This window comes from Ranitomeya imitator, chromosome 3 (assembly GCF_032444005.1).
Source record: "Ranitomeya imitator isolate aRanImi1 chromosome 3, aRanImi1.pri, whole genome shotgun sequence".
Lineage (NCBI taxonomy): Eukaryota > Metazoa > Chordata > Amphibia > Anura > Dendrobatidae > Ranitomeya > Ranitomeya imitator.
This window is the reverse complement of record NC_091284.1, coordinates 453912034-454200391: the sequence shown is the minus strand read 5'-3', so window position 1 is coordinate 454200391 and position 288358 is coordinate 453912034. Positions and strand designations below refer to the sequence as shown.

The window sequence follows — 288358 nt, the reverse complement described above, 5'->3', positions numbered from 1 at the left end:
TGACCTGGCCTCCACAGTCACCAGACCTGAACCCAATCGAGATGGTTTGGGGTGAGCTGGACTGCAGAGTGAAGGCAAAAGGGCCAACAAGTGCTAAGCATCTCTGGGAACTCCTTCAAGATTGTTGGAAGACCATTCCCGGTGACTACCTCTTGAAGCTCATCAAGAGAATGCCAAGAGTGTACAAAGCAGTCATCAAAGCAAAAGGTATATAATTAAGGTATAAATGTATATAATTCCACATGTGTTAGTTCACAGTTTTGATGCCTCAGTGTGAATGTACAATTTTCATAGTCATGAAAATATAGAAAAATCTTTAAATGAGAAGGTGTGTTCAATCTTTTGGTCTGTACTGTATCTCTCTGATTTAAGGGCTCAAAAATTAAAAGTTTTAAAATTGTACAATTTTCAAATTTTTTGCCAAGATTTTTCTTTTATTTTTATAACTAAAAGCAAATTATATCGAATAAATTTTACCACTAACATGAAGTACAATATGTCATGAAAAAACACTCAGAAAAACCAGGATCCGTTAAGGCGTTCCAGAGTTATAACCTCATAAATTGACAGTGGTCAGAATTGTAAAAATTGGCTTGGTCATTAAGGTCAAAATTTTGTCGATCGCTAAAGGGTTAATGCAGTGATCAGTAAAAAACAAACACTAAAACACTGAAATAAAGGCAGGAATTGCAGAGTCCCTTCGCAGACTGTGATTGCCTTGTATACTGTTAGTGACTAGTCGTGATGTTTATGGAGCATAAAGAGTTAATTCCACTTCATCTGAACCCCCCCGTACAATGCCGGGAGCACGAATGACATTTCGTGTTAGGCTACTTTCACATTTATGTCTTTTGAAATCTGTTGCAATGTGTCGTTGTTGGAAAAAAACACATCCTGCAAAGTTGCCCGCAGGATGCGTTTTTTTCATAGACTTGTATTAGCGACGGATCGCGATGTATGGACACACGTTCCATACGTCGTGCACTGGATCCATCGGAATTTGGATGCCCGTCGTAGCGAAAAAATGTTCAAGGGAACGTTTTTTCGTACGTCGTGTCCTGCTTTTTAAACTGCGCATGCCCGGCCAGAACTTCACCCCCTCCTCCCTGGGAGTTTACTATGGGCAGCAGACGCGTTGAAACATTGCGTCCGCTGCCCACGTTGTGTAAAATGTCGCCAATGTCTGTTGCTACGTCGCTCTGACGCTTAGCGACGGCCGCGTACCGACGGAGGTGTGGAAGAAGTGAATTTGTGAGTGACGTGAGCAGCGGACGCAGTGTTTCAACGCGCGTCCGCTGCCCATTGTAAAGTCCCTGGGAGGAGGGGGTGGAGTTCCGGCCGCGCATGCGCAGTAAAAAAAATGCAGGACACAACGTACGAAAAAATGTTCCCTTGAACGTTTTTTCGATACGACGGCCCACCAAATACCGACGCATCCAGTGCACGACGTATGGAACGTGTGTCCATATGTCGCGATACAAGTCTACGTGAAAAAAACGCATCCTGCAGGCAACTTTGCAGAATGCGTTTTTTCCACTGAACGACGCATTGTGACGGTCTGCAAAAGACGGAAGTGTGAAAGAAGCCTATCAGTTCTCCACCTGGTGGAGGCTGGCGATATTGCAGCACAGCTCCTCCTCCACTCCCTGACGTTCACTGGCAGCGCAGTAGGTTGTGCAAGATGGCGAGCAGAGCCATGTCCGTGGCATTGAGTAGGGCACTGAAGATCCAGGCCTGCGGGCCCAGCGTCCTGCTGGTCAGGTGAGGTCAGACGCTGTGCTCGGCTTGTGTTCCTGCAGGTCCCAGCCGTCCTCCGGTCCTGTGTGTGGTCTGTGTAGAAGGAGCAGAGCGCAGCGTGTAATGCTGGGAGACCTCGGGCACTTTCTGGCGGTGGCTGCGGTTTGCCCTGTGGCTGCGGTACTAGTGGTTGCCCCCTTCCCCCATGTAGTGCGCCCCTGCATTGTGTGCCAGGCAGTGCGGGCAGCTCAAGGTCACTGCCCGGTGCCTGGCAGAGCCGCAGCCAGGCCCCTTCTGACACCCTAGGACACCCGGCTTCTGTCACTAGTGTTCTCTCCACTGGTGGGGAGTGTTCTGGGTTTTCACTACAAAGCGATGTTTGGTAACTTTCTCCAGTAAAACTGCACAGTGACATATGGAGGTGGTCCTTCCCTACATGAGGGGAGACGCTCCTCATCTGACCCATCACACAACACCCACAGAAGTCCACTGTCCCCCTGCTGCTGCTGCAGCACCACCACCCACAGAAGTCCACTGTCCCCCCACTGCTGCTGCTGCAGCACCACCACCCACAGAAGTCCACTGTCCCCCTGCTGCTGCTGCAGCACCACCACCCATAGAAGTCCACTGTCCCCCCACTGCTGCTGCTGCAGCACCACCACCCACAGAAGTCCACTGTCCCCCTGCTGCTGCTGCAGCACCACCACCCATAGAAGTCCACTGTCCCCCCACTGCTGCTGCTGCAGCACCACCACCCACAGAAGTCCACTGTCCCCCCACTGCTGCTGCTGCAGCACCACCACCCACAGAAGTCCACTGTCCCCCTGCTGCTGCTGCAGCACCACCACCCATAGAAGTCCACTGTCCCCCCACTGCTGCTGCTGCAGCACCACCACCCACAGAAGTCCACTGTCCCCCTGCTGCTGCTGCAGCACCACCACCCATAGAAGTCCACTGTCCGTCCCCCTGCTGCGGCACCACCACCCACAGAAGTCCACTGTCCCCCCACTGCTGCTGCAGCACCACCACTCATAGAAGTCCACTGTCCCCCTGCTGCTGCTGCGGCACCACCACCCATAGAAGTCCACTGTCCCCCCACTGCTGCGGCACCACCCATAGAAGTCCACTGTCCCCCTGCTGCTGCTGCAGCACCACCACCCACAGAAGTCCACTGTCCCCCCACTGCTGCTGCAGCACCACCACTCATAGAAGTCCACTGTCCCCCTGCTGCTGCTGCGGCTCCACCACCCATAGAAGTCCACTGTCCCCCCACTGCTGCGGCACCACCCACAGAAGTCCACTGTCCCTCTGCTGCTGCGGCACCACCACTCATAGAAGTCCACTGTCCCCCTGCTGCTGCGGCAGCGCCACCCATAGAAGTCCACTGTCCCCCTGCTGCTGCTGCGGCACCACCACCCACAGAAGTCCACTGTCTCCCTGCTCTGGCACCACCACCCATAGAAGTCCACTGTCCCCCCACTGCTGCTGCAGCACCACCACTCATAGAAGTCCACTGTCCCCCTGCTGCTGCTGCGGCACCACCACCCACAGAAGTCCACTGTCTCCCTGCTCTGGCACCACCACCCATAGAAGTCCACTGTCCCCCTGCTGCTGCGGCACCACCACCCATAGAAGTCCACTGTCCCCCTGCTCTGGCACCACCACCCATAGGAGTCCACTGTCCCCCTGCTCTGGCACCACCACCCATAGAAGTCCACTGTCCCCCTGCTCTGGCACCACCACCCATAGAAGTCCACTGTCGCCCTGCTGCTGCGGCACCACCACCCATAGAAGTCCACTGTCTCCCTGCTCTGGCACCACCACCCATAGAAGTCCACTGTCCCCCTGCTCTGGCACCACCACCCATAGAAGTCCACTGTCCCCCCGCTGTGCTGACCACTTGTGTAAAAGAACAAGCTGCATGCGACTAACTGACACTGGTGTGACGCTGGCCATTTGTCAGTGACCGCTGCAGACCATCACATCCCCACAGTCACACATTTGCAGCGAGTTTCCATGTTGTTGTGGAAACATCTTGGGCTCAAAAATGACTTTTCCAGTATTAACTGCTTCAGGGAAGGCTCCTTGTTTGTGTAATGTTTCCTATCCTGAAGCGGGGTTTGCAGCCCTTTTTATTGGACAGTGCCTAGTTTGTGGGGCTTCCCATCAGGAGATGCCTCAAACAAATGACAAGTGTTTTGTTCCTTACCAAGAGTTTTATCAAAATTGAAGTGTAAAGGTACCGTCACATTTAGCAACGCTGCAGCGATCTAGACAACGATGCCGATCGCTGCAGCGTCACTGTGTGGTCGCTGGAGAGCTGTCACACAGACAGCTCTCCAGCGACCAACGATGCCGAAGTCCCCGGGTAACCAGGGTAAACATCGGGTTACTAAGCGCAGGGCCGCGCTTAGTAACCCAATGTCTACCCTGGTTACCAGTGTAAATGTAAAAAAAAACAAACACTACATACTTACATTCCAGTGTCTGTCGCGTCCCCCGGCGTTCTGCTTCCCTGCACTGTGTAAGCGCCGGCCGTAAAGCAGAGCGGTGATGTCACCGCTGTGCTCTGCTTTACGGCCAGCCGGCGCTGACACAGTGCAGGGAAGCTGACACCGGGGGACGCGACAGACACCGGAATGTAAGTATGTAGTGTTTGTTTTTTTTTACATTTACACTGGTAACCAGGGTAAACATCGGGTTACTAAGCGCGGCCCTGCGCTTAGCAACCCGATGTTTACCCTGGTTACCAGTGAAGACATTGCTGAATCGGCGTCACACACGCCGATTCAGGGATGTCTGCGGGAGATCCAGCGACGAAATAAAGTTCTGGACTTTCTGCTCCAACCAACGTTGTCACAGCAGGATCCAGATCGCTGCTGCCTGTCAAACACAACGATATCGCTATCCAGGACGCTGCAACGTTAGGGATCGCTAGCGATGTCATTGTTAAGTTGTTTAATGTGAAGGTACCTTTTAAAAGAAAAGCCAAGTATCTGAGCCGTAAGGCTGTGTGCACGCCAGACCTTCTACAGGCAGACGCCTAAAGAACGAACCCCTTTCTATGTCTGTGCACACCGTCAGACTTGTGACCGCTTCAGGTTTCCAAGGACGCCGTAGTGACCTGACCGTATACGTTATAATACAAGTTAGTGTGAAGGCCTAGAAGATGCCCAGGGCCCTTCTGAGCCTTTCCTCAGCCTCAAACACTAGTGGTTTCTTCATTGTTGAATGTTGAGTTAAAAAAAAGTGTCATAAAAGCAATTAGGAAACAGCACAAAAAATGTTAAAAAAGAAGCTTCAGGGGGAAACCGCCAGTATTTTCTGAAGCGTCTTCCGCATGAAAAATCAGTCAGTGGTTTTACAGTAGAAACACATAGTGTTTAACGGGGTCGCACTCCTGAAGAGTCCTCCATAATGCCCTAAATGTACATAGACTGCCGATTCCGTCTGTTTCATAAACATGTTACATGTAAACTAGAGCCCCCCATAGCTCTGATTCCATAAAGAGGTTTCCCAACTTTCAGGACCTTTTGTTTTTTTCCTCAGTTGCATTGTTAGGCTATGTGCACATGTTGCGGATTGACCGCTGCGGATTTGCAGCAGTTTTCCATGCATTGTACAGTACCATGTAAACCTATGGAAAACCAAATCCGCAGTGCACATGCTGCAGAAAATACTCCGCGGAAAAGCTGTGTTGTTTATTCCGCAGCATGTCAATTCTTTGTGCGGATTCTGCAGCGGTTTATACCTGTTCCTCAATAGGAATCCGCACAAAAACTGCCGGATTTTGCAAAGGCGGTGCAACTAATCCGCAACGTGTGCACAAAGCCTAATTATCATAAACCATATTCATATATAGAGCAAGGCCGATCCCGCCTAGTGTCGCTGCTGTCCAGTGGGTGTGGCCAACAAGAGGGCGTGGCCTTGCTCCATACAAGTGTAGAGTGAGGCCATGCCCACTGGACAGGTTCTGACCGGGAGTATATGTTAGGCCGGGGTCACACTTGCGAGTGCAATGTGAGAAACTCTCATCAATACCCTTCACTGCCGCCGGCTGCGTAGAAATACATACAGCCGCACGCTCCGGTCCTGAGTGCCGGCGGCAGTGCTGGTCACAACTGTGACCCCGGTGTGACTGCATACTTAACCCCTTCATGACCTTGGGGTTTTTCCGTGTTCGTTTTTCACTCCCCTCCTTCCCAGAGCCATAACTTTTTTATTTTTCCGTCAATTTGGCCATGTGAGGGCTTATTTTTTGCAGGACGAGTTGTACTTTTGAACGACATCATTGGTTTTAGCATGTCGTGTACTAGAAAACGGGAAAAAAATTCCAAGTGCGGTGAAATTGCAAAAAAAGTGCAATTTCACACTGGTTTTTTGTTAGGCTTTTTTGCTAGGTTCACTAAATGCTAAAACTGACCTGCCATTATGATTCTCCAGATCAGTACGAGTTCATAGACACCTAACATGACTAGGTTATTTTTTATCTAAGTGGTGAAAAAAAATTCCAAACTTTGCTAAAAAAAAAATAAAAAAATTGCGCCACTTTTCGATACTCGTAGCGTCTCCATTTTTCGTGATCTGGGGTCGGTTGAGGGCTTATTTTTTGCGTGCCGAGCTGGCGTTTTTAATGATAGCATTTTGGTGCAGATACGTTCTTTTGATCGCCCGTTATTGCATTTTAATGCAATGTCGCGGCGACCTAAAAAACGTAATTCTGCCGTTTCGAATTTTTTTCTCGCTACGCCGTTTAGCGATCAGGTTAATGCTTTTTTTTAATTGATCGGGCGATTCTGAGCGCGGCGATCCCAAATATGTGTAGATTTGATTTTTTTTTTTATAGATTTATTTTGATTGGGGCGAAAGGGGGGTGATTTAAACTTTTATATTTTTTTTATTTTTTCACATTTTTTTAAACTTTTTTTTTTAACTTTTGCCATGCTTCAATAGCCTCCGTGGGAGGCTAGAAGCAGGCACAACGCGATCGGCTCTGCTACATAGCAGCGATCTGCTGATCGCTGCTATGTAGCAGAAATGGAGGTGTGCTGTGAGCGCCGACCACAGGGTGGTGCTCACAGCCACCGGTCATCAGTAACCATAGAGGTCTCTAGGACCTCTATGGTCACCATCCTGACGCATCGCCGACCCCCGATCATGTGACGGGGGTCGGCGATGAAGTCATTTCCGGCCGCCCGGCCGGAAGCGGTAGTTAAATGCCGCTGTCTGCGATTGACAGCGGCATTTAACTAGTTAATAGGTGCGGGCAGATCGCGATTCTGCCCGCGCCTATTACGGGCACATGTCAGCTGTTCAAAACAGCTGACATGTCCCGGCTTTGATGCGGGCTCACCGCGGAGCCCTGCATCAAAGCAGGGGATCTGACCTCGGACGTACTATCCCGTCCGAGGTCAGATAGGGGTTAATCAATTTGGACCAGACAACCCCATTAACAAAAAATTGCTTTACCGTTTTTTTTTTTTTAAATTTCATTCCATATTCAACCTTAAAGGGACACTGTCACCTGAATTTGGAGGGAACAATCTTCAGCCATGTAGGCGGGGTTTTGGGGTTTTTGATTCACCCTTTCCGTACCTGCTGGCTGCATGCTGGCTGCAATATTGGATTGAAGTTCATTCTCTGTCCTCCATAGTACACGCTTGCACAAGGTGCAATCTTGCCTTGCGCAGGTGTGTACTATGGAGGACAGAGAATGAACTTCGATCCAATATTGCAGCCAGCGGGTAAGGAAAGGGTGAATCAAAAACCCCGCCTCCATGGCTGAAGATTGTTCCCTCCAAATTCAGGTGACAGTGTCCCTTTAATGTGGTGTGTGATAAGTGAGTGAGAGGAGCACAGACACAGCTAGTTAGAATAGTTAGAATCTCTCAGGATGAGCTCACTGTTGGATACTTACTGCAGTTACCATTTTGCAGCCATCTGTAGAAGTGTAAAGCCGAGGCTGTTAAAGGGAACCTGTCACCTGAATTTGGTGGGACCGGTTTTCGGTCATATGGGCGGAGTTTTCGGGTGTTTGATTCACCCTTTCCTTACCCGCTGGCTGCATGCCAGGTTTTTCACCGGGAAGGAACAACCACAGGAAGGGCAGCATCCAAAAAGGAAAACCACCTATGCACACGTGATGGTGTCTTCGCGGTGTTGGATGTTTTGATCTCCCCGAGGTCATTCATCCTTATGTTTATTGTTGTGAATTCTGTGGCCAAGCTCCCTCCTGTGGTCGTGAGTGGTACTTCGGCTGGTTCTGTCTATGAGCTTCCTTTGGTGGATGAGAGTTGTACTGCGGCTTCTGAGTTTCCTTCCTCAGGTGATGAGGTTAAGTCGTTAGGTGCTGCTCTATTTAACTCCACCTAGTGCTTTGATCCTGGCCTCCAGTCAATGTTCTAGTATTGGTCTTGCTTTCTCCTGGATCGTTCCTGTGGCCTGTCTATCCTGCATAAGCTAAGTTTTGCTTGTGTTATTTTTGTTTGCTATTTTTTCTGTCCAGCTTGCTATATTGGTTTTTCTTGCTTGCTGGAAGCTCTGGGACGCAGAGGGAGCACCTCCGTACCGTTAGTCGGTGCGGAGGGTCTTTTTGCCCCCCTCTGCGTGGTTGTTTGTAGGGTTTTGTGTTACCGCAAAGCAATCTTTCCTATCTTCGGTCTGTTCAGTAAGTTGGGCCTCACTTTGCTAAATCTATTTCATCTCTGCGTTTGTATTTTCATCTCAACTCACAGTCATTATATGTGGGGGGCTTCCTTTTCCTTTGAGGTATTTCTCTGAGGCAAGGTAGGCTTATTTTTCTTTCTTAGGGCTAGCTAGTTTCTCAGGCTGTCCTCGAGGCGCATAGGACTGGTCAGGAGCGCTCCACGGCTACCTTTAGTGTGGTTGGATAGGATTAGGGATTGCGGTCAGCAGAGTTCCCACGTCTCAGAGCTCGTCCTATGTTTTTGGTAATTGTCAGGTCACTTTGTGTGCTCTGAACTTCAAGGTCCATTGTGGTTCTGAATTACCTGTTCATAACAGTTTATAGTTCTTTTACTAGGCACTGCTCCTAATAGCCAGTTTCCTACTCCACACTGATGAGGGGCAAATACCCCGAAACAGCTGTCAGTGGATGTATACCATGTTTTGGCACAGGTGGTTTTCCTTTTTGGATGCTGCCCTTCCCGTGGTTGTTCCTTCCCGGTGAAAGACCTGGCTATTTATTGCTTGTGTTGAGAAACACGTGATGGTGTCTCCGCGGCTTTTCTACACCCCTTTAATAACATCCTACTCTTGTCCTTATTGCCTGGACACTAACCATCTAAGCTTCTACAGTGTGCAGCGGTGCGGTCAGTGATGGTGTCTGAGCACTCCTTGTACTGGACTCTACATCCATCAGATAGCGATGTGTTTGCTTTCTGATACTGACTCGTGGTCACTTTATATCACACATGTCACATTTGGCCCCCGACACCGGTGTACCCCCCTTCCACCAGGCATTGCACTTTGGACTATTTCCACATCCTGATCACTCGGTAGGAAAGAAGCTGCATAAAAAAAGCACGCGTTCCTTGTTTTTTTGTGCGTTTGTGTGCATGCTGATAAAGTTTAGTGTTGAAAAAAGTCCTATTCCATAGAATCAAAACACAAACAAACACGATACCTGCGTTTTTGGTGCTTTTTTCACCACCAATTCAAATCAATGGGTGAAAAACGCCGAAAGAAGTGACGTGCTCTATGTCCAAAAAACCATGCAAAGCACAAAATCCTGATGACAAAAAACCAATGTGTGTGCATGAGATTCCTGAGATCTCGTAGGCTTTGCTGGTACTGTAAAACACAGATGTAAATTGGCATAAAAACACCCACTGTGAACTTAGCCTGATGTGCTGTACGTTGGGGATGCTGGGGGGCATATACCCTCAGCAGGTATGTGGCTAAGTCAGGGTGCATACCTAGGTATCCCTATAACTATAGGCGGTGTATAGCATGATGACCATGTATTTCCAGTGCCCCTTCGCTAAACAGACAGGTGGCAGTAACAGCCAGACGTTGTTTTTCTTGCAGTAGTCTGTTGTTGTTTTGTTTTTTTTATATTTAGAGCTGTATTCACATTTGTGCCCCCTTCCCTGCTGGTGCAGTGCCTGCTCAGTTATACTGTGCTGGTTTTCATTATGAGGCATTTAGGATTTCCCTTACTGCTGTGCAGTAGTAGATGAACTAAAGGTACCGTCACATTCAGCGACGCTGCAGCGATATAAACAACGATCCGACCTAAACTATATCGCTGGAGCGTCGCTGTTTAGGTCGCTGTAGAGATGTCAAACACAGCAGCTCCAGAACGATGCAGGAGCGATCCAGTGACGTAACGGCGACTCACTTATCGTTTTCGCTGGTTGTTAGCTCCGTGAAAAAACATTGCTGGCATAGTTGCTTTTGCTGTCAAACATGACGATACACGCCGACCTGACGACCAAATAAAGTTCTGGACTTTCAGCTACGACCAGCAATGTCACAGCGGGATCCAGATCGCTGCTGCGTGTCAAACACAACGAGATCGCTATCCAGGACGCTGCAACGTCACGGATCACTGTCGTTCTCGTTGTAAAGTTGCTGAGTGTGAAGGTACCTTAACTTGTGTCTGACAGTAAACTCACTGACTGTTTCTAAAGTTTACAAGAGGAACTGTGAACCCTCAGGTCTGATTGGCGACTCTAGAAACCGTCAGTAAGGTGGACTATAATACAGTTAGGGCCAGAAATATTTGGACAGTGACACAATTTTCGCGAGTTGGGCTCTGCATGCCACCACATTGGATTTGAAATGAAACCTCTACAACAGAATTCAAGTGCAGATTGTAACGTTTAATTTGAAGGGTTGAACAAAAATATCTGATAGACAATGTAGGAATTGTACACATTTCTTTACAAACACTCCACATTTTAGGAGGTCAAAAGTAATTGGACAAATAAACATAACCCAAACAAAATATTTTTATTTTCAATATTTTGTTGCAAATCCTTTGGAGGCAATCACTGCCTTAAGTCTGGAACCCATGGACATCACCAAACGCTGGGTTTCCTCCTTCTTAATGCTTTGCCAGGCCTTTACAGCCGCAGCCTTCAGGTCTTGCTTGTTTGTGGGTCTTTCCGTCTTAAGTCTGGATTTGAGCAAGTGAAATGCATGCTCAATTGGGTTTAGATCTGGAGATTGACTTGGCCATTGCAGAATGTGCCACTTTTTGGCACTCATGAACTCCTGGGTAGCTTTGGCTGTATGCTTGGGGTCATTGTCCATCTGTACTATGAAGCGCCGTCCAATCAACTTTGCAGCATTTGGCTGAATCTGGGCTGAAAGTATATCCCGGTACACTTCAGAATTCATCCGGCTACTCTTGTCTGCTCTTATGTCATCAATAAACACAAGTGACCCAGTGCCATTGAAAGCCATGCATGCCCATGCCATCACGTTGCCTCCACCATGTTTTACAGAGGATGTGGTGTGCCTTGGATCATGTGCCGTTCCCTTTCTTCTCCAAACTTTTTTCTTCCCATCATTCTGGTACAGGTTGATCTTTGTCTCATCTGTCCATAGAATACTTTTCCAGAACTGAGCTGGCTTCTTGAGGTGTTTTTCTGCAAATTTAACTCTGGCCTGTCTATTTTTGGTATTGATGAATGGTTTGCATCTAGATGTGAACCCTTTGTATTTACTGTCATGGAGTCTTCTCTTTACTGTTGACTTAGAGACAGATACACCTACTTCACTGAGAGTGTTCTGGACTTCAGTTGATGTTGTGAACGGGTTCTTCTTCACCAAATTAAGTATGCGGCGATCATCCACCACTGTTGTCATCCGTGGACGCCCAGGCCTTTTTGAGTTCCCAAGCTCACCAGTCAATTCCTTTTTTCTCAGAATGTACCCAACTGTTGATTTTGCTACTCCAAGCATGTCTGCTATCTCTCTGATGGATTTTTTCTTTTTTTTCAGCCTCAGGATGTTCTGCTTCACCTCAATTGAGAGTTCCTTTGACCGCATGTTGTCTGCTCACAGCAACAGCTTCCAAATGCAAAACCACACACCTGGAATCCACCCCTGACCTTTTAACTACTTCATTGATTACAGGTTAACGGGTGAGACGCCTTCAGAGTTAATTGCAGCCCTTAGAGTCCATTGTCCAATTACTTTTGGTCCCTTGAAAAAGAGGACGCTATGCATTACAGAGCTATGATTCCTAAACCCTTTCTCCGATTTGGATGTGGAAACTATCATATTGCAGCTGGGAGTGTGCACTTTCAGCCCATATTATATATATATAATTGTATTTCTGAACATTTTTTGTAAACCGCTAAAATAACAAAACTTGTGTCACTGTCCAAATATTTCTGGCCCTAACTGTACATGTAACCCAGAAACAAAATACGGTAAATTAATATAGAAAGCTAATGAGATTCACAAGTGGTCACAGCTTGCAGGCAAACCTTCTCTTTACATAGATATAGTCAAGATGAACAATCATAGAGTGAGAAGGAAAGCAAGAGTGCTGGTAGGTATCTTGCCTATAAACACTCAGTGTAAATCCAAGATCGCTTCTATTACCCCTTCGCCATTCTCCTGTCCTTTGTACATGGGAATCCTATGTTCCCGAAGAGAAAGGTCACCGTGTGTCACATTTATCTTGTGTGCCCCTGTTACTATGTATATGTGACCTTTCTATCTATTTAAAGACCCGGACCCTTTTTACCTTTCACTTTAACACAAGAAGAAAGTGTTGAGATGCAAATAATAAAAGTTTATAGAATAAATTGGTAAAGCGGTTTAATTCTAGCCCATGCGATCACTCAAAATCTGTTATACCATAATAGAACCATATATCAAAAGCTTTGGCCCTGTTAGAAAAACTACCTCCTGAGGCACGGCATAATCTGACCCGGTTCTTTATTCCTATCTTACAGCAAGTGGACAAAGCTTTGGGTATAAGCGTTGTCCAATTTATACTCTTAGAATGCAATAGTCAATATACAGTGGGGAAAATAAGTATTTGATGCACTTCCGATTTTGCAAGTTTTTACACCTACAAAGAGTGGGGAGGTCTGTAATTTTTATCATAGGTACACTTCAACTGTGAGAGACAGAATCTTGAAAAGAAAAATCTACAAAATCACATTGCATTATTTTTACAGAATTAATTTTATTGCATGAAATAAGTATTTGATTCAATAGAAAACCAGGACTTAATATTTGGTATAGAAACCTTTGTTTGCAGTTACAGAGGTCAGATGTTTCCTGTAGTTCTTGACCAAGTTTGCACACACTGCAGCAGGGATTTTGGCCCTCTGCCCAATACAGATCTTCTCCAGATCTTTCAGGTTTCGGGGCTGTCACTGGGCATCGTTGAGTTTCAGCTCTCCAAAGATTTTCTATTGGGTTCAGTTCTGGAGACTGGCTAGGCCACTCCAGGACCTTGAAATGTTTCGTATGGAGCCACTCCTTAGTTGCCCTGGCTGTGTGTTTCAGGTCATTGTCATGCCGTAAGGCCCAGCCACGACCAATCTTCAATGCTCTTACTGAGGGAAGGAGGTTGTTGGCCAAAATCTCTTTAAAAATTCACGGAAAAAATAACCAATGGGGTCAATAGCGTACCAGTTTCACAGAAAAAAAACCCAAAAATCTAAAAAAAAATCTTTATTACCAATTGATTAACAACCTAGTGCAAACAAAACCATCACCAGATAATTGACACTTGAATATAGAAAAAGAACCTAGGGAGGTGCCTATCCCTAATCGCCTATCGCTTATAAATACCCTACCTACCAGCAGAGGTTGGCACCCTAGACCTGTGCAGTGGCGCCCCTGCTCACCGTCGACTGTCCCTTCTGATCTGATATTCCCTATATGGGAAGGGAGAAAAATGTGTATGCGTGGTCCTAGAAAAAATGGGAAGACAAAAAAATGGAAGGTAGATGCTGTCCCTTGAACTCGCCCTACCTATCAGCGGAGGTAGGCACCCTAGACCTGCGCAATGGCACCCCCGCTCCTCAATGGCTGTCCCAGAAGTAGTTGCCCTATTGGAAAAAAGCTTTTTGATATTGTAGGGTACTGAAATGTGAGAGCGTAGTGAACCAGAGGGAGAGAAGAAAAAAAATATATGTATACTAATAAACGGAGTGCCAAACTGGATAAGGGCACTCAGCCTCAATGATACAGAATGTATTGCACAGTGCCCACAATTGTAATAGGACAACCTTCAGATATCGTACAGATAATCATGAGCAAAACTGCATCCCAAAAACATCTGGTTCACACACTTATTGTCAGTGGGGCCATGAGACAAAAAAACATGTTTCTCAAGCTCATACATTTAAAGACCTCCAATTGATCACAAAAAGACCGATCTCCCTAATTGACCAGTTTTTGAGACTCACACTTCAATAGATAGGCATAAGAATAAAAAATACAAAATACAATCAGTCTCATAGCTCTAACTCGACGCGTTTCCGCTCCCAAATGAGGCCCACCAGGAGTGCATTAAAATGATATCAGAGACCGCTACTTAACTTTATGCTGTCCATCATGATGCTGGACACCAGCACCAGGTATGTACTTTTCCAGAAAAAGTGCCTATGACCATGCATACACATATTTTTCCGCCTTCCCATATAGGGAATATCAGATCAGAAGGGACAGTCGACGGTGAGCAGGGGCGCCACTGCACAGGTCTAGGGTGCCAACCTCTGCTGGTAGGTAGGGTATTTATAAGCGATAGGCGATTAGGGATAGGCACCTCCCTAGGTTCTTTTTCTATACTCGTGTCAATTATCTGGTGATGGCTTTGTTTGCACTAGGTTTTTAATCAATTGGTAATAAAGAGATTTTTTTTAGATTTTTGTTTTTTTTTTCTGTGAAACAGGCCCAAAATCTCTTTAATAAATGACCCCATCCATCCTCCCTTCAATATAGTGCAAACATGCTGTTCCCTTTGCATAAAAGCACCCCCAAAGTGCAATGTTTCTCCCACCATGCTTCACGGTTGGGATGGTGTTCTTGGGGTTGTACTCACCTATCTTTTCCTCCAAATATGGCAAGTGGAGTTGATATAAAAAAAAGTTCCTTTTTTGGTTTTATTTGACCTTCTCCCATGCCTATTCTTGATCATCCTGATGGTCATTGCTGAACTTTAAACGGGCGTGGACATGTGCTTGCGTGAGCAGGGGGACCTTACGTGCCATGCAGGTTTTTAATCCATGACGGCGTAGTGTTTTGCTAACCGTAATGTTTGAGACTGTGGTCTCAGCTCTCTTCAGGTCATTGACCAGGTTCTCCTGTGTAGTTCTGGACCGATTCCTGATCTTTCTCATAATCATTCTTACCCCATGAGTCGAGATCTTGTATTGAGCCCCAGACTGAGGAAAATTGACAGTCATCTTGCATTTCTTCCATTTTCTAATAATTGTGCCAACAGTTGTTGCCTTCTCACCAAGCAGCTTGCCTCTTGTTCTGTAGCCCATCCCAGCCTTGCGCTGGTCTATAGCTTTGTCCATGGTGTCTTTAGACAGCTCTTTGGTCTTGGCCATGGTGGAGAGGTTGGAGTGTGATTGAGTGTGTGGACAGGTGTCTTATATAGGTAACAAATTCAAACAGGCGCAATTAATACAGGTAATGAGTGCAGAGTAGGAGGACTTCTTAAAGAAAAACTAGCAGGTCTGTGAGAGCCAGAATCCTTGTTGGTTGGTAGGTGATCAAATACTTAATTTATTCCATAAAATGCAATTTAATTATTTAAAAATCATGCAATGTGAGTTTCTGTTTTTTACATTCTGTCTCTCACATCATTGTACCTATGATAAAAATGACAGACCTCTACTTTCCTTGTAGGTGCAAAATCGGCATTGTATCAAATGCTTATTTTCATGTATGTGTGTTTCTATAATATATATATCTTTCCATCTAAGGTGTGTAATCTTTGATCTATCTGGCACCCTTACAACATAGACTCGGAATGTTATATGTGCATATCCTACTTGAGTAGATTGTTACCCGGTGAAACAGGCCCGATGCCCGTTGCTTACCTTTTCCACCATATGGTCTGGATAGATAAATATTGTCGGTACAGCATTTGTTCTTAGTCGCACTGTTTGCCCCGTTCTGTCAAAACACGATTCTTCAAAATGTTTTGAACATAAGAAGGTGTGCAGGCTTGGGGAGAAGTTTTCTCGGTTCACGAGGTTCAGCCATTGTGTTCTTCTTTCTGGGTTTGACGGAAATCTGTATAATGCACAATACCTAATATTGTCAAATTCTTATTTTTTCATATCTATTTACGTAATTTAACTTCTCAGAAGCTAGTTATTATGCAAAAGATACTTGCAGCAACAACGCTATCTTGAACAGTCTCCCCCAAATCCGCCTGCTTGTCTAACCCACAGCTGTTGATAACCCAAGTCCTGCAGAAATTCAAGGTTGCAGTCTCATTCAGTCTCTATGCCAGAAACAGATGTTTGAGAAGTGCAAATCTACAAACATTCTTTTGTCCCTGCCATGGAAATACATTTTGTTACAACTTTTTGCTTTTGATTTTCATAAATTATTTATATAATACCGTATATATTAATCAGAACAAGGTATAAAATATTAACCATAACATACATGCATTATATAGATCTTGGAATAATAACAATTTCCACAATTGGATGTGTTTAAATAAAATGCTTCTGTGCTGAGATAATCTTATAAATGTGCCCCTGCTGTGCACTGTGTAACTCAGCACAGGAACTTCTTGGAATAATAACTTCCACAATTGGATGTGTTTAAATAAGATCTATTGATTAAAATGAACATTTGTTAGTGGGAAAAAACCCTTTAAGGTACTTCCTCCTTTTTTGGTGTTTGTCCCCTTAAAGGGAACCTGTCACAAGGCTTAGCCGATATAAAATGCAGCCACCGCCTTTCAGGGCTGACATACAGCATTCTGTAATGCTGTAGATAAGCCCCTGATCTGACCTGGAAGATAAGAAAAATAACTTATTATACTCACCTGGGGGGGCGGTCCGGTGGGTGTCACAGGTCTGGGTCCGGCACCTCCCATCATCTTGCGATGTCGCCCTCCTGCTTGATTCATGGCTCCCCAAAATCGTACTCCTGCGCAGGCGTACTTATCTGCCCTGTGGAGGGCAGAGCAAAGTAGTGCGCAGGTGTCGGGAAAGGCAGAGAGGCCAACGCCTGCACCCTGAAGGAATCTGCTCTGCTCTCACCATGGGAGATAAGTATGCCTGCACAGGAACACGATGCCGGGAGCCATGAAGCAAGAAGATGGGAGGCGCCAGACCTGGACCTGCGACACCCATCGGACCACCCCCCGGGTGAGTATAATAAAAGCTCTTTTCCTTCTCTTGCAGGTCAGATTTGGGGCTTATATACAGCATTATAGAATGCTATCAGCCCTGAAAGGGGGTGGCCGTAACTTGTATCGGCCAAACCCGATGACAGGTTCCCTTTAACTCCTTAATAATTTCAAATACATATTAAGATGGCGACTGCTAAGGGACATTATTCACTCATTGCCATTTTTGATGATTTTGAATAAGTGACTAGCACCCCCCAAAGTAAAAAAAAAATATATAAATCTCCAGGGCCTCTGCTAGGGTAGCAGAGACCCTGGAGAATACGTACAGGGCCGTTTTTTCCAATCACATGACCGCTGTTATTCAATGAATAAAAGCAATCGCGTTTAAAAAAAAAAAAGTGATCCGCTATTAAAATAATTTCTCTTTTCTGACTTGATATAACATGTCAGACGAGTGAGAAATTATGTCCCCAAGCCTCCCTCGGTACCTACACCATCCCCCGACCTTCCTCTTCATCTTGATTGACTCACTGACGCCTGTGCAGAAAAACAATCTCTCCTGCGCAGAACAACAATGAAGCTAATGCCCATAGCTGGGAGAGAAAGGTGAGTATAAACACGCGATTGCCGGGCATAGGTGCGGTATTCCTAGACCAGCAATGCACGTCACAGGGTACTGTGACGCTGATGTGAAAGGGGGTGGTATGCAGATGAAGCCTTAAGGCCAAGTTTAACCATAAATGAATACAAGACAATTTGTGTACATCAAGGTGGCAGATATGGGCATATAGGTAGGACTATTTTAATCATTCTATTACCTGTATGCTCATATTAATTGGTAAAAACTAGTGATGAGCAAGTATACTCGTTGCTCGGGTGGTCTCCAAGTATTTTGGCGTGCTCGGAGATTTCGTTTTTGTTGACACAGCTGCATGATTCACGGCTGCTAGACAGCCTGAGTACATGTGGAGGTTGCCTGGTTGCTAGGGAATCCCCACATGTATTCAGCCTGTCTAGCAGCCGCAAATCATGCAGCTGCGGTGAAGAAAACTAAATCTTTGAGCACTACAAAATACTCGGGAGACCACCCGAGCAACAAGTATACTCGCTCATCACTAGTAAAATTAAAAAAAAGCTTCCAAAACGCTTCAGAAAACTAAAAATTCTTCCAAAAACGCTCCATAGAGCGAACATTTCCTGAAGTGGTTTCTACTAGAAAACCCACTTTTGACCGCCTTGAAAAAAAACTGCTGCGTGCCTAAGGCTAGGGTCACATTGCGTTAGTGCAATCCGTTTAGCGCTAGCAGATTGCGCTAACGCAATGTTTTTACCGGGGCCGCGTTCCGGGGTCGCGGTAACGTCCCCGCTCTCGCAGATCCCCGATCTGCGAGAGCGGGGAACGGACCGCGGGCGCGCCTCGGACGCTGCAAGCAGCGTCCGCGGCGCGCCACAAAACACCGGCGCGTCGCTAGCGCGAACATGGCACGCGCTAGTGCTGCGCGTTCCCATTGCCGTGAATGGGCGCGCTAACGGACGCGTTGCACGGCGTTAATTTCGCCGTGCAACGGTGTCCGTTAGTGCGTTCCCATTAACGCAATGGGAACCTAGCCTTAGGCTGCCACAGTAGCATTAATCTGTATTTTTTCCACGTTTCTCAATAGTCTGCATTGTTAAATCGGGGTCAGTAAAGGTGGAGCGTCCAGTATCCGTATACTGTATCGATCATGAGAACATTCAAAGTCCTCTCTTACGGTAATGATTAACTACACGGAAACAACTGATACCACACCAAACATAATGTTTTCACATCAGGATTCCCAAAGTAACCATGTTTTTCGGGTTTTTTGTTTCTGTAAATGTTAGTTACTTCTGCATTACAGTTGAGTGAATGTTTGGAATCGGTCGCCGATTCTGAATGTGCCATAGTCGTGCCATATTGTTACACTATTCGTGCCGAATTTATGTTTGAAGATCGGATCTGAACATTTTCAGTAATTTCTACTCCCAATGACGTTTGGCGAATACCACAAATACAATATTCGCCACCGATCGTAATCCGAACCGACTTTTGAAAAATCCACCCAACTCTGTTCTACCCTACTGGTTTGAATACTCATTAGCTCTTACGAAATAAAATCGCTTATCCTAAGGTTACGTTCCCATAATGAGTTTTTGGTGGGTTTTGGATACTGCATATTTTCTTTACGCAAAAAAAAAAATGTAGCGTCTGTCAGTTACAGCATAGTAGATAGGATGTACAAAAATATCATGCCCACTGTGCTTTTTTCGCTGTGTAAACTTTCTTGCAGTTTGTGCTTGAAATCTGCAACATGTCAATTTCTCTTGTGGGTATACTGGGTTTTATATGTGGATTTTCCCCATAGACTTGCATTAGATATGGAATATATGCAGGTAAAAAGCACATATGCAGTTTTAGTGCGTTTCTAATGACAGTTGGTGCCCATAAATATTATTTCTATGGAGCTGAGCGAAGGGCAAATCTCCCTCCTACCTATGTAGAAACCAATGTCCTCTTAATTCAGTAATGTAAAAAATTGCTTTCTCCAAATACAGATTTTACCTGTGAACTGAGAATGAATGATCAGTCCTGGAGGAGAAAGAAGCAGATTACTCTATGATAATAAGAAACTTGTGTAATACATCTTGTGTTATTGATCTGTGAAATAAAAATGTAAATAACAATTTCTCTCTAAATGTGTTTTCCCATTTCAGAAAACTATTCTATGCTCCATTTATTTGTAAAATAAATAAATAAAACAAAACAAACCTGTTGATACAGAGAATAGGAAGTCTACATACCCCTGTAATATCACCTATAATCTGTACAGTTCAGTTGAAAAACAAACTGAGGTCTTTTCAGGTGGAAAAAGATAATTAACTAAAATAATGTAGTTACATAATTATGCGCACCTTTTAGGCTGTGTGCACAGTTCCGGATTATTCGCGTTTTTTCGCAACCAAAACACTTAAACTCATACATATGCATCCCATCATTTATAATGGTTTCTGCTATTTTTCTCTTCGCCACGACAGCACCCACTGAGAGAGGGGATCCGCCCCTAGGAACAGGAAACCCTAAGGAGAGATAAAAGGGGCGGTCCCCCTCGCTCCCACAGTTTGGTTTCCTGTTCCTACGGGAAGATCCACGGAGAAGAGGATTCCCAGCCTGGACGCCGCTTGCGCAGTTTACCTGTGAGGACGGCAAGGGCTCCAGGACTGGATGCAGCGTCGGGGGTGCTGATTCAGTTTTCCCCCCTCTGCTGGCAGACGTCGCGAGACCGGGTCGTGGGGGCCGGTTCGCGGCAGATGTCCGGCGGTCTGCGGGGCAAGCACCAGGTGGTAGCGTCGCGCCGTCCTCGGCGGACGCCTGTGCGGTGTAGAGCCCAGTGCATGCCCCCGGAAGTGCTGGTAAGCTTCCGGGGTGCGGAGGAGTGAGACGACGCCGGCGCTGAAGCCGGTAACAGCACCGGAGTATCCAATATGGCCGCGACCCGGAAGTGGTTAGCACTTCCGGGTTCAACAGGAAGAACATGGCGGCCCCCATGTGAAAAGGACGCCGGCGCTGCATCCCGGCGTCCAGAATGGATTCTGCAAGAGAGCCTGCGGTACCTTCTCTAGAGGTTACCACCGTCACCCCTCGCAGCCATGCCAGCAGCAGCAGCCGCTCTAGGCAGAGCGGATCGTCCAAAAGGAAGCCACCTGCATCTGTGTCTCCTCCTCAGCCGGTACCTGATCGGTCAGCTTCTGGGTGAGTGTGCATCTACCCCACTAGTCTGATTATTGTCCCTCTCCCTTTATAATAGGCAAAAAGGAAGGAAAAAGCGAAACACAAGCAGTGTGCGTTATGTATCCAGCCCCTTCCGGATAGTTACACTAAAAGGCTATGTGATTCATGTATAAAATCAACGTTACGTGAGGAAGCCTCAGTTAAATCAGAGGATATAAGGGCCATGATTAGGGAAGAATTACGAGCCCTACAAAGCGTTGACAGAGAGCCACGTATTAAGGAGAAAAGAGGATACGTTTCACCTGTATCCGATCAGCCGTCTGAGTTAGAGGAAGCAAACTCGGATAGATCGCAGCAGGAGATATCCTCAGATGAGGATCAGGATACGTGCTTCCCCACAGATAGCATTGTTAATCTGGTGAGATCAGTTTGCAATACCATGGGCATAGAAGATCTTAAAGTCCCTAAAACACAGCAAGACATTATGTTTGCTGGCCTATCCGAAAAGAAGAGACCCTCTTTTCCGGTAATAACGGCAGTAAAAAGTTTGATCAAAAAAGAGTGGGAAAGCCAGGGGCAGAGGGGGTTACCACCATCCTCAAAGAGACGCTACCCCTTTAATGATGAAGAATTCACAACATGGTCAAAAGCCCCAAAAGTAGACGCAGCTGTGGCGTCTACATCAAAGAAATCCTTACTGCCTGTAGAGGATTCAGGCTCGTTACAAGATCCTCTAGATCGCAAAGCCGATTCGCTCCTTAAAAGAGCATGGGAGACTTCTGCAGGGGCCTTTAAACCGGCAATCTCAGCCACATGCACCGCAATATCCTTGCTTGTTTGGCTGAGTGACTTGGAAGAAGGGCTGAAAGGAGGTCTCTCTCTCTCGAGAGAGAGAGAAATTATTGTCCTCTATACCCCTAATTAGAGGTGCCACAGCCTTTCTAGCGGACTCATCTGCCGACTCTATACGCCTGGCAGCCAAGTCAGCAGGATTAACCAATGCAGCACGTAGGGCCCTATGGCTTAAGGGCTGGAAAGGTGACCCTCAGACCAAGTCTAAGTTATGCAGCCTCCCATGTCAGGGTGAGTACCTGTTTGGTACCAAACTGGATGAGATCTTAACTAAAGCAGGGGAAAGGAAGAAAGGCTTTCCAAATAGTAATAATTACATTCCATTTTATAGGAGAGCGTTCCGAAAGCCCGCATTTAATAAAAGGAAGGAGTTTAAGAACCAGGATCGCTGGGCCACAAGAGACACAAAACAAAAGGGTGCGTTCTTTGGGAAGCGCCCTTTCAAGTTTGAAGAAAAACCCCGTTAGGACAGATCTACCTGTGGGAGGCAGATTGTCCTCCTTCGCTAATGAATGGCGGGCCATAACAGCAAATATTTGGGCAAATAACCTTATTGCCTCTGGGTTACAATTAAAATTTTCCCGAGTCCCTCCTAACTCATTTCTATTGACTTCATTAAAGTCTCAGTTACAACAAGAGGCATTGGAGCAGGAGGTAATAAATCTCCTAGCTAAGGGAGTCTTGGTGGAGGCTCCATTCCTACAGGAGGGAAAGGGATTCTATTCCCCGTTATTTTTTTATTCCAAAACCAGATGGAACATTCAGAACTATTATTAATCTTAAAAAATTAAACATCTACCTAGAAAATTAAACCTTTAAGATGGAATCTATCCGGTCCACCATTAAACTCCTGTTTCCCTATTGCTTTATGACAGTTCTCGACCTTAAAGATGCGTATTACCATCTACCTATTTATGCAGAGCATCAACAATATCTACGGGTAGCGATTGTATTGAATGGGTGTGTCCGACACTTTCCGTGTACTGCAATGCCTTTTGGGCTATCTATAGCCCCAAGAGTATTCACTAAACTAATGGCGGAGGTAATGTCATATCTAAGACTAGAAGACACTCTCGTAATTCCCTACTTAGATGACATCTTAGTAGTAGGAAATTCTCCTTCGCAATGTCAACAACGGTTGTGTGATATGATAGCATCTCTGCAAAGATTGGGTTGGATAATAAACTGGGAAAAATCTAGACTTATCCCAACAACTCGGCAAATTTTCCTGGGGATTATATTAGATTCTACAAGCCAGAAATGTTTCCTTCCGAAAAATAAACAGATAACGGTTAGGAATAAAGTTCAGTCGGTAATAGATAAACCCCTAATTTCTTTGAGAGAAGGCATGTCCCTTCTTGGCTCCTTCACGTCATGCATTCCAGCGGTTCCATGGGCCCAATTTCACTCGAGGCATTTACAGTATGCAATTTTACATGAAGAAGAAAAATCTCATGGTCATTTAAATATTAAAATTTCCCTTTCTAATAAAGTAATCCAATCTCTGATATGGTGGCTAGATCCAAAAAACCTGGTCAGTGGAGTCCCCTGGGTAGTTAAACCCTCAAATATAATATAAACTGATGCCAGTCCTACTGGCTGGGGCGCACGTTTAAAAGACCATTTAGTCCAAGGATTATGGTCAGTCACGGAGTCAGACGACTCTTCTAATATAAGAGAGCTAAAAGCTATCTATCATGCTCTATGTGAATTCCTTCCGCAGCTACACGGGACACATACCAGAATTCTGTCCGACAACATGACATCAGTCGCCTATATCAATCATCAAGGAGGAACAAGATCAGGAACGCTCATGTCTATAACCGAAGACATTCTAACCATAGCCGAAGAACATCTTCTGTCCCTGTCAGCGCTACATGTCAGACGAGTGGACAACTCAAGAGCAGACTTCCTCAGTCGTCATACCCTCCACCAAGGAGAGTGGGTCCTAAATCATCAAATTTTCAAAATGATAACTATGAAATGGGGTACACCCGAGATAGATCTCTTCGCCACAAGACAAAACCGACAACTAAAAAGATTCGCTTCAATGTTCCGGGCCAACAATCCCGACATTCTCGATGCCCTTCAGACTCCTTGGACATTTCAGAAAGCATACGCTTTTCCTCCTCTGATTCTTCTACCAACAGTAATCAGGAAGATAAGGGAGGACCGGGCAAATATAATCCTGATTGCCCCATTTTGGCCAAAAAGACCATGGTTTTTCCTGCTCAGAGCCATGTCCATCTCGGATCCGTGGATCCTCCCGGAGGATCAGGATCTTCTTTCCCAGGGGCCCTTCAACCACCCTCATGTGAAGGGACTAAGGTTGACAGCCTGGAATTTGAGAGGCAGCTGTTAAAACTAAGAGGCTTCTCCGATAGTGTAATTAATACCTTGTTAACAAGTAGAAAAAGATCCACTACTGACATATATGTGAGAGTGTGGAAGAAATTTCTAAATCTCTATCCATCGGCGTTATCTAGTGAAATTCCCGTCTCCACTATTCTAGAATTTCTTCAAAAAGGACATGACCTAGGCCTTTCAGTTAATACTCTGAAAGTACAAGTTTCTGCTCTAGGGGCCTTGTATAGTCAGTGTTGCAGGTAATAGATGGATAGCTAGATTTATTTCAGCTTGCCAGAGATCAGAGCCAGTTCAGATTCCGCAGATGCCTCCTTGGGATATTAATTTGGTCCTGGAAGCCTTAACAGGTCATCCATTTGAGCCTCTAGACTTAGCTTACATTAAATATATTTCACTTAAGACCGTTCTTCTTGTCGCGTTAGTATCGGCAAGAAGAGTAGGTGACATACAGGCGCTATCAGTAGATCCTCCCTTTATGTCAATATTTCCTGATAGAATTGTCCTGAAAACACCGGATTACGTACCGGTAATGCTCTTTTATAGAGCCACGACAGCACCCCTTCACTTCCCTCCCATTTACATATATTAGTGTACATATGAGCACTGTTAAGGGTGGTGGATTCTTGTACTTATACATAGTTAAATTATAATGAATGAGGATAAAGAATTGTCTACTAAAACTGGTGGGCGGTTCCTCGCAATCTCTGTAACCCAAACTGTGGGAGCGAGGGGGACCGCCCCTTTTATCTCTCCGTAGGGTTTCCTGTTCCTAGGGGCGGATCCCCTCTCTCAGTGGGTGCTGTCGTGGCTCTATAAAAGAGCATTACGCATGTGGAAAAATACACAGCATGTTCATTAATTTTGTGGATTTTAAGCGGATTTCCCACTATATTATTGCATTGGGAACCTCCGGGAAAAAAATGCGAAAAAAATCCGCACTAAAAACACGACAAAAACGCGTGCAGAATTCCTGCGGAAAACCTCAGAATTTTCTCAGGAAATTTCTGCATACTTTCTGGACGTGTGCACATACCCTAAAACCAACACTTTATTGAAGTACCCTTAAAATTTCTGACAGAATTCAATCTTTTTGATTAAGATTCTAGCAGATCTAGAATTGGCAACCTTTGCCCACTCTTCCTTGCAGTAGTGCTCCAAGTCTGTCAGATTGCGAGGGCATCTAGTGTGTGCAACTACCAGCTTTTCTATTGGATTCAAGCCTGGACATAGGCTAGGCCATTCCAAAACTTTGATCTTCTTCTGGCTAAGCCAACCTGCTGCTGATCTTTTGGAGGTTTGCTTGGGGGTGTCATCATGCTGAAAAAAAATCTTTAAGCTTTTTTGCATAAGCCTGAAGATTTTGATGCAAAATTGACTGATATTTGGAACTGTTCATAATTCCTAACACTTTGACTAAAGCCTGAGTTCCAGCTGCAGAAAAATAGCCCCAAAGTGTAATACTGCCTTCACCATGCTTCACAGTGAGTATAGAGTTCTTTTGGTGATGGACAGTGTTAGCTTTGTGCTAAACATGGCTTTTGGAATTATGGCCAAAATGTTCAACCTTGGTCTCATCATAACATGACACGTTTTCACGCATCCTTTTAGAAGACTTGATATAGATTTTGGCAAAAGCTACCCAGACTTGGATGTTTATTTCTTTGTAAGAAAAGGCTTCCATCTTGTCCCCCTGCCCCACAGACCAGAGATATGAGGAATACAGGAGAATGGAGTCACAAGCAGTACACAAACAGTACTCGCTAGAAATTCTTGCAGCACTTTTAAAGTTGCTGTTAGCTTCTTGAAGGCCTACAAGAGCTATTTTCTTGTCTTTCTGTCGATTTTGCAAGTTTTCCCACCTACAAAGAATGTAGAGGTCTGTAATTTTTTCAGAGGTACACTTCAACTGTGAGAGACAGGTAACTAATAAAAATAGAAAATCACATTGTATGATTTATAAATAATTAAATTGCATTTTATTGCATGAAATAAAGTATTTGATCACCTACTAACAAGCAAGAATTCTGTCTCTCAGACTTTGTAGGTGGGAAAACTTGCAATGTATCAAATACTTATTTTCCCCACTGTATTTTAAAATGTGACATGCTTGTAATGAAAATAACATTTGGCCTCTTTTTAAATCCATCAAATCTGTTTGAAACCGAGATGAAACGTAGGATTGAAAAACAACTTCTACTAAGCATGACCCCAGACTACAGATTAATTCTACAGCCACTCGGCAGACAACCTTTTAAAGCGAACCTGTCACGTTGAAGTCTAAAAAAATTGTCCTTAGTAGTCCAACTGTGTGTAATTTTCTATAAAAAAATGAAAGGTTGCTGATCCTGTATGCTAATTAGCAGTATCCAGTCACGGAGGTGGAGACACAGCCAGGTATAGCCAGGCTGTCCACACATTCCAAGGCCATTGATGATGTTGCCTATCCTTATGGATGTTAGTCAAGCCATACAGGGCAGTGATGAGAAATGGAGAGCCGGACTTTACTTTCAGTGTGCCCACTGTCCACCTTCTTGACTGAATACAACTAATTACCATAAAGCACAATCTGGCATTAAGCTTCATATTCTGCAAAATAACACCTCAAACTGGACTGTTAAGGCCCCTTTCACACACCAGTTTCTTGCCATCCGTCACAATACGTTGAATCGCAGATTGTGAAAAACTGATGCGACTGATCCGTTTTTTGGATGGATCCGACTAGCGGATCTGGATAATTGGATCGGAGCATGCTCAGCTAAAAAAAAAAACAATACGTCGCCGGATTCAGCACCATAGGCTTCCATTCTAGCAAACGATGACAAGTGGCGGATCCTTCGTTGTCCGGTTTTTCGACGTACACAAAAAAGTTACTTTGTCTATTGTCTCCGGCCGTCGGACAAACAATTTTCGACTGATCCGGCGAACAACGGATGAAATGTGATGCCATCCGTCGGTAATACAAGTCTATGAGAAAAAATTACACAGATTGCGACTGATGGCAAAAAACCGATGTGTGAAAGGGGCCTAACAAAGCCTGTATGCGCCTATTAATCCCATTGTGCTGCACAGACACAAAAATGACTGCTGTAAAACATGTTGCTTTTTATTGATGTTCTGCTTTTCTCATCACAGGAGCCTCTCTGCCTCCAGCTCTAAAGCCAGAGAAGACAGTTGGTTGCGATCGCTGTTTGTTCGGAAAGTCGATCCCCGTAAAGATGCTCATTCTAATCTACTGGCCAAGAGGGAGACCAGCAACCTCTACAAAATACAATGTAACTCTCCCCGCATTATGTACAGTGGTCTTTGTGTAACTCTTCCCGCATTATGTACAGTGGTCTTTGTGTAATGCTCCCCGCATTATGTACAGTGGTCTTTGTGTAACGCTCCCCGCATTATGTACAGTGGTCTTTGTGTAACTCTTCCCGCATTATGTACAGTGGTCTTTGTGTAACTCTTCCCGCATTATGTACAGTGGTCTTTGTAACTCTTCCCGCATTATGTACAGTGGTCTTTGTAACTCTTCCCGCATTATGTACAGTGGTCTTTGTGTAACGCTCCCCGCATTATGTACAGTGGTCTTTGTGTAACTCTTCCCGCATTATGTACAGTGGTCTTTGTGTAACTCTTCCCGCATTATGTACAGTGGTCTTTGTGTAACGCTTCCCGCATTATGTACAGTGGTCTTTGTGTAACACTTCCCGCATTATGTACAGTGGTCTTTGTGTAACTCTTCCCGCATTATGTACAGTGGTCTTTGTGTAACGCTTCCTGCATTATGTACAGTGGTCTTTGTTTAACTCTTCCCGCATTATGTACAGTGGTCTTTGTTTAACCTTCCCGCATTATGTACAGTGGTCTTTGTGTAACTCTTCCCGCATTATGTACAGTGGTCTTTGTAACTCTTCCCGCATTATGTACAGTGGTCTTTGTGTACCGCTTCCCGCATTATGTACAGTGGTCTTTGTGTAACTCTTCCCGCATTATGTACAGTGGTCTTTGTAACTCTTCTCGCATTATGTACAGTGGTCTTTGTGTAACTCTTCCCGCATTATGTACAGTGGTCTTTGTGTAACTCTTCCCGCATTATGTACAGTGGTCTTTGTGTAACGCTTCCCGCATTATGTACAGTGGTCTTTGTTTAACCTTCCCGCATTATGTACAGTGGTCTTTGTGTAACTCTTCCCGCATTATGTACGGTGGTCTTTGTGTAACTCTTCCCGCATTATGTACGGTGGTCTTTGTTTAACTCTTCCCGCATTATGTACGGTGGTCTTTGTGTAACTCTTCCCGCATTATGTACGGTGGTCTTTGTGTAACTCTTCCCGCATTATGTACGGTGGTCTTTGTGTAACTCTTCCCGCATTATGTACGGTGGTCTTTGTGTAACTCTTCCCGCATTACGTACAGTGGTCTTTGTGTAACTCTCCCGGCATTATGTACGGTGGTCTTTGTGTAAATCTTCCCGCATTATGTACGGTGGTCTTTGTGTAACTCTCCCCGCATTATGTACGGTGGTCTTTGTGTAACTCTCCCTGCATTATGTACAGTGGTCTTTGTGTAAATCTTCCCGCATTATGTACGGTGGTCTTTGTGTAACTCTTCCCGCATTATGTACGGTGGTCTTTGTGTAACGCTTCCCGCATTATGTACGGTGGTCTTTGTGTAATGCTTCCCGCATTACGTACAGTGGTCTTTGTGTAATGCTTCCCGCATTACGTACAGTGGTCTTTGTGTAATGCTTCCCGCATTACGTACAGTGGTCTTTGTGTAATGCTTCCCGCATTACGTACAGTGGTCTTTGTGTAATGCTTCCCGCATTATGTACAGTGGTCTTTGTTGTCTTTGGAAATGTTTTGTAAATTAGACATTCCACAAAATGGTTTTGAGGAAACGCTTTACAAAAAACGAAAACTATATGAACCCAATGGATACATATTACAAAATGTAGGTAATAATACAGTAACAAGTATTTGCCAAACCTTAGTGTGAGAGGAGACAAATTCCAGAAAATATAGTCCCTGCCATAATCATGCTGCACAATAGGATAGCAACCTTATTGTAAAATATGATATAAAGAACACTAAGCAGAAAACCCAGGTGCCGTAATATACTGACCTCGACAGAAAGTAGTGACCGCTACAGCATAGAGTATAGGTGCAGCATTGGAGATAGGAAAGGGAGGTTATAACTGCAGTAAATAAAATCATACACCAATCCGAATAAATCTGGTTGTCTTACATCTGAATCAAAAAAGCCAATATTTTGGTCAATAATTTAAAAATTACATTTAGTACAGGTAAAAAAGGAAGCATTGTCACTAGATAATTGCCCCTACTGCCAGCCACGTGTCCTGGCTTACCGCATTAGTGCTGGCTGATGCCATTGTCATTATTCCACTTGTGAAATAATGTTCAACGCTTCTGATAGTGGACACCTGGCATATTGTAAAAATGCTACTCAGCACTTAATACACAGAGGCACCTTTTAGGGTATGTGGAATTTTTGTCTTTTTTGCGCGTTTTTTTTCACGATAAAAATGCTATAAAGACGCTGAAAAACCGCATACATATGCATCCTATCGTTTAGAATGCATTCTGCATTTTTTGTGCACACAATGTATTTTTTTTTTTCCGTTAAAAAAAAAAAAAACGCATTGCGGAAAAATAAGCGTCATGTTCATTATTTTTGCGGATTTCCTATTATGGCATTTGGACTGTCTGGGGAAAAAACGCAAAAAATCCGCAAAAAAACATTCAAAAAACGCAAAAAATACGCATGCAGAATTCCTGAGGAAAACCTCAGGTTTATCTCAGGAAAATTCTGCATGCATTCCGGACGTGTGCACATACCCTTATACAATGTTACCACAAGGTGCAATTTTGCTCGGTGTAAAAAAAAAAGTATAAAAATGTTTATTCCTAGTTGATCCATTACAATCACTGTGCCTTCTCACATTCCGTACTTTGATCTGTGTTTTGGGTCAAACTCCCCTATGGAAGTCAATGGCCCTGTGTGTAATCAATATGATACAGATGACAGCAGTGTATCAGTAGTTACTTACTATCATGGTTACATTATCTTACCATTGTTACATTACTAGTGTCAAATGTCTAATCCTGTGTCCTATTACAGACCAGAACTAGTTTTATTACATTACAGAACTGAATATTTCACTCAATGTTGTAAGGATCCCATTGTTAATATCCTTGCTAACATTTTTTGGGTTATCATTACTTTTTTTTTTTTCTCTACATATAATAATAATCTTTTTATATAGCGCCAACATATTCAGCTGCACTTTACAATTCAACAGTTCATATACAATATACATGTACAATTTTGGTGCTTGTAGAGTGTATACTTAAAGGGAATCTGTCATCAGGCTATTGCTCCCCCATCTGAGAGTAGCATAATGCAGGGGCAGATACCCTGATTCCAGTGATTCACTGTTATCTGCAGGAGATTATCAATACTACTCTAAACACCCCAGTAAGTGACACATCGCAGGAATCAGGGTCTCTGCTCCTACATCATGCTGCCTTTAGATCAGGTGACAAAAACCTGGTGGTAGATTCTTATGTCAGGAAAAATGTCTCTTTGTTAACTAGATCAGTTCTAAAATGGAGTGACTTGAGTGCCCGATTACTTTTTGACATAGTAGATCCAATGTGACTTCTTTGCACGATTTGTTTTTTCTTCTAATACATTTTTTTTATTACTCCAGTTCACAATGTAAAGCCAGAATATCTTGATGCGTACAACAAGCTCTGGTAAGTTCCCTCCATGTTTAATGTAAATCACCGTATTGTAGATAACGCTGCTTAGTGGTGGCCTAATTGCTATGTACAGGTGCTTTCCAAAAAATTAGAATATAATCAAAAAGGTTCTTCAACACAAAAAGTGAAACTCGTATATTAGTCATTACAAACAGTGATCTTCTTCAAGTGTTTATTTCTCTTAATGTTGATGATTATGGCTTACAGCCAATTAAAAACCCAAAAGTCATTATCTCAGTAATTTAGAATACTTTATAACACCAGCTTGAAAAATTATTTTAAAATCCGAAATGTTGGCCTACTGAAATGTATGTTCATTAAATGCACTCAGTACTTGGTTGGGGCTCCTTTTGCATCAATTACTGCATTAATGCGGCGTGGCATGGAGGTAATCAGCCTGTGGCACTGCTGAGGTGTTATGGAAGCCCAGGTTGCTTTGATAGCAGCCTTCAGCTCGTCTGCATTGTTGGGTCTGGTGTCTCTCATCTTCCTCTTGACAATACCCCAAAGGTCAGGTGAGTTTGCTGGCCAATCAAGCGCTTTGATACTGTTGTTTGTAAACCAGGTATTGGTACTTTTGGCAGTGTGGACAGGTGCCAAGTTCTGCTGGAGAATGAAATTTCTATCTCCAAAAAGCTTGTTAAAACAGATATTTTTATTAAACAATAAGGATAATACATGGAAATTGCATTACTGTAAACAGTACACATATGTATTTTACTTTTTAACACCAAACCAAACCCCCACCCCCCCACCCTTTAGAGACCTGACGAGAACTGCCCCAGTTTACTACATCATACATAGATAAACAAGAAAAGGAAGATGACTTATCGATAATGCTCCCAAGAGGGCAAAAGGCCCAAGAACAGGAACAAGGTCACTTAAATCACGTTGACTCAAGCCAAGGATTCCACAACCTGCGAAAGAGGTCCATCTTGTTTCTCTTAAAGTAGATACTCCTCTCCAAAGCAATAATATGATCCACTTGCGTCATAAAGTCTCTTCTTGTTGGTGGCTCTTCCCAAATCCATAACTTGGCGATCAACTTTCGCGCAATAAATAGCAATCTAGCAATAACCATTTTATACAAATTATCAGTTACAATCTCCTCTACGTAGCACAAAACACATACCAAAGGATCCCGCGACATAGAGCAATTATATGTCAGTCCCACTTTGTTCAGCACCACAATCCAAAAGGAGGACAGCCTGGGGCATTGCCACATCATATGGAGGATACCCGCCTCGGACTGCAAGCACCTAGGGCATTCTGAATTAGGTCTCAGACCGGCTTTGAATAACATGTCCGGAGTTCTGTAAGCCCTATGGATAACAAAGAGTTGTGACAACCTCCCAGGCTCGCTCATTGAGATCTTGGGCACGTAATCCAATATTGAGTCCCAACGATCGTTGTCGATCACCCCCAGGTCAGCCTCCCATTTCGCCCTGGCTCTAATAGGGTGCCCCTCTAAGAAAGAGACTAGAGGGAAATCGTATTCCCTAGATCGCCCCTTTCGTGCCTCCCCCCCCCCCCATAAGGATAAAATCCAGCATGAGATCTACCTGAATCTCCACAGGCCCTCTCTTACACTGTGCCTGGTACGCATGAGAGATGCGGCTATACTGATACAACTCAGAGTTTGGAAGTAGAAATTCTTCCTGCAGTGCCTCGAAGTTCCTAATTCTGCCCTGATGTAAAATTTGGCCCATCCGAGAGATGCCTGCCTCCTTCCAAACATGAAATCCCGCCATCTGTCTGAACTCTTGTAGGAAACAATTATTCCAAATGGGTGAGAACCTAGTAAGTGCCCTCACTCCCCTAATTCCCTTTATTTTTGTCCCAAACCTTGTGAATAAGCCTTTCTCACGGAAATGCCCACCCTCCAGGCCCTCACTCAATACCTTCGACCCAATCAGTGTCCTTAGGCTACAGGGTGTCCGCGCCCAACCCGACTCCACACCCCATCCCCTAAAATGCTGACTCTGTGATGCCAAAAAGTATAAGCACGGATTAGGTAGTGCCACCCCACCCTCCATCTCTGGCCTTTGTAGAATTTCCTGTATAAATCTGGGGCTTTTCCCACCCCAGATCAGCTCGCCAAACAAGGATCTGATCCTCCGAAATCTATTCTGCGATATCCATATAGGGGAGTTGTGCAACACATAAAGAAGTTGCGGCATCGCAATCATCTTTATAAGATTTACCCTACCGATTACCGATAAATGTAACTTTATCCACGCCTGGACTTTAGTGCGTATTTTCCGCAAAAGTGGTGCCAAGTTTAGTTCCTCAAAACTAGTCAAATGGAGAGGAATCTGGATCCCCAGATATTTAAATTTATCAACTAACCTCAACCTTGTAGAAGAGTCTCTCACTTCAATATCTCCATAATCCCCATCTATCAACATCATATTGGATTTGTCCCAATTGATCCTTAGGCCCGAATAATCCCCAAATTCCTCAATAATGGCCTCCACCCTAACCAGGGTCCCCTCAGAATCCTCCAAGAAAAGCAAAATATCATCAGCATATAACGCTACTTTTTCTTCTGAGTCCCCGTACATAAAACCTCTCACTTCCCGGGACCTTCTAATTTTTGCAGCAATGGGCTCCACCGCCAAGGCAAAAAGCAGCGGGGACAAAGGACAGCCCTGTCTAGTTCCCCTAGACAAAGAAAAGGTCTGAGAGAGCATTATTCACTCTAATTTTGGACACTGGAAAGGAGTACAACAGCCGCACCCATGAAATGAATTTAGGTCCAAACCCCAATCGTTCCAGCACCGACCACAGGTAGCTCCACTCCACGCAATCAAAAGCCTTATGGGCGTCCAAGGATACCACAACCCGTTTGCCGACATTGTCGGAAGGAATTTGCAAATTTAAAAACAACCTTTTCAGATTGAGTGCCGTTGATTTATTGGGCATAAAGCATGACTGATCCAGGTGAACCAGTTTGTCAATCACCCTAGTCAACCTATTTGCCAAGGCTTTTGCCAAAATCTTTATGTCGGCCGTCAGAAGTGATATTGGTCTATAGGATTCTGGTAGCTATAGGTCCTTGTCGGCTTTAGGGATAACCACCACTATAGCTTCTCTCATTGACAAAGGTAGCTCCCCTCTTTCCAACGAACTATTGCACACCCCTGCCAGTTTGGCCAACAGAGTTTCTTTCAAAATCTTATAGACCTCAGCTGGAATACCGTCTGCCCCCGGAGCCTTACCCCCAGCATTGCCCGCCAAAGCAGCCCCCAATTCTTCCTCCCCAATCGGCTCCTCCAACAACTCACATTCCTCTCTACTCAACCTAGGCAGATCAATCCCCTCCAAGTACCCGGTCATATCCTCAGACCCCCTCCCCACGCTTCCAGAATTTGCTCCCCCCGAGTAACCAGCGTCCCATCCTCAGTTTTTATGGAGTAGACATGCGAGGAACCTCTCTGTGCGGACGCCACTACCGAAAGTAAATGCCCCACCTTTTCCCCTTCTGAATAGAAAGTTTCTTTTTGAAAAGCCCGCAACCTCTCGGCTTTTCTCAAATATAGCTGGTTAACCTCCTGCTGAGCCACCCTCATACGGCTCTGAGACTCCTTAGTGCAGGGGTGGGCAATTAATTTTCCCAAGGGGCCACATGAGAGACCGTGACTGTTGTGGAGGGCGAAACCAATAGGCTGAAATTAATTCTACTCAATATTAAAATTGATATATTATAATTATTATATTATTGATAATTATATTAATATTAATTGTATCACTTAATATTGAGCAGAATTAAGTATGCTGGCCCCCTATATATCATTTGAACCTGAGTACAACCCCTTCTATATATCGTATGAACCCCCACAGACCCTTATATACTGTAAGAGCCCCACACAGCCTCCCCCGTATACTGCATGAGTCCCCACAGTCTCCCAATATACTGAATGAGTCTCCACAGTCTCCCCATATACTGCATGAGTCCCACACAGCCTCCCCATATATTGAATGAGTCCCCAGTCTCCTCATATACTGCATGAGGCCCCACACAGTCTCCCCATATACAGTATGAGGCCCCACACAGCCTACCCATATATTGCATGAGCCCCACACAGCCTCCCCATATACTGCATGAGCCCCACACAGCCTCCCCATATATTGCATGAGCCCCACACAGCCTCCCCATATACTGCATGAGCCCCACACAGCCTCCCCATATACTGCATGAGCCCCACACAGCCTCCCCATATACTGCATGAGGCCCCACACAAATTCCCTATACACTGCATGAGCCCCACAGTCTCCCCATATACTGCATGAGCCCCACACAGTCTCCCCATATACTACATGAGCCCCACACAGTCTCCCCATATACTGCATGAGGCCCCACACAGCCTCCCTATATACTGCATGAGGTCCACACAGCCTCCCTATATACTGCATGAGGCCCACAGTCTTCCCATATACTGCATGAGGCCTCACACATCCTCCACATATACTGAATGAGGACTCCATAGCCTGCCCTATATACTGCATGAGGTCCACACAGCCTCCCTATATACTGCATGAGGCCCACAGTCTTCCCATATACTGCATGAGGCCCCACACAGTTTCCCTATACACTGCATGAGCCCCAGTCTCCCCATATACTGCATGAGCCCCACACAGTCTCCCCATATACTGCATGAGGCCCCACACAGCCTCCCTATATACTGCATGAGCCCCACACTGCCTCCCCATATACTGTATGAGGACCCCCATAGCCTCCCCATATACTGCATGTGGCCCCCATAGCCTCCCCATGTGGGGCATGTCACTCCCATAGCCTCCCCATGTGCAGCATGTCATCCCATAGCCTCCCCATGTGCAGCACGACACCCCCATAGGCGCCCCATGTGCAGCACAACACCTCCATAGCCTCCCCATGTGCAGCATGTCACCCCCATAGCCTGCCCATGTGCAACATGTCTCCCCCATAGCATTTCCATGTACTGCATGATAGCCTCCCCATGTGCCTCCCCATGTGCAGCATAGTCGTCGCATAGCCTCCCCATGCCCACCCAAACATCCCATACACATGAAAAAAAAGAACACCACATACACACCACAGACATCATTGCGTCAGCTGTTTCACACACTGATTGGTGGAGGAAGTGGCCCAAGGCCCCTCCTCCACCAATGCAGTCAGCGACTCAGCGCCTGCCTATAGAGACAGCAAGCGGGCAGGCACGGTGCGGCCCATGGACCTCTGGTTTCCAGCCTCACAGATGTCTCGGTCCGCGGGCCTGACTGAGACAGCCAGAGGGCCTGATGTAGCCCATAGGCCACACTTTGCCCACGTCTGCCTTAGTGCGATGGGCCCCCAGTGCCACCTCAGCTGCCTTCAGTTCCTCCAAGACAGCTTGATCCTGTACTCTAGTCCAGGCATGTCAAACACGCGTCCCGCGGGCCGCATGCGGCCCTTTACAGGCATATTTGCGGCCCGCACAAAAGTCTCAAACTTTGTCTGTAAACACAAAGTTTGAGACTTTTGTGCGGGCCACAGATGCTCAAAACTTCACGATCAGCACTTCCGGCTCTTCATTCATTGGCCGATATCCCTGCATATGACCTGGTTACGTGATCAGCAGCCGACCAAGTAGCTCCGTGTCAATCCATGACCTGTGTACTTTGGTCGGCTGCTGATCACGTAAGCAGGTCATATGCAGGGATATCGGCCAATGAATGACGACCCGGAAGTGCTGATCGCGCGTTTTGTACTTCTGCGGCTCGCCTTGCTGCTGATCACCGTCCTAAGTCAGGAAGGCTGAGAGTGACTGGGTGGGATACTGTGACCGAGGAAGAAGGGACCCAAGTCCAAGTAAGTGAGTGGTCCTCCTGTACAGGCTTTCCCAGCTCATGTGTGGGTGTCTGTAAGCTTCTCTCCTTGTATAAGAGGGTTAAAATTTATCCTATTATCGGTAATATTAGTGTTATTTAACCGTTAAATAACACTAATATTACTGATAATAGAATCAGCCGCTATGTGCTTCTTCAGGCCCCACCAAGAGGGATTGGAAGGAATATGAATTTAAAGGGAACCTGTCACCCTGTTTTTTCAGATTGAGATATAAATACTGTTAAATAGGGCATGCGCTGTGCGTTACTATAGTGTATGTAGTGTACCCTGATTCCCCACCTATGCTGCGCAATACATTACCAAAGTCGCCGTTTTCGCCTGTCAATCAGGCTGGTCTGGTCAGGTGGGCGTGGTGACATCGCTCTTTTCTTCCCCAGCTTTCCGTTGGTGGCGTAGTGGTGTGCGCATGTCGCAGTGACGAATCCACTGCGCGCACGTGAAGGAGCAGCGCGCGATCTGCGCTATTACCCCCTGTCATCGGTGGGGGCGGCCATCTTCCTGGGGCCGCGCGTGCGCAGATGGAGTGCTCTGCTGCACGGGGCTTCAGGAAAATGGCCGCGGGATGCCGCGCGTGCGCAGAAGAGATCGCGGCGGCTATTTTCCCAAAGCCGAGTTTGCATCTCGGCTTTGGGAAAATGGCCGCCGCAATCTCTTCTGCGCACACGCGGCATCCCGCGGCCATTTTCCTGAAGCCCCGTGCAGCAGAGCACTCCATCTTCGCACGCGCGGCCCCAGGAAGATGGCCGCCCCCACCGATGACAGGGGGTAATAGCGCAGATCGCGCGCTGCTCCTTCACGTGCGCGCAGTGGATTCGTCACTGCGACATGCGCACACCACTACGCCACCAACGGAAAGCTGGGGAAGAAAAGAGCGATGTCACCACGCCCACCTGACCAGACCAGCCTGATTGACAGGCGAAAACGGCGACTTTGGTAATGTATTGCGCAGCATAGGTGGGGAATCAGGGTACACTACATACACTATAGTAACGCACAGCGCAGGCCCTATTTAACAGTATTTATATCTCAATCTGAAAAAACGGGGTGACAGGTTCCCTTTAATCAAGGTGGAGAATGTAATGCTGCACTAAAATCTGACGGCTTTCATTAAAATAACATGACCCAGGGGAACATGCAGAGATCATTCACTAACAATAAAACATGCAAAACTGTTCTGTCCCCATTGATTTGTGTAAGTGATTGATGCCTTTCTTTTACCAAGGGGGATTCAATAATTCACTTTGCTGCAGGCAAAGACATACTGAGGTGGCAATTCACCATGGGGGGACATCACACCTGAAGGGGGATCGGACTCTGTGTGGGCACCAATTTGTGGTCCACATAGATTCATAGAAGACTTCATACTCGATGGGGAAAAGAAAGTTGACCTCATACTGTGTGTGTGCAGATAACTAAGGGGGCATCACTACTGTGTGAAGGTACTAAGGGGACATTATTATTGTGAGTGGGCACAAAGGGGCACGATAACTGATTGAGGGCTCTATGAAAGTGTGTGGGGCACTAAAGGTACTCTGTTTCCCAGAGTTTTTTTGAGACTTTGCAAGAAAGTGTGTATGGGGGTCCATTCAAAAGAATGGCCCTTCCTTTTATAGTTTGGGCCCTGATAACAGCCACGTGCATGAAGCCTAAGACTGTGATACAATCAGCAAATACGTGTGTGACATTAGCTGCTGTGTGCGGCCCTCGCAACAACCTCTTGTTACTCATGTGGCCCTCGGGGTACCCTGAGTTTGACATGCCTGCTCTAGTCTTTGTCTTATGTCTTGAGATGTCCCGAAACAAAATTCCCCTTAAATACGCCTTCATAGTGTTCCATACTACATGGCATTCTGCACTACCTTCATTGATCTTAAAAAAACTCCTCTATCTCTGCCCCCACCCTTTCCATATCCAAAAGTTGTAGCCAGGAGGGGTGAATTTTCCAACCCATCCTCCCCGATCTGACAACTTCAGAGAGACCTGAACTGGGCTATGATCTGATAAAATCCTAGGACTATATTCCACCCCGCTTAACAGTTCGTTCATCCCATCATTACCCAAGGCGACATCAATTCGTGACATAGAGCCATATGTAGTTGAGTAACAGGAGTAAGAATATGTATTAACATTGCGAACCTGCCATAAGTCAATCCAACCTATTTCTCTAAGATAGTTTCCAAAAGGAGTGTCATTGCCGTCTCTGCGCAACAAAGCGTGATTACTCTTGTCCCAGTGGTCATCGGCTATATTGTTAACATCTCCCACCACTAGAAGGGGAACCCCATCCCATCCTCTCATAGACTCCAATATGTCCTGAATTTTCTTACCAGAGTATGGCGGGGGTATATATAATGAAACAATGCAAATCAAACGATTAAAGATTTTACACACTAAAAAAACATATTGACCGTCCTTATCAATTTTAACCTCAATTTCCTCAAATGGAGTAATTGTATGGATTAAAACTGACATCCCCCTTGCATAATTAGAGACCGTCGAGTGATTCGCCTTGCGCACACATCGCTTCTGTAACATATCAACTTTTTCCTCCACTAAGTGGGTTTCTTGCAGGCAAATCACCGAGGGCCTCTGTTTCAGTAGATACTGAAATATTGCTGCACGTTTAGTAGCGTCCGCTAACCCCCTGACATTCCAACTTATAATATTAACATCCCCTCCCATTTCCTTAAAGAAAGATAAAAAGTGAGAACAGTCTCCCCCAGGTCTCCACCAATACCCCCCCCCCCCCTTCCCCACACCATTCCAACCTCCCCCATCTGAAACTCAATAAAATTCAGACAAAACGAATTTTCTTTCTCTGTATGAGAACTGAGAGCACTTAATAACCTAGAAGTACTATGCCCTTTACCGTCCATCTCTCCCCCTCCCACCGCAACCAGTATGAACTATTCATTGCGCCGCCTCCTCTGCCACGGCACCATCTTGGATTTTCGCGCCTGCCGCAGGCGACGACTGTTTACGGCGTGGCATCGCCGCTCCTCACCGCTCGTTACCTCTGGTGCTTTCCTCCATACGCAGGGGTCCTGCGGTGCTTCTCTACCCAGTTTCGGCGTTCGGCGGCGCCTTCAAGGGTGAGTATTAGGAGCGGTGCGGGGAGAGAGACCTGTCGCACGTCCGCTCACATCGCTCGCTAGGCCACTCCAAAAAGCTTGTTAGCAGAGGGAAGCATGAAGTGCTCTAAAATTTCCTGGTAGACGGCTGCGCTGACTTTGGTCTTGATAAAACACAGTGGACCTACCCATGACCCCCCAAAACCATCACTGATTGTGGTAACTTCACACTAGACCTCAAGCAGCTTGGATTGTGTGCCTCTCCACCCTCGGGGACCTTGATTTCCAAATGAAATGCAAAATTTACGCTCATCTGAAAGCAACACATTGGACCACTGAGCAACAGTCCAGTTCTTTTTCTCCTTGGCCCAGGTAAGACACTTCTGGTGTTGTCTATTGGTCATGAGTGGCTTAACACAAGGAATGCGACACTTGTAGCCCATGTCCTGGATACGTCGGTGTGTCGTGGCTCTTGAAGCAATGACTCCAGCAACAGTCCACCCCTTGTGAATCTCCCACAAATTTTTGAATGGCCTTTTCTGAACAATCAAGGCTGTGGTTATCCCAGGTGCTTGCGCACCTTTTTCTACACTTTTTCCTTTCACTCAACTTTCCATTAATATGCTTGCATACAGCACTCTGTGAACAGCCAGCTTCTTTAGCAATGACCTTTAGTGGCTTAGCCTCCTTGTGGAGTGTGTCATTGACTGCCTTCTGGATATGTCAAGTCAGCAGTCTTCCCCATGATTGTGGAGCCTACTGATACAGAATAAGGGACCTTTCTGAACGCTTAGGAAGCCTTTGCAAGTGTTTTTTGTTAATTATTCTAATTTACTGATATGACTTTTCATTGGCTGTAAGCCATAATCATCAACATTAACAGAAATAAACACTTGAAATAGATCACTCTGTTTGTAATTACTCTATATAATGAGTATCACTTTTGGTATTGAAGAACTGAAATAAATTAACTTTTTGATGATATTCTTTTTTTGTGAGAAGTGCCTGTATATAGCAAAGGTCAAGGCAGAGATCTGTCTATTGATACCCAGGACTTGCACGTGGCAAAAAGAGGGCATGCACAATGTCTGGAGCGTTTTTAAAAATGTGGGCATTTTTTTTTCTCTTAAAAAGAAAAATAGATTTACTATTGCTGCCAAAAATGTAGACAGCATTTTGATAGTTGAGACAGATCTTACAGTGGCGCACACTGGTAGATTTGATGCACATCAGACTTTTTCTTTTGGGTGGTATACTTTAGACCAGTATCTGGTATCTGAGACCTGTCGCTCATCAGTAAGAAAGAGAAATGTAAGGGGAACAAACACTCGTCAGCCTGTCAGAACAAGCTCATTGACGGGTACTCAGATAACTTATTGTACAAGCAGCAATTGGGACTATAGAAGACAAACTGTGCCATTTTTCTTTTCTTTTTTTTTTTTTTTTTAATGAAACCCAATTGGAAAATTTTGAAGCCACAAGTAAATGTTTTTAATTAAAAAAAGAAATGACAAAAGATAACAGTCCCTCTTAAGACCATGTTCACAGTGTAAATGCATTTGTTTCTGCTGCTTTTTTTCCACATGTTCTTTGGGTGTTGGCACCATAATAAACAATAACAATCTTTTGTGGCAAACGCTTTACCAAAGTTGTGGGCTTTTTCCTAGACTCTTACAAAATTTCTAGCAAGGAGTCCTAAATGATTTGCCTCTGACCTTTGACACGACTAACCCTGGAATTCTGCCGCAATAGTAAATCTGCCTCGTTGTGATTATAATTATTGTTCTAAAGCTCATAGTAAATGCCAGTAGTGACCGCATATGCATGTTAAGTATTGAGGATCACAAGTACTCATTACTCGAGTCTGCCTAGGGTGCTCGGGTATGCACCGAGTATCGCGGGTGCTCGTGTGACATGTTCGAGTCCCCACGGCCACGTATTTCACAGCTGTTAGCCACAAACCATGGGGGAGTTGCCTGATAAACACGGGCAAACCCCGCATGTTTTGTGGCTAACAGCCGCGAACCATGTGGCTGCGGGGACTCGAACATGTCACACGAACACCCGCGATACTCTGTGCATATCCGAGCACCCTAGGCAGACTCAAGTATTGAGTACTTGCCCCATCACTAATGTTAAGCCATGGGCATGTATTACAATTTTTATCATTCATTATGATTTTCCAATTTGTCTGTAAAAAAAATTATAGATGTTCATGATTTATCTTTTTTTAAGTTGCACTGAAAAAAGGCAACCTAAATTCCAGTTACTAGATTTTTGGCTATGGAGTGATGATCCAAAGATTTATTCTGACTACTTTACCTGGATATTTTTCCACTGAGAGGCAGAAAATTGGTTCTGCCTAGATTTCTGTGTTTCATGACTTGTGTACAAAAATGATCATAATGGTTTTGTTCCAGGCAATCAGACTGTCCTATGAGAAAATAGCAGACTACTGTATATACGGTATAAGCACCGACTCTCATGAATGGAAGTTAAGAGGCATAGAATGCTGTTCATTTATTTTACTCACTCCACAGCAATTTTAGAAAAATGAAAGATTTGAGAGTCCTCAGTGGGTGATACCTTTTAATGGCTTTCTGAAAAAATGGTAAGAAATTGCAAGCTTTCAAGACTACTCAGGTCCCTTCATCAGGCGTAGACTAATACAAAATCTGAAGAATCACATATTTATACACAACACAGCACCGATAATAATAATGCAATAGATAAGACAAGTGACATGAAGCAGAACTGCCATTATAGAAGAGGGAGAAGCAGTCGTGGCTGTAAATATTGGAACAGTTCATAGATAAGAAGTGTGAAAGTTTTATTGTCCTGTGATTGAGGTCTGGTCCATGGTCCTAATGCCCCTAAATGGTCTGAGGAGTACATTCCTTAAGGTACCGTCATATTTAGCGACGCTGCAGCGATCCAGACAACGATCACGATCGCTGCAGCGTCGCTGGAGAGCTGTCACACAGACAGCTCTCCAGCGACCAACGATGCCGAGGTCCCCTGGTAACCAGGGTAAACATCGGGTTACTAAGCGCAGGGCCGCGCTTAGTAACCCGATGTTTACCCTGGTTACCAGAGTAAAAGTAAAAAAAAACAAAACACTACATACTTACATTCCGGTGTCTGTCACCCGGCGCTGTGCTTCCTGCACTGACTGTGAGCGCCGGCCGGAAAGCACAGCGGTGACGTCACCGCTGTGCTCTGCTTTCCGGCTGGCCGGCGCTCACAGTGCAGAGAAGCACAGCGCCGGAGGACAAACAGCGGAAGGTAAGTATGTAGTGTTTGGTTTTTTTTTTTACTTTTACGCTGGTAACCAGGGTAACATCAGGTTACTAAGCGCGGCCCTGCGCTTAGTAACCCGATGTTTACCCTGGTTACCAGTGAAGACATCGCTGAATCGGCGTCACACACGCCGATTCAGCGATGTCTGCAGGGAGTCCAGCGACGAAATAAAGTGCTGGCCTTTCTGCTCCGACCAACGATGGCACAGCAGGATCCTGATCGCTGCTGCGTGTCAAACTGAACGATATCGCTAGCCAGGACGCTGCAACGTCACAGATCGCTAGCGATATCGTTCAGTGTGACGGTACCTTTAGTTGTAGAAAGACATCAATTCATTCAATACATTCATTCCTGAGTGTGTCAAAGGTTGTCTTAAATTTATATTCCCAGACTCTTCTATCTCTCTGAGATTTGAAGTTACCTTTTAATACAAGTAGTTTCATGTCCATAATGCTGTGATCAGGAATACAAAAATGTTTGGCCACAGGTAGATCCATTCTTTTATTGTGTGGTGATGAGAATTCATCTTTATTCTAATCTTTTGCCCTATCTCCCCTACATACAGACTGCCAGTTGGACATTTAGTACATTAAAGGGAACCTGTCACCCCCAAAATCGAAGATCAGCTAAGCCCATCAGCATCAGGGGCTTATCTACAGCATTCTGGAATGCTGTAGATAAGCCCCCGATGTATCCTGAAAGATGAGAAAAAGAGGTTAGATTATACTCACCTGGGGGGTAGTCCGATCCAATGGGCGTCGCGGTCCGGTCCGGGGCCTCCCATCTTCTTACGATGACGTCCTCTTCTTGTCTTCACGCTGCGGCTCCGGCGCAGGCGTACTTTGTCTGACCTGTTGAGGGCAGAGCAAAGTACTGCAGTGAGCAACGTCGGGCCTCGCTGACCTTTCCCGGCGCCTGCGCACTGCAGTACTTTGCTCTGCCCTCAACAGGGCAGACAAAGTACGCCTGCGCCGGAGCCGCAGCGTGAAGACAAGAAGAGGACGTCATCGTAAGAAGATGGGAGGCCCCGGACCGCGACGCCCATCGTACCGGGACCGCCCCTGAGTGAGTATAATCTAACCTCTTTTTCTCATCTTCATGTTACATCGGGGGCTTATCTACAGCATTCCAGAATGCTGTAGATAAGCCCCTGATTCTGGTGGGCTTAGCTCATATTCGATTTTGGGGGTGACAGGTTCCCTTTAAGTACACCTCATTAGATGTGATGCAGCTGAAAGAACTTAGAAGAAGGATGAATTCTCATCGCCACACAATAAAAGAAAAAAGAATAGATCTATCTGTAGCCAAACATTTTGGTATCCCAGATCACAGCACCATGGACATTAAATTACTAGTATTAAAAGGTAACTTCAAATCTCAGAGATACAGAAAAGTCTGGGAGTATAAACTTATGATAACCTTTGACACAGGAATGAATGTGTCACATGGATTTATGTCTTTCTAAATCACAGGACAATAAAACTTTCACCCTCCTTATCTATGAACTGCTCCAATATTTATGGCCAAAACTCTCTCTCCCTCCTTCATAATGATAGTTCTGCTTCACGTCACTTGTCTTACCTATTGTATTATTCCTGTGTCCTGTTGTGTATAAATATGTGACGCTTCAGATTTTGTTATTCTTTGCCTGATATTGAGACCTGACTAGTCTTGAAAGCTTACAATTTACCTTTTAATGGCTAACTGAAAAGATGTTACCAACCACCTTGGACTCTCAAATCTTAACATTTTTCTATCTACTGGCTAACACAGTACAAAGATATATCTTTCCTGTATCAAAACAGCGCTTTCATTCATTTTTGTAAAAAACGCCTAGATTTAATACATTAAATGCATAAATATTGTAGTTTGTCTAATCTTATGATTGGAATAAGAGTTAGGCTCAGTACTACATTTTGTGAAAAATTTCCTAAATGCTCTACTACATTCCTGTTTTAAAGTGAGGAGGTACTGCCAAAGGTTCATGCGGGAGAAGAATACCCATGTACGTTGGTGGGAACTTGGAATACATGGTATGGAGAACAGGATCAGGCAGGTGTGTGCATTTTCATCTCAGAAAATCTGCAACTCCTGTGGCATGTAAAAGTTTGGGCACCCTGGTCAAAATTACTGTTATTGTGAACAGTTCAGCAAGTTGAAGATGAATTGATCTCTGAGAGGCTTAAAGTTAGATATGACACATTTCCTGTATATTTTAGGCAAAAAAGTCATTTTTTTTTTTTTTTTAATATTTTGAAAATTCCAAAACAGAAAATGGGCTGATGCAAAAGTTTGGGCACCCTGCATGGTTAGTACCTAGTAGCACCCCATTTTGAAAGTATCACCGCTTGTAAACGCTTTTTGTAGCCAGCCAAGAGTCTTTCAATTCTTGTTTGAGGGATTTTCAATCATTTTTCCTTGGAAAATACTTCCCGTTCTATGAGATTCATAGGTTCATGAGGGTCATCTTGGATGCACTATTATTTTGAGGTCCAGCCACAGATCTTCTTCCCTCCATCTGTGAAATGGTCCCCATGCCATTGGCTGCAACTCAACCCCAGAGGATGGTTGATCCTCCCCCATGCTTAATGGTTGGTGAGATGTTGTTTTCCTGAAATTCAGTGCCCTTCTTTCTCCACGTATACCTTTGAACATTGTGGCCAAATAATTCTATGTTGGCCTCATTGGTCCAAAGGACTTATTGGCAAAATGCATCAGGCTTGTTTAGATGTTCTTTTGCATACTTCTGTTGCTGAATTTTATGGGGAGGACGCAGGAGAGGTTTTCTTCTGATGACTCTTCCATGAAGGCCATATTTGTGCAGGTGTCTCTGATCAATGCAACAATGTACCACAACTCCAGAGTCTGCTAAATCTTTCTGAAGGTCCTTTGCAGTCAAGCAGGGGTTCTGATTTGCCTCTCAAGCAATCCTACGTGCAGCTGTCATTGAAATTTTGCTTGGTCTTCCAGACCTTATCTTGACCTCCATTGTTCCTGTTAACTGCCATTTCTTAATTACATTTCGAACTGAGGAAAGGGCAACTTGAAATCGATTTGCTGTCTTCTTATAGCCTTCTCCTGCTTTGTGCGCCACCACCATTTTCATTTTCAGAGTGCTCGACAGCTGCTTAGAAGAACCCATGGCTGTAGTTTTTTGGCACAAGGCTAGAGGGGGCCAGGTTTTTATAAACTAAATTTGCATCACCTGGCCTTTCCTAGCGACGATGGTGAACAAGCCATAATTCTAACAGGCTAATTAAGGTCTGAAACCTTAGTCAAAGTTATCGGAGCACACAAATCCCCAAGAGTGCGCAAACTTTTGCATTAGCCCTATTTTCCTTTTTGCAATTTTTAAAATGTAAAAAATGTAAAAAAAAAAATTACTAACATGCAAAGGAAATGTGTCATCTTTAGCTTTACCCTTTTAGAGATAATTTCAGCTGCAAGTTGCTTAACTGTTCGCAATAACAGTAATTCTGACCAGGGGCCCAAAACTTTTAAATGCCACTGTAACATGTTCCTAAAGATCATGTAATGATATCATTCTTTTTACAGTTCACTTGTGGCGTTATGAAGGAGGATATCCAGCACTCACAGAGGTGATGAGTAAACTTAGGAAAAACAAGGTAAGTCGTCACAACAAATTCCATAAAGATTCACATATTACAGCAAGACATTTTAGATTAACATAAATTTATTTAGGTCAGTCAAATCTGCAAAAATGATCAGCTTGGGGTTCAACAGACAGCAAAAGTTTGCAAATTAGTTGCATATTATTCCAGCTCTCAAAACATGGTATATAAACAATCAAATGGAGAAAGAAAAAACAAACTAAACAGAACAAATACTCTAACAGCCCTCACAAAAAATACCAGCACAATTTAGAGGGAAAAAGCAATAATGTTAAAAAATCACAATGAGGTCTTATAATAATTTACACATACCGATTGTGGCGACACGGGGGTCAGTGGGTGCTCTCATCCGCTGGCTTGGCTGTCTTTAGAAAGACTGCATGGGCCAGAGTTCACACCACTGAATGCCCGCGCTCTCTCCCCCGTGGGCAGAACACTACTCAGACAACAGAGTGAGGGTAAAACAGTGTGGCATTAACTTATTGGCCCACAACACAATAGCAAACAGACCAGTCCCAGCAAACACCCAAGATGGAGCAAATGACAGAGTCTCATCCTTCCGCTGACTCGCCGGGGTTAGAGCTGCTTCGAGTGTTGGGCTTTTGGCGGGCCCACAGCGAGGAGGTAACAACAAGCTTAGGAAGCTAACCGAGAGCAGTGAGGTATGTGGCCAGGGGATCCGATTGTCCCAACCTGGATTCTTTAAGATGTCTCTGGGGTTTCAGTGATGGTCAATGAAGCAGTTCTGTGTTCTTCCAGCCGGGGCCATAGTCCCCTAGCTGAGATCCTGAAGAATCACTACTTCAGACAACAGTTTAAGAGTCTGGGCCTAAACAGTTTACGTCTGGCATAATTAAGGAGAAATGCTGTGTCGTCACACTGGTATTTATTTGTGCCGATATGACTAACTTTTAAATCCACCCGTTTTGCTCATTTCAACCCCTTAAAAGATGTCCCACCAGTGTCTGTCTATTTAATCTTAAGCTGCAATTGGGGGGGCGTGGCCTGAATGCTCATGTGAGCGGACGCGCGGCAGAGCGCTCCCGCTGCTAACATTGTAATTATCCTTATTAGCCGCAGCTGAGCGGCGATTCATGGTGCTTACCGGCTGCAGGAGAGTCCCGGGAGTGCGGCGGTGAATAGCGGTGGCCCCGAGGTCAGCAAATATGACCAGGAGGAGGCAAAGAGACGCCGGCGAGGCTGGGACTGGCCAAGATGGCGCCGACACCAGGGAGAAGGCGGAAAAGGAGAACGCTGCATGCCAGAAGCGAATGGCGGCGGCGGCAAAGCTCCAGCAGTTTGCTAGAGTGGAGGCCGCAGAGAACGCAGGCAAAGTAGAGGAGGACGCCGGAGCGGACACGGACACAGAAGAGGAGGAGGAAAGCCCAGCAGAGGAGCAAGAGGTACAGCAGGGGAGCAGGGATAACAGCATGGCGGTGGTAGTAGGGGGACCTGAAGATAAGGGGCCAGGAGCAGAGCCCACCCTTAGAGACGTTTTTGCACTGGTGTCATCATGCAAACAGTCCCTGACCCAGCAGCTACAGGAGGTCAAGGGGGATACAGCCCAGATAAATGCAGCCCTGCAGAAGATTGACAAACGTGTGGGGGCTGTGGAGGAAAGAGTGAGCACTGCGGAAGATCATATAGTGCAGCTGCAGAAAGCGGAGAAGAAGTTTGCTCAAGCAATATCGGAGCTAGCTGCAAAAAATGAGGATCTGGAGAATAGGTCCAGAAGAAATAACATTTGTATAGTGGGTATCCCTGAAAAAACTGAGGGGAGGAATCCCATGGAGTATATTGAAAGCTGGCTCCTTTGGTGATGCAGCACTGACAAAAGTATTTGCGGTAGAGAGAGCCCACAAGGTCCCACCGAAACCACCTGTCCACCTGAAACCACCTGTCCCTGGAGCAAGTCCCCGTACCATACTTGCCAAAATCCTAAACTACAGAGACAGAGACCATTATCCTGAGGAAGGCTAGAGACATGACGGATTTGACAATTGGAGGTCAAAGAATTGCTATCTACCCCGACTATTCTGCCCTGGTACAGAAACAACGGATGATGTTCACGGGTATCAAGAGACGGCTGAGGGAACTGGGAGTGCAATACTCCATGATGTTTCCGGCACGACTGAGAGTGGTGGCGTTGGATAAGATTCATTTTTTCCAGACGCCGGAGGACGCTACCCAGTGAGATAGATCTCAATGCTAAAAGGCTTAAAGGGAAAGGAGATTGAAAATACGGGGTGGGTTGGTCGGGAGGTATTTTACTTTTTAAAAAGGAAAAAGAGATTGACTGACAGTACATTGGTAATTGAGATGTGAAGGTTTGAGGGTGGAGCTAGGCATTACGCAGGGAACGCCCTGGGAGTGCTGAAACGGCGGAGAAGTACGAGGGAGGAAGGGTGTGCAGCGTACTAAAAGTTTATTTAGTTTCTTGCAGTTGTAATTTAATACATGTTGAAATATTTTGTTCTTCTAAGAATTGCGCCGAATTCTGTTATAAACGGTAGCGGGAGGCGGAAGGAGAAGGTTACGTTAACAAGTGTTCGCAATGGGTGATGGTGCCCCACTCTTGATAAGAGGCAGAATGTATAGTATTGGGGGGGAGTGTGGGGGAGGGGGGGTAGGGGTAAGGGAAGGGAGGGAAGTTAGACAGCTCAGAACTGGGAGTAAAGACGTAACTAAAGATGATGAGCCACATAATGGGGGACCGCTTTAAGATACTGAGTTGGAATGTGAGAGGTCTGGCGGATAAGTCTAAGAGAGCTGCGAGCTTGCAGTATGCAAAGGATCAACGGGCCTCTATGATATGCTTGCTGGAGACGCACTTGATACGGGAGAAGGTGGACGTACTAAATAGACGATGGATTCAGAAGGGGTATCACTCTACCTTTTCGACGTACTCAAGGGGGGTGTCAGTGTTGGTGCCGGTGGGAATGCAGTATGAAGAGGTGAAGGTATGCGTGGATGATGATGGTCAGTATGTGGTGATACAGTGTATATTATATGGAGTGAGAGTGTGTGTCGCAGCAATGTATATTCCACCTCCATATTCAAGTAAGAAGATTAGGGAGGTGTTGGAGAAGGTGGAACGATGGGGACCGCTACCACTTTTAATTATTGGGGATTTGAACAATATTTGTGACGATTTTTGGGATAAAAATAAGAACACCCAGAACAGGTCGGAGGGGCACACTACAACATTTGGTACCTATGTGCGTGAAATAGGCATGATTGATCTATGGAGAGTTAGACATGTTGGGGAGAGAGGGTACTCGTGCTACTCACCGGCTCATGCTACGCTATCCAGAATTGATATGGCGCTGGGTAACCTCCTGTTGGACACAATGGTGGAGGAGGTGCGTTATCTGCCGAGGGCCCTTTCGGACCACAGTCCAATTGAGGTGGAGGTTAGGTTGTTGGGGACACGGACTGCAGGCGGGAGAGAATGGAAGATCCATCCTAACTGGTTACATAGTATTGACTTGGAAGGTATAGGGAAGGAGGTGACGGAATTTTTTGCTTTAAATGATGGGAGTACAGATGCTCTAACTGTTTGGGATGCAATGAAGGCGTACCTGAGAGGGCTACTATTTAGAGATATTAGTAGGTGTAAGCGGAAGACGAGGGAGGCAGAGAGAGCGGCGGTGGAGGAGTTGAAGGCTGCAGAGGATGAGATGGTAGTATTGGGGACTTCCGAGGCAGGGAAAAGGTTGAGAACAGCGCAAACTCATATGGAGAAGATTCTGCTGGGAAAAGCTGAAAGGAAGCGGGAGTTTCAAAGGGTGACTTATTTTCAGGAGGGAGAAACAGTGGGACACATGCTATCGGTGGTAGCTTCTGCTCAGCGAAGTACCTCATATGTACATTTGTTGGTTTCTGATGGTGGGAGCAGGATATCTGAAACATCTGAAATTATAAAGGTCTTTGCGGACTTTTACGCGGACTTATATTCCTCCAGGGTCAATGAGTCAGTCAGAGATACAGAGACTTTCTTGGAAAGTCTGGGTCTGCGAAATTGAGTGAGGAGGATAGGGTGAGCCTTGATGCCCCTATCACTGAGGAGGAACTGAGTCGAGCGCTGAAGTCTATGGCCAATGGGAAGGCACCTGGAGTTGATGGGTTACCAGCCGAAATCTATAAAAGCCTAGGGGAAGTGTTGATTCCCAGATTAAAGTTAGTACTGGAGGAGGCTGGAGGCCAGGGGTATCTCCCAGCATCTATGAGGGAGGCCATTATAGTGGTTATTCCGAAGGAGGATAAGGATCTGGGGAAACCTGAGTCATATCGCCCAATCCCTCTGTTAACCATCGATGTCAAGCTCTTGGCCAGGGTGTTAGCTTCCCGTTTGTCCAGTGTCATTACTAACCTTGTACATTCGGATCAGTCCGGCTTTATGCCTGACAGATCTACAGCGGTTAATCTGTGGAGGCTGTATATGAATCTGCAGCTGAAGTCTGACAATTGTGGCCGGAGGGTTGTTGCGTCCTTGGATGCCCACAAGGCGTTTGATAGTGTGGAGTGGGGATATCTCTAGGGGGTGTTGAAGTGTATGGGTATTGGACCGCAATTTGTGTCATGGATTCAATTGCCATATTCACTACCGACAGCTAGAATCAGAGTGAATGGGGAACTTTCTCAGCCTGTAAAGTTGGCCAGAGGTACGAGGCAGGGATGCCCACTGTCGCCTATTCTGTTTGCTCTAGCTGTGGAGCCACTGGCCGCCAAGATTCGACAGTCTGATGAGGTCCCTGGGTTCAGATATGGGAGTGTTGAGGAGAAGATTGCGCTATATGCGGACGACATTTTACTGTTCCTGGCAGACCCGGAGGACGCCTTGAAAGGGGCCATTGAGATCATTGAGAAATTTGGTGCCTTGTCGGGGCTGAGGATAAACTGGGAAAAATCGGTCCTCTTTGATGTGGATGGGGTGGAGGAGAGTGGGAGTGAGCCATTGGGAGAGGGGCGGCTTAAGGTGGCATCCCTTTTTAAATACTTAGGAATATGGATCTCGATGCCAGTTACAGAGTTTTTGTATAGGAATTTGACTCCTCTCATGGGCGTGCTTAAGGCAAAAGTAGACGCGTGGAACAAGTTACACCTATCGGTGGTGGGTAGGGTTAATCTTATTAAAATGGTTCTGATGCCCAAAATACTCTACGTCCTCCATAACGCGCCAGTTTGGATTCCACGTGGGAAGTTCCGGCAGATTAATGCTCTTTTTAGAAGCCTGATATGGGGGAGGCAATACCCACGTATTAGCCTGGAGACGCTTCAGCGACCCAAGGAAGATGGAGGTTTGGCTTTGCCCAACCCTGAGCTATATTTTCTTTCAGCCCAAAGTCAGCATTTGAAGGGCTTGGCGCGGGAGGCGTCCTCCAGTGCGGTACAACACTTGATGGAGGGGGTGACAAACCGACGCCCGGTGGTGCAGTGCCTGGAGGATGGCTCCTTGGGCGTATTGGGGAAATTGTATCCAACTATGTTTTTGATACGTAAACTATGGACCAGACTGCGGCAGATTCGGGGGGTTACGGGACTGACTAAATTTACACCGATATGGCTTAATAATAATTTGGTAGAGTTTGCGGCTCTGGGAGTGCTGACAGAGTGGCATGCTAAAGGAATTTATTTTGTTGCTCAGATAATTCAACAACGAGTGTTAAAATCCTTTTCTCAGCTGCAGGGGGAGTTTGGACTGAGCGCATGCTTTTGGAGCTCAAAACAGGGGCGATGGCATTAGGATCCAAGAGGACATAGTTTTGGAATACGTGTGTGGGGTTGGGTCCACAAGGGGAGTCATTTCCACCATTTATAAGGACCTACTGCATGCATATTTGCTGGATTTCCCTCTAAAAGCGAGAGCTAAGTGGGAAAGAGATCTAGGCCCAATGGAGAATGAAACTTGGGAGTCGGTGTTGGAGTGGGTTCCACGAGTATCACTAAGTGAGCCGTATAGACTATCGCAGCTGTACATCTTGCACAGAGTCTATAAATCACCGGAAGTGTTGCATAGAGCAGGGTTGCGTGCTGACTCTGAATGCCCGAGATGTAGGACTGAGAATGCAGGAATATACCACATGATGTGGACATGTCCAAGACTGATTGCTTTTTGGCTGGTAGTACTGAGTCGTGTGGAAGGGGCGTATAAATGCAGAGTGCCGAGAGATCCGATGGTGTGCCTACTGGGATATGTGGAGGAAATTAGAGTGGACAACACCTGGAAGATAGCAATAGCTAGGCTATTATATATGGCTCAGAAGGTGATTGCACGGAATTGGATCAAGGAGGAGCCGCCTACAAGGAGTGAATTCCTGAAATATGTTAAACATGGTCTCAATCTGGAAAAGGGGGTCTACAAAAGACGCGGGAAAACAGAATTGTTTGACAAAATGTGGTCTCCGTGGCTCGAGCTGGGATGATTAGGTATAGGAAATGGGAGGTTGAGGACCTTTGTAGGGGAGAGATTGCTAGAGGAATAAGCGGTCATAAGTGAGTCAAGCGGCTCAAAGAGCCATCAATACTAGTAATAAAAGTATCATTGGGAAGGAGCTGTCATGGGGGGGGGAGGTTTTGGGGTTTGTTGGGATTGTTGGGGGTTTGGAAAATGAAGAAACTTTGTAATACACTGGAAGATGGATAAAATGTAATGTTCATGTTTATTCTCAATAAAAATCTATTTAAATCAAAAAAATCTTAAGCTGCAATTGGAATCATCCATTTGTAGTTAGAATGCTCCTGGCTGATCATCTATGTAAGTATAGCGGCGTCTGTGTTTTTCATCATTGTTACCTGGTTTCTAGCAGGGATTAATTCTGTAATAACTAGGCAGTGCTGAGCTGTTTACCTTCTCCTGACAAATCAGTGAAACTGCTATTGCTGGTTTGTTGATGCATATGACAGTAGATAATTCTCTTCCATATGCATCAAAAGAGCAACATTTGCAGTTTCACATTACTGATCTTTCAATAGCAGGTATCAAACACCACTCCGCTCTGCTATTTAGTACAATCTCCCTTGTGGAGGAGAGTTGTTGAGATAACAATCATTTCAAACCACACAGGTATACTGATGTAGCTGGCAGAAGATAACATCTCTCAGGTAGGGCACAAAAGCATTAGGTGAATTCTACACTTACATTAGCTTGGTTATAATTCAGAAAGGTGGGGTTAGTCAGGAGCACACAGGAGAGGGCTATTTTCTCTTTAGGAGAACCAAGGTGCTGCTGAAAAATGTAGTTTTACTAGAGGCTTCTTTTACACTTACCGTGATTTTAGCGGCCCATATCGCTGTAATTTTCCCGGTCTGCCGCAAAAACGAGCAGCAAAAATCTTCCAGATTGCCGTTTTTCTGGATTAGAATAGTAGGGAAAAAGAAGGGACCAAAAAAAAACGGCGATCCACAAAAACGGAATTCATGGTGCACCGCAAAAACAAGCTTCCATTGTTTTTGCGGCCCCATTGATTTTCAATGGGGCCCGTGTCCGTAAGCCGTGAAATATATCGAGCAAGCTCGATATTTTTTCATGGCCATAAATACAGCCCGTATGGCGCTCCTATAAATTTGTGCGGCCCCATAGAAATGCATTGTGGCCACAAAAACGGACCAAAAAAACAAGGCACGTGTAAAACCAGCCTAAGAACACAGGACCCCTTTTCAGGTATGTGAAATTGGATGCACATAGAGGCAGAGAAGAAAGCGACACAAAGGTACAATATAGAAACATTATGTTGGGCTTAGTGTATATTTTAACAATAAGTACGCATTTACTGTGTTTTGTGAAAAATAACGTGATTGTGGGAATAACCCTTGAAGAAAATTGTTCTAAGTCTACTACGGTCCTATAGTTTATTATGTGATACAAGTGATATCTCTGGTGGAGCTCCTTTCTCTTTTCTTATTTTTTTGTGCCACTTTCAAAATTGTTGTCCCATCAGGTAGTTTTTGCACTCCTCTTGTCATTTCCTCAAAATAAGTCTAAAATGAGATATCAAAAAAGTCCTAGCGCAGAGACAAGCATATCTAGTGGTCTGTTGACAAGTCACCTGCACCAAAATCACTTTATCTGGATGTGGGGTAATCATCCGTGATGAGCGAGTGTACTTGTTGCTCGGGTTTTCCTGAGCACGCTCGGGTGGTCTCTGAGTATTTGTTAGTGCTTGGAGATTTAGTTTTCGTTGCCTCAGCTGCATGATTTACAGCTGATAGACAGCATGAATACATGTGGTTAATACCTAGCAACCAGGCAACCCCCACATGTATTCAAGCTGTTTATCAGCTGTAAATCATGCAGCTGCGTCAATGAAAACTAAATCTCCGAGCACTAACAAATAGAGACCACCCGAGCGTGATCAGGAAAACCCGAGCAACAAGTACACCCTCTCATCACACGTATTCCCGCCAGTGATCAGCTGTTATAGCTACTTGCTAAAGCATTTACATGGCCTGCCATTCAAAAGCTTCTGAGAGGTTGTGGTTTTTAAAAGGAACCCCCACCCCCTATTAATTAGTAGTTCCTAAAATACTATTTGTTCTTATAATAATAGAAACATTTCCAATATATATCCTCTTGAACCAATATTGTTTTTAAATCTTCCCTGTTTTGCACATACATCACACCCAAAGGCTTTACTTACCCTCAAGTTTCCAATGGATCTGTTCTGCTGTAGTTGCACCTCTAGTTGCTCTCGCGCAGCATAGCTTTGCTCTGCCTACACCTCTGGCTCTGCTTCTGTACATTGGGAGCTCCTGCCAAATGTTGATGCAGAAACTCATCCTCGGCTATATGCATAAACAGCGCAGCATTTGTATTTTCACATTCCTGAGAGGTCTGCTGTAGGCATCAAACACAGCTCAGCACTGCTATCTCAGCTCTGCACTGTCCAATTAATACAAGGCTTCATTGTGGAGGAGTGCAGGGCAGTTGACATCTGCTGAAAACCAGCTAACATAGGAATGATGTAAAAATACACAGGCAACTATAACGATGCATATGGCAAAAAATAAATTTGACCCTGCAGAGTTGTGTGCAGGCTCAGAATGCCCAGAAGAATATAGTGAATTCTATACTTGGATTAGCTTGATAATATGGCAAGTATCAGTGGGGCATGCAGCTGAGTTGTCAACTCCGGGAGCTGGGGCTAGTCACTGACACAGGAGAGGTAGGGGTCTGCAGCACTGAGGAGCAAAGTGCTCCTGGGAAATGTCGTTTTTGCAGTGTAGCCTTGTGAAGCTGGATGCACAGAGGATTAGACAGATGAAAAAGACACACCGATACAAGGAAGAAATGTTGTCAGGCTTAGTCTGCATATTCACAATAAGTATGCATTTAGTGTGCATTGTGAAAAATAATGCAGTTGTGTGGATAGCCGTATAAGGTTCATATGTCCCAACATCTGGACAGTGGTTGTCATCTTCACACTTTCATCATGATCTCTATTTATAATTGAAATCCCAACGCATAAGTAGATCTGTCACACTTCAGACACCTGCTATGTCCATCACATCTGTGCGGTTGCCTCCATCACAGATGGAACAGGTGATGAGGCGATATTACTGTAATTCTTGCAGATTGCTAGCATCACTATGGCCCCAATATGTGAAGACCTGCAATTTTCTCACCAGTCTTGATGAGGGCGTGTGGTTGTCAGATGCTCCAAATCCATGAAGAGGTGCATTCCTCTTTCATGAATCTGGAGCTTCTGACTAGTGGCGTGCACCTCTGTATGACATCTTACTACAGTCAGGGACTGGAGTGAGGTTCCTGGCTTGGGGAACACCACAGCGTGCCATGGATTAGATGAGCTGTGGAGTCGCACCCCTAAACCACCCATTTTGGTGGAGCTTGGAGAAACTCACATGAAAATGCAAAAGTTGCAAAATTTTGGTGCAACTCTGAGCGTTTCAAAAAATTTATGTCACTTTTTGGCCATAGAAGCCTTGCTGAATAGTGACCTGAATGTTTGTGGCAATTAATAGATTTCCATATAAGTTCTCTTTTATATTTTATCTTTATTTGTGGATAGGAATTCACAGAGTTTCGCAAAGAACGGGGCAATATGTTGCTGTCTCGTAAAAATCAGCTACTACTTGAATTCAGCTTCTGGAATGAGCCTGTCCCTAGACAAGGACCCAATATATATGAGCTGAGATCTTACCAACTTAGGGTGAGTATTGATTCCGCACAACTGTATATGTCATGTGTGTTACTGAATTGTATAGTGGTGGCATGGAGGACAGTACTAACCGTGTGTAGTTTACATGGATCGCTTTAGTTTTTGCTATCTTTATCTATCTGATAATGCCTGACTCGTGCAATATAAATTCCTATTTGATATTAAAGAGCTTCTGCTTTTTCAGAAAGAATAGTTAGAAACATTTTAATACATGAAGCCAATTCTGGAGTTTTCTGAAGCACATACAAAATTTCTACTTATGAATTACAAACCATGAATACTAATATCTTCTATTTCCGTTAATACAATTCTGGGTATATTTATTGGCTTTGCACATAAGCTGTCAACACGTGCCCTCCTAAATGGTCCCTGTGTATGGGTGTCTACACTTTTTAATAATGTATACTTCTGATCAAATTCTAGCTTCTATGATCTATTACTACTAGTATTGAAAATACAGTTTACATATTGCAATACCTTGCAATTATAGTCATATAATACAAGGCTAGACACAAGCCATGAACCCACAAAGGGAGTCAATCAGCACAACATGGCTGCTCAATCTAAGCACAGTGCATCCTCTCATTTACCTGTTTTACATCTTTGTCCACCCTACTTTGGCTCCTCATTCTATTTTTTATCATCTGGTATGTCATTTGTGTCTCATACCCAGTGTTCTGTATGTACTTTAGCTTCACTTACACTATACATACAGAGTTAATTAAGGCTTTGTGTGATATATGTGCACTTCACAGGTATACTGTATGTGCATGTTAAAACTACACTGCTCAAAAAAATAAAGTGAACACTTACATTGTGTTGTTTATCTCCAAGTCCATCACAATTCTGTGAAATCAACCTGTCCAGTTAAGAAGCAACACTGATTGTGAATCAATTTCTCCTGCTGTTGTGCAAATGGTGCAGACAAGCAGGTAGAAATGACAGGCAATTAGCAAGACAACTCCTATAAAAGAGTGGTTCTGCAGGGGGTGACCACAGACCATTTCTCTGTTCTCATCCTTTTTGACTGGTGTTTTGATCACTTTTGCATTTTGTCACCACTTGAGATAAATTAGCATGAGGCAGTGTCTACAGTACCTCAGAAGTTGCTCAGGTAGTGCAGCTCATCCAGGATGGCACATTAATGCGAGTTGTGACAAGAAGGGTAGCTGTGTCTGTCAGCACAGTGTCCAGATACATGGAGGGGGCTGTAGGAGGGCGACAACCTAGCATTGGGACTGCTACGTCCTCCATTGTGCAAGGAGGAACAGTGCCAAAGCCCTGCAAAATGACCTCCAGCAGGCCATTAACATCCATGTGTCTGTTCCATGAGGGTTGTAAAAGGTTCAGACTTCCACAAGTGGGCCCAACACCGTGCAGGGCACTTGGCATTTGCCAGAGAACATCAAGATTGGCAGATTCGACCTTGGCACCCTGTTCTCTTCACGGATGAGATCAGGTTCACACTGAGCACATGTGGCAGAGTCTGGAGATGCCATGGAGAGCGATCTGCTGCCTGCAACATCTTCCAGCATGACCTGTTTGGCAGTGGGTCAGTAATGGTGTGTGGGGGCATTTCTTTGGAGGGCCACACAGCCCTCCATGCGCTAGCTATAGGAAGCCTGACTGCCATTAGGTTCTGGGATGAGATATTCAGACCCATTGTGAAGCCATATGCAGGTGCAGTAGGCCCTGTGTTCCTTCTGATGAATGGCAATGCTAGGCCTCTTGTGGCTCTAGTGTGTCAGCAGTTCTTGCATGAGGAAGGCCTTGATGCTGTGGACTGGCATGCTCATTCCCCAGACCTGTATCAAGCACATCTTGGCCATGTCTCGTTCCATCCACCAACGCCACGTTGCACTACAGACTGTCCAGCAGTTGACTGATGCTTTAATCCAGGTCTGGGAGGAGATCCTTCAGGAGACCATCCGCCACCTCATCAAGAGCATGCCCAGGCATTGTAGGGAGGTCATACAGGCACGTGGAGGCCACACACACTACTGAGCATCATTTCCTTGTCTTGAGGCATTTCCACTTAAGTTGGATCAGCCCTAAATTTGATTTTCCACTTTGATTTTAAGTATCATTCCAAATCCAGACCTCCATTGGATATTAATTTTGATTTACATTGATCATTTTTATGTTTTATTATTCTCAACACATTCCACTATGCAATAAATAAAGAATTGCAACTGGAATATTTCATTCAGGAATATCTAGGATGTGGTATTTTATTGTTCCCTTCATTTTTTTTTGAGCAGTGTATTTTTTTGTGAAAGGTCTGTTTGTCTGGATTCTGTAGATTACAGCAGTGCACAATGGAGCTTTCTGTGCTGTGAGGCTATCGCTGAGTATGGTATACTGTGATTAATGTCCCCTATAATCCTATTCTGATTAAGCATGTGATGCCATGTATACCTGCTGCTGCATTTCGTGTTTACTACCTCCACTTTTTGTTGAATATATTATTATTAGTGCTTCCCTCCTAAAACTTTCCATTTTGCTACATGGGACATGCTTTTTTTCTTTTCCAGCCCGGAACCATGATTGAATGGGGGAACCACTGGTAAGGACACAACAGATTAGACTAATAATTCCTATTCAAGACTTTGTAAAATAGTTCACTTAAAGGGGATCTATCACCTGTTTGCTGCAATGAGAGCAGCATGATGTAAGGACATAGACCCTGATTAAAGTGGTTTGTCACTTGCTGCATGCTGCAGTTTTGATAAAATCAGTTTTATCTGCTGCAGATTTACCAGTTCTCTGAATGCTGAGCTTTGTAGAATCAACCTCGCCCATACCACTGATTGACAGCGTTCTGTGTACACTGTGCCCAGGCAAAAAGGTGTCACAGTGGTGGATGTGGGGTTATACAGAGCGCATGACTAATGAGAACAATATGGCAGAAGGTTTACTAGTCCTCCAATGATAATCTCCTTCTGATAAATCACTTATACCAAAACCACAGCAAGCAGTTCAGCATCTGTCTCTACATTATTCTAATCTCAGATTAGGTGGCAAAAAAACCTGACAGATTCCTTTTAAAAAGGATTTACAATAAAAACAAAATAACTTTTGAAGATAGAGGTATCCCCATCCCTTATATTTGAATGCACCATAAATGTATAGCTGATGTGGGACCTGCATCTATCTCCAGAACGGGAGCCCTTACATTTGCTGCTGTCAGTAGAGGTGGTTGGAATGCCCTTACAAATACGTAGGAGTTCGGACTACCTCTCCAATGACAGCAGCACATGTCAGGGCCCTGTTTTCCAGATAGATTCAGTTCTCAATGGTAGGACCTGCGTATACTATACATTTATGGCATATCTTCTGTACAAATCCTAAAGGTGGGCATAACACTTTAAAGCTTGCTTTTCTTGTAGTTTATTATCATTTGGTAGTGCCAGCCTAAAAACAATAAAAAGGAGAAAAAAAGTTTTAAAAAAATGGCATTACATCCAGCTGCTTTTAACTTATTTTGGCCTTTATTACATTGAGTAAAAGAGCAGTTTCTGTGCTTTCAGTTTTTGGCAACTTGCTCTAAATATGACTATATATATATATATGTATATATATATCAGTGGATATTCTAAAAATGACCTTTGCTGTTTGTTTCTGTGTCTCAGGGCTCGTGCAATTCGGTATCGGCAAGACAGTGGTGAAGCTGTAGCTGGATTTTTCTCGCAGATTGGACAGCTGTACATGGTCCATCATTTATGGGGTAAAGTGATGAGTATATATTTTTTTTTCATTGGTACCAAAATATCCAGTATTTTACCTAATCCAGCACAGTTGACTGTGTTCTAAGCTACATGAACATGACAAAGCTACTGACTTACCATATTTTTCAGACTATAAGACGCACCTTGGTTTTAGAGGGGGAAAAAAAATAAATGTGGTCAATTCTGTACTTCATATCCCCCATCCTGGCATGCATGGCCCCCTCATCCCCATCCTGGCATGCATGGCCCCCTCATCCCCATCCTGGCATGCATGGCCCCCTCATCCCCGTCCTGGCATGCATGGCCCCCTCATCCCCGTCCTGGCATGCATGGCCCCCTCATTCCCGTCCTGGCATGCATGGCCCCCTCATTCCCGTCCTGGCATGCATGGCCCCCTCATCCCCGTCCTGGCATGCATGGCCCCCTCATCCCCGTCCTGGCATGCATGGCCCCCTCATCCCCGTCCTGGCATGCATGGCCCCCTCATCCCCGTCCTGGCATGCATGGCCCCCTCATTCCCGTCCTGGCATGCATTTCCCCCCTCATCCCCGTCCTGGCATGCATGGCCCCCTCATCCCCGTCCTGGCATGCACGGCCCCCTCATCCCCGTCCTGGCATGCACGGCCCCCTCATCCCCGTCCTGGCATGCACGGCCCCCTCATCCCCGTCCTGGCATGCACGGCCCCCTCATCCCCGTCCTGGCAGGCACGGCCCCCTCATCCCCGTCCTGGCAGGCACGGCCCCCTCATCTCCGTCCTGGCATGCACGGCCCCCTCATCCCCGTCCTGGCATGCACGGCCCCCTCATCCCCGTCTTATCCTGGTATGATTGGTCCCCATCCCTATCCTGGTATGATTGGTCCCCTTCTCCATCCTGATATACATGGCCCCAATCCCTATCCTGGTATGCAGGGACCCCATATCTGTCCTAGTATGCATGGCCCCATCCTTATCCTGGTATGATTGGTCCCCATCCTGGCATGCATGGCCCCTATCAGAAAAAACAAACATACTTGCCTTCACTGCTTGCCCTCACAGCGTCCTGATCCGATGCCAGCAGCTGGTTTATGCGTGTAAGCAGCGCATGGCAGGGATGTCATGCGCTGCATATAAGCCAAGGGCAAATGCCGGAATACTCACTGCTCCCCACCCCGGGATTATGTGCGTGGAGAGCAGTGAATTTTCATTTTTCTTTAATAGCAAACACTGTGTTAGCCGCAGCCGCCATCCTCCTGCAGCAGCCAGGCTTTCACATGTGTTTTTACTAAAGGGAATGAATATTCACTGCATTCCACACCTATGGGAGTGGAGAGCAGTGAATATTCAATTCTTTTTAGCAGTGGGCACAGGAGTTAGCTGCAGCCATCGGCTCCGGTGATCCCCAGCTCTGCTGCTGCCGCTCCCCCACTTCCCTTCCTCCCATGGGCGTGGAATGCAGTGAATATTCATTTCTTTTTAGCAGAGGACACTGGAGTTAGGCGCAGCCACCGGCTCCTGTGCTCCTCCGCTGCATCTCCACCACCACAGCTAGCGCAGGTACCTCTGGACTATAAAACTCACCGCCCATTTTCCATCACATTTTTGGAGGAAAAAAAGTGCATCTTATAGTCCAAAAAATATTGTAATTCATATAAAATATATATTTTATTAGACATATATTAAAAAGGTGTATCCATAGACATAATTGTAAATTACAGTAAACGGCTTTCAATACAGTGGTGGTAACACAAACTTTGTGGCAGCACTGACAGGCAATAATATTTATTTGTACAAGAGCATATTCCTATATGTAATATAGGAGTAGATACCATATTTTTCGCTGTATTAGATGCTCCGGATTATAAGACGCACCCCAAATTTTGAGAAAAAGAGGAAAAAACTTTTTTAAAATAAAATGGTGGTGCTTCTTATAATCCATGCATCGTATTGCTTACCGGGGGTGGTGGCTGCGGGGATCCCAGGGTCGCTGGTGGAGGAGCAAAGAGTGGCGCGTTGCCACAGGCTGGGATGAGTGGGTGTTCCAAAGTGCGGCACGCCGCTGCGCTGTGTCCCGGTGGCGGTGCTGCTCTGTGTCCACGGTGGCTGTGCTGCGCTGTGTCCCCGGTGCTGCGGGGGGCTCTGCCAACATTTTGTGAAAGGCCAGATCCTCCCTCAAGTTCTTCCATGGTTTCCTGACTCCTGTGCAGCGGTGGACTCTGGGAAAATGGCACCGGGAGGCGGCGCATGCGCAGGTCGAGATCTCTGCTCTGAGATCTCGGGAGCTGAGATCTCATCTCCCGAGATCTCGGCGCCGAGATCTCGATCTGTGCATGCGCCTCCTCCCAGCGGCCATTTTCCTGGAGTCGGGAAACCATAGAAGAACTTGCGGGGGGCTCTGGCCTTTCACAAAATGTCGGCAGAGCCCCCGCAGCATCGGGGGCACAGCGCAGCACCGCACCGCCACTGTGGAAACAGCACCGCCACCGGGATACCCACAGCAGCACTCTGATAAGGTATATCCGCATTATAAGACGCACACCCCCATTTTCCCCTAAAAATTTTTGGGGAAAAAGTGCGTCTTATAATCCGAAAAATACGGTATATAATGCAATGATGGCGGATGGAGCATGGGAAAGCTTCTTTTCTAATGGAGTACACTATATACTAAGGGACTTTGTTAAACATAATAAGCGATAATAACACCTTCCTCCACCTCCCCCTGTTCCTATATCCATTATAAATCCCCCACACCCCACATTGTCCGCCTCCCCTACATCCCATTATTGTCCTCTCCCCCACCCCCATCATTGCCTTCTCCCCCACCACCCCCATCATTGCCCTTTCGGCCAACATTGTCCTTTCCACTACCACCATCATTGCCTTTTCCCCACCACCCCATCATTGCCCATTCCACCACCTCCATCATTTCCACCTCCCCACCCCCCATTATTGCCCTTTCTATCACCCCCATCATTGCCTTCTCCCCCATCACTGCCCTCTCCTCCACCTACACACACATAGCACCTTTCACCTCTCTCCACGTTCCCCTGCAGCACTACGCATGCACACACGCGCACAGACACACACACACCACCACTTATCACTATACACAGGCAGCACCTCTCACCTCTCCACACACTCTCCAGCAGCCTTAGCATCACTGTCGCCAGCAGCTTCCTCTCACTGGCACAGTGGCCATGGCACTGAATGATGTCATCCAGCGGCGCTGCTGACTACTGTGTGAGACAGTAAGTACGAGCAGGGGGCGTGGCCTGAGAGTCCATGTGAGCGGACGTGCGGCTGTGAGCTCCCGCCGCTGTATATTGTAAAATCCTGCAGAGCCGCTGCTGTTTGGTCCCTGCGGGGGCTTACTGGCTGCGGGGAGACTTGGAGAGGCCGGCGGTGCTGTTCGGTAGCGCTGGAACCGACGAACATGACCAGGAGACGGCAGAAGGACGCGGGAGCCGGGGATGCAGGCGCAATCCAAGATGGCGCCACCTTGAGGGAAAAGGCAGACAAGGAGAACGCCGCATGCAGAAAGCGCATGGAGGTAGCGGCAAAGCTCCAGCAGTTTGCGAGAGCGGAGGCCGCAGAGGAGGGAGCCGGAGCTGATACCGAAGAGGAGGAGGAGGAGGAGAGCCCAGCAGGAGAACATGAGGTACAACAGGGGAGAAAGGAGAGTAAAATGGCGGTGGCAGAAGGGGGACCCGAGGAAATGGCGCCAGAAGCTGAGCCTACCCTAAGAGACGTTTTTGCGCTAGTCTCTTCATGTAAACAATCTCTGACCATACAGATACAGGAGGTTAAGGGGGACACAGCCCAGATAAACGCAGCCATGCAGAAGATTGACAAACGTGTGGGGGAGGTAGAGGAGAGAGTGAGCACTGCAGAAGACCATATAGTGCAGCTGCAAAAAGCAGAGAAAAAGTTCACTCAAGCAATAGCTGAATTGGCTGCGAAAAATGAGGACCTTGAGAACAGGTCCAGAAGAAATAATATTCGCATAGTGGGCATCCCTGAAAAAGCTGAAGGGAGGAATCCAACGGAATATATTGAAAAATGGCTGTTAGAGACATTTGGAGATATGGCGCTAACAAAAGTGTTCGCGGTAGAAAGAGCGCATAGGGTCCCGCCGAAACCACCTGTCCCTGGAGCGAATCCCCGTACCATGCTCGCCAAAATTCTAAACTATAGAGACAGAGACATTATCCTGAGGAAGGCCAGAGACATGACGGATCTGACAGTTGAAGGTCAAAAGATTGCTATATACCCAGACTATTCTACTCTGGTGCAGAAACAACGGATGATGTTCACGGGTATCAAGAGACGGCTGAGGGAATTGGGTGTGCAGTATTCCATGATGTTCCCAGCAAGACTGAGGGTGGTGGCGTTTGATAAAATTCATTTTTTCCAGAAGCCGGAGGACGCTACCCAGTGGATCGATATTAATGCTAAAAAGCTTAAAGGAAAAGGAGACTGAAACTGTGGGAAGAGTCTGAAGTTGTTTACTTATCTGTCAGTTGGAAAAGAGTCATGTGATTAACAAGCCAAGGGGTATGGGGGGGGAAGAAGGGAGCTGGATTATATCCAGTTAAAGTTAAAGGGATGATGTAATGGTTGCTGGGAAAGGGGGAGGAAGGGTTTGCGACATATTTTAAGTGTATGCAGGCTTCTTGTGTGTGCAAATAATTCTAAGTTAAAATGTTTTGAGAACGTTATTTTTCAAAATGTCTGAAATCCTGTTATGTACAGTGGTGGGAGGAGGGTTGGGAAGGTAATGCCAAACGGAGTGTTCGCTATGGGCGATGATGCCCCACTCTTGGAAAGAGGTGGAATGGTTAGATGTGAGGGGGGAAGGGTGGGAGGGGGAGTTGGGAGGGGGGGGGGGGGAGGGTAGTTAGACAGCCTGAGCTCAAAATTGATGATACTTATAGTGAAGATGAGCCAAGTGATGGGGACCCGTTTTAAGATTTTGTGCTGGAATGTGAGAGGCCTAGGGGAGAAATCTAGACGTGCTGCGTGTTTGCAATATGCAAGAGACCAAAGGGCCTCAATGATATGCTTGCTGGAGACGCATTTGGTAAGGGAAAAAGTGGATGTTTTGAATAGACGATGGATCCAGAGGGGATATCATTCTACCTTCTCCACGTATGCAAGAGGAGTCTCAATCTTGGTTCCAGCGGGAGTTCAGTATGAGGAGGTGAAGGTATATGTGGACGTGGAGGGACAGTATGTACTATTACGGTGTATACTGTATGGAGTGATGCTGTGTGTTGCCGCGATGTATATTCCGCCTCCCTACTCTAGCAGGAAGATTAGAGAAGTAATGGAGCGAGTGGAAAAATGGGGACCGACACCGTTAATAATAATCGGAGATCTAAATAACATCTGTGATGAATATTGGGATAAAAATAAAAATACTCAGAATAGGTCGGAGGGACACATAACAACATTTGGCACCTATATACAGGAGATAGGTTTGATTGATCTGTGGAGGGTTAGACATGTGGGGGAGAGAGGGTACTCATGTTATTCACCGGCACATGCCACACTCTCTAGAATCGATATGGCTCTGGGTAACAGGATCTTGGACACACTGGTTGGGGAGGTGAGATCTGCCAAGGGCCTTGTCGGACCATAGTCCAATTGAAGTAGAGGTTAGATTGGAGGGGGCTCGCTCGCTAAGTGGGAGAGAATGGAAGATTCATCCTAATTGGTTACAGAGTATTGAGTTGGAAAGTATAGGACGGGAGGTGGCGGAATTCTTTCTCTTAAATGATGGAAGCGCCGACGCTCTTACAATTTGGGATGCAATGAAGGCGTACCTGAGGGGACTACTGTTTAGGGACATTAGTAGGTGTAAGCGGAGGACGAGAGAGGTAGAAAAAGCGGCAGTTGAGGAGTTGAAGGAAGCAGAGGATGGGATGGCCACACTGGGAACCCCTGAGGCAGAGAGAAGAATGAAAAACGCACAAAATCATTTGGAAAAAATTCTGCTAGGCAAAGCTGAGAGGAAACGAGATTTCCAAAGGGTATTGTTCTATCAGGAGGGAGAAACAGTGGGACATATGCTGTCGGTAGTGGCTGCTGCTCAGAGAGGTTCTTCATATATACACTCTTTGGATTCTGCTAGTGGAGGTAAAATAACGGAAACACCTGAAATTTTGAGAGCCTTTGCGGACTTCTATGCAGATTTGTATTCCTCTCGGGTTGGTGAATCGGTCGAGGATGCACTGACTTTCTTGGAAGGTCTGGATTTGCCGAGACTGAGTGAGGCAGATAGGGAGAGCCTTGAGGCCCCTATCACTGAGGAGGAATTGAGTCGGGCATTGATGTCTATGGCCAATGGGAAGGCGCCTGGGGTCGATGGGTTACCCGCTGAGATCTATAAAGGGTTGGCAGAAGTGTTGATTCCTAGATTAAAAATGGTATTGGAGGAAGCTAGGTCTTGTGGGCGCTTGCCAGCCTCTATGAGAGAGGCCATAATAGTGGTCATTCCAAAGGAGGATAAGGACTTGGGGAAACCGGAGTCGTACCGCCCAATTTCTTTACTAACAATTGATGTCAAGCTTCTGGCCAAGGTGTTGGCTCTCCGCCTCTCTAGTGTTATTGCGAGTCTGGTGCATTCGGACCAATCTGGCTTTATGCCGGATAGATCAACGGCGATCAATTTGCGGAGGTTATATGTAAATTTGCAGGTAGAGTCTGATAACTGTGGTCGAAGAGTGATTGTATCGCTAGATGCACACAAGGCGTTTGACAGCGTCGAATGGGGGTACCTCTGGCAGGTGCTGGAATGTATGGGGTTTGGCCCGCAGTTTGTGGCCTGGATACAGCTGTTGTACTCATTACCATCCGCCAGAATTAGAGTAAATGGGGAGCTATCTCGTCCTATAGGGCTGGCTAGGGGTACTAGGCAGGGATGCCCGCTGTCACCCCTCCTGTTCGCGTTAGCTGTAGAACCTCTTGCTGCTAAGATTCGGCAGTCGGATGGGGTCCCTGGGTTTAGGTATGGCAAAGTAGAGGAAAAAATAGCGTTATATGCGGATGATGTTTTGCTGTTCCTGGAGGATCCAGACAATTCACTAAGAGGGGCCGTTGAAATTGTTGAGAGATTTGGTACTGTGTCGGGACTAACAATTAATTGGGATAAGACGGTTCTTTTTAGAGTGGATGACGTAGGAGAGAATGTGAGTGAGGATGTTGGGGATGAGAGGCTGAAGGTGGTTTCCCAATTTAAATATCTTGGAATATGGATTTCGGTGCCGGTGGCGGAGTTTCTGCAAAGAAATTTGACTCCTGTTATGGGGGTACTCAAGGCAAAGGTAGACGCCTGGAATAAGCTACATCTATCGGTCGTCGGTAGGGTAAACCTTATTAAAATGGTCCTTATGCCCAAAATTCTTTATGTTCTGCATAACGCACCAATTTGGATCCCTCGGGGGAAGTTCAGGCAGATTAATGCCCTCTTTAGAAGTTTGATATGGGGTAGACAATATCCACGTATTAGCTTGGAGACGCTTCAACGACCCAAGGAAGATGGTGGTTTGGCTTTGCCCAACCCGGAAATATACTTCCTTGCGGCCCAGAGCCAGCATTTGAAGGGCTGGGCGCGAGGGGCGTCATCCAGTGCAGTACAACAGCTATTGGAAGAGGTGACGGACCGACGACCGATGGCCAGGTGTTTGGAGGATGGCTCATTGGGCGCGCTGGGGAAAATATACCCAACCCTGTTCCTGATTCGTAAATTATGGAATAGACTAAGGCAGATTCGTGGGGTTACAGGGTTGACTAAATTCACACCGATATGGTCTAACCACAACTTAAAGGATTTTGAGGCCCTGGGAGGATTGATGGAATGGCAGAATAAGGGAATTTGCTTTGTTCACCAGATAATCCAGCAGCAGGAGCTGAAGTCCTTTTCCCAATTGCAGGAAGAATTTGGTTTGCGATCCACAGGGGAATATCAGTATGCGCAGATGAGACATGCCTTTAGAGCTCAGAATAAGAAGGCTGATATCAGGGTTCAAGATGATATAGTGTTGGAGTATGTGTGTGGTGAGGGTACTACAAGGGGAGTTATTTCCACTCTGTATAAGGACCTTATGCACACATTTCTGCTAGATTTCCCTATAAAGGCGAGAGCTAAGTGGGAGAGAGAAGTGGGGCCGATGGAAAATGAAACCTGGGAATCGGTGATGGAGTGGGTTCCGCGACTATCCTTGAGTGAACCATATAGGCTCTCGCAGCTATACATTTTGCATAGGGTATATAAATCTCCGGAAGTGTTATACAAAGCGGGATTGCGTGCCAATTCTGGGTGTCCGAGGTGTGCGAGTGAGAAGGCAGGAATATATCACATGATGTGGACGTGTCCGAGACTGGCTGCCTTTTGGGTGGTGGTTTTGAGCCGAGTTGAAGCAGCGTATAAGTGCAAAGTTGTTAGAGACCCGATAGTATGTGTGCTGGGATATGTGGAAGAAATTGGAGTTGACAATACTTGGAAGATTGCAATCGCTAGGCTACTCTACATGGCCAGGAAAGTAATAGCACGAAACTGGATAAACGCGGAACCACCTGTGAGAAGGGAATTTCTCCAATATGTTCAACATGGTCTAAAATTGGAAAAGGGGGTGTACAGTAAAAGGGGGAAAATAGAACTCTTTAATAAAATATGGTCTCCTTGGCTTGATTTGGATTGAGGAGTATAGGCGTCGTGTTTCCTAAGACCTGGAAGAGGATAAATTACAAGAGGCAGATAATGCCTCGGTGGGGTGGAGATTGAGACTGAGCTGTCTTATGGGGGAGGGGGGTAGTTGGGGTAATGTTGGGGTTTATTAAAGTAAGAAAATGTGTATCTGATATAATGCAATGTAAATGGCATTCTGTTGTTCTCCTTTTTTTTTTTTATATTGTTAATAAAAATCTATTTAAATTAAAAAAAAAGTACGAGCAGGAAGCAGGATGGATCGCTGCAGCTCCTCTGCTATTTTCTCTTGTAGGCAGGGGAGCTGCAGGGATTTCTCCCTGCCCGCCGCACATGAGGGCAATCTGACCAGGGGCTCCTCGGGGCCGGATAAACAGGCCAGACTGCCCTCATTATTAGCTGCCCTGCTGGGTCCCCCCCAGAGCCTCTGAGCCTGGTCAGTATGTCCGCCCCTGGCACAGCTGTTGCAGTCTGACTCCAGCGGGCCCCCCCTCACCCCTCGGGGCCCATAGCAGTCCCGTGACCTGCCGCCATTGCCAGTACGCCACTGCCAGCAGGACTTGGCACCTGCCCACACTACCAAGAGTACCAATACCTGGCTTAAAAAACAAACAAACAATATCACTATGCTTGATTGGCCAGCAAACTCTCCAGACCTTTATCCGATAGAGAATATATGGGGTATTGTCAAGAGGAAGATGAGACACCAGACCCAACAATGCAGACGAGCTGAAGGCTGCTATCAAAGCAACCTGGGCTTCCATAACATCACGCCGTATTGATGCAGTAATAGATGCAAAAGGAGCCCTGACCAAGTATTGAGTGCATTTACTGAACATACATTTCAGTAGGCCAACATTTCGGATTTTAAAATCATTTTTCAAGCCGGTATTATGAAGTATTCTAAATTACTGACATAATGACTTTTGGGTTTTCATTGGCTGTAAGCCATAATCATCAACATTAACAGAAATAAACACTTGACATAGATCACACTGTTTGTAATGACTCTATATAATATGAGTTTTACTTTTTGTATTGAAGAGATGAAATTAACTTTTTGATGATATTCCAATTTTGTGAGAAGCGCCTGTAGGTGATAACTTGCTGATCATGGAGACCCCACCAATTCGGGCTATGCAGAGCCCCATCTGAAATAAGCAGTAGTCAAACTCTTAGAGAAAGCCAAACTCAGTATTCCCCTTCTTGAGTAGTCACATAAACTATTAGTAGACTAGTCTACCACTCATCTGATGAGGGCCACTTAAAGAGCTGTTCTCAGAATGGGTTGAAGTTGATGGTGGTCAGCAAGTTATGACCTATTCTGTGGGTGATAACTTTATAAAATGATCCTTAAAATGAAATCTCTCAAAATGACTTTCATATGAAGCACAGGCACTTAGTGCACCCTTGGTGTGGCTAACCAGTTTAGTCCTCCTTCCCACCTACTTTTTTTCCATCTATCTCTGCCCTTCTCTGGCTACAGATTGTGCTGTCACTCAAGAAAGAGCCGGAGGAGTGGTGCGAGCACAGAGATAGAAAAGAAATACATGGGAAGGTGCACTGAATTGCTTGGCCTCGCCAAGGATGCACCAAGCACCTATGCTTGGTTTGCATAGTCTTTATGTGCTGACCCCCTTAATGTTGTACAAAGCAAAAAAAGTGATAAATTTCCACGAGATGTGTCTGGTAGCAACTTGCTTCTCTCTCTCCATTCAGCGCACATGCTTACTCAGATGTGGTTGGCTTTACAGTTATGCATTTATTTGTATGTGGATGGAGATATGGGAAATATTGAGTATTGCATTTCCATAATAGTGTATGGCCTGCATCAACATTTGTGGGATGTCTCTGAGCTTGAGACTATGATCATCAGAACAAGTTGGCCATATCGGGTGGTAAAGCCAATAAAGCTGTTTAGCAATGGTCAGAAATTGTCATTAGGAGCTATGTTTTTTTTGATCACTCATTTATGGACATAATATGATGTACAATAACAAATTGTATTGTGCTACCGTGTTTGTTATGAACAGGTGATTCAGAACCACAATGGACCTAGTGGTTAAGAGCACACAAAGTGACCTGATAGTTACCAACATAGGACGAGCTCTGAGACGTGGGAACTCTGCTGACCGCAATCCCTAATCCTATCATACCACACTAGAGGTAGCCGTGGATTGCTCCTAACGCTCCCTATGCAACTCGGCACAGCCTGAGAAACTAGCTAGCCCTGAAGATAGAAAAATAAGCCTACCTTGCCTCAGAGAAATTCCCCAAAGGAAAAGGCAGCCCCCCACATATAATGACTGTGAGTAAAGATGAAAATACAAACAGAGATGAAATAGATTTTAGCAAAGTGAGGCCCGACTTACTGAATAGACCGAGGATAGGAAAGATAGCTTTGCGGTCAGCACAAAAACCTACAAACAACCACGCAGAGGGGGCAAAAAGACCCTCCGCACCGTCTAACGGTACGGAGGTGCTCCCTCTGCGTCTCAGAGCTTCCAGCAAGCAAGAAAAACCAATATAGCAAGCTGGACAGAAAATAAAGCAAACAAAAGTAACACAAGCAAAACTTAGCTTATGCAGGGCAGACAGGCCACAAGAACGATCCAGGAGAGAGCTAGACCAATACTGGAACATTGACTGGAGGCCAGGAACAAAGAACTAGGTGGAGTTAAATAGAGCAGCACCTAACGACTTAACCTCGTCACCTGAGGAAGGAAACTCAGAAGCCGCAGCCCCACTCACATCTACCAGAGGAAGCTCATAGACAGAACCAGCCGAAGTACCACTCATGACCACAGGAGGGAGCTTGACCACAGAATTCACAACAGTACCACCCCCTTGAGGAGGGGTCACCGAACCCTCACCAGAGCCCCCAGGCCGACCAGGATGAGCCAAATGAAAGGCACGAACCAGATCGGCAGCATGAACATCAGAGGCAAACACCCAGGAATTATCTTCCTGACCATAACCCTTCCACTTAACCAGGTACTGGAGTTTCTGTCTCGAAATACGAGAATCCAAAATCTTCTCCACTATATACTCCAACTCCCCCCTCAACCAAAACCGGGGCAGGAGGATCAACGGATGGAACCACAGGTGCCACGTATCTCCGCAACAATGACCTATGGAATACGTTATGGATGGAAAAAGAAGCTGGAAGGGTCAAACGAAAAGACACAGGATTAAGAACCTCAGAAATCCTATACGGACCAATGAAACGGGGTTTAAACTTAGGAGAGGAAACTTTCATAGGAATATAACGAGATGACAACCAAACCAAATCCCCAACACGAAGTCGGGGACCCACACAGCGCCTGCGGTTAGCGAAACGTTGAGCCTTCTCCTGAGACAATATCAAATTGTCCACTACATGAGTCCAAATCTGCTGCAACCTATCCACCACAGTATCCACACCAGGACAGTCAGAAGACTCAACCTGCCCTGAAGAGAAACGAGGATGGAAACCAGAATTGCAGAAAAACGGCGAAACCAAAGTAGCCGAGCTGGCCCGATTATTAAGGGCGAACTCAGCCAAAGGCAAAAAGGACACCCAATCATCCTGATCAGCAGAAACAAAACATCTCAGATATGTTTCCAAGGTCTGATTGGTTCGTTCAGTCTGGCCATTTGTCTGAGGATGGAAAGCCGAGGAAAAAGACAAATCAATGCCCATCCTAGCACAAAAGGCTCGCCAAAACCTCGAAACAAACTGGGAACCTCTGTCAGAAACGATGTTCTCCGGAATGCCATGTAAACGAACCACATGCTGGAAGAACAATGGCACCAAATCAGAGGAGGAAGGCAATTTTGACAAGGGTACCAAATGGACCATCTTAGAGAAGCGATCACAAACCACCCAAATGACCGACATTTTTTGAGAGACGGGGAGATCCGAAATAAAATCCATAGAGATATGTGTCCAGGGCCTCTTCGGGACTGGCAAGGGCAAAAGCAACCCACTGGCACGAGAACAGCAGGGCTTAGCCCGAGCACAAATCCCACAGGACTGCACAAACGAACGCACATCCCGTGACAGAGACGGCCACCAAAAGGATCTAGCCACCAAATCTCTGGTACCAAAGATTCCAGGATGACCAGCCAACACCGAACAATGAACCTCAGAGATAACTCTACTCGTCCATTTATCAGGGACAAACAGTTTCTCCGCTGGGCAACGGTCAGGTCTATTAGCCTGAAATTTTTGCAGCACCCGCCGCAAATCAGGGGAGATGGCAGACAAAATTACCCCCTCTTTGAGAATACCCGCCGGCTCAGGCAAACCCGGAGAGTCGGGCACAAAACTCCTAGACAGGGCATCCGCCTTCACATTTTTAGAGCCCGGAAGGTACAAAACCACAAAGTCAAAACGGGAGAAAAACAGCGACCAACGAGCCTGTCTAGGATTCAACCGTTTGGCAGACTCAAGATAAGTCAAGTTCTTGTGATCAGTCAAGACCACCACGCGATGCTTAGCTCCTTCAAGCCAATGACGCCACTCTTCGAATGCCCACTTCATGGCCAGCAACTCTCGATTGCCAACATCATAATTACGCTCAGCAGGCGAAAACTTCCTGGAAAAGAAGGCGCATGGTTTCATCACCGAGCCATCAGAACTTCTTTGCGACAAAACAGCCCCTGCTCCAATCTCAGAAGCATCAACCTCGACCTGGAACGGGAGCGAAACATCTGGTTGGCACAACACAGGGGCAGAAGAAAAACAACGCTTCAACTCTTGAAAAGCTTCCACAGCAGCAGAAGACCAATTGACCACATCAGCACCCTTCTTGGTTAAATCAGTCAACGGTTTAGCAATACTAGAAAAATTATTGATGAAGCGACGATAAAAATTAGCAAAGCCCAGGAACTTTTGCAGACTCTTCAGAGATGTCGGCTGAGTCCAATCATAAATGGCCTGAACTTTAACAGGGTCCATCTCGATAGTAGAAGGGGAAAAAATGAAACCCAAAAAGTAAACCTTCTGAACACCAAAGAGACACTTTGACCCCTTCACAAATAAAGAATTTGCACGCAGGACCTGGAACACCATTCTGACCTGCTTCACGTGAGACTCCCAATCATCCGAGAAGACCAAAATATCATCCAAGTATACAATCAGGAATTTATCCAGGTACTCTCGGAAGATGTCATGCATAAAGGACTGAAACACTGATGGAGCATTAGAAAGCCCGAATGGCATAACCAGGTACTCAAAATGGCCCTCGGGCGTATTAAATGCTGTTTTCCATTCATCGCCCTGTTTAATACGCACAAGATTATACGCACCACGAAGATGATCTATCTTGGTGAACCAACTAGCCCCCTTAATCCGAGCAAACAAATCAGACAGCAGCGGCAAGGGGTACTGAAATTTGACTGTGATTTTATTTAGAAGGCGGTAATCAATACAAGGTCTCAACGAACCATCCTTCTTGGCCACAAAAAAGAACCCTGCCCCCAATGGCGACGACGACGGGCGAATATGACCCTTCTCCAAGGATTCCTTTACGTAACTCGGCATAGCGGCGTGCTCAGGTATAGACAAATTAAACAGACCTTTAGGAAACTTACTACCAGGAATCAAATCGATAGCATAATCGCAACCCCTATGCGGAGGTAGGGCACTGGACTTGGGCTCATCAAATACATCCCAGTAATCTGACAAGAACTCTGGGACCCCAGAAGGGGTGGATGATGAAATAGACAGAAATGGAACATTACCATGTACCCCCTGACAACCCCAGCTGGACACAGACATTGATTTCCAATCCAATACTGGGTTATGGACTTGTAGCCATGTCAACCCCAACACGACCACATCATGCAGATTCTGCAACACCAAAAAGCGAATATCCTCCTGATGCGCAGGAGCCATGCACATGGTCAGTTGGGTCCAATACTGAGGCTTATTCTTGGCCAAAGGCGTAGCATCAATTCCTCTCAATGGAATAGGATGCTGCAAGGGCTCCAAGAAAAACCCACAACGCCTAGCAAACTCCAAGTCCATCAAATTCAGGGCAGCGCCCTGACAGAAAAGGATGACAAAGAGCAGATCAAAGTAACGGACAAAAGAAATTTCGACTGTACCGTACCAATGGTGGCAGACCTAGCGAAACGCTTAATACGCTTAGGACAATCAGAGATAGCATGAGTGGAATCACTACAGTAAAAACACAGCCCATTCCGTCGTCTGTGTTCTTGCCGTTCAGCTCTGGTCAAAGTCCTATTACATTGCATAGGCTCAGGTTTATGCTCAGGTAATACCGCCAAATGGTGCACAGTTTTACGCTCACGCAAGCGTCGATCGATCTGAATGGCCAAAGACATAGACTCATTCAGACCAGCAGGCATAGGAAATCCCACCATGACATCCTTAAGGTCTTCAGAGAGACCTTTTCTGAAAATTGCTGCCAGAGCACATTCATTCCATTGAGTGAGCACAGACCACTTCCTAAATTTCTGACAATATATCTCTACCTCATCCTGACCCTGACACAGAGCCAGCAAGATTTTCTCTGCCTGATCCACTGAATTAGGTTCATCATAAAGCAACCCGAGCGCCAGAAAAAAACGCATCAATATCACATAATGCAGGATCTCCTGGCGCAAGGGAAAATGCCCAGTCTTGAGGGTCGCCACGTAATAAAGAAATAATGATCTTTACTTGTTGAACTGGGTCACCAGAGGAGCTGGGTTTCAAAGCCAGAAATAGTTTACAATTATTTTTGAAATTCAGAAACTTAGCTCTATCTCCAGAAAATAACTCAGGAATAGGAATTTTAGGTTCTAACATAGGATTCTGAACCACTAAATCTTGAATGTTCTGTACACTTATAGCGAGATTATCCATCAAAGAGGACAGACCTTGAATGTCCATGTCTACACCTGTGTTCTGAACCACCCTGATGTAAAGGGGAAAAAAAAGACAAAACACAGTGCAAAGAAAAAAAAATGGTCTCAGAACTTCTCTTTTCCCTCTATTGAGAAGCATTAGTACTTTGGGCCTCCAGTACTGTTATGAACAGGTGATTCAGAACCACAATAGACCTAGTGGTTAAGAGCACACAAAGTGACCTGATAGTTACCAACATAGGACGAGCTCTGAGACGTGGGAACTCTGCTGACCGCAATCCCTAATCCTATCATACCACACTAGAGGTAGCCGTGGATTGCTCCTAACGCTCCCTATGCAACTCGGCACAGCCTGAGAAACTAGCTAGCCCTGAAGATAGAAAAATAAGCCTACCTTGCCTCAGAGAAATTCCCCAAAGGAAAAGGCAGCCCCCCACATATAATGACTGTGAGTAAAGATGAAAATACAAACAGAGATGAAATAGATTTTAGCAAAGTGAGGCCCGACTTACTGAATAGACCGAGGATAGGAAAGATAGCTTTGCGGTCAGCACAAAAACCTACAAACAACCACGCAGAGGGGGCAAAAAGACCCTCCGCACCGACTAACGGTACGGAGGTGCTCCCTCTGCGTCTCAGAGCTTCCAGCAAGCAAGAAAAACCAATATAGCAAGCTGGACAGAAAATAAAGCAAACAAAAGTAACACAAGCAAAACTTAGCTTATGCAGGGCAGACAGGCCACAAGAACGATCCAGGAGAGAGCTAGACCAATACTGGAACATTGACTGGAGGCCAGGAACAAAGAACTAGGTGGAGTTAAATAGAGCAGCACCTAACGACTTAACCTCGTCACCTGAGGAAGGAAACTCAGAAGCCGCAGCCCCACTCACATCTACCAGAGGAAGCTCATAGACAGAACCAGCCGAAGTACCACTCATGACCACAGGAGGGAGCTTGACCACAGAATTCACAACACGTGTTAGCCAGAAAAATCGATGTGAATACTTTTCTGCCCAATGATGACAGAAGTATTCTAGGAGTGATACCTTTATTGGCTAACCAGAAAATAATATGTTTGCAAGCTTTCAGAGCACAGGAGCTCCTTCTTCAGGCAAGATTACAAATAGATTAATAAGAAAAAAGCACTATTTATAGAACAGTACAGCAGGACATTTGTTAGGGGGTGGGAAGTGTGAGGAGTCCAGACATAAGCCAAGGTAATCAAATTGGGCATTTTCTTGCAAATGGAGAGACAGTGGGAACAATGTTCTTAGTTATCTGGAGTACATCAGGTGGAGGTGTGAATTGTATCCATGTAGTGACTCATAAATCCAGGTGTTAAATTGAGTCCTAGTGTCAACAAATTAAACATATTCATTAGTTTGTATTCCCAAATTTTTCTTTCTCTGTGGTCCTTAACCCCTCTCTGACCTTTGACATACCATCCCGTCGAGGTGCCCTGGGCCTATCTGACCCTCAACGGGATAGTACGTCATAGCGATCGGCCGCGCTCACGGGGGGAGCGCGGCCGATCACGGCCGGGTGTCAGCTGCCTATCACAGCTGACATCCGGCGCTATGTGCCAGGAGCGGTCACGGACCGCCCCCGGCACACCGCGATCAAACATCGCGGTGTGCCGGCGGTATAGGGAAACATCGCGCAGGGAGGGGGCTCTCTGTGGGCTTCCCTGAGACCCCCACAGCAATGTGATGTGATCGCGTTGCTGCGAGGGTCTCTTACCTCTCCTTCCTCGCTGCAGGCCCGGATCCAAGATGGCCGCGGCATCCGGGTCCTGCAGGGAGGGAGGTGGCTTCACAGCGCCTGCTCAGAGCAGGAACTGTGAAGCCTGCAGCTGTGCATGTCAGATCGCTGATCTGACACCGTGCACAGCAAAGTGTCAGATCAGCGATCTTACACTATAACATGATGCCCCCCCTGGGGCAATGTTATAGTGTAAAAAAAAAAAAAATATTCCAATGTGTAAAAAAAAAATGTAAAAAATTCAAAAATAATAAATATATATATATTGTTCCTATAAATACATTTTTTTATCTAAATACAAAAAAAAAACAATAAAAGTACACATATTTAGTATTGCCGCGTCCGTAACGACCCCACCTATAAAACTATATCACTAGTTAACCCCTTCAGTGAACACCGTAAAAAAAAGAGGCAAAAAACAACGCTTTATTCTCATACCGCCAAACAAAAAGTGGAATAACACGCGATCAAAAAGATGAATATAAATAACCATGGTACCGCTGAAAACGTCATCTCGTCCCGCAAAAAACGAGCCGCGACACAGCATCATCAGCGAAAAAATAAAAAAGTTGTAGTCCTCAGAATAAAGCGATGCAAAAATAATTTTTTCTGTAAAATAGTTTTTATCGTACAAAAGCGCCAAAACATAAAAAAATGATATAAATGAGGTATCGCTGTAATCGTACTGACCCAAAGAATAAAACTGCTTTATTAATTTTACCAAATGCGGAACGGTATAAACGCTTCCCCCAAAAGAAGTTCATGAATAGCTGGTTTTCGGTCAATCTGCCTCACAAAAATCGGAATAAAAAGCGATGAAAAAATGTCACGTGCCCGAAAATGTTACCAATAAAAACGTCCCGCAAAAAACAAGACCTCACATGACTCTGTGGACTCAAATATGGATAAATTATAGCTCTCAAAATGTGGTAACGCAAAAAATGTTTTTTGCAATAAAAAGCGTCTTTCAGTGTGTGACGGCTGCCAATTCTAAAAATCCGCTAAAAAACCCACTATAAAAGTAAATCAAACCCCCCTTCATCACCCACTTAGTTAGGGAAAAATAAAAAAATTAAAAAAATGTATTTCAATTTTCCCATTAGGGTTAGGGCTAATGTTAGGGGTAGGGTTAAGGCTACAGTTAGGGTTGGGGCTAAAGTTAGGGTTGGGGCTAAAGTTAGGGTTAGGGTTTGGATTAAATTTACGGTTGGGAATAGGGTTGGGATTAGGGTTAGGGGTGTGTCAGGGTTAGAGGTGTGGTTAGGGTTACCGTTGGGATTAAGGTTAGGGGTGTGTTTGCATTAGGGTTTGTTATAATTGGGGGTTTCCACTGTTAAGGCACATCAGGGGCTCTCCAAACGCGACATGGCGTCCGATCTCAATTCCAGCTAATTCTGCGTTGAAAAAGTAAAACACTGCTCCTTCCCTTCTGAGCTCTCCCGTGTGCCCAAACAGGGGTTTACCCCAACATATGGGGTATCAGCGTACTCAGGACAAATTGGGCAGCAACTTTTGGGGTCCAATTTCTCCTGTTACCCTTGGAAAAATACAAAACTGGGGGCTAAAAAATAATTTTTGTGGGAAAAAAAAGATTTTTTATTTTCACGGCTCTGCGTTATAAACTGTAGTGAAACACTTGGGGGTTCAAAGTTCTCACAACACATCTAGATAAGTTCCTTGAGGGGTCTAGTTTCCAATATAAGATCACTTGTGGGGGGTTTCTACTGTTTAGGTACATTAGCGGCTCTGCCAACGCAATGTGACGCCTGCAGACCATTCCATCTAAGTCTGCATTCCAAATGATGCTCCTTCTCTTCTGAGCTCTGCCATGCGCTCAAACGGTGGTTCCCCCCCACATATCGGGTATCCGCGTACTCAGGAGAAATTGGACCCTAAATGTTGTTGTCCAATTTGTCCTGTTACCCTTGGAAAAATACAAAACTGGGGGCTAACAAAATAATTTTTGTGGAAAAAAAAATATTTTTTATTTGCACGGCTCTGCGTTATAAACTGTAGTGAAACACTTGGGGGTTCAAAGCTCTCACAACACATCTAGATGAGTTCCTTAGGGGGTCTACTTTCCAAAATGGTGTCACTTGTGGGGGGTTTCTACTGTTTAGGTACATTAGGGGCTCTGCAAACGCAATATGACGCCTGCAGACCATTCCATCTAAGTCTGCATTCCAAATGGTGCTCCTTCCCTTCCGAGCCCTCCCATGCGCCCAAACGGTGGTTCCCCCCCACATATGGGGTATCAGCGCACTCAGGACAAATTAAACAACAAATTTTTCGGTCCAATGTCTCCTGTTACCCTCAGGAAAATACAAAACTGGGGGCTAAAAAATAATTTTTGTGGGAAAAAATGTTTGTTTTATTTTTACGGCTCTGCATTATAAACTTCTGTGAAGCCCTTGGTGGGTCAAAGTGCTCACCACACATCTAGATAAGTTCCTTAGGGGGTCTACTTTCCAAAATGGTGTCACTTGTGGGGGGTTTCAATGTTTAGGCACATCAGTGGCTCTCCAAATGCAACATAGCGTCCCATCTCAATTCCTGTCAATTTTGCATTGATAAGTCAAACGGCGCTCCTTCGCTTCCGAGCTCTCCCATGCGCCCAAACAGTGGTTTACCCCCACATATGGGGTATTAGCGTACTAAGGACAAATTGTACAACATCTTTTGGGGTCCATTTTCTCCTGTTACCCTTGGTAAAATAAAACAAATTGGAGCTGAAGTAAATTTTTTGTGAAAAAAAGTTATGTTCATTTTTATTTAAACATTCCAAAAATTCCCGTGAAGCACCTGAAAGGTTAATAAACTTCTTGAATGTGGTTTTGAGCACCTTGAGGGGTGCAGTTTTTAGAATGGTGTCACACTTGGTTATTTTCTATCATATAGACCCCTCAAGATGACTTCAAATGAGATGGGGTCCCTAAAAAAAAAAAAATGGTGTTGTAAAAATGAGAAATTGCTGGTCAACTTATAACCCTTATAACTCCCTAACAAAAAAAAAAATTGGTTCCAAAATTGTGCTGATGTAAAGTAGACATGTCGGAAATGTTACTTATTAAGTATTTTGTGTGACATATCACTGTGATTTAATTGCATAAAAATTCAAAGTTGTAAAATTGCGAAATTTTCAACATTTTCGCCAAATATCCATTTTTTTTCACTAATAAACTCAGGTAATATCAAAGAAATTTTACCACTATCATGAAGTACAATATGTCACGAGAAAACAGTGTGAGAATCACCAGGATCCGTTGAAGCATTCCAGAGTTATAACCTCATAAAGGGACAGTGGTCAGAATTGTAAAAATTGGCCTGGTCCATAACGTGCAAACCACCCTTGGGGGTAAAGGGGTTAAAATTACCTTTTAGTATTAAGACTTTTAAATCTGTCATACTGTGTCCAGGTCCAGAGAAATGTTTTCCCACCGGTGTGTCCATTTCATTCCTGATTGTGTCTGTGTAGATTCATCCTAGTTTGTAGGTTTTGCATAGTTTCCCCAATATAGATACTTCCAGGGCACCTCGTACATTGTATCATGTACACCACATTGGAGGATGTACAAGAAAAGGAACCCGTGACCTTATAGTCCTGATTTGTGTTTGGTACACGGACTTTATCTGTTGATACTATGTGGGTACAAGTTTTGCATTTTTTTATTGTTACAGGGGAATGTGCCAGTCACTGATGGTGATGAGAGGACACTTCTGACAAGCAGATTCCTTAAGTTAGAGGGCTGTTTGTAGGAGAGAAGTGGTGGTTCTGGGAATATGTCTTTCAATTTGTAGTCTCTGTGGAATATGGGTTGGAGATCAGCACCAATTTTCCTTAGGATGCTCTTGTGGGCGTTGTATGTGACCACAAGAGGTACCCCGTTGTTATCCTCTCGCAGTTTGTAATCCAGGAGGCTGTTTCTTGGGATCCTTGTAGCCCTGTGGATCTGCTCATCTATTACCAGTGGATGGTATCCTTGTTGTATGAATGTGTTCCTCAGTGATCGCAGCTGTAGTTCCCTGTCTTTGCTGTCTGAACAAATCCGAATATACCTCAGAGCTTAACTGTAGATGATGGATTTTTTTGTGTGTCTTGGATGAAAGCTGTTCCATCTAAGATAAGCCGCACGTGCGGTGGGCTTGTTGTAAATGGATGTCTGTATGGCAGTGTCCTTGATGTATATGGTCATGTCCAGAAAATGTATTTGGGTCTTTGAAAAGTTGAGGGTGAGCTTGATGGTTGGGTGGTACTTGTTAAAGTTATTGTGGAAGGTGAGTAGATCATCTTTTGAGCCTGTCCATATTATTAGCAGATCATCAATGTAGCGGAAGTATGCAAAAGGTTTAACAGAACAAGATGACAAAAATTCTTCCTCTAGTTTCGCCATAAATAAGTTGGCATATTGTGGGGACATTTTGCTTCCCATGGCGCTGCCCATACACTGTTGGTATAAATTGTTCCCAAAAGAAAAATAGTTGTGATGGAGCACAAACCTGAAAAATTGCAGTGTTGGTTCTGTTGCTAGAAATATTTACATGCTGCAATTCCATCCTCATGAGGAATGATGGAATAGAGAGATTTTACATCCATGGTGGCTAGTAGAGTATCCTCTGGAAGTGGGCCCAGCGCTGACAATTTGCAAAGAATATCCGTGGTGTCCTGGATATAGCTGGGTGTGCACCTCACCAAGGGTTTCAGAATGTTCTCCACCCAGCCTGAGATATTCTCAGTTAGAGTCCCTATACCAGAGATGATACGCCTCCCAGGATTACCTTCTTTATGTATTTTAGGCAACATGTAGAAGGTATCGGTTCGGGTGACCATATACATCAAGGACAATGCCATACAGACATCTATTTACCACAAGCCCACCGGACGTCCGGGTTATCTTAGATGGAACAGCTTTCAGCCAAGACACAAAAAATCCATCATCTACAGTCAAGCTCTGAGGTATATTCGGATCTGTTCAGACAGCAAAGACAGGGAACTACAGCTGCGATCACTGAGGAACACATTCCTACAACAAGGATACCATCCACTGGTAATAGATGAGCAGATCCACAGGGCTACAAGGATCCCAAGAAACAGCCTCCTGGATTACAAACTGAGAGGGGATAACAACAGGGTACCTCTTGTGGTCACATACAACCCCCACATGAGCATCCTAAGGAAAATTGGTGCTGATCTCCAACCTATATTCCATAGAGATCACAAATGTCCTACAAACAGCCCCCTAACTTAAGGAATCTCCTTGTCAGAAGTGTATTCTCATCACCATCAGTGACTGGCACATTTCCCTGTAACAATAAAAAATGCAAAACTTGTACCCACATATTATCAACAGATAAAGTCCGTGTACCAAACACAAATCAGGACTATAAGGTCATGGGTTCCTTTTCTTGTACATCCTCCAACATTGTGTCTAGGATGAATCTACACAGACACACAATCAGGAATGAAATGGACACACCGGTGGGGAAACCTTTCTCTGGACCTGGACACAGTATGACAGACTTAAAAGTCTTAATACTAAAAGGTAATTTTAAGGACCACAGAGAAAGAAAAATTTGGGAATTCAATCTGATGAAGATGTTTAATTTGTTGATACTAGGACTCAATTTAACATCTGGATTTGAGTCACTACATGGATACAATTCACACCTCCACCTGATGTACTCCAGATAACTAAGAACATTGTTCCCACTGTCTCTCCATTTGTAAGAAAATGCCTAATTTGATTACCTTGGCTTATGTATGGACTCCTCACACTTCCCACCCCCTAACAAATGTCCTGCTGTACTGTTCTTTAAATAGTGTGCTTTTTTCTTATTAATCTATTTGTAATCTTGCCTGAAGAAGGAGCCCCTGTGCTCTGAAAGCTTGCAAACATATTATTTTCTGGTTAGCCAATAAAGGTATCACTCCTAGAATACTTCTGTCATCATTGGGCAGAAAAGTATTCACATGGACATAATAGAAAGCTGTTCTGTCTGGACCACAGTGACATCTTTTTTCTCAAAATCAGTTGGGGCTGGCTCCCATGGACAGCTGTCATCTGATGGAATGAACATGATGCATGTTCTTTCAGAATCCATGAAGATGCATGTATTACAGGCAGTAAACCCTCATTAGTTACAGTAATTAATGCAAAATTGGGTACTACATTATGGTGTTGGTAATTATCATTGTCCTGTCGTTCCAGCTTACACCGATCTCCAGACCAGAGATGACATCAGGAATTCAGCCTGGCAGAAAGATGGCTGGGATGAATGTGTCTATTATACAGGTGAGCGACCACAAACAGATCTATTCTGTCTCTATCAAGAAGGAGGCATGGCGCTTACCCATATCCTATTATCTTTATTCTTCAAGAATGTGACATGGGGCAGGAGGTGTAGCAAAGCAACGGTCTTTTTCATCTTGTACTTCATCTGGCCTATATATAATTTTTTATTTAGGGTGGTGTAGAAGCAGGTCTTGTATTAAATACTCATATTTGTAATTCTCTTTTTTTTTTTTAAACTTTTGTGTCACAATAAAATGTAACACTAGTCGTTTTTTGTTTCAGTCCCTCTTATACAGGAGATGGAATCCAGAATTATGATCCCATTGAAGAGTTCTCCTCTCCAGTAATGCACAGTGTCTTTTCTGGCTCAGCTGAAGCGGTGGCGAACCCCTCTATCAATTGCTTGACCACATTCAAGCTCCCAAGACAAATGACTTACCATTCTATAACTTAGCTCTTCACATGGTACCTACACCAAACTAGTAGTACATGGATTGTTTTATCTCCCTAAGAATATTGATTTGGCGCATGACCTGTGAAGGAACTAATAAGCACCTCATACAGTGGTGGGCAACTGCTGGCCCTATGTGTACAGTACACAGGGCAAGACAGCTTGATCACCCAATGGTGTAATGTTTTGCTTATTGTAAAGATTGACCACATATGTGTTCCCATTTGTGTGCTGCAGAGGCTTGTGAGCTTGACAGCTATCCCTCCTGACCCCAAGCCGATACTTCTGGTAGTGGCATACTGAATTTTTGCTCCCCTGACACCTGTTGTTGGGAGACCACATACACATTAGATGGCTGGACAATGTTTGGGAGGCAATAATGGGTATGGTCAGCTTGAAGGTGTGGGCCAAGAATACACTTTCCTCACCCAAAGCCTTGCACATGTTTAAAACACTAAACGCGCTTTATTCACCCTCCTCCGATCCAGCGCTGCCTCTGCCGTTACTCTGGTCTTTGTCCACTGGCTGCAGTGTTGATATCATGACATCACAGCTGCAGCCAATCGCTGAACTCGGTGGCTCTGCCATTGGACGGGATCACCGGCAGCAGCCTCTATATTATGCTGTAGCTCCAACCACTAGAATGGTATGACAAGCAATTATTCAGCACAGAGCTCAAATTATAAAGAAAAACCTACAAAATCTTATTCTGGGGTGAAATCCTCTTTAAGCTTCCAAGTAAACATCACCTATCTCCTCAGCCACTCCGAAAACATGCCAGTCCTTAGTCATCCTCCAGTTTAGAGACAATTTTATTAAAGAAATTGTCTTGGTAAAAATTTATTCCCTAAGCTTCCTAACTATGTAGTCTTCCTCGATTTCCAGCTCCTCTCTGGTTCCTTGTGACCACTCTGCTGCTTTGCCAACTCTCTCATCGTCTAGTGCAGTGTTCCCCAAGTTTGGTCCTCAAGAGCAACCAACAGGTCATGTTTTCAGGATTTCCTTAGTATTGCCCAGGTGAGAATACCATCATCTAGACAGGCAACAATTCCATCACCTGGGCAATCCTAAGGAAATCCTGAAAACATGACCTGTTGGTGGCTCTTGAAGACTGGAGTTGGGGAACACTGGTCTAGTGGTTGGAGCTTTTCCAGTGGAAGGTCGGAGTCACACTCGCGTATAACACCCGATGCTGTTTCCCAAGCACCTATACACTTATATGGGTGCATGCGATCTGATTTTCGCATGCAATCGCAGCATGCTCTTTTTTTTTGTCCAATGGCGATCGGCACAGGGAAAAAAGAACACCACTGAGACCATAAGTATAGTAATCCTATACTTATGGTCTCAGTGGTGTTCTTTTTTCCCTGTGCCGATCGCCATTGGACAAAAAAAAGAGCATGCTGCGATTAGTGCGAATGCAATACAATTTTTAATAGGAGAAGGTGGCATCTGGTCCACACATTAACCCTTATGGATCTGGCTAGTCTGGTTTCAGGTCAATTAGGCCAGCAGAGACCGGAGCTGTGCTGGAAATCGGGGAAGATGGCGATGGGTAAGTATGTTATTACACGGAAACTACCTTGAATAGGATGAATTGGGGAATAGAAAAATTGTTGAGACTTCTTTAACAGAATTATAATTAATTTCCTCATGTAATGATATCTGAATCCCTCCGTTTATTATTATTCTCTTAATTTTCTTCTACAACTTTGCAAGCTCTAGCTCTCTTCCTTGAGGAATACAGATGCTGTTTGCAGTAGTCTGTATTCTGTGAATGTAGCCCATTGTGACAACCCCCCGTAAGAATACTGGCTCTTCCCGCAACTTTCACCTGCTTTTTCTATCATTTTAACCACTTTTGCTGTACCAGGGCCTCACAAGTTTCTCCCTCCCTTACACAGAATTACACCCAGGCAGTTTGTAATGTAACCCTTATTATGGACACCCTGTTACAAATATTAGTGCATCTGTTACCAACAAAACTCTTTTCTTTTGCGTGGTGTGGAAAAGTTACAATTAATCTTTGTCATTTAATCTGTACACAGGTCATGGCGCTTGTGTTCATGGGATTCTCTTGTATTCTTCGCATTGAACGCAGGTTTTTTCCCCAGTTTCTTGTGTGTAACACAAATACAACGCATCCGATGAATTCCATAAATATGACCACCAGCAGTATCGGTCCGGTTGCCCTCATTTTATGCTACATGTTGGTTTTCCAGGCAGATATTGGTGGTTCTCTTGGAAATATAGGATCTTGCTACACACTGTCATCCTGCGGAGATAAAACAATATTCCTCTCCTGTATGGAAAGAGAACGAATTCTCTATAAAACGTTTGTAAATTGTTGCAATATAGGTCATCATGTGAATAAATGTTACTGGTTTTCTGCTAAGTAGTGGTAATAAATCCTTTTATTTGACAAGATCTTTGTGTTGTGGATCCAGAGTTAGCCATACATTTAGATGGCAGTCTATTGAATGCTCGCACAGCCAGCAGCAATTCCTTGTGAGCGCCCTATGAATATGCCAAGCATACATGCGTTCTCATTAGGGCGAGGAGAGTGACTGAGTTACTAAACAAAACACAAAACGCTTCTGCAAACAGAATTGGGCAAGTTAAATTCCAACATGGCCAAGACGTCATTTCCCTTATATCTGCAACCAGGGAGATACTCCAACATAGTTATTTTGGCATCATATGCGCAATTTTTGTTTTTCTGTGACTAATTATTAAAGCTTGTACAGCTAATTGTAAATTTAAGTATTAACGTTCAATACTAATAAATGTGCACCATTGAGTGCATGGTAATGTTGAAGGGAACCTGTCAGGCTCGACCCTCCTAAGCCGGCTATATGGGCACATAAGTCATAGCAAGCTGAATAAGCTGATATCTTGAGATCTGTAATCTTATCTCTTATTCCAGAGAAAGCCATGTTTTTCTTGTGTAAATTACCTGTTAAGATCTATGGGCCGGACATAGATCTTCATGTCAATCTGCCTCCAGAAAACAACCTAAATTCAAATATATGTGGAATCCTAGACCAACTCAAAAAAACCTAAAACAAACAAGGATACCTAAAAAATAACCTATATTATTAGCTACTAAAAAAGTACTCTTTCCATAAATAACAAAAAAAAAAAAATTATACGACAAACATATAATTATGTACCTGTAGGGCCCTAGGAAGAATCTGCACTGAGACCTACCTATCAGTGGAGGTTGGCACCCTAAGTTTCTGCGGTTGGCGCCCCCACTCAGCGTCGACTAACCCTAGGGAATCCCTAGAGGACCCTAGATAGGGAACCCTAAAGTAGACCTACAAGATCCCTCACGGAAGACCTACCTGGCAGTGGGGGTTGGCACCCTAATGTGAAGCGGTAGGCGCCCCCACTCCACGTCGACTGACCCTAGAAGCCCTAAACCGTCCCTAATAGGAATAGAATAAAGAAAATGTCCCACAAACAAACCCAAACACCCCAAAAGAAAAAAGGATAAGTATCTAAAACAAAACGAAAAGATATAATAATCAAGAATATGCAATGAGTCTAATGCGTTGCTTGGATATGCATATATTTCATATAGTAGACAGTTTTGTCTATAGCAATATCCGCCAGCAAAAAGATTCACAAAAATAGGGTGAATGAGAAGATATTGGTATTGTCCATATTTAATACAAACATGCGATCCTTTTATGGTTTCAGGAGTAAAAAAATACTTGAGGATTTTAGTCAGATGCTAAAGTATACGAGCATGGTCACCCGCTATACAAAAAGTCAACCACATAGTATATTAACATCAGAAGCCTCAATTAAGTAGCAAAGTACAGCAACTAGAAAATCAGATGTAAAACTCCTTAAACCCAAGTAAAAAAACATCAATGCTTGATAAAGATTGCCCGTTAGTCACATTGAAACAATAGTTTAAGATAAGTAGCACCAAATTTGCTTATGCTGTTATTATAATTTCAATGTATATCTAACATCATTCCATATCCACTACGGGCCTGCAGATGAGTACTGAATGCTCTCTGATTTCTTTTTTGTGAGGGGGATCATTGTGTCCTGCCCCATTACTCTTTGTACCTATGGAGGTCTTGCTGTGGTGGGTTATGATGGACCTGTCACTCTGTAACACATATTGAAACAATAACACCTGCTTTTGTGAGATATACATTGAAATTATAATAACAGCATAAGCAAATTTGGTGCTACTTATCTTAAAGTATTGTTTCAATGTGACTAACGGGCAATCTTTATCAAGCATTGATGTTTTTTTACTTGGGTTTAAGGAGTTTTACATCTGATTTTCTAGTTGCTGTACTTTGCTACTTAATTGAGGCTTCTGATGTTAATATACTATGTGGTTGACTTTTTGTATAGCGGGTGACCATGCTTGTATACTTTAGCATCTGACTAAAATCCTCAAGTATTTTTTTACTCCTGAAACCATAAAAGGATCGCATGTTTGTATTAAATATGGACAATACCAATATCTTCTCATTCACCCTATTTTTGTGAATCTTTTTGCTGGCGGATATTGCTATAGACAAAACTGTCTACTATATGAAATATATGCATATCCAAGCAACGCATTAGACTCATTGCATATTCTTGATTATTATATCTTTTCGTTTTGTTTTTTGTTTTAGATACTTATCCTTTTTTCTTTTGGGGTGTTTGGGTTTGTTTGTGGGACATTTTCTTTATTCTATTCCTATTAGGGACGGTTTAGGGCTTCTAGGGTCAGTCGACGTGGAGTAGGGGCGCCTACCGCTTCACATTAGGGTGCCAACCCCCACTGCCAGGTAGGTCTTCCGTGAGGGATCTTGTAGGTCTACTTTAGGGTTCCCTATCTAGGGTCCTCTAGGGATTCCCTAGGGTTAGTCGACGCTGAGTGGGGGCGCCAACCGCAGAAACTTAGGGTGCCAACCTCCACTGATAGGTAGGTCTCAGTGCAGATTCTTCCTAGGGCCCTACAGGTACATAATTATATGTTTGTCGTATAATTTTTTTTTTTTTGTTATTTATGGAAAGAGTACTTTTTTAGTAGCTAATAATATAGGTTATTTTTTAGGTATCCTTGTTTGTTTTAGGTTTTTTTGAATCTGCCTCCAGAGCTTATTTTATGTGAAAGGGGGCATGTTTCACACTGGTAACGCATCACATCAGTGTGGATTTATCTGGAATAAGATATTGGATCATAGATATCAAGATATCACTGTATTCCTGTTCCTATGACCTACATGCCCATACAGGCGGCCTAGGAGGGGTGATCCTACTGACAGGTTCCTGTTAAGGTAGGAATGCTTTCATTTGGTTGCAGAAGCTGAGCCATAAGTATGGCAGACGTTTACAGAAAAGGGTCTGTAAACAGCAGCTGATACTGCGGGAGCAGAAGCCCACCATATGTTCTCCTGAAACCAAAATCAAGAACCATTGCCTGGAGTTTAGAAGCGTTAGTTGTTTTAGGGCCTTAGGGTTTAATGCCACGAGCAAACTGAAAGGTCAAGATTCACAGCAAATGGTATGGACTCTGAATCCATGATAGCTTCTGTTCTAGGTGTGTGGCAAGTTTTCTTGAGTACAGTATGTTCCCTGGTGTTTAGATTTTTGTATTTTTTTTTTTTTTTCATTAAAGTAGCACAAGAATGTTTTTTTTTTCCTATACTTAAGGCCCCTTCACATTAAGCGACGCTGCAGCGATACCGACAACGATCCGGATCGCTGCAGCGTCGCTGGAGAGCTGTCACACAGACCGCTCTCCAGCGACCAACGATGCCGGTAACCAGGGTAAACATCGGGTAACTAAGCGCAGGGCCGCGCTTAGTAACCCGATGTTTACCCTGGTTACCTTCCTAAAAGTAAAAAAAACAAACAGTACATACTTACCTAACGCTGTCTGTCCCCGGCGCTGTGCTCTGCACTCCTCCTGTACTGTCTGTGTGAGCACAGCGGCCGGAAAGCAGAGCAGTGACGTCACCGCTCTACTTTCCGGCTGACCGATGCTCACAGCCAGTGCAGGTGGAGTGCAGAGCACAGCGCCGGGGACAGACAGCGGTAGGTAAGTATGTAGTGTTTGTTTTTTAACTTTTAGGATGGTAACCAGGGTAAACATCGGGTTACTAAGCGTGGCCCTGCGCTTAGTTACCCGATCTTTACCCTGGTTACCAGTGAAGACATCGCTGGATCGGTGTCACACACGCCGATCCAGCGATGTCCGCGGGAGATCCAGCGACGAAATAAAGTTCTGGACTTTGTTCAGCGACCAACGATCTCCCAGCAGGGGCCTGATCGTTGGTCGCTGTCACACATAACGATTTCATTAACGATATCGTTGCTACGTCACAAAATGCAACGATATCGTTAACAATATCGTTATGTGTGAAGGTACCTTTACTCACATCTTGTATATAGCTCTGCTGGTATTCCCGAATCTAGTTGTTCCTATGTGAGTATTCCCACATTCCTTCTTTTCAGTTAAATCATGTGATCTCATGTTAACGCCCTATGAATTGCCTGCCAAAATTGGGATGGGGACAAAGGAACAAAACTTCCAAATTATTACAGTAAAACTATATTTATTAGAATATAGCAAATAACTTTTATAAACTTTTCTAAACTCTTGTAAGTAAATATGCAATAAACACGGTTATGCAGTTAATAAGAAGAAATCTATAAATTTGTCCTCAGAAAAAGTATTGCCTCTGTCAGATCCTCCTTCATGGATGCCCTCAAATCTGATCTAATTATTTTGAGAGCAGAGAACAACCTCTCTACACTAACTTGGGTTGGTGGCAAAGCAGTAACCACTCGGGCAACATCTCTGACAATGTCAGGATACAGAGGAATCGCTTGTTGCACTGTTATTTTTGATGACTGTCAAATTTCTCAATTTCTTTTAGTGCACATGAAAAATTCAGCTGAAATGTACTGGCTGTGTTCTTTGATGGGAATGACTCTTCTATGCGGGAACGCTTTGCACGGTCCTTGTGATCCAAATATTTTTCGAAATTAAATTCTTCATCAGTTGATGAGGGTGAAGATGTTGCAGGACGACCAAATTCTTCTTGTTCCTCCTGACTGTTCTGCAACCCTTTCATCCTTACTGCTATTTCAAACAGAGCTTCTTTTCCTTTAGTTAGCTGTTGATCATCTAGAAGAATCCGATGCATTGGGTCTACATAAACAGCTGCCAAAAGAATGTTATTTTGTTATCATGTGCATCCCAAAGTTTGTTATGAGAGACTACCAGTTCCGCCATTTTGCGCTCCAGGCGGTCTGTGCGGTTCCCAATTTCCTCCACATCACCCCTTAAATCCGCCAGCATGGAGCGCATGTCCTCCTGCAGGGAAGTACGAAGGTTCCCAGCATGCCTCTGAGCAGGGACGCAGTGACAGGGACATCAGGAAGCACAGCAGTAGCCGCAGTTGATAATGATGACTGGGAGGCTCGGCTTGCAGCACAAGAAGCCCTGGGGGAGGGCGGCGCCACCTTGGGACACTAAGGGGGGGGGGGGAGGGGGTGTGCGGCTGCGAAAAAGTCCACAATTTGCTTGGAGGAGCTGCGGGAGCCGGTCTTGGACTTTCCCATACACTCACCGCTAAGCCAGGTACCAGCACCGGTGGTTTATTCGAGTGGAGGAGCCGACAGGAAGGAGTTTTGAGCCGCTGTAAGGTTCCTGCACACAGAGCTCCCGCACTATGCGACTTACCCCCCCCCCCCCCGGGTCCAATTTCTCTTGTTACCCTTGAAAAAATAAAAATTTGGGAAGCTAAAAAACCCTTTTTGTGGGAAAAAAATTATTTTTTATTTTCAGAGCTCTGCATTATAAACTGTAGTAAAACACTTGGGGGTTCAAAGCTCTCACAACACATCTAGATAAATTCCTTAGGGGGTCTACTTTCCAAAATGGTGTCACTTGTGGGGGGTTTCAATGTTTACGCACATTCCAATTTTGCATTGAAAAGTCAAACGGCGCTCCTTCCCTTCCGAGTTCTGCCATGCGCCCAAACAGTGGTTTATCCCCACATATGGGGTATCGGCGTACTCGGAACAAATTGCACAACAACATTTGGGGTCCAATTTCTTCTCTTACCCTTGGGAAAATAAAAAATTGAGGGCGAAAAGATCATTTTTGTGAAAAAATATGATTTTTGTATTTTTATGGCTCTGCATTATAAACTTCTGTGAAGCACTTGGTGGGTCAAAGTGCTCACCACACATCTAGATAAGTTCCTTAGGGGGTCTACTTCCCAAAATGGTGTCACTTGTGGAGGGTTTCAATGTTTAGGCACATCAGTGGCTCTCCAAACGCAATATGGCATCCCATCTCAATTCCAGTCAATTTTGCATTGAAAAGTCAAATGGCGCTCCTTCCCTTCCGAGCTCTCCCATGCGCCCAAACAGTGGTTTACCCCCACATATGGGGTATCGGCATACTCAGGACAAATTGTACAACAACATTTGGGGTCCATTTTCTCCTGTTACCCTTGGTAGAATAAAACAATTTGGAGCTTAAGTAAATTTTTTGTGAAAAAAGTTAAATGTTCATTTTTATTTAAACATTCAAAAAATTCCTGTGAAACATCTGAAGGGTTTATAAACTTCTTGAATGTGGTTTTGAGCACCTTGAGAGGTGCAGTTTTGAGAGTGGTGTCACACTTGGGTATTTTCTATCATATAGACCCTTCAAAATGACTTCAAATGTGATGTGGTCCCTAAAAAAAAAAGGTGTAAAAACGAGAAATTGCTGGTCAACTTTTAACCATATAACAAAAAAAATGTTGGTTCCAAAATTGTGCTGATGTAAAGTAGACATGTGGGAAATGTTACTTATTAACCCCTTAATGACAGCCAATACGTCTTTTAACTGACCTGAGATATAAGAGACTAGCATCCCCATACAGATGACAATCCAGCAGCTGTGGGCTGTACACTATAGCTGACAACTTGCTGTATCACCCACGATCAGTGTTTGCACCATCCAAATCTGTTTAACTCCTTAAATGCTGCTGTCAATAGTAACTACATCATATAAATGGTTAAGTGTGGGGGCTTCCTCTTTATCCCAATTGGTGCCCTCAGATCATGATTCTGTGGTCCTGATGTTTACCATGGCAATTCATGACCAAATAGCGGCCTTAAGCCCCCGTCACACACAGCGAGATCGCTGCTGAGTCACAAGTTTTGTGACGCAACAGCGATCTCAGTAGCGATCTCGCTATGTGTGACACGTAGCAGCGATCAGGCCCCTGCTGTGAGATCGCTGGTCGTGTCGGAATGGCCTGGGCCATTTTTTGATCGTTGAGGTCCCGCTGGGTAGCACACATCGCTGTGTTTGACACCTTACCAACGACCTCGCTGACAGGACGTCCCATTGAATCATCATGAAATAGCATCGTTCTACAGATCGCTACAGTTCGCCGCATCGCTGCTGCGTCGTTGGGGAGATCGCACTGTGTGACATCTCACCAGCGACCACATAGCGACGCTTGAGCGATCCCTGACAGGTCGTATCGTTGTCGGAATCGCTCAAGCGTCGCTATGTGTGACGGGGCCTTTAGAGTCTGACAGCTGTAGTAATTTATTTAGAAGTTAGCGACATTTAGGTGGTAAAAATACACATTTTCATTTCTGTCATGCCACTTTGCATTAATTCCTGAAAAGCACTTGAAGGGTTAAAAAACTACCTGACAGCCGTTTTCTATATGTCAGGGGGTGCTGTTTGTAAAATGGTATAACTTTTGGGGGTTTCCCAATATATGGGACCCCTAAAGTCACTTAAAATATGGATAAGTCCTAAAAAAAAAAAAAATTTTTTGTAAATTTCCTTGAAAAAATGAAAAGTTACTGCTACATTTTTAAACCTCCTAAAATGCTAACAAAATAAAATAACATTTTACAAATGGTGCTGATGTAAAGCAGGCATGAGGGAAATGTTATTGTGACTATCTGGATTAAAGGGATAATCATTCAAAGTTTGAAAATTGCAATTTTTTTTACATTTTTCTCAAATTTCTGATATTTTTTTTATAAATAAACACAAAACATATCGACCTAAATTTACCATTATCATAAAGTATAATGGGTTCTGAAAAAATAAACTCAAAATCACTGGAATTTGTTGAAGCGTTCCAGAGTTATTACTACATAAAGTGACACTATAAATAATAATCTTTATTTATATAGCGCCAACATATTCCGCAGCGCTTTACAGTTTCAAACACAACAGTCATAAGTAACAACGTTAACAATACAATAATTAAAGCGAAATAAGACGACCCTGCTCGTGAGAGCTTACAATCTACAAAGAAGTGGGGGAGATGCAAAGTACAGGAGTGTATTTACAATGATGTATGTATAATGATGGTCCAGCCATCTTCAGGGGGTGGGGGATAGATGGAGATAGTGAATGGGCTACACATGCACACAAACATTACATGACTTTGATTACTGAATGTGATAGGCCGCTCTGAACAAATGTGTTTTGAGGGAGCGCCTTAAACTATGCACATTGTTGATGGTGCTAATATCTTGGGGTAGAGCATTCCAGAGGATTGGCGCAGCGCGGGAGAAGTCTTGGAATCAGGAGTGAGAGGTACGGATTAGGGCAGAGGTTAGTCGAAAGTCATTTGCAGAGCGCAGAGGTCGGTTAGTCCGATAGACAGAAATGAGGGAGGAGATGTATGGGGGTGCCGCACTGTGGAGAGCTTTGTGGGTGAGAACAAGTACTTTGAATTGTATCCTGTAATGAATGGGCAGCCAGTGTAACGACTGGCGAAGAGCGGACGCGTCCGAGTAATGACTAGCCAGATGGACGACCCTGGCTGCTGCATTAAGGATAGACTGGAGAGGGGAAAGTCGAGTAAGGGGGAGGCCAATTAGTAGAGCATTACAGTAGTCCAGGCGGGAGTGGATCAGGGCAACAGTGGGGGGGTTTTGTTGTTTCCATGGTGAGAAAAGGGCGGATTCTGGAGATGTTCTTTAGGTGTAAGCGGCACGAGCGGGCAAGAGATTGTATATGCGAGGTGAAGGAGAGACCGCGCACCCAGACAGCGCACCTGCTGCCGGGGTGTTATTATGGTGCCACCCACGGAGAGGGAAATGTCAGATTTAGGGAGGTTAGTAGATGGCGGGAGCAGAAGAAGTTCAGTTTTTGAGATTTTGACTTTCAGATAGAGAGCAGACATGATGTTGGAGACTGCAGACAGTCAGTGGCGTTCTGTAGTACAGCGGGGGTAAGGTCAGGGGAGGATGTGTATAGTTGTGTGTCATCGGCATAAAGATGGTACTGAAAGCCAAATCTGCTGATGGTCTGTCCAATTGGTGCCGTGTAGAGAGAGAAGAGAAGGGGGCCAAGGGCTGAGCCCCGAGGTACCCCGACAGTGAGAGGAAGAGGAGATGAAGTAGAGCCAGAGAACAGAACACTGAAGGAGCGGTCAGAAAGATAGGAGAACCAGGAGAGCAGTGTCCTTAATGCCAAGTGACTGGAGCCTAGAGAGCAGGAGAGGGTGGTCAACAGTGTCGAAAGCTGCAGAAAGGTCGAGAAGAATGAGCAGAGAGTGGTCACCGTTACATTTTGCTGTCAGAAGGTCATTGGTCACTTTGATGAGTGCAGTTTCTGTCGAATGTAGGGGGCGGAAACCGGACTGTGAAGGGTCTAGGAGGGAGTGAGTGGAGAGGTAACGGGTAAGGCGAGAGTATATCAGTCACTCCAAGAGTTTAGAGATGAAGGGGAGATTGGAGACTGGTCTGTAGTTTGTGCAGGATGGGTCGAGGGTGGGTTTCTTTAGTAATAGAGTAATGATAGAGTGTTTGAAGGAGGAGGGGAAAATGCCAGAGGAGAGGGAGAGATTAAAGATTGTAGTTAGGTGAGTTGTGACGACTGGAGAGAGAGACTGGAGGAGATGTGAGGGAATGGGCTTGGTGGTGCATGTAGTCGGACGAGGAGAGGAGCCTGGAGACTTCTTCTGTGATGGGATCAAATGTGGAAAGTGAGCTAGGGGAAATGCAGGGAGGGATGGGAGTCACTGAACTTGGTGATTGGGAGCTGATTTCCTGACGGATATTGTCTATTTTCTCTATAAAGTGGGAGGCCAGGTCATCAGCACAAACGTCTGTGATAGGGGCTTGTGCTTTTGGCCTGAGGAGGGAGTGAAAGGTGTCAAAAAGTTTCTTGGGGTTGTTGGATAGTGAGGAGATCAGGGTGGTGAAGTAGGTCTGTTTGGCGAGGTGAAGGGCAGAGTTATAGGTCCTTAACATATTTTTGAAGTGTATGAAGTCTTCTGGTGTGCGGGTTTTCCACCATAAGCGTTCAGCACACCTAGAGCATCGCTGGAGAAATCGGGTTTGCGATGTGAGCTAGGGCTGTTTCACTCTGTGTTTGGAGGTTTTGAGGGTGAGGGGAGCTACTTGGTCAAGGGTACGTCTAAGAGTGTCATTGAAGTGATGTACAGCCAGATCAGGACAGGAAAAAGAAGAGATTGGGGACAATGATGAGTGTAGGGAGTCTGAAAGTGTATGAGGGTTAATGGCTTGTAGATTTCTGACTGAATGGTAGGTAGGAGGGTGCTGGGGTGAGCGAGGATTTGTAAGTGTGAAGGAGAGAATGTTGTGGTTAGAGAGGGGAAGCGGTGAGTTATCTAGGTAGGAGATTGAGCAGAGCCGGGCGAAAACCAGGTCCAGGGTGTTACCGTCTTTGTGTGTTTCAGAGGTTGAGAGCTGTGAGAGGCCTAGAGAAGTGGTTAGGCTACGTTCACATTAGCGTCGCGTCGGCGACGCGCCCCTATGTTTAACATAGGGGACGCGTGCGTCTTTTTGCACGCGTTTTCCGACACGTGCGTCGTTTTAGACGCTAGCGTCGGACGCAAGAAAACGCTACAAGTTGCATTTTCTGTGCGTCCGATTTCGTCAAAAAACGACGCACGCGTCGCAAAACGCGCGCGTTTTTCCGTGCGTCGCCAACGCAACAGCGACGCGACGCTAATGTGAACGTAGCCTCATAGAAACTGGGATGCAGATGAGGAAGTGGGGCTCTTAATGGACACTGGTCAGATTTCACAAATTTGGCTCCGTCACTAAGGGGTTTAGTATTTTGTGTGACATATCTCTGTGATTTAAGGGCAGAAAAATTGGCCTGGTCATTAACGTGCAAACCACCCTTGTGGGTTAAGGGGTTAAGCATGCCAGAATCTGAGCCTGACGGTGGCCAGGTGTCTGTGTTTCAAAACATGTGGACCCCATTCATCAAGGAAATTTATGCCGCAACTCTTTCATAAAAAATGAAAAGTTCAAAGAGACGAAAGGCACCAGGACTCAAGAATGCAGTATTGGGAGCGCTGAATCTAATACACCTCTTTAGACCCAAAGCGTGCGGTATCCATGCAGTACTGGAGCGTGGTGCTCATCATCAATAGCCATAACAGCACAGTAAGGCCGGCCTCACACTAGTGAGTTTTACGGACGTATGAGCGCATTAAATACGTCCGTAAAACACGCATTACACACGGCCCAATTATTCTCTATGCCCCAGCTCCTATCTGCCGTATTTTACTGATCCGTATTATACGGCTTTCTACGGCCGTAGAAAATCACAGCATGCTGCGTTTGTCACCGTATTGCGCAAAAAAATCGCCAATGCAAGTCTATGGGGGCCCGAAAAATACGTATTACACACAGACCAGCAGTGTGACTTGCGAGAAATACGCAGCGGTGTTAGCGAGAAAAGCCGGCAATTCAGTGCGGTGTACAGTAAAATCACACTGACAGCTTACAGTAGAATAGGTGGAATAAATGTCTACACATAGTGCTATTGTAAGGTGACATTAACCCTTCATTACCCCATATCCCACCGCTACACGGGAATGGGAAGAGAGTGGCCAAGTGCCAGAATAGGCGCATCTTCCAGATGTGCCTTTTCTGGGGTGGCTGGGGGCAGATGTTTTTATCCGGGGGGAGGGGGGGGGGCAATAACCATGGACCCTCTCCAGGCTGTTAATATCTGCCCTCAGTCACTGGCTTTACTACTCTGGCGGAGAAAATTGCACGGGAGCCCACGCCAATTTTTTCCGCCATTTAACCCTTTAATTTAATAGAACGGCCAAATTTTGCACATACACACTACTAACATTAGTAGTGTGGAATATGCAAAAAAAAATGGGGATATGAGATGGTTTACTGTATGTACACCATGTCTCAAATCATGTCAGGTTTTTGAAGGAGAAAGCAAAAGCCGGCAATTGAATTACCGGCTTTTAAGCTATCTCGCGCTGGATGAAATAAATATATATATATATATATATATATATATATATATATATATATCTCACTAACATATATATATATATATATATATATATATATATACATATATATACAGTATATGTTTTTATTATTTTTTGAGCACATGGATCCCCTGTATATCCGCATGTCGGTTTTGCAAGCCTGCGAGAGAATCTCGCAGTACGGATGCCATACGGATTATATACGGAGGATGCCATGCGCAAAATACGCTGACACACCCTGCCTACGGAGGAGATACGGACCACTATTTTGGGGACTTTTCAGCGTATTACGGCCGTAAATTACGGACTGTATTTTTATACGCTGAGTGTGAGGCCAGCCTAAGGCTGCCGTCACACTAGCAGTATTTGGTCAGTATTTTACCTCAGTATTTGTAGCCAAAACCAGGAGTGGGTGATAAATACAGAAGTGGTGCATGTGTTTCTATTATACTTTTCCTCTAATTGTTCCACTCCTGGTTTTGGCTACAAATACTGAGGTAAAATACTGACCAAATACTGCTAGTGTAACAGCAGCCTAAAACTTTGCTCAAGAAAGTAGAAGAATGCGGCACTCACCCAGGTTGCGAAGTGAATATCTTTAATCTGTCTTTAATCCATGTACAGACTTTGCATAAAAGACAAGCGGAGACGAGGAGGGTGCGGGGTCAATGGACCAGTGGAAGCACTAATTGCGCGAAACGGCCGTCGTCCAGCTCGCTCTCCCCGCACCCTCGTCGTCTCCGCTTGTCTTTTATGCAAAGTCTGTACATGGATTAAAGACAGATTAAAGATATTCACTTCGGAACCTGGGTGAGTGCCGCATTCTTCTACTTTCTTGTGCAAAGTCTTTCATAAAACAACTTGAAATATTGCAATTTTTCTGCATCTCTTAGGCTACGTTCAGACTAGCGTTGTGCTAGTGTGCGTCGGGTTAGCGTCGGGCGACGCAGCGGCGACGCACGCGTCATGCGCCCCTATGTTTAACATGGGGGACGCATGCGTTTTTGTTTGTTGCGTTTTGCGACGCATGCGTCTTTTTTGCCGCAAGCGTCGGACCAAGAAAACGCAACAAGTTGCATTTTTCTTGCGTCCGATTTTCGGCAAAAAAAAACGACGCACGCGTTGCAAAACGCAGCGTTTTTGCGTGCGTTTTGCAGCGTTTTTGCGTGCGTTGTGCATTGCGTCGCCGACGCAGCAGCGCACAACGCTAGTCTGAACGTAGCCTAAGCTGTGCAAAACTGTTGTGAATTATGGTGTATTTTATGCCTGTCCCAGTTAGTGCGGGCGTTGGATTGGTCAGGGCGTCTGTGGTGGAGCCCTCCTGAAAAATTCATGAAAAATGACACCACTTTAGTGGCATAATAGCAGAGATGTACTCCAGTCCCTTACTGGAGTAACACTACTGGCGGGGGCTCCCACAGTAATTCATGCTCCTAATTCCAGAACCTCCACAATTCCTATACTCCCCCATCTACTATATAATTGTCTAAGGGTCACTTCCGTCTGTCTGTCTGTCCTTCTGTCACGGTTATTCATTCACTGATTGGTCTCGGCAGCTGCCCGTCATGGCTGCCGCGACCAATCAGCAACGGGCACAGTCCGGAAGAAAATGGCCGCTCCTTACTCCCCGCAGTCAGTGCCTATCGCCTGCATACTCCCCTCCGGTCACCACTAACACAGGGTTAATGCCAGCGGTAACGGACCGCGTTATGCCGCGGGTAACGCACTCCGTTACCGCCGCTATTAACCCTGTGTGTCCCCAACTTTTTACTATTGACGCTGCCTATGCGGCATCAATAGTAAAAAATGTAATGTTAAAAATAATAATTAAAAAAAAAAAACTGCTACACTCACCCTCTGTAGTCCACTGAGCAGCTCGCGCCGGCCGCCATCTTCCGTTGCAGGTTCCAGTGGCAAAGATGGTATGGGAGAAGGACCTGCCTTGATAAAGACCCATGTGGGTTGAAACGTTGCACTTTGGCAAATAAAGGAATCCGTTTTTGAACACTTTCACCTGGATTGGATGCTGTCCTTCATTGTTTACTTGGTATGTACACTTTCCATGGGGGTCCAGTGGAACTAGGACGTGCATCCAGATATCTAATGTGCTGTCGGCCATTTGCTTTTTTTTTTTGTGTCTGGGACCTGCCATGACGTCACGGTCATGTGACCGCGACATCATCACAGGCCCTGGGTGCCTGCGCTAGAAAGACCTACCATGACGTCACGGTCATGTTACCGTGACGTCATCTCAGGTCCTGCATTCATACTAACCCTGGGACCGGAAGCTGCCGTGGACTACAAGGGGCCCTCGGAAAGGTGAGTATATGTTTATTTTTTTAAACTGTGACAAACCTGGCTGGGCAATACACTATGTGACTGGCCAATATACTACGTGGCTCTGTGCTGTATACTACTTAGCTGTGCAATATACTACGTAGCTCTGTGCTGTATACTATGTCACTGGGCAATATACTACGTAACTGGCCAATATACTACGTGGCTCTGTGCTGTATACTACTTAGCTGTGCAATATACTACGTAGGATGGCCAATATACTATGTGGGCTGGGCAATATACTACGTGGACTGCAATATACTACGTGGCTGGGTAATATACTACGTGGTTGGGCAATATACTATGTAGGCTGTGCAATATACTACATGGACATTCATATTCTATAATACTCGATGCGTTAGAATCGGGCCACCATCTAGTGTAATATAACAGCCTGTGCTCACTGCTGGTCCCATCCCAGTGATGCCAATCCGCCTGAAGTTTGCCCTCCAGCCAATCAGCAGCTTCTCGTGGGCTGCGTCCGCCTCCCTTCCTTTGGATGGAACTGACATCCACATTGGGTCAGAGAGCAGCACAGCTCTCCCTTCTTCCGGATGTATGGAATGTGGTCCCCGGGGATCGCGTGACATCATGTCGTGTGAGCCCTGGGAGAGCTGGAGGCGAGCAGAGCTGTTCTTATACTGGGGGGAACCCAGGGACTGAGTAGGGTTGTCGGAATAGTGGCTGAGCCTGACAGAAGTAATGCCAGCCTTAGTGCCCTGGGCAGAGTATGACAAGCTGGATGGTTTCTATAGGGAGAGACCTGACGGGCAGCGCACTGGTTTGGTCTCTTCCCAGCAGGGGCGGATTATCAGAGGGTCAATATGAGCGGGGGCCCAGTGGTCTGGGGGGGCCCTGGGCTACCGCACAGATTGACCCTCTGATAATCATCTGTGAATGCCGGCGGCCGCCGCCGGCATTTATGTGCCCCCGCCGTACCCGCATCGGGCCCCTTCTCATCTGCTCACCGGGCCCCTTCCGGTGCTGCGGCGGTTTCTTATTGATGTGCGGGCGCGCGCCCGCACGTCAATAGTTAACAACAGCCGCCAGCCAATTGGAGGCTGGCGGCTGATGTCGGCCGCAGGCGCACACGTCACCGGCGTCTGACGTCATTGTCAGTCGCCGGCGAGTGTGCTCTGTTGGAGGGAGCTCATCGCTGGAGCGCGGACAGGTGAGGAGACTTTTTTTTTTTTTTTATAACGGTGGACACACTGAGGGCAATGCTGGAGGACACTGGGGCAGATTGCTGGAGGACACTGGGGCAATGCTGGAGGACACTGGGGCAATGCTGGAGGACACTGGGGCAATGCTGGAGGACACTGGGGCAATGCTGGAGGACACTGGGGCAGATTGCTGGAGGACACTGGGGCAATGCTGGAGGACACTGGGGCAATGCTGGAGGACACTGGGGCAATGCTGGAGAACACTGGGGCAATGCTGGAGGACACTGGGGCAATGCTGGAGGACACTGGGGCAATGCTGGAGGACACTGGGGCAGATTGCTGGAGGACACTGGGGCAATGCTGGAGGACACTGGGGCAGATTGCTGGAGGACACTGGGGCAATGCTGGAGGACACTGGGACAATGCTGGAGGACACTGGGGCAATGCTGGAGGACACTGGGGCAGATTGCTGGAGGACACTGGGGCAATGCTGGAGGACACTGGGACAATGCTGGAGGACACTGGGGCAATGCTGGAGGACACTGGGGCAATGCTGGAGGACACTGGGGCAGATTGCTGGAGGACACTGGGGCAGATTGCTGGAGGACACTGGGGCAATGCTGGAGGACACTGGGGCAATGCTGGAGGACACTGGGGCAATGCTGGAGGACACTGGGGCAATGCTGGAGGACACTAGGGCAATTTTGGAGGACACTGGGGCAATGCTGGAGGACACTGGGGCAGATTGCTGGGGGACACTGGGGCAGATTGCTGGAGGACACTGGGGCAGATTGCTGGAGACACTGGGGCAGATTGCTGGAGACACTGGGGGAAATGCTGGACATACTGGGGGAAATGCTGGACATACTGGTCAGATTGCTGGACACACTGCTGGTAATATTCTGGACACAATGTCTGGGGGCAATGCTGGACGCACTGGGGCAGATTGCTGGACACACTGTCTGGGGGCAATATGCTGGACACACTGGGGCAATATGCTGGACACACTGGGGGTAATATGCTGGACACACTGGGGGTAATATGCTGGACACACTGGGGCAGATTGCTGGACACACTGTCTGGGGGCAATGCTGGACACACTGGGGGCAATATGCTGGAGACACTGGGGCAATATGCTGGACATACTGGGGCAGATTGCTGGACACACTGGGGGCAGGACTGGAGGCATGGGCAGAATGTAGACACGGGGCATGATTGGAGACACAGGGCAGAATGAAAGACATGGGGCAGGATTGGATCATGGGGCAGGATGGATACGATGGAGACATATGGGGCAGGATGAGATCATATGGGGTAGAATGGATACTCATGAGGGCAGGATGCGAGAACATATGGCTGGAGCCAGGAATGAGACACACGGGGCCAGGATGTGGAATATTATTACCATAGGGGCTAATTAAGGGATATTATTACTGCAGTGATGTATTTATTTTATTTTTTGAGTATACTGTTTTAAATGGGGGTCGGTCCTGTTACTGTGCAGAGTGACACTATATCGCCTTTTTTTCTTCATGTGGTGTAATGTAGAAGTTGTGAAAAATTAAGTAATGTGTTCTGCAAGCGGAGCTCGAGATAACTGTGTTATTTCCTGCAGAAACGAGTCTTGGCTGGAAGAAATGATGGCGGTCTGTGCTGGATGAAAGATGAAGGACTTCACCTAGAGACGTCACTGGTGAGTCAGTGTTACCTATACACTGACACTATACACAGTGTACTATATAGAGGTCCTGTGTATAATACCACCAGTGATCTCTGTATTACCTATACATTATATACAGAGCTCCTGTGTATAATACCACCAGTGATCACTGTATTACCTCTACACAGACACTGCATACTAAGTACAGATCTCCTGTGAATACTGGCACTTATGGTGATAGTATTGTGGTGTTGTTTTTTACTGATCAGTATTGTAGTATTCAGTCACTGTGTGGTGGTAATATGTGGTCTGGAAATGGTGTTGTGGTATTTGTCCCTTGTATGTGATATTTGGTCACCAAGTGGTGGTAATATGTGGTCTTACATGGTGCGGTGGTATTTGTTCCTTGTATGTGATATTATTCGATCACTGTGGTTGTAATTTGTGGTCTGGTCATGGTGCGGTGGTATTTGTTCCTTGTATGTGATATTATTGGTCAAAATATACCTAAATTGTATTGCAGATTCTAACAAATATTTAATAGGTTACAGTAGAGTAGGGCCCGGCCATTTTTCTGGAATAATCTGGTTCGGGTATATCATGACCCCCGTCACATGACCGGGGGGGCCCACAGTGTGCGAACAGCCCGGGGCCCTGGCTACCCTTAATCCACCCCTGCTTCCCAGCATGGATCCCGAAGTGGCTTTTTCTACTGTCTGTAAACATGCCGCAGCGTCCCAGTGCTCCCATACATCTGCTGCTGCCTGTGGGGCGGGCGCCATGAAACCAGTCTCCCTATAACTGCAGAATACACACTTTGGCCACGTTCACACTATCAGTATTTGGTCAGTATTTTACCTCAGTGTTTGTAGCCAAAACCAGGAGTGGAACAATCAGAGGAAAAGTATAATAGAAACATATGCACCACTTCTGGATTTATCACCCACTCCTGGGCATTTGGGTTGCAAATACTGATGTAAATACTGACCAAATACTCATGGCTGTCGTGCTTGCATCGATGCCTACAGTCCCCGATTTACCAGGACAGTCCTTTACAGCTGGGTTTTCCCACAAGTACACCGCCCTACTGAGACGCTGGTCTGTCCTTAATTTGTTGCTATGGGAAACCGGTCCATACCTCCCTATGTGGCAGACATGTCACGTGGTGCACTCAGCTGGCCGCCGGGATTTGTAGTAACTACACGTGATCTGCTACTAGTGTGCAAGCGGCCATGCAGGCAGTAATGCGCGGTGCCGGCACAGGTAACGGTTTGTTATGGCGGCCCACACAGTATTATCCTGGTAACCGGACACCAGGATGAAGAGCAGTCACTTCCTCCGGCGGTTAACTTAGAACTTACGTTCACGTTGGCTTGGGAGAGGGAATAGAGGGAGACCGGTCAGTATGGATCTCGCGAGATTACGCTGCACAACAGCCAATCATAGAGCGGGTTCTCGTTCTCGACCAATCATCTAGGCCTGTGGGCGGGGCTTGCTGGGGAGCATGCTAGATTGTTCTGGAAGCGCCGGCCCCTCTCTCTCGCGGCGTGCAGGGAAGGCCGGGGCTTGGTCATTGTGTGCCGCGCTGTCTCCGCCGTCCGCTCCTGAGCCCCTGCTGCACCGCAATGGCGGCCGTCAAAGCCCTTAACCCGAAAGCCGAGGTAGCCCGGGCCCATGCGGCCCTCGCCGTTAACATCAGTGCGGCCCGCGGGCTCCAGGATGTGCTGCGGACCAACCTCGGGCCTAAGGGCACCATGAAGATGTAAGAGCCCCGCGATGTGAGCGGCCGGCCTGGTAGCGCGGCATACACGTGCCGGCCGGCCGGAGCTGCCTGGTTACACGTGCCGGCCGGAGCTGCCTGGTTACACGTGCCGGCCGGAGCTGCCTGGTTACACGTGCCGGCCGGAGCTGCCTGGTTACACGTGCCGGCCGGAGCTGCCTGGCTACACGTGCCGGCCGGAGCTGCCTGGTTACACGTGCCGGCCGGAGCTGCCTGGTTACACGTGCCGGCCGGAGCTGCCTGGTTACACGTGCCGGTGCCGGCCGGAGCTGCCTGGTTACACGTGCCGGCCGGAGCTGCCTGGTTACACGTGCCGGCCGGAGCTGCCTGGTTACACGTGCCGGCCGGAGCTGCCTGGCTACACGTGCCGGCCGGAGCTGCCTGGTTACACGTGCCGGTGCCGGCCGGAGCTGCCTGGCTACACGTGCCGGCCGGAGCTGCCTGGTTACACGTGCCGGCCGGAGCTGCCTGGTTACACGTGCCGGCCGGAGCTGCCTGGTTACACGTGCCGGCCGGAGCTGCCTGGTTACACGTGCCGGTGCCGGCCGGAGCTGCCTGGTTACACGTGCCGGCCGGAGCTGCCTGGTTACACGTGCCGGCCGGAGCTGCCTGGTTACACGTGCCGGTGCCGGCCGGAGCTGCCTGGTTACACGTGCCGGCCGGAGCTGCCTGGTTACCGGGTTACACGTGCCGGCCGTGCAGTGACCAGTGCGGCTCTGCCTTATATGGTGATGGCTGTGATTGTGTTCGGGCACCGGCCTGGAGCTCTCACTTAACCTCACTGAGCATTGACCCCATTATTCCACTCTGCTTCCACATTATGGTAGGGTGAGGGTGTATGGTGGGCAGGGAGGGGGCATGAGTAAGGGCTCTGTAGGATGCTGTCCTGTAGCCCATCTTAGGCTACGTTCACATTTGCGTTGCGTCGGGAGCAACTGCGGCGACGCATGTCATGCGCCCCTATATTTAACATGGGGGGCGCATGGACATGCGTTGTGCTGCGTTTTACGACGCATGCGTTTGTTTTTTTGCCGCAAGCGTAGGGCGCAGAGGACGCAGCAAGCTGCATTTTTTTTGCGTCCAAAATTCGGCAACCAAGGACACATGCGTCGCAAAACGCGTTTTGTTGCGTTTTTGTTTGCGTTGTCTCCGACGCAACTTCACACAACGCAAATGTGAACGTAGCCATAGATGGCTGCTGATCCACTCTGAGTCCCTGGTCCATCAGCCCTTAGAGGAGCCGCCTATAGTTCCCCATACTGCTCGTGTGTGCCGCCATACAGCGGGACCCCTGTGATCCTGAGAATGGGGGATCCAGAGTCCCCTGTGGTAGGGGGCATGTGCTGTCCCAGTGCTATAGGGAGTGAATGGAACCGCGGTGGCACAGGCTCATTACCAGACTGAGATCCCTGGGGGTCCGAGCAGTTGTATCCCGTGTAGGTGATCTGTGAGACTCTGGACTGTTCTTGTCTGACTCTGATTTCTCTGGAGCAGGTTGGTCTCTGGAGCTGGAGATATCAAGCTCACGAAGGACGGCAATGTCCTGCTCCATGAGATGGTAGGTGTGTGGGTGGGCACATTGGAGCCGGTGTAGTGGGGGAGTGTAGGTGATGTGATATATGAGCAGTAAACACCTTCTCGGGGTTTTCTTCTTTAGCAAATCCAGCATCCAACAGCCTCCTTAATTGCGAAAGTAGCCACTGCCCAAGACGACATTACCGGAGATGGGACGACCTCCAACGTGCTGATCATCGGGGAGCTGCTGAAGCAGGCGGACCTCTACATATCCGAGGTACCCGGGAGCTGAGCGGGCCGTCGTACAGCTGGAAAGTGCAGGAGTCAGGTCATAGTTCCAGTGGACCTGAGAGCAGCGTGTGACCGTGGAGCGCCCCCAGCCTGGGGATACATAGTCCCAGAGTAATATGTCCTGTACATGTAGAGACGTGGACCCCAATGTTACATGTCAGGTAAAATGACAAGATCAGATAGTATTCGGCGGGTCCACCTGCAGTGCCGTCTCACATCACTGCTGCAGCCAATTAGAGAGCCTACACAACCAGCTTAAAGGGAACCTGTCACCCCGAAAATCGCGGGTGAGGTAATCCCACCGGCATCAGGGGCTTATCTGCAGCTGTAGATAAGCCCCCGATGTTACCTGAAAAAGACGTTAGATTATACTCGCCCAGGGGCGGTCCCGCTGCTGGTCAGGTCGGATGGGCGTCTCCGCTCCGGCGCCTCCTATCTTTTCATGACGTCCTCTTCTGATCTTCAGCTCCGGCGCAGGCGTACTTTGCTCTGCCGTTGAGGGCAGACAAAGTACTGCAGTGCGCAGGCGCCGGGCCCTGCGCACTGCAGTACTATCCTCTGCCCTCAAGAGGGCAGAGCAAAGTACGCCTGCGCCGGAGCCGTGGCTGAAGATCAGAAGAGGACGTCATGGAAAGAAGATAGGAGGCGCCGGAGCGGACCGGAGACGCCCATCTGACCTGACCAGCAGCGGGACCGCCCCTGGGTGAGTATAATCTAACGTCTTTTTCTCCTTTTTCAGGTAACATCGGGGGCTTATCTACAGCATTACAGAATGCTGTAGATAAGCCCCTGATGCCGGTGGGATTACCTCACCCGCGACTTTCGGGGTGACAGGTTCCCTTTAAAGGGTTTGTCCACTACTAGGTCAGCCCTTCTCGATCCCCGGGATTCCTCCTTATACTTACCTTTAGTGCTGGCACTGGCTCTCCCGGGGATCATGCGGCATTAACACGTGATCCCTACTGCCAATTGGCGCTGGCTTCACGCTCCTTGGGACAAATTGGATATGTATGTAGGAAGTGAGACTCCGGGACTGAGAAGGGGCAGTCTTGGCAGGGCAAACCCTTTACCTTTTCTGCGTCCGTGATGAGAGCCACAATGCCACCACTGCAGCTGAGCCCTGGCACTGGATCCGGGGACGTTTCATACTATCTGTGTCTATTGCTTAACAAGATGGACGTTTGGGGATTACTTTTCTAAGGGTACCGTCACACTATACGATTTACCTACGATCACGACCAGCGATATGACCTGGCCGTGATCGTAGGTAAATCGTAGTGTGGTCGCTGGGGAGCTGTCACACAGACAGCTCTCCAGCGACCAACGATGCCGAGGTCCCTGGGTAACAAGGGTAAACATCAGGTAACTAAGCGCAGGACCGCGCTTAGTAACCCGATGTTTACCCTGGTTACCAGCGTAAAAAAACCAGCACATACTTGCATTCCGGTGTCCGTCAGGTCCCTTGCCGTCTGCTTCCCGCACTCACTGACTGCCGGCCGTAAAGTGAAAGCACAGCCGCTGTGCTCTGCTTTCACTTTACAGCCGGCAGTCACAGTGCGGGAAGCAGACGGCAAGGGACCTGACGGACACCAGAATGTAAATATGTGCTGTTTGTTTTTTTTTTTAGTTTTACGCTTGTAACCAGGGTAAACACCGGGTTACTAAGCGCGGCCCTGCGCTTAGTAAAGGCCCCTTCACATTTAGCGACGCTGCAGCGATACCGACAACAATCCGGATCGCTGCAGCGTCGCTGTTTGGTCGCTGGAGAGCTGTCACACAGACCGCTCTCCAGCGACCAACGATGCCGGTAACCAGGGTAAACATCGGGTAACTAAGCGCAGGGCCGCGCTTAGTAACCCGATGTTTACCCTGGTTACCATGCTAAAAGTAAAAAAAAACAAACAGTACATACTTACCTACCGCTGTCTGTCCTCCAGCGCTGCGCTCTGCTTCTCTGCTCTCCTCCTGTACTGTCTGTGAGCCGGAAAGCAGAGCGGTGACGTCACCGCTCTGCTTTCCGGCTCACAGCCAGTACAGGAGGAGAGCAGAGCACAGCGCTGGAGGACAGACGGCTGTAGGTAAGTATGTACTGTTTGTTTTTTTTTACTTTTAGCATGGTAACCAGGGTAAACATCGGGTTACTAAGCGCGGCCCTGCGCTTAGTTACCCGATGTTTACCCTGGTTACCAGTGAAGACATCGCTGGATCGGTGTCACACACGCCGATCCAGCGATGTCTCCAGGGAGTCCAGCGACGAAATAAAGTTCTGGACTTTATTCAGCGACCAACGATCTCCCAGCAGGGGCCTGATCGTTGGTCGCTGTCACACATAACGATTTCATTAACGATATCGTTGCTACGTCACAAATAGCAACGATATCGTTAACAATATCGTTGTGTGAAGGTACCTTAACCCGATGTTTACCCTGGTTACAAGCGAACGCATCGCTAGATCGCATCGCTAGATCGGTGTCACACACACCGATCTAGCGATGACAGCAGGAGATCCAGCGACGAAAGAAAGTTCTAAACGATCTGCTACGACGTACGATTCTCAGCAGGATCCCTGATCGCTGCTGCGTGTCAGACACAGCGATATCGTAACGATATCGCTGGAACGTCACGAATCGTACCGTCGTAGCGATCGAAATGTCAGTGTGTGACGGTACCCTAAGAGTGGAAAGCCCCTTTAATAATTAGGCAAATGAAAGAAGTTGCCATAGGATTGCATATAGATCGACCTCCGTATCTCTATCCAATTATTCTTTCAATTGCATTGTGTGTTTTAAGGGTCTTCACCCAAGAATCGTCACTGAAGGATTCGAAGCAGCCAAAGAGAAAGCACTTAAAGTCTTAGAGGAGGTGAAGGTATCTAAAGAAATGGACAGAGAAACGCTGATTAATGTGGCCCGGACTTCGCTGCGCACCAAAGTACACGCCGAGCTGGCCGATGTACTAACCGAGGTAGGTATGTCCCCCATGTCCTGCTTCCTCACACCCCGCATCACTGCCTGACCGGATCCTGCTTTTCAGGCTGTCGTGGACGCTGTTTTGGCCATAAGACAACCCAGCGAACCAATTGACTTGTACATGGTGGAAATAATGGAGATGAAGCACAAGACAGAAAGTGACACCACGTAAGTAGTATTGATATTTCCTGTGTAATCTACATGATTATCAGGTTTGTCCTCCCCTGCAGTTTAGCTTCTACTCTTATTCTGTGGGGTGACAGCATGTTTGCCATTAACAGACAAGCACCAGTGTTGTTTATATTTTCTATCAATTGAATAAAGTTAAAGGGATTGTCCATGAGTAAAATAATCATTTTAAGGCGCAGACTGATTAAAAATAGTAATTGGAGGCATATTAACCCAGTGCATCCTGTTCCAGAAGTTGCTCCAGCTTGTACTTGGCTGCACCAGTCAGGTGATTAAGAGAGCACTTGACATTTCTCTGAAAACACCAGACCGCTGCAGGCAATTACAGACTGCAGCGGTGCTGTGACTTCAAAGTTACTGACCTGTTTGAATTTGCTCGGGTGCGGGGGCGTGACCGGATGTGGAGCTGAGCGGACGTGCGAGGCTCGAGCTCCCTAACCACCAGCTATCATAAGCGGCCCAAAGCACAGTGAGGTGACCGGAGGAGGTCAGATCTGAAGATAAGATAAGCCAGGCGGTGGTGCACTCCAGGAATGAAGCGAGGGAGAAGGAGGGGGCAGGCGCCCAGCAGGGTCCAGGTCTTTGAAGCGATGGGTAGTTGGATCCAAGATGGCGACCGCAACTCTCACCACGCGGCCGCCGGCAGCAGCAGGAGTGATGGCAGTGTGAAGCAAAGGTCAGAGCTGCACAGTGAATCACTCCACCAGCCCCAAACTCCCAGCAAAACTGAAAGATCCCTGAGCACACAGAGCTATTCACCAACGCTGCAGTCCCTGCTTTTCCCCCCTGCTAGGAATGCTGAAGGTTCAGAGCCTGAAGATTTACAGCCACTAAACACAGCCCTGACCGTCTCCTCAGACTCTCCTATTACAGACTCCAATTCTGCCCCTGTCACTGTAGCCACACTCAAATCCCTGCTGGGAGACCTGAAGCAAGCCATTCATACTGATATCACAACGGCTTTCACTGAGCTACATAAAGAAATAACGCAGATTGGCGACAGAACCTCACACATAGAGGGGAAACTGGAGGAATATACTACGGCGCACAACCAACTAGTAGACGCGCATAATGAAGCGGACGAAGAAATCATGGCCCTAAAACTGAAGCTTGCAGACCTAGAAGACCGATCCAGGCGCAATAACCTACGTTTCAGAGGAATCCCTGAGAGTGTGTCAGCGGATACACTAAAGGAGTTTCTAATGGACTTCTTCACAATTCTGGTGCCGTCAGCAGAACAGAGGGACCTGCTGATTGACAGGGCACATCGGATCCCCAAACCAAAGTCTGCTCCCAGCTCCGCACCGCGAGACGTGATAGCCAGGCTGCACTTCTACCATTTCAAGGAGGCAGTGACCAAGTCAGCGTCAGCAAAGCAAGAACTTCCAGAAAGATTCCGGAACATTCTGGTGTTCACCGACTTGTCTTCGATAACTCTGAACAGGAGGCGAGAATTCTCATCCGCAACCAAGATTCTACGGGACAACAGTATTGTCTACAAGTGGGGATATCCAGTAAAGCTCATCGTGACGAAAAACGGAACTTCACACGTCCTTGCGTCTCCCAGAGAGGCCATGACCCTGCTCCAGGAATGGTCCCTGACATCAGTGGATGAAGATACCAGCTCCCCACTAAAGAAAAGACCCCCGACACTGAACAAAGAATGGACCTGATTCTCACGCAAGTACTCTGTTACCATATGTATCCCCTGTGTGCCTATGCCAGGACACCACACTGTTATTTTTTTGCCTGGCTGGCAGGTTGAAGGGGCATGAGAATATTGCTTTCGTTTTTTCTATTCTCTCCCCCCCTTTAATACTGGATAGGAACGACTATCCAGTTGGTTCACATAGAACCGGACTCTGAGTTGTACAAGTTGTACTTGTTCTGGTTGTTGTTAATTACTTTAACCCCTTTGTTTCCCTTATTATTATCCTGTATCTGGTGACTGATTGAATTTTTTTTTCTTTTTTGTAACTGATGGTATTTCAAATATCTAGCATTAATGTGAAAGGCCTAAACAGCCCTTTCAAGAGATCGTTATTATGGAAGGAAGCCCAGGCACTCAAAGCGGACATACTATGTGTCCAAGAAACTCATTTAAATCGTGATGATACCCATAGACTACAACATAAAAATTACCCCCATATCTATGTGTCATATGCGGCGAAAAAGAAGAGAGGGGTAGCGATTGCAATAAAAGACACTGTAGCGTTCCAGCTTGTTGATAGCGTTCTGGATGATGAAGGCAGATATGTAATATTGATATGTAGCATCAATAACAAGGTGTATACAATTGCATCTATATATGCACCCAATACAGGTCAAATCACTTTTATTAAAGACCTCATAACTAAATTATCCAAAATAAAACAAGGATCCCTGCTAATCTGTGGAGATTTTAACCTCGTCCCGATCCCCAACATAGACAAATCTTGGTGCTCAAAGAAAAAGTCCCAATCCCATGCGCTGTCCCAGTGTCTTATATCAGAAGAATTGTATGACACGTGGAGGGTCCTTCATGCTTCTGAAAGGGATTATACATATTACTCCCACCCACATAAAGTATATTCAAGAATAGATCTAATAGTAGTGGATAAATGGCTCCTACAAAATATACAATCAGCAAAAATTGGGAACATAACCTGGTCGGACCACGCTCCTGTAACATGCCAAATTAAAGAGACGTACAATAATTTAACTTATTCTCCGTGGAGAATTAATAACTTCTTAATAGCCTCAGATAATATTAAATCCCAACTTAACGACCTTCTCCAGGAATTTTTTGATATCAATAGTACCCCTGACATATCCCCGACCACAGTGTGGTGCGCCCACAAGGCCTATATAAGAGGGCGGCTAATACAGATAGCAGCGCAACACAAAAAATTGAGAATGCGACAAATAGAAGAGCTCAATAAAAATATAGCAACAATGGAAAACATCCATAAACATAGCCCATCACCCACGGTATATAGGAAACTACAAAAGGCAAGATACGAACTATATCAGCTATTCCAATATAAATATGAGCATAATTTGAGGAGGAATAAAGCTAAATATTATTGGCAGGGGAATAAGGCGAGTAAAATACTTGCCAATAAGATTAAAGCGAGATTAACAAAGCAAAAAATAGCTCACATACAAGATGATCAAAAGAACAAAATATACAACCCTAAAGAAATTGCGAATACTTTCGCAAGATATTACTCCTCACTCTATAATCTCAAGACCGACAACCTTATCCCACAACCCAACGCTGAGCTAATTAATAATTTCCTGAATAGCATATCTTTACCCCAAATCCCAGAGGATAAATTGATGGCAATAAATCAACCTATAAGCCAAAAAGAAATCCAACAAACCATTCAGGCAACAAAAAATAATAAATCCCCAGGACCGGATGGTATAACTAATGAATACTTGAAGTTATTCAACCAAATATTGTCCCCACATCTATTATTAGTCTTCCAAAATATATTTGAAACAGGCAAAATACGAGAAGAAATGTTACAAGCGACTATAGTCCCTCTTCCCAAGCCAGGAAAAACTCCCGATCATCCAAGTAATTTCAGGCCAATATCCCTACTAAATACTGACCTCAAGCTGTACTCCAAAATCTTAGCAAATAGACTCTCCGATGTAATCCCTTCCCTGGTGCACAGAGACCAGGTTGGATTTATCAAATCTAGACAGACATTGGACGGCACCAGACGAATGATTGACCTCATCCATGTGGCGGGGAGCGACCGGACGCCTTCTCTGCTCCTATCCCTGGACGCGGAGAAGGCGTTCGATCGGGTGCATTGGGGATACCTGTTTGAGGTTCTGGCCAGATTCGGATTTACGGGTAATATTGCTAAAGCAATCACTCTGCTATATTCTCACCCATCCGCATCGGTTTCTGTCTCTGGAATGATGTCGGACAGGTTTACTATTACTAACGGGACGAGACAGGGGTGTCCGCTATCACCCCTTATATTTGCTTTGGTGATTGAGCCTCTAGCGCAGAAAATTAGATCACACTCGATGATATCAGGAATTCAGGTGAATAAAACGGAACACAAAATAGGCTTATTTGCTGACGACATCATTCTAGCGTTAACAAACCCGACAGAATCATTACCGGCAGCAATGCAAGTAATCGATTCATATACTAAAATATCATATTATAAGCTGAACGTGTCTAAATGCCAGGTATTAAACCTGACCCCTCTCACAAAACACCCCAAAAGCTTTGAGAATAAGTACCCTTTTAAGTGGGAAAATGACCACATTGAGTATTTGGGTATTCGGCTGACACTCTCGGCAGATAAAATGCTATCACTGAATTATGAGTCTCTAAGGAAGAAAATCCAAACTGACATGTTACGTATGAAGAAACACGAACTATCATGGCTGGGCAGGATTGCATCGGTAAAAATGTTCATTCTCCCACAAATACTGTATTTGTTCCGCAATCTCCCCATCATATTCCCAATGAAAATATTAAAAGAGATTCAAGCAATGATTTTAAAATACATTTGGCAAGAGAGAAAACCCAGAGTCCAAGCGGACACGCTTTACATCCCTATGAGTAAGGGTGGCCTGGGGTGCCCCTCAGTGGTCCGGTACTACAGGGCCGCATTATTCGAACAGTTACGATTCATGTGGAATAATGATGATGATCGGCACTGGATAGCAATTGAAAAACATTTGATGAGAACCTCCAATGTCTCAGCTTTTTACCATGCACATCAAACTAAAGTCCCTAATAGGAACCTAAAAATGTCCCCAACAATAGACGCGGCTCTGGAGCTATGGAGTATGTTGACTAATAAATTAGGCCTTATACAAACCGCATTCCTCAAAGCTCCTATAGAGACACTGGAGCATTGTATCCCGGACCTCAAACTTAAAAATTGGAATTTACCCAAAACCACCTCAATTGGGAACTTGTATGAGGGGGAGGAATTAATTACTTTTACATCATTGAGAGATAAATACAATGTTCCTCAAAGGGATTTTTACAAATATTTGCAGATCCGGCATTTCCTAACTGAAAGGAAAAAACAGATGCCTGCACCGCCATCTAAACTTTACTCTATGCTGATGAACCCGACATCACAGATTAGAGCGCTGTCCACAAGCTACGACTGTATGTTGGAGAATACTCTGCCCTCTCTAACTACATACCTGCAAAAGTGGGAAAAAGACCTAAACTGCACATTCACACCGGATCAGTGGAGGGCAGCCTTCTTAGTTATTGGAAGCCAATCTAAATGTACTAACCACATAGAAAACGCCAGGAAATTGTTATATCGGTGGTATTTCACTCCCAGTAGATTGTCCAGGATGTTCTGCAGTTCCCCAGACACGTGTTGGAGGTGTGGAGACCCCTGTGCAGACATGCTACATATATGGTGGAGTTGTGACAGAATTAGACGTCTGTGGGCAGCCATAGATCATCTGATGTTCCAGATTTGTGGTATACCGGTGACTCTTAATGCACAGCAGGCGTTACTCGCTATTGATTTGGACTCGTTTCCCTATGAGTTCCGTACAGTGATTGTACATATTATTGTAGCAACAAGACTCAAAATTGCTAGTTACTGGAAAAACTCCAGGTGCCCCTCACTGCCCGAGGTCGTATCACTGATCAACGAAAATTGCCTATCAGAAAAAATAATCGCTACATCTAATAATAATATAGCTCAATTTCAGAAAAAATGGAACAATTGGTTATCTTTCCGTTTAAATACCGTTCTTAAATGACTTTGCAGATTTGCATATAGAGAATGTGATTGGATAGTTATTGTAATGTCACCATTTCCCCTATCCTCTTCCCTTCCCTAATCCCCATAACGTTGTGTTAATTATTAAGAATTTAATGTCAATAAGATGTAATGCTTGACACAATTTGTAAATAAAAATTTATGTTTAAAAAAGAATTTGCTCGGGTGCTGGAAGGTGAGTATACCTCACTTAACTTTTAAAGGGAGCCCGTCACCATGCAAAACGCTATTAACTTGCATATGTATGGGTAAAGAGGTTGTCCACTACTTTAACATTTATGACCTATTTTTAAGATGGGTCATCAATGTCTTATAGATGGGGTTGTGAAACCTGGCACTCTCACTGATCAGCTGTTATTGTGGAAGGCAGCTGGAAGTGCTCCGTTACGGAGCTGCACAGTACCATCTACTTCTACCCTTCACCCCCTCTTGATCTGAATAGGGGGCGCATGTGCAGTACCTGGCAGCAGCCGCTCTACAGTAGATGGCACTGCAGTGTGTAGCTCTATAACTGAGCAACATTGAATTGGCGGGGGTGCTGGGTGTCACAACCCCATCTATCAGACATTGATGACCTATCCCAAGGCTAAGCCATCAATATTACAGCAGTGGACAACCCCTTTAACCTGCAGGAAAACGGCATTACAGTTCTGCTCAGCAACTCTACTGAAAGTGCCCCTATTGGGAGAAAATGAATTTGACTCTCTATACTGTGAGCGGTGGCCATATGCGTGCCCCGGCACTTTGCATCACAGCCGACTCTAAAGCACTCTTGTGACTGGAAGACGACAGCTCCCCGGGAGGAGATAAGTTAATCTCCCGGTAGCAGCACTGTCAGTAAAGGTACCTTCACACTCAGCGACGCTGCAGCGATACCGACAACTATGTCGATCGCTGCAGCGTCGCTGGAGAGCTGTCACACAGACAGCTCTCCAGCGACCAACGATCCCGAAGTCCCCGGTAACCAGGGTAAACATCGGGTTACTAAGCGCAGGGCCGCGCTTAGTAACCCGATGTTTACCCTGGTTACCAGCGTAAAAGTAAAAAAAAAAAAACAAAAAAAACTTCATACTTACCTTCCGCTGTCTGTCCCCAGGGCTGTGCTTTCCTGCACTGACTGTGAGCACAGCGGACGGAAAGCAGAGCAGTGACGTCACCGCTGTGCTGGCCGGCGCTCACAGCCAGTGCAGAGAAGCACAGCACCGGGGACAGACAGCGGAAGGTAAGTATGAAGTTTTTTTTGTTTTTTTTTACTTTTACGCTGGTAACCAGGGTAAACATCGGGTTACTAAGCGCGGCCCTGCGCTTAGTAACCCGATGTTTACCCTGGTTACCAATGAAGACATCGCTGAATCGGCGTCACACGCCGATTCAGCGATGTCTGCAGGGAGTCCAGCGACAAAATAAAGTTCTGGACTTTCTGCAGCAACCAACGACATCACAGCAGGATCCAGATCGCTGCTGCCTGTCAAACTGAACGATATCGCTAGCCAGGACGCTGCAACGTCACGGATCGCTAGCGATATCGTTCAGTGTGAAGGTACCTTAAGGCAGCTGGTCACCATTTAATGCTGTTTATCTGCAAATTAACTAATCAGTGTTTTCAGGTTCTCTTTTAATTAAGCCATGCCTTTAAAAAAAAAAAAAAGGCAATCCCTTTAAACTTCTAATTACGCACTTTTTATTTTTAAGCGCCACTCCAGCATTTTTTTTTTTTAATTTCAGCGCTAGAGTGGCGTTAGTAATGTAAGGTCTTGCACCTAATAGTTGTCTTCAGCTCCTCCCGGCATCGCTCTGGTCGTGTGCCGCCATCTTGTGAGTGCAACGTCTGACCGTAAGTCAGAGCTAACGGTCACAAGCGCTCCGTGCAAGTCTGTGAGCCAGAGCGAGTCTCTCACAGACTTACATTGGGAAGTGACCTGACCTCCCAGTAAATACTGGAGCAAGCACACAGGTCACCTGGAGACGGACCAAAGTAGTGCTGGGAAGTATGAGAGTAGGGGCACGGAACGTGGTAGCTCCACTGTGGTGCTGCAATATGAAAAAATGCTGGATGGGGGGGTCCATCTAAAGAATGGTCCATGCATGGATGAATTCTGCGTTGCCTTGTGGTAGGTTATGCAGTCAGACACCATGCTACAGTAAACCGCATGTGTGCTTTGCTATTTGGCGTTCCATTTTTGGCAGCGTATCGGCACAATTGTGAACACTTCCAGTAATCAAGGATTATTAATGAGGGTTAGTATTCCATGTACTCTGTCCCTGAGAACGTCTGAATTTCTTCTAGGTTAATAAGAGGACTTGTGCTTGATCATGGGGCTCGTCATCCTGACATGAAGAAGAGGGTGGAGGATGCTTATATTCTCACCTGTAATGTGTCGCTGGAGTATGAGAAAACGTATGTATGTGTGGGTTTATATTTTCTAAATTGCAAGGATCTACTGTAAATTCTATGAAATTCCTCTTGACTATGTAGGACAGCTCGGCCTTCTCGTTCCCGGGGTTTGATGCGTCTTTACCGCTGTAGTCTGGCATATAAGAACCAGGGATTCCCCTTTCATGGACGAGGAGACTGAATATAAGTGGAACATTTAAGGAATGATATGTTAAGAGCCCAGAATGGAGACTGTGGGGTGTTAAAACTTGTGACTTTGATGTCCAAGTCAGCACAATAGGAAGCTCAGCTAATGGGTTTTGATACCAAAAAGCTGAACTAAGCCTGCATGTACATGGACAGCCTGAATGTTTTCTCACTTCCGGTGGGTCGTGAGCTGGGCAGAGGACCACTGATGTATGTTTTCATCACCGTCCGATAAGGAATGTGTGAAGCCATCCCAGGGCCGGAGCCAGTAATACCAGGCAGATACCGGCTGTGTTAAATAGCTGAAACAGCAGCGACAGGATCCTCCTCTGATAGTAGTTTCACCACTTAGATGCTGTTGTCAGTCTTATACAGCATCTAAATGACTGTTTGCAGAGCACTTTGGGCCCCGTGACACAATCAGGCCTCATTGGAGAACCACGATTTCACTATATACTGCAGTGCAACGGCATTGTAGTATATAGAATAAATGCTTAAGTCCCCAAGGAGGAAAAAAGAATGAAACAATAATTTAAATTGCCCCACTTCTCCACCTTCAAAAATAAATATGCATTTGATATCATTGTCCAATCTAATGCAATATAAACTTTTTTAAACCATATGTTAAATGCCCCCCCAAAAATTGTCATTGGGCTTTCCAAAAACAAACACCAGTAAGTGCACACACTGCCTAATTCTGAGGAAGCCGCTTGTGTTTTCCCCGACGCTGCTTCGTTGACAATTCGGCCGTTGTTTCTTTGCGAGGGCTCTGCTGCCTGTGAAAGAAGAATGTTTCTACGTTTTAACCACTTGACAGTTTCCAAACCCTGAAGCAGCTAGAAGATGTCACAAGTCTGTGTGTGCACAGCAATGTCGTTTGTACATTGCTGTGCATTGTGTACCTTTGTACTCTGGTGGGTGCAAGCACACCCCGGCACTTTGATGGCTTGCTCCGCACATATGTGCTGTCGAGCACACTCTGAGCACACTGTGCGAGTGCCAGGCTATGCTTACAGCGCCGCTCACAGTATAGTGATTGGAGAGGTGACTGTTGCCACTAGATATACACCATTGTAACTGAAATCCAGCGGCTCCCAGGAAAAAATAAATTTTCTCCCAGTAGCCGCAATTTCAGTAAGGCTTCATTCAGACATCACACACAGAACATGTAGAAGTTGGCATTGTTCTTTCTTTAACTTTTCTTTATTTTTTGCTCACACAGTGAAGTCAATTCTGGATTTTTCTACAAAAGTGCAGAGGAGCGGGAAAAATTGGTCAAAGCCGAGAGAAAATTTATTGAAGAGAGGGTAAAAAAAATCGTAGCCCTGAAGGAAACAGTATGTGGAGATTCCGGCAAAGGCTTCATAGTGATAAACCAGAAGGTGAGGTTCCCCAAGGATTGCTCTCACTGTGGGCCCGCACAAGGAACACCCAAGTGTGATTGGTAGCACCCTTGGCTTCAGTCTTGTGCTAGAGCGAGCCTGTTCTCTTTCCTCTGCTGCTGGTGAACACTTATTTACTGGTATGTATTCAGGAGAACAGTACACCCCGAGCCTCCGCGGGGTAAGGGCCTGCTCAGCGCCGTATACAGGTCCCATCCCGCAGGAGACCCTCCTATTTATGGCTATGGGTGCGCAAAAACAATAAAATGCGATCCCATTCGTACTCTCTGTATATCAGATATTTAGCTATTAACATAACATTTAGACCAGTTTCCTGACTACTGATACGTAAAACCCAAACTGATGCCAATATGAAAGAACAGTCCACTTTCTTTCATCTGAACCTGGCCCAATTGTTCACTAAGCCCTTACATGCCTATAACCCCGATTCCAGCCATAAAGTAACTGTGGGCTAATGTACAATGATGTATGAGAACATTGCTCTAACAAGGTTCCTGCTCTGTAGGGAATCGACCCATTCTCATTGGACGCCCTCGCCAAAGAAGGGATTGTTGCTCTCCGTAGAGCAAAGAGGAGAAATATGGAAAGGTGGGTGCCATTCTAGTCGTCTGTCTGGTATGGCCTCTTATGTATCACCCGGAGCCTAACCGCTGCCCTTTCCTAGGCTGACCCTCGCCTGTGGCGGCAATGCCATGAACTCTGTGGATGATCTGACCCCTGAGTGCTTGGGACATGCTGGTCTTGTTTATGAGTACACCATGGTGAGTGGTGGATGCTAGATATTGTCTTATGTCTTTAGTTTTCCCTCTGTAATGTTTACGTGACTTTCATTTTTAGGGTGAGGAGAAGTTTACATTTATAGAGCAATGTGAAAATCCACGTTCTGTCACCCTGCTGGTCAAGGGGCCAAATAAACACACGCTCACACAAATCAAAGACGCCATCAGAGATGGCCTGCGGGCGGTGAAGAATGCCATAGAGGATGGTGAGTTGCAATAAGGGGTAAATCCACTTTATTTACTGTTTAATGCTCATTGTTCCATTTTATAAAGCTGTGTTTTCTGTTTTTGTTAAATTACTGTATATTATGGATAATTGCCATTTACCCAGACTGTAGATTGAATACATTTTGCTGAACTTAATTGGTAAGTGTAACTGGTAAGCATTGTATAGAATTATAAAATATCCGGACCAGTTGCATTTACCACATACTAAACTATTTGTACTGACAGTAGATTCAGATGGGTAAAAATCTAGCCTGTTCTTAAAGGGGTATTGCCATCTCCAAGTCCCTATCCCAATTTGCAATATCAGAAAATACCTCCAATTAGAAATGTATAGTTCTTCTGATAAGCTATGTCAGTTACCACATGTGCAGGGCATTGCAGTAGCTTAGGTATCCATGGTTACGACCACTGTCGCTGAGTGGTTGTGACCATAGATACCTAAGCTACTGCAATTCCCTGCACATGGGATAAGCGACATAACGTATCTGAAGAACTATACTACATTTCTAATTGGAGGTATTTTCTGATATTATTACACCCACTAAGGTGTATTCCCATCTCCAAGATCCTCTAAGTCACATTCTGCACACCATTAAATGTATCTCGCTGAAAAGCTCCATTTCTCCATGTACTTTAATGGAAGATGCCATTACATTTGTGCAGTCCGATCCACAGGCGGCATGAGTCAACACACAGCTGTGATCCTGCAGCCCAGCTCTGTGATTCAAACAGCAGGACTCTGATGTTTCCTTTAAGATCAGTCACATGTGCATTTGTGCAGAAAGGCATTGAAGCTGCGGCTCAGTCACAGGATTGCACAGTGTGATTAGTAAGGCTTAGCTGGGTGCCCAGACTGCAGAATGTAACGCTGGCAGCAGCAGAATTGTGTAATGAATGCTCCTCTTTCTGCCCGTAGGCTGCGTTGTGCCAGGCGCGGGGGCTCTCGAAGTGGCAATTGCTGATGCTCTTGTCAAGCACAAGCCTAATGTGAAGGGCAGAGCCCAGCTGGGTGTGCAGGCATTCGCTGATGCTCTCCTCATCATTCCCAAGGTACCAGTACAAATACCCACTTTTTTTTTCCTCCACTTACCTTTAACACTCTTAATATTCTGGCCCTGATCTCGAGGCGCTTGATTCACTAAGAGGCTGTATCCTTTTAGTGAAGCAGACGCGTCCTTAAAATGGCGTGCGCCTTGCCACAAATCATCTTCTGGTCAGGCAGATGTAAGAAATGGCCCAACTCATCATGAATTAGACGAGCAGACACTGCCGTGCCTCGTCCTGCCCTTGCCAAGCTCATTGTGATGGAGCTGGTTGAAAACTCCAGGTCACAGAATTTTTCCACAACATTGTGTTGTGCAGAGATTTGACTTTAGTTTTATACCAGATTTTTAGCTTTACCACTTTGATGAATTGGAGCCTTCAGGTTTAATTTGTCTAAATACATGATTATAGTGCCAGTTGGATAAAGCGCCGGTTTTCCGTACTTTCCTTCAGTGACAGTAGGACACGGGTGTCACTCCTGTACTTTCCTTTGCAGGTTCTTGCTCAGAACTCTGGATATGACCCTCAAGAAACATTAGTAAAACTTCAGACAGAATATGCAGAATCGGGACAGCTCATTGGTGTAGACCTAAATTCAGGTACCTCTCGCTTACATTTCTACATGATAAATCCTTTGACTACAGAGGATTTTTACAAATTGACTGGATTTCTGACTGCAGAGCTACTTATCCCTGGTGTACAATAGTTTTTAAATGTTTTTTTAAGAAAAGGCATAAAAAAGGAATCTGTCAGCAGGTTTCTGCTACCTCATCTGAGAGCAGCCTGATGTAAGCAAAGAGAAGCTGAATCCAAAAGTCTCACTTATATTACCGGGTGCAGCCGTTCTGACATAATCAGAGCTTTTAGATTTAGCAATACAGCAGAGCTGAGGAAGATAACCCCGCCCACACCAGGATCTCTATACACTATGTCTATAGACAGTGAGCTGCCTGTCACAGGAGGGGTGTGTCAGACTGGCATGGGAAGCTCTGGGGAAAAACAATCACTGCAGGCAAATGGCATGGAGCTTGATAACAGAGGCAATGCTGAGGTCTGTGGTTTAACCCCTACCTCATGCTGTCTTCAGATTACATGGCAAAAACCTGCTGACAGATTTCATTTAAATTGTTTCATAATAATCTTTGTTTATATATAGCGCTAACATATTCCGCAGCACTTTACAGTTTGCACACATTATCATCACTGTCCCCGATGGGGCTCACAATCTAGATTATTAATTCAGTACCAAAACCTCACAGAAGTAACCCTTATGTGCCCCGAGTTTTGTGGGATCCCAGCATGCAAAGTGAATGTCAACCCACCGTGGCTGTTCTTGCGCTTTCCACTAACCCGCTGTTGCCACACACAATTCAACAAGGGTTAGTTACCATTGGAAACAACTTGTTACAGCATGCTGCAGCACTGGGCTATTAAGCGCGAGATCTCGCTCACTGCAAGAGGGGCCGCAGAAGGTTTGTGGGACCCTGCTCTGCATGCTGAGATGCCACAACCTGGGACTTGCCCTTTCGGAAGCTGAATTTTAGGCGGCTTCGTTGGTTTTGATGCTAGATTGTAGTTTAAAAAAATCACAATCAGGTTGCAAGATCAACATCCCGGCTCCCTTCCCCCTTTCCTGTCTAATCTGTATTAGAAATCTTGCCATTTTCATACTGCCCACTGGGGGTATTTTAATGGCTGTGATAAGAAATTATAGAAGCGATTAAACACAATGCACAGCACAAAACTTTTCAACAATTGGTAATTTCTGGTTCGAAAACAGCAGTAAAACACTGTATCCAGTCTTGCTTTTAGATGACCAAAGTTACAGAACAGATTTGGTTTAAAAGTTTAAGCAAAGTGACAATTTATCAAGTTTCCCCAACAGTAACCAGTGTAGGTTTCAGAGGATCGTGTACACTAATGAGAAGTATTTTATTTAAAGGATGTTTGTCTGAATAATGACTGTTTATAACATCGATCTCATGTTTTCTAGACATTTTTAAGTTTACTAGTTTTATTGGGGTTCATGAAGATATTCTCTATGACTTTGCACAGAGAACACTCAAGTGGGCTCCTTGGCTCCCTTGATCCTAGTTCTGTGCTACATCAATGTCTGTTCTTTTTCCTCTGCATTGGAAGATGGCGTTCTTCTACATGTATTCAGGAGAACAGCACATAGCATGCTTATCTAAGCATATAATCCATCTTTACTAGGCTGTTTGTCTGCAGTGGAAACCGATCATGTAAAATAAACACTATTAACCTGCAGACATAGCGTTAATCTGTATGTTAATGGTGTTTAAAACAACGGAACACCTGGCTAGCAGAATAATAAATAATTTTATTTTCATATAGCGCTTTACAGTTTGCACATGCAGCGCTTTACAGTTTGCAGACGTTATCATCTCTGTCCCCAATGGGGCTCACAATCTAAATTCCCTATCAGTATGTCTTTGGACTGTGGGAGGAAACCGGAAAACCCGGAGGAAACCCACGCAAACACGGAGAGAACATACAAACTCTTTGCAGATGTTGTCCAAGGTAGGATTAGAACCCAGGACTCCAGCGCTGCAAGGCTGCAATGCTAACCACTGAGCCACCGTGCTGCCCCTAATTCACTCTATTCCTCCTGGTAGTCTCCAGCTCTCAGTTACTGCTCACTACATGGTGAGTGGTTGTTGTAACCACATCTCTGCACTGACTGCCAGCCGGTTCTGTACTGATGCACTGCTGAGCTGGCTGTCAGTCAGTGCTGGGGGCGTGGTTACAACTACCACTCGCTATGTACTGAGTGGTGACTGAAGCCACACCTCTGCGACTGGAAGGTTATGGGGAAGGGGGGGGGGGGGGGGTACAATGCATTTTCTCCCAATAGCCTGGCTTTCAGTGCATGTTAACCCCATGCAGGGTAATAGCATTTGGGGACATGGTGGCCTTTAAAGGAAATCTATGTGCATCCAAATGCAAAATTCTCCTCAGTTCTGATAGCTCTTTATTCCACCCCAACCTTCACACACACTTTGTGTAGGGGCTCATTCAGACGAGTGTATAATATCGACATTTGTTGACCAGATGAGGTTTCTCTTTTTCAGACACACCAAGTGTCTGTGAGAAAAATAAATAAAAAATTGCTGTATGCACTATGCTCTTTGCGTCTTAGATGAGTCTCGCTCGCCCATACACATCTATGGGTGTGTATTTTTATGTGATGTATAAATACGGGTGCCACATGGCTGAAAATCGTCCCGACTTGTGGATGAAAAGCTCGTCTGACCTTAGCCTAAAATGCATATTATGGGGCAGAAAATGAGGACAGAAATAGAGTACAGATGGAAACTTAATACCACTTTATTAACTGAAGGTAACCAACTAAAATATGTAAAACTCACTTTTGTCAGAGGTGTCCATAGTCTTTAAAAGGGTCGTCCAAAGGCAAAGTAAATTTCCTAAATCCATATTGATTTGATGCCATAACCTAAATAACTGATATTTGCATTCAAAATTCCTTACTGTTCCCAAACCACGCGATCTGTCGTTCAATATTTTTTTCCTACTTCCTTTCTGATGACGCTTCGTTTGAGAATCACAGGGCATGCTGGGATACACAAAGCTTCTTCAGGTGGCAGAGGCTGCAATCACTGTCGCAGTCTATGCCCCCTCCCCTGAAACGAAGCATTATCAGCGACACTTTTTTCCAGGCTGGGGCTAGTCCTTTGGAGCTTTGCACAATGACAGTGCGCTCTATATTGCCAGCTTAGATCAGTAGTAAGGAGTATTGCAATAGATGGCTTGCAGAGGTCACTTGTGGGGGTGGCGCTGGTCTCTACAAGCCAGGTATTGTGATACTGCTGTTACCGCCTCCGTACTACTGATCTGAGCGCGCTGTCATTGTGCACAGAATACAGGGACTAGCCCTGTCCCTGAAATGTGTATCATTGGTGACTATTCATTTAGGGGAAGGCAGGGTCGTAGCAGTGACTGCAGCCTCTGCCTCCTGATAATTTGTTGGAGTACCCCAGAATGCAGCCGTATTCTCAAGCGAAGTGCCATCCGATAAAAGTATGAGCAAGCACGGTGGCTCAGTGGTTAGCACTGCAGCCTTGCAGCGCTGTAGTCAAATAAACCAAGGACAACTGCAAGGAGTTTGTACGTTCTCCCCGTGTTTGCGTGGGTTTCCTCCCACACTCCGAAGACATACTGATATAGAATCTAGATTGTGAGCCCCATCGGGGGGCAGTGATGATAATGTGTGCAAACTGTAAAGCGCTGCGGAATATGTCGGCGCTATGTAAAAATACAGATTATTATAGGGGAAAAATAGCAGTTGGTGTACTTGGGGAACAGTAGAGAATTTTTAATGCAACTATACAGTATTGACATTAGAGAGCTAGGGATTTAGGGATCACCCCTTTAAATACTGGCAATCTTTTCTGAATTGGGCATGATGCGTAATCTACCTATGAAGTGTAATGTCCTGTGTATTACTGTGAATCCCCAAACCCTAAAGTTAATTCTAATGATGTAACAATGTGTACAAGAATTTTTTTTTTTTTTTAAGTAACCGGTATTTGGGTTTTTCCTTAACTGTAGGTGAACCAATGGTGTCATCGGAGGCAGGAATCTGGGACAATTACAGTGTTAAGAAACAGCTTCTTCATTCCTGGTAAGTCTATTCATCCGTCTTTCAGAATCGATTCAAACTACTTTAGGTGCTGCCTCGTCTATCACCCAGAGACATTAGTGGCCTTGATCTGGATTATCTTAAAGGGAACCTCTCACTTGATTTTACTCCCCTACTAGGTGTCCACAGCCCAAAATGTCATTGCAACACATTGGTAGTCCCTGGTACATGCATAGAGGCTGAAGTTTAGGCCTCCCTTTCATTTGTGGATCTCATTGATTTTTGGTGTAGATTTTGGCAACGGATTTCACTGCAGATTCAGCAGCGAAAATGCTAAAATAAGTGCACAAAGTGTGACTACCCCATAGACCCCATTTCTACACTAGACTATTCTCAGTATGTAAAAATAATAATAAATAATTAATTATATGGAGGGGTTGGCGCAAAGGCAACAGTACCTAAAGGAAGGAAAAAAAAAATGCAGCTGCGAAATAGGACAAAAACCACCAATATTGTCAACGAAAATAACAATTGTAAAACCTACATATATTTCGCGCTGTGCATATATTCTATCCTTAGTAGAAACGAGGCTGCCTATAACTCATAAGATATACTAGCTATTTAATAATAAAATTAGCACAGAACAATGAATACAATCAGTCTTTCAGTGCAATGGCTGCACACATATTAAAAGATATATATAAAAATGCATTAGTTCAGGTATGCAAATAGATGAATAGTTCAATGTCATTAGAATGTATAGTGTCGGCAAAAAGCCTCATTACCCGATGATGAGTCTTCCAATCAAGGGTTACGTTCCTGGTGAAAATCCAGACGGAGTCCGAAGTAAGGAAAAGAGGAAGGAAAAAATGTGTGTCTCTTCAGGAGTGTAGTCCCGGCCGGTGACATACAGGGATCCCTGACGAAGAAGACCGCAATCTTCGAAACGCATAGGAACTGGTCCACACAGCGTTCCCTACCTCGGGTGGTCACGTCACTTTTTACGTCACGCTAGGTCCGGTCTGGCGTCTGCAGCACCACAGGTTTTCAGCGTGCATCAGTCCTTGTTGTGCACCACTAGTGAGGACGCTTAGGGGGTGTATGTCACCGGCCGGGACTACACTCCTGAAGAGACACACATTTTTTCCTTCCTCTTTTCCTTACTTCGGACTCCGTCTGGATTTTCACCAGGAACGTAACCCTTGATTGGAAGACTGTCATCATCGGGTAATGAGGCTTTTTGCCGACACTATACATTCTAATGACATTGAACTATTCATCTATTTGCGTACCTGAACTAATGCATTTTTATATATATCTTTTAAAGGGAACCTGTCACCTGAATTTGGCGGGACCGTGTTTGGGTCATATGGGCGGAGTTTTTGGGTGTTTGATTCACCCTTTCCCTACCCGCTGGCTGCATGCTGGCCGCAATATTGGATTGAAGTTCATTCTCTGTCCTTCGTAGTACACGCCTGCGCAAGGCAATCTTGCCTTGCGCAGATGTGTACTACGGAGGACATAGAATGAACACCAATCCAATATTGCGGCCAGCATGCAGCCAGCGGGTAGGGAAAGGGTGAATCAAACACCTGAAAACTCCGCCCATATGACCAAAAACTGGTCCCGCCAAATTCAGGTGACAGGTTCCCTTTAATGTGTGTGCAGCCATTGCACTGAAAGACTGATTGTATTCATTGTTGTGTGCTAATTTTATTAAATGGCTAGTATATCTTATGGGTTATAGGCAGCCTCGTTTCTACTAAGGATAGAATATATGCACAGCGCGAAATATATGTAGGTTTTACAATTATTCTCAGTATGTCATGTTGCCTGCCCGTCTACCATTTCCCATCACTGACCTTGTACCTTCTTTTCTTTCCTAGCACTGTTATTGCAAGCAATATCCTGCTGGTGGACGAGATTATGAGAGCAGGAATGTCCTCTCTGAAAGGATAAAGTTAAAGCTTTCTGCATTTCCTATGCCCTTACTGGTTCGCTGAACCGGCAGCTCCAATTAATTAACTTCACTTAAAACTGTAACAATAGCACCTATTGAAATTCATTTGATTTAACTTTCAGAATTTATTTATTTCAGTTTTTTATGGCACTGAAGTGTACAAGTCTTTGTACTCAATAAAATGAATAAGCGATATCTTCACTATTTGTATGCTTCCTCCTCATCAGCTTGTCTCAGCAAGGCTGTTCTGCTTTATTCTATGTATGTGGGTACCAGGAACCGTAATGGAGCTTTCGGCATATACCATTCAGGTTATTAGAAGGATTCTCTGTTAGAAAAATCTTACTATATCAGTGGTGTGCATTAATGTTTGACATGTACCAATCAGTGTCTACCCCACCAAAAGAAAAAAAAATAGCAAAGCATAGAAGTACATATAACCACTATGGTATGGATGGAGAAAATCACCCATTTGGGACAATCACTTGAGAGCGAGCACCACATTTCCTGTGTGGTGTAGCATGCCAGTACATTGTGTGGTGTAGCGTGCCAGTACATTGCCTGTGTGGTGTAGCGTGCCAGTACGTTGCCTGTGTGGTGTAGCGTGCCACTATTGCATTTTAGCTATTACTAAGATAAGTGTTAAAGTTCCTAAATGCAATCAATTCTTTCCAATCAGGGAGACTTCTGGTATTCAAATTCTCAATTTTTCTCCAATAACCCTCTACAACAGCACCATAGGAGGTTGTCACCCCACCTTTAATAGGCACATGGAAAAAAAGAAGTAAAATAGCCCCTTCCACATCCTCTCGCTGGTGTGTTTTCTTGTGAAAACAGTGTTCTGCAGACACCGTTTTTAAAGTACCTGGATTGCCAGGCAGCGGAGACCGACTGCTCAGACCTCTCCTCTCCCAACGCTGCTCGTATCTCCTTGGATACAGAACTTCCCATCCAGTCTGCGCCTTTGGCTAAAGTCTGTGGGCATCAGACTGGAGGCCTCCCTGGTCTTTTACTCCCAATCCACTCCCAGTATCCCTTCAAAAGCTAGGAATTGGTCCTACCAGTAATTATATTTCCAGGAGTCTCCTATTCTAGGGACAGGAAACACAAGGTTAAAAGTCCACCTCACCCTCAGTGTCTATACCAATCGCCACATCAGGATGGATACAACTCTTATTTTATTGAATTCTTACATAACAAATGTTAATCTCGCATAGTGCTCAGAATTCAGGGGAGGGAATGTAATGGTGCGGTCATGATTGGCTCCTGGAAATATTACCGATGGGACTAATTCCTAATCTCCCAGGACGTCCCTCATAACAGCACGTCATGAGAAATACCAAATCAATGGCATCTCAGGGTGGGACTACTTCCATAAGCTACTTGTTGACCTGATATTATTTCTAGCTTGTAGTGTTTACAGAATATTATATTTTATCAAGTTGCGGCCCTGCAGATTTAGTCTATGGACGCTCATGCTCTCTCAGCCCAGGATGCTTAAATTGCTCTAGTAGTGTGCGCCTTATTAATGTTAATTGGGTGCCCTCGTTTCTCAGATTCATAAGCCAGGAAAATGGCTGAAGTAACCCATCTGGCTAGGGTTGCCTTTGAGGCTTTTTTTTTGCCTTTATTCTTTCCTGAATGCTGTTCAAACAGGTTTGAGCCTTGTCTCCAGGCCTTAGTGGTTTCCATGTAACACATTACTGATTTCCTTACGCCCATGGTATGAAAGTCTCTCTCATTGCTAGGATGTTGACAGAATGATGGGAGGGCGATCTCCTGATTCGTTTGCCCTTGATAATACGGGTCAAGTCTCCGTATTAGATGGATCTGCAGGATCCAGGATCTGCAGATAAGGATCTCTTAGCGTATGTGCACATGTTGCGGATTTGCCTGCAGATTGGACGCTGCAGATTCGCAGCAGTTTTCCATCCGGCTTGGGCTACGTTCACATTTGCGTTGTGCGCCGCTGCGTTGGCGACGCAACGCACAACGCAAATAAAAACGCGTTTTGCGACACATGCGTCGTTTTTTGCTGAAATTTGGACGCAAGAAAAATGCAACTTGTTGCGTTTTCTGCGCCTGACGCTTGCGGCAAAAAAAAACGCGTCGCACAACGCATGTCCATGCGTCCCCCATGTTAAATATAGGGGCGCATGACGCATGCGTCGCCGCTGCGTCGCCCGACGCAAACACGCAAAACGCTAATGTGAACGTAGCCTTACAGTATCATGTAACCTATGGAAAACCAAATCTGCAGTGCCCGGGGTGCGGAAAATTCCCCGCAGAAACGCATTGTATTTTCTGCAGGGTTGGTATGAGTGCAGGACCTGTGATGACGTCGCGGTCACATGACCGTGATGTCACGGCAGGTCCTTCTTGCATAGCATCCTTGGCATCGGAACCTGCCGCTTGCACTACCGAGGACAGCAGGCGACGTCGGAGGGTGAGAATAACCTTTTTTTATATTATTTGTAACATTAGATCGTTTCACCGTGCCCTCCCTGAGCGAAGCATGGCTACAGCCCGTGTGGCGCTACCCAGGTGAGAAAACAAGCCTCCGAGGCCATGTTTTGCCGTGCCCTCTCTGATGCACATGGTGGCCATGCAGCCCACAAGGCACATCCGTGACTAGGTGAAAAAACAAGCCTCGGAGGCCACGTTTTGCTGTGTCCTCCCTGATGGACGTGTGAAGTCAGGGCCGCATGCCGCAGTGCCCTTTCTGGGGAGTACCTGAGAAGAGGTCCCAACCGCTGCATCCAGCATTGTGCGCTCGGCAAGCATCAGGTGAGGTCTGCTCCCTCCTGCAGTACTCCGACGCTGGGTCCAGGTAGGACTACCAAGGCATATGATGGCGGCAGCAAGTGGAAGCGGCAGGGAGCATGCGCCGGAAGTGAACTGCCAGGTGAGCATGGGGTCTGGAACCGGCCGGGGTGCGGACCGGGAATAAGAAGCTGGGTGCAGGTGGGGTTTGAATCAAGAGTGCGCACCGCAAGAGAACACCACGGGTTAATGAACCAGATGGGGAAAAGAGAAGGGTGGCACCCTTATTGTATTAAGAAAGGTATTTAAAGGGGAGGTGGAAGTGCAGTCAGTGGCAATCATGGAAGCCTTTTCGCCTGAGCACTTGCAGCTTCACCAGCAGCAGGAGCCAGAAAGGCTGTCGCAGGAGAAGAAACAGCCATGCCGCAGCAGCAGTGGGGGCCTATCGGACAGCACACTGGCAAATCTCCGTGATTCCAGGAAGGAGGGGTCCATAGTCTCTGGTGGAGACATTGAAAACTCCATTCAACCTCCAGATCTGGTACCCATTTGAAGCAAACGAGTGGTGAGTGAGCTCCGAGAAAGTACAGCACGCTAATGTCTGTTCTTTCTCTCCTACCCTTTCACTTTTTTCTATGCATTGGTGGGGTGGAGTATAGGGGGTCCCTAAAAAGAGCAAAGCCAAGCTTAAAAATAGTGTCCCCTATGCAGACGACGGTTAGGAGCCTCCTAGAATAAAAAGCTATGTCAGGACTGTACTGACAGAACAATTGCAGAAGAGACTCCCATTTTTTCTGAAAGCTTAAAATCTCTGATACAGTCCGAAGTCTGTAAGTCGGTTAGGACGTTGCAGGCTCCAAACGGACACAGACAGTAAGGGGAGAGATAGATCCAGCCCCTCTTGTATCACACGAAGAATCCACAGGTTCAGAGCCAGAGGACTCAGATCGATCACTATACTCTGAGAGGAGTTCATTAGAAGGGGTTACGTTCCCGGTAGAGGCGACGGACAAACGAATAAAAGCAGTCCGGTCTACTATGGGACTGGTAGATGAGAAGGCTAAAAAGTCAGCCCAGGAACTCATGTTTGGCGGCTCACAAAGGAAGAAACATAGAGCCTTCCCAATAATGAGCAGTTGCAGGGTCTCATTAAAAGAATGGGAGAAACCAGAAAAAAACGCAAATAATTAGTTATTTAAAAAAAGAAATATCCATTTGATGAAGAAGCTTCTTCGTCCTGGGATAAGACACCGAGACCACATGTGGCAATCTCAAAAGTCTCTAGGACGGACGTCTTCCTTGTCATTTGAAGACTTGGGGTCATTGAAGGAGCCATTGGATTGGAAGACTGACAGTTTTCTCAAGACGGCTTGGGAGTCGTGGCTAGATCTCTGAAGGTTTGGGTAGAAGATCAGCTGGAACGAGTCCCCAGAGAAACTATCTTGGAGGCGATTCCTGCCATCAGAGCAGCAGCAGTATTTTTAGCAGACGCCTCGGCAGACTCGGCGAAGCTGGCGGCCAATTCAATAGCACTGGCCCATGCGGGACGTCACGCAGTGTGGCTTAAATGCTGACCAGGAGATACACAGGTGAAAGTAAAACTCTGCTCCCTGCCTCGTGAAGGTAACTTTTTATTTGGGCCGGCACTGGATGAAGTGCTGGAGAAGGCCAGAGATAATAAGAAAGGTTTTCCAAAACAGCCATTTCCGTCCTTTCAACGCTCCTGTCGAAAGGGTCGCAGATCCAGGAGACAGGAATACAGAGACCGAGACAGAACTGATAAGCGATCCAAGGGCGGTAAAGGCTTTTACTTTGGCAAGCCCTCCAGAGACACCAAGAAGCTCTCCCAGTGACTGCTTCTGCCAGGTAGGAGAGAGGCTCTCTCACTTCCCCCTCGCCTGGGAGAGGATTTCATCCAGCACCTGGATTCAGCAGATCGTGGGATCAGGCCTAAAGTTGAGGCTCCATGAGCTGCTGCCACAGAGATAGTGTACACACAGACCCTGGTACAGCCCTCTAAAGAAAGACAACGGGGCCTAGAAGAAGAGGTAGTGTCGCTGTTAGAGAAACACGTGCTGGTGGAAGAAAGAAGGGATTTTTATTCCCCCTTTTCTTAAAAAAAAAACCAGACAACTCTTGGAGGACCATTATAAATCTGAAGGGTCTCAACCGCTATCTGATAATTCCTTCATTAAAGATGGAGACAGTAAGATCGGGGGTAAAATTCCTCTTCCCACAATGTTACTTGGCGGTCCTAGACGTCAAGGATACGTATTACCACGTCCTATCCGCCAGCAGGATCGCAAGTTCCACAGGGTGGCAGTGCAAATAAAGTCTCAAATAGGCCATTTTCAATACAGAGCTCTGCCCTTTGGGTTAGTATTAGCCCCTCAGGTATTCACAAAGTTGATTTCAGAAGTCACTTGCTCATCTCAGAGAGAAGGATGTTCTAATAATACCATATCTGGATGACTTCTTGATTGTGGGGAAAAGTTTTTCTCATTGTCCGGAACAGGTCAGGATAGTCATGGACACATTACAAACTCTGGGATGGCAGCTAAATCTAAAAAAATCCATACTGAAACCGGGAACGGTACAGGTGTTTTTGGGGCTACTAATAGATTGTGTCACAGGAGTGTCCCCTCCCTGAGTAAAAAGAGCATAAGATCAAACAATTAGTCTTGGCATCACTAAAGAAGCCGTAAATGACACTCAGGAAAGCGATGTCGTTGCTGGGGTCCCTAACCTCCTGCATACCAACGGTGAAATGGGCTCAGTTCCATACAAGGGAGCTACAGTGGTGTATGCTACAAAACGATCTAGTACTACAGGGTCATTTAGAACAAAAGCTTACCCTCCAAGACTCAGTAGTCCAGTCACTCAGTTGGTGGTTACAGATCCAATCTACCCCAAGAGGAGTACCCTGGATATACAGAGCTTCCAGGGTAGTCACAACGGATGCCAGTCCCTGGGGGTGGGGAGCCCACCTAGACACCCTGTGACTCCAGAATTCCTGGGCCCAGAAGGAAAGGGGCCTGACATCAAACGAATGGGAACTGCTGGCGGTCGAAAGGGCACTAAACAGGTTGTTACCACATCTACCGGGGCAACATGCAAGAGTCCTATCCGACAACCAGTTGGCAGTGGTTCACATAAATCACCAAGGGGGCACCTGGCCTTGAACGCTGATGCAAATAACAGAAAGTATTCTATGTCTGGCAGAACATCATTTCCTCTCTATCGGCCCTGCATATCCGAGTAGACAATCTGAGGGCAGACTTTCTAAGCCGCAATCAGTTGAGACAAGGAAGATGGTCCCTAAAAGAGTCAATTAGTCAATTTTCAATCAGATTGTAGACATGTGGTGTTGGCCCAAGATAGATCTATTTGCTTCAAGAGCCAACAGGAGGGTTGAGAAATTTTGTTCCCTAAGTGCAGTAGACTCCTTCAGAATAGAGTGGACATCAGGACCCCTATAAGCCTTCCCTTCAATATGCCTCATACCAGCAGTTTTGAGAAAGATCAGGGAGGACAAAGCCAGAGTAATCTTCATAGCCCCGTTTTGGCCAAAGAGGCCATGGTTCTATTGGCTAAGGATAATGTCTGTGTCGGATCCGTGGGTACTCACAGAGGACCAGGACCTTCTAACGCAGGCACCCTTTCTTCATCCTCACAAGTCCTGGCTGCATTTAACCGCCTGGAATTTGAGAGGTCACTGCTAGAGAGGAAGGGCTTCTCAGCAGCGTTAGTGTCTACACTGCTTAGTAGCAGGAAGCCAATAACCACCAGAATTTATGGGCAGGTATGGAGTAAATTTGAATCCGTCTCAGGGCCAATATGGGAAGGGGAAGTCCCGATAGTGGCCATACTAGAATTCCTACAGAAGGGTTTAGAGTTGGGATTAGCAGTCAGTACCCTCAAGGTGCAGGTTTCAGATTTGGCGTCATTATTTAACTGTGACCTGGCAAATGATAGGTGGGTGGCAAGGTTTATCAGAGCCTTTAGTAGAGCAAACTCTATCCCATCTCCTACACCTCCTCCTTGGGATCTAAGTGTTATCAGCCTAAACAGAAGGTCCCTTTGAACCATTTAACAGTGTCAGAAAGGATAATTACATTAAAGACAGCCTTATTAGCGGCACTTACTTCAGTGCTATTATTCTGAGCGTCTCCGCAAGATAAATTGACATTTGGTCTGGAAAGACGCGCCGCATGTCCGTTTACACAGGGAAGCCGGAAGGGTCCCTGCACGCATAGTGGAGATGGTCCCATCCATTATGCTGTAAAATCTGGCCGCTGCGGATTGGACGCTGCGGCTGTACGCAGCGTCCAATCCGCAGCAAATACTGACCTTGGAAACATACCCTATTAGGGTATGTTTCCAGGGTATGTTTCCATGATTAGGAATGGCTCAGTATTTGCCCAAGATTTGACGCATTTGAAATCTGCACCATATCTGCATCTGAGATCACTGGCAGGTCACCTGTGTTTTTGATGCGTTTTTTACATGGATTTTTGATGCGTTTTTCCGCATGGGTTTTTTTGTCACTTGAAATAAAGCTAATTGAAAGTTAGCTTTTGGGAAGGGAAAAAAAGTGATTTCCTGTTTGCAGATATATTTGGGGTATGTTCCCACGGTCAGTAAACGCTGCGGGTTTGACGCTGTTTACATCTGCAGCATCCATTTGTTAGGCTGGTTTCACATTTGCGTTTTTTGCCGCTGCGTTTTAGCGCAAAAAAACGCATGCGTCTTTTTTTTTCTATACTTCTTTTTTTTGCATGCGTTTTGCCGCCACATGCGTCTTTTCTATGCATGCGTTGTGTTTCAGAAATGCAACATGTAGTAATTTCTAGCAGCTTTTTTTGCGGCAAAAAAACGCATGCATAAAGGATCCCTTTAGGATTAGGGTTAGGATCCATAGGGATCCAAATCCTAACCCTAGCTATTTCTGTTTATAGTGGGTTTTTTACTTGATTTTGATGATTGGCAGCTGTCACACACTTCTCAGCATGCGTTTTAAAAACGCAAACGCAGGCAAAAACGCATGTAAACGCGTCAAAACGCCGCTTTTTTTTCCACATGCAAAAACGCATGCGTAAAAAAAACGCAGCGTTTCACGCGTTTACATGCGTTTTTTTCACCACATGCGTTTGCGTTTAAAACGCTGCGTTTTTAAACGCAAATGTGAAACCAGCCTTACAACATAGTGGAAACCCCATTTCCACTATGTGTGCACCAATGCCCGCGGCTCACCCGCAGAGACGAACATGTGGCAAGTCTTTCCAGACCGCAGCATTTATGTAACAGAGACGCTCAGACTCCACTGCATAATTACCCTTCATTATTATTAGATGCGGTAAAACTGCATTATCTTCCTAGTCACATGCTGTTACACCGCCGCTGCCTCGGGTGCCTCCTCATACTCACCACTCCATAGCGTCCCGGCGCGCTTGTGCTTCTCCAGATCCTTCCGGTCTCCTGCGCGTTCGTCCTTCCTGTTTCTCCTCGGGTGCGCGCGCTCCAGATCCTACTGCGCACACGCGCACAGCGCTCTTTGATTCTGCCGCTTCCTCTGTTCCTCTCTACGCCCCTGGAGGACCATGACCTGCATATCAGGCCGCCTCTTCCGTTTGGCGGTGCCTGATTATCATTTGTATCCTTGCAAGTGACTCTGGCCCCATGTTTCTCCGCGTTCTGTCTGCAGCTAGCCCTCCGACTTGGTTTTCCCTAGCTAGTCTGTCTTTGACTAACCACTGCTCCTTTGTTTCCTTCTTGCTCCTGTTTGCCTGTGTCTCCTCTCCCTCAGAGTTACTGTACGTCTGCGTTGTCTCCTGCCCGTATCTTCACCTTGTCCGCTGGTTAGTTTCTCACCTCTCCTAGTACTCCCGTCTCCTTGTCATTACCGTCTACGTCCCTGACTCCGTACGGGTTTCTCCCTGTGCCTCTACCTAGCCGTTTCCTTCTTCTTGTCTCTTCTTCCGTTTTCTGTTTGTCCCATTCTCTTTTAGTACCAGCTGCCGTAGCAGTAGTCTCCCCAGGGCCTGCTCCTAACGCTCCCTGTATAGAGGGTGGTCTACTTGCCCCTCGCCCAGGGGAGGTTCGCTGTTGCGGTCCAGTGGGTTCACCCTTAGTATTCTTCAAGCTATCTGCATAACACATGTGTATTAAGTGCGGGAACGCAGCTTACTGCGCATGCGTACTAATTTAAATAATGGTGAATCTTGTGACACAGAAGTGGAGGAAAGCACAGTGAGAGGTCCCCTCCTTTTTAATAAATAAATAATTTTTTTTTAAAAATAGCGTGAGGTTCCCCTATATATGTTAACCAGTCAGAATGAAGCAGACTACTGGGACTGGTATTTCAGGCTGCTAAGGATCCAATATCCATGAACCTTGCCAGCCTGATAATACCAGGCTGCAGCAGTCTGCTTACCTTGGATGGTTAGCAAAAATAGTGAGATCCCCTCCAAAAAAAATAGCGTGGGGTCCCATTATTTTTGTTAACCAGCAAAGGAAAAAAACAGTCAGCTGCGGCATGGTATTCTCAGGCTGGCGAGGCCCTCACCAGCGTAAAAATAGCAGCCTGCAGCCGCCCCACAATTGGCACATCCAAAGATGCGTGGGGTTGATGTCACCTTTGTATTGTCCGGTAACATGAAGCCCACGGCTTAGTAATGGAGAGGCATCTGTAAGACACCTATTATTAATCCTATAGTCTTTAAATTGAAATAATGACACAGACTCCTTTAATAGATCTTAATTAAACCATACTTACTGCATCGCCTAATTCCACCGAAGCCATCGATCTCCAGTAAGAGAAATAAAATAAAAAAGCAACAATATACCATACCTATCCGCTGAGAAGATAAACAGACTGTCCCACGAGTCCAGCTCTGCTACATCTGGATGCCTTTGGCTGAATGGTGGTGTTATGCCACCATCCAGCCTGCAAATCCAGACACAGCGGAGATTATCACTGGAGATAACTCGTGATCGCCGGGGATCGTGCACAGCAGTTCTCGTGGTCAGCTCAGTAAGCTGTGTACCCGCAATTAATACGCATGTGATTAGAAAGATAATGCAGTTTTACCACATCTAATGATAGTGAATGGCTAATTTACGCAGCGGAGACGGAGCGTCTCCGCTACATAAATAGACATGCTGCATGTGCGTCTATGCAGGTAAGCTGGGGGCATCTGTGCACGCATAGTGGGCATGGGGTTTCTTGAAATCCCATTCACTATGCTCTAACATCTGGATGCTGCAGATGTATGCAGCGTCCATCCCACAGCGTTTACTGACCGAGGGAATATATCCTTGGACCCCAATTTATAATTTGGGCTTTTGTTTAACTCCTTCATCCCACAGCCTGTTTTCACCTTTACAATTCTGAGTCACTTTGAGGTAATAACTCTGGAACGCTTAAACAAATCCTGATTCTGAGATTTGATTTTTTTTCCACGACATATTGTACTTCATTTCAGGGCTGTGGATTCGGTAAGCCAAACCTCAGACTCCAATTTCTCTGACTCCAATGCCACAACTCCATCCCCACAGCACTGGTCACTACCGAGCATGTACATAAAGTGCAGCACAGATCCATCTCAAATAAAAGCCGACATCCTTAGATCAGGAACAGAACATTTATAGGACATTTCATTACTTTCCCAAATTTTTATGAAAACATTTACAGCACATCCTGCATTGTACTACTGTACACAATTTATTATGTTTTCGGAGTTGGTCCATTTTATACCGACTCCACCAAACTGGACACCAACTCAGACTCCATAGCCCTGCTTCCTGTTAGTGGTAAATTTTGGTCAATATCATTAATGAAAATTTGACAATTGTGAAAATTTCACAATTTTCAAATTTTGAATTTTTACGCCCTTAAACCAGATGGTTATATATCACACAAAATAGTTAATAAATAACACCACATGTCTATTTTACATTCTGCATAATTTTTTAAACAATTTTGCTTTGTTAGAAAATTATAAAATTAAAAGTTTATCAGCAATTTTTCATTTTTCCAACACAAATTTCCATATCCATTTTTCTTAGGGATCAAATCGTATTTATTGTGACTTTGGGGGCCTATGTGACAGAAAATACCCAGATGACACCATTTTAAAAACTGCACCCCTCAAACTGCTCAAAAACATTCACCAAGTTTATTAACCCATTAGGTGCCTCACAGAAATTAAAGCAACGTGGAAAGAAAAAAATGAACATTAAGTTGTCTCACAAAAGTGTTGCTTTTGCTCCAAATGTCTCATCTCCAAAAGGGTAACCGGAGCAAATGAACCATATAATTTGTTGTGCAATTTCTGGTGGAAACTGAAGGTAAGGAGCGCCAATTGAATTCAGCAATGCAATTTTGGTTGAAATAGATTGAAGATGCCATTCCGAGAGCTCCTGACTTGCCAAAACAGCAGAAACCCCCACAAGTGACACCATTTTTACAATTTTTTCCACTAAAATGTTGCTTTGGCCCCAATTTTTTTAAATTTTCAAAAGGGATAATGGGAGAGATTTTAATGGTACAATTAGTTATGTAATTTCTGCTATATATGCCAATACCCTATATGTGGTCAAGGAAAGCTTTTGATGCACAGTGCAAAGCTCAGAAGCGCCATACTGGAAGATATTAAGATTTTGCTGGAATAGTTTGAGGGTGTCATGTCACATTGGCAGGGCCCCTGAGGTGCCAGAACATCAGAGTCCTCCATAAGTGACCCCTACCTCCAACCTACACCTATAACGAGACAGCAGAGTAACTCTGGACTCATTCTGGCCTCTGTTCAGCATTGTCCTTTTTAGAAGTACACAAAACTGTGGCTGATCTCGCTTTTATGCACGCTTAAAAAGATGGACCATATCAGGTCAGACAAGGTCCGCAGTGCCTCCATCTGCCTCGTTATAGGGAACCTTCCACCGTTTGTTCCGTCTGAACCACGTATTTCAAGGATTTACATGGAAACCCTGATGTAAGTGTTCAGCACGGGATAAATATGAATTGAACTTTACTGCGCTCTTTGGGAGGAAGAATGGAAAAATCAACAGCAGGTGAAGAATTGGTTTATTTTTTATGCTGTTCCTCGTGAGGTATAAATGATTAGACGACTATTCTTCAGGTCGGTACGATTACAGTGACACCATATTTATAGCATTTTTTTATGTTTAGCTGCTGTCACGCAATAAAAGACGCTTTTGTTTGCAAAAAAAAAAAAAAAAAGCCTTTGAGTTGCCATATATTGAGATCTATGATTTTCCTATATTTCTGCTGACAGTCATGTGAGGGCTTGTTTTTTGGGGGACAAGTTGAGGTGTTTATTGGTACCATTTTGGGCACATAACATTTTTTGATTGCTTTCTATATGGATTTTTTGGGAGGCAGAATGAATAAAACTCAGCAATTAAAGATTTTTTTATGCCATTGACTGTGTGGTAAAATTGATAAGGCAGCTTTATTCTTCGGGTCAGTATGATTACAGCAATACCACATTTATATCTTTATGTTTTGCCGCTTTTACACCACAAAAACTATTTTTATAGAAAAAAAAATCACTTTATTCTGAGAGCTATAACATTTCCGCCGTTGAGGGAGCTGTATGGCGGCTTGTTTTTTGCAGGACAAGATGATATTTTCAGCTATGTAATTTTTATTTGCATTCGCCTTTTTGATCAAGCTTTAATTCACTTTTATCGGCGGAATTTTTTTTAAACTGTTTTACTTTATTACGTTGATCACTGGTATAATGCACTGCAATGCACAAATATTGCCATGCATTATACCTGTAAGTGCTACACTGGCAGAACGCATTTTAGACCATGCTCCTAGAATGGTTTAACAGACCACCGCAGCTGGCAGACCCGGGTCATTGGCCCCAGTGATCATGTCGCGGGGGTAGCGATCTGAAGGGAGACGGAGCCTTCTACCTCTCTCAACCTTCTAAATGCTGTAATTGCGGTTGATCGCAGCATTTAGAGGGTTAACTGGCTTAGGGAATTGAGGGCACTGCCTCTGGCAGTGACAACCGGGGCTCGGCTATCACTTAAGATGAGCTCTCAGAGCCAATCGTGTGGACATAGCTTGTGCCCACATAATCGCCATGACGTAAGTTGCAAAAATTGCTGCTAAATAACTGGCTTACATAATATTACTGCAGGAGCAGACTGGAGTACATTTGCAACAAATTTTGCAACTTTTTAGAGCGATTTGATCAATTGACCTAAAACATTTGAAAAGCCACATTTATATAAAAAAAATAAAATAAAATCAGAAAACTAACCAGACAACAGATGACAACTTTAAAAATTCACAAATCGTTTGATAAGTTTGTTGCAAGTTGAAAGGTCACCAACTTAGAGGTATTCACCATAAAAAAAACAGTGAAAATAGAATGATGGAATCTGGCCTTTAGTGTCTCGGTGTATGACCTTTGTAACAGAACAGGCCAGTACATCAGTCCTTATAGCAGCGTTCCTGGTAACATCCCAGTCATATTGTGTGACCCTGGATCGGTGACTAGTCTCTGCGCTATGTCCTGGGCGTTTGCTCTAAAACCAAACCTGCAGTGATTTCTGTGGAACATTTCCTCCTTCCTCTCCGTTCTTTTTGCTGATAGATTTTTATTTTCTTGTGAGCAATTTCTAATTTTCTTTCAAGGTCCCAAATTTTTCTTTTGATTTCAGCGGGTGTTGGTAGGCAGTAACTGTGGTCTCCAAGAAAAGATGAGTTTTTCAGTATGGCTGCAGCAGATCCACGTGGAAGCTTTTCTTCTGTCTTCGTAATGGTAGCTTGTTTAAAAGCTATCTGCAAAAACGTATACAAAGGATTTGAGAGATTTGCCATCCAAATAACATCACAGTTAAAGGGCTTGTCTCAAAGGAACAATCAAGAAAGGCCTGCATGTATATTCCAGCACACAGAGCCATTTAATTTGCATAGATGAACCTTAGTACAAAATTACGTACCTGTATGCCAGCACTGGAGTCAGTGTCACTCCACATTGGGTAAATACTGGCTAACAATAGAGACACAAAATAATTTCTGATTGCTGTGGCATTGAAAGAAGTACTGCCATCTCCAAGATACAACCCCAATATGTAGAAGGTGTAATAATTATATTAGCAAATACCCTTAATAGAAATGTAGCATAGTTCATCTGATTCGCTATGTCGCTCACCCTATGTGACATTGCAGTAGCTTTGGTATATCATCCTGATATACACTCCCCATCCATGTACATGTTCCCCCAAATTTATGTATATATCCCACATCCATGTACAGGAGCTTCTCACAAAATTAGAATATTATCAAAAAGTTAAATTTAATTTAGTTCTTCAATACAAAAAGTGAAACTCATATTAGAGTAATTACAAAGTGATCTATGTCAAGTGTTTATTTCTGTTAATGTTGAGGATTATGGCTTAGTGTGTTTAAAAAGGTCCTTTAGTCTGTTTCAGTAGGCTCCACAATCATGGGGAAGACTGCTGACTTAACAGATGCCCAGAAGGCAGTCATTGACACACTCCACAAGGAGGGTAAGCCACAAAAGGTCATTGCTAAAGAAGCTGGCTGTTCACAGAGTGCTGTATCCAAGCATATTAATGGAAAGTTGAAAGGAAGGAAAAAGTGTTGTAGAAAAAGGTGCACAAGCAACAGGGTTAACAGCAGCCTTGAAAGGATTGTTAACAAAAGGCCATTCAAAAATTTGGGGGAGATTCGCAACGAGTAGATTGTTGCTGGAGTCATTGCTTCTAGAGCCACCACACACAGACGTATCCCGGACATGGGCTACAAGTGCCGCATTCTTTGTCAAGCCACTCATGACCAATAGACAACGCCAGAAGCGTCTTACCTGGGCCAAGGAAAAAAAGAACTGGACTGTTACTCAGTGGTCCAAGGTATTGTTTTCAGATGAAAGTACATTTTGCATTTCATTTGGAAATCAAGGTACCAGAGTCTGGAGGAAGAGTGGAGAGGCTCACAACCCAAGCTGCTTGATGTCTAGTGTGAAGTTTCCACAATCAGTGATGGTTTGGGGAGCCATGTCATCTGCTTGTGTAGGTCTACTGTGTTTTATCATGGCCAAAGTCAGCACAGCCGTCTACCAGGAAATTTAAGATCACTTCATGCTTCCCTCTGTCAACAAGCTTTTTGGAGATGGAAATGTCATTCTCCGGCAGGACTTGGCACCTGTCCACACTGCCAGAAGTACCAATACCTGGTTTAAAACAACAGTATCACTGTGCTTGAATGGCCAGCAAACTCGCCTGACCTTAACCCCTTAGAGTACCAGACCCAACAATGCAGATGAGCTGAAGGATGCTATCAAAGCAACCTGGGCTTCCATAACACCTCAATAGTGCCATAGGCTGATCGCCTCCACACCACGTTGCATTGATGCAGTAACTGATGCAAAAGGAGCCCTGACCAAGTATTGAGTGCATTTACTGAACATACCTTTCGGTAGGCCAAGATTTTGGATTCTAAAATCATTTTTCAAGCTGGTGTTATAAAGTATTCTAATTTACTGAGATAATGACTTTTGTGTTTTCATTGGCTGTAAGCCATAATCATCAACATTAAATGAAATATACAGTTGAAATAGATCACTGTTTGTAATGACTCCATATAATATATGAGTTGCACTTTTTGTATTGAAGAACTGAAATAAATTAACTTTTTGATGATATTCTAATTTTGTGAGAAGCACTGGTATATGATCCCCCCATTCATGTATATGCCCCCATCCTTGTGTGTATGTATATATATATATATATATATATATATATATATATATATATATATATAGATATATATATAGATATATATATATAGATATATATAGATAGATATATATAATGTCACGCTATCCATCTATATGCGCCAGCATCCTGCCGGCACCGCTGTTAAATGCATAGAAAGAATAAAAAAAAACACGAATGTTACTACTCACCTTCCTTCCTCTCCACCAGGGCACCGAATCGTCTTCTGAAGCTGGCAGCCGACTTCAGCGTGCAAGCGACAGGTCGCGCACGACGTCACTGCCATGCGCCCAGTTGTAAGTGTATACTACTGTTCAAAAGTTTAGGGTCACTTAGAAATGTCCTTATTTTTGAAAGAAAAGCACAGTTTTTTCCAATGAAGCTAACATTAAATGATTCAGAAATACACTCTAAATATTGTTAATGTGGTAAATGACTATTATAGCTGCAAACGTCTGGTTTGTAATGCAATATCTTCATAGGTGTATAGAGGCCCATTTCCAACAACCATCACTCCAGTGTTCTTATGGTACTTTGTGTTTGCTAACTGTGTAAGAAGGCTAATGGATGGATAGAATACCATAGAAAATCCTTGTGCAAGTATGTTAGCACAACTGAAAACAGTTTGGCTGATTAGAGAACTTATAAACCTGATCTTCCTTTGAGCTAGTTGAGAATCTGGAACATTACATTAGTTGGTTCCATTAAACTCTCAAAATGGCCAGAAAAAAAGACCATTCATGTGAAACTTGACAGTCTATTCTTGTTCTTAGAAATGAAGGCTATTCCATGCGAGAAATTGCCAAGAAACAGAAGATTTCCTACAACGGTGTGTACTACCCCCTTCAGAGGAGAGCACAAACAGGCTCTAACCAGAGTAGAAAGAGAAGTGGGAGGCCCCGCTGAACAACTGAGCAACAAGACAAGTACATTAGAGTCTGTAGTTTGAGTAATCGACCCTCACAGGTCCTTAACTGGCAGCTTCATTAAATAGTACACGCAAAACGTCAGTGTCAACGTCTACAGTGAAGAGGTGACTCCAGGATGCTGGCCTTCAAGGCAGAGTGGCAAAGAAAAAGCCATATCTGAGACTGGCTAATAAAAGGAAAAGATTAATATGGGCAAAAGAACACAGACATTGGACAGAGGAAGATTGGAAAAAAGTGTTATGGACAGATTAATCCAAGTTTGAGGTGCTTGGATAACCCAGAAGAACATTTGTGAGATGCAGAACAACTGAAAAGATGCTGGAAGAGTGCCTGACGCCATCTGTCAAGCATGGTGGAGGTAATGTGATGGTCTGGGGTTGTTTTGGTGCTGGTAAAGTGGGAGATTTGTACAAGGTAAAAGGGATTTTGAATAAGGAAGGCTATCACTCCATTTTGCAACGCCATGCATACCCTGTGGACAGCGCTTGATTGGAGCCAAATTCATCTTACAAAAAGAACAATGGCCCAAAGCACACCTCCAAATTATGCAGGAACTATTTAGGGAAGAAGCAGGCAGCTGGTCTTCTATCTGTAATGGAGTGGCCAGTCACCAGATCTCAACCACATTGAGCTGTTGTGGGAGCAGCTTAACCGTATGGTGCGCAAAAAGTGCCCATCAAGCCAAACCAACTTGTGTGAGGAGCTTCTGGAAGCATGGGGTGAAATTTCTCCAGATTACGGTACCTCAGCAAATTAACTGCTAGAATGCCAAAGGTCTGCAATGCTGTAATTGCTGCAAAGGGAGCATTCTTTGACAAAAGCAAAGTTTGAAGGAGAAAATTATTATTTCAAATAAAAAGCTTTTTTTCAAACCTTGTCAATGTCTGGACTAGATGTTAAATTCATTTGGCAACTCATTTGATTAATAAAAGTATGAGTTTTCATGGAAAACACAAAAATGTCTGGGTGACCCTAAACTTTGGAACGGTAGTGTACGTCGATATCACCTGCTGGTCTCCGATTGGCCAGCAGCATGCCATGCAGTGCACGGACCTGGAAAGTTTGTGCGCTCCTATACACTTCAGCTGGATATGTGTCCGAGGACACACATCCAGCTGAAGTAAGGGCTGGCGTCGCTGGGCTCCTCACCCGCCAGCCCTTGTCCACTGATGCGGAACGGCGATGGCGTGCGTGCCCACAGGGAGGGCTCTGTGTGCTGCAGGTTCACCACTGCTGGTATATTCGATGTTTGTATTTCATTTTTTTTTAGTGAAGTGAGATGACATCTCCCCGCCCCCACTCCAAAAATATTGTGAGCATTTGATTATTTTTATGTCTGTGGTATTTACTGAAAGGGTTACCTTTATATTTTGATAGACTGGACGTTCACAAATGCAGCAATACCAACTGTTCATTTTTTAATTTGAATTTATTTATAATGGTGGAGGAGGGTGGTTTAAATTTTTTTTAATTTTACTTCCTTTTATACTTTCTTTTTCTACTATAACCCCTGCATACTGACGTGATACATAGACATCTGAATGAGGCTTTACGGCTGCATTTGCCAAGCATATCACAAAAGACGACTTGGTTAACGGTTATAGCACTGTGCATATTGAAGTTGAATATGCGGAGCACTAACCATTGACGAAGTCATCTCTTCTGATATGCAGTGCAGAAGCAGCGACAAAGCCTCATTCAGACCAGGGGCAGACATAACTCTTGGTGCAACCGCTGAAGCCACAGGGGGCCCATTTTCAATTCCTAAGCAGGTGGAAAAGCCGGATTACTCACCGGTAATGCTCTTTTAGTGAGTCCACGACAGCACCCTACTGGAGAGAGAGATACGCCCCACAGGAACAGGAAACCTACAGAAAGATAAAAGGGGGCGGTCCGCCTTTCCTCCTCAGTTTTGATTTCAGCGTACCCGGAGGACCGCCAATGTTAGGCAAATATCATTATTTAAATTCAAACTTATTTGCTCTATGTTAGGTAAGAGGAATTTTACTTATTAGTATACACTATATTAACCTAAGGAGGGATGTGAGAGGGTGCTGTCGTGGACTCACTAAAAGAGCATTACCGGTGAGTAATCCGGCTTTTTACCCTTCGCCACGACAGCACGCTACTGGAGATTTTCCAGAGACCATCACCTAGGGAGGGACCACCGTGCTGAGGACAGTCCTGCCAAAGTCTAGGTCAGAAGTTGATGATAGGTCAAGCCTATAGTGGTTATAGAAGGTAGAAGGATCTGACCAAGTTGCCGCCTTACATATAGTTTCAATTGGGACGTCTCCTCTTTCGGCCCAGGAGGATCCCATAGCTCTGGTAGAGTGTGCCGTTATGCCTTCCAGAGGGTTTTCTTTCCTCGTGGAATAAGCCAGTCTGATAGACTCCCTGATCCACCAGGATAAGGTGCTTTTTGTGACTCCATGACCTTTCTTGTGACCCTGGAAGGATATGAACAGAGCCCTACACTGTCGCCAGCTTCTGGTCCTTTCAATGTATTTTAAAAGTACTCTCCTAACATCTAAAGTGTGATATTTTTGTTCATCAGGAGTGGAGGGATTACTGAAGAAGGTGGGTAGGAGTATTTCTTGTGATCTATGAAATTTCTTTGCTACCTTGGGAAGGTAGGAGGGGTCTGGTTTGAAAATCAATTTATCCTGAAAAGTTAGTAGGAACGGTGGATCTTCAGAAAGAGCTTGGATTTCACCGATTTTCCTAGCTGAAGTCAGTGCTACCAAGAGGGCCGTTTTGAGTGATAGGTGTTTAATGGGTATTGAGTCTATTGGTTCGAATGGAGAGTCCGTTCGGGCTTGTAAAACTAAATTTAAATCCCAGGGTGGAATTCTAGGTATGTTAACGGGATTTATCCTTTCGCAAGCTGTGATAAATCGGGATACCCATCTATTACCTGCAACGTTATAGCTATAGAGGGCCCCTAGTGCTGACACGTGAACTTTTAGCGTATTTACAGCTAACCCTAGTTCCCTCCCTTTTTGAAGGAATTCCAAGATAGACTGTATTGGAATTTCTGATGTGTTGGGAGATGTATGGAATTGTAATAATTTCTTCCAAATTTTTGTATATATTTTTGTGGTGGAATGTTTTCTACTTTGGAGGAGTGTGTCAATCAATCCCTCCGAGAACTCCCTTAATTCTAGCATTTGCCTTTCAAATTCAAGGCCGTCAGATGAAGATTGTTCACCTGAGGGTGGAAAAACGGCCCCTGGAAGGGAAGGTTGGGTATCGAGGGGATCTCAAGGATCTGAGACCAACATGGTTTGTAAGCACGAGAACCATGGCCTTTTGGGCCAGAATGGAGCTATCAGTATAATTCTATAATTCTCGCTCCTTCTTCTCTGATTTTCCGTATGATCTGAGGTAATAATATTATCGGAGGGAAGGCGTATGCCAGACTGAACTGCCACGGGGCTTGGAGGGTGTCTAGAATGTCCGGATGATCCGCGAAAGACAGGGAGGCAAATTTCTGAACTTGTCTGTTTCTTCTTGTGGTGAAGAGATCTATTTGAGGACGACCCCATAGGGATACGATCTCTTGGAAGACATGATGATTTAGGCACCATTCTCCCTGTCTAAAGGTGTGTCGACTTAAGAAGTCTGCCTGCTGGTTGCTTTCTCCCTTTATGTGAAGCGCAGTAAGGGATGATAGATGTTTTTCTGCTAGATCCAAGATTTCCTGTAGTCACCGCTAACCTCTAATATATCAGTATAAAATTCAACTTTTATTTGATACTTCTAAAATAATACAAATACAATAAATACCCAATTGTGAATAAACACCACCACCAACTTAATAAAAATACATATACAGAGGCACCCAGGGGATGTGCCAGTCCCTATGTATAACCTATCTCACCCTGCCTGACAGCGGAGGTTGGCACCCTATGTCCTGCGCTCTGGCGCCCCCACTCGGCGGCTGCTCTCCCTGTCTGCCCTATTGTGCCCAACAGTGGCAGGGGAGATCCAAGATTTCCCCAGCAGAAGACATCAGAGTCTCTGATCAAGTACCTCCTTGTCTGTTTAGGTATGCAACTGTGGTGGTGTTGTCGGAAAGGATTCTGACATCTTTTCCCCGGAGCTGTGGGAGAAAATGATGTAAGGCATATTTTACTGCATTTAATTCTTTAAGGTTAGATGAGTTGTGGTATTCTTCCGTGTTCCATAACCCTTGGCAGAATTTACTTCCCATATGGGTGCCCCATCCGTGAGGACTAGCATCAGTGGTTATAGTGTGAGATGGTGTTATTACCCATGGAACACCATTCATCAAATGGTTAGAATCTAGCCACCACGTTAAGGAAGTTAAAACTTATTTTTGCATTCAGGTGACCAAGTAGTCATCTTTCCTCCTGGAGAATTTGGTGGTGAAGTGCCCGTGTATGGTATTGTGCCCATTGGACTGCAGGGGTACATGAAATAAGAGATTCTAGCAACTACATTGCTCTCCTTAAGGACATGTGTGAGTTATCCATGGCAGCTGTGACTTTATGTCTGATGAGTGATACTTTTACCTGAGGAAGAAGACACTTTTGGGTTATGGAGTCTAGATGAAACCCCAGAAACGCTTGGAGAGAAAGTGGAGTAAGTCTGGATTTCTTGATATTGATGATCCAGCCTAGACCCTGTAGAGATGAAATTGCGTGAGCTAAACGTTCAGCGCATTGAGAAACTGAATTTCCGATGACTAAAAAGTCATCTAAGTAGGGCACAATTAATGTCTCTTTTTGGCGAAGATAAGCCATCACCTCTAGAATTACTTTGGTGAAGATCCTTGGCGCTGTTGAGAGGCCAAAGGGCATAGCTGCATACTGGAAATGATGAATCTTGCCTTCGATTGTTACCGCTACCCTGAAGAATTTCTGGTATCTGTCATGGATAGGGAGATGGTGATAAACATCTTTTAGATCAATGCCGCCCATCATGCAGTTTGGAAAAAGTAACTTTATGGTGGATCCAATAGATTCCATTTTAAACGTATCATTCTTAACAAATGAATTAAGCTTTTTCAGGTTTATGATTGTCCTAAATGAACCGTCGGGTTTGGAAATCAAGAATAAGGGGAATACAATCCCCTACCTTCCTGCCCTTCAGGAACCCGGACTAAAAATTGTTTTGATAATAGAGTTTGGATTTCAACCTCAAGGGCCTTTTGTTGTATAGGTGAGCTGAGGAATGTTTTTATATATGATTTGTGGGGGATAGTGAGAGAATTGTAATTTTATTCCATCTCTGATTATATTTAAAATCCACAAACTGGTTGTTATCTTTTCCCACTGAGTGGCGAAAAATTTTAATCTGCCCCCTACTGGAGTGGTTATATCATCAGTATTTGTTTTCTTTTGGGGGGTTGGGTCTTCTGAACATGGTACCTCTCTGTCAGTGGCGTAACTACAAAGTTATGGGCCCCGGTGCGAACTTCCAAATGGGCCCCCCCCCCCCCGCCATACAATTCAATGTAACCCCCATAGAATACAATGCAGCCCCCTCATAGTATAATGCAGCCCCTCCATACAGGGGCAGTGAGAAAAACACGAGCAAATGGTGACGAGGGGGCAGGGGAGAGGGCACAAGGGGGCTAGGGGAGACAGGCACAAGGGTAACATAGGGGGGCTAGGGAGCAAGGAAGACAGGCACAAGGGGACACATGGGGGCTAGGAGGCAGGGGAGAAGGTTACAAGGGGACTAGTGGGCAAGGGAGACTGACACAAGGGGACAAGGGAGACTGATACAAGGGGACTAGTGGGCAAGGGAGCCTGACACAAGGGGCACACGGGGACAAGTGAGCAAGGGAGACTGACACAAGGGGCACACGGGGACTAGTGGACAAGGGAGACTGGCACAAGGGGACACAGGGACTAGTGGGCAAGGAAGACTGACACACGGGGAATAGTGGGCAAGGGAGACTGATACAAGGGGACTAGTGGGCAATGGAGACTGACACAAGGGGACAAGGGACAAGCACAAGGGGACAAGGGAGACAGGCACAAGGGGACACACAGGGCCTAGTGGGCAAGAGAGACTGACACAAGGGGACACACGGGGACAAGGGATACAAGCACAAGGGGACACATAGGGACAAGTGGGAAAGGGAGACTGACACACAGGGACTAGTGGGCAAGGGAGACTGGCACAAGCACAAGGGGACAAAGGAGACAGGCACATGGGGACACACAGGGACTAAAGGGCAAGGGAGACTGGCACATGGGGACAAGGGAGACAGGCTCAAGGGGACACACGGCCCCCTGACCTGCCAGAGCCGCTTGCAGATGCGACCGTGGTAGTTACGCCCATGCCTCACACACACACACACACACATACACACACACACTACAGATATCACACACACACACACACACACTCTACAGATATCACACACACACACACACACACACTACAGATATCACACAAACACACACACACACACTACAGATATCACACACACACACACACACACACACACCAGATACCAGCTCATATACACAACTCACAATCTCCTCTCTGGTACAGGGGTGGCTGATGTAAACCGGCTGCAGCTCCTCAGCTTCTCCTGACTATTTTGGCTTTCTCTTAAATACGATCTCATTCAGACGTACATGAGATGTATGAGGGGGGAAAAAATACAGACTGAGAAGCTGTCTCACCGTGATGACTGGAGCTGCTAGCATCCTGTCTCTCACGTGCCTCGGCTGCCCCCTTCCCCTAGATACGCCTCGGACTGTTGCCGTGCAGGAGGAATCTCCTGCACTGCAACATGGTGTTGGGGGCCTCTGACCTGCCGGGCCCAGAGGCGTAGCTAGGGTTTTGGTCCGGGGGGGGGGGGGGGGGGGGTGAAGCTTCTGAGTGGCCCCTAACCAGGTAACCTTCATTACAATTCGGTGATGCGCCCTAATAGTGGAGGAGAACCTCACTAGATGACCGCACTATTACTGAAGATAATCTCTATATAAAGACCAACACTGATATTACCGCCATATGGTCAGTGGTAGATACCAGCCCTACAGAACATATAACAGATCACTGTGCAGTTACAGATAATGACTTACCTCTGACGTTCTTTCTGATAGAATTGTTCATTTTTCCGTTCATTTTTCCCGTCTTTTCCATCTGGCCCAGACCGACATGAAAACTTCTTCCAGCTACAACTCATCTGCAGAGAATACAACAAAGACACATTTCACTTCTCACATTCCAGCCCCATCACCATCTATTCCCAACCTGCACAAACTCCTCATCCTGCTGATACCCCAATACTGAGTCACTGCTGCCGTATGTGTCCCTATTACTGCCCCTGATACCCCAATACTGAGCCTCTGCTGTATGTGACAGTATTACTGCCCCTGATACCTCAATACTGAGCCTCTGCTGCCGTATGTGTCCCTATTACTGCCCCTGATACCCCAATACTGAGCAGCTGCTGCCGTATGTGTCCCTATTACTGCCCCTGATACCCCAATACTGAGAAGCTGCTGCCGTATGTGTCCCTATTACTACCCCTGATACCACAATACTGAGAAGCTGCTGCCGTATGTGTCCCTATTACTGCCCCTGATACCCCAATACTGAGAAGCTGCTGCCGTATGTGTCCCTATTACTGCATCTGATACCCCAATACTGAGCCGCTGCTGCCGTATGTGTCCCTATTACTGCACCTGATACCCCAATACTGAGCTGCTGCTGCCGTATGTGTCCCTATTACTGCACCTGATACCCCAATACTGAGCCGCTGCTGCCGTATGTGTCCCTATTACTGCACCTGATACCCCAATACTGAACCGCTGCTGCCGTATCTGTCCCTATTACTGCTGTGTGGTTCTCTATGTCCTCTAAATTCTATAGTCACAGTAAATTGAGTTCCCCTATAAGAATAAGTGCCCACTTTACATTTAATAAAGTCCCGAGTCTCCCCCCTGTACAGCTCCCCTATGCACAGTATGATGCCCCCTCACTGTATATACTGACCCCTTAATATCCCCCAAACTGGCTCCAACACTGTATGATGGCCCCGTCGCTGTAATCTCCACACTGAATGATGGCCATCTAGATAGCCTCCATATAGCATAATACACCAGATAGTCCTCAATATGGTATAATACATTCCCCATAGGCCTCCATATAGTATCATGCACTCCCCATAGGCAGACCCTATAGTATAATCCGCTTCACATAGGAAGACTATATAGTATAATGCAGCTCCCATAGGCAGCCTCTATAAGGAAGGCTGTAAATGTGTCCCCAATCCCCTCCGCAAGGCATAAAAATGACCTCTCATTATACTCACCAACGGCGCTCACCAAGGCATAGCTGGTCTTGACTTAAGATCGCCATCCTGCATTACTGCTTCATCTGGATGACACATCCTACGTCATCCACACCCATCGTGCTCCTGTGCAGGCGCACTTCTCTCTGGGCTGCTGAAAGCAGAGTCAAGTACTGTAGTGCATATGTGCTGGGAAAGGCCAAAGGGCGCTGATGACCTGGAAATAAAGCCGGCGCATGCGCACTACAATACTGTACTCTGACTTCAGCAGGGCAAAGAGAATTGCGCCTGCACGGGAGTGCGATAGAGGACGCATCTTCCACGCAAAGCGGGACAGCGATCACAAGAGGGACGGTGCCGGATCAAGACTAGTGACGCCCGCACCGCGCCATCCGTGAGTATAATAAAAGCTCTTTTTTGTGCCTTGCATAGAGGATTGGGGACATAGAGAGCATTCTAGAACACTGTGAGGGCGTACAGATGCTGGCCGGACCTTATATGGTGACAGGCTTCCACAGGACTTGGGGATCCTAGTTAATGATAAACTTACCTGGAGCAGCCAGTGCCAGGCAGCAGCTGCCAAGGCAAACAGGATCATGGGGTGCATTAAAAGAGGTCTGGATACACATGATGAGAGCATTATACTGCCTCTGTACAAATCCCTAGTTAGACCGCACATGGAGTACTGTGTCCAGTTTTGGGCACCGGTGCTCAGGAAGGATATAATGGAACTAGAGAGAGTACAAAGGAGGGCAACAAAATTAATAAAGGGGATGGGAGAACTACAATACCCAGATAGATTAGCGAAATTAGGATTATTTAGTCTAGAAAAAAGACGACTGAGGGGCGATCTAATAACCATGTATAAGTATATAAGGGGACAATACAAATATCTCGCTGAGGATCTGTTTATACCAAGGAAGGTGACGGGCACAAGGGGGCATTCTTTGCGTCTGGAGGAGAGAAGGTTTTTCCACCAACATAGAAGAGGATTCTTTACTGTTAGGGCAGTGAGAATCTGGAATTGCTTGCCTGAGGAGGTGGTGATGGCGAACTCAGTCGAGGGGTTCAAGAGAGGCCTGGATGTCTTCCTGGAGCAGAACAATATTGTATCATACAATTATTAGGTTCTGTAGAAGGACGTAGATCTGGGGATTTATTATGATGGAATATAGGCTGAACTGGATGGACAAATGTCTTTTTTCTGCCTTACTAACTATGTTACTATGTTACTATGTAAAAGCCGTCCTGCAAGATGCCAGCTGCTCACAAACTTAAGGGTATGTGTCCACCTTCAGGATGGCCGGCGCTTTGGACGGAGCGGCAAACCCGCTCTGCCCTAAGCCCCGCCGTCTTCTGTGACGCGATGATGCCGGATGCGTTCATTGCACACATCCGGCATCATTGCACCCCACACATAGGGCCCTGTGTTTTACCTTGCGGCGGCGCAGTGGCGCCGCAAGATATACGGACATGCTGCAATCTTAAAAGACGCGCATGTCCGGAATCGCAGGGCCGCCGGGTGCGTGTTACCACGCATAGTGGAGACGGGATTTCATAAAATCCCCTCCACTATGCAGTAACATCTGCGTCAAACACGCAGCGTTTCCTGCACGTGGACACATACCCTAAGAAAATAATCATTCTCCTTCTCATAAGCTAATCAACAGTAAATAAATTATGCGCCAAGACCCTTATCGATCACATGCCAGTTTTCAGTGTCTGTCCAGATTGCAGGATAAACAAGACCTACAAGTTTAAGAACCTTCATTGCTTTATATATTGTGCCTGTATGTATGTATTCAAGGCAACAGATCAGACCTAGAAAGCTCCCAGGCTTTCTAGGAAAGTTCCCACGATCTATGAACAGCCAGCAGAGGGCGCCTCACCGCAAATGAAGCTAAATATAGCTCACTGATCTATATTTAGCTTCATTCTCCGGGGTTTTGCAGCGAGGAGTAGCATTGCATTAGCAAAGCTCCTGGCTGCAAAATATTTTAACCCCTTCAGAAGGATTTACATCGTTGGACTTTACAGATCCTCGGAAGGTAAGTATATTGTTGGTTTATTATGTTTTTTCTTTTACAGAACGAGGGTCTTCAGTGATTGGATTGGGCGTTAAATAAAATATTACAACAACCTTTGTTTTTATTTCATTAAAATAATTTTTAATAATGTGTGTTTTTTTTAACCCTTTCATACAATTGGATTAATAATGGATAGGTGTCATAATTGACGCCTCTCCATTATTAATTAGGCTTAATGTCACCTTACAATAGCAAGGTGGCATTAACCCTTCATTACCCCATATCCCACTGCTACACGGGAATGGGAAGAGAGTGGCCAAGTGCCAGAATAGGCGCATCTTCCAGATGTGCCTTTTCTGGGGTGGCTGGGGGCAGGTATTTTTAGCCAGGGGGGGGCCAATAACCATGGACCCTCTCCAGGCTATTAATATTTGCCCCCAGTCACTGGCTTTACTACTCTGGCGGAGAAAATTGCGCGGGAGCCCACGCCAATTTTTTCCGCCATTTAACCCTTAAATATAATAGCTAGAACGCCCAAATTTTGCATATACACAGTAGTAACATTAGTAGTGTGGAATATGCAAAAAAATGGTGATATGAGATGGTTTACTGTATGTAAACCAGGTCTCATATCATGTCGGATTTAGGAAGGAGAAAGCAAAAGCCGGTAATTGAATTACCAGCTTTAAAGCTATCTAGCGCTGCATTAAATATAAATATATATATATATATATATATAGGTGTCTCCCTGACATATATATATGTATATATACCTATTCTATGTATATATATATATCTACTCTAATCTAACCTGTCAGTGTGATTTTACTGTACTCTGCGCTGAATTACCGGCTTTTCAAAGGAGACCCGTGCGTAAAAATCGGACAGCAATACGGATGTCATACGGATGTTGCGATAAAAAAAAATCGCATGACACTCGCATGACACTCGCATGACACTCGCATGGCACTCGCAGACGTTACATCAGTTTTTTCGGTCCGTAGATCGGACCGTTTTTTTCTCACACAAGTGGAGATGAGCCCTAATAGGCAGAGTTAAAAACTCACCCAGTGAAGCTATTAGTACCGGATCAGAAGGCCGAGGTCCTGTCCTGGATCTGTCCACCGTGACGCTTTTACGACCGGTATCTGAGGATCCCCTGCTGGAGCGATCCTTGGCGGGCGGTACTGGGTCTCCTGCTGTAGGGCCCATGGCACCTGGGGATGACATTCTGCATCGCCATATTACTGTGGCCGGTTCATTTATAAAGAGCGCCCTTTTTTTTTTTGGTGCGACCTGCGCATGCGCGAACCCGCGCTTCCCCCTGCCGCTGATCTCGGCCTGGACAATTCTACTTCTGGGGCGAATACACTTATGGCGGTCGGCGCGTGCGCGGTCCGGTATCCTGGCACCGGACTGCAATTTGGGATGCTGCCATCACTTACCCGACTCCTGTCGGTCAGGGCTCTCTCTTGCGTCGTTGCCGCCACACGATGCAGATGATGTCGGGCGGCCTCTCGCGGACCCGGCCGTCTGAATGCTTTTCCAGACGAGGAGGGAGCCGTCAAACGGAACACCCCCCGACGCTGCTTCCAGGCTGCAGCCCCTGCCGTTCCAAAGACACTGCACAGGCGGCGTGCTTAGCCCAGGAATTTCCGTAGTGTAAAATCCTGACGTTCCCGCAGGAACAGGAAACCTAAACTGAGGAGGAGAGGCGGACCGCCCCCTTTTATCTTTCTGTAGGTTTCCTGTTCCTGTGGGGCGGATCCATCTCTCCAGTAGGGTGCTGTCGTGGCGAAGGGTAAAATGTGCATTATCATGAGCTCTTGGGCTACAAAGGGCCCATATCAATATATTGCACAAGGGCCCTCTTTTGTGGTGTCCGCCACTGATTCACGTCTGTACATCACGGATGTCTGAATGAGGCATTACACTGAGCAGAGCTGCTGAGCTAAATACTACGATGGTGAGAATAAGTCAGCAGCCTGGTATTGTACAACTAATGCCAGGCTACCGACCTGTTCTTACTGCTGGTAAAAGTCACCACTGGTCTCATCAGTAAGGGTATGTGCACATGTTTCGCGGAGTCTCTGCGGATCCGCAGCGTTTTTTGAGGTGCAGAAACACTGCAGATCTGCAAATGATTTACAGTACAATGTAAATCAATGAGAAAAAAAAAATGTTGTGCACACTTTGCGGAAAATCCGCTGCGGAAACGCTGCGGTTTAAAGTAGCATGTCACTTCTTTTTTGTGAATCTGCAGCATTTTTGTACCCATTCCATTATAGAAAACCGCAGGGGTAAAAACCGCAGCAAATCTGCAAGAAATCCGCAGCAAAAACGCACAAAAAACGCTGCGGAACCGCACAAAAAACGCTGCAGAACCGCAGGTGCGTTTTTTGCCAGGAGAGGCAGAATCCGCACCAGAAATTCCTAAGCCTAATCTGCAACGTGTGCACATAGCCTAAGAGCAGGGCCGCACAGGTCAGTAGCGTGTCATTAGTAGTGTAGTACAAGGCCAGGCTGCCGACTTGTTATCACCACGGTTTCCCAGGGGTTCAGACCTTCTGTCATCGCTCTAAGTAGCAGTGACAGGGGGAAGTTCTCTCAGATAGTTCATGGCTCCTCCACAACTGTGACCTGAGCAGCCCAGGTGGCATGGACAATTCACAGCTGAGACAGCCGCAGTACAGGAGATGCTGATGGACATCGACTGTAGTCTCTTATGGCCTGTGGCTGCCGTATTTGCAGTGGGTATGCGTCATGCTCAGACACACCAGCAAATAAAAATGGCAGCCCCAGTGGCTGAACAAAAAAAAGGTATGAATATTAAAACAATATGCAGCACAGCCACTTATTTTGTTTGCTCAAATAAGAATCCACTCCAAGATATATACCGTATATTTTGCAGCTTATAAGACACAACCCAAATTTTGAGGAGAAAAAAAAACTTTAAAAAAAAAAATAAAATGGTGGTACTTCTTACAATCCATGTGTCTTATTGCTTACCGGGGTTAGTGGCTGCGTTGGAGCAGGGTTGCTGCAGGGGAGCTTTGCTGCAGGCTGGGATGAGGGGGTGTTCGGATGTGAGCCGCTGCTGGTGTTCGGTGGTGCTGGGGCTCCGCTGACATTTTGTGATAGCCCAGAGCCCCCGCACTTACAGTACATGGTTTACTATGCGGTGGACTCTGGGAAAATGACTGCCGGGGCGGCGCATGCACAGATGTAGATGTTGGTGCTGAGATCTCATCTCCCGAGATCTTCGTGCCGAGATCTCCATCTGCACATGCGCTGCCCCCAGCAGCCATTTTCCCAGAGTCCACCGCATAGTAAAACCATGTAAGTGCGGGAGCTCTGGGCTTTCACAAAATGTCGGCAGAGACCCCGCACCACCAAACACCAGCAGAGGTGCACATCCGAACACCCCTTCATCCCGGTCTGCAGCTACGCTTCACTCTAGCCTCCTCCAGCAGCAACCCTGGGACCCTGTTCTACGACGGCCGGTAAGATATATCCGCATTATAAGACGCACCCCCATTTTCCCCCCAAATTTTGGGGGGATAAAAAAGTGCGTCTTATAATACGAAAAATACGGTACATAGAAAAACCTACCAGTATAGGATCATACATTTGGCCTGTATGATCTTATGCTGGCAAGTTTTTCTATGTAGATCCTGCTCAAGATGTATGTATGAACGCTGTTTTTTTGTTTTTTATCTCTAAGCTCTCACAACTGAGTAATCCCATACCATTTTTTCTTTCGCAGTGTGACTCCAGCCATTTACACTCCTTGCCACTCTCTGGTAACTGGTGTGTCCCTTTGATCATGTTCACTATAGTCTTTTTTTCTACAATCTATCATATGGTCAAATTCGTCACTATTCTGTAACATTAGACTCAGGATTACATAATTAGAATGATTATTTCCCATTATTTTGGGTCTGTGTTCCTTTATTTCTTTATTTTCTTGTGGCTATGAGAGACTACTATTGGTAACATTTAGATGGATTTGTATGCTTTTATGTATACTTATTGAGATGTATTCTTTTCTAGTTCTGAAGAAGGCCGTTTGTGGCCAAAACGTCGTTGTTTGCAACAGATTTGTTACTACATGAAATAAATTAATTTTTTGGCATCATTATCTGGAGTGCCAAATTTATTATACTGAATAAACAAAGGGTTCAGAAATAAAATATAGTAAAAGTTATTTTGTTTTAAAAATAAATGTTTATATAATTATTAATTTGGAAAAAAAATGTGATTCAGTCACTTTAATTGAGAGGCAGAGAAACATCCCACATTTTCTAGTCAGTGTATCCCAGAGCTGGATTCATAGCTACACTGCTTAGTACAACTTTATAATGTCTAAATGCCTCTGCAGCTTCGGTCTGGGTGCTACCAAACGGAAAAAGAGTAAGAATCCCTCAGTTCTCTGAACTGTGTACAGGAAACATCATAGCAGCTAGTCTTCACTGACTCAGTTTAGTGTCAACTGTAAATTAAGAGATAGAGACCGCAGAAGGGAAAACTGGTAAAAATGCAAGACACAAGTAATATAGTGGTCAGAAAGTGTTTTCTTGGTCATCTTACAGCAGCACATGAATGGGTTAATGAGACTTCATCTGACCTGATACATGATATACATTGATTAGCAATAATTTAGCTAAATATTTTCAGCGCCCAGTATACAATATAAGCTAGGACAGCACCACGAGGAGGCTAATTATTTATATTGGATAGAGGTTTACATGTCTCTTATAACCCTCTGTACATGGGGTTTGCTGTATCCCTACTGCTATACATCCAGACTTCAGGTTGTATACTGAACTTCTGCCCAGACCCTCATCCTTAGGTCATGCTCTTACCAATAATCCTCCTGATCTCACCCAATAGCTAGGAATATTTGCTAGTGTAATACGTCTGCTATGGGCAATATTGCCTTTTAGCTTGGGTAGAGGAGGATGTGGATATAACAGTAGATTCCCAAACTGGCTGGAGATATAATTTGTGTCTCCTCTAGCAAGAGTACAGCAACATAGCCATCACAAAGTTCTCTGCTGCCTCTCAAAATGGGTATACGAACATGGCCACCATTGATTTCTCTACTGTCCATCCAAATAAGTATACCAAGATGGCCATCGCAGAATTCTCTGCTGCCTATCCAAAGTAGGTATACCGAGATGGCTGTGCATGGTCTGCTGGCCATTAAATAGGTATACCAAGATATGGCCACTGCTGACTTTTCCGCTATCCATCCAAAGATGGTATAACAATGTATACAAAGATGGCCAAATGGGGCGGAACTGAGTAGGAGCATATCTGCCAGGTATCAGATCCGTGATCAGCACCAAGGTATTGGTTAGGTGGTTTCCTAGTAGAATTATGCACTGGCTAGTGAGCTGTTATTGTGCAGTGTCTTTTTGTATTCTAAAGGGTTTTCCTTGCAGATGTCTAGTCCTGTCTCACATGAGTAGAGAAAGCTAAGCTTTACGGTGCTGCTTAATTAAGACTGGGGCCATGTTCGCCAGTCAATGAACTGACTCACAGGAGTACAATGCACCTAATTCGTTAAGTGGTGCATGCCATATTATACATCTTTATTATCTTACTGCACATTATTATGCAGGATGCAGCCAGATCTTTTATTGTTGGCCAGGGAAACTGGGGTGTCTGTCCCTGTGGGGTGTACTTATATAGTGTTGGGCAGCTTTGACAAAGCAGGAACTATATTCCCACAGGAAAATAGAGTCTGAATACAGAAATCTTTCAGATTACAGAATGAATAGGAAAACCAGAGCTGGATGTGATATCTACCACGGAGAAAGCCAAGATCGACTACTTCTGTTCTTTCAACAAATCCAGGAGTCCATTTGCGATCGGAGGCCTCTCCATCAACTGGGGAAGATTCTTCTTCTATGTCTTCCCTCCTGTCTCTCTAATTCGAAGTGTCCTGAAGAAGATTAAAAATGAACAGGTAGAGGCTATTGTAGCGTTTTCCATACTGACCCAGAAGGGCTTGGTTTCCACTCACATTAAGTCTCTCATGAGGAAGATACTGGAGATCGCCAAATCAAAAAGATCTTCTTCTCCCAAAAGGAATGTATCATCGAGATCCAGTTCAGTTACATCTCACGGCTTGAAGATCAGGTCGTAATAGATAGCAGCCTGCCTGAAGAAGTCATTAATACCCTGTTGGCTTCTAGAACACCAAATACCATTAAAGTTTACTCCTAAGTTTGGTTTTTCTTTTTTACTGCCACGTCAAACATGAGAGAAGTCTAAAAGATGTTTCATCTTTCCTTCAGTTACTTCAAGAAGGATATCAGAAGGGTCGAAAGCCAAATACCTTGAAGGTTCATTTTTGCAGCTATATAAAGTCGTTAAGGCAATCATATTATAGCCCCCTAGCTTTTTGGGACTTTCCTCATTTTGGCTCGTATCAATCTTCGTTTGAACCATTACAAAATTTCAGTCTTAAACTGCTGACTTGATACCAATTTTGACAGTTACCACTTCATTCAGAAGAATCAGTGAACTACAAGCCCTTTCTTGCAAATAACTATTTAAAAATTCTTCCAGATTGTGTGGTTCTCGAGACTATACCTTTCCTTTCCAAAAGTACCTACGGTGTCTAACCTAACCAAAAAAATGACCTGCTTTTTCTAACTCCAGCTTTGGACTTTGATTCAGACCATTTTATTCATCTGGATGTGAAAACGTCTCTTTTAGATTATACAAATAGAATTCATCCATTGAAATGCTCAGATGCTCTTTTTCTGCCATTCTAGGAAACAAGTAAGGGGGAATCGGGCTAAAGGTACCGTCACACTCAGCAACTTTCCAACGATCACGACCAGCGATACGACCTGGCCGTGATCGTTGGAAAGTCCTTGTGTGGTCGCTGCAGAGCTGTCACACAGACAGCTCTCCAGCGACCAACGATGCCGAAGTCCCCGGGTAACCAGGGTAAACATCGGGTTACTAAGCGCAGGGCCGCGCTTAGTAACCCGATGTTTACCCTGGTTACCATTGTAAATGTAAAAAAACAAACAAAAAAAAAAAAACACATACTCACTTTCCGGTGCCTGTCACGTCCCCCGGCGTCCGCTTCCCTGCATCCTGTGTAAGCGCCGGCCGTAAAGCAGAGCGGTGACGTCACGGCTGTGCTCTGCTTTACGGCCGGCCGGCGCTGACACAGGATGCAGGAGGAGTGCAGGGAAGCGGACGCCGGGGGACGCAACAGACACTGGAATGTGAGTATGTGTTTTTTTTTTTTTTTACATTTACAATGGTAACCAGGGTAAAAATGGGGTTACTAAGCGCGGCCCTGCGCTTAGTAACCCGATATTTACCCTGGTTACCAGTGAACACATCGCTGGATCGGCGTCACACACGCCGATCCAGCGATGTCAGCGGGTGATCCAGCGACGAAATAAAGTTCTGGCCTTCTAGCTCCAACCAGCGATGTCACAGCAGGATCCAGATCGCTGCTGCGTGTCAAACACAACGAGATCGCTATCCAGGATGCTGCAACGTCACGGATCGCTATCGTTGTAATGTTGTTCAGTGTGAAGGTACCTTTAGTAAAGTCTCACTATATAGGTGGCTTAAAGGTACCGTCACATTTAGCGACGCTGCAGCGATCTAGACAACATTGCCGATCGCTGCAGCGTCGCTGTGTGGTCGCTGGAGAGCTGTCACACAGACAGCTCTCCAGCGACCAACTATGCGAATTCCCCTGGTAACCAGGGTAAACATCGGGTTACTAAGCGCAGGGCCGCGCTTAGTAACCCGATGTTTACCCTTGTTACCAGTGTAAATGTAAAAAAAACAAACAAACAGTACATACTTACATTCCGGTGTCTGTCCCCCGTCGCTGTGCTTTCCTGCACTGACTGTGAGCACCAGCTGGCCGTAAAGCATAGCGGTGACGTCACCGCTGTAATCTGTTTTACGGCTGGCCGGCGCTGACAGTGCAGAGAAGCAGAACACCGAGGGATGCGACAGACACCGGAATGTAAGTATGTAGTGTTTGTTTTTTTTTACATTTACACTGGTAACCAGGGTAAACATCGGGTTACTAAGCGCGGCCCTGCGCTTAGTAACCCGATGTTTACCCTGGTTACCAGTGAAGACATCGCTGAATCGGCATCACACACGCCAATTCAGCGATGTCTGCAGGAGATCCAGCGACGAAATAAAGTTTTGGACTTTCTGCTCCGACCAACGATGTCACAGCAGGATCCAGATCGCTGCTGCGTGTCAAACACAACGATATCGCTATCCAGGACTCTGCAACGTCACGGATCGCTAGCGATATCGTTGTGAAGTTGGTCAGTGTGAAGGTACCTTAAGACAGTGATCAGAGATTGTTACTCTTTACAAGGTCTGGAGTCTCACCTCAACTTGAGAGCTCATTCTACCAGATCAAGAGCTACAGCCCAGATGGAGACGTCTCGTGCCTCTGGATTAGATCTGCAGAGCTGATACCTGGACCTCATTTTCTACGTTTATCAAGCATACAGGCTTTCATCTGAGGATTCGGCCTTTGGAAAAGCAATGCTTATGGAAGTGGTTAACAATTCATCCCTCCCTTTTTGTTTTTGCATTGTTACTTATCTCCAATTCCTGTGCTTCTGGAGAGCAAACAGGAAGTGGAAAATGTATTACCTGAAATTTTAATTTCCCATAGACTGTAGGCAGCACAATATTCTCCCCACTACATTTTTTACCCATCATTGTGGGTCCTAGCTTCTATTGTGCAGTAGGTGGTCTCACTATTACTAGTCAATGTGTATCTTGTATCTGGGCAGAAGAAATCTCATTAATCCATTTGTGAGCTGTCTATGGACTCCAGGAAATGAAAATTTCAGGTAATAAATTTTCCACATCACACACCAGCCTATCATGAAAAATTACCTGAAACTATAGTTCCTATTAAGGCTATGTGCACATGTTGCAGATTTTCCCGCAGATCTGCAGAAGTTTTCCATGTGTTAAACAGTAGCATGTTACCTATGGAAAACCAAATTTGCTGTGCCCTTCTGCTCCACGGGAGGTTTCTGGCCTCCCTGAGCTCGCCTTAGGACACCTGCGTTACGGTTTGACAGGTGTACCGCCACATGCTGCGGAAAAAAAATGCGCGAGAACGCAGTGTCGTTTTTTCTGCAGCATGTCAATTCTTTGTGCGGATCTGCTGCGTTTCTGCACCAATAGACTTGCATTGAGTCAGGCACATCCGCAGATGTAAAAAAGATCTGCGGTTTAGCTGTGGGGTAAGGCTAGTTTCACATTTGCAGTTAAGTCCGCAGAGTATTGTCCGCAACCGCATGCACAAACGCATGGAAACCTCTGGTAACGCAGCGTTTATTATCCGCATCAGCTGACACATGACGGTAAAAAAAACGCAGCATTTGCATGCGTTTTACATGTGTTTGCGCTTTTTATGCGCATGCGTTTGATATTTCCAGGAGGGTGTGTCTTTAATGGGCATGTCTTAATCAGTTCCTGGACATGCGCAGTCCGAAGTACGCAAACGCATCAAACGCATGCGTACGCAAAGACATGTGTACGCATGCGTTCCCATAGACAGTAGTGCGTTTTTTTTTTGCCGCATTCCTTGCGCTAACAACAGCATACGTTTCTAGGCGGCAAATTGACACCTCTAAAATTACTACATGCTGCGTTTACCGCGCCAAACCGCAGATGCCTAAACGACGCATGCGTTGTCAAACGCGGCAAAACGCAACCGATCGCAGACACATGCGTCCCTAATGTTAAATATAGGAAAACAACGCATGCGGATAATTGCGGAAGAAAGGCTGCGGACACAACCGCAAATGTGAAACCGGCCTAAACGCTGCAGATCGGGAGGAGGGAAGTGTGTGGGAGGAGACTCTGTATGTGTGTGCAGGCAGGGTCTACAGGCTGTCCAGGCGGCCTGTCCCGGGGTGTGCGGCGCTGTCCGTGGGTCTGCCGGGGCGTCTGCGGAGCTGTCCGAGTGTATATGTGTGTGCAGGCATCGTCCGATGGGACTATAAGTCCCATCGGGCTATGCCTGCTACAGTGATAGTGATTGACACATTAGCCAATGATGGGACAGTAGTAGTCCCATCATCCGGCTAATGTGTTGAATGAAAAAAAAACATACATACAACATACAGTACATACAACAGTACATACAACATATGACGAGGGCAGCACGGTGGCGCAGTGGATAGCACAGCAGCCTTGCAGCGCTGGAGTCCTGGGTTCAAGCCCCACTAAGGATAACATCTGCAAAGAGTTTGTCTGCAAAGAGTTTGTATGTTCTCTCCATGTTTGCGTGGGTTTCCTCCGGGTACTCCGGTTTCCTCCCACATTCCAAAGACATACTGATAGGGAATTTAGATTGTGAGCCCCAACGGGGACAGCAACGATAATGTGTGCAACCTGTAAAGCGCTGCGGAATATGTTAGAGCTATATAAAAATAAAGATTATTATTATTATATGACATACAGTACACACAACATATGACATACAACAGAACACACAACATATTACATAGAGTACATAATACATATGACATACAACATATGACATACAATACATACAACAGAACATACAACAGTACATATGACATACAACAGTTAATACAACATATGACACAGTACATACAACATATGTCATACAACAGTACAAACATATGACATACAGAACATACAACAGTACATACAACATACAGTACATATGACATACAACAGTACATACATGACATACAACAGTACATACAACACATGCATATAGACATACAGTACATATACACAATACATACAGTACATACAACATAGAGTACATACTCGCCATCACCTTGATCACCGAAGCCATTGCTCACCTGTAAAAAATATTAAAATAATAAACAAACAATATACTCCCTATATCCGCAGATATCCAATAAAAACGAGTGTCCCACGACGATCTCCCGTGGAGAGCAGCCACATCAGCTGATGTGACCACTCTTCGGAGGCTCCAGGATACAATGACAGAAGATATCCTTCCGCACTGTATCCCCCCGCCGCTGTGAGAAATAGTTCTTACTCTCACTTGTGGCACTGCTGTGTGGGAAAATTTGACATAGTGAGACCAATGAACTCAGGTAACCTCTTCAGTGATGCACTGCAGGAGCCATTGTCTCCTGTAAGTGTGTCACTGGAGGCCTATAGAGCAGTGACATCACCTGATGTCACTGTTCTATAGTGGAGATTGTCATGGGACACTCGTTATTAATTGGACTATGGCGGAAAGTGAGTATACGGTTGGTTTATAATTTTTAATTTTTTGCAGGTGATTGAGTATGGTAAGTATGGTGAAATTAAGAATATTAAAATACTTTTTTCTGGCTGTGTTTTTATTTTTATTTTAAACTCTTTCACTACTATTGGATTAGTAATGGATAGGCGTTTTATTGACGCCTCTTTATTATTAACCGGGCTTAATGTCACCTTAGATTAGCAAGGTGACATTAACCCCTTACTACCTCATATCCCACCGCTACAGGGGAGTGGGAAGAGAGAGGCTATGTGCGGAATTGGCACATCTTACAGATGCGCCATTTCTGGGGCGGCTGGGGGCTGTTATTTTTAGCCGGGGGGGGGAGAATATCCATGGCGCCTATCTAGGCTAGGCTATTTATATCTATCCATATATTATTATTTATTATTATAGCGCCATTTATTCCATGGCGTAATAAGTAGAGAGGGGGCACCACAGAAGTACAGGGATCCAACCTGGTCTATGCTATAACTAACAATACAAAGAAACACAAGAAATAGGACCATACAAAGGGGATCACCTGAGGCAATGGATCAAATGTAAAAAAGTACAAATGTTATTGGTGTAACACAAAAGAAAACAGAAAACCACACGGAGCACAGATTTAAAAACATTTCAAATTGGTCACACATGTGACCTACAAACGATAACAAATGGCCCATAATAGAGCCAACCCCCTGAAGCAACTCCCCAGAAATGGTACAATAAAGAATCCTTGTGAATACAAGGTAAGATGTCTGCATGAACAGCACTAAGCTCTAACAAGGAGCAAGATGAAAACTACCTGGAAAAAAAATTTGTATGTTTTTGAAAAAAACATTATAATGACATATGAATGGCAAGCTCGGCAACACACTGTAAAGGCATTAAAATTCACAAATAAACCATATCATGATAAGGCAAATAGTAGGATGTGGCAGCGTGTAGTGAAGTATACGCATAAGTTTAACAACTAATCCATACACAAAGTAAACAAAATAAACAGGTGAGGATAAGGAAGTATACAATGTACCAGGCTATAGGCCATATACAACCCCCTCTCACACAGTCATCTAAAGGGGTGTGAAACCCAGTACGCCAGAGCACCAAGCCTACCCATAATAGTGAACATGCTGTGAGTTACCAAAGCAAAGAGGCCCAGATTACCATTTGCCAATCACTATTATGCAAACCCAGATGCTGTTCAAAGCCTGTAAGGAGCCCTGGGGAGTATCGACAGGAGGTGCAGAGACCCGATGCTTGTCGCCACAGACAGTGGCTTCGTCAGGGGTATCTCCTGTAGATATCCTGTGTCCTTAAATAGCAAAGTGATCACAGTTTAAGCAGCTGCAGCTGTGATGCTTACCAGAGAAATTGTGGATCCCATAACACGGAAGTTCCAGGAGCGGCGTCCAGAGAGCTCAAATGGCGCACGCGCATGTGGAGACTCCACCTCTTGCGCGTCATAGCGCCTCAAGCAGGGTTGCTATGGTCACCAGATAATGTTGAAGCGGCGTCCAGTGAGTCACAACAGCGCATGCGCCTGTGGAGACTCCACTAGTTGCGCGTCATCACCTGACAGGCAGAGTTGCCATGGTCCCAAGGAGTACTAGAACAGCGTCTAGCCAGTTCAGACAGCGCACGCGCATGTAGAGGCTCCACCTGTTGCACGTCACAGTGCCTCAGGCCGAGTTGCCATGATCAACAGATAGTATTAGAACAAAATCCAATAAAGTCAAAAATCAAACGTCACACGCACATGTGAATGTTCCCCCTGCTGCGCATCATAATGCCGTGGGTTACTTTTTGGATAAATATACAACAGGTAGTAGGGGTCACGATTCGTTTGTCTTAGACCTTCTCAAAATCATTTTGGAGAAAAACTATTTTATTTTTGATAGGGTCTATTACAAACAGGTGTCCGGGACAGCCATGGGGGCGAGGTGTGCGCCCCCTTATGCAAATCTTTTTATGGGGTGGTGGGAGGAGACTCAGGTGTACAAGAATCATGATTATCAGGAGCACGTCCTGAAATGGTACCGCTTTATCGATGATATTGTTATCTTATGGACAGGTACAGCGGAAGCCCTGGAAGTCTTCGTTAAGGAGCTGAACACCAACCAATGTGGCATCCGGTTAACATCATGTTTTTCATGTAGGACGGTGGACTTCCTGGATTTAAGAATTATGATCGAGGACCATCGGATCACAACGACTCTCTTCCGTAAGAAGACGGCCACCAACAACATTTTGCATTATTCCAGCTTTCACCCACGCCATCTACGTAACAGTATTCCTAAGGGCCAATTCCTACGTGCTAGGAGGAACTGCAGTACCATGGCATGCTTTAAGAACAATCAAAACTGCTTACGAAACGCTTTCAAGAACGGGGTTACCCACGGAGAGTGGTCTCAAGAGCTTATGAGTTCTCCCGGCAGAAACTAAGGGAGGAGGTCCTGAGGACACAACAGAGGAACAACAGGAACCAACTGAGCCTGATTACAAGGTTCAATAATCAGTGGAGAGACGTGTACCATATTATGGAGTCCAACTGGGGGATATTACTTAGCGACATGAGGCTAAAGACCATTATTCCTGACAGACCAAGAGTGGTAGCAAGGAGAGCATGGAACTTGAAGGACTGCCTTACCAGGAGCCACTATAAGCGATCTACGACAAGAACATGCACAGGTAAATACGTCATAGGCTCGTATCCGTGTGGTAGGTGTTCGATCTGTCCCCTTATGTTAGCTGAAGAAGGCACTCATATTCCCTCTGTACCTTTTTGGATTAAATCCAGATCTTATTTTAATTGCCGTACTAAGAATCTGGTATATGCCCTGATCTGTGGCTGCCAGAAGATTTATGTGGGTCAGACCACTCAAGAGTTGCGCCGAAGGGTGCAACAGCACATCTCGAATATTAATACGGCTAAAGTTGATAGGGAAAGGGGGAAACAGATCACCTCCGTGGCCACCCACTTTTTGGAACATCATAATGGCAGCTACAGGACTCTTCGTGTTATGGGCCTTGAGGGGGTGACCCCCAGCATTAGGGGTGGGAGGCTTACAGACGAACTGCTGAGAAAGGAATCCCGTTTAATTTTTGAACTCAAGAGCCTGGCCCCGGATGGTCTGAATGAGGAGCTATTATACACGGGTTTCTATAGAAAGCTCTAGTTCCTTGCTGAACTTTGATTTTTCTGTGTTTGCCGTGTGCTTGGGTTCACTTGTAGGGTTAACCTCTGATATCCTCAGGTGCTAAACTTATTTCCCGATCTTTCTGTGTAGGTAACATGGATGATCCTACTGGTGGCTGGAAGCCTGAGTGGGCTTCACGGACCTTAACCCCTGATTCTTACAGGCACCGTTGGAATTGCAATCCTGCACGTGGAGGCAAGATCTGGGCAAACTGGAGTGAAGAGATATTGGACTCAAAGAATACATTTTAATGCTCTGCTCGATCTGGTGTATTTGAGCTGTACATATGGCATATGACATATAACATATGAGTTTTATAATAATATGGGTAATTATTGACTATTCTACACCAGCTTCTTTCGCTCCAATAGCATTCTCTGTAGTTGAACCTATTGTTACTGAGGAAATTACCATCATTTTGTTCGGTCCTAGGACCGGACTTGGTGCCTATACTTCCCTACACGTTTTTAATATGTCAGCGGAGGTCCCCCTGATAGTGGAGCCCACCTCTGCCCCTTATTCTGACAGGACTGACTTTGAAACCATACAAATCTTGAGCACGGGGGGTTTTCTGTTCGACCGCCACTGACTCATTTGCTGCGTATGTGCTGGTGCCTGTACCCTGGCCAGGGTTAGTGCTTGTCTGTGTGCATGGCTCATCTGTGTTTATGTGACCTATGTCTCGCCCGCAACTGCTGTGGCTGTGGCGATGGGTAGTTTTATACCCTTTATTTTGGTGTTGCCGTACCTATCCCGCTGTGCTTGTGTACGGCGGGGGGATGTGGCAGCAGCAATGTTCTATTAGATAGCACTGGTGGCCACCAAGGTTATCCCATACCTGATAGATTCAGGCGATGTCACCCTTCAGCAACTCACTGCTGCACTGCCGCACCATTATTTATTCCGCGCAAGGGGGACATTATTATCTGTGTTCCCCTGAGGGCAACATGCGTGGTGAGTTGTGCGAAATGGTATATATCCTCCTCAAATCCGGTGAGCGTAGTGCTCATGTCTCAGATAATCGGTGACAGACCCGCGGACTTTAGGTCTGGCGGAGGTATGGGATTCAGCGTACGCTGCTGGTTCCCATGGAGACCTTGTCCGGACACTGGTGGCTATGCGCATGCCCGATGACCGCGCTTGGCCCCCTGGTACCTCGGCGCTTCGGCGCCTGCGCAGTGTACCCCGGCGCTTCGGCGCCTGCGCAGTGTACTTTCTATGACGCCGGACTGACTTTCCGGCGCCGCCATGGCCCGACGCAGCGGTTGTGGCTATTAGCATGATTTCGGACCGTATATATATCAGGTATTGATGTGGACAACATTACATTGACCTTGAGGAAGACGCCTTGAGCGTCGATACGCGTGGGTCTTGGTACCCACACAGCTGGACTGATCTGACCTGATGGGCCTGTTGGCTTAGGATTGCCCTTAGGTGTGCTGACATTAGGACTGGGCAAGACACTACTATGGACCACTGAGGAGGACGAGTGGGGTAATTATAGTGCCTGGGGAATAGGCAGAGATTCATTTAGTGTACCACGTTCGCCTGTGGCCCATTAGGGATCATTTATTTGCCCAGTACCTTCGAATAACTTTATCTTTAATTAGTGCACACGGGCATTGGGTGTGTGGTCGGTATCAATGGTACTTCATACTATATAGTGATTTAATATTTGTACTAGCTGTGTGGGTGGCACACATTTTTGTCAACATTTATTGTATTATTGTTATGGACCCAACATTGTGGTATACATGTTTTTAGATGTTTTTAAAAAAAGTTTTTGTATATGTTGTCCTTTTGAATAAAGATCGTTTTCTATTTACTAATATATTGTGGTGATCCCTAGTGTTATGCATACGCTTGCTCGTGTGTGATGCATCATAATGCCTCAGGCAAGTTTGGTGTAGTCACCAGATAATATTAAAGCGGCATCCAATGAGTCAAAACGGCGCACACACATGTGGAAACTGCACATGTTACGCGTCATCATGCCTCAGGCAAAGTTGCCATGGTCACCAAATGATATTGGAACAGCGTCCAGTAGATGCAAACGGCGCACGCGCATATAGAGGCTCCACCTGCTGCACCTCAAGCAAAGTTGCTATTGTCATAGGAAGGCATAAGGGCAACATCTAAGTGTACATTGAGTCAGAGTGTGGCACTATCAGAGTAGAATACGTCACATGAAGCACACCCCAAAACCTCCTGACATGGAGGAGGAGGAGAGACGCTGGCCATATAGGCAGACCATCAGTCAATAATCTAGAAGCATATAATAATAAAGAATAACCCCATCAGCCTCAAAGGCAGAGAGCAGTACACAAACAGATTTTTTATGAGATACAGTTGTAAGTTTATTAAAAATTCTCGATAGTTATTGAGGTGCCAATGAATACCACCTATAGACTCCAATGGCCTTAATAGACCCAGGAGAGGCCGTGGATGGTAGATATCACCGCAAGAGATGCAGGCACAAGGATAAACACCGTGCAATAGAAAATCAGTTTATTGACTCATGGAAATAAACCCCAATTACTGGGCTAGTAAAGAGCCAAAAAAAAACACATATACAGTTAGGGCCAGAAATATTTGGACAGTGACACAAGTTTTGAAATTTTAGCTGTTTACAAAAACATGTTCAGAAATACAATTATATATATAATATGGGCTGAAAGTGCACACTCCCAGCTGCAATATGATAGTTTCCACATCCAAATCGGAGAAAGGGTTTAGGAATCATAGCTCTGTAATGCATAGCGTCCTCTTTTTCAAGGGACCAAAAGTAATTGGACAATGGACTCTAAGGGCTGCAATTAACTCTGAAGGCGTCTCCCTCGTTAACCTGTAATCAATGAAGTAGTTAAAAGGTCAGGGGTGGATTCCAGGTGTGTGGTTTTGCATTTGGAAGCTGTTGCTGTGAGCAGACAACATGCGGTCAAAGGAACTCTCAATTGAGGTGAAGCAGAACATCCTGAGGCTGAAAAAAAAGAAAAAATCCATCAGAGAGATAGCAGACATGCTTGGAGTAGCAAAATCAACAGTTGGGTACATTCTGAGAAAAAAGGAATTGACTGGTGAGCTTGGGAACTCAAAAAGGCCTGGGCGTCCACGGATGACAACAGTGGTGGATGATCGCCGCATACTTAATTTGGTGAAGAAGAACCCGTTCACAACATCAACTGAAGTCCAGAACACTCTCAGTGAAGTAGGTGTATCTGTCTCTAAGTCAACAGTAAAGAGAAAACTCCATGACAGTAAATACAAAGGGTTCACATCTAGATGCAAACCATTCATCAATACCAAAAATAGACAGGCCAGAGTTAAATTTGCAGAAAAACACCTCAAGAAGCCAGCTCAGTTCTGGAAAAGTATTCTATGGACAGATGAGACAAAGATCAACCTGTACCAGAATGATGGGAAGAAAAAAGTTTGGAGAAGAAAGGGAACGGCACATGATCCAAGGCACACCACATCCTCTGTAAAACATGGTGGAGGCAACGTGATGGCATGGGCATGCATGGCTTTCAATGGCACTGGGTCACTTGTGTTTATTGATGACATAAGAGCAGACAAGAGTAGCCGGATGAATTCTGAAGTGTACCGGGATATACTTTCAGCCCAGATTCAGCCAAATGCTGCAAAGTTGATTGGACGGCGCTTCATAGTACAGATGGACAATGACCCCAAGCATACAGCCAAAGCTACCCAGGAGTTCATGAGTGCCAAAAAGTGGAACATTCTGCAATGGCCAAGTCAATCTCCAGATCTAAACCCAATTGAGCATGCATTTCACTTGCTCAAATCCAGACTTAAGACGGAAAGACCCACAAACAAGCAAGACCTGAAGGCTGCGGCTGTAAAGGCCTGGCAAAGCATTAAGAAGGAGGAAACCCAGCGTTTGGTGATGTCCATGGGTTCTAGACTTAAGGCAGTGATTGCCTCCAAAGGATTTGCAACAAAATATTGAAAATAAAAATATTTTGTTTGGGTTATGTTTATTTGTCCAATTACTTTTGACCTCCTAAAATGTGGAGTGTTTGTAAAGGAATGTGTACAATTCCTACATTTTCTATCAGATATTTTTGTTAAACCCTTCAAATTAAACGTTACAATCTGCACTTGAATTCTGTTGTAGAGGTTTCATTTCAAATCCAATGTGGTGGCATGCAGAGCCCAACTCGCGAAAATTGAGTCACTGTCCAAATATTTCTGGCCCTAACTGTACATACAAGGGAACACCTATGTAAGTAAGATACAGTCAGGGAAATAAACCTGCTCGTGGATTATCACACATGCATACATAGATTGTGAACTCATAAGGGATAAACATGAAGACCCCAAGTTTTCATGGCGAAAAAGCCAAAAGGAATATATATGACATATTGTGCTGTTCACCTAGACATCAGGTATAAATAACCCATATATTGTTTGAAAAAAATGCACAAAATCACATATAGTGCTGTTCACGCAGAGATCAAAGACTACCACAGAAAAAATCATCAAACAAGCGGACCAGTAAGGACCGAATTGGGATATTCCAACTAAAATTTCCATATACCAAGGGAAGTCCTAGGAAAGAAGAACTCAAGCTGTTAGTCAAACCAGCAAGATATACAATAGGGCTTCAGGATTGTTTATAAAACCCTGTGAATAAAAGATCTTCATTAAGACCAAGTGGAGCTTGGCAGTTCAAATTGAAAATCCATTTAGATTCACGTCTAAGAAGTTCCAGAGTAATATCTCCACCTCTGATATCCGATTGAACAGACTTCAATCCCAAAATCTTCGTTCCTCTACATTGTGAATTGAGTACAGACAAAAAATGCGAGGCCACAGAGGACAAAGTCTTGCCCTTTTCCAAGTCCTCTTTTGCTGTTGTTATGTTTGAAAGATGCAGTTGTATCCTCCTTTTCAGTTCCTGTGTCGTTTGACCGACATACGTCTTTGGACATGGGCAAATAAGGGCGTAGACCAAATTGCGAGATTTGCAGTTGAAATAAAGGTACTGTCACACTAGACGATATCGCTAGCGATCCGTGACGTTACAGCGTCCTCGCTAGCGATATCGTCCAGTGTGACAGGCAGCAGCGATCAGGCCCCTGCTGGGAGATCGCTGGTCGGGGAAGAAAGTCCAGAACTTTATTTCGTCGCTGGACTCCCCGTAGACATCGCTGAATCGGCGTGTGTGACACCGATTCAGCGATGTCTTTGCTGGTAACCAGGGTAAACATCGGGTAACTAAGCGCAGGGCCGCGCTTAGTAACCCGATGTTTACCCTGGTTACCATCCTAAAAGTAAAAAAACAAACACTACATACTTACCTACCGCTCTCTGTCCTCCAGCGCTGTGCTCTGCACTCCTCCTGCTCTGGCTGTGAGCGTTGGTCAGCCGGAAAGCAGAGCGGTGACGTCACCGCTCTGCTTTCTGGCTGCCCGGCGCTCACAGCCAGACCAGAGAAGCAGAGCGCCGAGGACAGACAGCGGAAGGTAAGTATGTAGCGTTTGTTTTTTTACTTTTTAGGATGGTAACCAGGGTAAACAACGGGTTACTAAGCGCGGCCCTGCGCTTAGTTACCCGATGTTTACCCTGGTTACCGGGGACCTCGGGATCGTTGGTCGCTGGAGAGCTGTCTGTGTGACAGCTCTCCAGCGACCAAACAGCGACGCTGCAGCGATCCGGATCGTTGTCGGTATCGCTGCAGCGTCGCTATGTGTGACGGTACCTTAAGTTTTCACAGCTATCTGAAACGAGGAGGAGGAAGGTAAAGAGAACATTTCATTATCACCGATAAACGGGCAGATGTTACAGTTTATCGGTGATACAGTTAGGATGGTAACCAGGGTAAACAACGGGTTACTAAGCGCGGCCCTGCGCTTAGTTACCCGATGTTTACCCTGGTTACCGGGGACCTCGGGATCGTTGGTCGCTGGAGAGCTGTCTGTGTGACAGCTCTCCAGCGACCAAACAGCGACGCTGCAGCGATCCGGATCGTTGTCGGTATCGCTGCAGCGTCGCTATGTGTGACGGTACCTTAAGTTTTCACAGCTATCTGAAACGAGGAGGAGGAAGGTAAAGAGAACATTTCATTATCACCGATAAACGGGCAGATGTTACATTTGCCACAAGGGAATGTGCCAACCAATCTTGTTCCTCTATTTAACCGGGGGTTGGCTCTATTATGGCACATTTGTTATCGTTTGTAGGTCACATGTGTGACCAATTTGAAATGTTTTTAAATCTGTGCTCCGTGTGGTTTTCTGTGTTCTTTTGTGTTATACCAATAAAATTTGTACTTTTTTACATTTGATCCATTGCCTCAGGTGATCCCCTTTATATGGTCTATTTCTTGTGTTTCTTTGTATTTATTCCATTGCGCTTTACATGTGAGGAGGGGTATACATAAAAACACGTACAATAATCTTGAACAATACAAGTCATAACTGGTACAGGAGGAGAGAGGACCCTGCCCGCGAGGGCTCACAATCTACAAGATCTATCTAACTATCCATCCATATATCTATCTACATCTATCCATAGATAAATCTATCCATACATATATAAGATATATGGATAGATTTATGCATCTATAGATCTATCTAGATCTATCTATATATCTATATCATTCCTTCTATCTAACGATAGATAGATAGATAGATAGATAGATAGATAGATAGATAGATAGATAGATAGATAGATAGATAGATCTATGGATAGATGTAGATAGATATATGGATAGATACTATCCCATTCCATCTATCTATCTATCGATAGATAGGAATTAGAGATAGATAGAATAGATAGAAGGAATGAGATAGATAGATAGATAGATAGATAGATAGATAGATAGATAGATAGATAGATAGATAGAAGGAGCTAGATAGATGGATGACAGATAGATCTATAGATAGATAATATCTATCGATCTATGTATAGATGTTTCAATCAAGAAACAGCTGACCGCACCACCAAGGCACTGGATGAATGAACACATAGGCTGTCAGCATGAGCCGGCCGCTAGACCTCAGGAGCTGGACCGTGAAAACATAACAATGCAGATACAAGTAGAAAGGGAAGCGGCAGCACCCCTGAGCCGTGAAGATTTTATTGCAATAAAGTATTACATGCTTTGAAGACCGGTGAGTGCTACCGCTTCCCTTTCTACTCACTATGTATAGATCGATCTATCTATCTATCTATCTATCTATCTATCTATCTCGTTCCTTCTATTTTCTATTTATATTTATATCTATTAGTGATGAGCGAGTATACTCGTTGCTCGGGGTTTCATGAGCACGCTCGAGTGACCTCAGAGTATTTATTAGTGTTCGGTGATTTAGTTTTCATCACCGGAGCTGAATGATTTACAGCTATTAGCCAGGCTGAGAACATGTGGGGGTTGCCTGGTTGCTAGGTAATCCCCACATGTAATCAAGCTGGCTAATAACCTCCGAGCCTATAGCCTATAATAATCTCTGAGCAGTCATAAATACTCGAAGACCACCCGAGCAACGAGTACACTCGCTCATCACTAATATCTACCTATTATCTATCATCTATCTATCTGTCTATCTGTGTGTGTAATGGAGTGTGGGTTGGACAAATGTAAAAGAGGAGGTTGGACAAGAAATTACAAACAAATCTTTTTTTTTTTTGTTCAATACTACATCTTTATTTAGCATACAAAAACGCATTAAAAAAAAACAAAAAAAAAGCATCAAAAACGCGTAAAAAACACATCAAAAACACCCCCAGGTTTTCTGACAAGAGATGCAGATTCAGTGCAGAAAAATCCACAGGCAAATCTGCAACGTGTGCACATACCCTTAGACTAGCGCTAAACGACGAGAAGTGTCACGTGACATTGAAATCATGGCGACACATTGCAATAGTAGATGTAATGATGCCCTATAATGTTGCATCGTAACCGGCGACTAAGTCGCATATTTCCCAAATGTGTGTGATTTTTCTATTGCTGGTTGAATGCGGCACATGTGACATAGACATCAATGCAAGTTACACACAATATGTGACTTGCCTGGAACTTGGCTGATAGATTTACAGCAAAATAAGAAGTCTAAAATAGTTACCTGTCAGAGAACTACATCTTGCCGTGCACTCCAAGCCTCAGTTCAAGACAGAACCTATCCCCCCTCCACCCTGAAGTCACACACATACATACACAGTGGGTGAAATAAGAATTTGATACACAGTCGATGTTACAAGTTTTCCCACCTACAGAGAATGGAGAGGTCTGTAATTTTTATCATAGGTACACTTCAACTGTGAGAGACAGAAAATCACATTGTATAATTTTTAAAAAATTAAATTGCATTTTATTGCATGAAATAAGTATTTGATCACCTACCAACCAGCAAGAATTCAGGCTCTCACAGACCTGTTAGTTTCTCTTTAAGAAGCCTTCCTACTCTGCCCTCATTACATGTATTAATTGCGCCTGTGTGAACCCGTTGCCTGTATAAAAGACACCTGTCCACACAATCAATCACACTCCAATCTCTCCACCATAGCCAAGACCAAAGAGCTGTCAAAGGACACCGGGGACAAAATGGACCTGCACAAGGCTGGGATGGTATACAGGAGAATAGGCACGCAGCTTGGTGAGGAGGCAACAACTGTTGGCACAATTATTAGAAAATGGAAGAAACACAAGATGACTATGTCTCGGGCTCCATGCAAGATCTTGCCTCATGGGGTAAGGATAATTCTGAGAAATGTCAAGAATCAGCCTAGAACTACACAGGAGGACTTAGTCAATGACCTGAAGAGAGCTGAGACCACAGTCTCAAACATTACCATTAGTAATAGGGCTGGCTCCAGGTTTTCATGGCCCCCGGGCAAAAGAGTCTCAGTGGGCCCCTTTAGCATATGCCACAATTCCATGGATTATGGAGGCCACTGTGCTCTTAGGAACCTTGAGTAGTGCAGAAATTCTTTTGTAACCTTGGCCAGATCTGTGCCTTGCCACAATTCTGTTTCTGAGCTCCTTGGCCAGTTCCTTTGACCTCATGAGTCTGATTTGGTATGACATGCACTGTGAGCTGTGAGGTCTTATATTGACAGGTGTGTGCCTTTCCAAATCAAGTCCTATCAGTTTAACTGAACACAGCTGGACTCCAATGAAAGAGTAGAACCGTCTCAAGGAGGATCCCAAGGAAATGCACAGCATGTGACTTAAATATGAGTGTCTAAGCAAAGGGTCTGAATACTTATGACCATGTGATATTTCAGTTTTTATTTTTTAATAAATTTGCAAAAATTACTACATTTCTGTTTTTTTTTCTGTCAAGATGGGGTGCAGAGTGTACATTAATGAGAAAAAAATGAACTTTTTTGAATTTACCAAATGGCTGCAATGAAAGAGTGAAAAATTTAAAGGGGTCTGAATACCTTCCGTATCCACTGTAATAAAAAAAAAAATTTGTATATATATACATATATATATACATATACATATATATATAATCTTCCCATCTAAGGTGTGTAATCTTTGATCTATCTGGCACCCTTACAACATAGACTCGGAATCTGGTTTGTGCATATCCTACTAGAGTAGATTGTTGCCCAGTGAAACAAGCCCGATGCCCGTTGCTTACCTTTTCCACCATATGGTCTGGATAGATAAATATTGTTGGTACGGCATTTGTTCTTAGTCGCACTGTTTGCCCCGTTCTGTCAAAACACGATTCTTCAAAATGTTTTGAACATAAGAAGGTGTGCAGGCTTGGGGAGAAGTTTTCTCGGTTCACGAGGTTCAGCCATTGTATTCTTCTTTCTGGGTTTGATGGAAATCTGTATAATGCACAATACCTAATATTGTCAGTACAACGCCATCATTGAAAAATCTAGTATGTATACATATTAGTCCTTAATAAATCAAAATGAACACATTCAAGATAACATAAACACACAAGAGCCTACCAAATAAATTAGACAGGCCACAAGAATGTGAAGTTCAAAAAATTGGTAGATTTTATTCATACAAAAATAATTGTTAAAACTCAACATTGGTATACAACCAATCAAATATAAAAAGTACCTCCGATCAAAAGAAACAGATTTCAAATAAGCCCCACCTAATGCCTAAAGACAACAATTGTAGGCGAAAACACTAAGTGGTAAATAACCTAATGGCAATGGAATTAATGTCTAAGGAAATCAACCTATAAACGTAACGCTATTACCATATACATATATCACAGAATCAAGCCAATAGACTGAGTGGGCTGAATCTGGCTAAACTTATAGTACTGCTAACATATCATATAAGGGTACCCATATGCCCGGTGAAAAGGCTACCACAACAGATCCAATAATAGGCAAATATAGTATAGCTAATGGAAGAAAATCTCAGAACATAATTACCACGGTGGAAGCTGCATGTGATCTGCTAAGTCCCCTACGCGCGTTTCGATAGAATTCTTCCCCGCTTCAAGTCTCCTAAGCTACTATTAAATAAAGTAAAAAAATAAAATTCTTAAAAATATGAAAAAAAAAAAAAATACACAGAAGTTCAAATCACCTCCCTTTTGCCCCATTGAAAATGCACTGTACAAAACAGTAAAAAAAAATACACAAATTTCGTATTGCTGTATTCAGAAACGTCCAATGAAAACTAGGAGTTAGTCATACCGGTAACGGTATTTCCAGGAGTCCATCATGACAGCACCACAGGAGGTTGCTCTTCATATCCTTGATAGGGACAGGAACACAGAAGAGGTTAAATAGCCCCTCCCCACCTCCACTCTTCAGTGATTTTACAAAGTACCACACCAGGATGGATACAACACAATTTTATTGAACTTCCTCTCTATACATGTTCATATCACACATCAGACAGGAGTTCAAGGGGGAGCAAATAATGGGTGCTGTCATGATGGACTCCTGGAAATACCGTTACCGGTATGACTAACTCCTAGTTTCCAGGTCGTCCCTCATGACAGCACCACAGGAGAAATACCAAATAACTCCTATTAGGGCGGGATTACAGCTTGGAGGACTTTTCTCCCAAAGCTAGTCTGTTGCTTTGAAAGAACGTCCAGCTTGTAGTGCTTGCAAAAGGTATTTGAGCTAGACCAAGTTGCTGCCCGGCAAATTTGGTCCATGGATGCACCCGCACTCTCTGCCCATGAAGCAGATACTGCTCTCAGTGAGTGGGCTTTTAGGTGATCTGGAGGAGATTCACCGGCTGAAGTATACGCAGCGCAAATGGTAGATTTAATCCATCTGGCCAGAGGTCGCTTTTGAGGCTTTTTTGCCTCTATTCTTCCCAGACATCTGGATAAAGAGGTTAGAGTCAATCCTCCAGCTGTCTGTAAGTTTTAGATACTGCAATACTGTTCTCTTAACATCCAGGGAATGAAGAGAACGTTCTTTTTCGTTATTGTAGTTCTGACAGAACGTAGGTAAAACTATTTCCTGGTTTCTGTGAAAGTCCGTCACAACTTTTGGAAGAAATGAGGGATCCAACTTTAAAACGATGCAATCTTCCTGTATCTTTAAGTATGGATCTGTTATGGACAGGGCTTGAATTTCGCCTATTCGCCTTGCTGACGTTATTGCGACAAGGAAAACAGTCTTGAATGTTACAGACTTTAGGTCTGCTTGATCAAGTGGCTCATATGGAGCTTTTCGTAGCTCATTTAGTACCAAAGTGAGGTTCCATGAGGGTACTGAGCTTCCTATTGTTGGTCTGATACGTTGTGTAGCTTTGATGTATCTCATTATCCAGGGATGATTCGCTAGTGGATAATCATAAAAGGCAGTTAAAGCTGAGATTTGTACTTATAGCGTACTAGGCCTCAAGCCCATATCAAAACCTGTTTGGAGAAAATTTAAGATTTGAGGAATATCTGGTTGTTGGAGAACGGATATTGGAGTATTGCTCTGTGCACAAAATTTCTTCCAAATCTTCTGGTATATAGCCGAGGTCACCGGCTTCCTGCTTTTTTTCATGGTTGAGATGACTGACTCCGACAGTCCTTTTGATCTCAAGATCTCCCTTTCAAGATCCACGCTGAGAGTTGTAGCATCTTTAGATTTTGATGGACCAGTGGTCCCTGTATTAGAAGATCCCGCCTCAGTGGTAGTAGCACTGGGTCTTCCACCGCCATCCACTTCAGCAGAGGAAACCAGCTCCTCTTGGGCCAATATGGCACTATTAGGATCACTACGGCTAGACTTTCCTGAATTTTTCTCAAAACTCTGGGAATTAGGGCTAGTGGAGGGAACGCGTATGCAAGTTCCATATCCCAATGTTGAGCCAATGCATCTATGCCAGTTGGATTGTCTCTTGGATTTAACGAAAATAATTCTTTCGTTTTTGTATTGCCCTTTGAGGCGAATAAATCTATTTGTGGGGTGCCCCATTGTTGAATTAGCTGAGTAAAGATTTCTTCGTTTAGAGACCACTCTGACGGCTGTACCTTCTCTCTGCTGAGAAAGTCCGCTATTTGGTTCTGTGAACCTTTTAGATGTACTGCTGTGATGGACTTCACGGTATCTTCCGCCCAGGAGAATATTGTTTCTGCTAGTGTTTGAAGTGGACGGTGCCTTGGTCCTCCCTGATGTAGGAGAAAAGCTACCGTGGTCGAGTTGTCTGAGAAGATTCGGATGTGGTGTCCCTGAATCTCGTGTTGGCACCTCTTTAGTGCTTCCCAGACCGCCCTGAGTTCCCTGTAATTGGAGGAACTGTCGCGTACCGACAGTGGCCATGTCCCCTGAAGGTATCGACCTTCTATGTGGGCTCCCCAGCCTCTTGAGCTTGCATCGGTGGTTATGTTTATGCATGGAGACATTTTCCATGGTTTTCCTCTTTTGAGGTTTTTTATGTCGATCCACCATGAGAGGGACTGCTTTACCTCGCTGGGTAACCACATCCTGTTGTCTAATGAATCTTTTCTTCCGTTCCATACCGAAAGAACTTCCCTTTGAAGCATTCTGGAGTGAAACTGGCTCCACTGTACACTGGGAATGCATGAGGTCATCAGACCTAGAATCCTCATAGGTTTCCTGATTGAAATGTATTTCCGTTTTTTTATTGATTGAAGTTCTTTTTTTATTGACCGTTGTTTTTGGTCTGGTAGGAAGGAGTATTCTAGTTCGGAATTTAGTAGTACCCCCAGAAATATCTTCTGCGTCTCTGGTTCGAGACTCGACTTTTTTGCATTTATTACCCACCCCAGACATTTCAGGAGTGACCTGGTAATTTTTAAGGATTCTTCCATCTGTTGGGATGAATCTGCGATCAGCAACAGATCGTCCAGATATGGTGCAATGAGAACTTCTTTTTCTCTTAAATAGGCCATGACCTCCGTCATGAGCTTCGTAAATATCCTTGGGGCAGAGGAGAGACCAAACGGTAGGCACTGAAACTGGAAATGAAGTATTTTCTTGTGGTTTCTTATTGCGAATCTGAGGAATTTTTGATCTGAGGGATGGATGGGAACATGATAGTATGCATGTTTGAGATCTAGCGTGCACATTACTGAGTTCTTTTTTATTATTGGTGTAATTGATTTGAGAGATTCCATCTTGAAGCGTTTGTACGCCACCCATTTGTTTAACGGTTTTAAGTTTATTATTGTCCGGTAATCTCCGTTTGTTTTTTTTATGGAGAACAGACTGGAGTAATGCCCCTGAAAATGTTGATGATGGGGTACCGGTATTATGACGTTTAATTCTAAGAGTTCCCGTATGTCTGTTAGCAGCCTTTGATGTACTGCTGATGACTCCGTCTTTGTTAAGCAGAATCTCTTGGGGGGTAGATGAGGAAACGCTATCTTGTAACCCTGTGCAACTGTCTGTAGAATCCACTGATTCTGAGTTATGTTCTGCCATCCTTCTTGGAAGTATTGTAGTCTCCCTCCTATATTGTTGGCGTCATTGTTTGCTGGGTCCTGTTGATTGGTCTCGAAAGGAACCTCTTCCTCTGCCCCCTTTAGGGTAGCTCCATCTGCCGGACTTCCCTTTTCCTCTGTTGTCCTGTCTTGGGTGGGAGCGAGTTTTTCGGAAGAATTGTGGTTTCTTTGGCTTCTCCTCAGGGAAGCCTTTTTTCTTATCGGACGCTTTTTCAAGTAGCTCGTCAAGGACTGGACCAAAGACGTGAGATCCTGAGAATGGAATCGAACACAGCTTGTTCTTGGATTGGGTATCTCCCGTCCACGATCTCAGCCATAAGGCCCTTCTTGCTGCGTTTGACAGCGCATTATTCCGGGCAGCAAAACGTACGGATTCCGCTGAAGCATCTGCCATGAAATCAGTCGCCATCTTTAAAACTGAAAAGGATTTAAGGATTTCCTCTCTTGGAGTTCTGTTTTTAATATGACTCTCCAGCTCGTCCACCCAAAGACTCATGGACCTTGCTACAGAGATAGCCGCTATATTCGTCTTCATAATGGCGGCTGACGACTCCCAGGCTTTCTTAAGAAGATCTTCTGACCTCTTATCCATTGGGTCTTTCAACCCTGACGAGTCCTCGAAGGGAATAGCCATTTTCCTTGTGACTTTGGCCACAGGAATGTCAATCTTTGGAACCGATTCCCAGACCTTAGTTTCTTCTGGGTCAAAGGGAAGACGGTATTTGAAGTCTCTCGGGACTACTAATTTTTTTCCCACGTCTTCCCACTCTTCCATTATCATTGCAGTTATGTGATTGTTAACCGGAAAAACTCTATTCCTGCGAATTCTCAGGCCCCCAAACATCTCGTCTTGAACCGATAGAGGCTCAGACGAGTCTTCTATTTTCATAGTGCTTCTTACTGCTTTTAGCAGTATATCCGTATTTTCGGATGAGAACAAGTATTTCTTCCGTTCTTCTGGAAGCACAGTCAATGTATTATCCTCATCATCCGAGCCTGGATCGGAATAACCCGAGACCTCTCCTTCCTCGGAACTCACATCCATATCCCATCTAGGCCTTTTAGGCCGCGGAGACTGGGGTGGCACCATTGTAGACACCGTAGCTTGGACTTCGTCTCTAATCATAGATTTGATATTATCTAACAGCGAAGCCTGTTCGTCTTTAAGAAGTTTAGCGATGCATTTTTCGCATAATTTCTTTTTATAGCCTTCTGGGAGTTTGGTGGTGCACAATGGGCATCTAATAGTCCTTTTTTTAGTAGTTGACCTCTCAGGAATGTCCTTATCCTGAAAATGTAAAGGAGATCCCTGTAGCTACGGAACTAAAGTTTTGTAATGTATCCCATACCACGTACTGCTCACGTGGTCCGTGTGTAGCTCTGAGGATTGGACGTCTGGGCGAGTAGCACCTTCCACTTCCTAAGTCAAATGTGCTGTCAGATGTCCGTCATTAAGTAGTCAATCTTACCCAGCTTCAAGACATCTGATTCGTCCTCCTTCCGAGCTCAGCTGCTGGCCTCCACAGTAATTTCAGGTCCCCGGCTGTACTGCGCATGCGTCATCTGGAACGCACGCCGACCAGCCTGGGACCTAGTTTCTGGCGCATAGTCCGGATGCTGTTCCGGTCTTTGTTCCCCCCGCAGCTTCCCGGCGCCCCGGAAATGCCTCGGCGCCGCTGACCCCGGGAATCCGGCCACGCCCCCCGGAAGTAGTCACCCGACCGGAGCGCCGGACTGGAAGCCCCGGGTACGACGCCAGCACCGGCCGCACGTGGAGCCTGAGGGAGCGCTCAGCACCGCAGCCGCAGCTACTGTCTCAGAGCCCCTTGTGAGGGGATGAGGCAGTCCATTGGGAGCACACAGCTCTACCCAGTCGCGGAGGGACCTCCGTCGGTATCCTGCGACTTGAGGAGTTTCCGGATCCTCGCGGCCAGAACCCCCTCCAGGAGGATGGGACCACACTCAGGAGCTCCTGCTCAACCGAGACCTGACTTCCCATCAGGTAAAAATCTCGATCTTCCTGGAGATCTCTCTCCTGCGTCCGTCCCTGATAGGGACAGGAAAAACATTGAAGGGTGGAGGTGGGGAGGGGCTATTTAACCTCTTTTGTGTTTCTGTCCCTATCAAGGATATGAAGAGCAACCTCCTGTGGTGCTGTCATGAGGGACGACCTGGAAATATAAGATAAATTAATCTGCTACTTATTAAACAGCATAAGGAGAAAAAAAAATAAAATTGAAGAATTATGTTTTTTGGTCTCCACAACATTGCAATAAAAAGTAATAAGAGGCAATCAAAACATCGTATCTAACCCTAAAGGGTATCAGTATAAACTTGGTGCGCAAAAAATAAGCCCTCGCCTAGGCCAAGATGCAGAAAAATGAAAATGTTATGGGACTCGGAAGATGGCTACAAAAGCAAAACCTTTTTTCATACAAATTTTGGAATTTTTTTCACCACTTAAATAAACACTATACATGTTTGGTATCTGCGCATCATATAGTGAACATGGTAAATAAAAATCCAAAAAAGAATTGTGGAATTGCACTTTCTTTTTTTCCAATTTCACCATACTTGGAATTTGTTTCTCGTTTTCCAGTACACTATAGGGTCATTCCATGGTAGCTTACGTTACAACACAATATAGTAACTTACGTTACAAAGATGATGGTAACTTACCTTGCAATAAGTTTAATCCAATGGAGAGTAACATTGTAACGTAAGTTACCATCAGCTTAGTAACGAAAGGTACTATACGGTGCGGTAACGTAAGTTATCTATGTTTCTTGTAAGGCTACGTTCACATTGGTGTTCCGCCAATGTGCGTCGCTGTTGCGACGCAGCGGCGACGCGCCCCTATGTTTAACATAGGGGACGCATGCGTTGTTTTGGTGGCGTTTTTCGCCACGTGCGTCGTTTCCGACGCTAGCGTCGGACGCAAGAAAACGCTACATTGTAGCATTTTCTGTGCGTCCGATTTTCGTCAAAAACGACGCATGCGTCGCAAAACGCGCGCGTTTTTGCGCGCGTTTGCGCGCGTTTTTACGTGCGTCGCGCGTTGCGTCGCCGATGCAGGGCGGCGCAACGCTAGTGTGAACCTAGCCTAATACAAACTGTTGCTTTTAACTTGAGAGGTTAAAATAAATGTTTTAAAGTTTTTTAAAGTTGCTGGGACTATGGTGTTTTAATACAACAACAATAGTGCTTCACCCCTGTTTACCAGAACAGAAAATGTGGCAGACTCATGAAGGACAATTGCCTTTCCTTTTTTTGTAACGTAAGTTACCAAGTAATAACACTGTATTTTGTATTTAATTTTATTGTTGAAAAATCAAACTGTGTTAAAATCTACTGAGAATAGTTTAATGTACAATATACTGTGCATTCACTCCTTTTTGTGCCTGCCTTCAAAGAACAGTCTGTAGCCAGTTTTTGGCTTGTGGATGTAACGTAAGTTACCATGGAATGACCCTATATAGTAAAATCAATGGTGTCATTTAATTGTACAACAAGCCCTCATTGGCAATATTGACAGAAAAATAAAAACGTTATGGCTCTTGGAAGATGTGGAGGAAAAAAAGAGAAGGGAAAAAAAAAAAAAAAGAAAATGTCCTGTGGGTGAAGGGGTTAATAAGAAAAAATGGATCCCAGAATTTTATAAGTATACCCCATTTCCTAGATGTCTTAGGGTACAGTCACACTATACGATTTACCTACGATCACGACCAGCGATACGACCTGGCCATGATCGTAGGTAAATCGTAGTGTGGTCGCTGGGGAGCTGTCACACAGACAGCTCTCCAGCGACCAACTATGCCGAGGTCCCTGGGTAACCAGGGTAAACATCGGGTAACCCTGCGCTTAGTTACCCGATGTTTACCCTGGTTACCAGTGAAGACATCGCTGGATCGGTGTCACACACGCCGATCCAGCGATGTCAGCAGGAGTCCAGCGACGAAATAAAGTTCTGGACTTTATTCAGCGACCAACGATCTCCCAGCAGGGGCCTGATCGTTGGTCGCTGTCACACATAACGATTTCATTAACGATATCGTTGCTACGTCACAAATAGCAACGATATCGTTAACAATATCGTTATGTGTGAAGGTACCTTAAGCGCAGGACCGCGCTTAGTTACCCGATGTTTACCCTGGTTACAAGCGTTAAACTAAAAAAAAAACATCGGGTAACTAAGCGCAGGGCCGCGCTTAGTAACCCGATGTTTACCCTGGTTACCATGCTAAAAGTAAAAAAAAACAAACACTACATACTTACCTACCGCTGTCTGTCCTCCAGCGCTGTGCTCTGCACTCCTCCTGTACTGGCTGTGAGCCGGAAAGCAGAGCGGTGACGTCACCGCTCTGCTTTCCGGCTCACAGACAGTACAGGAGGAGAGCACAGAAGCAGAGCGCAGCGCTGGAGGACAGACAGCGGTAGGTAAGTATGTAGTGTTTGTTTTTTTTTTACTTTTAGCATGGTAACCAGGGTAAACATCGGGTTACTAAGCGCGGCCCTGCGCTTAGTTACCCGATGTTTACCCTGGTTACCGGCATCGTTGGTCGCTGGAGAGCGGTCTGTGTGACAGCTCTCCAGCGACCAAACAGCGACGCTGCAGCGATCCGGATCGTTGTCGGTATCGCTGCAGCGTCGCTTAATGTGAAGGGGCCTTTAGTTACCCGATGTTTACCCTGGTTACAAGCGAACGCATCGCTGGATCGCATCGCTAGATCGCTAGATCGGTGTCACACACACCGATCTAGCGATGACAGCGGGAGATCCAGCGATGAAAGAAAGTTCCAAACGATCTGCTACGACGTACGATTCTCAGCAGGATCCCTGATTGCTGCTGCGTGTCAGACACAGCGATATCGTAACGATATCGCTGGAACGTCACGAATCGTACAGTCGTAGCGATCGAAATGTTATAGTGTGACGGTTAATTAGTTAGCTCCCTACTTAGAAACAGAAGACATGTTAAACAAATGTACTGAATAAATTATACAAATTAGTTTAACGATTTTCATTCCTCCAGGACACACAATAAAAGGAAGCAGCAGGGTACACGGCTTATTTTTGTTTCTTATTGCTGGATCAGAAGACATGGTTGGTTTGTTTTTTAAAAGACAAGACAAAAAGAGAAGGAGAATATTTTATTCCACTACTGCTCTGGTAAATGGAGCGTTTTCCTGTCCCCTGGCTCAGCGCTGTGTACATGGAGCATTTTCCTGTCCCATGGCTCAGCGCTGTGTACATGGAGCATTTTCCTGTCCCATGGCTCAGCACTGTGTACATGGAGCATTTTCCTGTCCCGGGCTCAGGGATGTACATGGAGCGTTTTCCTGTCCCATGGCTCAGCGCTGTGTACAAGGAGCGTTTTCCTGTCCCATGGCTCAGCGCTGTGTACATGGAGCATTTTCCTGTCCCATGGCTCAGCGCTGTGTACATGGAGCATTTTCCTGTCCCATGGCTCAGCGCTGTGTACATGGAGCGTTTTCCTGTCCCATGGCTCAGCGCTGTGTACTTGGAGCATTTTCCTGTCCCGGGCTCAGGGCTGTGTACATGGAGCATTTTCCTATCCCATGGCTCAGCGCTGTGTACATGGAGCGTTTTCCTGTCCCATGGCTCAGCGCTGTGTACAAGGAGCATTTTCCTGTCCCGGGCTCAGGGCTGTGTACATGGAGCATTTTCCTGTCCCCTGGCTCAGCGCTGTGTACATGGAGCATTTTCCTGTCCCCTGGCTCAGCGCTGTGTACATGGAGCATTTTCCTGTCCCGGGCTTAGGGCTGTGTACATGGAGCGTTTTCCTGTCCTCTGGCTCAGCGCTGTGTACATGGAGCATTTTCCTGTCCCCTGGCTCAGCGCTGTGTACATGGAGCATTTTCCTGTCCCATGGCTCAGCACTGTGTACATGGAGCATTTTCCTGTCCCGGGCTCAGGGCTGTGTACATGGAGCGTTTTCCTGTCCCATGGCTCAGCGCTGTGTACAAGGAGCGTTTTCCTGTTCCATGGCTCAGCGCTGTGTACATGGAGCATTTTCCTGTCCCATGGCTCAGCGCTGTGTACATGGAGCATTTTCCTGTCCCATGGCTCAGCGCTGTGTACATGGAGCGTTTTCCTGTCCCATGGCTCAGCGCTGTGTACATGGAGCATTTTCCTGTCCCATGGCTCAGCGCTGTGTACAAGGAGCATTTTCCTGTCCCATGGCTCAGCGCTGTGTACAAGGAGCGTTTTCCTGTCCCCTGGCTCAGCGCTGTGTACATGGAGCGTTTTCCTGTCCCATGGCTCAGCGCTGTGTACATGGAGCGTTTTCCTGTCCCATGGCTCAGCGCTGTGTACATGGAGCATTTTCCTGTCCCATGGCTCAGCGCTGTGTACTTGGAGCATTTTCCTGTCCCATGGCTCAGCGCTGTGTACATGGAGCGTTTTCCTGTCCCATGGCTCAGGGCTGTGTACATGGAGCATTTTCCTGTCCCATGGCTCAGGGCTGTGTACATGGAGCATTTTCCTGTCCCATGGCTCAGCGCTGTGTACATGGAGCATTTTCCTGTCCCATGGCTGTGTACATGAAGCGTTTTCCTGTCCCATGGCTCAGCGCTGTGTACATGGAGCATTTTCCTGTCCCTCGGCTCTATGGTACAGGTGTTCTGATGTCCCTCCCTGGATCTGCTGCCTATATAGTAGGATTCCTTTTCTATCCCAGCTGTCATTGCACTCGTAAATGCATTTGATGTAGTTTTTGCTGCACGCTCAGTAGTTTACTCTTAAACAGGTGTGTTGCTCTTACTGAGTCCTTATTTCTCGATTCATCGTCACCTAAATCTTGGCAGATGTTGTGGTAGCATGCATGCGCCTTGCTGAGAATGAAGTTGTGCTGCACCCATAAGTTGTTTGCGTTCTTCCGCTTCTAGTCCAAAGCCTCTCTATTTAAAACGCTCTGACAAGGCAACTTGGACATAATTTCGCACAAAAAAACAAAAATGGGTGGATAAAATGGTTGGAACCTTTGCAAAATCATGGGTAGACAACTTTGTTTCAAGAAAATCGAATGTGTAAAGTCTACAAAGTAGGTCTGCATCTCCCTAGTCTGAAGCAGCCTCTTTCTTAGGCTGGTTAAAAGATCAACTTTCAGAGACTTTTCAAGAATTCAGACATTCTACCAGCAAAAAGACGTTCGTCTTTCCCTCAGAAGAGTCTTGTTTACTCATATTTTATTTTTACTCAAATTTACAATTTGTACTCTATGGCTGCTTCTACAGTTGAATTTTCTATAGTTCTGGGGAAAGAGCTCTTAAAGGGAACCTGTCACCTGAATTTGGCGGGACTGGTTTTGGGTCATATGGGCGGAGTTTTCGGGTGTTTGATTCACCCTTTCCTTACCCGCTGGCTGCATGCTGGCTGCAATATTGGATTGAAGTTCATTCTCTATTATGGAAGACACGTGGCACAGCTGTGAGGTGCACAAAGAAGGTTCCCAAACCAGTAGCAATAAGAAATAGACTTTGGCACTCAACTTCAATATGTCGTAATTTTTATTAGCAGCCACTCGTACAGACGTTTCGGTCAGTATTATTGACCTTCCTCAGTGTACTGCATTGACATCAAAAAAACAGAACAGAAGAATATATTATCTATGTACATAAGATACAAATAAACATCAAAAATACAAAAAAACCATTCTCAGTTCTACAATGGAACATAGAGACCAATACACTATTATATACCGTGCATATATAGTGATGGATGGGAGAATAGGGAATGGGGAAAAGGAAAATAGAATAATGGAAAGAGAAAAGGATCATACCTTATAATCAGAGTTAGCAAGGATGTGGCTCAAAATTTGTAGTAAAGGTCCTAATATAAATGTATAAGGGAGGTCCTAAAATAGATCCTAAATAGAAAGAAGGGAGTATATAATGACTGGGTAATTAGAGGTGTGCTTAGACTACATTAATGAAACTAACCCGTATGTCGGTCCCAATAGGGGTAATGTGTGGAAAAAATCCAATGTTGGTTTTTCGTTATGGTAAGTAAAGCTAAATGAGAAAATAAAAAGATAAAATAAATAGTGGAGCATAATGTGCAAGATAAGGGTACAAAAGTGGTGACGACTGATTGGGTAAATCTACATACCCTATGAGAGTAGAGATATTATATGGGCCGAACAGGTGGGTCACAAAGGACCTCTTACCTAAATAAAAAATAATAAAACAAATATATAATAAAGGGAAACCCCATAAAGTGTAATGCCAGTTACTGTTATAATGTCTTACCTAAGATAGATAGTAACTGAATGTAGAACAAGCGAATGTATCATATGGATCTAATAGGTGGACCAAGGAACATCTTTTACCTAAATAAAAATTACCCAAATAAACGGAGAGAATAAAAAACGGGAATCTCAACCGGGAAATAACTAGCTCCATTAGGATGTCTTACCCAGGATTGGAAGTCGTTACATATGGACCAAAGTAAATGGAACAGGAATATGTCCCTGTCCTAAACAAAAGAACAGAAGCGGCTATAAGTCTGGAGTATAACCAGTAAATGACTAGTCCCGCCTATAAAATATCTGACAGAAGAGAGATCTTACCTAGAACGGATGATTAAGAGAAACGCGGTGTCCACCGCTAGTTTGGAGGTACCGCATCCTTCAGGCTCACACGCAGTAGAAACGTTTATTGAATTTGTCAATAAGGCATTTATACAACTGCGTCGGGACTCTGACGGTGGTAAATTGCATTTTTTACCTAATCTGACTAATCTTGATCTTCAGGCATTACAGATACTACGCGAGGATAAAAACATCATTATCAAACCCGCCGATAAAGGCGGAGCCATAGTCGTCATGGACAGGGCAGACTATATCAAGGAGGCTTACCGCCAACTGGGTGATTCTACAGTTTACATCAAATTAAGTAGGGACCCAATCAATGACATACGTAATGACATATCATCCATACTGAGGACATATCTTGATTTAGGTGTCATAGATAGCAAAACAAAGGATTTCCTCATTAAGGCCAATCCAGTTACACCCGTTCTCTACCTACTGCCCAAAGTACACAAAAGCCTAGTCAACCCACCAGGCCGACCCATCATTGCAGCTACGGAGTCCGTCTTATCACCCATCTCCATATTCTTGGAAAAAGTTCTCACACCGTTGACGCAAAAATCCCAGTCCTATTTACTAGACACAGGGGCTTTCCTTAAGACACTACATACAATAGGCACAGTATCTGATGACTCCTATCTGGTCTCCTTTGACGTAAAGGATCTTTATACGTCTATCCCTCATGATAAAGGCATTGATTGCGTCAGACGCCTATTGGTCACATCAAAACTAGATCCTAGGACAATTGACTTGTGCCTTGAATTATTGAAAGTTGTCCTCACTCGCAATTATTTTCTGTTTGAAGATAATTATTATTTACAGGCACAAGGGACCGCCATGGGGTCCAATATGGCGCCCCCGTATGCAAATACATATATGGCCACATTCGAGGAGGAAGTGATTTACCCAAATGATCTCTTCAAAGCACATTGCATTACGTGGAAAAGATATATAGACGACATTTTCTGTATATGGACAGGCACTTTGGACTCTCTGAACGAGTTCTTTGAGACCCTTAATCACTCGTGGTCTGGTCTCTCATTTACGATAACTAAAGACACACAACAGATCAGTTTTCTGGACACCATGGTGATTAAGGATGCGAGTGGCACCCTTAGCACAGACCTCTACAGGAAGCCTACAGATCGTAATAGCTTACTCTATTACACTAGTCTGCATCCAGCTTCTACTAGAAATGCCATTCCACGTTCACAATTTCAAAGGGTGGATAAATTGGTCTCTGACCATACTAAGAAACAAGTAAGGATTGATGAGATGTACCACAAATTTAGAGAACGGGGTTATCCTCCCAATGTACTTCATGATGCCTTACAACCACGTACATCTCCTAAACAATCCCCTACGGGACGAATACCTTTTGTACATACATATCATCCTTACGTCCACATCCTTCATCATAACATCAGAAAACACTGGAGACTTTTGAGGGAGGCACACCCAGATATACCTGAATTTCGGAATCATTTTTTGCCTTGCTACAAACGCCCCCGTAATATTCGTGATACACTCGTCAAAGCGGACATTGGGTCAGGCCCACGCACATCTACACAGAGATTTCTTTCACAACCTAGAACAGGAACATACCCATGCCTACACTGTAATCAGTGTGGGAACGTATTAAAAGGAGATCATTTCTACCATCCCCACTCGGGCAAACAATACAAAATCAAAGATTATAGTACCTGTGACACCTCTTTTGTGGTATACTCCATCAAGTGCCCCTGTGGCCTTTTATACATTGGTGAGACATCACAATCCATTAGAGACCGCATCAGTAAGCACAAGTCTACTATAAGATGTAAAAATACGTTGCTCCCATTACCTCACCATTTCATAGAAGCAGGACACTCCATACCCCAACTCAAATTTCAGGTCATCGAGCATGTTCCTGCACCCAGACGGGGGGGGGTAACCGTATCCAGACCCTCAAAAAAAGGGAGGCGTTCTGGATACATGAGTTGGAGACCATGACCCCTAGGGGTCTAAATAGGGAGTATGATCTCCTCTCATTCATATGATTTCCTGAGATTATAATAACTACTGTTCAGTACTTTACGCATTTTTCTCTATATTTATTGTATTCTAGGCTCTAGTCTACTTTGTTTGAATTTTATACTGATACGTTGCTTTATCTTACAGAGTCAACAATATTGAATGTGACGGCACGGAATTGTTCACATCCTGATCCTCCTTCCCCTGGACCCCCATCCCGGTCCTTTTGTCTCCTATTATTATCATTATCATTGTTTCCTTATCCTTATTTATTTCATTTTTTTATTTTTTTATTTTTATTCTTTATTTTATTTTCCCCCTCTTCGTTCCTTTTTCCACCCCTCTTCACACCGGTAGAGTATCTAACATTTATCTACAAACATTATAGCTCCAGCTGTATGATATATTCATTCTTTCCACCCTTGGTAGATTATTTACATTGGTGGAACGCACCACCATATTGTTTGATGCCCCAGTGACACGCACACACAAGGGGAGGGTCATATAGTCTTAATGACGCACTTCCGGTATACGGCCGGTATGCGTCACGCCCCCTTCCTTCCATTAGTGTGCCATCTCTCCCTTTACACCTGCGGACCATTTGTTACATGGCACGCATCGCCACCTTATCTAGGAGGACAGGTATTCGACCCGTACAGATGGTACGTCACTTCCGGTGACGTACTTCCGGTATGCGGCCGGTTTGTAGCCCCGCCCCCAGCCCATAAAAGAGCGCTCCAAACCTGGATGCGGTACCTCCAAACTAGCGGTGGACACCGCGTTTCTCTTAATCATCCGTTCTAGGTAAGATCTCTCTTCTGTCAGATATTTTATAGGCGGGACTAGTCATTTACTGGTTATACTCCAGACTTATAGCCGCTTCTGTTCTTTTGTTTAGGACAGGGACATATTCCTGTTCCATTTACTTTGGTCCATATGTAACGACTTCCAATCCTGGGTAAGACATCCTAATGGAGCTAGTTATTTCCCGGTTGAGATTCCCGTTTTTTATTCTCTCCGTTTATTTGGGTAATTTTTATTTAGGTAAAAGATGTTCCTTGGTCCACCTATTAGATCCATATGATACATTCGCTTGTTCTACATTCAGTTACTATCTATCTTAGGTAAGACATTATAACAGTAACTGGCATTACACTTTATGGGGTTTCCCTTTATTATATATTTATTTTATTATTTTTTATTTAGGTAAGAGGTCCTTTGTGACCCACCTGTTCGGCCCATATAATATCTCTACTCTCATAGGGTATGTAGATTTACCCAATCAGTCGTCACCACTTTTGTACCCTTATCTTGCACATTATGCTCCACTATTTATTTTATCTTTTTATTTTCTCATTTAGCTTTACTTACCATAACGAAAAACCAACATTGGATTTTTTCCACACATTACCCCTATTGGGACCGACATACGGGTTAGTTTCATTAATGTAGTCTAAGCACACCTCTAATTACCCAGTCATTATATACTCCCTTCTTTCTATTTAGGATCTATTTTAGGACCTCCCTTATACATTTATATTAGGACCTTTACTACAAATTTTGAGCCACATCCTTGCTAACTCTGATTATAAGGTATGATCCTTTTCTCTTTCCATTATTCTATTTTCCTTTTCCCCATTCCCTATTCTCCCATCCATCACTATATATGCACGGTATATAATAGTGTATTGGTCTCTATGTTCCATTGTAGAACTGAGAATGGTTTTTTTGTATTTTTGATGTTTATTTGTATCTTATGTACATAGATAATATATTCTTCTGTTCTGTTTTTTTGATGTCAATGCAGTACACTGAGGAAGGTCAATAATACTGACCGAAACGTCTGTACGAGTGGCTGCTAATAAAAATTACGACATATTGAAGTGAAGTTCATTCTCTGTCCTCCGTAGTACACGCCTGCGCAAGGCAATCTTGCCTTGCGCAGGCGTGTACTACGGAGGACAGAGAATGAACTTCAATCCAATATTTCGGCCAGCATGCAGCCAGCGGGTAAGGAAAGGGTGACTCAAACACCCGAAAACTCCGCCCATATGATCCAAAACCAGTCCCGCCAAATTCAGGTGACAGGTTCCCTTTAAGGTTCTTGCTCAGTCAGTTAGCTTCAGAAATCAAGAAGGTTGTTTCAAGGGAACAGTTTCTTGTCAACCTGCCTCTTCTTAAAGCAGCTTCAAATTTTGTATGTAATGGCCCTGTCGACAGTCTGAAACTGTTTAAGTCCTTTCGTCCACGTTTCAAATAGAAGAGGCGCTTCTCAAATAGAAGGTTTACTAGACCCATGCCAGACTCCAGAGCTACAAGAAAAACACCATCTAATCGAAGGTAGAGTGACTTTCGAAGCTACAGGTCTTTTTTCTCCTATGGATGAAAGATTATCCGGGTTTTTGCAGGTCTGGGCCAGCACTTCTTTGGATGCCTTGTTGAACCTCTCTTATAAACGAGGTTATTCTCTGCAATCAGTCAATATCTTTCAGCCAGATTCCTCATCAGCATTGGTCAGAGTTCTATAGTTTTCCCATCTTCTATAGATTTCCAACTTGTTCAAGTGTTTGTCTCAAAGGGTGCTCTACAACCTGTTTCTCTTCTTCAGAAGATTTCAGGGGTGTAATCTAAAATTGTTGCAGTGCCCAATCTCTCCGGCAGATGGCGTTTTATCGATCTGACTTTCCTAAGCACGGTCTCCTGAAAAAATGTGAAATATTTGTTCCCTAAGTTCCCGTAACCTCCATTATCCAATAAGGCGACTTTATGGCCTATATAGGTCTCCAAGATGCATATCTGCATGTCCTAATTCTTCAATCACACAGAAAGTTCTGATGAATTCTCGACTATAACTTTCAATTTCCATGTTTTCCCTTCGGAATTTCAGTGGCACATCGTGTTTTCACAAAAGTAGCAGTGGTCCTGACAGCAGCACTCAGACTCCAGAGTAAAAATGTTGTTCCCTATTTGAATGGCTGGCTAAAACAGAGGAAGACCTTCATTTTAATCTTCAGATTGCGTTGGAAGTTCTTTTCAGTCATGGATTTTCACTCAAGAAAAAGAAGTCTCAGCACGATCCCTCCAGGGAGATAACCCATCAGGGCATTGTGATGAACTGCAAAGACATGAGGTTAGTAGGCAACAGAATTCACAAATTCCTAACAGATGTCCAGCTTCCGCTCTACAGCAATCTAAGGTCGGTCAGAACTGTGATGACAGCTGGGCTCCTCAACCTCCTCGTTGGAAGCAGTATCCTGGGCAAGGGCTGACTTCAGAATCCTCCAGTCAAATATTCTTTCACTCTAGAAGAGAGAAGCTTTTCTTCTCTGGATAAGGTAATGAAGATGTTGAAACTACAATACAGGACCTTAATTGACTGCTGCCACCAGTCAGTCATTGGAATCGCAAGTCTCTGAGTCCACAACATCCTACAGTCCTTAAACAGGTGTTGGACTCGGTTTGGGAAGCCTTTGTAGACAATTTGAGAGAACTGAAGGCTGTCAGATTAGACCTTCACTTTCAGAATCACCTATTATTGAGACATATTATAGGCCAAAGCCACAATCTTGAATATGTCTTCTACATCTGTGTTTTGCTTGGGTAGAACTGTATCTGGATAATATCGCAGTAGTCCATATTCAGGGCCGCTTCTATATCAGAGCAGAATAGTTGAGTCAGAACATTGTACATCCAGGGGAATGGAGTCTGAATCAGGAAATCTGCACCAGGCTAAGGACACCAGAAATTGATGTGATGGCCACCACTCAGAATGTGAAAATCCACAAGTTCTGTTCACTCCAGAAAATACTGTAGATCAACCGTGGGCGGTCATACAATATTTTTGCAAGCAATATTCATCTGGCTTTCCTCCTACAACGGTTTTGAAGGTACTGCTTGTGGTGCGCCAATCGAAGGGCAGGTTTTCGATAATTCCTCTTCTTCCCAACCACATCTACCGGAAGGCAATTCTTCATTCACGTCTGCAGAAGCCTCATCTGACTATCTGAAGACTAAGTGGTAGCATTTAAATAATCAAAGCCTTATTAGCTGCTCAAAGTCCCTCCACAATCAAGATTTATTTTAGAGTTTGGAAAATATATAATACCTGGTGATCCAGTTTCTTCTTACCAGCTTATTCATTATCTTCAGCTCTGCAGTTCCTTCAGTCCGGGTTTCATAAGTGCCTCTTACAAAGCTCGATTGATGGTAGTAATCAAAACATCAAAGCGAATTAGTGAATTTCAAGCCTAGAATTCAAAACAACCATGCTTACAGAATATGTTCTAAGTCTCACGCCAGGCTTTGTTTTCATCCCCAATCCACAGAATGAGGAGTAAGTAAAAAAAAAAACCATTATCTTCTGGATGTCAGAAAAATAGTGCTTCTGTAACTAAAGAAAACACAGTCATTCAGGCGTGCCGAGAATCTTTTTATACAATATAAAGGTCTGAATATGGGTAACAAGGCCAATAAGTCTTCTTTAGCCAGAAGGATTAAAGATTAAATCCAAGATTATTTTCCTGAAGGTCAAAATCACCCATTTTATGTAAGGGCTCATTCTACACGTTTAATATCTACTTCTCTGGCTGAACTACGCCATGTGCCCATGGAACATATCTGCAGAGTCACCACATGGTCTCCAACTACATTCGTTAGGCATCAAATCATCTGAGGATTCAACCTTTGGCAGAAGTTGTTCCTAATCCCTCTCGTCCTTCCAATTTCCATTATGTGTGGCACTAGGAAATCCATGAAAGTTCTAAATGAACATCCTTGGCGTCCATAGATAGCACAGACTTTCCTCTCTTCTAATAAAATGTCTCTGCTGCTACATACATATAAGGTGCGTGTGTGTCCTGCCTACCTCTTAGACCGGAGTCACACTACAGCGAGATACGGCCGAGTCTCGCAGGTTAAATACAAGCTCTGGCACCGGCACTGCGGAGCAAAGCGTGCTGCTCCATGTATTGCTGTGCGGCCGCACGCTCCGCTCCGGAGTGCCGGTGCCAGAGCTTGGTTTTAACCTGCGAGACTCGGCCGTATCTTGCTGTGTGTGATCCTGGCCTTATTCTGTGCCCTGGAGGAGTGGAAATCATTACGCTAATTTGTATAATTTATTAATTACTGCTATTTAACACGTCTTCGGTTTCTAAGTAGGGAGCAAACTAATTAACCCATTGTGTGCTGCAGTAGAGCATCCAGGAAATAGGGTATTGCTGCATTCAACAGAAATTGCTTTACAAATTCTGGGATCTATATATACGTGTGAGAATGAAAAATATAAAACAACATTTTAGGTTTGTTTTTTTAAAATACATTTTTCATTTTTGCATCCCAATGTTACAAACGTTTGTGATGCACCAGGTCACCATGTCCTTAGTTGAATAGCATGAGGGTGTAGTTTCCAAAATGGGGTTACTTGTGAGGGTTTCTCCTGTCTTGTCACCTCAGGGGCTCTTTATATGCAACATGGTGTCTATAGGCTATTCCAGCCAAAACACAAATGGCACTCCTTCCATTCCAAAGGAGCAGTCCTGCTCTGGTATTTATAAGGGCACTGTGTCTGGAATATGTATGGTGTTAGTAGTATCACAGTATGCCAGCCATGTATGAGCTGCCCGAAGGGGAGGATGCCAGGCAGAAGCCCAAGGCAGCAGGGAACTGAATCAATAAGTTACAAGTTAGGCTTTTTCTACCATTTAGCTTCCTAGTCTGTGACTAGATATTGAGGCAGTGCAACAGGCCCCCGAATTTGTGTAAGTTTCATGGGGGAATGAAGTGTTCCCAACATTCGAGTATCAGACACGCAGGTCTGAATTTCACTGCTGACCAATTAAATATATTCTTATAGGGGTTAGTGTTATTCTGGTATATATTTTAATTAACTAATTAACCCATTTTGTGCTGCCTATGGACTTCGCAAAATTATAATTTCGGGTAATGTAGTTTGAACTAGATTGTCACAAACTCCTGCTTGGACCCCAGGCCGGGTTGGGTCTGGAATATTTGGCCACTTGCAGAGCTCCTGAGGTGCTGGAACAGCAGATAACCCATGAAGTGACCCCGCTTCAAAAACAACACTCCCCCTGGATTGTATCTAGGCTGATGTTGAGCATTGTGAACAGAGGTTCTTTACAGAGTCGTGTAATGCTGGGTTGTGGAAATGACAACATTTTTTTTTCTCACCAAACGTTATTTGAGTTGTACATTTTTCATTTTCACAAGGGGTAACAGATCCCACATTATGTACAACCATAACTCCAGAAAGCGGAAATCCCCGATATGTGGCTGGAAATGAGTGCACACACGGAGGGCCGCAGGAGGAAAAATGAGCAGTTTGTCTTCTAGGGCGCATGTAGCACTAAAAGGTTTTGGATATCACTTGCACAGCCCCTGAAGGGCTAGAATAGCAGAAAGAGCTCAAAGTGACACCTTCTCAGGAACAACATAGGGCTGAGTGTATGGCATTGGGCACTGGGGCTAAGTGTATGGCATTGGGCACTGGGGCTCAGTGTACGGCATTGGGCACTGGGGCTCAGTGTACGGCATTGGGCACTGGGGCTCAGTGTACGGCATTGGGCACTGGGGCTCAGTGTACGGCATTGGGCACTGGGGCTCAGTGTACGGCATTGGGCACTGGGGCTCAGTGTACGGCATTGGGCACTGGGGCTCAGTGTACGGCATTGGGCACTGGGGCTCAGTGTACGGCATTGGGCACTGGGGCTCAGTGTACTGCATTGGGCACTGGGGCTCAGTGTACGGCATTGGGCACTGGGGCTCAGTGTACGGCATTGGGCACTGGGGCTCAGTGTACGGCATTGGGCACTGGGGCTCAATGTACGGCATTGGGCACTGGGGCTCAGTGTACGGCATTGGGCACTGGGGCTCAGTGTACGGCATTGGGCACTGGGGCTCAGTGTACGGCATTGGGCACTGGGGCTCAGTGTATGGCATTGGGCACTGGGGCCTAGTGTATGGCATTGGGCACTGGGGCTCAGTGTATGGCATTGTGCGCTGGGGCTTAGTGTATGGCATTGTGCGCTGGGGCTCAGTGTATGGCATTGTGCGCTGGGGCTTAGTGTATGGCATTGTGCGCTGGGGCTCAGGGTATGGCATTGTGTACCGGGGTTCAGTATATGGCATTGTGCGTTGGTCCTCAGTGTATGGCATTGTGCGCTAGGGCTCAGCGTACGGCATTATGCGCTGGGGATCAGTGTACGGCAGAGTGCACTAGGGCTGCAGTGTGGAGTAGTGAACACCCCCTATAAACTAGGGCACAACTTTGGCTGCAGGTCCCAGGGCGGTGGGCTCCCCTGCTGTGTGCTCTGTACACGGTGGGCTCCCTCATACCTACCTATGGAAGGTAACATGGATGTCTCTCTTAGAGTTGTTGGAACACCCAAAGGCAGCGCACGTAGTGGGCATTGCTCTAGTACAGCTACGTCCACCTCCGTTTCCAACATGGCCGCCGCCGGCTTCACAACATCACGTGATCCGTACACATGACCGGCGGCGTCACTGCTTTTAAGGTAGACCAGGGGGGTAATTTGATGCCTGAAAGCATTGGGCTGGGGAAGGTTCGCCCTGCACCACAAATGACAGCTGGCTCAGCAGTCTGCCTCGTCCAGCAGTGAGCAAAGGTCAGAGGCCGCGCAGAGCAGCAGAGAGGACGCGGCAGCCGCACACAGTAAGTCATTCATTCTCTCGCCTCCATTGGCTGCCGGCTCTGGTGCAGCTCCTGTCTCCTGCGATGTCCTGGTGCTGCTGATGCAATCGCAAGCGGCGCAGACATCATCTGTCACTGTCCTACACATCGTGCCCAAGGGGCTCCCCCAGTGCAGCTGTGCTGGCACATAAGTGGCCCCCATACAATGATTCCCAGTGCAGGGCAGGAGGGCTGGGGTGGGCACAGCAGTGGCCCCCATACATTCCCAGTGGAGGGCTGGGGTGGGCACAGCAGTGGCCCCCATACATTCCCAGTGGAGGGCTGGGGTGGGCACAGCAGTGGCCCCCATACAATGATTCCCAGTGCAGGGCAGGAGGGCTGGGGTGGGCACAGCAGTGGCCCCCATACATTCCCAGTGGAGGGCAGGAGGGCTGGGGTGGGCACAGCAGTGACCCCCATACATTCCCAGTGCAGGGCAGGAGGGCTGGGGTGGGCACAGCAGTGGCCCCCATACATTCCCAGTGCAGGGCAGGAGGGCTGGGGTGGGCACAGCAGTGGCCCCCATACATTCCCAGTGGAGGGCTGGGGTGGGCACAGCAGTGACCCCCATACATTCCCAGTGCAGGGCTGGGGTGGGCACAGCAGTGACCCCCATACATTCCCAGTGGAGGGCTGGGGTGGGCACAGCAGTGGCCCCCATACATTCCCAGTGCAGGGCAGGAGGGCTGGGGTGGGCACAGCAGTGACCCCCATACATTCCCAGTGGAGGGCTGGGGTGGGCACAGCAGTGGCCCCCATACAATGATTCCCAGTGCAGGGCAGGAGGGCTGGGGTGGGCACAGCAGTGACCCCCATACATTCCCAGTGCAGGGCAGGAGGGCTGGGGTGGGCACAGCAGTGACCCCCATACATTCCCAGTGGATGGCAGGAGGGCTGGGGTGGGCACAGCAGTGGCCCCCATACATTCCCAGTGCAGGGCAGGAGGGCTGGGGTGGGCACAGCAGTGACCCCCATACATTCCCAGTGGAGGGCAGGAGGGCTGGGGTGGGCACAGCAGTGACCCCCATACATTCCCAGTGGAGGGCTGGGGTGGGCACAGCAGTGGCCCCCATACATTCCCAGTGCAGGGCAGGAGGGCTGGGGTGGGCACAGCAGTGGCCCCCATACATTCCCAGTGCAGGGCAGGAGGGCTGGGGTGGGCACAGCAGGAGGGCTGGGGTGGGCACAGCAGTGACCCCCATACATTCCCAGTGGAGGGCAGGAGGGCTGGGGTGGGCACAGCAGTGGCCCCCATACATTCCCAGTGCAGGGCAGGAGGGCTGGGGTGGGCACAGCAGTGGCCCCCATACATTCCCAGTGCAGGGCAGGAGGGCTGGGGTGGGCACAGCAGTGACCCCCATACATTCCCAGTGGAAGGCAGGAGGGCTGGGGTGGGCACAGCTGTGACCCCCATACATTCCCAGTGCAGGGCAGGAGGGCTGGGGTGGGCACAGCAGTGGCCCCCATACATTCCCAGTGCAGGGCAGGAGGGCTGGGGTGGGCACAGCAGTGGCCCCCATACATTCCCTGTGCAGGGCAGGAGGGCTGGGGTGGGCACAGCAGTGGCCCCCATACATTCCCAGTGCAGGGCAGGAGGGCTGGGGTGGGCACAGCAGTGGCCCCCATACATTCCCAGTGGAGGGCTGGGGTGGGCACAGCAGTGGCCCCCATACAATGATTACCAGTGCAGGGCAGGAGGGCTGGGGTGGGCACAGCAGTGGCCCCCATACATTCCCAGTGCAGGGCAGGAGGGCTGGGGTGGGCACAGCAGTGGCCCCCATACATTCCCAGTGCAGGGCAGGAGGGCTGGGGTGGGCACAGCAGTGGCCCCCATACATTCCCAGTGGAGGGCTGGGGTGGGCACAGCAGTGGCCCCCATACAATGATTACCAGTGCAGGGCAGGAGGGCTGGGGTGGGCACAGCAGTGGCCCCCATACATTCCCAGTGCAGGGCAGGAGGGCTGGGGAGGGCACAGCAGTGGCCCCCATACATTCCCAGTGCAGGGCAGTAGGGCTGGGGTGGGCTAGCAGTGGCCCCCATACATTCCCTGTGCAAAACAGGAGGGCTGGGGTGGGCACAGCAGTGGCCCCCATACATTCCCTGTGCAGGGCAGGAGGGCTGGGGTGGGCACAGCAGTGGCCCCCATACATTCCCGCTGGAGGGCTGGGGAGGGCACAGCAGTGGCCCCCATACATTCCCAGTGCAGGGCAGGAGGGCTGGGGAGGGCACAGCAGTGGCCCCCATACATTCCCTGTGCAAAACAGGAGGGCTGGGGTGGGCACAGCAGTGGCCCCCATACATTCCCAGTGCAGGGCAGGAGGGCTGGGGAGGGCACAGCAGTGGCCCCCATACATTCCCTGTGCAGGGCAGGAGGGCTGGGGTGGGCACAGCAGTGGCCCCCATACATTCCCGCTGGAGGGCTGGGGTGGGCAGCACAACCACTTACTGCCCTGTCCTTGCACTCTGCCTGCTGGTCACTTCACAAGACACATGTCAGTGCTCAGCTCAGAGCCAGGTACCACACTCTGCAGGCTGGTTTTCCCCCTCTGAAAAGATTGATCCCAAAATCCCATTCAGTTGCTTCTCTTCCCATCCAGAACTGTTCCTGATGGGGGTGATGGTGGCTGATGCAAACCCCTGTACTCTGGCATCAGCCTGTGCCCCCAGCCATGTAGAGAATACAACAGAAAACCTACAGCCAAGTCTGCACATAACTAATTCACCATGGGGCTAATGTCATGTATGAGAGGGCTACATATATCCAGCTCTTCCCGTAGTGTGATCCGATTCTCTCAGATGTGGAGGAGATGGACAACAAAATGTCTCCATTCTGTGAGTCTGCAATAACCAGACTGCACTCAGATGTCATCCGAGTGCAGTCCAATGATTTCCACGCACCCATAGATGTAAATGAGTGAGTGTCTTCCATACTGTGATTCCGACAGATACCCTCAGTGAAAAAAATCGGTAATTGGCACTGCCCCATGGAATAACATTGGTCCGAGGGAGATGTAAATGGAGCATAAAGGACAGTAATATGTGCATGTCTTGCTGTATCTAGCCTCGCAGATATCATGGGCCGTGTTCACATCTTCATGGGGTCTTTGTTACTGACACTCAAGAGTTGACAATACTTTCCTTCCCAGAAAAAAGCAAAAGGAGTAAATACCCTGCAGTAAGTGGCATTAATGCATGGAAATAACACGAGGTGCTCAGTCACCATTATTTTGCTTGGCCCTTATTCACATTTCCGTCATTAGACACATGGTAAGGCTTTATACTAGAGGTTAGGACCATCCTGTATGGGGTCACCGTGATGCGGTGGGATGGCTCTTGCGTTTGTTTTATCAAAATAATGTTAGCTAAACACCCAGTATTATCATGCACTATCGCTGTTTATTTACTGCACGGTGTGGCTCATTTCTCTTATCTTTGGTTGTCTCTGTTTAGTGGCCAGTGTGAACATGCGCCTACACGCTGCATTCATACCAACTTATATTCCAGTTAAAAAAATTTTTTTTTTTTTTTAATACTTTCCTTCCCATCAAAGCTATCAGTCCCATAATAAGTACCAGGAAACGGATTTCTTTAGGCATCTAAACCACAATGCAAATGAATCTTGCAATGGAGGTTTGAAGTTGCATCATATCTGCTAACATCCCACCATGTCTGCCACCGAATGTGCATTGTGACATGGAAGGAACTAATAATAATAATTTCTATTTATATAGCACCAACATATTCCGCAGCACTCTACAATTAAGCGGGGACCTGTACAGACAATAAATTCAGTACAAGTTAAGACAATTTAAACAGTGACATTAGGGGTGAAGTCCCTGCTCGCAAGCTTACAATTTACGATCTACGAACTACCTTTTACTACCTTTTTATAATTACATATCAGTTCACTTTTATGTTTTTACACTTTAAATTTGTTCCAAAAAAGAAGAAACATAGTGTGCCGTTTACATCCATTTTTACATGAGAAGTGCTGTTATTTTTCTCTCTGTAACTTTGAATCCGTTACATATGCTGATGATCTGGAGAACCTGACCGATTGCTCACAAACCACTCAGACGCACCGCTTAGCAGGTAGAATGGTATATGGACTCAACAGAAAGTCCATGAGCCTGTACACAGTGTCAAGATAAAACAAGTATACTTTAATATTCATAAAAAAAAAAAATCAAAAACATTCGGCAAGTACGAAAAAAAGTCGGCTCCTTTACACTTTTAGGTTGGGCCTACACAGGGACTTTGGCCCCAATAACTGTAGTGCAACCAACGTTTGCTAGGTGGCGCTGCTTCATTGTAGTGCAGTACAAGGGAATGGGGTCGCATTGGGACCCCGAGGGTAAAACAACTGCAAGCTGTTGCAAGAAATCGGACATGCCTGTCACGGTTGCAGTACCTTCAGGGTCGCCCGATCCCATATTGTGCTGCCATGTATCGGCGACCCTTGCTTGCCCTACAGATGTCGTGGCCAATGTTGCCGCCTAGCCCCAAGCTTATCCGGACAAATGCTTCTGTATCTGTGTAAATAGCGGAGTCGCTGAGGCTTTGTTCTGCTGAAATATCTATACCTGTAAATAAAGCTACAATACCCCAGTATTATGGTAATAGAGCACGGCCTCCCCCCGGGTACTATAGCCCAGCTCCACATCATTGGATGACATGGCCCCCGATAAGAAGAGTTCAGAAAGCGAGGCATATCACGTGAGCTGTGTGTGCCGCCATCTCTCTGGGCATGGACTCTGCACGTGATTGCAGATAGATCAGTGCTGGACAGATAAGTAAAGCGGCAGAAAGACTATTTTGGATTTTGGTGGAAAATAATGTAGGTACAGACTGCACTGTCATAGTGAACCTTAACATTTCCTACGTCAGCATTACATTCCTAATCGTGAGGGTTACATTCTGGATAACGGTGGACTTTTCACCAGTCTTTCTACATCTCATTAATGCGAGAAAATCTGAACTAGTCGCTATTGTGCTCAGTGGATTACTTTACATTGGTATTAAAGGGATCAACTGTAGGTCTCGGTCCTGCTGGTATGTATATTTGTGCCATTAATTTTCTTTCTGAGTGCTGTATTCCTGATTTATCAGCTTGGTTATACCAAGCGCCATGAACTCTGAACTAAGCAGCATCTGTAGTGTGGACTGAATGTCAGACTCTCTATGCCAGAAGGTGTCAGGATGATGAGAGGTGTAGTCACAACAGCCGGAGAACACTGCACAGTGCAATCCTATACAAAGCCTATCGAGACCCTTAGGCTACTTTCACACTGGCGTTTTTTTGAATACGTCGCAATGCGTCGTTTAGGGGGAAAAAACGCATCCTGCAAAGTTGTTTGCAGGATGCGTTTTTGCCCCATAGAGTAACATTACCAACGCATTGCGACGTATTGACACACGTCGCAACCGTCGTGCGACGGTTGCGCCGTGTTGTGGCGGACCGCCGGGAGCAAAAAACGTTAAATGTAACGTTTTTTGCTGCCGTTGGACCGCTTTTTCCGACCGCGCATGCGCGGCTGGAACTCCTCCCCCACCTCCCCGCACCTCACAATGGGGCAGCGGATGCGCCGGATAAATGCATCCGCTACACCCATTGTGCGGCGCATCAAACGCTAGCGTCGGAATCTCAGCCCGACGCAATGCGACGGGCCGAATCCGATGCTAGTGTGAAAGTAGCCTTGTAGGAAAGCATAGACTAGCTCAGGCCCACGCCTCAAACGAAAGATGGGAATACCCCGTAACAGCGAACACATTTGTTACATAAGATGAAATGAACATAACTATTCTTCCATACATAAACCAGTATTTCTACGGACCTTTTCTCTTACAGGCCCTACCACCCAAGGTCCATGTGCACATATAACAGGTAATACCATGATAAATCTACAGGTGATATCTAAAAAAATATATATATAGTATATTTGATATGAGTGTGTGTGTATTGCATGTAGCACTAGGTATAGACATAAATTCATCTTTCATTTGCTCAGTCAAGTGTAACCTTTCCATTACCTGGCAGAACAAAAATCTATAGCAGCAGTCGCCTACAGAAAGTGACACGTGCTACCTGACAATAGAGGCTATATATATATTATACAGCTTCATGGATTAATGGTGGTCCTTACTACACACTGTGCAGAGGAGTAGGCTCTGGCTATTACAGTAGTATGTAGGTTTAGTATGTGCATTTTGTCCCTCAGACTCCATAGTAATGCACGGTCTCCGCACTCTTCCCCTGAACCTTCCCTGAATTCAGGATTATCACATTTATGATTTGCTATTAATGCTTTTTATATGCTGTGTTTTATGGTGTTTCTTATTATTTCGTTATCTCTCTTGTTCTTCTAACAGAAAGGCGCACCACAAAATGTCTTCCATGTCGCATCTCAAGGAAATCCTCCGCAGGGCCGATGCCGTTTGCTTTGATGTGGATAGTACGGTTATAAAAGAAGAGGGTATAGATGAACTGGCAAAGTTCTGCGGTGTGGGAGATGCTGTGGCAGAAATGTAAGTGGCTATGTAACCACAGACAATCTGATTTGTGAGTGTTGGGTCCTTACTTAAGGTCGGCCATTTGTGGAAAGTCTTTGACTGCTGCAGGGGTTGTCTGATTTCATTATAAAGCTGTCGCAATGACTGCATATGTCTTATAACTACATACCAGTAGTACTTAATGTCTGGAGCCCCCCCGCACTATAGTGCTGCAGCAATGGCGCTCCGCTGAGCACTGTGTCCCGACACGCTGACTACATGGTAACACAAAACCCATTCTTAATTAAAATAAAGACACAAAACCTCAAGTTGGAAATCAATGGCCGTGGTGTTTATTTAGGTTGACATGAAATAAATTAATTGAATATTACCAATAAATATCTTAATAAATAAATACCAAGAATTTCATAAATTAATTAAATAACACCAATAAATAACTGAAACAATCCACCCAATAGTTGGGCGATTTTACCCTCAAATAAACAACCACGACAAGGAAAGGAACACAACAAAATAGGGAGGGCGGGCAGGATCTTCTCTCTTCATAAACGATATGAGGAAAACTGAGGTAAACCTGCCTATTTATAGACAAGATTTTTCCCGGTCTTTTACAGCTGACCAATGAGAAGGCATAAAAAGAGCGCCAACAAAAAAAAACCAGAAATAACCAGCTCGTGTTACCACAGCTTTACTCATTACTCATTTAACCCTAAAAATTCATAACAGAAACCAACCAATATAACAGCAAAGTGATAATTAAACTAATAAATGGAAAATAAACTGTAGGGTCTGTGTTCCCATGAGACCTCCCCGCATACTTGGCTTCAGGGGAGGGCTTCCATTCTCTGAGGCTGTATACTTCTTGCTCCGCTCTCCAAAGTTTGCAATGAAAATCCAAATACCGTAGGTGGTCAGTGGGGTCACTCATTGTCTCCATGCCTGTAAATGCTGCTGTCAGTGATTTTCCATCATGATTGCTACCTACTCGAAATCGCCCAATTTTTTTTTTTTTTTTTCCCCTGAGACCACTGCTTATCACACAATAGATGGGGCAGACTGCCAGGAATTCTGCAGATCATGTGAGGGCCGCAGTGGGAGCCATGTGGACATTCCCTTTTCATTTCTCACGGTCTCAAAAAAAAAAAAAAAAAAAAAATTCCAACATTTATTGAATGAAATGACATCTTGCTGCATTATTTTTAACACTCAGATTACCTGCTGACAGGGTTTAAGGAAAAAGCTCTCAGCAGATGTATGTATTGTACACTGTACAGACAAGATGGCGACATCACAGAATGAGTAAGCGTTTCATTAGAGGAACGCTTCACCTTCCTGGAATACTACATTTTTCCTTTATATAATAATCCTTTTGTCATCTATTTTTTTTTTTTTTTTTTTTTTTTTTCCCCCATTATTATTTTTATTAAGGCTGCCCACTTGCTTTTGTTTTTTTTTATGGTCTGCAGTATCGAATTCATGACTGCTGCAGCCAATCATTGGATATGGCAGTGATGCCAATATAAAAGATGAATAAGTGCCGACCCTCCTGTAGCGTCGCTCTCCTCTGCTCTGCACTACTAGCGCTCAGGATCCAGCGCCGTTACTCACTCCAAGCTTTGTGCCTCTCCTCTGGCGCTTCACCTTCCTTTGTGATCCTGCAGCAGACTGCAGCTCCTATATCCCGTGCTCTGGCTGACGCTCATTCAGGCTCATTAGCTTCCTCATCCAGTCAATGTCTAAGAAACGCTCTGACGAAGGTCCGGTGTGGACCGAAAACGTTTAGCGGTTTTGTTTGTCTGGATGCATCAATAAACTAAGAAGCTTTTCTTCTCAAAAATTGAGTGCCAAGTTTCATTCATCTTTAATATACGGGGTGGACACCCTACTTGAGCACCGCCAACCCTCATATCTACTGAGTGCCGTGTTTCCTTACCGTAGTGATGCCAATATAGTCAGCTGAGAATGCTGAGCTTAGTGATTGACTTCAGGAGTCTTGTGTACTGTATTCATGACCTCCGTACTACAGCCTTTCACCAAAGAAGGGAGCAGTGGCAAATAAGCGCCACTTGGCCAGGGGACGGTGAGTAATGCTCAGTGCCCTATTTCCAACGAGAGCGAGCTGATGGGCATTAAAAAAACGAAAAATGCAAGACGCTTTTAGGGTAAGTTCACACAGGGCGTTTTTGCTTATTTTATTTTTTTTCCCCTTTCCTGCAGCAAAACCTGATCTTCTAGGCAGGAAAGAAACTGCTTCAAAAACGCAGGTATAGTTGCGGGTTTTTTTTTTTTTGGTTTTTTTTTTTTGTCGCTTTGTGCATAAATTTGAGTGCCCCTAGAGGAAAAAAAACAACTTCCTGTAGATAGATAGAATGAATAGATAGATTACCTGCGGTAACCTCTTCACTGGCATTTTCCCACGGTGCAGAGGTTACCTCAGGTCAGGCTGTGAAGGAGCGCAGGCTCGGTGACGTCACCGCTAGTTACTGAGCCTGCGCCTGCTGCGTATCATTCATTCCCCAGTCGCTTACAGCTGGGAGCGGTCGCATTAGCAGCGCTCCCGGTTATAAACGTTATCTTCCCCAGATACTGCATGGGACACTCGTTATATTGGACTGCGTCAGACCATTTGTGTTGGTTTAGTTTTATTTTTATTACAGGAGATCGAGGACGTCGCATGGATTACCTGAATAATAAAATGGTAAAACTATGTTGTGTTTTATTTCATCAAAGGACTTTATTCTGGCTGTGTCTTTATTTACATGTACCAACCATAGGATTAGTAATAGATAGGTGTCTTATAGATGCCTCTCCATTACTAAGCCATGGGCTTAATGTCACTGGTGACATTAACCACACAAATATTACCCCGCTTGCCACCGCTACAGGGAAAGTGGGAACAGGTGGGCAAAGCGCCAGAATTGGCACATCTAATAGATGCGCCTTTTCTGGGAAGCTGCAGGCTGCTATTTTTAGGCTTGGGGGTCCTATATCAATGGCCCCTTACCAGCCTGAGAATACCCGCCCCCAGCTGTGCGCTTTAGCAAGGCTGGTTGTCAAAAATGGGTTGCAGCCGCCAGCTGTGAGTTTTGTCTGGCTGGTTATCAAAAATAGGGGGGAACCCACGCCGTTTTTTAATTTAAATTATTTATAGAGCAGGAGCCGCAGATGAGAGCTCCAGTCTGCCGCTCCTGCTGTCACTGTAAGTAGCGTTAGGAGGTGTCAGATGATGGGAGCAGTAGTCCCATCAGCTGACACCAGTGATCGGAGGTGAAGTTTATACCTCCGATCACAGCTGAGCGCTCCCGCTGTCGGAAGGATTTTCCCGCCGATCAGATGCAGTGTTTGCTGCGCTGTCATGCATATGACAGCATGTCAAACACTAATGTCGGACCCCCCCCAATTCAAGTGAATGGGGTTCGGGTCCGCCCTGCTGGATTACAGGCTGCATGAAGGCATCATGCAGCCTGCCATCTAGATGTAGCAGAGCGGAGTGTGAGGTCACATCTGCTGTCCTTCACTTTTCTGCAGCAAATACGCTGCAAGAAAGGTCAACCTGCGTATTTGCAGCGGGTTTTTTTTCACCATCCATTCAAGTCAATGGGAGGAAAATGCTGAAAGGAATGACATTCCCTATGTCCAAAAAACGCAGCAAAACACAAAATCCTCATGACACAGAAAACCAATGTGTGTGCATGAGATTACTGAAAACTCATGGCTTTGCTGGTACTGTAAAAAGCAGCTGAAAATTGGCATAAAAAAGCTGCAAAAACGCCCTGTGTGAACTTACCCTTATAGGGAATCTGACACCTGGCCAACTGTGTATTTCCTTTTTGAAGGAAATTATAATTTTACTAATCATATGAATGGATGTCCATTTACAAGTAATACAATCATATATGTTCCAACCCAATGGATAGGGATGAACACCTTGGTCGCCTCAGAAAGACCTTTTTGAGTCAGGGCTACCATCCAAGAATAATTGAAAACCAAATTACAAGAGCCACCAGAATACCAAGGAATTACCTGCTACATTACAAAGCCAAAGAAGAAAATAACCGGGTACCTCTAGTAGTTATTTACAATCCAAATCTGGGGGTGCTAAGGGGAGCTGCACGGAAATTACAACCTTTACTACAAAAAGATGCCCGCTTACAATCAATTTTTCCAGACCCCCCACTACTGTGTTTTAGGCAGCCCCTAAATCTAAGAAGCATCATTGTCAGAAGCTCCCTGTCCTCTCCCAACAGCTGCAGGATCCTTTCCTTGCAATCAGAAAAAATGTAAAGCCTGTCCATATATAATGACCACGGACAAGATAAAGATCCCCAATTCACATCAGGACTACAAGATACCAGGTACTTTCAGCTGCGTCACTTCTAATGTGGTGTACCTAATTATTTGTACTAAATGTCCAACTGGGGGTCTGTATGTGGGGGAGACAGGGCAGAAACTGAGAACAAGGATGAACTCTCATCGCCATACAATAAGAGAAAAAAGAATGGATCTACCTGTGGCAATACATTTTTGTCTCCCAAATCATAACATTATGGACATGAAATTACTTGTGTTAAAAGGTAGCTTCAAATCTCAGAGAGACAGAAGAGTCTGGGAATATAAACTGATGACGACCTTTGACAGTCTTAATGCAGGAATGAATGTGTAGCACGGATTTATGTCTTTTTACATCAACTAAAGAACTTGCCCCTCAGACTAAGAGTGGGTCATCACAACAGAGACCCTAATCACAGGACAATAAAACATTCCTTATCTAAGAGCTGGCCCAATATTTATGGACGTAACTGTTTATCACTGCTTCATGTCACCTGTCTTATCCATGGTTTTCCCCCTTCTTTTTTTTTTCTTTCTCTGTGCTATGTTGTGCATAAATATGTGATTCTTCAGAATTTGTTTTAGTCTTTGCCTGACAAAGAGACCTGTGTAGTCTAGAAAGCTTGCAATTTGTTACCATCTTTTCAGTTAGCCATTAAAAGGTATCAACCACTGAGGACTCTCAATTCTAAATATTTTTCTCATTTACAAGTAAAACTTTGATAAAGGGAACCTGTCAACTGATTCCTGCTACCAGAAGTACGGACAGCATGAACAAGAGATAGGATGCACAATTGCAGCCAGATGTATTTTTTGGTGAAACACCAGATTAAATGTATACTAAGGTCTGCTCCATAGCTCGAGACCTCTGTCACCCACAGGGTCGCTTGTTGTCAGCCGAGGGCCACATCGGACCAGTCTCGGCTTTGGCTATGGTTCCCGGTTAGATCTGTAAAGTCTACTTTCTCTGAAAGGCCATAGTGATATGTATATGTAGTGCATGCCTGTGTGTGTATGTATATATATATATATATATATATATATCTCTGTAGCTATCCATTTTCTTTTTTTGCAATGGTTCTTAGGTTTTTCTTTTTGCTTAGGACTCGTAAAGCAATGGGAGGATCTCTGACCTTCAAGGCTGCTCTGACTGAGAGACTTACACTAATTCGTCCATCACGGGAACAAGTACAAGCTTTGATAACCGAACACCCTCCAAGGCTAACTGAGGGGATAAAGTAAGTTCTTTTTTTGGGTAAGATCCATCTAAGTACACAGGGAGACCCAAACGGGTGGGATTATGAAGAGCTTTGTACTGTGAAATAATGGGATTTTGCCCGAAGAGTGTGGAGACTGCTGGGTGAGTGATCGTATCTCATTCTGACGTGGAAGCTGTCTGGGTCTTGGTGATGTAGGTCTACGTTGTAGAAAAGTCCATATAATAAAAGGAAAAAAAAGTACATCCACACCACTGCTATTAGTTAGACCCTTATTACTCTCCTGTGATGCATCATTTTGCCGTATATAGCCTATTTAACAAAAAAATCACACTGGGGTGCTGCTTATGCCACAGTTCATATAGAATCTCAAAAAAGCAGAAAAAAAGATGAAGCGCACTCACCGGTCATGATTCGTCAGATTTATTCAGACATAAATAACGTGCTGCAGGGAGGGTTGTGAACACACACGGACGACGGCCATTTCGTGCTTAATGCACTTCAACAGGTCCTGTGACGGGAGGAAGTGAGGTGGGTCTTTAGGCCGGTTTCACACGTCCAGATAATTCCAGTACCGTACAAAAACGGTACTGGAGTTGTCCGTGTGCACATAGTCTTACACTTACCGTGTTTTTTGCAGGCCTTTTTTGCGGGCCGTATTGCTGTAATTTTCACGCTCTGCCACAATAACGGACCGCAAAAAACTTGCAGATCGACGTTTTTTGGGTTTCCAATACTATGGCAAAAGTATCGGGGGGAAAAAAAGAAGGCATTCCACAAAACCGAAAGTCAGTCCCCCGCAAAAACATGCAAAGTTTTTGCCGCCCCATAGAAACCTATTGGAGCCGCAAAAACCGGATGCTAAACCACGGTTAGGCCATGTTCACACTATGCGGTTTTTACTGCGGAACCGCGGCGATTTTGCCGCTGCGGGTCCGCAGCTGTTTTCCATGCAGGGTACAGTACAATGTTACCCTATGGAAAACAGAAACCGCAGTGCACATGATGCGGAAAAACCCGACAAAAAACGCGCAGAATTGCTGCGGAAAAAAAGAAGGACCATGTCACTTCTTTGTGCAGAATCGCAGTGATTCTGCACCCATAGAAATGCATTGATCCGCTTACTTCCCGCATGGGGCTGTGCCCACCATGCGGGAAGTAAGCGGATAATGTGCGGGTTATACCCGGGGTGGAGGAGAGGAGACTCTCCTCCAGGCCCCGGGAACCATATTTGTATTAAAAAAAAAAGAATTAAAATAAAAAATCATGTTATACTCACCTCTGAAGTCTCAGCGCTGCACGCGGCCGTCGGGTCTCAGGTTTGCTATGCGACCAGGACCTTCGGTGACGTCGTGGTCACATGACCGTGACGTCACCGAAGGTCCTGGTCGCACAGCATCTTTGGAACCGGACCGCCGCCTGCAGCGCCCAGGAGATCGGGACGTCAGAGGGTGAGTATACCATGATTTTATTATTTTTAACACTACTATTGATGCTGCATATTGCTGCATATGCAGCATCAATAGTAGGGGTAAATCCCGCAGCGGAACCCGCAGGACAAACCGCAATAAATCTGCAGGGATAACCGCAGCGGGTTTGCCCTGCAGATTTATCAAATCCGCTGCGGGAAAACCCGGGGGACAAAAAGGAATGTGTGAATGTGGCCTTAGGCTACTTTCACACTAGCGTCAGCGTGTCGCAGTGCGTCGGGCCGACGCATCCCGTGACAGCGCAGCACAACGGGGGCAGCGGATGCAGTTTTACAACGCATCCGCTGCCCCATTGTGAGTTGCGGGGAGGAGGGGGCGGAGTTCCGGCCGCACATGCGCGGTCGGAAATGGCGGACACGACTCACAAAAAAAGTTACATATAACGTTTTTTTGTTCCAACGGTCCGCCACAACACAACGCAACCGTCGCACGACGGTTGCGACGTGTGGCAATGTGTTGCTAATGTTAGTCTATGGGGAAAAAATGCTTCTTACAGTAATGAATGTGCGGCTCCACCCCTATGGGAGGTAGAGCCGCATATTCATCACTGTAATGTGCGGCACCACGTGACCGCTCATACAGGGCAAGCAGCGAGAGGATGGAAGCGCCGAGGGAGCTGGGTAAGTATTTTAATGCCAGCGGGGGGGGCGCACAGGGGGTGGGAGGGGGCAGATTACCGGCAACTTTATTTTAAAAACAAAAATAAATAAAAAAAGATTATTCATTCCTTCTTTCCAGCAAACGCTGCGGGAGAGAAGAAATGAATGGGGCTTCAGCACCACACGTGGGGGGGACAGCGCTTACAGTAGCGCTGTCTCCTGCACGGCACACGGACAACATCCGTGTGCGCTACGTGTTTTACACGGACCCATTGACTTTAATGGGTCCGTGTGATCCGTGCGCTCCCACGAACACTGACATGTCTCCGTGTTTTCCATGTGTCTACGTGAGTCCGTGTCTCCGGTACGTCACCTCACGTATCGGAGCCACTGACGTGTGAAACTGGCCTATATCTTCTTTGAGAAAAGTACCCACACTATTATTCTTGCATAATATATGGTGGAAGATAAGGCAACTGCAGCAAATAGAGGGATGTTCACAATTTTCGTCAATATGGGGGAAACCCCTTGGTTGGTCAAACTGAAAATGTTTGACAGGTGGAAAAAAGGGGGTAAGATGGGTTTAACCCCTTAGCGACCGCCGATACGCCTTTTAACGGCGGCCGCTAAGGGTACTTAAACCACAGCGCCGTTAATTAACGGCGCTGTGGAAAAAGTGAATAGCGCCCCCCAGAGGCCGATTTTCTCCGGGGTCTCGGCTGCCAGGGGTAGCCGAGACCCCAGAGAACATGATTCGGGGTTTTTTTAACCCACCCCGCATTTGCGATCACCGGTTATTAACCGTTTACCGGCGATCGCAAAAAAAAAAAAAAAAAAAAAAAAGCGATCTCTTTTTAATTTCTCTGTCCTCCGATGTGATCGCACATCGGAGGACAGAGAAAACGGGTCCCAGGTGGCCCCCCAATACTCACCGATCTCCCCCGATGCTCCTCGTGTCTCCCGGTGGGCGCCGCCATCTTCAAAATGGCGGGCGCAGTGCGCCCGCCGGCCGGCCCCGCGAGAATCTTTGGGGTCTCGGCTGCCGGGGGTAGCCGAGACCCCAAAGAGCATGATCGGGGTCGGTTTTACCGACCCCTGTTTTGCGATCGCCGGTAATTAACTGTTTACCGGCGACCGCAAAAAAAAAAAAAAAGTAAAGTGTAATTCTCTGTCCTCTGATGTGATCGCACATCAGAGGACAGAGAAATAGGGGGATTCGGGGACCCTACAATACTCACCTGTGTCCCTGGATCCTCTTGCTGCTCCTCCTGGCCGCAGGCAGAAGAAAATGGCGGGCGCATGCGCAGTGCGCCCGCCATCTGTCTCCATCTGCCGGCCGGCAGGAGAACAGCAGTTGGGGCTAAAATTAGGGCTAGGGTTAGGGCTAGGGTTGGGGCTAAATTTAGGGTTAGGGTTGGGGCTAAATTTAGGGTTAGGGTTGGGGCTAAATTTAGGGTTAGGCTTCTTTCACACTTACGTCGGTACGGGGCCGTCGCAATGCGTCGGCCCGACATACCGACGCACGTTGTGAAAATTGTGCAAAACGTGGGCAGCAGCTGTAGTTTGGGCAGCGGATGCGTTGAAAATCTATGTCCTGGGGAGGAGGGGGCGGAGTTACGGCCACGCATGCGCGGTCAGAAATGGCGGATGCGACGTACAAAAAAACGTTTCATTGAACGTTTTTTTGTGCCGACGGTCCGCCAAAACACAACTGATCCAGTGCACGACGGACGCGACGTGTGGCCATCCGTCACGATCCGTCGGCAATACAAGTCTATGGGCAAAAAACGCATCCTGCGGGCACATTTGCAGGATCCGTTTCTTGTCCAAAACGACGGATTGCGACGGAATGCCAAACTACGCAAGTGTGAAAGTAGCCTTAGGGTTGGGGCTAAAGTTAGGGCTAGGGTTGGGGCTAAAGTTAGGGTTAGAGCTGGGATTAGGGTTAGGGTTTGGATTAGGGTTGGTATTAGGGTTAGGGTTGGCATTAGGGTTACGCTTGGGATTAGGGTTAGGTTTGGGATTAGGGTTAAGGTTAGGGTTGTGATTAGGGGTGTATTGGGATTAGGGTTAGGTTTGAGGTAAGGGTTGAAATTAGGATTAGGGGTGTGTTGGATTTAGGGTTTTGATTAGGGTTATGGTTAGGGTTGACATTAGGGTTGTTTTGGGGTAAGGGTTGTGATTATGGTTAGGGTTAGTGATTAGGATTATGGATCAGGTTGGGATTAGGGTTAGGGGTGTGTTGGGGTTAGGGTTGGAGCTAGAATTGGGGGGTTTCCACTGTTTAGGTACATCAGGGGGTCTCCAAACCAACAGCCAATTTTGCGCTCAAAAAGTCAAATGGTGCTCCCTCCCTTCTGAGCTCTGCCGTGCGCCCAAACAGTGGTTTACCCCCACATATGGCGCATCAGCGTACTCGGGATAAATTGTACAACTATTGCAGTCCAATTTCTCCTGTTACCCTTGTGAAAATAAAAACTTGGGGGCTAAAAAATCTTTTTTGTGGAAAAAAAAAAATATTTTTTATTTTCACGGCTCTGCATTATAAACTTCTGTGAAGCACATGGGGGTTCAAAGTGCTCACCACACATCTAGATATGTTCCTTAAGGGGTCTAGTTTCCAAAATGGGGTCACTTGTGGGGGGTTTCCACTGTTTAGGCACATCAGAGGCTCTCCAAACGCGACATGGCGTCCAATCTCAATTCCAGCCAATTCTACATTGAAAAAGTAAAACGGTGTTCCTTTACTTCCAAGCTCTGCGGTGCGCCCAAACAGTGGTTTACCCTCACATATGGGGTATCAACGTATTCAGGAGAATTCGCACAACAACTTTTGTGGTCTAATTTCTCCTGTTACCCTTGTGAAAATAAGAATTTGTGGGCGAAAAGATCATTTTTGTGTAAACAAAAGCGATTTTTTTATTTTCACGGCTCTACGTTATAAACTTCTGTTAAGCACTTGGGGGTTCAAAGTGCTCACCACACATCTAGATAAGTTCCTTAAGGGGTCTAGTTTCCAAAATGGTGTCACTTGTGGGGAGTTTCCACTGTTTAGGCACATCGGTGGCTCTCTAAACGTGACATGGCGTCCGATCTCAATTCCAGCCAATTCTGCATTGAAAAAGTCAAACGGCACTCCTTCTCTTCTAAGTTCTGCGGTGCGCCCAAAAAGTGGTTTACCCCCACATATGGGGTATTGGCATATTCAGGAGAAATTGCATAACAAAATTTATGGTTACATTCATGTTTTTACACTTGTGAAAATAAAAAAAATGGTTCTGAATTAAGATGTTTGCAAAAAAAGTTAAAAGTTTTTTCCTTCCACATTGTTTCAGTTCCTGTGAAGCACGTAAAGGGTTAATAAACTTCTTGAATGTTGTTTTGAGAACCTTGAGGGGTGAAGTTTTTAGAATGGTGTCACACTTCATTATTTTCTATCATATAGACCCCTCAAAATGACTTCAAATGTGATGTGGTCCCTAAAAAAAAAAATGGTGTTGTAAAAATGAGAAATTGCTGGTCAACTTTTAACCCTTAACTCCCTAACAAAAAAAAATTTTGTTTCCAAAATTGTGCTGATGTAAAGTAGACATGTGGGAAATGTTATTTATTAACTATTTTTCGTGACATATTTCTCTGATTTAAGGGCATAAAAATACAAAGTTTGAAAATTTTAAAAATTTTCGCCATATTTCCGTTTTTTTGATAAATAATCGCAAGTAATATCGAAGAAATGTTACCACTAACATGAAGTACAATATGTCACGAAAAAACAATCTCAGAATCAGTGGGATCCGTTGAAGCGTTCCAGAGTTATAACCTCATAAAGTGACAGTGGTCAGAATTGCAAAAATTGGCCTGGTCATTAAGTACCAAATTGGCTCTGTCACTAAGGGGTTAAGGCCTTCGCACAATTACAGGGACAGTTTGATATAAGCTCAAAGGACTTTTACAAAATGCCACCAGTTATGTCATGCGTTTAATGCTGATTTCACGAAAACCATCTTGAAATTTTATGAACAAAATACTGTTAATTAGTAAACTTAAAAACACATCTGGAGTGATATCGCTATTATATAGATCCTTGTTAACATTGACATTAAGTAAATATCCAGTACATGGTAAGGAGAGGTGGGAAGCTGAGATTGGTCCAATAGAAGGACAATGGATAGAGATATTAGCTTAGTGAAGCAGATAGACCCTCCCAACACTACAATGTATATAGAACACCTGCGTTTTTATGTAAACTTGGGGCTAGAACGGACGCATGCCGCCCTAGGTGTGGTTCTGATGCTGCATCCCTACTTCATATGATGTGGTCATGCCCTGAAGTGGAGAAATATTGGAAGAAAGTAATCAGGTTGATTAGATGAGTCTTCAAGGTAGTTTTGGAAACCACTCCTCTGGTTTGTGTACTGGGATATGTGGAAGACGTTCAGACAAATGAGGCGGGTAATGTAGCTATAGCGCGTATGCTGTACTTAGCAAGAGAACTAATAGCACAATATTGGTCTCAGTTTTTGCTCAGCGTACTCCAAAATATAGTCCTCGCACCAAATCTTTAACTTCTAATATATTTCTTTTACAGAGACTTGGTTCACAGGTTGCACCAGCGAAGTGTACAGGTCTTCCTCATATCTGGAGGATTTCAGAGCATTGTGGAGCACGTAGCTGCAGAGCTGGACATACCACTAACTAGTGTGTATGCGAACCGGCTCAAGTTTTATTTCAATGGTAAGTCATGTGGTGATTTCAAGGAAAGCATTCTGCTTGCTCGGCTTCAGACAAGTTCTTGTTATCTGATTCATTAATTTTTTTCTTCGGAGTTTGCATTACATTCCTAAAGAGAAAAACAAGACTATAGTGTATGGATTGCTTAGGAAAAAAATAACTGAACGGAATATTTCTTCATGGATTTGGTCCCTTTAAGGCCGGCGTCACACACAGCGTATGAAAATGCAGTCCGTATATTACGGCCGTAATACGCTGAAAAGTCCCGAAAATAGTGGTCCGTAGCTCCTCTGTAGGCAAGGTGTGTCACCGTTTTTTGCGCATGGCATCCTCCGTATGTAATCCGTATGGCATCCGTACTGCGTGTTTTTATCGCAGGCTTGCAAAACCGACATACGGCTATACAAGGGATCCATGTGTTAAAAAAAAAAAAAACATATATACTGTCTCATATATATATATATATACAGTTAGGTCCATATATATTTGGACAGAGACAACATTTTTCTAATTTTGGTTATAGACATTACCACAATGAATTTTAAACAAAACAATTCAGATGCAGTTGGAGTTCAGACTTTCAGCTTTCATTTGTGGGTATCCACATTAAAAATTGGATGAAGGGTTTAGGAGTTTCAGCTCCTTAACATGTGCCACCCTGATTTTAAAGGGACCAAAAGTAATTGGACAATTGACTTCAAGGCTATTTCATGGACCGGTGTGGGCAATCCCTTCGTTATGTCATTCTCAATTAAGCAGATAAAAGGCCTGGAGTTGATTTGAGGTGTGGTGCTTGCATTTGGAAGGTTTTGCTGTGAAGTAGACATGCGGTCAAAGGAGCTCTCCATGCAGGTGAAACAAGCCATCTTTAAGCTGCGAAAACAGAAAAAAACCCATCCGAGAAATTGCTGCAATATTAGGAGTGGCAAAATCTACAGTTTGGTACATCCTGAGAAAAAAAGAAAGCACTGGTGAACTTATCAATGCAAAAAGACCTGGGCGCCCACGGAAGACAACAGTGGTGGATGATCGCAGAATAATCTCCATGTTGAAGAGAAACCCCTTCACAACAGCCAACCAAGTGAACAACGCTCTCCAGGAGGTCGGCGTATCAATATCCAAATCTACCATAAAGAGAAGACTGCATGAAAGTAAATACAGAGCGTTCACTGCATGGTGCAAGCCACTCATAAGCATCAAGAATAAAAAGGCTAGACTGGACTTTGCTAAAAAAAACATCTAAAAAAGCCAGCACAGTTCTGGAAGAACATTCTTTGGACAGATGAAACCAAGATCAACCTCTACCAGAATGATGGAAAGAGAAAAGTATGGTGAAGGCGTGGTACAGCTCATGATCCAAAGCATACCACATCATCTGTAAAATACAGCGGAGGCAGTGTGATGGCTTGGGCATGCATGGCTGCCAGTGGCACTGAGTCACTAGTGTTTATTGACACAGGACGTGACACAGGACAGAAGTAGCCGAATGAATTCTGAGGTATTCAGAGCCATACTGTGTGCTCAGATCCAGCCAAATGCAGCCAAACTGATTGGTCGTCGTTTCATACTACAGATGGACAATGACCCAAAACATAAAGCCAAAGCAACCCAGGAGTTTATTAAAGCAAAGAAGTGGAATATTCCCGAATGGCCAAGTCAGTCACCTGATCTCAACCCAATTGAGCATGCATTTCACTTGTTAAAGACTAAACTTCAGACAGAAAGGCCCACAAACAAACAGCAACTGAAAACCACCGCAGTGAAGGCCTGGCAGCGCTTCAAAAAGGAGGAAACACAGCGCCTGGTGATGTCCATGAGTTCAAGACTTCAGGCATTCATTGCTAACAAAGGGTTTTCAACCAAGTACTAAAAATGAACATTTTATTTAAAATTATTGAATCTGTCCAATTACTTTTGGTCCCTTTAAAAACAGGGTGGCACATGTTAAGGAGCTGAAACTCCTAAACCCTTCATCAAATTTTAATGTGGATACCCTCAAATGAAAGCTGAACGTCTGAACTTCAACTTCATCTGAATTGTTTTGTTTAAAATTAATTGTGGTAATATCTATAACCAAAATTAGAAAAATGTTGTCTCTGTCCAAATATATATGGACCTAACTGTATATATATATATATATATATATATATATATATATATATATATATATATATATATATATATATATATATATATATATATATATAATATATATAATATATTTATATATATATATATATATATATATATATATATATATATATATATATATATATATATATATATATATATAATTGTCTAAGGGTTTTTCTGTCTGTCTGTCTGTCCTGGAAATCCCGGCTCTCTGATTGGTCGAGGCCTGGCGGCCTCGACCAATCAGCAACGGGCACAGCGACGATGATGTCATAAAGGTTGCCTCGACCAATCAGCGACGGGCACAGTCTGCCGCGAATTCTGGAATCATCATTGTCCGTATACTACGGGGACATGCATATTCTAGAATACCCGATGCGTTAGAATCGGGCCACAATCTAGTATGTATGTATGTATGTATATATATATATATATATATATATATATTACTTCATACAGCGCGAGATAGCAGAAAGCCGGTAATTCAATTACCGGCTTTTGCTTTCTCCTTCCTAAACCTGACATGATATGAGACCTGGTTTACATACAGTAAACCATCTCATATCACCATTTTTTTTTTTTGCATATTCCACACTACTAATGTTAGTAGTGTGTGTATATGCAAAATTTGGCCGTTCTAGCTAGTAAAATAAGGGGTTAAATGGCGGAAAAATTGGCGTGGGCTCCCGCACAATTTTCTCCGCCAGAGTAGTAAAGCCAGTGACTGAGGGCAGATATTAATAGCCTGGAGAGGGTCCACGGTTATTGCCCCCCCTCCCTGGCTAAAAACATCTGCCCCCAGCCACCCCAGAAAAGGCACATCTGGAAGATGCGCCTATTCTGGCACTTGGCCACTCTCTTCCCATTCCCGAGTAGCGGTGGGATATGGGGTAATGAAGGGTTAATTCCACCTTGCTATTGTAAGGTGACATTAAGCCTAATTAATAATGGAGAGGCGTCAATTATGACACCTATCCATTATTAATCCAATACTAGTAAAGGGTTCAAAAAAAACACACACGCATTATTAAAAAATAATTTATTGAAAAAATCACAAAGGCTGTTGTATTAATTTATTCTACTCTCAATCCACTCACTGAAGACCCTCGATCTGTAAATTAAAAAAAATAATAAACCAACAATATACATACCTTCCGAGGATCTGTAAGGTCCAACGATGTAGATCCATCTGAAGGGGTTAAAATATTTTGCAGACACGAGCTCCGCTAATGCAGGCTGCTCATGTCTGCAATACCCAGGCGAATGAAGCTAAATATAGGTCAATGACCTATATTCAGCTTCATTTGCGGTGAGGCGCCCTCTGCTGGCTGTTCCTAGATCGTGGGAACTTTCCTAGAAAGCTCCCTTGCTCGAGTTCATATGAGGACAACCAGCAGAGGGCCGCCATCTTCCGGCCGGCAGATTCGTTCCAAAGTGAGTTTTGATCACTGAGATAGGTTATATCTCAGTGATCAAAATAAAAAAAATAGTAAATGCCCCCCCCCCCCCCCCCCCCCTTTGTCACCCCCATAGGTAGGGACAATAATAAAAAAAATATATATATATTTTTTTTTTCCACTAAGGTTGGGGTAAGAACTAGGGTTAGGGGTAGGGGTAGGGTTAGGGTTTCGGTATGTGCACACGTATTCTGTTCCTCTGCGGATTTTTCCGCTGCGGATTTGATAAATCCACAGTGCTAAACCGCTGTGGATTTATCGCGGATTTACCGCGGTTTTTCTGCGCATTTCACTGCGGTTTTACAACTGCGACTTTCTATTGGAGCAGTTGTAAAACCGCTGCGGAATCCGCAGAAAGAAGTGACATGCTGCGGAATGTAAACCGCTGCGTTTCCGTGCAGTTTTTCCGCAGCATGTGTACAGCGATTTGAACATTGAACTGTAAACTCATGGGAAACTGCTGCGGATCCGCAGCGTTTTCCGCAGCGTGTGCACATACCTTTAGAATTAGGCTATGTGCACACGGTGCAGTTTTGGCTGCGGATCCGCAGCAGTGTTCCATCAGGTGTACAGTACCATGTAAACATATGGAAACCAAATCCGCTGTGCCCATGGTGCGGAAAATACCACGCGGAAACGCTGCGTTGTATTTTCCGCAGCATGTCAATTCTTTGTGCGGATTCCGCAGCGTTTTACACCTGTTCCTCAATAGGAATCCGCAGGTGAAATCCGCACAAAAAAACACTGGAAATCCACGGTAAATCCGCAGGTAAAACACAGTGCCCTTTACCCGCGGATTTTTCAAAAATGATGCTGAAAAATCTCACACGAATCCGCAACGTGGGCACATAGCCTTAGGGTTAGGGTTGGAATTAGGGTTGTGGTTAGGGGTGTGTTGGGGTTAGGGTTGTGGTTAGGGGTGTGTTGGGGTTAGGGTTGTGATTAGGGTTATGGCTACAGTTGGGATTAGGGTTAGGGGTGTGTTGGGGTTAGTGTTGGAGGTAGAATTGAGGGGTTTCCACTGTTTAGGCACATCAGGGGTCTCCAAACGCAACATGGCGCCACCATTGTTTCCAGCCAATCTTGTATTCATAAAGTCAAATGGTGCTCCCTCACTTCCGAGCCCTGACGTGCGCCCAAACAGTGGTTTACCCCCACATATGGGGTACCAGCATACTCAGGACAAACTGCGCAACAATTACTGGGGTCCAATTTCTCCTGTTACCCTTGTGAAAATAAAAAATTGCTTGCTAAAACATCATTTTTGAGGAAAGAAAAATTATTTTTTATTTTCACGGCTCTGCGTTGTAAACGTCTGTGAAGCACTTGGGGGTTCAAAGTGCTCACCACATATCTAGATAAGTTCCTTGGGGGGGTCTAGTTTCTAAAATGGGGTCACTTGTGGGGGGTTTCTACTGTTTAGGCACACCAGGGGCTCTGCAAACGCAACGTGACGCCCGCAGAGCATTCCATCAAAGTCTGCATTTCAAAACGTCACTACTTCACTTCTGAGCCCCGACGTGTGCCGAAACAGTGGTTTACCCCCACATATGGGGTATCAGCGTACTCAGGAGAAACTGGACAACAACTTTCGGGGTCCAATTTCTCCTGTAACCCTCAAGAAAATAAAAAATTCTGGGCTAAAAAATTATTTTTGAGGAAAGAAAACGTATTTATTATTTTCACGGCTCTGAACCCCCAAGTGCTTTACAGAAGTTTATAACACAAAGTGCTCACCACATATCTAGATTAGTTCCTTTGGGGGTCTAGTTTCCAAAATGGGGTCATTTGTGGGGGATCTCCAATGTTTAGGCACACAGGGGCTCTCCAAACGCGACATGGTGTCCGCTAACAATTGGAGCTAATTTTCCATTCAAAAAGTCAAAAGGCGCGCCTTCCCTTCCGAGCCCTGCCGTGTGCCCAAACAGTGGTTTACCTCCACATATGAGGTATCGGCGTACTCGGGAGAAATTGCTCAACAAATTTTAGGATCCATTTTATCCTATTGCCCATGTGAAAATGAAAAAATTGAGGCGAAAAGAAATTTTTTTGTGAAAAAAGAGTACTTTTTCATTTTTACGGATCAATTTGTGAAGCACCTGGGGGTTTAAAGGGCGCACTATGCATCTAGATAAGTTCCTTGGGGCGTCTAGTTTCCAAAATGGGGTCACTTGTGGGGGAGCTCCAATTTTTAGGCACACGGGGGCTCTCCAAACGTTACATGGTGTCCGCTAAAGAGTGCAGCCAATTTTTCATTCAAAAAGTCAAATGGCGCTCCTTCCCTTCCAAGCCCTGCCGTGCGCCCAAACAGTGGTTTACCCCCACATATGAGGTATCAGCGTACTCAGGACAAATTGGACAACAACTTTCGTGGTTCAGTTTCTCCTTTTACCATTGGGAAAATAAAAAAATTGTTGCTGAAAAATCATTTTTGTGACTAAAAAGTTAAATGTTCATTTTTTCCTTCCATGTTGCTTCTGCTGCTGTGAAGCACCTGAAGGGTTAATAAACTTCTTGAATGTGGTTTTGTGCACCTTGAGGAGTGCAGTTTTTAGAATGGTGTCACTTTTGGGTATTTTGGGTATATAGACCCCTCAAACTGACTTCAAATGTGAGGTGGTCCCTAAAAAAAAATGGTTTTGTAAATTTCGTTGTAAAAATGAGAAATCGCTGGTCAAATTTTAACCCTTATAACTTCCTAGCAAAAAAAAATTTTGTTTCCAAAATTGTGCTGATGTAAAGTATACATGTGGGAAATGTTATTTATTAACTATTTTGTGTCACATATCTCTCTGGTTTAACAGAATAAAAATTCAAAATGTGAAAATTGCGAAATTTTCGCCAAATTTCCGTTTTTATCACAAATAAACACAGAATTTATTGACCTAAATTTACCACTAACATGAAGCCCAATATGTCACGAAAAAACAATCTCAGAACCGCTAGGATCCATTGAAGCGTTCCTGAGTTATTACCTCATAAAGGGACACTGGTCAGAATTGCAAAAAACGGCCAGGTCATTAAGGTCAAAATAGGCTGGGTCATGAAGGGGTTTATAATGGACTAGATGGCATCCCGATTCTAAAGAATCGGGAGTCTAGAATCCATATATACTTTATTTATTCAAATGTAAGAATAATACAATTAATAAATAATAGTAAGAAAGAACAAAAAATGGCTGCACTCACCAGCTCTTGACAATTCTTGTTATTTAAGGTACAGTTACACAGGATCCATGAACATGCTTATGAGGGGAGGGATGAAAGACATCAGACGACAACTTTGCGTGTTGTGGCAAATGCCACAACAACGGTTCTTTGCTTAAGAACAATAATGTAAATAATATGTATCAATAACTATGTATATTGGTATGTTCTATGACATTTTAAAATATTTCATTATTATGTGGAAAGGCTCTTAGTACCCATACTGGCGCATACTTGTGTGCTCATCAGGTATTTTCACAGTAATTTTACATCTGATGGGTTGGTATGAAACGTTTTTAATCATCTCTTGGGCTTAGCTAAGCCTTCATTTTAAATAATTCTAATAGGTACAACAGAAATAAAAGCCTTTTTGTGTACCCAAATTTTTTGTGTTTATTTTTACAGAAGTGTAAAATTTAAGAAATCAACGTTCATAGTACACCGATGGGCTAATATAAGCATGCCCATCAACCACATCACGGTAGCCTTTGAACTGATGGGTCCTAACTAACTGATTCCTATTTCTTAATACTCAGACCTCTTTCACATCTGCATGTTTCTGATATTTGCAGAAGTAATGTTAAAAACAATACAACTTCCACATTTGGTAATGGTTTGTTTGTTGCCTTAGAAGAGTCAGGTGTGAAGCATGTCTTATAAGCAGACTTAACAGTGTGCAGGCGACGGCGTTTATCATTTGGAGTGTAAGTAGGACAGTGTTTGCGCTTACGTGCAGATTTACCAACGGTTAAAGGAGCTTCAAGCTGCACACATTCTATGAATGGAGACAAAGAAGCTGTATTGTGGGCAGAATCTATGACTGAGGACGTGGAAATATTATGTTTGCAACGTTGAGAGCGTGCAGCAGCAGCTTTATTACTTAATCGATTAGTTTTGTCCTCAAAAGACTCATTAGTAATGCGTTTATTGCAAGCAGCATTAACAGTGTCCAGGCGCTTATGTCTGTCCTCTGTAGTCTCGTTAGCATGCTGTTTGTGCTTACGTGCGGCATCGGCGGCTTTTCGCTCAGCGTCATTGGTATACTTATTATCAGACCTGATGTTACGTGCGCCATCAGCAGCTTTGGGCTCTGTGTCATTAGTATACTTAACAGTGTCCAGGCGCTTGCATCTATCCTCTGTACTCTTGTTAGCACGCTGTTTGCGCTTACATGCGGCATCGGTGTCTTTTCGCTGTGCGTCATTGGTATACTTATTATCAGACCTGATGTTACGTGCGCCATCAGCAGCTTTGGACTCTGTGTCATTAGTATACTTAACAGTGTCCAGGCGCTTGCATCTCTCCTCTGTACTCTTGTTAGCACGCTGTTTGCGCTTACGTGCGGCATCGGCGGCTTTTCGCTCTGCATCATTACCATACTTTATATCAGACCTGATCTTACGTGCGCCATCATAAGCTTTGGACTCTGTGTCATTAGTATCCTTACTATTCGAGCTCATGTTGGCTAAGCTAAACAGCTTTAAGCGTGGTGGTGGCAAACAACAGGTTAATAAGAGGCAGTGTCAGGTAGTAGGAAAATAGCCAGTTAATAATAGGCAATAGTTCTTTGCAGGAATGCAGATATTAATAAATAGGCAGTTTATATTGCAGAGAAATTGCTGGGCAATAATGGACAATGTCCTTATGTGGCAAATAATAGAGCAATATACCCAATGTGGCAAAGAAGAGGTTAATAAACGGCAGTCTCTCAGTATAACAGTCAGTGAATAATAGGCTTTATATGGAGAAAACACCAAACAAAAGTTCAAAATTGGTGTGAAAATGTCACTGAACCACTTCACAACTAAATATATATAGTTTTGGTAAATGGTATTATCATTTTTTTGACGAAATTCGGCAGGAGCTTGAAGAGCAACGTCACTGGGCCCGCCTCCACGCAGTAGAAACCTGCTGTGAGGTAAAAATTCAAAAATCACACCAAAATGGCGGGCGGAGTGTGTCACAGTACGGCACGTTTCTGATTGGTCGCTCGCAGCAGGCGGCAACCAATCAGACACTGGACACTGTTGACGTCACTTATCTCCGGACATTAGCTCCGGACATTAGCTCCGCACATTAGCTCCGCACATTAGCTCCGGACATTAGCTCCGGACAAAGCCACGGAAGTTGGCACAAATTGCAGGAAGTAGTATTCTAGGCAATTATATATTAGATAGGTGTCATAATTGACGCCTCTCCATTATTAATTAGGCTTAATGTCACCTTACAATAGCAAGGTGGCATTAACCCTTCATTACCCCATATCCCACCGCTACTCGGGAATGGGAAGAGAGTGGCCAAGTGCCAGAATAGGTGCATCTTCCAGATGTGCCTTTTCTGGGGTGGCTGGGGGCAGATGTTTTTAGCCAGGGGGGGGCCAATAACCGTGGACCCTCTCCAGGCTATTAATATCTGCCCTCAGTCACTGGCTTTACTACTCTGGCGGAGAAAATTGTGCGGGAGCCCACGCCAATTTTTTCCGCCATTTAACCCCTTATTTTACTAGCTAGAACAGCTACATTTTGCATATACACACTACTGACATTAGTAGTGTGGAATATGCAAAAAAAATGGTGATATGAGATGGTTTACTGCATGTAGACCAGGTCTCATATCATGTCGGGTTTAGGAAGGAGAAAGCAAAAGCCGGTAATTGAATTACCGGCTTTTCTCTCTAACAGCGCTGCGTATTCCTCGCAAGTCACACTGCTGGTCCGTGTGTAATCCGTAATTTTGGGGCTTCCATTGACTTTCATTGACGTTTTATTTGCGCAATAAGGTGACAAACGCAGCATGCTCGATTTTCTGCGGCCGTAGAAAGCTGTATAATACGGATCAGTTTAATATGGCAGATAGGAGCAGGGGCATAGAGAATAATTGTGCCGTATTTTTTGCGAGTTTTACGGACGTAGTTTCTGCGCTCTTATGTCCGTAAAACTCGCAAGTGTGACGCCGGCCTAAAAAGAAGAATTGCATTTCCATGTAAAATTAGGAATGCAAAATAATACAAATAATTAACTATTGTAGAGTTGACGAAAAAGGATCATAGAGCCCACGGTTTGGCTGCTGACATGCCCTCTGCATCGGGGCCCCATGAATATTTTTGCTCAACTCTTAACGGCCAATTTCATCATCTGACTCGTTTCTTAGTCAAATGTAACATGGTAATTGAATCAGAATGTCTGCCGTTACTGGGCTGAGGATGGCGAAGGTTTATGTAGTGTTTTTTTATGGAAATGATCATCCCTGCTTGCAGCACTTTCTATCACACCAACACCTTGATGGCACATGATGAGCCCCATTATAAGTCGGTGTGGTCCATAGAGTTGGCGTACGTCGCGTGCTGGAGCGGCGGTGCGTTGTGCCACCTCCTATGAATCGTAACCCTCCCTTGTCTGTATTTCTAAGGTGAATATGCCGGATTTGATGAGACACAGCTCACAGCAGAATCTGGTGGGAAAGGCAAAGTGATTGGCTTATTAAAGGAAAAGTATGGCTTTAAGAACGTAATGATGATTGGAGATGGAGCTACTGATATGGAAGCCAGCCCCCCAGCTGTAAGTATTAGTCATATTGGGCTTATGCTACTAACTTGTAGGATAGACAGAACTGATTCTATATATTGGAAAAAGACCACCCACACGTGACAAAACTGACATCTTTCTTCCGGATTCCACTTTCGTCCCTCTTTTACAAAATATCCAAAAGTCCAAGAGACCAAATAGTCACATAAGAATTTACTTCTATTTATTTTTATCTGATTAAAAAAAGACACCATCTCTCCCATACACATTAGATGGCTGTCAACGGAACGATTTTTTTGTCCGTCGCTCCTATGTTCTCTGTGACTAAGTCGATTCCAGTTATGTCTAAAAGGGAGTCTGACAGCAGCATCAGGTAGTGGTAGACACCCTGATTCCAGTGATTTATCACTTAGTTTATTGGGTGCAGTAGTTGGGAGAGAATCACAGTTTTCTCTGTTGCAGAGCTTGGAATGTTACGCCTTATATAACCCTGCACACACAATTAGCAGATTTGTCAATGGCAGATTTCTATGTACTCTGTGTAATCAGTGGGGGGGGGGGGGGGGGGTGTTGGACCAGGAAACATGAGGCAGCTAGCCCTGGAGTAATTATCTCCTGCTGATAAAACACTGATTGTATTGAAACCGCAAAACACTATCCAGTAAACGTCACAAAACTAGACCCCGATCTCTGCCCCTACATCATTCTGCTGTCAGATTACTGAAAACGGGCTTACTGATTCCTCTTAACTTCCCCGACCATGCTGAATGCTTAAATCCCTGTACAATCAATTTCCAGGTGCTCCAATACACCTGAAACTGTCATTATCGGTGGGATTGGCTGACATTAGTCTGTTTTATGGGGGATTTGAGATGACGTTTTGGCTATGTTGGCCTTTATTATGGCAAATCTTCATAGAAGCCTTGTGTATATGGCTGTAGCGGGGACATTTGCATCACCCGGTGACAGTGAACAAGCAAATAATCCTAACAGGCTGAAACCTTGCTTAAATTTATCTGAGCACACAAATCTCCAAGGCCCATTTTCCTTTTTGTAATTTCTCAAATGTGAAAAATGATAATATGACTTTTTTTGCCAAATTTACAAAGGAAACCCAAATATTCAAGCCATGGCAAAAAAACACGTTGGGCAAAACATATTTACTGTTTGCCCAGGTAGGGCAAGATCGCCATGTTTTCCTGCAATCGGTCAGCAGAATACAGGTTATTGCAGCCCTGTATTACAGTAAAACATCTTGAGCACTAACACATTTCTTAGGAAATTGATTTTTCTCCATTTCCCAGCCCATTATGGTAACACATCTGCTAAAGAGAGCTGTCCCTCTATGAGAAGTATATAAAGTGCTGTTCGAGCAGTTTCCCAAATGTACCTTTGTATCATTGAGTGACCTTCAAACTTGACTCGGTCAGTGAATTTCTTTGGAAATTTCTTCACATCCCGTGATGCTTAACCGCACTTAGATGTGTCTCGCTATAGAATAATGGTTTGATTTGTGATATTCCCACATTTATTACGTGGTTTCCGTTTTAGGACGGTTTCATTGGATTTGGAGGAAATGTCATCCGACAACAAGTAAAGGAAAAATCCAAATGGTACATTACAGACTTCGAGGAACTCCTCCGGGAACTGGACGGGGACAGCATCAAAATGAACCACAATGAAATAATTGATTAACGGCGCGATTCCACAGCAGATTTTGTAGAAACAAAGCCACATTTGTTAAATTGTACAACCCTTCATAAGAATGTAGGGTTGGTAGATATGTTAATGTACCTTTGCTGTACATTTAGGTAGAAATATTGATTATTTAACTTTTAGGATTTTTATAAATTGCTAGTCTTTGACGGAAAGACTAACCGGTATCTTTTTTCCCAAATTTCTTTTAGATACATTTTAGTTTACAATGGTGCAGAGCTAGTGTATGTATTGCATTGCTGTCTCACATGGTGTCATGGGGTGGAAAGGCTTCTACAGTTGTGGCCAAAAGTTTTTAGACTGATACAAATTTTGGTTTTCACACTGTTTTTAGGTCTTTTAGTCAGTGTTTTTATGGTTACTGAAGTACAATTATAGATTTAAGTTTTGTTTCAATACTTCTGCAATTCACCTTGGCATTCTGGATGTCAGCACCTGGGTTAGGTCCTGACTGAGGACAACCCATTCTTGTCTAATTCTTGCTTGGAGTTTTTCACAGTTTGTGGTTTTTGTTCACTTGCGTTGAGGATTGACCACAGGTTCTCAATGAGATTGACATCTGGACCCATTGACATCTGGCCATGGAACCAAGAAAATAACATTTTGTTCACTGAGCCACTTGGTTATAACCTTTGCCTTGGAACTTGATGCTTCATCATGCTGGATAAAGCATGGGTCATCATAAAATTGCTCCTGGGTTGTTTGGACAAGTTGCTCTTGGAAGACATGTAGATCCCATTCTTTATTCACGGCTAGAGATGAGCGAACCTGAACAGTAAAGTTCGTCGTCCGTACCGGTAGTCCAGGAAGTCCGTGTTACTGTTTGTGTTTGGCTGCTCGAACACCAGGTGTTTGTCACACTGTCATTTACATGACAGCGTGGGAAACACCGCTTCTGATTGGCTGTGAAATCATCCACTCCGGTCAGAGAGCTGCGGTTCCCACGCTGTCAAAAGACAGCATGAGTGCTCTGCTGTGATCAGAGGTATAAAGTTTACCTCCGGTCACTGATATCAGTGGATGGGACTACAGCGCCCATCATCCGACACCTGCTGCTGCTACTAACAGTAAAAGCAGAAGAGGCTGATGGGTGTATTTATTAGCTGGCTCCAGTGCTGTAAATAAATAATGAAAAAAAAAAAAAAACGACGTGGGTCCCCTGTATTTTTGATATTCAGCAAGGCAAAACTCACAGCTGGGGGTTGCAACCCTCAGCTGTCAGCTTTAACAAGGTTGGTTATCAAGAATAGAGGGGTCCCCACGCCGCATTTTTTTTATTTACTTAAATAATTAAAACAAACAGTGTGGAGTTCCCCCCTATTTTTGACAACCAGCATTGCTAAAGCAGACAGCTGGGGGCTGGTATTCTCAGGCTAGTAAGGGGCCATGGATATTGCCACCCCAAGCCTAAAAATAGCAGCCCGCAGCTGCCCAGAAAATGCACATCTATTAGATGGGCCAATTCTGGTGCTTTGCCTGGCTCCTCCCACTTGCCCTGTAGTGGTGGCAAGTCTGGTTAATATTGGTGTGGTTGATGTTACCTTTGTATTGTCAGGTGACATCAAGCCCACGGCTTAGTAATGGGGAAGTGTCTATAAGATACCTATCCATTACTAATCCTATAGGTATAGTGGGGGAAAAAAGTATTTAGTCAGCCACCAATTGTGCAAGTTCTCCCACTTAAAAAGATGAGAGAGGCCTGTAATTGACATCATAGGTAGACCACAACTATGAGTGTCAAAATTGAGAAAACAAACCAGAAAATTACCTTGTCTGATTTGGCAAGATTTATTTTGCAAATAATGGTGCAAAATAAGTATTTGGTCACCTAAAAACATGTAAGATTTCCTGCTCTCATAGACCTGTAACTTCTTCTTTTAATAGGCTCCTCTGTCCTCCACTTATTACCTGTAGTAGTTTTGAACTTGTTATCAGTATAAGACACCTGTCCACAACCTCAAACAGTCGTGCTCCGAACTCCACTATGGTGAAGACCAAAGAGCTGTCGAACGACACCAGAAACAAAATTGTAGCCCTGCACCAGGCTGGGAACACTGAATCTGCAATAGGCAAGCAGGTTGGTGTAATGCAATCAACTGTGGGAGCAATAATAAGAAAGTGGAAGACATACAAGACCACTTATAAGCTCCCTTGATTTGGGGCTCCACGCAGGATCTGACCCCATGGGGTCAAAATGATCACAAAAGCAAAAATCCCAGGACCACACAGGGGGACCTAGTGAATGACCTGCATAGAGCTGGGACCACCGTAACAAAGGTTACCATCAGTAACACACTACGCCGCCAGGGACTCAGATCCTGCAGTGCCAGACGTGTCCCCCTGCTCAAGCCAGTACGTGTCCGGGCTCGTCTGAAGTTTGCTAGAGAGCATTGGAATAATTCAGAAGAGTATTGGAAGAATGTCTTATGGTCTGATGAAACCAAAGTAGAACTGTTTGGTAGAAACAAAACTCGTCGTGTTTGGAGGAGACAGAATGCTGAGTTGCATCCAAAGAACACCATAGCTACTGTGAGGCCTGGGGGTGGCAACATCGTGCTTTGGGGCTGTTTCTCTGCAAAGTGACCAGGACGCCAGATCCATGTACATGAAAGAATGAATGGGGTCATGTATCTTGAGATTTTGAGTGCAAACCTCCTTCCATCAGCAAAGGTATTGAAGATGAAACGTTGATAGGTCTTTCAGCATGATAATGATCCCAAGCACACCGCCAGGGCAATGAAGGAGTGGCTTCGTAAGAAGCATATGAAGGTCCTCAAGTGGCTTAGCCAGTCTCCAGATCTCAACCCCATAGAAAACCTTTGGAGGGAGTTGAAAGTCCGTGTTGCCCAGTGACAGGCCCAAAACCACACTGCTCTAGAGGAGATCTGCATGGAGGAATGGGCCAACATACCACCTACAGTGTGTGCCAACCTTGTGAAGACTTACAGAAAACGTTTGACCTCTGTCATTGCCAACAAAGGATATATAACAAAATATTGAGATGAACTTTTGTTAATGACCAAATACTTATTTTCCACCATAATTTGCAAAATAAATCTTGCCAAATCAGACAAGGTGAATTTCTGCATTTGTTTTCTCATTTTGACTGTCATAGTTGTGGTCTAGCTATGATGTCAATTACAGGCCTCTCTCATCTTTTTAAGTGAGAGAACTTTCACAATTGGTGGCTGACTAAATATTTTTTTTCCCCACTGTATCTCACCAGGGAAATTACTGTACAAAAGATATAGGTATCATATATGGATAGGACTCAATAATAGATTCACAAAAAAAGTTAATCTAATATGTCCTCTTTGTAGAGCAAATAGTCAATACTGTATAAACATGTTAGGCTGGAGTCACACTAAACGTATGAAAATCAATCCAAGTCTCCCTGCGAAAGTCGCACGAGTGTAATGAAAAGTGTCATGCGAGTACAATCCGATTTTTTTTCACACATAGCATCCGATTTACATCCGAATGCAGTGCGATTGCTATCAGATTTTAACATGAGCTTTTACATAGAGCAATTCTCTAAGCCATTTACACATCGTTTTCAAAGGAAATATTCTTCAAAACACACATATAATAGATAGATAACAGAAAGATAGATAAACAAATAGAAAAAAAGATGGCAATTCAGCAGCCACATACTGTAAAATCACAGCAGGACCCGACAACATGGAATAGATGGATTACAGTAAATACACATAAAATAGGTAGCTATACAGATGTCAGTGACCAATACAATTAGTTCAGTGTGTGTGCAGCTTACAGTACATGTATTTAATTAATAAACAATTATTTTTCTGAAAAAAAATGGCATGGGCTCCTGCATAATTTTCTTAACCAGCAGAGGGAAAGCCGACAGCTGGGGGCCGATGTTCACGCTGACTTCAGTTAGGTGAAGTGAACTCCCAGGACCTGTCTGACGGCACAGGGAACAGCAGAACTTTCTCACGCTCGCGGTGCCCTCAGACAGGAAATAGCAGTTCACAGGGAGACACTGAGCACACACTGCTTTGTGTCTCTGCTGGATGACAGGCTGTATGGTCGCATCATGCAACCATGCAGCCAACTAGATTTAGCAGTGCTAGACCCGTCGTGGGACAAATAGATTATCATCATCTCTGTGGAAAGGTGAGGAATATTGTTGTTTGTTTTTTCTTAACTGTTTTGCAGAAGACAATGGCATCGGTGGAATGGGTGAGGTTGTAAGTATGGTTTAATATTTATTAGTTTCAATATGTTTATTTGAAATTTTTCAACATAACATAGACAGTCCTCTGGACAGAAAAATAAGGAGAGTTATTGAAAGGTATAGCAATTGCTGAATGGAGGAAACAACTTGACACGGGATAAGTCAAACACGATAAAACAAATACGTCACAAACAAAGGGTAAAGGCATCAGGGCAGAGAACATCATTGCTGTCTGCATGGTAATCATGGATACAGTACGGAAGGCGGTACTATATATTGAGTCACTACTTAGACGAGCTTGGGATTTAACTAAACCTGTTCATACAAGATTGTGAGGGGTGTGAGCCTAGGGTCTTTCAAACAAACAAGATAATGCTTATAAATCTCAAGAATGTTTATTTCACTACAAAAGCAGCTGAAACTAGACAAAGACCTATTCATGTATAACCTATTACGGAGACAGTGTAAGGCTATGTGCACACGTTGGGGTCCCTGCGGGTTCTCCCGCAGCAGATTTGATAAATCTGCAGGGCAAAACCGCTGCGGTTATCCCTGCAGATTTATCACGGTTTGTCTTGCGGTTTCCGCTGCAGGTTTTACTCCTGCACTGGTTTTACTATTGATGCTGCATATGCAGCATCAATAGTAATGTTAAAAAAAAAATGGTTATACTCACCCTCTGACGTCCCGATCTCCTCGGTGCAGCAGGCGGCGGTCTGGTTCCAAAGATGCTGTGCAAGAAGGACCTTCGTGACGTCACGGTCATGTGACCGCGACGTCACCGCAGGTCCTGCTCGCATAGCAACCCTGCGACTGGATGGTTGCGTGTTGCACTAAGAGGTGAGTATATCATTGTTTTTTATTTTAATTCTTTTTTTTTTACCACAAATATGGTTCCCAGGGCCTGGAGGAGAGTCTCCTCTCCTCCACCCCGGGTAGCAACCGCACATTATCCGCTTACTTCCCGCATGGTGGGCACAGCCCCATGCGGGAAGTAAGCGGATCAATGCATTTCTATGGGTGCAGAATCGCTGCGATTCTGCACAAAGAAGTGACATGCTGCGGGTTATAAACTTTTTTCCCGCAGCATGTGCACAGCGGTTTGCGGTTTCCCATCGGTTTATATGTTTACTGTAAACGCAATGGAAACTGCTGCGGACCCGCAGCATCAAAATCGCTGCGGTTCCGCGGTAAAAACCGCAATGTGTGCACATAGCCTAAGAGCTTGAGTCAAAAGAGCACTGGGGTCAAGGTCGAGCCAGGGATTCCAAGTTTGAAAAAAGATGTTCCACTCGTTATTCCTGGTTGATTGAATACATTCATATAATAGGATCCCATTTACCCTATCCTTAACTAACGAGATAGAAAGCGATGGGGTTCTCCATTTGGCTGCTATGTGAATTTTGGTTGCCATGCAAATGGTGGTCACCAATTTATGTAGACTTTTTGAAAACCCGGGATGTCTTACTCCCAACAGAAAAACTGTGGGGTCTATGGGGACTGTTTTTCCAAAGATCCGATCCACAATTAATTTGACCTCACGCCACAGAGCCTCGACAACTGGACACGTCCACCAGATGTGGAGCATATTGCCTGGGACATTGCAGCCTCTAAAGCAGTTTTCAGAGACCTGAGGGTATATGGCATGGAGTCTTGTTGGAACATGATATGCTCTATGTAGTACTTTAAGTGACGTTTCAGCCAACGATGTCTGATGACTGCCTTTTGATAATGAATCACAGCATGTATGCCATGTCTCTATGGGTATGGTGAGTCCTAGATCTTCTTCCCACTGTAGAATATATTTTAATTTCCCTTCTGTGTGTGGTATGTTAAACATAGAGTATATCAAGGAAATCGTTCCTTTCCTCATTGGGTCATTTATACACTTCTGTTCAAAACTAGTTGCACAAAATGAGATCCCATGGGACGACTTTTGCCGAGCAAAATGGAAGACCTGATTTATGCGTAAGGCTTCTCTAAACGGTGGCTCGTGTCGTTGAACAAATTCTTGCCTGGTGAATAATAAATTGAATGGAGAACAAAGATGCCTCTAATTAATATTTATTAAAGGAGTCTGTGTTATTCTTTCAGCTAGTGGACTTTTTTCTGGGTGTGTGTGTTTTTATACGATATGAATATGGGGTTAGTAATGGGGGCGTCATATTGACACCTCTCCATTACTAACCTCGGGACTTGATGTCACCTGGCAATACTAAGGTGATGTCAATCCCCCCAACCATCACCTCACTTGCCACTGCTACAGGGCAAGTGGGAAGAGCAAGGGTAAGTGCCAGAATTGGCACATCTTACAGATGCGCCCTTTCTGGGGCAGCTGAAAACTGATGTTTTTAGCCTGGGGGGGTGGGGGGCAGTATTCATGGCCCCTTCCTAGGCTATTAATATCAGCCCGCAGCTGTCTGTATAGCCTTTGCTGGTTATTAATTATAGGGGGACTCTACCTGATTTTTTTTTTTTTTTTTAGGGTCCCCTATTTTAATAGCCAGTAAAGGCTAAGTATAGAGTTGTGAGCTGATATTGATAGCCTGGGAAGCTCCAGGGGTATTGCCCCCTTCCCAGGCTATAACCATTGGCAGTGTGCAAGTGCCGGGAAAGGTCAGAGAGGCCCAGCACCTGCGCACTGCAGTACTTTGCTCTGCCCTCAACAGGGCAGACAAAGTACGCCTGCGCCGGAGCCGCAGCGTGAAGACATGAAGAGGACGTTATTGTAAGAAGATGGGAGGCCCCGGACCGCGACGCCCATCGTACCGGGACCGCCCCTGGGTGAGCATAATCTAACCTCTTTTTCTCATCTTTTAGGATACATCGGGGGCTTATCTACAGCATTACAGAATGCTGTAGATAAGCCCCTGATGCCGGTGGGCTTAGCTCACCTTCGATTTTGCGGGTGACAGGTTCCCTTTAAGTACATTTACAGTAGGCTGCACACACTGTACTAATTGTATATGTCACTGACATCTATATATCCTTTCTATGTATATTTGCTGTATGTAATCCATCAATTCTATGACGTCGGCTCCTGCTGTGATTTTACACTACGCGGCTGCTGTATTGACGGCTTTTCTTCTATGTAATCTACAGTATATGTATGTATATATATATATGTGTGTCACTGACCTCTATATATCTATGTATTCTATGTGTATATATTCTATCCGAACCTGTCAGTGTGATTTTACTGTATGTGGCAGATGAATTGCTGGCTTTTCAAAGGACATCGGTGTGTAAAAATTCGGACAGCACTCACATGGGCCGAGTGCTGTGCAATTTTTTTTCTCGCACCCATAGGCTTCCACTGGCGAGTCTCGGCTGAGTCTTGGTGACAATCGCAGCATCATGCTGTCATTTTACATGCACACTGAATACGCCTGAGAAAATGAAAGTTAGGGGAGCTGCCCCATAGATTTTTTTGTTTTCTCATCCATATTCTATGGTAGTGAGACTTAGAAGAAGTCTCTTGAACATCAAATATTGTGGAGGTTGTAGGAATGTTCATCTGAACATTATTGAAAAAATAAAGCATATAAATATACTCAATATGTGGAAGAAATCCTACAAACAAGTAACATACTTGCTGAAAACGATTAGATGTTCAGATTACATGAAACTACAACTTGCCTAAAGGACTGTTAACTGCAGGGCAATTAATAGGATTATACTTTGCTTATTCACTAAAGAGGAACCTTCACAAAAAAATTCATTTTGAAATGGATACATGATGTAGTAATGGCTGCAGAGTTGAATAAAACTTTTATTTTTTCTATAATTCCACTTCCCTCTTCAAGATATACTAACAAAGTATTTGGAACCTAATCAGTTTACTCTTAAGTCCCAGTGGGTGTTATCAGATAGTTTTCACTGGGGGCGTGTACTTCTGTGAGATGCTGAGCTGACCAATCATAAACCTGCAAGAAGAGCAGAAAAAGACTACTCTCCACAACCTGATTTAATTAACTGTATATGGCCCAAAATATCATCAGACAGAGCACACAGTCACTCTGCCTGCAGCATTACAGGTAATGGCCCAGTCAGTGCATACAGTTAGGGCCAGAAATATTTGGACAGTGACACAAGTTTTGTTATTTTAGCTGTTTACAAAAACATGTTCAGAAATACAATTATATATATAATATGGGCTGAAAGTGCACACTCCCAGCTGCAATATGATAGTTTCCACATCCAAATCGGAGAAAGGGTTTAGGAATCATAGCTCTGTAATGCATAGCGTCCTCTTTTTCAAGGGACCAAAAGTAATTGGACAATGGACTCTAAGGGCTGCAATTAACTCTGAAGGCGTCTCCCTCGTTAACCTGTAATCAATGAAGTAGTTAAAAGGTCAGGGGTGGATTCCAGATGTGTGGTTTTGCATTTGGAAGCTGTTGCTGTGAGCAGACAACATGCGGTCAAAGGAACTCTCAATTGAGGTGAAGCAGAACATCCTGAGGCTGAAAAAAAAAAGAAAAAATCCATCAGAGAGATAGCAGACATGCTTGGAGTAGCAAAATCAACAGTTGGGTACATTCTGAGAAAAAAGGAATTGACTGGTGAGCTTGGGAACTCAAAAAGGCCTGGGCGTCCACGGATGACAACAGTGGTGGATGATCGCCGCATACTTAATTTGGTGAAGAAGAACCCGTTCACAACATCAACTGAAGTCCAGAACACTCTCAGTGAAGTAGGTGTATCTGTCTCTAAGTCAACAGTAAAGAGAAAACTCCATGACAGTAAATACAAAGGGTTCACATCTAGATGCAAACCATTCATCAATACCAAAAATAGACAGGCCAGAGTTAAATTTGCAGAAAAACACCTCAAGAAGCCAGCTCAGTTCTGGAAAAGTATTCTATGGACAGATGAGACAAAGATCAACCTGTACCAGAATGATGGGAAGAAAAAAGTTTGGAGAAGAAAGGGAACGGCACATGATCCAAGGCACACCACATCCTCTGTAAAACATGGTGGAGGCAACGTGATGGCATGGGCATGCATGGCTTTCAATGGCACTGGGTCACTTGTGTTTATTGATGACATAAGAGCAGACAAGAGTAGCCGGATGAATTCTGAAGTGTACCGGGATATACTTTCAGCCCAGATTCAGCCAAATGCTGCAAAGTTGATTGGACGGCGCTTCATAGTACAGATGGACAATGACCCCAAGCATACAGCCAAAGCTACCCAGGAGTTCATGAGTGCCAAAAAGTGGAACATTCTGCAATGGCCAAGTCAATCTCCAGATCTAAACCCAATTGAGCATGCATTTCACTTGCTCAAATCCAGACTTAAGACGGAAATACCCACAAACAAGCAAGACCTGAAGGCTGCGGCTGTAAAGGCCTGGCAAAGCATTAAGAAGGAGGAAACCCAGCGTTTGGTGATGTCCATGGGTTCCAGACTTAAGGCAGTGATTGCCTCCAAAGGATTTGCAACAAAATATTGAAAATAAAAATATTTTGTTTGGGTTAGTTTATTTGTCCAATTACTTTTGACCTCCTAAAATGTGGAGTGTTTGTAAAGAAATGTGTACAATTCCTACATTTTCTATCAGATATTTTTGTTCAACCCTTCAAATTAAACGTTACAATCTGCACTTGAATTCTGTTGTAGAGGTTTCATTTCAAATCCAATGTGGTGGCATGCAGAGCCCAACTCGCGAAAATTGTGTCACTGTCCAAATATTTCTGGCCATAACTGTATGTCCAAATCCAGTTTTCCAGGGCTTCGGAAGTAAGCCCCAACGGAGACACTGACCGTAGGCTAAAATGCAATGTGAACATAGCCTTACTTCTATGGCTCCAGAACACAACTAGCATGTCCTACTGTGATCGAGACTTTGGATCAGACTCGTCCATTATAAGTCAATGGGTGCGTAAAAAATTGGATAACACATGAGTTGCTTATGGAAGCTGAATTTGGCCTTTTATTATTAAATTGTTCATGTAACAAACAGATACTATGCGTATAAAATGGACAACTGGCCGCATAGTGATGTAAAAAGTGGATCAAATATTTCTGAGGGCATGAAATAGGCGTGATTTAGTATATGCTCCTCCGAACTCAGTCTAAAGAGTGAGAGCGGTTTTTTTCCGTGAAAGAAAAACATATGTTACACTGATGGTAAAAGTAGACAGACGGACCAAATATGGGTGAGAATCGGATCTGATGAATGATGTATAGCTCCCAATCGTCCCGAGTCCAGTGGTACTGTCCTGAGAGAGCAGTCCTGTCTTCTACTCAGCTTTAGTGATGTCTTCGCTCCCGCCGTCATTGCTCCGTAGATCCCCCTCCTCAGGAGGCGCGGCCGGCATCTCTATACTCTGCACACACACTGAACGAAACAATTCTCTTTTCTTGAGATCTGATGTCACCGGGATTCCAACCCGCAACCTGCATCATTGTAGGCAGTAACAAAAGCTACAGCTAACACTGTCCGGTATGGGAGAATTCTGTATACTTGGACGTGCGTTGTAGGGTCTACATCTGTATATAGCACTGCTTCATACCTGAAACAAGGGAGGGAAATGCTTAAAAAGCCGCAAAAATGCACTAACCAGAGAAGATTGTTATTGCGTCATTTGTTGTGGACAGCTACAAAATAGTGGTGTAAAAAAGCAATATTTATGCAACGTGTAAACACAGCCGTACAGACAGAAAATAAAATAAATGTTAAATAGTGAAGTTTACGTAAGAATGAAAACGTTTTGGCTGCTACAACTGTAAATGAAAAAAAAAATACATCCAGCGGTCCCAACTAGAGATGGATGAGAGAACAATTCATGGGCCTCGGTCCAGGGCAGTGGTACCTGGCAGCCAGATGGGAGGCCGCGAATCTCTTACCTTCCGGCCTGGCATTAGATTTGTCAGGGCTGGTGTGATGTCATTTTGTGACTTGACCTCGGGTACCACTGACCTGGACGCTGTTCCGGAGTCCCGCGAATTGATCTGCTCATCTCTAGTCCCATCCGTTCTGAATACGGTGGACAGTCTCGGATTTGGGTCTGCACCCTGCAATCTCGGCCATCTGCTGAATGTCCCACTCGGCCCCTCTCTTGCCTGGGAAGAAAGGAATGGTAGATAGGGGTGGACACGGCTGTGCTCACCATTTGCTGCGGCGCACTCTGTATAGTTCCTCTAGAACTTGGGAGGTGTGGGATAATGGGCACTATTCTAGGCTGCAGCCCCTAGACTGCTTGCTGACGGGCTCCACCTCATCCCTGTAAAGTGATTACATCTGATGCAATGCTGGAAATGAGACTGAAGTTGGTTTCTTATTCAACATTTTTTCTTTTCTGTTTTTTATAAGTTTAACAACAAAAAATAAGCATAATAACATACAGTGCAGTGAGGTGCCCTGATGTGAACACACTTAAAACAGCTTAAAGAATTATAAAACTGGCCCAAAAATGGGCATCAAAGTGGGCACCGAAGGGCGTTAATCAAAGGGTTAAACGACTTTGGGCCACTGATATCACACTGCAGACATATAGAACATGGAGCCCCACATCAAAACCAGGTATCTACAGCCTGGCCCAAATGCGTGCTGGGCATCAGAACTGGCATCAAAGTGGGCAGACATTCGATTTTAGCCATTTGACCTCACACTAAGAATACACAGATAGTGATGCTCCACATCAAACCCAGGTACCTACAGCCTGGCACAAAAGGGTTCTGGGCCTCAGAATTGGTATCAAAGGTGTTCAAACAGATGATTTTCACATAATCGAATATGTAACTAATGTTTGTAAGGAGTTCAATGACCTCTGTGTATTCTTAGTGTGAGATCAGTGGCCCAAAGTCATTTAACCCCTTAAAAACATCAGTTACTTATTCATATATGTGAAAATGGGCTGTTTGTCCACTCTGATGCCCAGAACCCATTTGGGCCAGGCTACAGGGATCTGGGTTTGAAGCAGGTCATCACTATCTGTGTATTCTTAGTGTGAGATCAGTGGCCCAAAGTCACTTAACCCCTTAAAAACACCAGTTAATTATTCAAATGGCCAAAATCGACTGCCCACTTTGATGCCAGTTCTGATGCCCAGAATGCATTTGGGCCAGGCTGTAGAGACCTGATTTTGATGTGGGGCTGCCTGTTCTATGTGTCTGCACTGTGATATCAGTGGCCCAAAGTCATTTAACCCTTTAATGCCCTTCGGTGCCCACTTTGATGCCCATTTCTGTGCCAGTTTTATAATTTTTGTAGCTGTTTTTAAGTGTATTCACATCACGGCTCTTCGCTGCATTGTATGTTATTATTGTGATTATTTTTTGTTAAAGCTATAAAAAAAAACAGAAAAGAAAAAATTGCAGAATAAGAAACTGACGAAAAAGAAACCAACTTCAGCCTCTATGCTGGAAGCCATTACAGCAAATCCAGCACCGGTGTAGCAGGGTGACCAGCTGTAGAGAACGCCACCATTGTGGTCGCCCATGAGCCCGGGTGCTGCTCACTATGGTTTACACTACCAGCAGAGGATTTACGGCAGTCTCCCACAACCACTCATACAGCATCACTGCATTCAGTGCGATGAAGCAGATCACATGACTATTGGACTCCGACAAAATGGCGCTCACTGCAGACGTTACAGCTGTGAGGTTTTAGCTTCCTGTTGCAGGGAGAGAGTGTTGCTCGGAGGATATATGTGCAGAGATGGTGACCGGGAGAGCCCGCAGCCCTGCCCTGGGCCTGCTCGTACTGTGTGCAGTGGGGCGGTGGGTGGCACAGACACGGGGTGAGTGATGCGAGACACAGGGGGCACACTCTGCGCCTGCGCGCTGTAGTCGCCGGGATCAGAGCCTCCCTGTAGTGTAGCATTACAGTGTATGTGTGAGTGCAGGGGAGATAGGTGCGGTAGTCTGTACTCTGTGGGGCATACTGACACTGGTCGTGGCACTGCACCTCTGCTCACAATCACTTATTACATTCTACTCTATGAAGGGTGAACTGCATAAAAAACAATGGAGGTATGGCAGGAAAGCTACCGCTGCGCCGTCCCACAGCAGTCTGTGTACCACGTGATGCACCTTTGCTTTTATTTAACATGCGAGCCCACGGTTGGCATATGCCAGTGTATACCTACATAGTAGGGTGACTGACTGGGTTATGTCAGCACACACCTCCATTGTGGTTGGGTGATATGGCAACAATGATAGTTTTCAGTTAGACAATTTGCATAATTCTCTCCAAATATACATTTTTATGATTCACACGCACATATATACATACAGATATGTATATCACACTCTGCGCGTGTATGTGTGTGTGTTTGTATGTATGTATGTATGTATATATATACATACATATACACACGGTGGGGGGAAATAAGTATTTGATCCCTTGCTGATATAATTTTAGTGGTAGGATAATTTTAACATTGAGAGAATATCAAAAATAAAATCCAGAAAATCACATTGTATAAATTATATAAATTTATTTATATAACCTACCCTTAAAATTATAGACTGTTCTTGTCTTTGTCAGTGAACAGATGCTTTTCACAAAGTTCGATTATCATCAAAAAGTAATTTCAGTTCTTCATTACAACAAGTGAAACATATATTACAGTGGGTATGGATAGTATTCAGAACCTGTAAATTTTTCACTCTTTCATTGCAGCCATTTGATAAATTCAACAAAGTTATTTGTTTTCTCATTGATGTACACTCTGCACCCCATCTAAACTGAAAAAAAAAACAGAAATGTAGACATTTTTGCAAACTTTAAAAAAAAGAAAAACTGAAATATCACATGGCCATAAGTATTCAGACCCTTTGCTCAGACACTCATATTTAAGTCACATGCTGTCCATTTCCTTGTGATCCTCCTTGAGATGGTTCTACTCCTTCATTGGAGTCCAGTTATGTTTAATTAAACTGATAGGACTTGATTTGGAGCGGCACACACCTGTCTATATAGGACCTCACAGCTCACAGTTTATGTCAGACCAAATCAGAATCATGAGGTCAAAGGAACTGGCCAAGGAGCTCAGAGACAGAATTGTGGCAAGGCACAGATCTGGTCAAGGTTACAAAAGAATTTCTGCAGTGTTTCCTAAGAGCACAGTGGCCTCCATAATCCTTAAATGGAAGCAGTTTGGGACCACAAGAAGTCTTCCTAGACCTGGCTGTCCAGTCAAACTGAGCAATCGTGGGAGAAGAGACTTGATGAGAGAGGTAAAGAAGAACCCAAAGATCACTGTGGCTAAGCTCCAGTGATGCAGTAGGGAGATAGGAAAAAGTTCCACAAAGTCAATTATGACTGCAGCCCTCCACCAGTTGGGCCTTTATGGCAGAGTGGCCCAACGGAAGCCTCTCCTCCGTGCAAAACTTATGAAAGCCCGTATAGAGTTTGCTAAAAAAAAAAAAAACACATGAAGGACTCCCAGACTATGAGAAATAAGATTCTCTGGTCTAATGACAAAGATAGACCTTTTTGGTGATAATTCTAAGCGGTATGTGTGGAGAAAACCAGGCACTGCTCATCACCTGCCCAATACAATCCCAACAGTGAAACATGGTGGTGGCAGCATCATGATATGGGGGTGTTTTTCAGCTGTAGGGACAGGACAACTGATTGTCATTGAAGGAAACATGAATGCAGCCAAGTACAGATATATCCTGGATGAAAACCTCTTCTAAAGTGCACTGGACCTCAGACTTGGCTGAAGGTTCACCTTCCATCAAGACAATGACTCTAAGCACACAGCAAAAATAACAAAGGAGTGGCTTCAGAACAACTCTGTGACCATTCTTGACTGGCCCAGCCAGAGCCCTGACCTAAACCCAATTGAGCATCTCTAGAGAGACCTGAAAATGGCTGTACACCAACATTCACCATCCAACCTGACGGAACTGGAGAGGATCTGAAGAATGGCAGAGGATCCCCAAATCCAGGAGTGAAAAACCTGTTGCATCATTCCCAAGAAGACTCATGGCTGTACTAGCTCAAAAGGATGCTTCTACTCAATACTGAGCAAAGGGTCTGAATACTTATGACCATGTGATATTTCAGTGTTTTTTTTTAAATAAATTTGCAAAAATTACATTTTTGTTTTTTCAGTCTAGATGGGGTGGAGTGTGTACATTAATGAGAAAAAGATGAACTTTTTTAATTTACCAAATGGCTGCAATGAAACAAAGAGTGAAAAATTTAAAGGGGTCTGAATACTTTCCATACCCACTGTATATAGAGTCATTACAAACCGATTGATCTATTTCACGTGTTTATTTCTGTTAATGTTGATGATTATGGCTTACAGCCAATGACAACCCAGAAGTCATTATCTCGTTAAATTAGAATACTTTATAACACCAGCTTGAAAAAAAAAATCATTTTAAAATCCGAAATGTTGGTCTACTGAAATGTATGTTCAGTACATGCACTCAATACTTGGTCGGGGTTCCTTTTGCATCAATTACTGCATCAATGCAGCATGGCATGGAGGCGGTCACCATGTGGCAAGTGCTGCGGAATATGTTGGTGCTATATAAATAAAGATTATCATTATTATCATGTGGCACTGCTGAGGTGTTATGGAAGCCCAGGTTGCTTTGATAGCAGCCTTCAGCTTGTATGCATTGTTGGGTCTGGTGTCTCTCATCTTCCTCTTGACAATACCCCATATTTTCTCTATGGGGATAAGGTCAGGTGAGTGCTGGCCAATCAAGCATAGTGATACTGTTGTTTTTAAACCAGGTATTGATACTTTTGGCAGTGTGGACAGGTACCAGGTCCTGCAGGAGAATGAAATTTCCATCTCCAAAAAGTTTTTGGCAGAGGGAAGCATGAAGTGCTTTTAAACTTCCTGGTAGATGGCTGCCTACTTTGGTCTTGATAAAACACAGTGGACCTATACCAGCAGATGACATGGATCCCCAAACCATCACTGATTGTGTAAGCTTCACACTAGACCTCAAGCAGCTTGGATTGTGTGCCTCTCCACTCTTCCTCCAGACTATGGGACCTTCTTTCAGATGAAAGTATATTTTGCATTTCATTTGGAAATCAACACCTTGGACCACTGAACATCAGTCCAGTTTTCTTTCTCCGTGGCCCAGGTAAGAGGCTTCTGGCGTTGTCTATTGGTCATGAGTGGCTTGACACAAGGAATGCGACACTTGTAGGCCATGTCCTGGATACGCCTGTGTGTGGTGGCTCTTGAAGCAATGACTCCAGCAGCAGTCCACTCCTTGTAAATCTGCTCCAAATTTTTGAATGGCCTTGTCTTAACAATCCTTTCAAGGCTGCGGTTAACCCGGTTGCTTGTGAACCTTTTTCTTCCATACTTTTTCCACTACACTTTTTCCTTCCACTCAACTTTCAATTAATATGCTTGGATACAGCACTCTGTGAACAGCCAGCTTCTTTAGCAATGCCCTTGTGTGGCTTACCCTCCTTGTGGAGTTTATCAATGAGTGCCTTATGGACATCTGTCAACTCAGCAATCTTCCCCATGATTGTTGAGCCTACTGAAACAGACTGAGACCTTTTTCAATGCTTAGGAAGCCTTTGCAGATGTTTTTTGTTAATTATTCTAATTTACTGAGATAATGACTTTTGGGTTTTCATTGGCTGTAAGCCATAATCATCAACATTAACAGAAATAAACACTTGAAATAGATCACTCTGTTTGTAATGACTATATAATATGAGTTTCACTTTTTGTATTGAAGAACTAACTTTTTGATGATCTAATTTTGTGAGAAGCGCCTGTATATTTCATATTAATGTGACATAGGAGTTGAATCTTTCATTTATTTTCCTGACTACCTAATTGAGCACTATTGATATATCTGAACATTTGGAGATATCACTATTTGACATCTGTTTTACTTTAATGTCATGCTATATAAATTGACCAAGAGCACCTGCCCTGTTTATGCTAACTTAGCTGTGTCCCCCAGCATGCGGTTTGTAATATGCCATTGATCATATATACGGTATTAATTGTGACATTATTTACTGTGACTCTACAACCTGTCATTGATATCCTATGGGCCTCCAAGACATTCGTAGTACACCACGTCCCTGTATCATATGTCAGGCTGCCATACTAATTGACAACCAGCCCTTATCCTACATATCTATAATCAACTAGGTCCTTTTCTAGGAAAAAGGTGTTTTGTGAATTTGATACGTTTCATACTGTGACCCTATAACTTTTGGGTGTTCAATCTAAAGATAGGGTCCAACAGGGTCAGTCCACGCTGAATGGGGCCGCCACATAGTTTACACTAGGGTGCCAATCTCTGCGGACAGGTAGGGATTAGTGTTGATCGAAAAGCTTCGGATAAGCAATTATCCGAATAGGTATAGCACTTACCGAATAGCTGCCCCGGGAACCCGGATACCTGGGGCGCTCCTGATAATCAGTTGTTTGGCGCCAACACACAGGCTTTCCATGCATTTGTTGTGACTGTCACACAGCCGCGACACATACAGCTGTGGCTTGATGAATCGGGGGCCTCTGTCTGCACATGTCCAAAAACTGATAGTAAAAACTGGCACTCAATGACGTTTAAACACGGATGCATACACTTTAGCCGGTGATTGACTGCAGTGGTCTCATGTTTACATCAAAATGTCATTGCTATAAGAGAGGATAAATACACTTTTTTTTTTTCATTTTACACAGTTTTATTGGGAAAAAGAGCTGTTACCTATATCACACATCACCACTGCAGCCGATCACTATGCTCAGCAGCTCTGCCAATGTAGTGCTATGGATGCTTTTAGCCTGCATACAATGGGCGATCAGGCTAGTTCTGTTGCAAGCACGTGACGGTCACCAATCGTTCTGAAAGGCGAGGGGAATGGTGTATTATCCCTACAGCTAAGCTCTGTTTACCATTGCCAAATATATTCCTATTCTAATTACAGGTCATGAACAAAAGGATCTAATGGTGCAAGTCAATGGCGGAAAGTTCACTATGGGAACAAATGCTCCTGATGGGAAAGACGGAGAACGTCCAACCAAACAAGTGACTGTAAAGCGATTTGCAATTGACAAGTATCCTGTCACCAACCAGAATTTCAGGTAACTTTAAATACTAGTGGACTCCAGTAATGTGCATCGGTCCAATTTCGAGACTGCTGTAGGGGTAAGCAGATTTGTGTGGTTGAGGAGTAACAAACCCAGTGAAAGGTGACCATGAAAGGTGACCATTTCTCGATTTCTATTGTTTTTTTGTTTTTTTTAAAGTTGAAAGACAACTTTCATATTTATTTTGATATTTCAATTTTAGGGAATTTGTAAGAGCGACAAAGTACAAATCAGAAGCTGAGACATTTGGCTGGAGTTTTGTGTTTGAGGATTTTGTAACAGATGAGCTGAAAAAAAAAGTTTCCCGGAAGTTGGAGGTAGGTTCCAGTGTACTTCCTGGGAGGATCACCGGGCACACAGTGGCATCTTGGTGCAGAGATCACCAAAAGATTGTTTTTATGTAGGAATATATCCATTAGTGAAATCATCAGTCATCATTACATATGCATAAATTTCCGCAGATTGGCCAGCAGACCCCCGTGCAGATTACCCATACTGTGGCACTAATTTGCAGCTTTTCAATATAGAATCTGCCACAACACAAAGTGGTTTTAACTATGCACAGTGCGTTTAATAGTTCACATAGATATTTTCCTCAGCGTCTGGTTGGAGTATAAAATATCCCATTCACATGCACTTAATTTTTTTTCTCTGGATTGAAGTGCTAAGGCTGTGTTAACACGTTGCGGATTTTGATGTGTTTCCGCAGCGTTTTTGGACGCACGGAATTGCATCAAATCAGCAGTGTAGTGCACAACCAATGTTAGTCAGAGGGAAACTGAGAATTGCTGTGCACATGCTGCGGAAAAAACGTGCGGATTGCAGCGTTTTATTTTATGCACCATGTCAATTCCTTTTGGGGATGTGCAGAAACGCTGCAGATCGGGAGGAGGATGAGAGTGTGGGCGGAGACTATGTGTGTGAGCGGAGACCCTGTGTGTGTGTGCGGAGAAGATGTGCATGTCTGTGTGCGGGGGTTTGTATGTGTCTGCGGGGCTGTGTGTGTGTGCGGGTCTGTGTGTAGGCAGGCATCGTCTGATGGGACTACTAGAGATGCGCCATTTCTGGGGCGGCTGTGAGCTGGTGTTTGTAGCCGGGGTGGCTGTCTGCATAGCCTTTTCTGAAGGACCCCTATTTTAATAGCCAGTAAAGGCTAAATATACAGCTGCGGGCTGATATTTATAGCCTGAGAAGATCCCCTTAGCTATAACCATTGGCCCCCAGTCGCTGGCTTTCTCTCTCTGGCACAGAAAATTGCACGGGAGCCACGCCATTTTTTTTTGTTCAATTTTTTAAAAAAAATAAAAGCAGATATTGCGTTTAAGGTCGGGATTACACTTGTGAGAAACTCTCACGAGTCTCGCACCTCAATACCCGGCACTGCCACTGGCACTCGGGACCGGAGTGTGCGGCTGCATGTATTACTGTGTAGCTGAACACTCTGGTGTGAGTGCCGGCGGCAGTGCCGGGTATTGAGATGCAAGACTCGTGAGAGTTTCTCGCAAGTGTGACCCCGGCCAATGCAGATTTTGTGTGTGTGTATGTATCTTTATTTAGTCTCTGTACCTTTTTATTATGTTTGTTACTAAACATCAGGCTTGGTATTATCTATCTATCTACAGATATATCTAGAAAAAAGAAATCACAGCAGCACTATGTATAAGATTAGGCCATGTGAAAACACAGAAAAACATTAAAAACATAATCTAGATTTTACTACTCAAAAACATTTTTTTCAAAATAAATTTTTAAACTTACGGAAATGAATGATAATGAAGGTTCTTAGCGCATAAATTGACCAATTCATGTATGCCCATCAACCACGGCAAGAAGATCTCCCTCTGATGGATCCTACTCTACTGTACATGCCTTCTCTTGGGCGATCAATTTACAATTTTGGACACTCATGTCTGCTCCTGGGTTTAGTCCACAATTTATGGGCAAGTAGAGCTGATTATGGCCACCTGCAGGTCAATGGGAGGAGTGAATAATCAGGCTGGATGCAGCCAACATCCAATAGTTAACCCCTTTCTGACATATGACGTACTATCCCGTCGAGGTGGGGTGGGCCCATATGACCACCGACGGGATAGTACGTCATATGCGATCGGCCGCGCTTATGGGGGGAGCGCGGCCAGGTGTCAGCTGACTATCGCAGCTGACATCCAGCACTATGTGCCAGGAGCGGTCACGGACCGCCCCTGGCACATTAACCCCCGAAACACCGCAATCAAACATGATCGCAGTGTTCCAGCGGTATAGGGAAGCATCACGCAGGGTGGGGGCTCCCTGCGTGCTTCCCTGAGACCCTTGGAGCAACGCGATGTGCTCGTGTTGCTCCGAGGGTCTCCTACCTCCTTCTCCCTGCAGGCCCCGGATCCAAAATGGACGTGGGGCTGCTTCCAGGTCCTGCAGGGAGGTAGCTTACCAGCGCCTGCTCAGAGCAAGCGCTAGTAAGCCTGCAGCCCTGCCTGTCAGATCGCTGATCTGACACATTGCTGTGCAAAGTGTCAGATCAGCGATCTGACCCTATAACATGATGCCCCAGCCCCCCGGGGCAATGTTATAGTGTAAAAAAAAAAAATATTCAGATGTGTTAAAAAAAATTCCTAAATAAAGAAAAAGGAAAACAATATTGTTCCCATAAATACATTTCCTTATCTAAATAAAAAAAAATAATAAAAGTGCACATATTTAGTATCGCCGCGTCCGTAACAACCCAACCTATAAAAAAGTGTCCCACTAGTTAACCCCTTCAGTGGACACCGTAAAAAAAAAAAAAAACAAGGCAAAAAACGCTTTATTATCATACCGCCAAACAAAAAGTGGAATAACACGCGATCAAAAATACTGATATAAATAACCATGGTACTGCTGAAAACGTTATCTTGTCCCGCAAAAAACGAGCTGCCATACAGCATCATCAGCGAAAAAATAAAAAGTTATAGTCCTCAGAATAAAGCGATGGAAAAATAATTATTTTTTTATATAAAAGTTTTTATCGTATAAAAGCGCCAAAACATAAAAAAATGATATAAATTGATGATATAAAACTGCTTTATCAGTTTTACGGAACGGTATAAATGACCCCCCTCCCAAAAAAAAAGAAATTCATGAATAGCTGGTTTTTGATCATTCTGCCTCACAAAATCGGAATAAAAAGCGATCAAAAAAATGTCACATGCCCAAAAATGGTACCAATAAAAATGTCAACTCGTCCCGCAAAAAACAAGACCTCACATGACTCTGTGGACCAAAGTATGGAAAAATTATAGCTCTCAAAATGTGGAAACGCAAAAACTATTTTTTGCAATAAAAAGCATCTTTTGGTGTGTGACAGCTGCCAATCATAAAAATCCGCTTAAAAAACTGCTATAAAACTAAATCAAAACCCCCTTCATCACCCCCTTAGGGAAAAATAATAAAATTAAAAAAATGTATATATTTCGATTTTCCCATTGGGGCTAGGGTTAGGGCTAGGTTTAGGGCTGGGTTTAGGGTTGGGGTTAGGGCTACAGTTAGGGTTGGGGCTAAAGTTAGGGTTAGGGTTGGGGCTAAAGTTAGGGATAGGGTTGGGGCTAAAGTTAGGGTTAGGGTTTGGATTACATTTACAGTTGGGATTAGGGTTAGGGGTGTGGTTGGGATTAGTGTTAGGAGTGTGTTGGATTTAGGGGTGTGGTTAGGGTTATGGTTAGAGTTGGGATTAGGGTTAGGGGTGTGTTTGGGTTAGGGTTTCAGTTAGAATTGGGGGTTTCCACTGTTTAGGCACATCAGGGGCTCTCCAAACGCAACATGGTGTCCGATCTCAATTCCAGCCAATTCTGCTTTGAAAAAGTAAAACAGTGCTCCTTCCCTTCCGAGCTCTCCCGTGTGCCCAAACAGGGGTTTACCCCAACATATGGGGTATCAACGTACTCAGGACAAATTGGACAACAACTCTTGGGGTCCAATTTCTCTTGTTACCCTTTTTTTTTTTATCAGATAGATTTTTATTATCCGCAAAGAATAAACAATCAGAATATTTCTCATGGCAATGTTTCATTAAACATTTACAGATAACTTTTCCCCCCCCCCCATTTGAATAAACATCCGTTATATTTCCATTGAATACTAGGTTCCCTATATTCTCATTTATCATCCTAATTCAAGTCCATCCACGGTTGCCACAGCTTGTGGAAGATGTCCAGTTTATTCCTTTTGGTGTAGATACTTTTCTCCAAAGTAAGTATATGCTCCACTTGCTTAAGAAAGTCTCTTCTTGTTGGAGGTTCCTCTCTAATGCAAAATTTGGCGATCAATTTCCTAGCAATGAATAACAATCGTGCAATAGCTATTTTAAACATGTTGTCCGTAACAATTTCCTCCACATATCCCAATATGCAAGTCAGTGGAACCCTAGGGACACTCTTGTTACCCTTGGGAAAATAAAAATTTGGGGGGCTAAAAAAACCATTTTGTGGGGAAAAAAAAATGATTTTTTATTTTCACGGATCTGCGTTATAAACTGTAGTGAAACACTTGGGGGTTCAAAGTTCTCACAACACATCTAGATAAGTTCCTTGGGGGGTCTAGTTTCCAATATGGGGTTACTTGTGGGGGGTTTCTACTGTTTAGGTATATCAGGGGCTCTGCAAATGCAATGTGATGCCTGCAGACCAATCCATCTAAGTCTGCTTTCCAAACGGCGCTCCTTCCCTTCCGAGCTCTGCCATGCACCCAAACGGTGGTTCCCCCCCACATATGGGGTATCAGCGTACTCAGGACAAATTGGACAGCATCTTTTGGTGTCCAATTCTTCCTGTTGCCCTTGAGAAAATACAAAACTGGGGGCTAAAAAAATAATTTTTGTGAAAAATAAAATAATTTTTATTTTCACGGCTCTGCGTTATAAACTGTAGTGAAACACTTGGGGGTTCAAAGCTCTCACAGCACATCTAGATAAGATCCTTAGGGGGTCTACTTTCCAAAATGGTGTCACTCGTGGGGGGTTTCAATGTTTAGTCACATCAGGGGCTCTCCAAAAGCAACATGGTGTCCCATCTCAATTCCAGTCAATTTTGTGTTGAAAAGTCAAACGGCGCTCCTTCCATTTCAAGCTCTGCCATGCGCCCAAACAGTGGTTTACCTCCACATATGAGGTATCGGCGTACTCAGGACAAATTGTACAACAACTTTTGGGGTTCATTTTCTCATGTTACCCTTGGTAGAATAAAACAAATTGGAACTGAATTAAATTTTTTGTGAAAAAAAAGTTAAATGTAATTTTTTTTAAACATTCCAAAAATTCCTGTGAAACACCCAAAGGGTTAATATACTTCTTGAATGTGGTTTTGAGTACCGTGAGATGTGCAGTTTTTAGAATGGTGTCACACTTGGTTATTTTCCATCACATAGACCCCTCAAAATTACTTCAAATGTGATGTGGTCCCTTAAAAAAATGGTGTTGTAAAAACGAGAAATTGCTGGTCAACTTTTAACCCTTATAACTCCCTAACAAAAAAAAAATTTGGTTCCAAAATTGTGCTGATGTGAAGTAGACATGTGGGAAATGTTACTTATTAAGTATTTTGTGTGACATATCTCTGTGATTTAAGGGCATACAAATTCAAAGTTGGAAAATTGTAACATTTTCAAAATTTTCGCCAAATTTCTGTTTTTTTTTTCACAAATAAACGAAGGTAATATCAAATAAATTTTACCACTATCATGAAGTACAATATGTCACGAGAAAACATTGTCAGAATCATCAGGATCCGTTTAAGCCTTCCAGAGTTATAACCTCATAAAGGGACAGTGGTCAGAATTGTAAAAATTGGCCCGGTCATTAACGTGCAAACCATCCTTGGTGGTAAAGGGGATAAATATACAAAAAGACTGACCAGCACCTCCGAAGTGTGAACATGTGCAAGCTGCCAGACTGCATTATATAGAAAAAAGAAAGCACAGCAGCACTATGCAAAAGCTTAGGCCATGTGAAAACACAGAAAAACATTAAAAACATTGAATCTAGATTTTACTACTCAAAAATGTTTTAAATTAAAAAAACAAAACTTATGGAAATGAATGAAAATGAAGGTTCTTAGCGCATAAATTGGCCAATTCATGTATGCCCATCAAGATATATCTATACATCTATCTATCTATCTATCTATCTATCTATCTATCTATAGATCTATCATCTATGTATGTAAAGATCTACAGTCATGGCCAAAAGTATTGACACCCCTGCAATTCTGTCAGATAATACTCAGTTTCTTCCTGAAAATGATTGCAATCACAAATTCTTTGGTATTATTATCTTCATTTAATTTGTCTTAAATGAAAAAACACAAAAGAGAATGAAGCAAAAAGCAAAACATTGATCATTTCACACAAAACTCCAAAAATGGGCCAGACAAAAGTATTGGCACCCTCAGCCTAATACTTGGTTGCACAACCTTTAGCCAAAATAACTGCGACCAACCGCTTCCGGTAACCATCAATGAGTTTCTTACAATGCTCTGCTGGAATTTTAGACCATTCTTCTTTGGCAAACTGCTCCAGGTCCCTGATATTTGAAGGGTGCCTTCTCCAAACTGCCATTTTTAGATCTCTCCACAGGTGTTCTATGGGATTCAGGTCTGGATTCATTGCTGGCCACCTTAGAAGTCTCCAGTGCTTCCTCTCAAACCATTTTCTAGTGCTTTTTGAAGTGTGTTTGGTGTCATTGTCCTGGAAGACCCATGACCTCTGAGGGAGACCCAGCTTTCTCACACTGGGCCCTACATTATGCTGCAAAATTTGTTGGTAGTCTTCAGACTTCATAATGCCATGCACACGGTCAAGCAGTCCAGTTCCAGAGGCAGCAAAGCAACCCCAAAACATCAGGAAACCTCCGCCATGTTTGACAATAGGGACCGTGTTCTTTTCTTTGAATGCCTTTTTTTCTCCTGTAAACTCTATGTTGATGCCTTTGCCCAAAAAGCTCTACTTTTGTCTCATCTGACCAGAGAACATTCTTCCAAAACGTTTAGGCTTTTTCAAGTAAGTTTTGGCAAACTCCAGCCTGGCTTTTTTATGTCTCAGGGTAAGAAGTGGGGTCTTCCTGGGTCTCCTACCATACAGTCCGTTTTCATTCAGACGCCGACTGATAGTACGGGTTGACACTGTTGTACCCTCGGACTGCAGGGCAGCTTAAACTTGTTTGCATGTTAGTCGAGGTTCTTTATCCAACATCCGCACAATCTTGCGTTGAAATCTCTTGTCAATTTTTCTTTTCCGTCCACATCTAGGGAGGTTAGCCACAGTGCCATGGGCTTTAAACTTCTTGATGACACTGCGCACGGTAGACGCAGGAACATTCAGGTCTTTGGAGATGGACTTGTAGCCTTGAGATTGCTCATGCTTCCTCACAATTTGGTTTCTCAAGTCCTCAGACAGTTCTTTGGTCTTTTTTCTTTTCTCCATGCTCAATGTGATACACACAAGGACACAGGACAGAGGTTGAGTCAACTTTAATCCATGTCAACTGGCTGCAAGTGTGATTTAGTTATTGCCAACACCTGTTAGGTGCCACAGGTAAGTTACAGATGCTGTTAATTACACAAATTAGAGAAGCATCACATGATTTTTCGAACAGTGCCAATACTTTTGTCCACCTTTTTTATGTTTGGTGTGGAATTATATCCAATTTGGCTTTAGGACAATTCTTTTTGTGTTTTTTCATTTAGGACAAATTAAATGAAGATAATAATACCAAATAATTTGTGTTTGCAATCATTTTCAGGAAGAAAATGAGTGTTATCTGACAGAATTGCAGGGGTGTCAATACTTTTGGCCATGACTGTATCTATTATCTATCTATAGATCTATCATCTATCTATCTGTGTGTGTAAACATTATTCAATGGAGTATGTAAATGAAGATGTGGGACAAGAAATGACATCAGAATTCTATTTTCTTTTTTGTTAAATAGATCTTTATTTAGCTTACAAAAACGCATACAAAGCCGCATGCAAATCCGCATTAAAAAAGTATCAAATCCGCGCATATTTTTACCTGAGTTTTCTGCCAAGAGATGCAGAATCTGTGCAGAAAGTTTCACAGGCAAATCTGCAACGTGTGGACATACCCTTATTTTTTAGCAAATACCCGATTGTGTGCACCAGGGGTCTAGATAATACAAGTGATCTGATCACTAGCATTTATCAATGGAAAGGGTTCAAATCTGCCCAATGAAGACATACTTATACTCCCAGTAATGTCACCATGGCAGGTTACATTTGGCCACCGTAGTCCATTATTACATTATCAGCTGGAAACAAACATACCACATTGTTTTTGGCATCTTCTGGCCATAGTCATTTTGTCCCACCATTCTCTTTTTAGAGAACCTTTTGGCCCATTTTTACATATGGAAGAGGTGGGTTGGCTGTAAAGGCGCTTGTCCCTTAATAAATATGATAACTCTTTTTTAGGAATACAATGTGCCAAGCTGGAGAAATGTTGCCTAGAATATATATGCAGATCAGGTTGGAGGTGCATTGGGGGCATGTCAATATACTTTTAAGAAGGTGTCCAAATACATTGACACCCCCCTGTGCACTTCCGGCATGATTTGCATTTGGATGCTATGCCATACTTCTCATGACTGTCAGGTCTTACCTCTACTTAAGAAGGTATTATTTTTGTAAGGGGACAAGCAACTATGCAGCCATACCAATACTTTGCTATGTAAAAACTGACCAACTGCTTCCCATAATAAGAATATCCTCTGTTTTTTTTTTATGTCATCTATGAGGAGCTAACAGTTATATTGTTGCGATGTCTGTATTTCAGTCCGCACCGTGGTGGCTTCCTGTAGAAAGAGCCTTTTGGCGTCAGGTAAGGACGTGCAATAAATTGGCTATTGTATCTGAATGTATAATGTCCATAATGCGGCAGAACATTGTGTACAGCCGTCCTGACACCCAATGATAATCTTATTTTCCCCCTTTGACAAGCACAAGCTTTATGTCTACACATTTCCAGGAAGAGACAGTCACACAAATCATGTTATGTATAAATTGTCACTTTTTAGGTCTCCTTATTTTTAAGCCTCGTGCTATTGGCAGTCATGTATATGAGATGTATCCTTCTTCTCTCTTTAGCCCACGGGGCCGGGGTCCGGAATCAAGGAGAAGCTGGATTTCCCTGTGTTGCAGATCAGCTGGAACGATGCACAGGTCTATTGTAAGTGGCTGGGGAAGAGGCTACCAACAGAGGAAGAATGGGAATTTGCTGCAAGAGGAGGACTTAAAGGTAAGGTGGCATTGGCTTAGGCTTGGTTCAATTAATTTGGCTTTAATTGATTTTAAATCATGTGCACGGCAAAGGCTTGTTTTTCTAAAACTAAACTGCAGGGATATAACTTCACGTACCGTCACATCATGAAAATGGAAAGTGTAATGTCATTCTGTGCTCACAGGGAACACCTATCCGTGGGGGAACAAGTTTAAGAAAAATAGGAGCAATCTTTGGCAGGTAATGTTTTACTTTCACAGTCGTCTTATCAAATTCCATCTTATTAGTTTCATTGGTTAAAAGTATCTAAGACATGCATGAAGCTGGGTCAGTCTTGTTTATATACCATTGTAAAGAGTATTTTATTGTCTGGGATCGGTATTCTAAACTTGCCCCTATATATTAATCAGTGTTTTGTCTATGTAAAAATAAAAAAAACTTTAATAAAATACACACACCACATGTAAATGAATAGTCATTGATACTCTACAGGCTCGGGTACACCTGGTGCATGTACAGTGAAGCGAGGTGTACTGGCCCCTGCTTCATCTGCCCATGTGCTGAATAACACTAAAGACTTCAAAGAAGATGGAAGCATTCAGAGTCATGCCTTAGGATAGTGGCTCTACCTCCATGACTCTTTACTAGACATTTCACTGCGGATAGTGCGGAGCTCGAAAAGTTTTTTAATGCATCAAATAATAATAAAATATATAGGGACATGCTTGTGCTGCTTAGTCCATTTAATCCATTTCCATTTAATATATTTTGGTACCTGAAAGAGAATATTATCTGGAACATCATTCCCATCAAATGGTTTTCTTGCTCTCTGTGTCCTTAATCTGTTATGTGCTTCTGTCCATACAATAATAATACAATTAGTACTTTATTTTTTTACCTACATAAAAACGATATTCTATTTTGAAATCAAAGCTTGGTCATAACAAAAATATTGATTTGATTTACGTTTCTCTTGTTTATTCACTTTCAATTTTGTTACTCGATATTAATAAACTATTAAACCTTCTATTTTTTAAAGCATTCTTATGTTGCAGCATTTTTTGCACACCTGCCTAAAACCTTTGTGCAGCACTATTGTATATGTGTGTGTCTATCTATAATATATATAATCGTACAGTGTGGTGCATATGTAGGCATTCAGTGTCTCATCATATTACTTTTTTAACATTATAAGTGGATAGGTAAACGAGACCTGGTTGAATGACCTCAACAGTCACCAGACCTTACTCAGATGGGCTTTTTCTTTTGTGGAGTTTTTAAAAATTAGCTATTTTCAAGAAAACCATGCACAGTTGATATCATGATTATAAGTAAACTATTATTTAAAAACCCGCCTACTTTTGCATCCCCGTGTGTGGCTATAGATATGTAATATTTGTGTTTTAACCAAGCTTCTATTTTCAAGCCCAGATGGGAGATTTGCCTGCCCATGAACCCTACCATTTATCTTAATGAATAGGGTTACACAATGTCGGGTCCACTTTGTCTTTGGGTGACTGATATTTCAGCCAGCACATGTGAGAAAAAATGTATGATTGTGTATTTCGATGACTGGTCTTCCCTTCTCCATATGAAATGCTGCACTTTTGCATCCGGTGAAATTGAACAGGAACGTAGGGTGAACGTGCCTCTGGGAAAGGATGCTTTTGATTTGACTCTGTGTCTTAGTGTTCACGCAAATGTGCCGCAGAGAAAGTCCATGTCTAATTATTTGTTGAGTGCATGTTTCCAGTCTGTACTTCAGGACAGCACACCAAGATGAGGTTGTCTTTCTTGATCTTTACCTCCCTCCAGCACCCTCCAGGGTTTTTACTGCCCCTGCAGAGGGTAGTTGTATGAAATGTGATCCTAGAGTGAAGATAAAAAAAAGCTTATCCTCTTTCTACAAAAAATATTCTGTGTTTGTACTTAGGTGGGATTGGGGGTTTCTAGCCTTTCTTTCCCCCTGTCAAGAGGTCCGGGGCCGACACTTCTCAGAGTAGACCGGAAACCAACCAAAGAAGAAAAACAGTCAAAAGTCCAAATATATAAATATACAAAAAACTTTATTAATAATTATAACAGGTAAAAACATAACAGAAGGAAACAATCCCTGTGCTACCCATAGCATGCACCTAGAAAGGGCAGGGGGTAGGTGCCTCAAATATACAAAAAATCCACTTACTAACCATACAGAAAATCAATAATTGCGCAGGACCAGTATAAAGTCACTACATATAAAGAACAATAAAGTCCATAGTTTAGCAGTAACGCCCATGCACAATACGTAGTATACATACCGGTTAGTGTACAAGTATACCTAATATGGACTGGCACCTCACGCCTGTCCACCCCGACGCACGTTTCGGCTGATCTCAAGGGGTACCCCTTGAGAAAGGCATCAACCTGTAAGCTTTTGCAAGGTTTAACTAGTGGTAAGGTTTATCCTGTTTACTCTTGTGCCATGGGGCTCTGGCCTCATGTTCTGCCCAGTCTTGAAGGGGATTTGTGCCTTTGCCCTTGGATCTAGGTTCATATCCTTGATGTTTTTTGGCTTAGCCTGATATATAGCTATACTCTGATTTGCTTAGCACTTCACCTTATTACTGTACAAGGAAAGAGTCAATTCGTCTACTGTCTATGCTCCGGACAAGGGTATTAGGTTTACCTCTTTATTACTAGCACCCGGCAACAACAGGATATTTTTCCTATTGGTTCCTTTTGATCACTGTGATAGATCCTATCACTGTGATCAAAATAAAAAATATAGTAAATCAAACTCCCCTTTGTCACCCGCTTAGGTAGATAAAAATGATAAAATAATGTATTATTATTCCATCCTTTGCAGTTGGGGCTGTGTTAGGGTTAGGGGTGTGTTATGGTTGGGGTTAGGGTAGGGTTGGAGTTAGAATTGGGGTTTTTTTCAACTTAAAAAAACATTACAATTGTTTGCTACTCGAGTTTGCATTGGGTGCTCAGGTGTAGACGGAGTATTGCAGATCCCCACATTTTTGGGGGGTGTCTAACAGCCATGAAACACGCGGGGCAGGGACTCAAGCATGTCACTCGAGCACCCGTGATATTTGGTGCATACCTGAGCACCCGATCCAAACTTGAGTAGCAAGCACTTGCGCTCAACACTAATGACGATATATTCAATATAACATTATAAAATTCTGTGTCATACCTATGGGTTAAAAATGCTCACTATTCCCCTGGATAAAATCCTTGAGGTGTGTGGTTTCCAAAATAGGTTCACTGTGGTGGTTTCCACTGTTTAGGCACATCGGGGGCTCTCCAAACACGACATAGTGGCCGCTAATTGTTCTAGCAAATTTTGTATTCAAAAAGTCAAATGGCGCTCCATCCCTTCTGAGTGTGCCTAAAGAGTGTTTTTCCCCCACATATGGGGTATCCGCATGCTCAGGAGAAATTGCACAATAACTTTGGGGTTGACTTATTTATTTTTATTTTTTTCCTGTTACACTTGTGAAAATAAAAAAAATTGGTCTAATGTAAAAGAAAATTGTGAAAAAAGTTAAATGCTCATTTTTTTCACATTCCAAAAATTCCTGTGAAGCACCTGGAGGGTTAATAAACTTCTTGAATGTGGTTTTGAGTACCTTGAGGGGTGCAGTTTTTAGAATGGTGTCGCCTTTGTGTATTTTCTATCATATAGACACCTCAAAGTCACTTCAAATGTGATGTGGTCCATAAAAAATGGTTCTGTAAATTTTGCTGTAAAAATGAGAAATCGCTGGCCTACTTTTATCCCTTATAACTTCCTAACAAGAAAAAAAATTGTTTGAAAAATTGTGCTGATGTAAAGTAGACATGTGGGAAATGTTATTTATTAACTACTTTGTGTGACATATCTCTGTGATTTAACACTAGGACTACTGGACTCTTGACCCCAACTAGAACTACTGCAAGTAAGTAGTCAAAATGACTATACCAGTAGTCCTAGTGTTAAAGGCATAAGAGTCCAAAGTTTGAAAGTTGTCAAATTTCCATTTTTTTCACAAATAAACGCTAGTTATGTCGAAGAAATTTGACCACTATCATAAAGTACAACGTGTCACAAAAAACACTATCAAAATCAGTGGAATCCGCTGAAGCGTTCCAGAGTTATTACCACATAAAGTGACAGTGGTCAGGATTGTAAAATTTGGCTCGGTCATTAATGGGTGAAGCCAATGTATGTGGGTGAATGTAGGCCATTGACACACACAGGTACACCCCATACACACAGACTGACTGTATAATATCTGATTGCACATATACACTTCTCTGGTAAGTAGCTATTTCCTGACATGATGCTTTATTGCCTACAGGGTAAGTTCCCCACTCTGGACACGGCTGAGGACGGGTATCACGGGGTGTCACCAGTAGATGCTTTCCCTGCACAGAATGCTTACGGTAAGTCTGCCCAGCAATGCCTAGAAACAAATGTTGGGAAGTGCAAGTAAAACCATTACAATTATCCAAACACTGGGGTTTACTGAGTTTAGATAAACTGAAACCAGTTTTGATAGTCTAGGCCTCTGCAGAGCACGGTTGGTCTAGGTCCCGAGTCCCCAACCTATAACATACACCATGGGGTAGGAACGCGTTGCTTATGCATGAGCGTGCACACAGTGGTACACTGCTGAATCGAAAGTCTATTGGCCTGTGCACCATAATGCACATTTATGTTTCAGGACCACCCTGATCAACAAAGCTCCAGAGGGGGTACAATATATAAAAAAATGTTTTAAACATTTGTTTACACTTTAAAGGAGAAAACTATATGACCCTTACCTTAGTGTTATAGTGTTGCCTGCTAGTAATTTGGCATTAAAGAAAATCTGTCAGTAAGATCACCTTTGAACTCCCAAACTCTAACTGCATATATGGGTATGCAGGTCTTTGAAAGCTAAATCCATGTGCATTCCCGAAAAATCTGCATTTCACATCATATGCAAATTTGGTGTTAAGTGCTATGGGCATAACAGAGCACTTCTCAAGCCTCTGTTTCCTAAGATTGTTTCCATATTGTTTGATTGATGCATGACCTCACAGCTTAAGAGGCTAATGCTCTGTGGGGAATCAACCTACGAGGTAGTGCTCGCTGAGATCACTTAAAACCTCATATGATTAGAAATGCAGCAACAGATAAAAAATATAAAGGTGTCAATGTATTTAGCTTTCAAAGACCTACGTGCCAATAAATGAGATGGGGGGGGTGGTGGAAAGGTTAATCTTACTGAAGGATTCTTTTTACGTTTTGGTAACGTGACATCACTGGTGCCAATAGAGCAAAACAATATTTCCATTTGCAGTGGAAAACGATGTCTTTATTGTTCCATATCGCGGTTAAAAGGCAAAGTCCATAGAAACGGCAGGTGTGCAGAGTGATGCGGGGAAAGAAGGTGGACGACGGCCATTTCGCGCGGTGTTTGCTTCAGCGGGTCCAGGTGTGTGATTACCACATGTAATTTCCTTTTTCAAGGTTCGTAGCATACGTACATATAACCAGGGCTGCCACTAGAAATTTTGGGGCCCCATACTGGCAAAATTTTTGGGGCCTCCTTGAGACTCCGCCCAGGCTCCACCCCAGCCCCGCCTCCACCCCTCAAACTGTCTACAGTACCCCTGCTCTCTCTTGGAAAAACTCCACTTCTCACCTATCACACATTAACAGTTCCCATCACCAGATCACACATATAGCCGGCAGCTTTTGATTTGGCCAAAAGATTTTTTAAGCCACCACCATAACACGGTTGACACTTTTGGCCGGGCCCTACTCTACTGTAACCTACTAAATATTTGTTAAAATATGCAATACAATTTAGGTATATTTTTATTTATTTTTCAATTTTAAAATGACCAATAATATCACAAACAACGAACAAATACCACCGCACCATGTCCAGACCACATATTACCATCAGTGACCGAATAATATCATATACAAAGAACAAATACCACAACACCATGATCAGACACCATATTACCACTACAGTGATCGAATAATATCAAATTCAGGGAACAAATACCACCGCACCATGACCAGACCATATATTACCACCACAAAGTGATCAAATAGCACATACAAGGGACAAATACCACCACACCATGTCCAGACCACGTATTACCACCACATAGTGACTGAATACTTCAATACTGATCAGTATTAAAAAAAAACACAATACCATCACCATAAGTGCCAGTATACACAGGAGATCTGTACTTAGTATGCAGTGTCAGTGTACAGGTAATACAGTGATCACCAGTGACATTATACACAGGAGCTCTGTATATAATGTATAGGTAATTCAGTGATCACTGGTGACATTATACACAGGAGCTTTGTATATAGTATACAGTGGCTCTGTATATAATGTATAGGTAATACAGTGATCACTGGTGACATTATACACAGGAACTCTGTATATAGTATACAGTGTATAGTGTCAGTGTATAGGTAACACGCTGACTCACCAGTGACGTCTATAGGTGAAGTCCTTGTCTTTGTTTTTCATCTTTCATTTAGCACAGACCGCCATCACTTCATCCAGCCAGGGCTCATCTCTGCAGGAAATGACACAGTTATCTCGAGCTCCACTTGCAGAACACATTACTTAATTTTTCCCAACTTCTATATTACACCACATGAAGAAAAAAAGGCGACATAGTATCACTCTACACAGTAACAGGAACCCCCCCCCCCGCCCCCATTTAAAACAGTATCCTCAAAAAATAAAATGAATACATGACTGCAGTAATATCCCTTAATTAGCCCCTATGTGGTAATAATATTCCCCATCCTGGGCCCCGTGTGTCTCATTCCTGGCTCCAGCCATATGTTCTCCCATCCCGCCCTCATGAGTATCCATTCTGCCCCATATGATCTCCCCATCATGACCCATCTGTCTCCATCGTATCCATCCTGCCCCATGATCCAATCATGCCCCCATGTTTTTTATTCTGCCCCGTGTCTCCATTCTTGCCCCACCTGTCTCCAGTCGTGCCCCCAGTGCTCCAACATTCTGCCCCCAGTGCTCCAGCATTCTGCCACAGTGTCTCCTGCATTCTGCCCCAGTGCTCCAGCATTCTGCCCCCAGTGTGTCCAGCATTCTGCCCCCCAGTGCTCCAGCATTCTGCCCCAGTGTCTCTTGCATTCTGCCCCAGTGTCTCTTGCATTCTGCCCTCAGTGTCTCTTGCATTCTGCCCCCAGTGTCCAGCATTCTGCCCCCGGTGTATCCAGCATTCTACCCCCAGTGTATCCAGCATTCTGCCCCAGTGCTCCAGCATTCTGCTCCCACTGAGTCCAGCATTCTGCCCCCAGTGTGTCCAGCATTCTGCCCCCAGTGTGTCCAGCATTCTGCCCCCAGTGTGTCCAGCATTCTGCCCCCAGTGTATCCAGCATTCTGCCCCAGTGCTCCAGCATTCTGCTCCCACTGAGTCCAGCATTCTGCCCCCAGTGTGTCCAGCATTCTGCCCCCAGTGTGTCCAGCATTCTGCCCCCAGTGTGTCCAGCATTCTGCCCCCAGTGTGTCCAGCATTCTGCCCCCAGTGTGTCCAGCATTCTGCCCCCAGTGTGTCCAGCATTCTGCCCCCAGTGTGTCCAGCATTCTGCCCCCAGTGTGTCCAGCATTCTGCCCCCAGTGTGTCCAGCATTCTGCCCCCAGTGTGTCCAGCATTCTGCCCCCAGTGTGTCCAGCATTCTGCCCCCAGTGTGTCCAGCATTCTGCCCCCAGTGTGTCCAGCATTCTGCCCCCAGTGTGTCCAGCATTCTGCCCCCAGTGTGTCCAGCATTCTGCCCCCACTGAGTCCAGCATTCTGCCCCCAGTGTGTCCCGCATTCTGCCCCCAGTGTGTCCAGCATTCTGCCCCCAGTGTGTCCAGCATTCTGCCCCCAGTGTGTCCAGCATTCTGCCCCCAGTGTGTCCAGCATTCTGCCCCAGTGTGTCCAGCATTCTGCCCCAGTGTGTCCAGCATTCTGCCCCCAGTGTGTCCAGCATTCTGCCCCAGTGTGTCCAGCATTCTGCCCCAGTGTGTCCAGCATTCTGCCCCAGGCAACGTGCGCGCTGCGGCTGACATCAGCTGCCAGCCTCTGATTGGCTGGCGGCTGTTAACTATTGACGTGCAGGTGCGGGCCCGCACGTCAATAGTGTTGCCGCAGCGCTGCTAAGGGCCCGGTTTAGCTTACCGGTAGGGGCCCGGTGAGCAGATGAGATGGGGCCCGATGCGGGCCCCCTCTGCCCACTGGGCCTCATACGCCAGTCAGGGCAGTAATGCTCTGATGGCGGCCCTGCATATAACAATTACATAAAATGTGAAAACTATAAAAAACGTGTGAGAATTAAAAACATATAATCACATACTAAATGCGGACTGATATACATTTACAAAAATACAGATAGCTCTAACCTATCATTTAATCCAGTCGGTCCCTGGGCATTGGCTTTTATAATCCATCTGGCTTCATGCTTCATCAATACTTTATTATGATTACCTCCCTGCGGAGGATATTTAACTACTTCTAGACCGGCAAAACTTAAAGGGAACCTGTCGCCCCCTCCCAGGCGTTAGTAACTAAAAGAGCCATCTTGTGCAGCACTAATGCTGCATTCTGACAAGGTGGCTCTTTTAGTTATTGTTTGTTGCACTGCAGAAATAATCGCTTTTTAAATTTGTCCCTCATACCTTCAAATTGTCTGGGGGCAGGTCTTTCCCCCCTCATCCAGACACAACACAGCCGTCACTCTGCGAGAAGAGCACCGCCTCCTCGGCGTTATTCAGTTGTCCAGGCGCCTTCGCGGTCGTATTCTGCCTTGTGCATACGCAGTTCGCGCTGCCCGACCACTGACATCACTTGATGTCTTGCTTACTTTTCCTGCGCGCACGCGCTGCCTGAGATCCCGCCCCGCAGTCTCTTATGATTTATTCACACTGCGGGGCTGGGATTCTTGGGCCGCGCGTGTGGGGGGTGACAGATTCCCTTTGATAAATTAGGATTAGAATTGTGTTTCATAAGTTGAATTAGTCTTAGACACCCTTTTCCTGAGGTTATGGAATTGTGTCTAAGACTAATTCAACTTATGAAAGATAAACACAATTCTAATGCTAATTTATTAAGTTTTGCCGGTCTAGAAGTAGTTAAATATCCTCCGCAGGGAGGTAATCATAATAAAGTATTGATGAAGCATGAAGCCAGATGGATTATAAAAGCCAACGCCCAGGGGCCGACTGGATTAAATGATAGGTTAGCTCTATAAATGTATATCAGTCCGCATTTAGTATGTGATTATAAGTTTTCAATTCTCACACGTTCTTTATAGTTTTCACATTTTATATGATTGTTATATGTACGCATGCTACGAACCTTGAAAAAGGAAATGACATGTGGTAATCACACACCTGGGCCCGCTGAAGCGCACGCCGCGCGAAATGTCCGTCGTCCACCTTCTTTCCCCGCATCCCTCTACACACCTGCTGTTCCTATGGACTTTATCTTTTAACCGCGATATGGTACAATAAAGACATCGTTTTCCACTGCAGAGGGTTGAGTGCTGCATCTTCTTAATATTTATATATTGGCTTAAGGCTCTTTTTTGCTGAGCACCTGACTCCCTTTGCATTGTATCGCTCAGAATCGTTTTTTTAAATGGATCTGGTACACAATAGCATATGATCCCCTGGTGCCAGTCATTAATTTTTTCTCTTTTGGGCTGTAACAACAATATTTCACACTGCCAACAGTGCTACATGAAGTGGGGCCTGAGCAGTGCATGGCTCTTTGTGGATTAGTATTCCTCTGCAGGGTTCTCCATCCAGTGCGTCTGTAGAGTTCTGTGTACGGTCTACTAGCTGCTCACAACCGCAGATTCTGCAATACACCCATAATAACAGGGATGGCACAGAATTATCCAACTTTCCTCACAAGCAATAACAGAAGTCAGGAATTTGACACCGGTCGTTATCACTTGCCTTCCACCGATGAAAACTTGTGCCGGCAACATGTATGACAAAATGAAGACTGTAATATGCTGTGTACATACTTCACAGGACAGTGGTTTTTCTTTCTCTAACCCCTTTCCGTCATGGAGTGGGCTCAGGTGCTGACTGTGCTTTATAACCAGTACCTGTCTCTAACAGCAGCAACCAGAGCTAGGTGCCATCACTGCTGTTAACCCCTTGAATGCTTCTGTTAATTTTATGGGTGCCTGTAAAACCCCACCATCACATCCATCACCCTTTTAACTTGACCACTAGGTGACAATAGCTTGTCCTGTTGCTGCCATAATGGTATTTCTTGGCATCCCAGTCTGGGCTTCATAGGAGACCATTAATAGGGTTACATTTTGCAATATTGCATAATATAGATGAGGCAATCAAATGACTGCAGGCTCAAGTCCCCTATGAGGACTAAAAAATGGATAAGAAAGAAAGAAACAAATACAAGAAGCGCTCCCATCAGTTTTTATCCTCTTAATATATTGCAGTCATCATATTACATAGGACTGAAATTCTACATCACTGCAGTGTCCCTGGTAGGAGGGCAGAAGCTGGGTGAGGCGTTGAATAGAGGTGGAGCTGTGCTGCCAGGGCCTTTGCAGTGATGTAGAATTGTAGTTCTAATGATGACTCATGCAGGCAAAATAGGCTTTCTGTTTCTACATAGAGCTTAGAAGGATTCAGCTAGTCCGTTTTTAATCACGTGATGTAATAGACCTAATGGAAAAGAGAAGAATTAGCTAAGTAGAAAGGCAAAATGAGCAATTGTTAGTACACAGTGCAATATAATATGATGATTGCAATACAGAATAAAAACTTTGATAGGAGTGCTTCTCTAAGAAAATAATAAACTAAAAAATGGAATCACCCATAGTTTTATCCAGTTAAAAAGTAAAGAATTTAAAAAGTGTGCATATTTGGTGATGCCATGTGTGTAAAAAGTCTGCTATATAAAAATATAGAGTTGTTTTAATAACCTCTGCAGGATATTTCTTGAAGAAAAATGAATCAAATTGCCAATATTGGGCACTGCATTGTCCACAAAAATGCAATTCAAAGTAATCAAAATGATACCAATAAATCTACCAACTGTAACTTGTTCCTGAGTATTGGTAAGGCTATGTCCATGGAGAAATAAAAAGTTATTGATCTTTGAAGAAAGGGAGGAAAAGGCAAACATTGGCTGTGTCCTTAGAGGGAATCTTTCACCAATACCCCATCTGAGAGCAGCATCATGTAGAGACTCATCACTGAAATCAGGAATTCTATCACTTACTGGTCTTCTTCCAGTAGTTTTTATAAAATCATGGTTATATCTTCTGCAGATCTACCAGTTCTCTGAGTGCTGAGCTCAGTATAACCCCGCCCATAACGCTGTCTGTGTACACTGTGCATAGGCAGAAAGAAGCTGCCAATCTGTGGAGAGGGGGGTTTATACAGATCTCTTGGATATAAAAGACTACCTGGCAACAGGTTTATTAGTCCTCTGGTGATAATCTCCAGCTGATAAAGCGAAAATTGTATCAAAACTACAGCAAGCAGCCCAGCAAGTGACCCATCTCAGGAATTAGGTGTCCGTCTCTGCATTATACTGCTCTCAGATTAGATGGCAAGAACCAGGTGACAGATTCTTTTTAAGAGGTTAAGAACATTTTTGGGAGATACTCTCTAATTCAGTGAGTGTGTTAGAATATAAAATTGTGAGTGTGAAGGAAGCCATCTTGCTAGTACTACCTCATAGTGCTAGTACTAGGTAAAGACTAATGTAGGTTCTATATATATCCATGCGAGGAAGTTTAGCTAAGCTAGTTCCGGTCACTCATCAGTACAGAGCAGGGTCTGAGATGCCCATGATGCAGCTTTAGGGCGTTTCTGGCTCTAGTATAGGAGGCCGGTAGGGTATGGAGCCTTATTGACTATGCTTCATCACTTATTTGCATACATTTTCCCATGGAGCATTGTGAATTGACTCCATATACAACCGGTATCTTGCTGAGAGCCAGTACTCACTCACAGCTTGGTCTGGCTGAGATATTCTTTGTGGCATTTTCTGTTGGTCACATAATGCACGTTATTCCTTAGGTAAAATTGTAATATCCGCAAAAGTCTAAGCCATTTTCAACTTGGCATAATAAAAAGAATGATTTGATTATGTATATCAGGGCTATTTGACCTGCTGGGAAACACTTGGGAATGGACATCTACAGAATATATCCCACCTGGGCAGAGCAATACACCGAGCAGGCAGAAGATGTACGTTCTGCGAGGGGCTTCTTGGATTGATACATTGGATGGTGCAGCCAATCACAAAGCTCGAGTGACTACCAGGTATGAATCTATTACTTTCACTTACTTAGAACAAGTTTGACAGAGCAGTCACCAAGTCAGTGGTGTAGTGTACATGTATCCAGTGTGATACCTATGGCATATTAGTATATAGTGCCAACAGTGACTAAAGGGCCCCCATACACTTTATAGTCTATTGAGGGGTTCCGCTGACAAATCGTTTCCAAGCCCCCAGAGAGATAATTCTATTCCTTTATTCATCCAAATGCATCATAAAAGCAACGTTTCGGGCCAGCAAGCGGCCTTTATCAAGCACTAGCTGAAGAGCCCGGCGTTGCCTGGGCATAGTAAATATCTGTGGTTAGTTATAGCACCTCACTTCTCTTATTTTCCCATCACGCCTCTCATTTTCCCCCTCACAGCTCTCATTTTCTCCCTTAGACCTCTCATTTTCCCCCTCACTCCTCTTATTTTCCCCCTCACTCCTCTCATTCCCCCCTAACACTTGTCATTTCGACCTCACATCTGTCATTTTCCGATTACTCCACTATTTTTCCTCACTCCTCTCATTTTGCACTCACACCTTTTCATTTTCACCTCACACCCCTCATTTTCACCTCACACCCCTCATTTTCCCCTCAGTATATACATGTTTGTCATCTCCCTTATATATAGTATACACCTATATGTCATCACCTGTATATAGTATATACCTGTATGTCATCTCCCCTGTAAATAGTATATACCTGCTGTATGTCATCTCCTCCTGTATATTGAATATCCATATGTGTCATCTCCTCCTGTATATAGTATAAACCTGTATGTCATCTCTTCTGTATATACTATATACCTGTATTTCATCTCCTCCTATATATAGTATATACCTGTATGTCATCTCCTGTATATAGTATATACCTGTTGTATGTCATCTCCTCCTCTATATACCTATGTGTCATCTCCTCTTTTATATAGTATATACCTGTATGTCATCTCCTCTTGTATATAATATATACGTGTGTCATCTCCTGTATATAGTATATACCTGTGTGTCATCTCCTCCTGTATATAGTATGTACCTGTATATCATCTCCTCCTGTATATAGTATATACCTGTGTGTCATCTGCTCCTGTATATATATATATATATATATATATATATATATATATATATATATATATATATATGTGTCATCTCCTCCTGTATATAGTATATACGTGTCTCATCTCCCCTGTATATAGTATATACTTGTGTGTCATCTCCTCCTGTATATAGTATGTACCTGTATGTCATCTCTTCCTGTATACAGTATATACGTGTGTCATCTCCTCCTGTATATAGTATATATCTGTGTGTCATCTCCTCCTGTATATAGTATGTACCTGTATGTCATCTCTTCCTGTATACAGTATATACGTGTGTCATCTCCTCCTGTATATAGTATATATCTGTGTGTCATCTCCTCCTGTATATAGTATGTACCTGTATGTCATCTCCTCCTGTATATAGTATATACCTGTGTGTCATCTCTCCTGTATATAGTATATACCTGTGTGTCATCTCCCCTGTATATAGTATGTACCTGTATGTTATCTCCCCTGTATATAGTATACCCCAGTGTCATCTCCTGTATATAGTATATACCTGTGTCATCTCCCCTGTATATAGTATATATGTGTGTCATCTCCTCCTGTATATAGTATATACCTGTATGTCATCTCCTCCTGTATATAGTATATACCTTGTGTCATCTCCCCTGTATATAGTATATACCTGTGTCATCTCCTGTATATAGTATATACCTGTGTATCATCTCCCCTGTATATAGTATACATGTGTGTGTCTGTGTGTCATCTCCTCCTGTATATAGTATATACGTGTGTCATCTCCTCCTGTATATAGTATATACCTGTGTGTCATCTCCTCCTGTATATAGTATATATCTGTATGTCATCTCCTCCTGTATTAGACCGCGTTCACACGTTATTTGGTCAGTAGTTTTACCTCAGTATTTGTAAGCTAAATTGGCAGCCAGATAAATCACCAGCCAACAGGAAGCCCTCCCCCCTGGCAGTATATATTAGCTCACACATACACATAATAGACAGGTCATGTGACTGACAGCTGCCATATTTCCTATATGGTACATTTATTGCTCTTGTAGTTTGTCTGCTTATTAATCGAGTTTTGCGCATGGCGAGTTTTGCGCATGGCGAGTTTTATGTGTGGTGCGTTTTGAGTATGTGCAAGTTTTGTGTGAGGCAACTATTGCAACTTTTGTGCATGTGGCAATTTTTCCGCGTGTGCAAGTTTTGCATGTGGCGAGTTTTCCATGAGGTGAGTTTTGCACGTGTGTGTCGACTTTTGTGTTTCGGCTTTTATGTGGCGAGGTTGGTGTATGTGTGGTGAAATCTGACCTGAGGGTGGTATATGTGTTCAAGCACGTGGTAGTGTGTGGCGCATTTTGTGTGTGTGTGTGTGTTCATATCCCCGTGTGTGGTGAGTATCCCATGTCGGGGCCCCACCTTAACAACTGTAGGGTATATACTCTTTGGCGCCATCGCTCTCACTCTTTAAGTTCCCCTTGTTCACATCTGGCAGCTGTCAATTTGCCTCCAACACTTTTCCTTTCACTTTTTCCCCATTATGTAGATAGGGCAAAATCGTTTGGTGAATTGGAACGCACGGGGTTAAAATTTCACCTCACAACATAGCCTATGACGCTCTCGGGGTCCAGACGTGTTACTGTGCAAAATTTTGTGGCTGTAGCTGCGACGGTGCAGATTCCAATCCCGGACATACACACACACACACACACACACACACACACACACACACATTCAGCTTTATGTACTAGATGAACAAAATGGAAGATGTTTATGCTTTATAAAGGCCGCTTGTTGGCCGAAACGTTGTTTTTATTATGCATTTTGGATGAATAAAGGAACAGAATTACCTCTTTTTTCTAAATTTGTTTATTAAACAACAGCAAAATTAAGACATACCGTATATACTCGAGTATAAGCCGAGATTTTCAGCCCAAATTTTTGGGCTGAAAGTGCCCCTCTCGGCTTATACTCGAGTCACGGTCGGCGGTGGGGTCGGCAGGTGAGGGGGAGAGAGGGCTGAGGCATACTCACCTAGTCCCGGCGGTCCTGGCACTCCCCCTGCCCGTCCCACAGTCTCCAGGTGCCGCAGTTCTTCCCCTGTTCAGCGGTCACGTGGGACCGCTCATTAGAGAAATGAATATGGATTCCACTCCCATAGGGGTGGAGCCACATATTCATTCCTCTGAGCGGTGCCAGTGACCGCTGACAGGAAGAGCTGTGGCACCCAGAGACAGTGTGACAGGCAGGGGCAGCGTCAGGAGCGCCGGGACTAGGTGAGTATTTTATATTCACCTGTCCACGTTCCACACGCCGGGCGCCGCTCAGTCTTCGCGTCCTCTTGCACTGACTGTGCAGGTCAGAGGGCGCGATGACGCATATAATATATATATATATATATATATATATATATGGCACAGCTATGGGGCAAGAATGAACGGTGCAGAGCACTATATGGCACAGCTATGGGGCAATAATGAACGGTGCAGAGCACTATATGGCACAGCAATGGGGCAAGAATGAACGGTGCAGAGCACTATATGGCACAGCTATGGGGCAAGAATGAATGGTGCAGAGCACTATATGGCACAGCTATGGGGCAAGAATGAATGGTGCAGAGCACTATATGGCACAGCTATGGGGCAATAATGAATGGTGCAGAGCACTATATGGCACAGCTATGGGGCAAGAATGAACGGTGCAGAGCACTATATGGCACGGCTATGGGGCAAGAATGAACGGTGCAGAGCACTATATGGCACAGCTATGGGGCAAGAATGAACGGTGCAGAGCACTATATGGCACAGCTATGGGGCAAGAATGAACGGTGCAGAGCACTATATGGCACAGCTATGGGGCAAGAATGAATGGTGCAGGGCACTATATGGCACAGCTATGGGGCAATAATGAACGGTGCAGAACACTATATGGCACAGCTATGGGGCAAGAATGAACGGTGCAGAGCACTATATGGCACAGCTATGGGGCAAGAATGAACGGTGCAGAGCACTATATGGCACAGCTATGGGGCAATAATGAACGGGGCAGGGCACTATATGGCACAGCTATGGGGCAAGAATGAACAGTGCAGAGCACTATATGGCACAGCCATGGGGCAATAATGAACGGTGCAGAACACTATATGGCACAGCTTTCTATGGTACATCTATGGGGCAATAATGAACGGTGCAGAGCACTATATGGCACAGCTATGGGGCCATAATGAACGGTATGGAGCATCTATTTTTATTTTTGAAATTCACCGGTAGCTGCTGCATTTTCCACCTTAGGCTTATACTCGAGTCAATAAGTTTTCCCAGTTTTTTGTGGCAAAATTAGGGGGGTCAGCTTATACTCGGGTCGGCACATACTCGAGTATGTACGGTACATGGTCGGCATATATTAAGATCAGAACATACACAGTCAACCTAATATCTATGAAGAAAACAATAAAAGTAGCACAAGATATTACATTATGTCTAAAGTAGTTACTTAAGACTTAAAACAATCCTACTGCCATAACAATCTCCACCCCATTAATAATTCAGTATTAGAACGTAGTGCGAGCCGATGCAAAATCCATCTTGAACTCTGTCAAATTGGAGCTAGGCTATTACCCATGTGATGAAGTAGTGAGGTACGACGAGTTCCACACATCCCAAATTTTATCAAATTTCCCTAAACAGCCCCGATTCTGGTATAAAGTTCATTCATAAGGTATGACTGCATTTACCAACTTCACCCAGGCTCTGAGAGATGGATGTGTGTTGTCCATCCAGCGCAGGGCTATCATTTTCCTTGCTAAGAAAAGTGTCTCTCTCAAAAAAAATTGAATATGATGTCCCCATATCTCTTCCTCCAAAACTCCAAATAAACACACTAATGGATCCAGGGGAACGGGAATGTGTGCAAGGGAGGACAACGACGAAGTCACCTCTTTCCAGAAAGATAGGATAATTGGACAACCCCATACCATGTGTATAAAATCTGCATCCATTGTTTGGCATCTAAGGCATTCTGAAGATTGAGACCACCGTATTTTGAACAATCGTAATGGGGTTAAGTATGATTGGTGTATCATATACATTTGGATCATTTTATTGTTGGCCGAAGGGGATACTTTGGTTGGGGACTCAAGAATTGTTTCCCAGTCCTCATCTTGAAGATCAGGAACCAAAAGTTTCCACTTTTCTTTAATTGGAAGTAAAGCAGAGTCAGCGCCCGTGGATAACATATGTATATAGTGCAGAGATAAGACCGCGTGGTTCCTGCGATTTAAGGATCCCTATCAATGGGAAGGATGATATTTGTTGCGTTACATTTATACTGTGCATATGTGATTGGATCGCTGTCCTAAGCTGCAAATTGCGAAAAAATTGGGATTTGGGGACATTATATTTAATTTGCATTTGTTCAAAAGACATCAGAACGCCCCGTTCATATAGATCATTAATTGAAGAAACACCATATGATATCCAGAACTGAGCGGATGGATGATTTAATAACCCTGGGAAATATTCATTATTCCACAATGGCATTTCAGCTACAATTCCATCAAAGTGGATTTCTTTTTTTTTTCCTGTTTCCAGATCAATCGTTCCAATCGGAGTAGCAGTAGTAATTTAGGGCAATTAGGTTTATTTATTTCTAAAAAAACCAACGGGCAATCAATCCTTGCAGCATGAGCCAAATGGCTCTCTGAGTTTGGTAAACAACCCCCAGGCATCCATTTACCCAAAGCTCTAAGTTGGCCAGCCAAATAGTACAGAAAAAAGTCTGGTAACGCCGCTCCCCCCATTTGTTTGGATCTATGTAGGGTAGATAACTTAAGTTTAGGTCTAGCCTTCCCCCATATAAAGGATGACATCAGAGAGTTTAAGCTTGAGAAAAAGGATTTAGGGACCGATGCAGCACTATGTTGGAGGGAAAAATTGAGCTTCGGAAGTAATATCATTTTAACCAGATTTAATGCGTCCAGAAACAGACAATGGTAATTTACTCCAAATAGTGAACTTGTGTTTGACTAGATCTAGCAGCGGGAAAACATTGAGCTGTAGATCAAGTCCACTGCACTTTGAAATAATTACTCCCAGGTATTTAAAATTAGATGCAACTGCTAATGGGGATAACATTTCAAGATGATCTGTTGGAACATGGGAGAGAGGCATTAAAGCAGATTTATCCCAATTGATGTATAACCCAGAGTGCGTACTAAATCCATCTATAGTAGTGATCACATGTAGCAATGTCTCCTCTACTTCATCCATAAATACTACCATATCATCCGTATATAGACCAATAATGTCTGTGCGGCCTGCTATTCTAATGCCCTGAATAGCTGGAGTGGATCTCATACGTATCGCTAGTGCTTCAATCGCAAGGGCAAAGAGGGCCAGAGAAAGAGGGCAACCCTGACGTGTCCCCCTTTCCAAGGAGAATGTTTCAGATAGAGTTATTAATTAACCGGGCTTTTGGTTTCAAGTATATTGCGTGAATCGGACCAAATCGATATTTCTGTAGACATGCAAATAGGAAAGGCCATTCAAGAGAGTCAAAAGCCTTGGCCGCGTCCAGCGAGGCCATGGCCCACTTATTCTTTAGTACCAACAAACTGTATTGGGCTATTGACTGAACTCTCCTGATATTAATAAACGTACTCTTACCCGGCATAAATCCAGTTTGGTCTGGATGTATTATGTCCAATATTACCATATTTAACCTAGTGGCCAGAATTTTAGTAAAAATTTTGTAGTCCACATTTACTAAGGAGATGGGAAGATATGATCCACACTCCAGAGGGTCCTTCCCATCTTTTTTTAAAACTATGATAGTTGCTTCATAATAGGAGTCTGGTAAGGAACCCCCCTTTCAAATCCCCTGAAATACTTTCAAAAGGATTGGCGCTAAATTGTCTCGGTATTTCTTATACAATTCTATGGGAAATCCATCTGGACCGGGTGCTTTTCTAGAAGCCAAGTCCGCTATGGCCACATTTATCTCTTCAAGAGTAAAATCTGCATCTAAGAAAGCTTGTTGTGTAGGACTCAGAGTAGGGAATTCTATGTTTGATAAATAATTTATGTAGAAAAGCCACGGAGACACCATCACGTGTTTCTCAACGCAAGCAATAAATAGCCAGGTCTTTCACCGGGAAGGAACAACTACGGGAAGGGCAGCATCCAAAAGGAAAACCACCTATGCCAAAACATGGTATCCATCCACAGACTGTCTGGCAACCATAGAGGTGGAGCCGCATATTCATTACTGTAATGAGCAGTAACGGTGACCGCTCAATACAGGAAGAAGATGCGGCGTCGGGGAACAGACCTGCAGTGACAGCGCCAGGAGCAGGTAAGTATGATGGAGGGCAGTGCGCGATACTCACCTGCTCCTCGTGCCACCGGCGGCGCCGCTGTGTCTTCCGCGTCCTCTGCAGTGATGCTCAGGTCAGAGGGCGCGGTGACGTGATTAGTGTGCGCCACCCTCTTCCTGAACGTCACTGCAGAGGATGGGAAGACACAGCGGCGGTCAGCGGTGGAACAAGAAAGGTGAGTATGTAATTTTTTTATTTTTTTAATCGCAGCAACAGCTTTTGGGCCAAATATCTGTATGGAGCATGTTATGTGGCCATGTGCAGCATTATATGGGGGCAAATGTCTGTATGGGGCATCTTATCCGGCCATGTGCAGCATTATATGGGGGCAAATGTCTGTATGAGGCATCTTATCCGGCCATGTGCAGCATTATATGGGGGCAAATGTCTGTATGGGGCATCTTATCCGGCCATGTGCAGCATTATATGGGGGCAAATGTCTGTATGTAGCATCTTATCCGGCCATGTGCAGCATTATATGGGGGCAAATGTCTGTATGGGGCATCTTATCCGGCCATGTGCAGCATTATATGGGGCAAATATCTGTATGGGGCATCTTATGTGGCCATGTGCAGCATGATATGGGGGCAAATGTCTGTATGGGGCATCTTATCCGGCCATGTGCAGCATTATATGGGGGCAAATGTCTGTATGTAGCATCTTATCCGGCCATGTGCAGCATTATATGGGGGCAAATGTCTGTATGGGGCATCTTATGTGGCCATGTGCAGCATGATATGGGGGCAAATATCTGTATGGGGCATCTTATGTGGCCATGTGCAGCATTATATGGGGGCAAATGTCTGTATGGAGCATCTTATGTGGCCATGTGCAGCATTATATAGGGCAGTTATCTGTATGGAGCATCTTATGTGGCCATGTGCAGCATTATATGGGGCAGTTATCTGTATGGAGCATCTTATGAGGCCATGTGCAGCATTATATGGGGCAAATATCTGTATGGAGCATCTTATGGGGCCATGTGCAGCATTATATGGGGCAAATATCTGTATGGAGCATCTTATGTAGCCATGTGCAGCAGCATTATATGGGGCAGTTATCTGTATGGAGCATCTTATGGGGTCATAATCCACATTTGTGGAGCATTATACGGGGCAAATGTCTGTATGGAGCATCTTATGGGGTCATAATCAACATTAGTGCAGCATTATATGGGGCATATTTTAATATGGGGCATCTTATGGAGCCCATCATAAACTGTATGGAGCATTATATGGGGCTCCTGATTCAATATGGATATTCAAAACACTTAACCTTGTGATGTCTCAATTAATTTTACTTTTATTTGTATCTATTTTTATTTTTGAAATTTACCGGTAGCTGCTGCATTTTCCACCCTAGGCTTATACTCGGGTCATTAAGTTTTCCCAGTTTTTTGTGGCACAATTAGGGGGGTCGGCTTATACTCGGGTCGGCTCATACTCTAGTATATACGGTATCTTTGAGCCAATTCTCCAAAAATTGCTCAGGTTGTTGACCTGAGCGTTCAGGCAGCCCATTAATACGGACGTTGTTTCGACATAGTCTTATGTTCTAGATCATCCACGTTCTGCTTTCAAGCATTTATAGAACCAGATACTTTGGTCAGTTTAGTCTCCATAGGTATGGAATTGTCTTCCAGGCGAGATATCCATGATTCAACCTCCGTAATCCGGCCACTCATGGTTTGCATATCTTGTCGGAGGCGTCCCACCTCGGAGTGTACCTCCTCTATTTTCCCAGACAGGGATATCCTAGTTAAGGATATAGCTTGCATCAGCTGTTCAGATGCCTGTTTTAAAGTTAAATCCTCTTGGTCCTCTCTCTCCTCACTATCAGAAGTGTCGTTTTTCCGCTGGCCTGTAGATTTGACCCCAGATGAGCTATCTTTATGCGGTCGCAGGTTATCAGAGGGGTCAGGTTGCACATATTTTCTCAGCTTCTCAGATGCACTTGAATTTGAACGATTCATAGTTAAAGTCTTGAGATTGCAATAGGTAACACTTTAGTAGAATATAGACAGTATAAGTCTGTGGTGCCAGTGTATAGTAGTATAAACAACTGCACTCAAAGCCACTACAGAGCTTGCAAGCTCTTTGCAAAAAAATACCCTGCAGGGTCAGTAAGTTGTTGCAACAGTTACAATTATGGCCTCAGGGGAGGGGAGGGGAGGGCTCGGGATGCAAGGCTGAGAGCCAAAGGTGTTCAGCATGTGATGTGGCATACACCACTCCTCATTTATCTATATCCAATGCAGTTTTCTCTTCTTAGGCAACGTAATAAAAGTATACTGTAATTCCAGTGTGGTGAGTAATAAGCTGGATCACCAGCTAGTCCAGTCCTGGCCCGGGCAGTGGGAGCACAGGGGAGAAGCACATGCACTAGTGCAAACGCTGGGAGCCAGCCAGCACTTTATGTGATTAATGAGGGGAGTGCGGGGCCCGTCTTTCAGGGCTCATGCCGCGCAATCCTCCTCTCATACCTCCAAGTGATCAGCCTGCTCGTCCTGAGCCGAATGCCCGCGCTCCGTGTCCTCCACTTCTCAGGTGCGCGGCAAGAAAATGGTCGCCGCCTCCTGCAGACGCTGCCCTCCACCTGAGTATCCCGGGATTATATCCGACTGGAGCTGCGGTTCGGACCTCCTTAGGAGCCGGACACCTCCAGATGCCCAGGGGAATGCAGCGACACCCGGATAGAGCCTCTTGGGTAAGGTAATGGCAGGTTATTGATCAGGATGATCGGAGCTCCAGCCTAACACGTCCTTCTTGCTCCACTACATCGCCACGCCCCCCCTAGAATTATCTCTTTGGTGCCTTGTAAACGATTTGTCTCTGATTTTGCTGGTATCTCAGTAGGAGGCTGCCCCAAGGAAGCATGGAGCCTGTGGGGTCGTGCACAGGAAACTACCATTACGGACTCTCCCCGGTCAGAAGATTGTTGGGGGAGATAAGGATCCTGCATGTCCAATTTTAGACTGTCGATCCTTGTGTTCTCTTGACGTAAGCCGCCACCAGAGGTGGTCTAACAGCGGCTCTCTCCTATGTCTTCTGCCGCCAGCTATCTTATGAATATAGAGAGTTTCAGAATATGGGTGAGAATGTTCCTTTCTCTCGCTTACACTGCTATATATGCTTATGTGACCATATGTAATAAAGTAGATACGTGTCGACTTTACAACATTGACTTGGTGAAGCTCACCACACTTTTATCATATAATTTGAGGCTGACGATGGTCGAGTCTCACCCAATTCTCAAATCTCACTAGCTCCCATATAAAACCCTCCTATTGGAGGCTCACCGACCAGATATTTAACATGTATAGGATGTAATTTGGAAAATTCGATTTTCTCAATACTGTTAACCATGTACATCAAATATGGGAACATTTTTTCTTTTTCCTTATTATTTTTTTTTTATTACAGAATGGGCAACACCCCAGACTCCGCATCAGATAACCTAAGCTTTCGCTGTGTCATTTCCGAGCCTACAAAACATGGAAAAGAAGATCTTTGAGCCAGGTGTCTTAAGTGACGACTCTGTGTGAAGAACTGCCATAAGACTCTTCAGGAACAGTCCTGGCTGCTGATTTACAAGTCACTATGATGTCTATGTTCTGTAAGGAATTCAATATGAACTTGAGACAGATACGGTCAATACATGAAGGACCAAGAACTCTTTGATCTCTAGATACGTGAGGAAATTTAACCAGTACATTATTCTGCAAACCTCTCAGCATTGTGGGACAGGTGTATATGAAGATGTGTATATCGGGTTTTAGATTTTCCAATGAAATATATCCTGCATTCGCACAGTGTGTTTATATATTTGATCTTTTTCACTTTTGTGACAATGATTGAGCCTCCATCTACATGGATAGACCTGTTTGAATAATGCAGAAGAAGAGGACATACCAAGTGTTATTTATCTCATCTGATCAGTGTTTTTTAGTGGTTTAATTCAGATTTAAATAAAAAACAAGCACAATAAATTCACCTCATCTGTTTACTAAAAATGCTTGACTTGATCTGGAAAAAGAAGGGAACGTGCTTCCACTCAGATTGGCCACAACTACGCCCCGTGACTTCATTTAAAAAAAACACAAGACACATATGCTAGGTTGGGGACATGAGGTGGGTTCACTTCTCAAACTAGGAGCTAGAAATATATTTAGCAGCTCCATGCATTGCATTTTTGCCATACCTTATACTAAGCTGTCCCTGCTAATTAAATCCTCTACTCTGCTCTAAGACACCATGGCAGTGTGGATAGATGCACAAACGATTCTGAACTTGCCTTTTCGAGTGTCTCAAGTCAATATATTGCTTGTATGGGATCACATGGAGTAACCATAAGACAGAGGATTCCATGTGTCACGTATGGAGGCAAAACGGGATAGACTGGGCGGCCGATCTTCTGCAGCTCGAGAACAAGAGATATTGTTACTCTTTGACAGATCCTTTCATTTTGCCAGACACAGTTAAACATCCTTAAAGCCCATTTATACTGCCTGAGATCATGAACGAGTGCTCATAGGAACGCTCCTTTCCCAATAATTGTGTAGTCCTAATAGACGGCTGATCAATGAGCAAAACACTCGTTCATCAGTCAAAATGATGTTTTGTGCTGTACAAAAAATCATCCTTCTCGGCAGCTCATTTCCCTGTGTAAACAGGACTCACGCTGCCTAGAAAAATGACAGCCTACGTTCACTGAGTATTCTTATTACAGGTCATTCCGTGCCCATCTGTATCCCAGTCAACCTGTGTAAACAGGACATTATACAGCTGCTGATCAGCAAGCGTCTTGCTGGTCGTTTAACACTGCACAATGCACAATGTAAACTAAGCCTTAGTTATGAAGTTTTCTTTGCACTCTTGAACCTAGGGCCGAATGGATACTCAATGTCTACCTCATGCAGGTCACTTAGGAGACATCTCACAAAGATGACCCCAAAGCAGACTTTTAAAAGCTCGGAAAGTATACTAAGAGTGAGTTGTAATGGAAAAACTACAAGAAGGTTGAGATCATATCAGAAGAAATGTGATTAGTGAAAGATTGGCAGAGGTGTAACAAAAGATTGGGTGAGGTGGGGGTAAATCTTCTTAAGCTCATGCTTCGAGCCGTTTATGATTTTAAGTCCCCCTTTCCTACCCATCACCCAGACAGACTGAGGGCCTACCCAAAATTCATGTAATTGACCTATGGCATGGTATATGAGAGTGCCCTCACACAAAAACATATTGGGACCAATTTCTCATACATACAGTAGTTGAAACTAGAAGTTTACATACACTGTATAAAAAGACACATGTGCATGTTTTTCTCAATATCTGACATGAAATAAGAATAATCCTTCCACAAGCTTCTCACAATAGTTGGTGGGAATTTGGGCCCATTCCTCCTGACAAAACTGGTGTAACTGATCCAGGTTTGTAGGTCACCTTGCTCGTACCTGTCTTTTCAGCTTTGCCCATACATTTTCAATAGGATTGAGATCAGGGCTTTGTGATGGCCACTCCAAAACATTGACTTTGTTATCCTTAAGCCACTTTACCATTTTGGCTTTTGCCTTTGTCCTTGGGTTGACACAGAACCCGTCTCCTTCCTGAGTGGTATGATGGCTGAACATTCCCATCTTGTTTGTACTTACGTATAATTGTTTGTACAGATGAACGAGGCACCTTCAGGTATCTTGAAATTGTACCCAAGGATGAGCCAGACTTGTGCAAGTTCACAATTCTCTTCCTGATATCTTGACTGATTTCTTGAGACTTTCCCATGATGCAACACAAAGAAGCAGTGTGTTTCACGTGTGCATTAAAATACATCTACATTAGTGATGAGCGAGTGTGCTCGTCACTTGAGTTTTCCGAGCATGCTCGGGTGTTCTCCGAGTATTTTGGGAGTTTTTGTAGATTTTTTGTTTCCCCACAGCTGTATGATTTGCGGCTGTTAGACAACCTGAACACATGCAGGGATTGCCTGTTTGTTAGGAATCCCCACATGTATTCAGGCTGTCTAGCAGCCATAAATCATGCAGCTGCGGGGACTCAAACATAATCTATGAGCACGCCCAAGATACTTGGAGAACACCTGAGCATGCTCGGAAAACTCGAGTAACGAGCGCACTCGCTAATCACTAATCCACATGTGTGTCTCTAATTAACTCAGATGTTTCCAAAAGCAACATCGTCATATGGGCAGTCCAGAATTTTTAAAGTCATAGTAATCTTAGTGTATGTAAACTTTTGACTTTGCATTAAGAAAAAATGCCTTTAAACATTCCCTCAATCTCATTATTCTGGCATTTGGCAAATATTAATAATTATCGTAATCCTAATTGACCTAAAACGGGAAAGGTTTATTCTGATTTCATGTCAGATATTAAGAAAAACATGCATATGTGTCTTTTTATATAGTGTATGTAAACTTCTGGTTTCAACTGTATATCAGAACACACTAGAGGTTGAACTAGCCTAAGCAAGCCCTCACTTATCTTTCATTATAGCGCAACATGATAATTCAAGTGTGCCGAAGGCCATTAATATCATCCTTCTTGTAGTTAAAGGGTGCCTTATGTCATGGTTGTGGACAGGGTTCCTTCCCTGTCCTCTCGGGGTTAATTTGTATAGCCTCCTTTTGGTTTGGGGAGGGCTATATTTACCCGCCTTCATCTGGGGGTCCTTGTGGAAAAAGTCCATCCTAAACCAGCCTTCTAGACAAGAATTACAGGCAGTAATCAAGTCTTTTCAATACATGGTACAACGTAGAGGATCTAAAAGGAACATTGGGTGGTCTGAAAATACACTTTGGAGATGTGATTGATTAACTTATATCCAGACCCTTTTCCGGATCTCGCCAAATAGACTGACCACAAGTACCCACAGCAGGTTTTAAAGGGAACCTGTCACCCCGTTTTTTGAGATTGAGATATAAATACTGTTAAATAGGGCCTGCGCTGTGTGTTACTATAGTGTATGTAGTGTACCCCGATTCCCCACCTATGCTGAGAAATAACTTACCAAAGTCGCCGTTTTCGCCTGTCAATCAGGCTGGTCAGGTCGGGAGGGCGTGTTCACAGCGCTGGTTCATCCTCAGCTTTACGTTGGTGGCGTAGTGGTGTCCGCATGTTGAGGTGACTAATCCACTGTGGGCACGTGAACAAGCAGCGCGCGATCTGCGCTGTCATCCCTTTCGTCGGTGGGGGCGGCCATCTTCCTGGGGCCGCGCGTGCGCAGATCGAGTGCTCTGCTGCACGGGGCTTCAGGAAAATGGCCGCGGGATGCCGCGCGTGCGCATTAGAGATCGCGGCGGCCATTTTCCCAAAGCCGAGATGCAAACTCGGCTTTGGGAAAATGGCCGCCGCGATCTCTAATGCGCACGCGCGGCATCCCGCGGCCATTTTCCTGAAGCCCCGTGCAGCAGAGCACTCGATCTGCGCACGCGCGGCCCCAGGAAGATGGCCG

At 44.7% G+C, this 288358-nt stretch overlaps 5 protein-coding genes and 2 non-coding genes across 9 annotated transcripts; 6 read left to right on the top strand and 1 right to left on the bottom strand.

Annotated features, from left to right (window-relative positions):
- The first annotated feature begins 1636 nt into the window (after positions 1 to 1636).
- On the top strand, positions 1637 to 87057 carry NIPSNAP2 (nipsnap homolog 2). Its single transcript, XM_069757414.1, has 10 exons — positions 1637 to 1761; positions 27162 to 27301; positions 30754 to 30799; positions 45010 to 45104; positions 46604 to 46674; positions 56709 to 56849; positions 59393 to 59424; positions 60491 to 60585; positions 84098 to 84181; positions 84464 to 87057. The coding sequence occupies exons 1-10, from the start codon at positions 1682 to 1684 to the stop codon at positions 84526 to 84528; spliced, it is 849 nt and encodes a 282-aa protein (XP_069613515.1). The 5' UTR covers positions 1637 to 1681; the 3' UTR covers positions 84529 to 87057.
- Positions 87058 to 105566: 18509 nt separating this feature from the next.
- On the top strand, positions 105567 to 129412 carry LOC138670241 (T-complex protein 1 subunit zeta). The gene is made up of 14 exons (XM_069757412.1): positions 105567 to 105839; positions 107352 to 107415; positions 107515 to 107649; positions 110454 to 110627; positions 110697 to 110800; positions 118883 to 118993; positions 120399 to 120558; positions 121085 to 121167; positions 121244 to 121340; positions 121417 to 121564; positions 122503 to 122636; positions 123127 to 123229; positions 127221 to 127293; positions 129138 to 129412. The coding sequence occupies exons 1-14, from the start codon at positions 105703 to 105705 to the stop codon at positions 129208 to 129210; spliced, it is 1596 nt and encodes a 531-aa protein (XP_069613513.1). The 5' UTR covers positions 105567 to 105702; the 3' UTR covers positions 129211 to 129412.
- Positions 118679 to 118807, top strand: LOC138673252 (small nucleolar RNA SNORA15). Its single transcript, XR_011319906.1, has one exon. It is a non-coding gene; the product is annotated as a small nucleolar RNA SNORA15 (small nucleolar RNA).
- On the top strand, positions 124678 to 124809 carry LOC138673258 (small nucleolar RNA SNORA22). The gene has a single exon (XR_011319912.1). It is a non-coding gene; the product is annotated as a small nucleolar RNA SNORA22 (small nucleolar RNA).
- Positions 129413 to 149546: 20134 nt separating the features above from the next.
- On the bottom strand, positions 149547 to 202443 carry LOC138670240 (THAP domain-containing protein 2-like). The gene is made up of 5 exons (XM_069757411.1): positions 202343 to 202443; positions 180102 to 180297; positions 150456 to 150576; positions 150222 to 150332; positions 149547 to 149788 (listed from the first exon to the last, which is right to left on the bottom strand). The coding sequence occupies exons 1-5, from the start codon at positions 202411 to 202413 to the stop codon at positions 149547 to 149549; spliced, it is 741 nt and encodes a 246-aa protein (XP_069613512.1). The 5' UTR covers positions 202414 to 202443.
- A 53-nt stretch (positions 202444 to 202496) lies between these two features.
- PSPH (phosphoserine phosphatase) lies at positions 202497 to 234329 on the top strand. Of its 3 annotated transcripts, none has more exons than XM_069757408.1 (7): positions 202520 to 202675; positions 208543 to 208578; positions 209064 to 209219; positions 214637 to 214771; positions 221428 to 221573; positions 231775 to 231923; positions 233442 to 234329. In XM_069757408.1, the coding sequence occupies exons 2-7, from the start codon at positions 208562 to 208564 to the stop codon at positions 233583 to 233585; spliced, it is 747 nt and encodes a 248-aa protein (XP_069613509.1). In that variant the 5' UTR covers positions 202520 to 202675; positions 208543 to 208561; the 3' UTR covers positions 233586 to 234329. The 3 variants fall into 3 exon arrangements, with proteins under 3 accessions (XP_069613511.1, XP_069613509.1, XP_069613510.1); XM_069757409.1 differs by lacking the exon at positions 202520 to 202675 and adding an exon at positions 207673 to 207746; XM_069757410.1 differs by lacking the exon at positions 208543 to 208578 and having other exon boundaries at positions 202497 to 202675.
- A 12110-nt stretch (positions 234330 to 246439) lies between these two features.
- Positions 246440 to 284880, top strand: SUMF2 (sulfatase modifying factor 2). The gene is made up of 9 exons (XM_069757407.1): positions 246440 to 246557; positions 251705 to 251861; positions 252070 to 252184; positions 260685 to 260729; positions 260996 to 261146; positions 261313 to 261368; positions 265463 to 265547; positions 273292 to 273457; positions 284315 to 284880. The coding sequence occupies exons 1-9, from the start codon at positions 246476 to 246478 to the stop codon at positions 284403 to 284405; spliced, it is 948 nt and encodes a 315-aa protein (XP_069613508.1). The 5' UTR covers positions 246440 to 246475; the 3' UTR covers positions 284406 to 284880.
- The last annotated feature ends 3478 nt before the right edge of the window (positions 284881 to 288358 follow it).

Excerpts from the sequence above, each read along its gene's own strand:
- LOC138670240 (XM_069757411.1), bottom strand. The coding sequence starts at position 202,413 with ATGCCCACTACGTGCGCTGCCTTTGGGTGTTCCAACAACTCTAAGAGA. Across the intron at positions 150,577-180,101 it reads CAGACCATATGGTGGAAAAG|ATACCAGAAATTCTTCAGGG; the intron begins GTAAGCAACGGG and ends TATCCATGACAG. Across the intron at positions 150,333-150,455 it reads TCACCAAAGTAATTCTAGAG|GGTCTAGGCTGGATCATCAA; the intron begins GTGATGGCTTAT and ends TCATCTCTACAG.
- NIPSNAP2 (XM_069757414.1), top strand. The coding sequence starts at position 1,682 with ATGGCGAGCAGAGCCATGTCCGTGGCATTGAGTAGGGCACTGAAGATC. Across the intron at positions 27,302-30,753 it reads CAACCTCTACAAAATACAAT|TTCACAATGTAAAGCCAGAA; the intron begins GTAACTCTCCCC and ends TTATTACTCCAG. Across the intron at positions 59,425-60,490 it reads ATTGAATGGGGGAACCACTG|GGCTCGTGCAATTCGGTATC; the intron begins GTAAGGACACAA and ends TCTGTGTCTCAG.
- SUMF2 (XM_069757407.1), top strand. The coding sequence starts at position 246,476 with ATGGTGACCGGGAGAGCCCGCAGCCCTGCCCTGGGCCTGCTCGTACTG. Across the intron at positions 246,558-251,704 it reads GTGGGTGGCACAGACACGGG|GTCATGAACAAAAGGATCTA; the intron begins GTGAGTGATGCG and ends TTCTAATTACAG. Across the intron at positions 251,862-252,069 it reads GTCACCAACCAGAATTTCAG|GGAATTTGTAAGAGCGACAA; the intron begins GTAACTTTAAAT and ends TTTCAATTTTAG.
- PSPH (XM_069757408.1), top strand. Across the intron at positions 221,574-231,774 it reads GCTCAAGTTTTATTTCAATG|GTGAATATGCCGGATTTGAT; the intron begins GTAAGTCATGTG and ends TGTATTTCTAAG. Across the intron at positions 231,924-233,441 it reads TGGAAGCCAGCCCCCCAGCT|GACGGTTTCATTGGATTTGG; the intron begins GTAAGTATTAGT and ends TTTCCGTTTTAG.
- LOC138670241 (XM_069757412.1), top strand. The coding sequence starts at position 105,703 with ATGGCGGCCGTCAAAGCCCTTAACCCGAAAGCCGAGGTAGCCCGGGCC. Across the intron at positions 118,994-120,398 it reads TCGCTGGAGTATGAGAAAAC|TGAAGTCAATTCTGGATTTT; the intron begins GTATGTATGTGT and ends TTGCTCACACAG. Across the intron at positions 123,230-127,220 it reads TGGTGTAGACCTAAATTCAG|GTGAACCAATGGTGTCATCG; the intron begins GTACCTCTCGCT and ends CCTTAACTGTAG.